The sequence below is a fragment of the Ochotona curzoniae genome, unplaced genomic scaffold, assembly GCF_017591425.1.
Source record: "Ochotona curzoniae isolate NIBS_2020 unplaced genomic scaffold, NIBS_Ocur_1.0 contig_4502, whole genome shotgun sequence".
In the NCBI taxonomy this organism is placed as follows: Eukaryota; Metazoa; Chordata; class Mammalia; order Lagomorpha; family Ochotonidae; genus Ochotona; species Ochotona curzoniae.
Window position 1 is genome coordinate 270963 of NW_024466308.1, and position 265157 is coordinate 536119.

At 62.4% G+C, this 265157-nt stretch overlaps 19 protein-coding genes and 1 non-coding gene across 39 annotated transcripts in view; 9 read left to right on the forward strand and 11 right to left on the reverse strand.

Annotated features, from left to right (window-relative positions):
* Positions 1-2730: 2730 nt before the first annotated feature.
* COL5A3 (collagen type V alpha 3 chain) lies at positions 2731-36994 on the reverse strand. Its single transcript, XM_040986226.1, has 67 exons — positions 36907-36994; positions 33407-33568; positions 33118-33307; positions 32886-33042; positions 31471-31575; positions 30932-31087; positions 29683-29802; positions 29428-29580; positions 27989-28036; positions 27742-27783; positions 27413-27475; positions 26980-27054; positions 26782-26865; positions 25668-25724; positions 25526-25579; positions 25344-25397; positions 24716-24769; positions 24521-24574; positions 24273-24326; positions 23716-23760; positions 23546-23599; positions 23374-23418; positions 23213-23266; positions 23055-23099; positions 22451-22504; positions 22326-22370; positions 22153-22206; positions 19244-19288; positions 19072-19125; positions 18833-18940; positions 18192-18245; positions 16425-16478; positions 15330-15374; positions 15075-15128; positions 14902-14946; positions 13870-13923; positions 13712-13765; positions 13587-13640; positions 13362-13469; positions 13129-13218; positions 12880-12933; positions 12135-12242; positions 11926-12033; positions 11799-11852; positions 11243-11296; positions 10448-10555; positions 10317-10370; positions 10115-10168; positions 9947-10000; positions 9807-9860; positions 9342-9449; positions 8327-8380; positions 8180-8233; positions 7954-8007; positions 7814-7867; positions 7541-7648; positions 7346-7399; positions 6948-7001; positions 6707-6814; positions 6450-6503; positions 6332-6367; positions 5927-5980; positions 5315-5522; positions 5111-5223; positions 3580-3648; positions 2962-3201; positions 2731-2877 (listed from the first exon to the last, which is right to left on the reverse strand). The coding sequence occupies exons 1-67, from the start codon at positions 36992-36994 to the stop codon at positions 2731-2733; spliced, it is 5256 nt and encodes a 1751-aa protein (XP_040842160.1).
* A 2072-nt stretch (positions 36995-39066) lies between these two features.
* RDH8 (retinol dehydrogenase 8) lies at positions 39067-44242 on the forward strand. Its single transcript, XM_040986190.1, has 6 exons — positions 39067-39169; positions 42017-42178; positions 42756-42935; positions 43527-43620; positions 43757-43940; positions 44027-44242. The coding sequence occupies exons 1-6, from the start codon at positions 39067-39069 to the stop codon at positions 44240-44242; spliced, it is 939 nt and encodes a 312-aa protein (XP_040842124.1).
* A 12899-nt stretch (positions 44243-57141) lies between these two features.
* On the forward strand, positions 57142-61409 carry SHFL (shiftless antiviral inhibitor of ribosomal frameshifting). 2 transcript variants are annotated; one of them, XM_040986256.1, is made up of 8 exons: positions 57142-57227; positions 57689-57812; positions 57927-57976; positions 59109-59147; positions 59312-59461; positions 59636-59739; positions 59829-59983; positions 60310-61409. In XM_040986256.1, the coding sequence occupies exons 1-8, from the start codon at positions 57207-57209 to the stop codon at positions 60546-60548; spliced, it is 882 nt and encodes a 293-aa protein (XP_040842190.1). In that variant the 5' UTR covers positions 57142-57206; the 3' UTR covers positions 60549-61409. The 2 variants fall into 2 exon arrangements, with proteins under 2 accessions (XP_040842190.1, XP_040842191.1); XM_040986257.1 differs by having other exon boundaries at positions 59937-59983.
* Positions 60830-66949, reverse strand: ANGPTL6 (angiopoietin like 6). The gene is made up of 7 exons (XM_040986255.1): positions 66727-66949; positions 65424-65509; positions 63053-63686; positions 62118-62289; positions 61843-62030; positions 61496-61766; positions 60830-61020 (listed from the first exon to the last, which is right to left on the reverse strand). Exons 1-7 carry the CDS (start codon positions 66940-66942, stop codon positions 60830-60832), a joined length of 1758 nt encoding a protein of 585 aa, XP_040842189.1. The 5' UTR covers positions 66943-66949.
* A 611-nt stretch (positions 66950-67560) lies between these two features.
* Positions 67561-72508, forward strand: LOC121160455 (suppressor of SWI4 1 homolog). Of its 3 annotated transcripts, none has more exons than XM_040986258.1 (13): positions 67561-67599; positions 67906-68076; positions 68272-68373; positions 68555-68605; positions 68697-68867; positions 69163-69239; positions 69424-69531; positions 69609-69732; positions 69806-69884; positions 69976-70105; positions 70175-70335; positions 70416-70505; positions 71310-72508. In XM_040986258.1, exons 1-13 carry the CDS (start codon positions 67582-67584, stop codon positions 72413-72415), a joined length of 2388 nt encoding a protein of 795 aa, XP_040842192.1. In that variant the 5' UTR covers positions 67561-67581; the 3' UTR covers positions 72416-72508. The 3 variants fall into 3 exon arrangements, with proteins under 3 accessions (XP_040842192.1, XP_040842193.1, XP_040842194.1); XM_040986259.1 differs by having other exon boundaries at positions 70416-70564; positions 71310-71628; XM_040986260.1 differs by lacking the exon at positions 71310-72508 and having other exon boundaries at positions 69427-69531; positions 70416-70749.
* Positions 68411-68494, forward strand: LOC121160512. Its single transcript, XR_005884553.1, has one exon. It is a non-coding gene; the product is annotated as a small nucleolar RNA SNORD105 (small nucleolar RNA).
* EIF3G (eukaryotic translation initiation factor 3 subunit G) lies at positions 72433-75911 on the reverse strand. Its single transcript, XM_040986262.1, has 11 exons — positions 75845-75911; positions 75722-75768; positions 74720-74803; positions 74545-74633; positions 74341-74400; positions 73769-73873; positions 73380-73569; positions 73099-73206; positions 72877-73013; positions 72690-72796; positions 72433-72537 (listed from the first exon to the last, which is right to left on the reverse strand). Exons 1-11 carry the CDS (start codon positions 75862-75864, stop codon positions 72522-72524), a joined length of 963 nt encoding a protein of 320 aa, XP_040842196.1. The 5' UTR covers positions 75865-75911; the 3' UTR covers positions 72433-72521.
* Positions 75912-78080: 2169 nt separating this feature from the next.
* Positions 78081-107162, reverse strand: DNMT1 (DNA methyltransferase 1). Of its 4 annotated transcripts, XM_040986265.1 has the most exons (38): positions 107039-107162; positions 100033-100069; positions 98980-99087; positions 98586-98802; positions 97416-97418; positions 97206-97284; positions 96520-96601; positions 95900-95931; positions 95174-95273; positions 92816-92850; positions 91742-91829; positions 91172-91206; positions 90908-90953; positions 90730-90810; positions 90542-90651; positions 88599-88717; positions 88285-88377; positions 87838-87989; positions 87566-87753; positions 87234-87417; positions 86078-86175; positions 85846-85993; positions 84947-85062; positions 83886-84090; positions 83667-83803; positions 83028-83201; positions 82257-82478; positions 81934-82126; positions 81094-81178; positions 80858-80983; positions 80480-80762; positions 80245-80386; positions 79878-80044; positions 79396-79573; positions 79036-79231; positions 78778-78944; positions 78486-78693; positions 78081-78405 (listed from the first exon to the last, which is right to left on the reverse strand). In XM_040986265.1, the coding sequence occupies exons 1-38, from the start codon at positions 107116-107118 to the stop codon at positions 78368-78370; spliced, it is 4752 nt and encodes a 1583-aa protein (XP_040842199.1). In that variant the 5' UTR covers positions 107119-107162; the 3' UTR covers positions 78081-78367. The 4 variants fall into 4 exon arrangements, with proteins under 4 accessions (XP_040842199.1, XP_040842198.1, XP_040842197.1 ...); XM_040986264.1 differs by lacking the exon at positions 97416-97418 and having other exon boundaries at positions 96520-96598; XM_040986263.1 differs by lacking the exon at positions 97416-97418.
* An 11626-nt stretch (positions 107163-118788) lies between these two features.
* S1PR2 (sphingosine-1-phosphate receptor 2) lies at positions 118789-124707 on the reverse strand. 2 transcript variants are annotated; one of them, XM_040986192.1, is made up of 2 exons: positions 124629-124707; positions 118789-120590 (listed from the first exon to the last, which is right to left on the reverse strand). In XM_040986192.1, the coding sequence occupies exon 2, from the start codon at positions 120548-120550 to the stop codon at positions 119489-119491; it is 1062 nt and encodes a 353-aa protein (XP_040842126.1). In that variant the 5' UTR covers positions 120551-120590; positions 124629-124707; the 3' UTR covers positions 118789-119488. The 2 variants fall into 2 exon arrangements, with proteins under 2 accessions (XP_040842126.1, XP_040842125.1); XM_040986191.1 differs by having other exon boundaries at positions 118789-120594; positions 124629-124703.
* A 12902-nt stretch (positions 124708-137609) lies between these two features.
* Positions 137610-141981, forward strand: MRPL4 (mitochondrial ribosomal protein L4). 2 transcript variants are annotated; one of them, XM_040986271.1, is made up of 9 exons: positions 137610-137859; positions 137957-138037; positions 138300-138439; positions 139467-139518; positions 139982-140099; positions 141077-141183; positions 141290-141399; positions 141496-141572; positions 141746-141981. In XM_040986271.1, exons 1-9 carry the CDS (start codon positions 137797-137799, stop codon positions 141946-141948), a joined length of 951 nt encoding a protein of 316 aa, XP_040842205.1. In that variant the 5' UTR covers positions 137610-137796; the 3' UTR covers positions 141949-141981. The 2 variants fall into 2 exon arrangements, with proteins under 2 accessions (XP_040842205.1, XP_040842204.1); XM_040986270.1 differs by having other exon boundaries at positions 137612-137859; positions 137957-138008; positions 138289-138439.
* Positions 141982-146275: 4294 nt separating this feature from the next.
* ICAM1 (intercellular adhesion molecule 1) lies at positions 146276-154847 on the forward strand. Of its 2 annotated transcripts, none has more exons than XM_040986268.1 (7): positions 146276-146368; positions 147989-148252; positions 151730-152038; positions 152255-152545; positions 152771-153025; positions 153114-153365; positions 153711-154847. In XM_040986268.1, exons 1-7 carry the CDS (start codon positions 146299-146301, stop codon positions 153884-153886), a joined length of 1617 nt encoding a protein of 538 aa, XP_040842202.1. In that variant the 5' UTR covers positions 146276-146298; the 3' UTR covers positions 153887-154847. The 2 variants fall into 2 exon arrangements, with proteins under 2 accessions (XP_040842202.1, XP_040842203.1); XM_040986269.1 differs by having other exon boundaries at positions 153114-153355; positions 153713-154847.
* A 144-nt stretch (positions 154848-154991) lies between these two features.
* ICAM4 (intercellular adhesion molecule 4 (Landsteiner-Wiener blood group)) lies at positions 154992-156199 on the forward strand. Of its 2 annotated transcripts, none has more exons than XM_040986272.1 (3): positions 154992-155420; positions 155501-155824; positions 155982-156199. In XM_040986272.1, the coding sequence occupies exons 1-3, from the start codon at positions 155084-155086 to the stop codon at positions 156098-156100; spliced, it is 780 nt and encodes a 259-aa protein (XP_040842206.1). In that variant the 5' UTR covers positions 154992-155083; the 3' UTR covers positions 156101-156199. The 2 variants fall into 2 exon arrangements, with proteins under 2 accessions (XP_040842206.1, XP_040842207.1); XM_040986273.1 differs by having other exon boundaries at positions 154998-155420; positions 155519-155824.
* Positions 156200-157704: 1505 nt separating this feature from the next.
* ICAM5 (intercellular adhesion molecule 5) lies at positions 157705-163448 on the forward strand. The gene is made up of 11 exons (XM_040986267.1): positions 157705-157786; positions 158610-158879; positions 159073-159393; positions 159546-159833; positions 159989-160243; positions 160347-160595; positions 160839-161081; positions 161167-161445; positions 161541-161780; positions 162444-162710; positions 163186-163448. The coding sequence occupies exons 1-11, from the start codon at positions 157705-157707 to the stop codon at positions 163446-163448; spliced, it is 2757 nt and encodes a 918-aa protein (XP_040842201.1).
* A 1582-nt stretch (positions 163449-165030) lies between these two features.
* On the reverse strand, positions 165031-167771 carry ZGLP1 (zinc finger GATA like protein 1). The gene is made up of 5 exons (XM_040986193.1): positions 167700-167771; positions 166908-167216; positions 165884-165972; positions 165511-165604; positions 165031-165345 (listed from the first exon to the last, which is right to left on the reverse strand). The coding sequence occupies exons 1-5, from the start codon at positions 167723-167725 to the stop codon at positions 165222-165224; spliced, it is 642 nt and encodes a 213-aa protein (XP_040842127.1). The 5' UTR covers positions 167726-167771; the 3' UTR covers positions 165031-165221.
* A 3818-nt stretch (positions 167772-171589) lies between these two features.
* RAVER1 (ribonucleoprotein, PTB binding 1) lies at positions 171590-182320 on the reverse strand. 3 transcript variants are annotated; one of them, XM_040986277.1, is made up of 14 exons: positions 182064-182320; positions 180279-180345; positions 178094-178563; positions 176422-176613; positions 176209-176338; positions 176026-176120; positions 174382-174454; positions 174004-174215; positions 173802-173907; positions 173614-173729; positions 172908-172982; positions 172527-172670; positions 172341-172427; positions 171590-172251 (listed from the first exon to the last, which is right to left on the reverse strand). In XM_040986277.1, the coding sequence occupies exons 1-14, from the start codon at positions 182280-182282 to the stop codon at positions 172105-172107; spliced, it is 2133 nt and encodes a 710-aa protein (XP_040842211.1). In that variant the 5' UTR covers positions 182283-182320; the 3' UTR covers positions 171590-172104. The 3 variants fall into 3 exon arrangements, with proteins under 3 accessions (XP_040842211.1, XP_040842210.1, XP_040842209.1); XM_040986276.1 differs by having other exon boundaries at positions 171590-171918; positions 172074-172251; positions 173614-173907; XM_040986275.1 differs by having other exon boundaries at positions 173614-173907.
* A 248-nt stretch (positions 182321-182568) lies between these two features.
* ICAM3 (intercellular adhesion molecule 3) lies at positions 182569-187033 on the reverse strand. 3 transcript variants are annotated; one of them, XM_040986279.1, is made up of 8 exons: positions 186713-186770; positions 186544-186596; positions 185816-186082; positions 184525-184833; positions 184024-184311; positions 183636-183890; positions 183094-183342; positions 182569-182989 (listed from the first exon to the last, which is right to left on the reverse strand). In XM_040986279.1, the coding sequence occupies exons 2-8, from the start codon at positions 186560-186562 to the stop codon at positions 182685-182687; spliced, it is 1692 nt and encodes a 563-aa protein (XP_040842213.1). In that variant the 5' UTR covers positions 186563-186596; positions 186713-186770; the 3' UTR covers positions 182569-182684. The 3 variants fall into 3 exon arrangements, with proteins under 3 accessions (XP_040842213.1, XP_040842212.1, XP_040842214.1); XM_040986278.1 differs by lacking the exon at positions 186544-186596 and having other exon boundaries at positions 186713-187025; XM_040986280.1 differs by lacking the exons at positions 184024-184311; positions 186544-186596 and having other exon boundaries at positions 186713-187033.
* A 2141-nt stretch (positions 187034-189174) lies between these two features.
* TYK2 (tyrosine kinase 2) lies at positions 189175-202235 on the reverse strand. The gene is made up of 24 exons (XM_040986281.1): positions 202179-202235; positions 201162-201372; positions 199318-199441; positions 198553-198700; positions 198103-198266; positions 197107-197473; positions 196816-197013; positions 196567-196724; positions 195265-195373; positions 194984-195179; positions 194772-194875; positions 194476-194652; positions 194278-194365; positions 193935-194062; positions 192690-192825; positions 192437-192591; positions 191950-192100; positions 191773-191870; positions 191074-191266; positions 190793-190911; positions 190193-190365; positions 189868-189985; positions 189494-189604; positions 189175-189400 (listed from the first exon to the last, which is right to left on the reverse strand). Exons 2-24 carry the CDS (start codon positions 201355-201357, stop codon positions 189266-189268), a joined length of 3546 nt encoding a protein of 1181 aa, XP_040842215.1. The 5' UTR covers positions 201358-201372; positions 202179-202235; the 3' UTR covers positions 189175-189265.
* A 4995-nt stretch (positions 202236-207230) lies between these two features.
* Positions 207231-217335, reverse strand: CDC37 (cell division cycle 37, HSP90 cochaperone). The gene is made up of 8 exons (XM_040986282.1): positions 217153-217335; positions 210336-210611; positions 209665-209773; positions 209431-209546; positions 209238-209360; positions 208433-208615; positions 207865-207936; positions 207231-207769 (listed from the first exon to the last, which is right to left on the reverse strand). The coding sequence occupies exons 1-8, from the start codon at positions 217252-217254 to the stop codon at positions 207614-207616; spliced, it is 1137 nt and encodes a 378-aa protein (XP_040842216.1). The 5' UTR covers positions 217255-217335; the 3' UTR covers positions 207231-207613.
* A 10367-nt stretch (positions 217336-227702) lies between these two features.
* On the forward strand, positions 227703-252127 carry PDE4A (phosphodiesterase 4A). Of its 6 annotated transcripts, XM_040986285.1 has the most exons (16): positions 234297-234572; positions 238144-238155; positions 239923-240114; positions 240428-240464; positions 240563-240633; positions 241176-241225; positions 241378-241490; positions 244764-244857; positions 246309-246529; positions 247205-247303; positions 247393-247557; positions 247729-247828; positions 247937-248091; positions 248214-248336; positions 248478-248660; positions 249839-252127. In XM_040986285.1, the coding sequence occupies exons 1-16, from the start codon at positions 234322-234324 to the stop codon at positions 250490-250492; spliced, it is 2520 nt and encodes an 839-aa protein (XP_040842219.1). In that variant the 5' UTR covers positions 234297-234321; the 3' UTR covers positions 250493-252127. The 6 variants fall into 6 exon arrangements, with proteins under 6 accessions (XP_040842217.1, XP_040842219.1, XP_040842218.1 ...); XM_040986283.1 differs by lacking the exons at positions 234297-234572; positions 238144-238155 and adding an exon at positions 227703-228007; XM_040986284.1 differs by lacking the exon at positions 238144-238155.
* An 8054-nt stretch (positions 252128-260181) lies between these two features.
* KEAP1 (kelch like ECH associated protein 1) overlaps positions 260182-265157 on the reverse strand; it is a 7949-nt gene continuing 2973 nt past the window's right edge. The window contains exons 3-6 of the mRNA XM_040986290.1: positions 263668-264353; positions 262235-262440; positions 261807-261983; positions 260182-260378 (exon numbers count right to left, since the gene is read on the reverse strand). Coding sequence (XP_040842224.1) covers positions 260212-260378; positions 261807-261983; positions 262235-262440; positions 263668-264353 — 1236 coding nt within the window. The 3' untranslated portion in view covers positions 260182-260211. The remainder of the gene's footprint in view (positions 260379-261806; positions 261984-262234; positions 262441-263667; positions 264354-265157) is intronic.

Genomic DNA, 265157 nt, shown 5'->3' on the forward strand with positions numbered 1-265157 from the left:
GGGGAACGTGTGTGCTGAAATCACACAGCCATGGAGCATGTGAGCCTGACGTGTGCCCCTGGGAGCACCTGCAAGTCCCCTCCTCCCACACTGGCTGCCCTGCCCCGCCCCCAGCTCAGGGAACAGTGGGTGTCAGTAATCGCCAGGGGAAGCAGGAGGGGTGTGATTAATTATGGCTGCTGAATATGCAAATCATCTGGGGGTTTTCCCAGCAGCCGCCTGGGCGCTGGCAATGGTGCTAAACAAACAGAGCCCAGAATTCCCTTCTTACACCTTTGTCAATTAACCTTTCATGTACGGGCTCGCATTTCTCACTCGTCTGTGAGTGAGCTTTTGGCTAATGAGAGGGTCTTCAAGTATACACAAATCGCCCTTCCCCCCACCACCACCACAGCTCTGTGCCAAAACGAGCCAGGTGCACTGGCATTCAAACCCTGGGCAGCCACGCTGCCTCTCGGAGGCACAACGATGAGCTGGGGCAGTGGAGAGAAGTGAGAGGAGGGGCGGCTTCTGCCAGTTGTGCTCCCCAGGATCGGAGTGTCTGGGTTCGAGGCTTGATTCCACTGCACCTCTCCTTTCTGCTGATATGTGGGAGGCAGTGATGACCGGCATTGGGGTCCCTGTCACCCAGGAGGGAGACCCAAGTGGAGTTTCTACTTCCTGGTTTTGGCCTCAGCCAGCTCCAGCTGTGCCAAGCATGTGGGAAAGCAACCACAAATGGAGGATCTCTCCCTTTCTCTCTAGCTTTCCAAAAAATAAATATTTGAAATGTTCATGGGTCCCCCTGATGTAGGCGAGTGCCAAGTGCGTGTTGGGCAGCGCTGGGCAAGGGCTCAGCACCCGCTGGTTTGTGGGCGGGCAGAATAAACTGCTCAACTCCCCCAGCGAAGCTGGACAGCAGATTTCTGGGCCAACGGAGACTTGGAGGTAAACCATGATGGCCAATGGGCCTTGGAAGCATTTCCTCATCCTTTTTTTCCCCCCAAAATTTATTTATTTTTATTGGAAAGGCAGATATACAAAGAGGAGGAGAGATAGAGAGGAAGATCTTCCATCTGATGGTTCACTCCTCAAGTGGCCCCAACGGCCAGAGCTGAGCCGACCCGAAGCTTCTTCCGGGTCTCCCACGCGGGTGCAGGTCCCAAGGCTGTGGGCCGTCCTCCACTGCTTTCCCAGGCCACAGGCAGGGAGCTGGGTGGGAAGTGGGACAGCCCACCCAAACCTACGCTCATGGGGGATGCCAACACATGCAGGTGGAGGGTCAGCCTGTGAGCCAGCACAGCAACCCCAGGCAGGGAACCTTCATGGATAATTTCAACTCTTCCTCTAGGCCCTTGGGTTTGTGAGGATGGTGATACCCTCCAGTAAATAGCAGCATAATTCAATTCCCCAGACACACCTAACCCGTTAAGACAGTGGCAGCAGGCACTTCGTGAGCAGCAAGAGCCAGATCTTAAGAAACACAGGGTGGGGCCCGGCGCGGTGGCGCAGTGGTTAAGGTACTCGCCTTGCACGCCCGGGATCCCATATGGGCGCCAGTTCTAATCCCGGCAGCCCCGCTTCCCATCCAGCTCCCTGCTTGTGGCCCGGGAAGGCAGTCAAGGACGGCCCAAAGCTTTGGGACCCTGCACCCGTGTGGGAGACCCGGATCGGCATAGCATCGACCGTTGCACTCACTTGGGGAGTGAATCATCGGACGGAAGATCTTCCTCTCTGTCTCTCCTCTCTGTATATCCGCCTTTCCAATAAAAAAAAATACATCTTTAAAAAAATAAAAAAAAGAAAAGAAAAGAAAAAAGAAACACAGGGTGGGCACTGGACGAGACAGAAACAAAACCACAGTTCACCGGTTTATTCTCAGATTTGAGATGCCAGTTGTGCCCTGTGGCCCGAGAGTTGAGGGCCAGAATCTCTCTCATCATATCCCAGCCTTCCCGATGGAGGAAGCAGATTAAATACACAGCGGGGGAGGGAGGTGATTTTCCCTTTTAATAGAGATCCAGGTATAAATAGGGCAGCACCATGAGGATCCTGATTCACCCCCACCATGTAGTCCCCACACCGCCTGGCATGGCAAGGTGACCTCGGGGTGACGGGAGATTGGGAAGGGGAGCAGAGGGAACACGTAGCTTGGCCAAGGGAAGGTCCCCTTCACTCCCTGGTCTGACGTCAGCCCCTTCATCGTGACCCCACCTGGGAACAAGAAGGAGCGAAGGGCTCCCAGCCTTGGATGGGGGAAATCCAGTGCTTAACTCCGGGGAAAGGCAGCACCAAAGGGCGTGGGGGCGTGGCGGAGCAGTGGCTTTGGTCTGCTGTGAGTCAGCAAGTGGTTGTACGGGGTTGGGGTTGGGGGCGTCTTAGGGCTGGGAACTAAAGGTTGGGTGGCGATGGGGAAGATAGCCAGGCTACAGTTTGAGCACCTGTGGTCAGGTGGGAGAGGTTGGAGCACCTGTGGCCGGGAGAAGCCAGGGGAGGCTGGAGCACCTGTGATGGGGGTCAAGGCAGGGGATACTGGAGCACCTGTGGTCAAGTGGTGGAGGCTGGACCTTCAAGCCATGGCATCTCACCCTCATTCTCTTGGAAGCAAGAAGGAATACTGTTGTGACCACAGGGGGCCAAGTCCCATCTCCTGGCTCCGGAGCCCTCCCAGGAGACGATAAATACGACAGCTTCCCAGCCTCAGCACCGGTCATGTCCCGCATTGGGCTTCTCTCAGAGCCCCTCCCACCTTCAGCTGCTAAAGCAGACGGGGCCCAGTTCAAATCCAAACTTCTGGTTCGTCTGGCCAAAGTCCACAGCTGCCACATCCCACAGGGGCAGAAAGCCCACTCGAGAAGAGCTGAGCTCCAACAGGGTCTTCGCCTGGCCCTTCCGGAGCTGAACCACAAGAAGACAGGGACGGGAGTGAGCAAGGTGGCCTTGCCTCCACGCTCCCGGCCAGCCCCTGCCACACCTCCTTACCCGGCAGCCATCATAAGGGACATTGATGGTGGCCGCTGCTGTCTGGTTGAAGGACAACTCCTCTCCGTTGGTCCCGAGGAAGCGGACGGATCGGCTGTGGTCGCCAGCGGCCTCATCCAGCCAGGCAGCCGAGTTCTGGCAGGTGTAGGTGAAGGTCTGGCGGGCAGTGGCGCTCAGCAATTTCAGGAAGGTCAATTGTACCACGTTCACTGGGGCCCCGTCAGCGTCCACATAGGAGAACTGGGTGAGGACGGAGCAAGTCAGGGTGGCAGGTTGTCCCACGGGCACTCCCTCGCGTCCCTGACTGACCACCTAGAGATCTAGGTCAGACTCCTAAGACCATCCTCACAACCCCCCACGCAGTATGTCCCCCAGCCTGGCTATCTCAGCTCTTGCCCCACACCCTCAGCTTCCACACCCAGGATTTTATCCTCTCTGCCCAGAGCGTTGACGCTGCAGACTCACCTGCAAGCACTACCCTTGGAATGGCCGACCTCCACTCTCTCCAACCTGGCAGCCTCGTCTCCCCGGCTACCACCCTGGCATCCCCGCGCCCCAACACCCGGGTTCCACTGGTTTCCCTGCCCAGCCCAGCTGGACCCCGAGGAAGGGACCCACCTTCTTGCCTCTGCGGAAGGTGCTGTACCAGCCTCCAGGCTTCTCCTTGGACCAAGAGGCCAGTTTCACCTGGAGAGAGAGGGGGCAGTGTGGGCGCTCACCCATCCATACCTGTCTGCATTTCGCCTCCTGTTGACCAGGGGTATCTCAGGATGTTGCCCAGTCTTGGGGGTGGGATCAGCTGGGACTCCACCCCTGCAGAAGCTCTCAACCAATGACTGATGGAAGTGGATCTGCAACTGTCTCAGCTTCTGTCACTCAGGTGCCCTGGGCTACCTGGTCCCCTCTCCTGGGGCTCTCCATTGAGACTGTGCCCCAGGTACCCAGCAGGACCCCTCCCTGACTGCCTCCCCAGGCTCTCTGATTTACTCTCTGCTTTTCTGGTGAGGCTTGGATCAGCTCCTAAAGAAAGACTGTGGGCCTGGCATGGTGGCCTAGCAGCTAAAATCCTTACCTTGCATGCACTGGGATCCCATATGGGCACTAATTTGTGTCCTGGTGGCCCCGCTTCCCATCCTGCTTGTGTCCTGCTCCCTGCCTGTGGCCTGGGAAAGCAGTGAAGGACGGCCCAAAGACTTGGGACCTGCACCCACATGGAAAACCCGAAGAGGCTGGAGCTGAGCTTGCAGCTGTTTGGGGAGCGAGTCAGCAGACAGAAGTTCTTCCTTTCTGTCTTTCCTTCTCTCTGTATACCTGACTTTTTAATAAAAAAAAGAAAAAAAAAACCTCAAAAAAAATAGTGTGATGTGTAACCGGGGCATAGGTTCGGTGACTAAATGCTTGCCTTAACTGCGCCGGGATCCCGTGTGGGCACCGGTTCATGTCCTGGCTGCTCCACTTCCCATCCAGCTCCCTGCTGTGGCCTGGGAAAGCAGTGGAGGATGGCCCAAAGCCTGGGGACCCTGCACCCGTGTGGGAGACCTGAAAGAAACTCTTGGCTTCTGGCTTCGGGTCGGTTCAGCTCTGGCCATTGCAGCCGCTTAGGAAGTGAACCAGTGGATGGAAGACCTTTCTCTCTTGCTTTCTCTCTTTCTCTCTATAAATCTTACTTTCCAATAAAAACAGATCTTTTTTTAAGTAGGCACTTGGTGCTTGCTTCGGCAGCACATACATCAAGTGGGCACGTTACCTAGCAGTTAGGATGTCCACAACCCACACTGGCATGCCTGGGTTCGATTCCAGGCTCTGACCTGACGTGGCTTCCTGCGAGGCAGCAGTGAGGGCTCAAGGGCCCCTGCCTCGCTCGTGGGAGGCCCGCTGCTGGCTCCCACCTTAGGCTTGGCCGGAACGTTGCTGTCAGGGAGTGGGCCGATACATGGAGGAACACTTGCCATCTCTCTGTTGCCCTGTCTTTGTCTTTCTGCCTCTCAGATAAGTGAAATAGACAACCCAGGCTGTTTTCTGTCTGATAATCTGCTCTAGCCCCAGACAGCACTAGGCATACAGCCGGCCCAGGAAGAGTTCCATGAAGGCAGGATCGGCCCCCACATCCTGTGGGAGGGCAGCAGCCAGGTGGATCGCCACCACTCACCATCTCAAACTTCTTGTCTGGATTCAGGCAGGTCTCGCCTCCCGCCGTGAAGTTGCAGAACACCCTGAGAGCGTCCCGCACGCTGCCCTGGTTGGGGTCAATCCAGTAGTCCCCTGTCACAGAGCCACACGGAGCAGGTGGACAGGTGAACGGGAGGTAATGGCCTCGGCTGCACCCCACCCTCACGCCTGCCCTGGACCTCACCATCAGGCAGGTGTGGGTGGTGGCGGTGTAGTTCATGGCACATGAGGCCGGGGTGCTCAGCTGTGCCGGGAGGGTGCCGCAGCTGTTCCAGCTCCAAGCTGAGGGAAGTGAGAGATGCCAGCACCTCCTCCAGACCGCCTTCCAGGGCCTCTGGCTTCTCTGGGACAGAACGGCGCCGGCGCAGCCCGTGCACCTCCGCAGGGGGACCCTGCCCATAAGGGTGGGCAAGAAGGAGAGGAGAGAAAGCAAAGAAAGAGGTGGGCGAGAGAGACAGGGGTGAGGGCGAGCAGGCAGGTGAGAGGAAGATGCGGAGATGGTGAGACGGAGAAGGCGATGGAGAAGGAAGAAGAGAAAGAGTAAACAGGGGAACAGAGTTGGGCAAAGGCCCCAAGAGATGAGACAGAGCCAGAAGCAACAAAACCCTCAAGGACAGCCTCCCTCCAGGCCCCTCCCCTCCCGGAGCTCTCCAGGGGTGCTCAGCCCACCTGCACCTGGCCCCCTGAGAGCCCCTCTTGGGACACCCCCACCCCGAGGCCACAGCACGAGACATAGACCCTGTCCTCCACACCCACCTCCCCACCCAGGCCCTGGTGTTTGCCCTGGGGAACTCACCGGAGGGCCGGGGGGTCCTGCAGGTCCAGGGTCTCCTCGGGGACCCGGGGATCCCTAGGGAGAGAGGTCACTTGGGGGTGGACGCTGTCTATGGCAACCCCTTCCCATCAGCACACACACACACACACACGGCCAGTGCTGAACGTGAAGCTAGAGAGGCAGCTTTCCATGGCCTAAAGGAACACGTGTGAAATGGGCAACTTGCCCTCCCGGGCACAGCATCACTGACCACAGGGCTGCCTCTCTTCGGAGCTGCCTCCTACCACAGATAGCACTGCACAATGGATGAGACGCAACAGCAGGTGTTGAGCAGAAGGCACAAAGACGTGAAGAGAGGTGTGCCAAAGCATCAGGGGCGGCCGAAGGAGAGGTGGGTGAGAAGCCGAGGATGCAACATGTACTCACCAGGGACCCCTTGGAACCCTTCTGTCCCAGAGGGCCCTGTGGGATAGAGACAGGGAGAGCTGGGGTCCTGGCCTGGCCCTCCACTGTGGCCCCATGCCCACAACCCCTCCACACTCACCACCACGCCTGGCAGCCCAGGGTGACCCACAGCACCAGTGAGACCAGGAGGGCCCTGGAGAAGGGACAGCAGGGTCACTACTCGTAGGGAAAGTTCCCAAACCCCACACAAGCCTCCAGTTCCCCGCTCCCCACAGACAACCCCTCTCCAAGCCCCAGACAGAGCCCCCATCACCCCGGAGCCAGGTTCCCAGACTGCCTCCCACCTGCTCCTTGGAAACACACAGCCCGCCCCCTCAGAGCACGACACACACTTACAGGTTCTCCCTTGGGGCCAGGGGGACCTTGCACACCTGGCAAGCCCTGGTCCCCCTTCTCTCCGGCCTCCCCAGGAGGACCAACGAGGCCAATCAGTCCAATGTGACCCTGGAGCACAGAGAGACACACGGAGGGGCGAGGTGGGGGTCTGGGAGCCTCAGGGGACACCCCAGTGTCTGGCCAGGGAGAGAGGGAAGGACGGGACGCCTGGCAGGGAAATCATGGGATGGGAAGACCTTACCTTCTCCCCTTTGGGACCAGCATCTCCCTTCAGCCCTGGGAGGCCAGAGGGGCCCTGGCAGGAGAGCAAGGGCCCGTCAGCTAGTCTCACCGGAGAAATCTCTCAACTTGCATGCGTGTGCTAGGGGCTGCTCAGGGGGAATGCTGCCCAGATCCCACACGGGAATGATGGGGCTGGCCAAAACGCAGAAGGGATGGCAGAGACAAGGAGTGGTCAGTGGCCAGGATCTGTGAGTGGGTTGATGTGTGTGTGGTCAGTGTAGACCAGTAAGATGGAGGGATGAGTGGCGAGAAGAGAGGGGTCAGCCCACACCATCAGCGCCAGTGGACACTGTGTGTTGTCTGGGTGACCTGGCGACTCCTTGGAGCTGCGACCCCAGGGACAAAGGAGTCTCTTACCAGGGGGCCAGGGGGGCCCGTCTGTCCAGGGGCTCCCAGAAGGCCAGGCTCACCCTGAGGATAACACAGAGAGTGAAGGCAGACCCCAGCGCAGACACCCCCACCACCCACCAGGGCCAGCTCCCCCCCTCTGAGGGACAAGGAGGGACTGCCAGTGGGCCCACCCCTGATGCACCTCGACCCTGTCCCACTCACCACAGGTCCTGGTATCCCTCGAAGACCCTCAGGCCCGACTCGCCCAGGGGGCCCTTGAGCCCCCAGGGGCCCCGTCCTCCCTGGAGGCCCGTCAGGACCTGGCTCCCCCTAAAATGGACAGTCAAGTGGGGGGCAAGCAGAGCCAGAGGGTGCTGGCCTCAGAGACCCCACCAGAAGGTAGCAGGTGCGTGCAGTGGCTGCCAGTCCCGACCTCTCCTGCAGGCCAGGGGCTCAACACGGGGATCCCCTCCCTCCCCACGGTTACACACCGACCTTAGCACCTTTCTCCCCTTCTCTGCCTTCTGGACCCATACGGCCAGGCGGACCCTGCGGAGGAAATGGGGTGTGAGGAGCCGCTGCAGGGGCAGGTGGGGGCTTGGGGTGGGGCACCAAGGAGGGAGTCGTTAACTCACCCTCTTGCCAGGGGGCCCACGGGCACCAGGTTCCCCAGAAGCGCCAGGCGGCCCCTGTGGAGGAGAGAACAGAACCAGCATCAGACAGCCTGGCTCAGACACACCTGGCACCCGCGACAGGGAAACGCGACAGGCAAGCCCACAAGCCCACCTCTCTGCTCCCCTCTTCACCCACCGGCCAGGCCCACCCCTCACCCAGAACCACACCCTCTGTGTCCCAACTCACCGGAGCTCCGACATCACCAGGGTCTCCCTTCTCGCCTGGGGTTCCGTCCACACCCTATGGAGAAGGGAGACCAAGTGGGATGGGGCAAATTCGGGACCCCAGTATTCTGGGCTCGGGGGAGGGACAGAGGCTTGGGAGTCTACCTACCGAAACTCCAGGGTCTCCTGGGGGTCCCAGGTCTCCGGGGAGCCCTACGGGGCCCTGGAACGTAAAGTGACCCAAATTCATACCTCTGGATTCCTGCAGTTAGGCGTTCATCGGGCGGATAGTGTTCCAGCTCTGGCTGCTGGTAACACATTGGCGAGCGAGACACAGAGTCCCCTGCCTGCTGGAGCAGGCGCCCTGGAGGTCAGCGGGTGCCGGAGCAGGCGCCCTGGGGGTCAGCGGGTGCCGGAGCAGGCGCCCTGGGGGTCAGTGGGTGCCGGAGCAGGCGCCCTGGGGGTCAGCGGGTGCCGGAGCAGGCGCTCTGGGGGTCAGTGGGTGCCGGAGCAGGCGCCCTGGGGGTTAGTGGGTGCTGGAGCAGGAACCCTGGACGTCAGTGGGTGCTGGCAGAACGCTGGACGTCAGTGGGTGCTGGAGTAGGCACCCTGGGGGTCAGTGGGTGCTGGAGCAGGCACCCTGGGGGTCAGTGGGTGCTGGAGCAGGCACCCTGGGGGTTAGTGGGTGCCGCAGCAGGTGCTCTGGGGGTCAGTGGGTGCCAGAGCAGGAACCCTGGGCGTTAGTGGGTGCTGGAGCAGGCGCCCTTGGGTTAGTGGGTGCCCGAGCAGGCGCCCTGGGGTTAGTGGTGCCGGCAGTGCTGAGCTGTGAGCTTCCCATGCCTCATTTCCTCTGCCTTCTAGCTCAGGATTCAGAACTGACCCAAGTCTGAGCTTCCTTTCAACATGGCCAGGATGAATCCCCGTGAAATCAACTCTTCTTTTTTAGTGTTAGTTATTTTTATTACAAAGTCAGATATACAGAGAGGAGAGACAGAGAGGAAGATCAGTGAAATCAACTCTTCCATGCCGTATTTTTTATTTTTCATTCATTCATTGCATTCATTCATTGCATGCATCTATGTATTCATTCATTCAGCCATGCCTGGGTTGCTCACAGGAGCGTGAAGGCAGGTTCAATGCGTGTCTGCACCCCCAGCTCTGCCTCCATGCCCCCCTACACTCACCATGTCTCCTTTGGCCCCGTCCTCTCCAGGAGGGCCCTTCTTGCCAGGTGGTCCAGCAGCTCCAGAGGGGCCTGTGTCTCCCTTTTCACCAACGTCTCCCTTGGGCCCCTTTGGAGAGGCAGAAGTCAAGGGTCAGCACACATGGATGCAGACAACATGGTGGTGTGTTGCTTTTTTGGGATCGGGGGTCATAGGAGGCCTGGCTGAGGTCAGAGGTCAGAGGTCTGGATGGTCCAGTCACCCACTGGTCACGGCAAGTTTGGTTGAGCCGTTAGAGTGCACAGAGTGGTCTTCTGTGGGCAGTCCATCTTACAGGCCAGGGTCAGGATTTGGATCTGAGGCCCCAAAACCACCACCCTAGGCCCTGGGACCAGTGGATGACTTAGGACCGACCGTGTACAGGGGCCCAAGGTCAGACGTTCCCTGAGTCAGGGGCAAAGCTCACATCTTGGCACCATCACTCACCGGGATCCCTGGGGTTCCTGCGGGCCCTGGATCTCCAGCAGCCCCAGGCTCACCCTGGAAGAGACAAAAGGCCAGTGAAGAGAAAACCTCTTCTGGCAGGTTCCCCACCTCCCCGTAAAGCTCTCCTCTCCCTCTCTCACCTTCTCACCCACGGCTCCAGGCTGACCAACTCCTCCAGGCAGCCCTGGGGGGCCCTGGAGGGACCAGGGAGGATTAGATGCGTGACCAGAGTCCCTGGAGCTCCTTGGGAACCGGGTGTCCCCACCTCACAGCCGTCCCCACCTCACGGCCGTCCCCAGAGTTCTCACCTCTGCTCCGCTGGGACCATGAGGACCCCGAGGACCTGGCGCTCCATGGGGACCCTGTGGGAGGATCAGAGGTACCTTCACTGACACCCCTCCAGAAAAACAAAGACTGCACAGGCACCACCCTTCGTGACCTTTGACATGACCCCCATAACCCCCCAAATAGGCCACCCCCACCCAGTAACCTTCTCCTGGGAGCCCATACCATGGAGCCCACATCTCCAACCTCCCCTTTCTCTCCAGGAGGCCCCGGCAGCCCCTAGGAAACAAACACACAAGTTAGGGCACAGCGTAGGGGAAGCTAGAGGGGTCCCCTCCCCCAGGTCAGGCACCCACCTGTAGGCCAGGGGGGCCAATGACCCCCACAAAGCCTCTGACGCCATCATCTCCTTTCTGCCCAAAGAGGCCTGGGGGTCCCCGACGCCCCTGGGCCCCATCTGCTCCCTAGCAGGAGGACACGGGAAAGACCCAGTTGGAATCTGGATCTTGGTTGGCCAATAGGGTCAGGGTGGGAGTCAGGCTGGGGATGGAGTTTGGGAAGGATTTGGGTTAGGGTCTGCAGTGGGTTAGGATCACGCCCTGGGCAGCATTCAGACAGAACTGAGATGGAATCCAGGACTGGGTTGGGATTTGGGGCCTGCTGCAATGTGTCGTCCAGAAGTTCAAGTGCTGGGAACAGAAACCCCCAGCTCTGATGTCACGGTACTTGGAGGTGGAGTGGGGGGTGGTCTTTGGTAGGTAGGTGGGGTCAGATAACATCCATGATGGCAGAAAGAGAACAGCTGAGGCCACACCTGGCTCTCTCTGTGACACCTCCTCCATGCCCCATGCCCTGGGGGCCCTCTGGCCCCCCAAACCAGGAATCTATTCTCAATAAATCTTCCATCTAGGGCATTTTGTGGAAATGGACTAAGGGTCTGGTTGCTGGAATGGTGTTGGCTTAGCAGGAACTGGGAGAGAAGGGATGAGGGAACTGAAGGTCAGGTCCTGTGAAGACTGGGGTGAGAGGTTTAGGGTTGACAAGCAGGGGAGAGTCGCCCACACTTGATTTCCTGTTGGGTGTCGGCCTTGCGGGTAGGGGTTGTGGTTGGGAGACCTCAAGCAGGACCGTCACGCTTAGAGTGTACTCACCGGGGAACCCGGATGCCCCACAGGACCTCGAACCCCTGTTGGTCCAGGGGGTCCCTAGAGGAGGGGGAAGATCCCATCGAGTTCAAGACTGGGGAGGGGGTCCAGAGATGTCATCACACCACCCCCCTTGTCTTTTTACGAGAATAACCCTCTCCACCAGGAACCATAGCCACGGCTGCCCCATCCATGCCTTTCCTAACACCAGTCCAGCAGGTGTCCCCCAGACAGACAGCTGCCCCAGGCTCGTCCGCTACGGGCCCATCCCCAGAGGTCCTAGGGAAACTTGGGGTGCAGTTGTCCAATGGCACGCCCTGGAAGCGGGGCTCGGGGCAAAGCTGGGAACTGAAGGCTCAGAGGTGTACCAAGACACAAAGCAGACGGCAATGTGCCCAAGGAATGGGAGTAGGGGGCACAGGGGAGAGGGTACATGGATGTATGTGGATGGCGTCAGGATGGGGCTCAGGGATGCAGGAAGCACTGTGTGGTCCCCCTCATCTGCTCCTCCCCACTGGCTCCTGAAGCCCACCCACCCCAGGGACACCCTCACACTGCTCACCACTTCGCCCTTCTCTCCTCTGCTTCCCTTGTGGCCAGGGGGTCCCACTTCCCCCTGCGGAGGAAGCAGAATGACAAGACCTGTCCTCCCACTCCAGCCCCTGGACACCCCTCCCTCAACCCCTCACCTTGTCCCCTTCCTCGCCAGAAGGCCCGGGAGCTCCGGAAGGGCCCGGAAGTCCCAGGGGCCCTGGGATGCCATCCTTGCCAGTGGGGCCGGGAGCGCCGCGTTCTCCCTGTCAGGGAGAATGGGGAAGGCGAGGCGTCAGAGCCAGAAGGGGCCGCAGGAGGCAGGGTGTGAGGCTGCCGGGGGGAAGTAGGTGGGCCAGCCACTCACCGGGGATCCCTTCTCGCCAGCAGGCCCAATAGGGCCTTGGTTTCCGCTCTGGCCGGGGAGCCCAATGCCTCCAGCTGGGCCCAAAGGACCCCGCTCTCCAGGGGAACCCTAGGGAAGGAAGGGAGCAGTGGTTGCAGCAGAGTTGCCTTAATCCCACCATCAGCAGTCCTTCAGAGGACACACTGAGCACGGAGCCAGGTTCACTCTCCCCTGAGTCTTCCTCCAACACCCCCTCCAGCTCGACACCTCGCTCACTCCTCTCCAGCCCCAGGGGTTTCTCGCCCCACTGTTCTCCAGGTGTACCGGCACCTGGCGTTACGGGACTTGACCTTACCACCCCTTCTGTGCAAGTTGAAGGTTTGAGACAACCTGGCTTGAGCCCGTCCAGCACACCATCATTTTAAGGACTTTTAGAGGGTTTTGTTAGATAAGGCTTAGGCAAGGGGATTTCAGAAGTTATGCAAAAAGGAGCTAAAACGTGCGTTGAGTTGAGGGCAAACGGTACTGAAGCCCAGGAGTGGTTTTCTCGTGATATGCATTTCCTGGACTGGTTTGAAGACACCCCGCTCCCGACACACACCGTCACCCAGCAGAGCTGCTGGACCCACAGAGTAACCCCGGATTCACAGCTGAACTGGAGCTCACCCAGTCTCTCTAAGCTTCCCAACATTAGGGCCTCCAACTTGAGCTCCCCACACCCTCAAGTCTCCTCCTGCACACCCCATGCCCAGACACTGTCACTTACATTGGCTCCAACTGGGCCAGGAGGGCCTTTGTCACCCTTCAAGCCTACAGGCCCCTGGGGAAGGAAAGAAGTCATGGTCAAGACTGCTAGGAGACCTCAGGTCCTGTCTTCACTCTGGGGCACAGGGTCACATTCCCCTGCCTGGGCCCTGAGGCTCACCTCCAGGGGTGGCCTCTCCCTGGCCCCTCCAGCCAGCATTCCCACCCCAGGGCCGCAGCCACACCCCCTTCCTCATGTGCTGCTACTCACTGGCTCTCCGGGGGCTCCTGGGGGGCCTGGGAAGCCCCTGGGACCAGCTGGTCCCTCTTTCCCCAGGGGTCCTGGTGGGCCCAGCTCCCCCTGCAGGGGAACAAAGAAAGGAGGTGAGGCCCCAGACACAGGGTGTTGCCCCCTCCCACGCACCCCTTGCCTCTACCACAGCATCTGTTCTGGCAGGTCCCTTCCACTCCCACCAGCCGGGGATGGTGGTGGGGGGATCTCACCTTGGCCCCTTCTCTGCCTTCCTGGCCCGGAAGACCTTGATCTCCAGGTGGTCCGGGGGGACCCGGAGGACCCCTCTCCCCTAGGGGCCCCACTTCTCCTGTCTTTCCCTGTGGAGGAGGAAGGGCTTGTTTGGGATGATGGAGGGGACAGGCCAAGCTCCAGTCACCCTCTCCCAGTTGGCAGGTGCAGGATGGGAAAGGAGGGCTTGGAGGTTCCGCTCTGACCTGAGGCCCCAGAACACCAGCTGGTCCAGGCGGGCCCGTCTGCCCTTGGAAACCCTAGAGAGAAAATTAATTCATTAACTGGGCATTTCAGATGGCGTGCGTTCGAGGTTAAGGGGGTCACTCACCAGCTCTCCTCGCTGTCCAGGGTGCCCTGGCCGCCCGTCTTTCCCCTGAGGGCCCTGGGGTGGGGAGGACACCAAGAGAGAGGGTTGAGTGAGGCACAAACAAGAAACCCGGTTCCCCGCCCACCCCACCCCCATTCAGGGGTTCCGCAGTCACTCACCGGAGGACCCTTCGGCCCAGGGAATCCCGGGGGACCTTGCAAACCAGGGAGACCCTGTAAAGGAGGCGGGAGGCGATGTCTTAACCCGCAGGGTAGACATGGGACCTATTAACGATTAGGTGCCTACCGCATGCCGGGCAGAGGCCAGAGACTCCCGGGGCAGTGCTTCCATCTGCCTTTGGACTAAAGCTAGCCTCATTTTACAGAGAGGTTGAGTAACTTGCCCCAGGTCACACAGCAAAGGGGTGACAGATCCAAGGCAGGAACTCACTGGTCTGTAGTGTCGGAGACAGGGCTCTGCTGCAGTCCCCCACCCCGACCCGAGCTCAGCCTCCTCTGGCAGCCCCCCTCCCCCGTCCCACCCAGCCCACCACGCTGTGTCTTCCCATTCCCCATCCTGGGCTCGTCCTCTGCTGAGAGCCCCTCCCTCCCCAAGAGCAAGCAGTTGACCATGGAATTCTGCTCCAGCCCCTGACCCCAACTTCCTGCCAGTGTACACTGGGAGGCGGGGCGATGACTCCAGTCACGTGGCCCTTCTTGCCACCCACACAGATCTCATTTTGGCCTGGTGCTTGCAGGAACTGGGGGGCAGTGAATCAGCAGATGGACGCTTCTCCTCTCTCTAATCAAGGAAAGTGGGGGTGCCTTACTTGGCTCTTGTGATAGCCACACCCCATATCAGACCACCCAAGGCTCTCGACCCCCCTGCTGCTGAGGGAAGCAGCACAGGCTGCTGAGAATTCCCATGCGGGCATCTTGGATGGAATTCTAGGCTCCTGGTGTCATCCTGGCCCGGCCCTAGGTGTTGTGACCATTTGGGGAATGAGGCAGCAGATGGAAGCACCTCTCTCTCTGGTATTTCTCACTCTCTCTTTCACTCTGCCTTTCAAATAAATACAATTTTTCATCAATGAAAGATCTCTCTGTTTCCTTTCTCTCTGCCTTTCCTTCTTTAACTCTGCCTTTTAAATCAAACTTTTTTTTAAAATAAAATTAAGATCGTTCCATCAGAAATGTTAAGACATTACTTACCTTCTCTCCAGGGACACCAGGGGCTCCGTCCTGGCCGGTGTCACCCTAGGACGAGGCAAGGAGACTCAGGTCCCAGAACTAACTCCCCGGGGAGGGGCTGGGTGTGGGAGGGGGACTGTGTGGGCCTGCGCCAAGGGAGCTGCACCAAAGGCCTTGGTCACACACACCCTTACCTTGGGACCTGGCTGTCCTGTCGTTCCTGGTTGCCCCCTTTCCCCACGGGAACCCTGGGCAGAAAAAAGGGCACAAGTGAGAGAGGGAGATCATGGGCCATCCCTGCTGCCCCTCCCTCTGTGACCCCACCCCCGCGCGGGGGATACCGACAGAACCCAAGCCCAAGACTGACCTGCCAACTCCCTGGCTCCCCGCTGCCCTTCCCGCCCTGAGCCCTTGCCCCACTCAGAGGGCGCCGCTCTGCACTTTCTTACCGGTGGTCCTCGCTCTCCTTCCTCCCCCGGCTGCCCTGCCTTCCCCTGGAAAAGGGACGGATTGGGCTCTGGGCGCGAGCAGAAGAGACCCACGAGTCACACACACACACAGTCTGAACCCATGTGCTCAGACACACACGCACCACAGCTGTCCCAGGTGGTCCACCGTACCCCGTGCCATTGTACCATGCCCTGGGCCAGCCCCCAGCCTGAGCTCCTCATACAGTACATGATCCCTGGCCCACGGTGGAAACATACATGTGCCCAAATTCACACGGTAAACACACACCAGGACAGGCACACGCATGGCATACACAATGTGCAACTGCCCAAAGCAATGCAAACACGTATGCCGATCACTTGGTGTATGCACAGAAACACGCATGTGTGTGAGCACCACATACGTGTCGGCACCTAGTCATGGCTGCAGTACAGAACACGCGAGCAGGCGAGCAGGCAGAGCCCCCAGCACAAAGCCTTCAGCCTCTCCATTGAAAAACATCTGGACAGACACACACACACATAAGAAAATTCCAAAATGCTCGTGGACAAGGCTGATAAAGACAAAAGAAAAAACATGGCTGCCGTCCATGCCTAAGGGAAGATGCTCATGGGAAGGCAGGACCCCCTTTCACGGGGCCTGAGTGAGGAGTCCCCGCTGGGCTTCTGACCTCAGCGCCCTGCTCAGGCACACCCTGGGCGGGCGCCTGGGTCCCTGCCACCCACTGTGGGAGAGACCTGGGTGAAGTGCCTGGCTCCCGGCTTCAACCTGGCCCAGCCCTGGCTGTTGTGGGCATTTGAGGAAAGAACTAATGAAGGAAAGATCTCTCTCAACTTTCAAATAAATGACTTTCAAAATTTAATTTTCAATAAGTATGCATGGATTTCAAAAACATTGACGTCTTTTAGTTCCGTTACCCACAGACCTTTGAATAGCCTTCTTGCATGCGTGTGTGTTCAAACAGCGTCACGCACACGCACCCCACAGGGCACACGGGAACGCAAGTGCATGCAATGTTCCAGGCACACACAGCCACCCATTACCCACCCACATCGTGCACACACTGCAACCGCCCCTCCTGGACCCCGACTCACCCGCTTGCCTTTCTCTCCCAGTGGGCCCAGGAGCCCAGGAAATCCAACGGATCCCTGAGGGAAAAGAATCAAAGAGGTGAGAGGGGATTAGGGCTGGGCGGAGAAACAGACATGGAGAGTGCCTACCTGCTGGTTCACTGCCCACACGCCCGCACCACAGGGCAGGGGCCGGGGCTGCAGCCAGATCTGCTTTGTGAATGGCAAGGACTCAACCACATGAGCCATCGCCTGCTGCGGCCCCAGGAAGAAGTTGGAACTGGGAACAGAGCCCCTCTACTGGGTACTTGGGCATCCCAACTGGCCAAATGCTCACTCTTGTCATGGCCATTGCAGAAAGCAATGCTCCTTGTGGAACGCGTTCTGACTGGTCTGGACTAGGGAATGTCTCTCAGTCTCCCACATTGGGTTGCACACTGAGCTATGTACGCCATGAATTTATTCTGGGCTTCCTCCTGGAGACACGTGCCGTAACGAACACGGACAAGAACCCATGAAACAGATGGACAAGAAAGCTGTCCATCAGGGCCGGTATCTGGCCTAGCGGGTTAAACAGCCATGGCTAGGACTCCCCCAGCATATCAGAGGACCTGGGTTCGAATCCCTGTCTCTGCTCTTGCTTGCCCCAGCTTCCAGCTCATGCGCATCCCCATGTGGGCAGCCTAGGCTGCAGTCCTGGTGCAGACATTTGGGGAGGTGAACTAGCACACGCACTCACTCTCAGCACAGGAGGACGTAGCACAACGCATTGCTGTCGAACCTTTCGTACGCAAGACCGCTCCACCAGCTCAGGAGGGCGAAAGCCTGAGACGCAGGAGGCGTTCCGTGCCCACTCCCCCGTGTCTCCAGGTCGCTGCTCCAAGTTTCTGCTACGCCTCTTGAGGCCATTGTAATATTTCTTTTAGTGTATTTATTTGAAAGAGAGACAGACACACATGTGTGCGCGCACACACACACCGTGAGAGAGACTGAGATTTGTCTCAATGCCCCAAACGTCTGGGGCTGAGCTAGGCTAACGCCAGGAGCTAGCTTAAACAGAAACCATACATTCTGCATGATGTAATGTAGGTGTGGTTGAGGGAGAGAGGAGGCTTGTCGGTAACCTCATCTATCAGAACCCTGGCAAGCAAGCGTAAGCGCTATAATGAATTCAACAGAACACACTGCCGCCTGTGATGCTCTGACTTGGTAAACAAGCCCCGATCACGCCACACAAGAGCGGTCCTCGGCTCTCGCCACCAGCAGCAGCAGCAGCAGCAGGTTCAGGCGCTGGACGCGCTCGTGCGGGCACCGCCTGCGGCCCGTGCTGCGGCATCTGGGGTTCAGTCCCAGCTCTGCCTTCTCTTTCAATTTGCTGCAATACCTACCCAGGCAGACGGAATGGCTCCATGGCTGAGGCCCTGCCACTCACTCACATAGGAGACTTGGACAGAGAAGCCAGCTCCTGGCTTTAGCCTGGCCCAGCCCAGTTGTTTGGGGCTGAGGGGTGGAGTGTGTGCGTTTCTATCTGCCATTCAAACACATAGAATTTTTTAAAAGCTACAATGATCTCAAAAGACATAACAGAAAAGGAGTGATGTGCCCATGGGCATACATCAGGCCAGGGGTCAAGAAACCCAAGCGTGCCCAATGCCAACCAAAGTCCATATCTTATCCCTCAATGGCCCACGGAGTGGGCAGGTCCTCCTACCCCAGGTCACTGCCTGGAGCCCAGATATTACTCTGTGATAACTTCTCCGCTCTGCCCAGCCCGAGTCACCAACATCTTACCTTAGGGCCTGGACGCCCGGGGTAACCTGGGAGACCTGGCACCCCCAGCTTGCCCTGCAGAGAGAGAGAATGGCACCAAGTCAGAACTTGCAGCCTAGACGTTGAGAAGAGAGGTCATTGGGTAGAAGGGACCACAGAGCAGGCTTGGCTCCTGCCCACCCGTCCCGAGGCTGGCCACTCAACCCCAGTGTAGCTGTTTTCTCATCTTTAAAATGCAGGCAGCGGATTAAGCTATCCTTTGCAAGCCCAGCCTCCCGTACGGGCTCGGTGCGCCATTTCCCCTACCAGCTCCTGCCTAATGCACCTGGGAAAGCCACAGAAGACGGCCCACGGGTCTGAGCCCCGACACTCACGTGGGAGGCCTGGAGAGTTCTCGGCTCCAGGTAGGCCCACCCCCGGCTGAGTGGCCATTTGGGGAGTGAACCAGCAGACAAAAGCTCTCTCTCTCTCTCTCTCTCTCTCTCTCTCGCTCTCTCGTTCTCTCAAATAACATTATCGTTATTACACCTGCTGTGTGTAATAACAGCCCAGTGTCCAGAACTGCTCTGACACTGACGACCATCAGGGTTGCCGCCTGCTGGGGTCAGAGGTGAAATGGCAGAGGGCTTGGGGAGGGGGAGGGATGGCCGAGGAGCATTCACCTTCTCTCCAGCTGCACCGGGGGGCCCCTCCTCACCAGCCAGCCCCTCCGGCCCCTTTGGGCCCTCGGGACCGTCCTCTCCCCGAGGACCTGGGGGTCCGGGCTGCCCCTGAAAGACAAAAGAGAGGCCCAGGAATCAGTTCTCGATCCTTTCAGGGTCTTCAAGTTCTAGGCCGCCCCCTGCCTGTCTCCCCTCCCCCAGCAGACCCGCAGGACCCCCTGAGAGGGAGCCCGTCCTACCCGATCACCCTTGAGGCCACTGTCGCCCTTGAAGCCTGAGAAGCCATCTTCTCCCTGGAGAAAGAGGGGTGGGGGGGCAGACACAGGTCAGAAGTCAAGGCCAGAGGTGAAGTCTCAGGGCTCCACTCTGGGGTCACTCACGGCCTCACCAAGGGACCCCTCCCCATCTTACCTGATCGCCTTTCTCTCCCTGGACACCCCGATGGCCAGAAGTGCCCTAGGAAATAAAATTTTAAAGAAAAATAAGGCACCTCTCATATGCTCTCCCTGCTTAAGAAGGGTTCCCCCCCACACCCTGCCCCACACCCTGGCATCTGTGGGTGTGGGGTACATTCGCCCTCCGTGACACCCCACACCCTGGCATCTGTGATCTTGGGGTGCACTCGCCCCCCCTGACGCCCCACATCTGAAGGGGCGCTCGCAGGAAAGGAGGAATTTCGCAGAAGTCAATGCCCACCTCCCCGGAACACCGCGTGTGCAGGTTCCTTCTGGCAACCAGGGGACACTGAGCTCGGCCACAAGGCCACTGTGTGCTTGGTGACAAGGAAGGAGGGCTGCCCAGTCACAGCTCCCCACTCTGGAAACGGCGCCTGGTTGCCCCTAACTGAACCCGGCAGCTACAGAGAAAGCTCCCTTGGATCCCACGTAACCACAAGGTCTGCTGATGCCCAGCTGGCTCCTGCCTCGGGCAATGCCACTGCAGCGTGATGTTTGCGTCTCCAGCCTGGGGGCCGGTTCAAGCCCACGTAGCAACGACCCAGGCTTCAGTACCCAAAGCCCTGCACTCTCTTCAGCTGCAGTCTAATTAGGTCCCACGAAGGCACAGCCATCCCCTACACCCACCCTGCGCTTCCCTGGGACCCCCAATGAATGCGGAAATGTGTGTGAGATGGGCTTCTTGTCCCATGCAGGAATGCCTGTGACAACGTTGAATTACGAGAGTCACTGTGGCTAATAATCAGGTAGAGGTGCAATGGCGCAGGGACTCGGTGTAGCTGGCATCGCTGGGAGTCACACGGGAGACCCTGGTCCCGCTTCCTGCTCACACACACCCTGAAAGGGCAGGTATAACTCAGGTATTTCTGTTATTTGCACCCAAATCAACCTTTAATTCAATGTTCCAAGAACTTATTCAAACACTTCCTACAGTCAGCTCTTGGTGTCTGAAGGCCTGCACAAACTCCACCACCCACGGATCAAAACTGCGCAAATCTCCTCCGGGGCTGGCGTTTCGTGGTGCTGGGGGTTAAGCTATGGCTGCAACACCCTGCCTGGCATGCCCTTATCAGGGCACCACTTCGATTCCCCACTTCTAATCCAGCTCCCTGTCTGTGCACCCAAGAAAACAGAGGAAGATGGCCTAATAACTGGGGAGCCAGACGAAGTTCCTGGCTCCCGGCTTCACCCTGACCCAGCCCCACCATTGTAGCCTTCTGGGAAGTGAACTGGGAATTGACAAATGTCTTCCTCTCACTCTGCTTTTCAAATAAACACATAAAAACTAAAAAAAAAAAAAAAAAAAGTCATTGTGGGCCCAGCACGGTAGCCCAGCGCCTAACATCCTCACCTTGCACAAGCTGGGATCCCATATGGCACTGGTTCTGATCCCGGCAGCCCCGCTTCCCATCCAGCTCCCTGCCTGTGGCCTGGGAAAGCAGTGAGGACGGCCCAAAGCCTTGGGACCCTGCACCCGCGTGGGAGACCTGAAGGAGGCTCCTGGCTTCAGATCAGCTCAGTTCCAGCCATTGCAGCCACTTGGGAGTGAACCAGCGGACAGAAGATCTTTCTCTCCATCTTTCCTCTCTTTGTATATCTGACTTTCTAATAAAACTAAAAAAATGTTTTAAAAGAGTTGTCTCTGTAACTAAAGGCGTACAGATTTGTTTCTGGTCACCTTTCCCAAGCTGCCTGCTTGTTTAGCATTTCCTTGCAGGGGCTTTTACAAGCAATCCAGACGCGACTGACGAGTACAGGGGCGGAGGGTGGACAGCATGTGGCCCGGAAGTTGGCGTCTTTGGGGAGACCCACCGCCCCATCAGAATGCCTGGCTTTGAGGTTCATCTCTGCTTCTTTTTCTTCTCTTTTTAAAGATTTACTTTTTTTATTGGAAAGTAAGTTTTACAGAGATGGAGAAACAGGGAGAAAGATCTTCCACCTGCTGGTTCACTCCCCAAATGGCTGCAACACCCAGAGCTGAGGTGATCTGAAGCCAGGAGCTTCTTCCGGGTCTCCCATGCGGGCACAGCGTCCCAAGGCCTTGGACCATCCTCTAACTTTTTCCCAGGCCACAAGTAGGGAGCTGGATGTGAAGGGGAGCAGTCAGGACATGAACTGGTGTCCATATGGGATCCCACCGCATGCAAGTCGAGGAGTTTTGCCACTAGCTTACCACGCTGGGCCCACCAGCTCTGTTTCTATTCCGGCTTTCTGCTAACGTATGTTCTGGGAAGCAGGTGGTGGTTCAAGTGGCCGGGCCCCTGCCATGCATGTGGCAGACCTGGGTTGAGCTCTGGGTCAGGCTTTGCCCGCTGGCCCCTGCCCAGCTGCGGACGGCATCTGGGAAGCAGGTCAGCAGATGAACCTCCCATACCCTTTGAATCTCTCTTTCTCTCTCCAATAATACAGATATGTATAGATACATATATATTCTGATTTCCTATCTTAAATAATCAAATATTCAGGAGGTTCTGTATGCATCTCACTCTATTCTGTGTAAGGTGCTTCAGCCTCTGTAAAGTTGTGCATCTGTGGGGTTTGGCTGTGGCCTTAACGTGCGGCCCCATGGCAGCCCAGACCCCATCAGCAGCCACATTTCGCCGCGTCCTGGCTCCACACATCCAGAAGTTTGGGGTGTTCTTTTTTTCTAATGTTTGGGATAATATATGCTTAATTCACCTTGGAGTCGAGGGCCTAATCCTCCTCCAAATAAAGTGTTCAACGAGTACGAGTAAGAAGGCCACTCTTTCATGGGGACACAGAGCAGGGTTGTAAAGTCACCTTTTTGGCCAGGCAGAGAATTCCTGACCAAGTTGCTCCCCCAAAGCTAAAGCTGAGCAATCAAGACCCCCTCTCGTGACCTACCTTCACGCCCCGAGGGCCGGGGTAGCCTGGGGGGCCTGCTGACCCTGCTGGACCCTGGGGAGAAGACAGAGTGTCACACTGGCCTTCCGCCCGTCCATTCCCAGCACTCTTCTCACCTCCTGCTCCCTGTGCCACCACCAGCCCCTGCACCAGCCTTCCTCCTCGTCACTCACCTGGGCCCCCTTCTCTCCTGTGGGACCCTCCTGGCCCGGGTGACCCTGGGAAAGCAAGATTCTAAGGCATCAGAAACCAAGTTCCGCCGCCTGCGACCCCCAGCCTCCCACCTCCTGGTTCTCACCGGAGGGCCGTCAGCTCCCGGGGCACCTGGGACTCCCGGGTTTCCAGGAAGACCCTGTGGGAAGAACAACAGCTCTGGCAGCCGGAGTGTCTTAGGGCCCTGGAGCTGCTCAGACAGAAGCAGCCGAGAGCACCGCTCAGAAAACCCACTCTGGTTCTGCCCGGACTTGCCGTGTGACCCTGGGCAAGTTCCAAGCCCTCACTGAGCCCCCAAAATCCTCTGCCACTGGACAGACTGAAGGTGAGCACGCAGAAACACACACCCTGGAGGCACCAGCCCAGGATCCCGTGCAAGTAAGAAGTGGAGGGACAGAGCTGGAGCGTGGGCAGAGAGAGGCCTGACCTCTGGGCAGAGCAGCCAAGAGGGACTGCAGGGCCTCCAGGCACGGACCATCCCAGCCAGGACTGCCACCGGCTGCAGTTTCTCGGGGGTTCTCTGTACCCCAGCAACAGCACCCCCACTCTGAAGGGACAGCATGGCAGGTCTGCCTCTTGCTCTCAATGTCTCTGTAACGGGGCTGGCTCCTATTAGGGTTCCCCAGAGAGGGTGCTCCCAGGCCACAGGTTGCAGGGAAGTCATGGGGGGCAGTAGAGCTGCCACTTACCTTCTCCCCAGGAATGCCGATGAGGCCCTGAGGGCCTGGGATGCCCTGGAGACAACATACAGAGACAGGAGTGAAGCCCGGAGCACCCAGGTTGAAGGGCCAAAGTTCTTACCAAGCACCGCCCTTACTGCCACTACTGGGAAAGAGAGGGCTCGAACCTGGGACCCGTGGTTTCCCTGTTGTCCTGGAGGGCCAGGTTCTCCTGGAGGACCCTGGGGAGAAAGTGAGGAACAGTCATGGTGTTGGGGTGTCAGTGGAGTTGACACCGATGACCCCGGCAGTGTCACTAGGGCCCGGGCGCCAAGGGCAAAGCACATACCACGTTGCCTTTGGCCCCGGGAGCTCCGTCACTTCCCGTGGCCCCCTGTGAGGGAAAAGCAAGACCATGACTGAGTCTGAGACCCTAAGAGGCACTTGGCGGGGTGGGGGGCAACAGACGGGTTGGGGATCAGGCCACAGAGACCCCAAAAGCAGAGGGGCCTCATCCTCACCGGGCGTCCCAGGGGGCCAGGGGAGCCTCGGGGCCCGATCAGTCCTCGGGGACCCTGCAGAGGGGGAACCAGAAGGGTGCATTCAGTCAGCCCCACCCACACCCTGAACCTGGGTGCTCCGAGGCCCTGGAAGCTGGGTCCGAGGCATGCCCAGCTTCCTCCCTACTCACCGGCTCGCCAGCCTGGCCGGTGGGGCCTGGAGGGCCTTCCGCACCCTGTGTTTGGGGGGAAGGAGGGGAAACACCATTGCTGAATTGGGGTAGGGGAGGAGGGTGGCAAACAAGGCCTAGAGAAGTGGCTTCCCCCATTTGGGCAGCCCCTTCCCGGGGACCTCAGGGTCAGACTGAGGTCACACACCCTCCCACCTCCAATCCTAGCTCCCCGACCCCAAATCGCACCTCCTAACGGCAAACCATCCCCCGGCACTCATGCTCTTTCTCTGTTTTTGCTTTATTTGTGTCATTCTCCCAGATGCCCCCAGTGGCGAGGACTGGGCCACGTGACAGACCAAAGCCCGGAACGGCCTCCCAGGGAACACCGTAGCAGGAAGCCGGGACTCAGAGACTCAGGACTCAACCCAGACGCCCCCAGTACAGGATGTGGGTACCCCATCCACCAGCTTCACCCCCTGGACCGCCTGTTGGAACTCTCCCCTACGTCCGGGGGCCTGGCCTTCTAGCGCCTGTCTGTGAACTCCAAGTCACCCCCAACCTTCTTCCCGACTCACCTTCTCACCGTCCTCTCCAGGGGGGCCAGGCTGCCCCACGTGGCCAAAGTCACCCTGGCGTGGGGAGGCAGAGGGGGGAGTTCAGTGCAGAATGGCACAGGTAGAGGCCCAAAACCACCCCCGCAAGCCCCCAAGAAAACAAGAAGGGGATGAGGGAGCAGGGCTGAGACCCGGTACAAGGCTCACAATGGGTGGGAAGGGGCTCTGGGCACCGGGCTTAGCTATCCACAGGGGTCTCCCGCACTCACCCTCTGGCCCTTCTCACCAGGCAGCCCCGGGAGGCCATCAAAGCCCCGATCACCCTGTCCAAAGAGATGCCAGCTCAGCCCAGAGCCTGGGACCCCAAGGGCTTCCAGGGCCCCAGGGGCTTCCAGGACCCCAAGGCCTTCCGTACCATCGCTCTCCTAACCCTCCCAGGTTCCAGTCCCAGCCATGTCACGCACCTTGGGACCCGTGTCCCCAGGGAGGCCTCGTGCTCCATCTGCTCCAGAACGGCCCTGCGGGGAACATGACCCAAGGGTGGAGACCAGCCTACCCAGTACCCTTCTCAGCGACAGGACCACCGCCACCCTCTGGAGGGAGACCCGCCACCACTCCCCGAGCAGGATCTTCATCCTGCAGTCTTGCTGGGCGGCTTGGCAGTCTCAACATCACTTCCCAAACGTACCCCTTCGTCTTTAGCCCCTCAGGCCCTTCCCCCAGCTCAAGTCAGCTTCGTGGCCTCCCTCCACCACCCTGCCGTCCTTGTCTATGTGACCTTCCTGGCATTTACAACCTTCTAGAACCATCTGAGCCATCCCATTCTCTGGGGGCCAGACGAGTCTCTCACACACAGGCCGTGCCTTCTGCCTGGGACACCCTGCCACACCTGTCGGCCTGGCTGCCCTCTTCTAAGACCTCCCTGCCTCTTCTGCCTGGCCCGATCCCCGTGACACGCGCCTCTGTGGACTATTCTCAGTGCTGAGAGCCCACGGGGGACCCCAGGAGACTCCAGACGCAGAGGCAGGGCTTGTGTTGGGGACGGAGGGACGGGTGGATGGAAGGTGACCTGAGGCCCCGGGGGTCACTCACCATCTTGCCTTCCCTTCCAGGCGGCCCGGGAGGTCCCTGCAGCCCCCGGGGACCCTAGAAGAGAAAGGAGAGAGAAGACTGACTCCCTGAGACGGGCAAGTCGGGCTAGCACTCGCTCCCACAGCCCAGGGGAAGACCCCCCATCCAGTCCTGTCAGCCGCCCTCACGCCCCCTTGCCTCACCTGTGGCCCCATCTCTCCCATCTCTCCTTTCAAGCCCGGATATCCAGGGAGACCCTTTGGGGGTGGAGCAAAGCAGGGTGCCATTAGAGCACGGAGTCCCTTCCAGGAGAGGTGCCCCCTCCCCTACACACTCCTCACTCACCACAGGGCCTGGGCGCCCGGTGAGCCCCACTGGGCCAGGGGGCCCTTTCATGGACAGCTGGAGAAACGGAGGGGGAACAGAGCTGGAATCTTTCATGAGACGTCACTTCCCCTCCCACCCCACCCCTGCTCCCTCACGATGGTTCGGCGTGCTCCCCCAAAATTCACACATCAGAAAAGCTTATATTGTTCTTGTGTGTCATTTCTTTCAGAGTAAAAAAGATTCCCGCAATGGCCAGAGCTGGACCAGGCTGCAGCCAGGAGCCAGGAACTCCTTCACTCCCATCAAGCGCTTGGCCCATCGCTTGCTGCCACCCACCGCCACCACCACAAGCATTAGTAGTAGGTCAACCAGCTACACGACAGCCTCCAGACTCTGGTTAAGGAAGGCAGCACTGGACAGGGCACCCCAAGCTGGCACCCACCTTACTACCCAGTGTCCCTCTAAGTAACCAGGCAGCAAAGGGACCCAGTGCTGGGACTTCCTCTCCCAGATTCAGGTATTTGGTCACAGTGACAGAACACAAGACACCTTCAGGAGGCAGGTCACCTCGCTGCCCCTTCCCGCCCCTGGTCACCCCCGGAGCCACGCTGCCCCTTCCCGCCCCTGGTCATCCCCGGAGCCTCGCTGCCCCTTCCCGCCCCTGGTCACCCCGGAGCCAAGCTGCCCCTTCCCGCCCCTGGTCAGCCCCGGAGCCTCACTGCCCCCTTCCCGCCCCTGGTCATCCCCCCCGGAGCCTCGCTGCCCCCTTCCCACCCCTGGTCACCCCGGAGCCTCACTGCCCCTTCCCGCCCCTGGTCACCCCGGAGCCACGCTGCCCCTTCCCGCCCCTGGTCACCCCCGGAGCCACGCTGCCCCTTCCCGCCCCTGGTCATCCCCGGAGCCTCACTGCCCCCTTCCCGCCCCTGGTCACCCCGGAGCCACGCTGCCCCTTCCCGCCCCTGGTCAGCCCCGGAGCCTCACTGCCCCCTTCCCGCCCCTGGTCATCCCCCCCCGGAGCCTCGCTGCCCCCTTCCCGCCCCTGGTCATCCCCCCCCCGGAGCCTCACTGCCCCCTTTCCGCCCCTGGTCACCCCCGGAGCCACTGCCCCCTTCCCGCCCTGACATCTGCTCACCTGAGCCTGCTGCAGCACTGCCTGGGCCTGTGCCTGCTGGAAGGAGACTTGGGGTCCCTTGAGGGAGCTGCTTGCGAACTGGAACTGGAGAGCAATCGACTTGTGGTGACGGGAGGACCCTAAGGAAAGACCCCACCCTGCTCCACACCCCAGTCAGGGCTGCCACCCCCACTCCGTGCTGCCCTCCGCCCTCCTTACCGGCATCATGATGACAGTGCCTGGTGGGCCCCGGATGCCATCCGTGCCAGGAATGCCCGGGAGACCAGCAGGGCCCTGGGGTGGAGGGGACAGAGGGCAGTGACATGGCAGATGGAGGCGGGGAGAGACAGAGACATGGTGCAGATCTCGGAGAAGGCTCGTCCCAGCGGGATGCAGAGAGGAAGACACAAGACGGAGAGCGGAGAGCGAGGACAGAGAGATGCGCGTGAGAGACGGAGGGTCGTGGCCGAGAGGCAGGGGGCAGCACAAGCCCCCAGACGCGGGAGAGGAACCAGACTGGGATGGACAGGGTCGGGGACCCCTGCCAGACCCGGAAATGAGGTCCTCGGGGCAGCCCCGCAGATGTCTGTGCCCACCCGCTACAGCCACCAAATAAACTCTCCCCGAGAAGGACACAGGAGGGGTCTCTTACCGGCAAGCCAGGGTCCCCAGGAAACCCAGGGGGCCCAGGGGGGCCTGTGGGGCCAACCACCCCCTGTTAGGAGACAAGAAACAGGTCACCTGGAGTTCCAGGGCTTGAGGCAGGCTGACCCTCCCCCACACGGACCCTGGTCCAAGATAGACCACCAAAGGCCGCGTCTGAGCATTCCTGCCTCCCACCCAGACACCACCACTGCCACACCAACCCGAACCCCACTCCCCGCCACCACCCCTCTCTCCGACCCCGTGATCCCAGGGCCTTCAGTGCTCGCCAAGGGCAAGGGGATGACAGGAAGACAGGGGAACTCAGCCGGTACTCACGCGTGGTCCTGGAGCTCCGGGAGGCCCCTCAAACTGCTGTCCCTGTAGAGAGAAGTGAGAGTGACCACCTGGTCCAGCGAGGCCTCTCAGCCCCCCTGTGGCCCATGCAGTCCTCGCCGCCCTCTCCCGCCCCCCCCCCCCCCCCCCTCCCCCCCCTGCCGCCCTGTGTCTGGCCCCTGCGCTCTCTTCCCCCCCCCGCCCCCCCCTACAGCCCCCCTGTAGCCCCCTGCGGCCCTGGCTCCCTCACCTGCTCAATCACGGCAGGTTCCCCTTTAGCTCCTTTCTCTCCAGCGCCCTGGGGTGTGGACAAGGTGTGGGTGGGAAGAGAAAAGAGATGTGAGCCTCGGGGGTGGCGGCCACCTGCCCTGTCAGGCGCACGCCCTCACAGCGCCCTCTGCTGTCCCTGATTAACCCTCGTGGGCTGGAACCCACTCACTGCGTGGCCCCAGCCATGTCCTGTGGAGATGGTCCTTCACCCTAGATGTGGCTCTTATTACACAATGTCGAGCAACTTCGCCCCTTCTTTAAACGTTTATCTTACTTATTTGAAAGGCAGAGAAAGAGAATCTTCCATCTATTGGTTCATTCCCCAAATCTGCAAGGCTTGGGCTGGGGCAGCAGGTAAAGCAACGGCCTGCAGAGCGGGCATCTCGTGGTAGAGTGCCAATTCAAGCTCGGCTGCTCCACTTCCAGTTCAGCTCCCTGATAACGCAGCTGGGAAAGGAGTGGCAGATGGCCCAGGCGCAGGGCCACTCACGTGAGGGACTCGACCAGAATTCTGGCTCTCAGCTTTGGCCTGGAACAACTCGAGACATTGCAGCCATCTGGGGAGTGAACCAATTCACGGCGAGCTCTCTCCCCCTCCGCTCTCTGTCACTGCTTTCCATTTTGAAAACAGGGGACTTCAACATGCTTGTAGAAATGGAATTTAAAAGCTTCATTGTACGCAAAGCTTTTGAAGTCCAGTCATGTTTTCATAAATGCACCTTTTCCACCAACTTTCTGAAAGCCCTTCACAGAGCTTCTCCGTGGAAGGTGTTCAGGCGAGGCTTGGCATAGAACAGGCGGTCAGAGTAAGGGGATGTCTCCCGTCCAACGCCAAGGCCAGAGCCTCAGCCCCCTTCTCCAGCCGCGCTGCTCTCCCAGGAAGCTCCGTGTGAAGCCTCGGCCAGAGACCCTGCAGAGAAGTCGCCACTCTTCACTCTTGGGAACTCCAGTGTGCTAAGCAACCACCCTCTTGGCTTTGTCCAACACGGAGGCCCAACCAGTGTGGCCAAGCCGACCCATCAAGATGGGATCCTGGGCTTCCTCTGGGAAGGCCCCTTCTGACCCAAGCATGCCATCCTACGTCTATCTTCCCTCCAGCTCCCAGCAGCCTGTCCAGACAGGTGCACGTCCTCCTCGTGCCTGGACCACAGGCTTCCCTGCTGTCTCTCTTGCTCCCCTGCAGCCCTGAACGTTGCAACGCGGGCAGTTTCATTTCCTGGACCTTCTCCAGCTTAGACTAAAATCCCCCAAACATATGGCCCTGTCCACAGAACCTGGCACAGGGGAGGGACAGAACTGACACTTTTCAACTGCACTGGGTTTTGCAAAAGTGTTGGAGGCAAGGTCGGTAGTAAGTGAAGAGAGAGGGTGGCTCTGGTGGGAGTCTCCCGCACCCCAGCCAGCTCCCCCAGAACTCACGGGAAAGATCTGAAACTCTGTCAGAGTCGGCTGTTCTGCTGCCCCAAAGTCAGGGCCCATGACGGGGTCACTGCTTTCCTCATCGCCATCTTCATCTTGGGCTGCCTCGGTCCCTGGGGTCCCCAGCTCATGTCCACTGTCAGGCTCCAAGCTCTGCTGAAGACATGGCACAGGCCCACGCTTTCTCCTTAGGACCCACAGCCCCTCATCCCTGGGCCTTCCCGCTGCCAGCACCGCCACCCACTTCCTGCCGACCTCTACGATGGTGACGTTTTGGCTGGTAGTCACGGTGGTGATGGTGGTGGTGACAGGGACCGACGGTGCTGAGGTGGGAAGCAGTTTCAGGGCTGCTGTCCCGAGGACTGCAGTAGACGCCTGTAGCGGGGATGGGAGGCCGATGACAACAAAGAGAAGGGGAAGGAGGACACCGCCCTCGCTCTGGCCCCCAGGAGCTGCCACTCTGGACAGGGAAGAGGTCAATGGAGGCCGGCGAGTGGCCTTGCTGGACACCATCACCAGCAGGGGGCGCCGTTGGCTATGGAGGAGGAGCCGGGCTGGGCCAGTTCTCAAATCAAGTCAAGGTCCAGCTGCTTGGGGTCATCAGACTCCCAAAGCCTGACCTACATGTGCTTGGCCAAGGCAGAGTGCAGCAGTCAGCCAGCCAGGCCACCGCCAGAGAGGGAGGGGCAGCTCCTTCCGGCCTGGCCCGCTGCAGAGGAGCTGGGTGAGGGTGCAGGTCCAGGTGAAGGTCAGGGGTCATGCCATTCCTGGGGTCCAGGCCAAGAGAGATGACGCTGTGTATCAAGGACCCCACTGGTGGGTCAGTTAGTCCTACAGCCAGTGGCACCCCTCAGTCAGTGATCCTCAACTCACAAGCAGCACGAGTTAGAAGCTGTGATCTACGGCTCCCCAAGCAGTGACCCGCCCACCACAAAAGGTAATAGTAATTCCCCAAAAGTGAGCCGAATTGCAGGTCACAAGCCAGTAATTATACTAAGCAAGGGCTTTCTAACTAACCACTCATGAGGGGCTCCCAACCTGATGCCCCCCCAAAAAACCACTCCCTCAATGACTCCTAGAGATAATTCCAAAATTCCCTCCACTTGCTGGTTCTCCCAACAACCGCCCCCAACCTAAGGACCCCCAATATCAACCCTGAGCTGATGAGCCAGCAGCGGCCTTGGGTCGGTGACCTCCAACTAGGAACACCCCAATACGGACCCCAGTGAACAGCTCCTCCAAGGACCTCCCAAATCAGGGAAGACAAGGGGCCCTTCCAATGTGTGGGCTCGCCCCATGAGTAGCCATGACCAAGAGCGCCAATCAACTTACAACGTCCCATTGAATAGTAGCCCTTCTTGAGCTTAAGGTGCTCATCTGGCTGTGCATCCAGAGATGGAAAACAGAACCACCCACGATCACCCCCACCCGCGGAGAGAAGCCGGGGTGAAGGGCTGGAGGGCAGAGACAAAGGTCACGCCGGGGAGCAGCACGGGTCTCTGACCTGGTTCTCCAGGACGCCAGGAGCTGGACTGGAGGTCCCCGCCTCCTGGTTCTTCTTCTTCCTGCCCTTCCCCTTGCGTCCCTTCCCTTTCTTCCTTCCTTTCCCCTTTCCTTTGCGTCGGGGAGGAGCAGACGTTCCCGGCTCACCCTGGGGTGCCTGGGGAGAGGACCCCCACCCAGGTCAATGGCAGCTCCTTGGGCCAGCAGGAGCCACAGTGCCACACGGTACAGGGACAGGGTATTTCAGGGTCAAGGCCACTCAGGCCTTGGATGTGGGGTCAGAGGTTGCACAGCCCATGTTAAGAGCCAGGATCCACTTCCTCCCGGGACCCAGAGCTGAGGATGACTCAGGCCGGTGGAGGGAGGGAGTCGCAGGCCAGGCCAGATGCTCACTCACCCTGGCGGCTGTGGGATCCGCTCACTCACCCCCGCGGCTGTGGGATCCACTCGCACCCCCACGGCTGTGGGATCCGCTCACTCACCCCCGTGGCTGTGGGATCTGCTCACTCACCCCCGCGGCTGTGGGATCTGCTCACTCACCCCCGTGGCTGTGGGATCCGGCTTGTCGCAGCTGGGAAGGTAGAGCTCACAGGCCTGGAAGGCAGCTTGGGGATCTGGGCTCAGCAGAAGCTCCTGGATCTCTCCCTGGGAAAGAAAGAGGGGGTCAGAGAAGGTGGGGAGCAGCTGTGGACTGGCTCTGCCCACTCCCCGGCATGGCTCTGCCCACTCCCCAGCATGGCTCTGCCCACTCCCCGGCATGGCTCTGCCCACTCCCCGGCATGGCTCTGCCCCACTCCCCGGCATGGCTCTGCCCACTCCCCGGCATGGCTCTGCCCACTCCCCGGCATGGCTCTGCTTGACCTTGAGTCTTGGGGTTCCTCAGCAGAATCCCTGCTACATGTGTGAGGCAACACGAGAGAGCTGACAGAAAAGTGGACTTGAAAGATGAACTGCTTTGGGTGTCAAACATGATGAAAGCGGTGAGCAGTCAGCGCAGAGGACAAGTGCCCAGGAAAGCGGTGCTAGGATTCCCCTAACAGCCAGGGCTTCCCTGCCTGCGTCACCCCAGCCATAGCTGCTCGGCATCTCTCCCGTGGCTCGCTGGACCCCTCCCCATCGGCCCGGGGGTGGGCATTGGGCAGAATGGTGAGATCTCTGCTCAGCCCCCTCTTCAGAGGGCTCTGCTTCTCACACCGGAAACCCAGATTCCAGCTTCAGCACGGCCCAGCCCTTGCTGTGTGCGTTTGAGGAGCGACCCAGCAGATGGGGGACCTCTCTGTGTCTCCGTCTCCCTCTCTCTCCCCACATAAAGTGAGTAACAGCGGAGAGCCTAGGTTTGTGTCCAAGGTTTGTGGGAGGCAGCAGCTGAAGGCCCTGCCCTGGGTCCGACACCTGCATGGGAGAGCCGGATGGAGCGCCCAGCACCCATCTCTGGCCCCAGCCACTTCCAGGCACTGAGTGAGCCAGCCAATGAGAACTCTGTTTTCTGTGTGTCTCTTTTCCTCTCTCCTCATTCCTCCAGCTCTCAAGTTAATAAATTCAAACGAGAAAGCCTTTTTTTCCTTTTGGCACCAAAAATAAATTAACCTCTGCATCCTCTTTTCCACGAACTTTTGGAAGCACCCCTCTTCGCACCAGGTAACTGCCCTCCTCCCTCCTTGCATTGGGATCAGCGTAGCACAAGACAGATGAGGTCCCTGGACTCTGGGGGGTGACACCATGCCATGCCAGTGCCCGAAGGCACAGCCGGCTTGCATGCCACCACAGCCACCACAGCCATCTGAGGCCACAACCACATCCTTCTCCCAGCACAGGCCAAGCTCCGGCTGCATCCCACAAGGACTCCAGCCCACACCCACCCGCGCACTCTCCCCACCGCCGTCTCCTGGGATGCTCGCCATCCCCCTCGAGTTCTCCAGATTCAACCCAGAGCAGACACATAGCCAGGCCCCTACCTCGAAAGCGTCCTCCCCGACGTCCTGGGTCCCCAGCACAGTGAGTCCAGCTGTGCTGATACCTCGGGGACCCCGGTGCAACACAGGGGCCTGAGGGTCACAGTCGACCACCAAGGTCACCGTCCCACTGTCGACGCTGACCGCCACGCGGTGCCACCTGCAAGGGGCCAGCTTCAGTGGGGGTGCTTCTCACCACCTCCCTGCCACCATCGCTCCACACTCCTACACTCACCTGCCGTCCGTGAGCTGCACCTGCTGAGGGAAGGCCTCCAAGGAGCCTCCCAGGAGGCTAAGAGCCGGCCCCAGCGCCAGGCCTAGCTGCCGGGCCCCCTTCTCATCGTACACAGACAGAAGAACCGACTGGTTGGCTGGTTGGGCCCTCAAGGTCATCAGCACAGAGAATTGCTCAGGGAAAGGCCCATCTGGGTGGGCGGAGGAAAGCACCAGCTCAGGAGACAGTCAGAGGACTGCATGTCCCCTGGGGGACAGGGGGCCCACAGCCCCTTCCTGCCTCAACTCACCTGGGAAAAGCTGCCTCGTGGGGACGCTGAGCATGCTGGTCTTGTCCAATCTGAATGCCTGGTCACCCTCGGGAGTCCTCTGGGGGCAGAAGCCAGGCACCTGGGGAGCCCCAGCCTGACCCCCTTTCACACCCACGGCCTTCAGCACATCCACAGGGTCAGCTGCAGAGAGAAGCCAGAGCAAGGGAGGCATGGTGAGACCAAGACCAAAATTCCAGGCACCACCCATCTAGGCCTGGGGGTCCGGGGGACGGTCGCGACCCAACCCTCTCCCCCACAGTGAGGTCATGGCTCCAGAAGGAGGTGGCAGGGGCCAGCACCTCCCCCAGCCCCAGATGTTTCAGTCGCATGAGCCTGTTGACTTCTGTTCCCCTGCCCCGCCCCCACCCCTTGCTTTTTGGTGAGAAAAAAGCTGACCCAGTTCAAGGATGAATCAAAGTCTCCTGGCCCATGCCCCAGAGCCCAACTGTCCCCCTCTCCCCACTCCCCCGCGCTGGGTCCCCAGGACGACTTCCTGCAGCCGGCCCCCTTGCCAGGGGAAACCCGCACGGAGCCGAGGGAGGGGCTGCCTGGGGAGTCCAGGCCGTGCCTCCTCCCTCTGGCTAGCACCTTCCCTGACCTCCTCATCCATGCTCACCAGTGGCTTGGCCCCCGCGACCGTCCCCATGAACATCTGGGCTTGCCCAGCCTGACCTGGCTTTACTCAACCCAGCGTCCTCCCCATGGCCTCACTCTCCCTGACCTCCCCCTGCTGACCAGTGGTCTCTCCAACGGCCTCCTCTTTCTGTTCACCTCCTCCCTGCACCCCCCTTCTCTTATCACGGCCTAAGAAGGGACAGCCCCAACAGACCTGAATCCAGGCCATCTGCCCAGCCCCACCCCAGGCAGTTAGGCCAGTGTTAAGTGGAACCACATGGCCCCAGCGAGGGCCAGCAGCGGTAGAGGAGAGAGGAGGCTTCTCCTGGGCTCAGAGTGCCCTTGCCTGTCCCCTCCCCCTCTCCAACCCTGCCAACCGTCCCACTAACCCCGTGACCCTGCTCCTTGGCAGGAGCCAGACACAGCCAAAGCTGCCGTGTCCTCAGCATCCCAGAGGGTCCATGGGCTGAGCTCACCCCTGGGAGCTGGGTGGGGGGCATGGATGAGGGACCGCATCCCAGCTCTCCAAGCTGCACGGGGCCCCTGCCTCGGCCACCCCCAAGCCCGTCCCCTCCGCCCAGACTTTCTTCTGCTGGGCCTCTCCTCCCCTCCCGCCTCTCCCTGTCCCACTTTCTGCACTGCCCTTGTCCCCATCCCCTCTCCCACTCAGTATCTGTTCTCCCATCACTGCCTCTTCGCATCTCTGTGTCTTTATGTATAAGTGATGTGTATCTCTCGGCATGTGTGCCTCAGCCCCCATCTCTAATTGCCTGCTCTGCACTGAACTATCATTAAGAGGCATTTGGGGTAGAGAGCTGGGCTCCCAGGCTCCACTGACCACAAAGGTCACTCCCCCGTGGAATAATCATCCCAGCTGCCCTCTCTCCGGGCCTGAGAGCAAGACCTCACCCCCGCCCCCGCCGAGGCGCCTCCACCCCAACCCAGATCTCCCAGCCCGACTGCTGTGAGAAGGGGTCCCCGCTCTCCTCCCTGCCCCTCACCACTCCTTCCCTGCATCTAATCCCAAACGCTCCCGCCTCCAACTTGTGTCTCCTCTGTAAATGACATTTCAGAAGAAACTGCCTCTCTTTCTTTCCACAGCTGGCTTGGTGACAAGGACACACACAAGAGCCATTGAGTCCTGCCTGCGGGGCCAGGAGGTGGGTGGCCGCTCAGAGACTCAGCCCACGTCCTCCTGGGCCCACAGTAGCCCCACATACACTGCCCCCATTCCCCTGCCAACCACGGGCTGCCAGGATGACGCTGGGCACTGAGCCAGAATCAGGCTGATGGTGTGTGGCTGGGCATGGGTGTGGCCGGATGTGTGCACCTGCCTTTGCTTGTATGTAACCATTGCCCCTGCCATTCTGTATGGAGCAGGGAACAGCTGGGTAATGGTGTCCGTGTGTGCAACCACGTGGCCTGTGATGGAGGGCCTCGGTGCAGTGGTTTGACTGCTGAGCGTGTCCAGGTGAGTGGAGACTCTGGCTGTGAGCCAGCCCTGCCACAGGTGAGCCCGTATGGTAACAGCATGACCCGTATGTGTGACCAAGTGAGTGAGTGAATGATGGGATGTGAGCGTCCACCAGAACTTGTCCGTTTGCCAGGGTGAGAATTTGAAACGGTAGGAGGGTGACAAAAGCCCTAATGGTGTGGCAGTGTGGCCACGTGGCTGGGTATGGCTGGCAGCTGATGGGTGCGCAGGGCGCAGGCAAGGTGCTTCCCATTTGTGGCGCCCCGGGAGCTCCCGTGAATGATGCCTGGGCCTGAACCACCACGTGGATGTGAGAGCGTGGGAACCGGCACAGGCCAATTTGGGATTATTCCCACGGATGCTGGAAAAAGTGAGAGAGCAGGGTGTGAAGTGGGGGTGTGGGGCTGGGGAACCAAGCTCACCTTGGCCCGGGGTCGGGGGAATTATCCTGGAGGATCTATCCTGGGATCCTTCAGCTCAGAGAAGCCCCTGTGGCTACCCCTGGAGGAGCCACCACCTCCTGCCTCACCCGCACCCCTGGGGCACCCCCCTGCTCAGAACCCTGCGGGGCGGGGCGCGGCGCCAGGCCAGATGTGCACAGCTGGGCGTGCGTCAGCGCTGACTCACCAGCCTGGCGAGGGCTCCCGGGACCCTCGGGGGGCCCCCTGAGAAATTCCTAGGGAAAAACATCTAAAGCAGTCGCAGCTGGGAGGGGGTGGGTGTTGCACTCGTCACCCCGCCCCGCCGCGCCCCTCGGCCACCGCCCTCCGGGGCGGCTCTGTCCATGGTGCTGACGGCGGCTCTGGGGCGCTCCGGGTGGGGGAGGGGTGGAGCTGGGGGGGCCTGGAAATGAGCAAGCGTGATTTGGGGCAGGGAGACCCTCAGGGGAGACACAGAGGGTGCTGGGGACTCTCTAAGAACCCCCCTTCATTCCCCATCAGCACGCCCCTCCGCCTTCACTACCACTCCTGTCCTCAGGAGCCACGCCCCGCGCAGGGTCAGCCAGAGACGACCACACCTGTAGCACAGCTGTACACAAGCCATTCCGTGTCTGCGCCAGATGTGGCCAGACGCTCTTGCATCTTGCATCTCGCATCTCAGTATCTCATAGCACACACAACCTCCCTGTCACCCAGCTGCTTCAACCACTGGCAACCGTCGCATGCAAAAGGTTTCCCTCCAGATGTCTGCGCACACGCGCATGCCTGCCCTCCACCCCCGGTAAACTCCAGCGCTCCGTTCCTCACCCCTCCACAAATCGCCCAGAGTCGGACATTCGCATCCAGCCCCCCTACCCAAAACCACACCACGGCCTCTTTGGAGACGGGTCGTCCCGCTCCTTCCTGCCCCTCGCGCCTGGGCAGCTCGCACGTCCTCCCTCCCAGCTCACCGGCTTGCGTGCCGCTCAGGAGCTGCAGCACGCCCAGGAGCAGGCAGAGGCTGGCCCGCGGCTGGCCCGGGCCCCGCCGGCTGCCCATCCCCGCGGCGCCCGTGCGCACGGCGGGGACCGTGGGCCGCTGCTGCAGGGCGCGGCGCCCGAGCGCACGGCGGGGACCGTGGGCCGCTGCTGCAGGGCGCGGCGCCCGTGCGCACGGCGGGGACCGAGCGGGCCGCTGCTGCAGGGTGCGGCGCCCGTGCGCACGGCGGGAACGGGCGGGCCGCTGCTGCAGGGCGCGGCGGCTCTCAATGGCTCGGGCGGCCGGCTGCGCTCGGTGTCCACGGGAGACTGTCGGAGACGCCGCCCGGGCCGCGCTCTGCGCTCCAGCTTTCGGTTGAGGCGGGGCGCGCTGGGCCGAGGGTGGCGACAGCCGGGGCGGGGAGGGCGCGGGGTGGGTAATTGCAGAAGTTTGTGCAGGGCGCTGATTGGCCGACGGGGGCGGAGCGCGGGGCGGGAGCCGGATCTATCCTGTCCCGCTCCACGGCGGAATGGTGCAGGGTCACTCCTTCCCAGTCCTAGCCTCCGGGGTCCCAGCCTGACCCCACACCCTTTCTTCCCGGCAGGCAACCTCAGAGGGGGTCCTCCGCGTCAGGCTCCATCCTCACCCCGGAGTCTGAGAAAGGCATAGCTTCAAACAGCGACCCAGCGCACCCCAAGCCTTGTCTCCTCCCGCCTCCAGTGGGGGAAGCGGGTCCGAATGGATGCCCCCAGCCTCATCCCAAACTCACATGCAATCCCATCCAATAGGAAAGGCAGGGCTTGCCCCTAAAATGCTGCCCAGAACGGAAGGACAGATTCCTCCCATTCCTGGGGTCCCCCAATCCCTCACCCCTCCCAGTACCCCCTCTCGCGCCAGGCAGCGCTTCAGTGCGCTGGCTCACTCGGACAGGCTAGGACAGGCAGGATATGAAGTTGGGAACTTCAAGGGCGGCTCCTGGGTCCTGCCCGGCCGCCGCAGGGCCCCCATGGGCAGTGCCCGCCTCCCAGCCTCTGGCCCTGCAGACAAAGAGTCTCTCTGTGTCCGAAGAGGAGTGGGTGGGGCCCTATCCGGCCTGAGAAAGAATGGGGGCCCTTCCCCCAACCCCATGGGGGTAGGTCCCCCTCCTCCTCTCCCAGGGATAACGGGAGGCTGGCCTGACAAGGCGCCCCTCAGGGCTCTCGCCCAGCCCTGCCTCGCCGGGAAGTCCTTCCTGGGGTCTAACCTGCCATCATCTAGCTATAGCCTGGACTCTGTCATCAACCAGAAGAGAGGCAAGGCGAGAATGAGCACACACACGCGCGACTCAAGGCTGATGGGGCAGGGCACGGAGGTTGAGACAACTCGTGGGACACCTGCGGTCCCCACTGGAGTGCATGGTTCGAGCCCTGGCCCTGGCGTCCACTAGTGCACTCTGTGGCTCACACGGGGACTGGGTCAGAGGTCCTGGCTTTCAGCTGGCCAGGCCCAGCCTTGGCTGTTACAAGCCTTTTAAGGAACCAATGGTGCAAGGCCTCTCTCTCCCTGCCTTTTCAATAAAGTGAAAGTAAACTTTAAAACTTAAAATCTGGGCCTGGCACGGTGACCTAGCAGCTAAAGTGCTCGCCTTGAACGCACCGGACCCTCATATGGGCACTGGTTCTAATCCCAGAGGCCCTGCTTCCCACCCAGCTCCCTGCTTGTGGCCTGGGAAAACAGTGGAGGACGGCCCACAGCCTTGGGAGACCTAGAGGAGGCTCCTGGCTCCTAGCTTCAGATTGGCACAACTCTGGCCATTGCAGTCACTTGGGGAGTGAATCATCAAACGGAAGATCTTCCTCTCTGTCTCTCTTACTCTCTGTATATCTGACTTTCCAATAAAAATAATAAATCTTTAAAAAAAAAAAACCCTTAAAATCTGAAAAATGACCCATTCCCCCACCCCGAGAAAAAACCCTCAGAAAACAGTCGCGAAGGGAGCAGGTGGAGAGGGGATGGAGGCTTTCACCCCCACATCCTCAGCTGCCTATTCCAGGTCAGCCGGCAGGGGAGGGCCCGGAGATCAGCCGAGAGCGGCTAAGGAGGGAGCACGAAGCCTGCTTGGGCAGCAGGGGTCAGGTGCAGCCGGCGAAGGTCATGTGTCCAGGGAGATCAACATGGCCTCTTCACCCCGAACGGTCCTGATCTCCGGCTGCTCCTCGGGCATCGGCCTGGAGCTGGCCGTGCAGCTGGCTCGTGACCCCAGGCGGCGCTACCACGGTAAGGGGCCGGGGCCATGAGGGCGCATGCCTCTCCCTCCGAGCAGTCATTTCTGGGCATCCGCTGGGGTGGTGCGACCAGGGGAGTGGTGGAGTGGGGAAGGAGAGAGACCGCAGAGAGAAGCAGATCCAAAGAAACAGAGCTATGTTACCGCCAACTGTGGGATACGTCGAGGGGTCTGAGGGATTGAGGCACCTACCGGAGACCAGGGATGGTGGAAGTCTCTCTCCGAAGCCTCTCTGAGGCTTCCCTTTATTGCCTTCTCGCTTGACCCTTCACCTACTTCTTTTTACCCCACACCCTCATTAGCGCATATTGGATACGGCTGAGACCAGGTGCTTCTAACCCACCGCCTATAGTGCTCGGCTTACCGAGTGCTAGTCAACTCCTTAGCCCACAACGAGCTACTTGCGGGATGAAGAGTTTTAAAAAGCAAAGAGACATGGAGGACAGTGTAGTAAGAAGAAAGTAAGCCGTGCCAGGGGGTGGACGAGCTGTGCCAGGGGGTGGGTGAGCTGTGCCAGGGGGTGGGCGAGCTGTGCCAGGGGGTGGGTGAGCTGTGCTGGGGGTGGGTGAGCCGTGGTAGGGGCAGGTGAGCCGTGGTAGGACAGATGAGCCGTGGTAGGGCAGGTGAGCCGTGGTAACGGGCGGCGAGCCACGACAGCAGACAAGCCAGCCGTGACTCCCACAAGGCTCTCCCAGGATGGAGACTTGGCTTCCCCACCGCGTACCCCTCCCGTTCCACCCCACCCCATCCCTCCCCCCACATTATCCCTGCTGCTCCGGGGATAAGCTTCTTAAGTCTCCTGACCTTGGGGGCCTCGAGAAGGTGCTTTCAACTTCTGGGTCCCGGCCCTGCTGCTGCAGTGGAGGAAAGCACCCAGGCACACAGACCCCTGACCTCGAGCAGGCCAGGGCCGGAGCGGGGTAAAGGGTTGCTACACAAGAGGAGCTGCCGGGGTCAGAGACTCGGCCCAATTGGCAGAGTCGCACTTTCCCGGCCTCTGCCCTCCATTTAAGAGATGTTGGAGTTTTTTGTTTGTTTGTTTGTTTTCTCCTCTCTCTTTTTAAAATATTCTTCATTTATTTGAAAGACAGAAAGAGGCTGAGGTCTCCCACTCCCCGATTCACTTCCCAAACACCCACAGCAGTCAGGGTTGGACCAGTCTGAAAGCGGGGGCCAGGAACCTGTCTGAACGGTGACAGAAGCTCAGATGCTCGGCCCCACCCTGCAGGCTCCCACGGTGTGCACCTGCAGGCAGCCGGACTCAGAAATGGAGCAGCCAGGGCAGGAATCCTACTATGGGATGGGGCGACATCTTCCTGGCCGTGCCACCCCCCTCCCCAGATGACACAGCTTTGTGTGTGCCCACCAGTGTCCCCGCGGGCACGGGAGGGAGGCAGAGGTCAGGGTGAGGTTTCTCGCGTCCACCACATGCCGGGAGCTGTTCCAAGTGTTTTCCGTGCAGTATGCTGTGACTCCTGTGACAGTCGGCACCACCGTAACTTTAGAAGTGAGGAGTCCGGGGGAGGTGGCAGCTGACGGTTCCAGGACTCAAGGCACTGGATTCATGTGGGGAACCTGGAGTTCTGGGCTTTGGGGGTGAGGGCGTTCGCGGAGTCAGAGGATGGAAGATCTCCCCCTCTCTCCCCTCTTCCCTCCCTCTTTTCCTTTCTAAGTCAACTGATGCACAGACTGGCAGAGAGCCCTGCCCGAAGTCACCCTATGAACTTGGCCACACGTGTCACTGCACTGCATGTTCTTGCCGGTGGCCCCGTTCATCTTCACACCTGCAGCTCACACAGGATCGCAAACCATGTGCAAATGCATATGTAAATGCCCTTTGGAGCTAAGAGTCCTGAACCAGCGTGCGCAGCTACAATTGTGTGTGTGTGTATGAACATGTGGGTGAAGCTGAACTTAACAGCCTGAGCTTAACACAGACCAAAGTTCAAATTTCTTTTTATTTTGGAAACATTTATTGGGTTTTGTTGGGAAGGCAGAGTCATAGAAGGAGAGAGAGAAAGATCTTCCATCCTCTGGCAACTGACATGCAAGTGGCCCCAAGTGGCTGCATGGCTGGTGTTCAGCTGATCTGACGCCAGGAGCCAGGAGCCTCTTCCAGGTCTCCCACGCGGGTGCAGGGTCCCTAGGCTTTGGCCTGTCCTCGACTGCTTTCCCAGGCCACAGGCAGGGAGCTGGATGGAAAGTGGAGCATTCAGGCCATGAACTGACACCCACATGGAATGCCAATGCTGGAGGGTTAGCGTGTTGGGCCACAACACCAGCCTGCAAATCTAACTCTTGTCAGAGGTGGCCGGGCCAGGAGTTCTACCTTGTTGAGCTTCACGGTAGGTATCTGCATAATGGGCATAGTTGGCCTCCTTGTCGTGCTGGCCCTGTCCCCTAGAGCCTCAGGACCTCCCCCTAGGACCTGTTGCTAAGTAACAACCTCAAACCTTATGGTGTGACGCCATTGCTGTCCTTCATGAACTCAGGTTGACAAACTGATGGAGGAATGGAGAAGAGAAAGATGGGTGAGAGTGTGGACAGAAGGGTGGTCGTGTAGACGGAGGGACAGATGGATGGATGAAGGGAGAATGGGTTTTTGGATAGATGGGTGGATGGACGGATAGACGGACGGTCAGGTGGGAGCATTGATTGACGGATGAGAGAGGACAGATGGGTGGGCAGGTGGACAGATACGAACGCCTTTGTGCACATTCGTGTGAGTTGTGAAGAGCCTAGTGCATTTGAAGGCCTCCAATCCTCCTGAACTGCTCATACAAAACCATCCCCAGGTGGGCAAGAGCCTGGCATCCATTCCAACTCTTCTCTGCCGGCAGTGGTTGCCACCATGAGGGACCTGAGGAAGAAGGGGGCACTGGAGGAGGCTGCTGGGGACGCCTTGGGGAAGACGCTCACCGTGGCCTCGCTGGACGTGTGCAGTGACGAATCAGTGGGCCAGTGTCTCAGCTGCATCCCAGGACAGGATGTGGACGTGCTGGGTGAGACTTCTGGGGGTTCCTGGAGTCCCTCTCCCCAACCTCGCTTAGGGTGAGATCTCCCTCCACCCCCCGAGTCCAAGTACCAGCCCTCCTGCTTGACCAGCAACCTGTGAGTGACCTTTGCTAGAAGGGGCGGATCTGTTGGCCAAGAACCCAGACTCCCTGTCCACTTGGCAGGGACACTGGGAATAGATGTGGAGGTGGGAGTTGAATTCTCACATATGGGAAAACTGTATGTGGCTGGGGAAATTACTTGGATGAGTCACATGGGAAGAGGCTATGATGAAGATGCCACTCGCAGTCCCCGAATGGTCTTCCAGGAGGGCGGGCGTGGCCGTACTGGCGCCATTGGGGTTAGAGACGCATTGCTCATGTCTGGAAAGGACTGCTCCTTCCCCACACCACGACCCCAGGGACCCTGCAACAAGCGGGAAACTGCCCACGGAACACCACAGTTCCCCAGCTGTCCATCCCGCACTAGCTCTTCACTTAAAGGCTAGGGTCACCCCGGGGCTGCTCCCAGAGGGGAGACCCTGAAAGAGCTCAAGTTAGCACGCGTCCCGTGTCCTCCTCCTAGTGAACAATGCTGGCCTGGGCCTGGTGGGGCCCATAGAGGGACTCAGCGTGGCTGCCATGCAGAGTATCTTTGACACCAACTTCTTCGGGGCCATCCGTCTGGTCAAAGCTGTGCTCCCAAGCATGAAGAGGAGACGACGGGGCCACATCGTGGTGGTCAGCAGTGTCATGGGACTCCAGGGTGAGCCCTAGCGACCCTCCCCAGGCTGGTCGGATGGCAAACAGGTGTGGGCTGAGATTTTGGGTGAGCCTAGAGTTGCTTTCCGGAGATTCCTGCCTTGTTGAGTTTACCCCGTCAGTCCAAGATGCCCGGGTTTAGGACTGACTCAGTGATGTCTGGGTTCAGGATTCAGGCTCAGGGCAAAGGAGCACAGGGACAGGTTAGTGATGCTTTCCACCTACTTCCGAGCCATGTCCCCCATCTCCTCCCCGGGAACCCCTCTAGCCTCCTCTGGATGTTTCCTGGCCCCATTCCTCTCCTCGGCAGTTCCCCTAAGCAGTTCAGCCTGCCAGGCAGGAGCTGCATCCACAGTGACCCCACTGAATGGAACATGCCAACCAGAACCCAGGATTCCCGTGCCCAGGGGGTTTGGGAGTGGACGGACGCGGGGCAGAAGACAGGAACACTCCCTCCTGACCCCCGTGCCTCCTTCACACAATGCCCTGCCCCCTGGCACCCAGTTCTGATCCCGGATCCTCCTTGCTCTGCCTCCTGAAGGCGCCCTGTCTCCTACAGCATCCGCTAAAGCCCTCTCCCCCCCCACCCCTGCAGGTGTCGTGTTCAACGACGTCTACGCCGCCTCCAAGTTCGCCCTGGAGGGCTTCTTCGAGAGTCTGGCCATCCAACTGCGACAGTTCAACATCTAGTGAGACGAGGGGGGCTGGGGTGTTGGAGAGAAGGGTGGTGCTGGGGGACGCAGGAGGCGGAGGACCGTAGGAGGAAGGGCCGGGCTGCGGTGGGAGGGTGGAGGGCCAGACTCTGCTGTCCCCGCCTGCCCCCAGTGTGTCCCTGGTGGAGCCGGGCCCCGTGGTCACTGAGTTTGAAGGGAAGCTCCTGGCACAGGTGTCCAGTGAGGAGTTCCCTGGCACCGACCCCGACACACTGCATTATTTCCGGGACGTCTACCTGCCAGCCTCCAGCCAGCTCTTTCGCTCTGTGGGCCAGAGCCCGCAGGCTGTGGTCCAGGTGAGTCGGGGTGGCCAGGCAGGTGCAGCTGAGGTAGGTTGGGCTGGGCCCCTGGGGTCCCACAACTCAGGACTGCGTCCCCACAGGCCATTGTCAAAGTCATCAGTGCGTCCCGACCGCCCCTGCGGAGACAGACCAACAGCCGCTACAGCCCATTGATGGTGCTCAAGACGGTGGCTCCCTCCGGCCAGCTGTACGTGACAGTCACCCACAGCCTCCTCTTCCGCTGGCCACGCCTGCTCAGCCTGGGCATCCGGTGCCTGGCTTGTGGCTGCCTGCCCACGCGGGTGGGGCCGCGGTGAGCCCGGCCCTGCCTGTCCCCCTTGCTTCCTCTCCCTGCACAGCCTCTCTGGTCATGCCCAGTTGGTGGGCTGTGCGCACTCACCATTCACTCATTCATTCTACACACTCAGTCTCAATTGCCCTGTGTCTGAGTATGGCTGGAACCCAAGAAAGGCCCGGGTTTGATCCCGCCGTGGGCTAGGGCTGGGGTGGTGGGAAGAGGGAGAGGAGAGAGAGAGAATCTGGAACCCAGGGTAAGGACCCCAGAGTGGGCAGCCAGGTCCACGCCTGGGAAAGCAGGGGACGCTTCCTGGAGGAGGAGTCGTGCCGTGGTCTTGAAGAACAAGACAGAATATCCCCTCCAACCTCTTGGCTACAGGATTCCAGGCCTGGGAACTTAGAGGTGTCAGAACCAACGCCTACCCACTAACCACACACACACACACCACACATAGACACACACACGCATGTCTGAGGGGGCCACTCACCCCATCAGCAAAAAAAAAAAAGTGTCTGTGCTAGCACTTATATCAAATATGTAATGAAGCTCAATGTCTTAAATGTCCGTGAAAACAGGAGTCTTCTTCCCTAAGCTAAGCCCCACCCCCTGCCCCTGGGCTGGGCTGGGCTGGGCTGGGCTGGGCTGGGCTGGGCTGGGCTGGGCTGAGCTGGGCTGGGCTGGGCTGGGCTGGGCTGGGCTGGGCTGGGCTGAGCTGGGCTGGGCTGGGCTGAGCTGGGTTGGACTGGGGTGAGCTGGGTTGGACTGGGCTGGGCTGGGCTGGGCTGGGCTGGGCTGGGCTGGGCTGGGTTGGACTGGGCTGGGCTGGGCTGGACTGAACTGGGCTGGGCTGGACTGAACTGGGCTGAGCTGGGTTGGACTGGGGTGAGCTGGGTTGGACTGGGCTGGGCTGGGCTGGGCTGGACTGGACTGGGCTGGGCTGGACTGGGCTGGAGTGGGCTGGATTGGGCTGGGCTAGGCTGGGCTAGGCTGGGCTGGAGTGGGCTGGACTGGGCTGGGCTGGAGTGGCTGGGTTGGACTGGGCTGAAGCCCAGAGCCAGGAACTCCACTCAGGTCTCCTCCGTGCTGATCTCACTGCTGCCTCCTGTGCATTATGAATAGGGAGCTAGGGTCTGGAGAGGAGCCAGAACCCAAATCCGAATGATACTCTGTCCCAAATCAATGTGTCTCCCCAAGTGACCACACTGGCCGATGCTGTGCCGATCCAAAGCCAGGAGCCAGGAGCCTCTTCCAGGTCTCCCACACAGGTGCAGGATCCTAAGGCTTTGGGCCGTCCTCCACTGCTTTCCCAGGCCACAGGCAGGGAGCTGGATGAGAAGTGGGGCTGCCAGGATTAGAACCAATGCCCATATGGGATTCCCAGCGCATACAAGGCAAGGACATTAGCCACGTGACTATCACACCAGGCCCATCCCATGGTCCTTGAGCAAGACCTCAGCTCTGGGGTGTAGGCTCATCTTCCCTCCCTCTCAAGCTTGTGTGGGGTGAAGGGATCCTCCAGCTGCCATCTGGGATTGCCCCTGTGGTCATCACTGACCCCCACTCAGCGTACTTGTCGGTCTGCCCAGCAGCCTGCATGACGCCATATTTGTGTGTTGCCAAAGTAGAGAAGCACAGTGCATGCCCTGAGGCCACCACAGCGATGTTGCACAGCTGTGTGGGCATCCAGGACAAGGGTGAGGAGGCCGCTGAGCTAGCCACATCCTAGGTCATGGTGCCTGTGTCCACGTCCCGGCCCTGCTCCCCCTCATCCCAGCTCCTTGCCCAAGCACCCACTCCCACCCCCGGGAGGCAACCGTGATGAGTCAAGTCGCTGGGTGCTTGCCACCCATATGGGAGACTGGGATGGAGTCCCAGGCTGCTGGCATCAGCACTGGCTGTTACGGGACACACCAGTGAATGGAAGCTATCTCCCCTAAGAAAATTAAAAAAACAACACGTTTTCTTAAGAATTACCAAGAGCCATCCACTTGAGTCCTCCCAGCTCGCTACTGAGCTCATCCACAAAGTCTGCAGCGTCTGGAATTTCATGTCCAACATTTCCCAGCTTTTTCCAAAACTCCCTTCCGTAAATCATTTCTAAAGGAAAAAAGCAGCAGCAGCAGAATGGCTTTGCCAAGCCGGCAGAGTCTTCCTAGAAATCCTAAGGAGCAACTGTGCTCACTATATTTTGGGGGGCGTAGGTGGGGCACAGCGTGGAAGGTGGGAAGGACGGGGGGCTGACTGTCTCGAAGGGGGTGTCACCTTATGCCCTCCACGTGGCTGTTGCCCCTTCCCCCTTGGTAGCCGCCTGCTACATTCCTTTGTTGCTTGAATCAGCCTGAGTCAGTTTTCTGTCCCATGTCACAAGGCATCATCGTAACCCCTACAGAAACCAACGCAGCGAGGGGGAAGAAATGCTGTGAAACTGGAGCCAAATGCTCCGTGCGGATCAGCCAAGATTGCCCAACGCGCACAGGAAGGCACTGGGATGCCAACGCCTGGGTCCCCGGGTCTGCACCCACCACCCACGCCCTACACCCCACACCCCAGTCTTGGTCCATCTCAGCCAAGCCAGCCTTTGCAACCACCTCCAATTCCTCTCTCTCTGCTCATAGCTCATCTACTGGCACAGTGGTGAAGATCCAGGATCCCTGCGTGCCTTATCAGGACTGTCTGCATTTGCCCTCACCTCTGCCCCCCTGCCAGCTCCGTGCTGCCTGGCACATGGAGTGGGTGGGTAGGGAGGGTGAGTAGGCGTTGGCGCCTGCAGAGGAGGCTGGGTGGAGCTCCAGGCTCCCGGCCTGGGAATGGAGCAGCAGGCGGGAGCACCCACCATTACGGATGGCCAGTTTGAAGCTGTGAGGCCACAGTTCTCGAAAGAAAAGATGGAGAGTTGTCAGGGGATTGCGTGCTGGGTCAGTAAACGCCGCAGCAGGTCCGCTTCCGTGCGGTGCTAGGACGCGCGTGTCCCCGGGTGGTGGGGGTCAGAGGGCAGGCCCTGGCCACCCCTGGAGCCTCGCTCCCTGCAGCTCTGCACAGGGCTGCACACTGCGCTCGGGCAGCTGGCATTGGCAGGGTCTCTGGCTCGCTCCTGCTTCTCACTGGGGAGAGCCCTGTGTGCACACACCGGCTTGCGCAGATGTAAGCACCGCGGTTTGGCCCACCTGAGCCAGTCAGGCCCTTAGACCCATGCCTGCCTGCTCTGGCCCTGGCTTCCTCCAAGGCCTCCCCACATGGTATGCCACTGGTACTCTGAGTGGGTGCTGAGCTAAGCAGATGAAAATGAATAGCTTGGGCATGGAGTAGTAGTCTAGTGGCTGAAGTCCTTGCCTTGCATGTGCCAGCATCCTATACGGGCACCGGTTCCTGTCCCAGCTGCTTCACTTCCTGCCCAGCTCCCTGCTTGTGGCCTGGGAAAGCAGTGGAGGACGGCCCAAAGCCTTGGGACCCTGCACCCGTGTGGGAGACCCGGGAGAGGCTCCTGGCTCCTGACCTCAGATCAGCTCAGCTCTGGCCTTTGCGGCCACTTGGGCAGTAAACCAGCACATGGAAGAACTCTGTCTGTGTCTCTCTGTAAATCTATCTTTCAAATAAAAATAAATCTTTTAAAAAGAGCTGTATTTATTATTTAAAAGGCAGGGTGACACAGAGAGAGAGAAGCATTTTCCACTTGCTGGTTCATTCCCCAGATTCAGCAGCAAGAGCCAAGCCAGGCACTCCAGCCAGGTCTCCTGCGGGAGTGACAGCGACTTAACAAACTGAGCCTGCACCTGCTTCCGCGGCAGGCTCATCCCAGGAACACAGCACCGGGAACACGGCACTGGGCCCCACCGCAGGACGTGGCTGTCCTTCCAGGGACACGGCACTGGGCCCACCGCAGGACGGGGCTGTCCTTCCAGGGACATGGCCCCACCGCAGGACGGGGCTGTCCTTCCAGGGACACGGCACCGGGCCCACCGCAGGACGGGGCTGTCCTTCCAGGGACACGGCACCGGGCCCACCGCAGGACGGGGCTGTCCTTCCAGGGACACGGCACCGGGCCCACCGCAGGACGGGGCTGTCCTGGCTACACTGCAGCAGCACCTGCCCTTCTCCGTGTGGCTTGGACTTTTGTCCTTACTGCACACGCAGCCCAATGCTTTTTCTTATGTGAAAACAAAGTACTTAGTGATGGCAGGGTAGTGGGACAGTGGGTTAGGCTACCACCTATGATGCTGGCATCCTGTGTAGGCCAGCCTAGATGCTCCACTTCTTGTTTTATTCTTATTTTGTAAATATGTATTTATTTATTATTGGAAAGTCAGATATACAGAGAGGAAGAGATGCTCTGCTTCTGGTCCAGCTCCCTGCTAATGGTTTTAGTGCTTAGGCCCCGAACCGACATGGGCCACCGGATGCAGCTCCTCCGGTCTCAGCACACATACCGCCACTTCCTCCAGGAAGCCTTCCGTGACTTCCCAAGTCCCCCTAAGCAAGCAGCTAGCACCGCAGTGGGGAGGATTTCACTAATTCCACAGCTTCCAGAGACGCACAGTCATACGCAGCCAGTAATCAACCCCAAATGTGCGTGCTGACAGCCTTTCCCCTGCTCAGCAGCAAGCTTTGCCAGAAGAATTCTGTGCGCCAGGACGAGGGCCGGGGGCGGGTGCAGAGACCCGAGGGATGAGGAAGGGAGACCAGGGGCAAGGCCTGAGGGCGGGGTGTTCAAGAGAGGCAGTCAGAAGTTTCCCTGTGGTCGGGAGGGGGTACCCCAAGAAGCTGGGCCGGCGCTGGAGGCGCAAGCGCCTCGCCTCCCTCCTGGACTTTGCAGTTTGTGGAGTGGAGGTTCCCCCAGAAGCAAGCCCCTACTAGGTGCTGGCCCGCAGTAGGGTGCTGTTAGCGGGATGTCTAGGTCTGCAGAGTGCCGCCCCGCCTTTCCTGGGAAGCAGCCCTGGGCGCCAAGCCCCCGCGCCCCCGCCTGCACCGTGCCAACGCGGGTCCAGGGAGCGGCTAGGCGGGCGGACCTGCGGAGCGGGGAGGCCTGGGCGGCCACGGCCAAGGTCCCCGCCCTCGGCTGGGCGCATTCCTGCGGACCGGCCGGCGCCCTGCTGGAGGCCCGAGGCGCTCCGACGCCCTCTGCTGACCAGGCGCGCGAGGCCAGGCGACTGACCCGCGGGCAGGGGCCGGAAGGTGCTGTGTGACCCCCAGCTTCCCCTGCACAGCTCGGGACGCGGTCCTCCACCCTCATCGTCAAGGGTTTTCCGTTTTGTTGTACTTTATTTTTGTTTGAGAAACCGCTTTTGCTTGGTTCTCCCAAACACCTGGGGAACGGAGGACAAGATCCAGGGTCCCAGGGCTGTGGGCCGTCCTCCACTGCTGTCCCAGGCCACAGGCAGGGAGCTGGGCGGGAAGTGGAGCCGCTGGGACAGGAACTGGCGCCCCTGTGGGATCCCAGCGCTTACAAAGCGAGGATTTAGCCACTGGCCCATGATGCCATTCCCCGCCCCCCTTTTTGTAGGATTTATTTACTACACTGCAGACAGATGTGTGTGGGGGTGGGAAGAGTGGAGGGGGAGGGAGATAGGGGCTCTTCCATCTGCTGGTTCACTTCCCACAGGGCCAGTTCGAAGCCAGGAGCTTCTTCCGGATCACCCAGGCAGGTGCAGGGTCCCCAGCACGGGCTGGGGCCTTCCTCCTCGCCTGTTTTCCTCCCAGGAGCAGAGCTGGGACCCCAGGACTGTGGTGTGGACTCCGCAGTGGGGCCTTAGCCCACTACACCTCACCATCCTGTGTCTGCCTCCCGGGAGGACGCAGGGCGCTCTGCACAGTCCCTGGCTGGCAGCAGGTGCTCCTGGGCGGATATTGCCCACCCACCCTTTGTTTCCCAGCTGTCCACAGAAGCAGGAACTAGATGGTGGGTGCGTGCGCGCCAGGCCTCGGTTGCCCCTGCAGCGTGGCAGGGCGGGGGGCAGGTGGGGCTGCAAGGTTGTTCAGACGTGTTCACACTGCCCCAGTGGGAATTTCCTCTGTGTTTGCAGCAGGCCAGGCAGGGGCCAGGCTCACAGCCAAGGCCAGACATGGGGCGGGGGGGAGGCGTGCTGACTTGGCTGTAGAGGGAAGTCATAGTGATTGCCCAGCACCCCCAGTCTTTCTGAGGAATGCAGGCAGAGGGCAAGTCTCTTTACTAGGCGCCCACAGCTGCCGGCGGGCACCACTTGTGGACAGAGCGAGCCTTCTCCCAGGCGTGCTTCAAGCATGATGCGTTTCCTTCCCTGGGTTCCAGACGTGTCCTTTGCCTTCTGCACCCGGGGGCCTGTCAAGTCTCGGGAACAATGGACAATGGTCTCGATTTACCATGCCAGGGTGTCTCTGGCAGGCCAAGGAAGCCATGCACAGAGACCGGAAGCCAGGGCGAGCTAAGACGCAACCCCGGTTGCTCTATGGCAAACCAGGAATTCCAGTCTTAGCCCAGCTCCCCATCACGGCTTCCCGACAGTTCACATCCTGGGAGGCAGCCAGGTTTGGGCCCCTGGGGCACCCAGTTGGCATTCCCAACACTGGGCTTCCAGCTCGCCCAGCCCTGGCTGTTGCAGTAAACCACACATGGGCAGCTCTCTCTCCGTGTAGTTCAAATAGTTTTTATTTATTTAAAAGGCAGTAGAGGGAGATGTCCCATCCACTGCTTCACTCCCCAAATGGCTGCAACGGCCAGGGCTGGGCAGTCCTAATACCAGGAGCCAGGAGCTTCTTCTGGGTCTCCTGCATGCACGCAGGGACTCAAGCACTTGGCCCAGCCTCTGTTGCTTTCCCAGGCCATAAGCAGGGAACTGAACGGGAAGTGGAGCAGCCGAGACTCAAACCGGTACCTCCTATGGGATGCTGGTGTTGCCAGTGGCAGCTTAACCCACTGCGCCACTGCTCAGGCCCCTTGCATTTCTTCTTTCTTAAGGGAAGCTCCTGGGGGCAGGGTGGGAAGCCTTTAACCCATGGGCTACCAGAAGGTCCCATCCAGCTCCCTGCCTGTGACCTGGAAAAGCAGTGGAGGACGGCCCAAAGCCTTGGGACCTTGCATCAACGTGAATCTCCTGGCCTCTGGCTCCAGATTATTTGTTGTGGCCACTTGGGGAGTGAACCAAAGGATGGAATATCTTTTTCTCTGTCTCTCCTCCTCTCTGTATATCTGACTTTGAATAAAAATAAATAAATCTTTAAAAGATAAGATCTGGTGGTTATGAGCTCATCCTGGAGCTGGGTTGGCAAGGCCATGGCCTCGCAGTCAAGTGCCACCTCTGTGGTCCTCCCATCTGCCCCTCAGCCACTCCTGCCTTTGCGGACCTCTGCTGGTAGGTGTTGCTGTGGTTGATGGGCCTTTAACATTCTGAGCTCTCTTGGGGACACTGATAGGCACGTGGAGGTCCTGTTCTCCTTCGAAGGGTACCTCTTGGTGGAAGGAGGTCAACGCCAGTTGACTGGGGTGTGGGGATGCAGGCAGCAGGGCAGGTCAGCACCACAGACAGCGCCCCGGCCAGCTCCAGCACCTTGGTCAGCGTCTGCCCCCCACTTTCCAGGACCCGGGCACCTGCACGGACTTGAAGCCACCTCCCAGCTCTCGCTTCTCCAGCAGCCCGTTGGAGTGCATGTGATTGAACCGACCCAACTCCAGCTTCTGCATCAGCAGGCAGGCAACGGCCTCAATGGAATACACTGAGTCCTCATCCTGCTCACCCACGGGCCAGCGGGATTTATCTACAAGAGCAATGCTCATCTGGCCACCTGCAGCTGGCCTGTCCACGTCAGCTTGCCTCCCCTGCATCTCCTTGCTCATTTTCCTTCCGTGCAGTTCCACGGACCATCTACTTGACACAAAGTCCTTTACGAGGAAACGTATGGATGTGTCGTCTTTCCAGAGCCACCTGAGGGATGGGACTGTCAGCTTGTCAGACAGAGCTAGTGCTGTGGTGCAGCGCGTTAAGCAATATCCCACACGGGTGCCAGTTCCCGTCCTGGCTGCTCCTCTTCTGACCCAGCTCCCTGCTAATGCTCCTGGGAAGGTAGCAGAGGTCGGCCCAAGTGCTTGGACCTTTGCACCTATGTGGGTGCACCTGTGTGGACCCAGTGGCCATGTGCCTGTGGGGTCTCGGGCCACCCCTCCGACTGGCTTGGGCCTCCGTGGCCCCCGCTGATGGGCTGGGGTTTGGAGCTGCACAAGAACGCAGCAGCATGTCTGAGGACTTCCACCAGCTCCAATCACACTCCCCTCCTCCCCAGGACACGAGCAACGTGCAGAGGTATGCCTTTTAGTATGGGACCAAGACCAGCTCCAACGACAGCACTGTCATCCTGTACCCACAGAAGATGGGGCAGCCCTGGGCAGCCCAGAGGGGTATGGGCACAGAGTCCAGGGTCCGGCCCTCTATCAGCCTGGGCTGGTGTTTGCACACGGGCCATGCACCCTGAAGTCGGCTCTTCTGATGTGGATGCCCCAGGTCATGGTCAGAGGCCACGAGGTCAGTGTCCCTTCCCTCCCCCAGCTCTCCCGCCAGGAGAACACAGTGTTGGGCTGTCGCAGGCGCCACGTGCTGCAGGCCACCCTGGTCTCCGAGTACCACAAGCCTTGTGAGCAGGGGTCGGGGCTGGCTGCGCGTCCAGCCTTGGGGATGAGGAACGGGCCGTGGCCTTTCTGGAAGCCCTCCCAGTGAGGCCGAGGGACGAGGACCAGGATGAAGGGCCAGTCTGAAAGGATGGGGCCAGACCTGTGTGGGCAGAGATTTGTGGGCTGGGCTAGGTGAGCTCTCACCCGTCTGTCTCCTGTCCCTCTCCACCGGCCCACGTGCAGCACCTTCTACAACCTGTCCACCCAGAGCTCTTTCCTGCGAAAGATCTGCAGGAGGGAGGCCCTGGGGCTGTCAGGCTGGGGTGTGGGGCCCTACCTCCTGGCTTCAGGTAAAGGGCTGAAACGGGGGGAGACAGGCAGAGTAGTGGCCCACTTCTCCTCTCTCTGCCCCCCAGAACAGTGTCCATCCCTCAGGAAGGTTGGCAGGCAGCTGAGGCACGAGGGCCTGCAGGTGGCCCTGTGTGAGGCTGGTGTGGACTTTGGTGAGTGTGGGAATCAATAAGGGTTGGGAAGGGAAACCCATCTGCCGGCTGCCACCAACAGCAAGCTCACCACCAGCCCTCTGCCCACCCAGTAGACAAGATAAAACTAGAATCTGTGAAGGCCTCAGCCACAACCCCTCCATCTACTACACACGCAGCTCCAAACCGTCAGCAAGAGTGCTATGTACCAGGTGGCGGAGGAGGATAGGGCCTGGGGCGGGCCTGGCATGCCCCCTCATGCTGGGTCTTTCCAGGACCGACCAGGCCCCCCCACGGTGAAGCAGCTGTGTCCCATGCCACCTGCCAGGATTCCCTGGGGCAGCCAAAACAGAAGTCCTACCTGGTCATGGCTTGCGACAGACGGGCTCGGCGGGAGCAATCAGTCCGACAGGAACAGGCCCCGGGGCGGTGCAAGGATTCGGCGAGTGACAAACAGACACGACAACTCGAAGCAGTTGCATCTGAGTGCATTTTCTGAAAGCAAGACATCAGCTTATACACAACAGATGATTGCAAAGCGACATTCTCTTTGTTTATTCATGTGGTTACATTTCTAGAATTATTCCAGGGAGGTAAGCAGGTGTGTTGAGCAAAGATTGTTCTCGAACAGCCTGGTGACAGCCTGCAGTTACTATTTCTTGTGGACGCGGTGTGGCACCAGTTGCAGTTTTACTCATTAAGCGCTTAACTCTCGTTGCGTCCTGTGCCTTACATTGGTTTTAATATTAACCTGTCTATTTTTCTTAGTTTTTCTTCCTGTATAGCTTTTTAAGCTATAGATTTCTACTATAATCTTCTTTTTAGGGATTCTCAAAAATAGTCCCAGGTAGGTTTATTAAAGTTAGTGACTTGATAGTTTTTATCCCATACTGCTTGCTGTCCTTGTCCAGTCTCCTGTCAGAAGGCTTCATAGAACTATAAAGGAACATTGAGCCTTTGCCGCACATAAACAGTATTATTCCAGCCCTAAAGAGCAAGGAGAGTACAGCCACCTGGTGGGTCCCTGGGCCGCGACTTCATTGCAGCAGAGCCCCAAACAGGTTGTTCAAGGTGTGTGCACAGCACGCATTCCTGGGAAAGCACGGGACGCTGGTTTCGCAAACCCAGTCAGTGCATTTCTCTGCTGGAATGTGCGATCCACTTTGCCATTTTCTGCAGGCTGCTCGGGTTACAACACGCCAGAGGCCATTTCCCCTCAGATGCCTGTTGTCTCTGATCTCTTTCCGGGTTTCTGGCCATGTAATTTTTCTTTTCTTTTCTTTTCTTCTTTTCAAAATAATTGAATTGGGCCCAGTGAGGTAGCCTACTGGCTAAAGGCCTTGCCTTGCATGCACTGGACTCCCATGCGGGTGCTGGTGTGTGTTCTGCCCCCCAATCTCTCCCGGTCCCTTCCCCCAGCTCCTGCCCACTTGTAGGCTCACCTGAATGACACACAGGGCCCCAGACGCCTCTCTCTCCCCCGCCTCTCTCTTCCTCTTAGCTCTCCCGCTGTGCCATTCCCCATCGCCCTGTCCCCCTCCATCTTCCCTTCCCCTGCCCTGGCAGCCCTCCACCTTGCCACTATGGCAGGTTACATGTCCCTTCCAGTTTCCCCCTCCTCCCCCGCCCCAGTCCCGACCTGCTGGAATAAAGAACTGATATCTCATCGTGTTTGCTGTTGCGGCTAGCGGTGGGCTGCGGGAATTAGCTGCCGTAATAACGTAAGACCTTTAAGTGCACTTAAACTAACACAGCCAAGTCCCAATATGCCGCTCTTCCCTTTTGAATTTCTTTAATTAACATCCCTTTCCAATAAAAATAAGTAATATCCAAAACCCGACCTTACAGACTGCTGGTCTCCTCCAAGATAGTAATTAACAAAAACTTGCCTACCCTGGCCTTTGCAACAAGGTCTTTGTCACACTGGGTTTCTGGGACATAAAAGCCTGTGTTCTTAGACAATATGCATTATTCGAAAAGCATGGTGATAAAATCATTTCTACCGTAAGCATCTTCTTGTCTGTTCCATCAATTCTGACACATTGTACCCACGTAGGAGACCCAGAAGAAGCTCCTGGCTCCTGGCTTTGGATCTGCTCAGCTCTGGCTGTTGTGGCCACTTGGGGAGTGAACCAGTGGATGGAAGATCTTTCTGTCTCTCCTCCTCTCTGCATATCTCACTTGGCAATAAAAATAAATACATCTTTTTTAAACAAATTGGAAGGTGGGGAAAGATGGCATTTGTGTTGAATAGGTGGAGTGCTCTACCACCCCCACCCCCAGGGGGACCGGTACAATGTAACAGCCGACCACAGCCGGTACAATGTAACAGCCGACCACAGCCCTCACATTGTAGCATCTCTTCTAAGACATTTCCACCTGCTGGTTCACTCCCCAGCCAGAGTTGGCCAGGCAGAAGTCAAGTGCTGGGACCTCCCTCCGGTCGCCCAGATGGGTCTCCTGGGGGTGCCTGCTGCTTGTGGGATTATTGGCATTGATGGATCCAATGGTAGTTGTATTTTTGAGGAATTGTCGTGGTTCTCCGTAAATACTGTAGTAGCTGGTACACAGTGGGCAAACACTTGCCTGTCTGGCGAAGGAGCCTGTGCCTGTTGATTGACAGCAGTGTGAAATCGGGAGAAAAATTGCCGGATTCCTTTCCCGCCAGCGACTTGCCCTTGCCCTAGCCGCGTCTGGGGACATTTGAGGTTGGAGATGCCACACGAGCTGAAGCATGGAGGCCAGGGTCGGAGCTCAGTACCCTGCAGGTGCAGGAGCTACCCCCAGTACAAAGGACCACTCAGCCCCAAACGGCCTTGGCGTGGTAGGAGCTGGGGCTGGAGATCTGCACCTCCAAATCCCCCAGCCTTTCCTGTCTTCTCCCCACCGCATCTTCCCCTAGCTACCACTGCATCTCAGGGACTCCAGCCACGGCCCCTTCTCCCACTGGCCATCTCTGATGCGCTGAGCTAAGACCCTGTCGCCTCCCCCCAGCCCCACACCCTGGCCTTCCTGCTCAGCCTCCGTGCTGGACTTGAATTGGGAAGCCCAAGGGCCTCTCACAACGTGCAGTTTGAAATGCAGAGTCCAAGGCAGGTACTTGCTTGACAGTTAACCCCTTGGCTTGGCTCCGAACTCCAGCTTCCTGCCCCTGGGGAAACGGCGGGTGGGGACTCAAGGACTTGGACCCCCGCCACCCCACGTGGGAGACTCGGACTGAGTTGCCTGCTCCGGACTTGAGCCTGGCCCAGCCCTGGCCATTGCAGACATTGAGGGAGTCAATCAGCAAATGAATGGGAGTGCTATCTCCCTCTTTCTCTGCCGTGGGACACCATTAGGCTGTGTTCTTCACAAGCACCCCCCTGTCCCTCACACAACCTGCCTGCCCCTTCTGTGGACACACCCTGGGCGGCCCAGGGACCAGCTGGCACGCAAGGCGCGCCTAAGCCGTCTGTTGGGTTCAGTTCTAGGATGTAGGCCATTTCGCAGAGCGATAAACTGAGGTTCGGAAAGGTCCCAGGGACCAGGTCAAGACTGGGAGCAGTGGATGACGGAGCGCGCCGGAGCTGGGGGCCCTGGGAGGCGGCCCCGCCCGCACGGGGACGTGAAGACGCGGACCCCGTGCAGCGTGGGGACATGTGATCCACTGCGGAGCAGGCCGCGCCGCCTCCCGCGCCAAGGTGCGCGCGCTCCGCCGCAGGGCGCAGACCCCGCGCGGACCCCCGGGCCGGGGCGCCGGTGCAGAGGCGGAGCCAGGGCGGAGACCAGGCGGAATCGAAAGCGAAAACACGGGGCCGGAGGAAAGGGCGGAGCCGGCCGCCAGGAACCGCCCCCTGCCCTGCGCGGCGGCGGGACCGACGGGCGCGCCCAGGTAGGAGGGCGGCCGGGCCACGCAGTGCGGACCCCGCGGGGACCTGCGCGCCGCCACCATGTCTCAGGACGGTGTGGAGGTAGGCGATGGGCACGGCCGCTCCCGCAGGGGGCAGCGCCGGGCGCCGAGGGGGTGCTTGGCAGCTGCGGGGTACCCCAGTCCCCATCGCGGAGCTTCCCTCCTTGGCGGGCGCTCGCGCCCCCTCGCCCTGGAACGCGCCTTCCGCAGCCCGCGATTGCGGAGCGCGGCCTCCCCTTGCACGAGCCTCCCCTTGGAGGCTGCGGGGTCAGGGGTCAGACGCCAGGGGTTAGCTGGGCGCCCCTCTGGAAGCTGGGACGCGCGCTCCATCCATCCCCTCCGGAGCTCCCTGCCCCCCGGCGCCTGTGGGGACTTTGGGTTTTTCCAGGAAATGGCCGTGGTGGTGAGAGGTGGGGGAGGGCGCCGAGGCCAGAACCAGGGGAAAGTTCAATTCCTGCCGTCTCTGATGGGTGCTGCTCACCTCTCCCCCCATTCCGGGGCTCTCCTGTCCTCCGTCCGCAGTTGGAGAAGAGCGTCCGGCGCCTCCGGGAGAAGTTCCATGGCAAGGTGTCGCCCAAGAAGGCCGGTGCTTTGATGAGGAGATTCGGGAGCGATCACACCGGGGTGGGTCGCTCCATAGTGTACGGTGAGCGAGCTTGGACACCCAGGGGCTGCCGAGGGGGCGTGGCCGGCAGGGTCCCGGCTGGACCCCCTGCCTGGTCCCACACACCCTTCAAGGTCCTTCCTCTAATCCCGCCAGGGGTCAAACAGCAAGACGGCCAGGAGCTGAGTAACGACCTGGATGCCCAGGTAAGCACGTGCCCTGCCCTCCAAGTACCCTCTTGTACTTCATCCGCTCTCAGCCCCACGGGCTGGGAGCCTGCAAACAGCAGGTGCCTGTTAAGCGCTGATTATGTTCAAGGGATCAGGGCAATGCCCTCATTAGGGACCATCCCCCAAGAAGTCAGAGGAGCCTTCCTGGAGGAGGCCATCCCCTGCTTGAGGAACACGGAGGAGGGAGCAGGCCTGGGAAGACCAGGATGGCGGAGAATAGATGAAGCACTGGCCTTGCAGCCCGTGTGCAGCGTGGCCACGTGGCCTCTGGCACAGCTGTATGAGAGTGAACTAAAGCCACGGGCCCTAATCTGCACTGGCCGTCGGTGGCGTGTGGGACCTGCTAGCCACGCCGCCCCGTCAACACCCAGGCTGGGTCGCTCCATTTATCACCTGTTTTACCTTCAAGCAAGGAAACCAAGACACAGTGATGGGGGTTCACACCCCTGACCCCTGCCAGCGTCACCCCAGCTCGGGCTCTGACTGCCCCCCATGTGGGGAGTGACAGAGCTGGGACGAGACTCCGTGCCTGTGTAAGGGCAAGGGCCAAGGACCAGCCTGAAGCGCTGGGGCCTCCCAGGGGGCTGTGAGGGGCCTGGGGGTGGGGGAGGCTTAGCCTTACGCTCCCTGGGACAGCTGCGGCCAGATCAGGGTGCGCGGCTGGAGTGTGCTTCCCCCTCGTCCCAGGCAGCTCCCTGCACATGTGCACCTGGGAGGCATGTGGCCAAGTGCCTGGGCCCCTGCACCCACATGGGAGACCCGCGTGATGGGGCTCCTGGCTTCAGCCTGGCCCAGCCCTGATAGAAGCATTTGGGGAGAGAACCAATAGATGAGTTCTCTCTGTGTGTGTGTGTGGCCCCACCTGCACTTCAACGACTGCCAAGCTGGGGCCAGGCCAGCCCCCTCAGGTGGGGTACAGGTTTCTGCATCCCCACCTGAGCCGCGGAGAGAACAGGTGAGCTGCGAGTCTGGGCTGCCCTCCGCAGAACTGAGGCTGGGCGCGCACCTGCTTTCCACAAAGCCAAGAGTGCAGCCCCTCCCTCAGCAGCGAAGGGGCAGGGAAGTTCCGCGCCCCACCCCATCTCTGCCCCCTGGTATCTCCCCCCAGGACCCCCCAGAAGACATGAAGCAAGACCGTGACATCCAGGTGAGAGGGCAGTGAGGTGGCGGGGGAGGCCACGCGGCAGGGGGAGGCCACACGGCAGGGGAGGCCACGCGGCAGGGGGAGGGGAACCTGCCTGGGGTGGGTGCAGGGTTTACGAGGAGGGTGAGGACGGTGACCTGCATCACGGCTGCCCTGCCTGCCCCCAGGAGGTGGCCACCTCCCTCCTGCCGCTGACGCAGGCCAACCTGCGCATGTTCCAACGGGCCCAGGACGACCTCATTCCTGCAGTGGACAGGCAGTTTGCCTGTTCCTCTTGTGACCACGTCTGGTGGCGCCGCGTGCCCCAGCGGAAAGAGGTGAGGGTCCGGCAGTCCTGCCCCGCCTGGGCAGGGTGAATCCTTACAACCTCTGACCCCACACTGCAACCCTAAGTCTGACCTCCGAGGGACCCCCGGGAGGGCAGGGGAGGTCCCAGCCCCCATTCCTTCCTTGCTATGGTGTCAGCGTCTTCTCTCGGCCTTCCTCCCTAGGTGTCCCGATGCCGGAAATGCCGCAGGCGCTTCGACCCAGTGCCAGGTGACAAGATGTGGGGCGTGGCTGAATTCCACTGCCCAAAATGTAGACACAACTTCCGGTGAGTGCTGGCCGCACCCCCAGGCCCTGGCCATGTCCAGCCCTGGCCTCGGTCACGCTCCTGATAACCACCTGCCCACCCACCGCCAGGGGCTGGGCACAGATGGGGTCTCCGTCGCCCTGCTATGGGTGTGGCTTTCCTGTGCACCCTACGCGGATCCTCCCTCCACGATGGGACCGGGACACCGACCGCCGCAGCACCCACACCCACTCTTGCTCCGCCGCTGACTGCTACAACCGCCGAGGTGAGACACCCCGCCCTGCCAGCCCTGGCCCCCGCACCTCCCAGTAGGGGGAGCTGGCAGGGAGCTGGCGGGGCCGCCCTCGCGGGGAGCTGGGGGGTGCTGGCGGGGAGCTGGCGGGGAGCTGGCGGGGCAGCCCTCGCCGGGAGCTGGGGGGAGCTGGCGGGGAGCTGGCGGGCCCCATGCAGCCAGCCCTGTGTTTCACTTCCTGTTTTGATGGCCCTGACTTGAGCACATGTCACTTTCCCACTCCTGGGGTCCCCTCCCCCCCTTTCCTGTGGTCCCTCCCCCACAACTCCCCTGACATCAGCCCTGCTCTGTCCCCCCAGAGCCCCACGTGCCAGGGATGTCCTGCGCTCACCCCAAGAGCCGGAAGCAAAACCACCTGCCCCAGGTGCTGCACCCCAGCAGCCTGCACGTGAGCAGCGGCTCCACCGTGGCCACGTGCCTGAGCCAATGTGGCCTCCTGGAGGGGCTGGACAACCTTATCCTGGAGGACCTCCAGGAGGAGGAGGACGAGGAGGCGGCAGCAGAGGAGGAGGCGGAGGAAGGCCAGCGCCAGGAGTGACCAAACGCACACGTACAAACCAGAGTCCGTCTGGGCGAGACTCATTGTTAAAAACACAACACCAAGATGGAGCTGTGCTGGGGTGTGGGCAGGGGCAGCGCCAGGACCCCACTGTGCTGGGGTGTGGGCAGGGGCAGTGCCAGGACCCCACTGTGCTGGGGTGTGGGCCGGGGCAGTGCCAGGACCCCACTGTGCTGGGGTGTGGGCAGGCCGGGGCAGCGCCAGGACCCCACTGACATACGCACCCGCTGCGCCCCATTCCCCCCCGGGCCCCGCTGCCGTCACGGCCTCAGCGGCCGGATCAGCATAGCCACCTTCTTGAGTGAATACGCGCCACCTCGGAACTCTGCCCAGTACACCCCGTCCTGGTAGCGGCTCCGGTAGTGGCCGCCACGGTGCCAGACACCGTTAAGGTTGGAGTGGGCACAGGCGTGGTACCACCAGCCTCCGCGTTGGTAGAGAGCACAGTTCCCTGGAGAGAGAGGAGTGGAATCCTTTGTCCCCTCACTAGAATAAACGCCTTGACCATTCCCTGCTCCTCCATCTCCTCACCAAAATATAGGTCCTGACTGCCCTCTTTCAGCATAATAGTCTTAATTCCTTCTTTGTCTCCCCACCAAAGTACAAGTCACACCTCTGACTTTTTTTTCTGCTAACCAGGAGTCTGCCAAAGGCTACAGGGGAAGGGAGGGAATCTTTATTTCCTTTCTAGAAAAACATTCCTGCCTCTCACCCTCTGCTTTCACCAAAGTAAGAGTCATTTGCTTCAGTAGATTCATCTAGATTCCCCATCATCCCATTGTCAGAATAAAAGTTCTTTTGCTTATTCTCTTGCTAGATTAAATGCTTACTTTGATACAAGCCAGAGAGGGTGAGTGTGGGCAGGGAGAACGATTCTGCCCTCCTTCATTCCCTCACAAGAATAAGAGTCCCCGCTCTCTCCTCACCAGAATAAGAGTCTCGGTCTCTGTCCACGGTGCTGAAGGGCTTGTCGCTGTGCCAGGAAAGAGAGTCTCCAGCATCGCCGTGGTACTGGCCGAGCCGCAGGCGGTAGTGGTCACTCTCGGGCTCCAGGGAGAAGCTGTCGTAGCGGGCGCGGGCCCCACGCCCTCCCCAGTCCTCCATGAGCACCAGCAGCTCGTGCTCGCCGCGGCCGGTGAGCTGGTGTATCGGTTCCAGGCCCAGCCAGTACTCACCATCAGGCCGCCCGAAGCCCACCTGTGCATGTGAGGTGTGGCAGGGGTCAGCGGGGTTGGGGGGCAGGTCAGGAGCAGGCTCCCCACCCAGCAGCCACCTTGTACTGCTGCCACGTGGTGAAGAAGTTGACCGAGCCGTCCTGGCGCCTCTGGATGACCGTCCAGCCTCCGTCCTCCAGCTGCTGCTCGCACCACACCGGCAGCACGTGCCGGCCCAGCCTCAGCTCGTACACCCCGCTCTGCCGGTGGCCTGCCTGCTGGGCCTCCGCGCAGTCCCGCCACGGGCCTGCGGATGGAGGGAGCGGCATCGCCAGGGAGTCCGCCAGTGCCTCGCTGGACTCGCAGCCCCTCGCCCAGGGCCCTCAAGGTTTACCTGCGGGTTTGGTGGGGACAGCAGGTGGCTCTGCCGCCACGGGTGAGGCCAGGGGTGCCTGCTGCCCTAGAGTCTGCACCTCCGGGGCCAGAGTCGGCTTCCTGCTTGTGTGATTGGTACCACCACCCACCAGGCTGATGGGCACGACGGGTACCAGGGGTGGCGGCAGGACCTGGAGTCACCGAGGAAGGTCACCTATAGCCGTGCCGGCCCGCGGCCCAGGAGGCCATGTCCCTCCCCGCTCCAGGGTCTGCCGTGTGATGCTGGAGGAATCTCCAGACCCCGATGGACCAGAAATGAAGGACTCTGGCACTTCTGCCCTGAGGCTGGACAAAAAATGCACTGCTACACACTCCAGCCTTATCTCCTGAGCCCCAGCCCCTGTGGGACGCCCATGCTGCGGGTCAAGGGGTGAGGGTTCCTCCACATCCAATCCGGCTCCCTGCTCACGCACAGTGCCCCCAAGAGGCAGAGGTGACTGCCCCTTCCCACCACGCTGGAGACCCACCCCCCACCCCCAGAGTTGGCCTGGCTCAACTTCACGGAGCCAACCAGTGGGTGGAAAATGCCCACCTCTCTGGCTTTTGTGAGCAAACGCTAGGAACTAATTTGTTTCTGTGTGAAATGTTGAAATGCACACGGAGCGTGTTTGCTAATTTATTTGAGGGTGCTCTCACCTGCCAGCCCGCTCCCCACTAGTGCCCACATCAAGCAAGAGTCAAAGCAGAGCCCTGGAAATGTGACCTAGGGCCTCCCACGTGGGGGTCAGGGGTGCGAGCCATCACGCGCTGCCTCCAGGTATCCAGCGCCTGGCTCTGGGGAGAAAGCGGGTAACGCTGCCCTCTGTGCGCATTTGGCAAGTTCCCTAACGTCCCTGGGGCCTTTCACGAAGGGGGACAAAGCTGAGTGCCCATGGACAGCCCCCCAGGAGTTACCTGCTGCTGCTGCTGCTGCTGCTGCTGCTGCTGCCCGGGGCACAGGCGCTCCAGGCGGGCGATGAGGCCGCTCTGCTGGCTGACCAGCTGCGCCAGCTCGCGGAACTTGCCGTCCAGCAGGTGGAAGCGGGCGGCCGCGTGCTGCGCCTCGGCGGACGCGTTGAGCACGCGCTCGGCGAGCAGGGCCAGGGTGGCCGTGGTCGCGGCGGTGGCTGCGGGGGCGGCGGGGGTGGCTGCAGGCCCGGGCCCTGGCGCTGGTGCCGACCCCGCCTCGTGCTGCAGCTGGACGCGCAGCTGGCCCAGGCGCGCGCTCAGGCCGCGGCTCTCCTTGCGCAGCGCGCGCACCTCGCCGGCCACGGCGCCGTCGGCCGCGGCTCGCCGTTGCAGCTCCCGCAGCAGCTCCTCGTGCCGGCCCACCCGCAGCCGCAGCGCAGCCAGCTCGCTGGCGTTGGCCGCCTCCCCGGGCGCGGCTGCCGCGGCGCCGCTCCAGCACACTGCGCCCGTGAACTTCTGTGGGGGTAGCACGAAGGTGTAGGTGCAGCGGGGGGTCCCGGCCCCTACCCATGACCACGACCATGACCATGACGTGCCCAGCAACAGGAGCAGCGGTAGCCGGGGAGCCGCCATGGCTGACCTGCAAGGCATAGGGGAGGGTCGGAAAGGTGTAGGCCTGGGGACACGCGGGGAGCTGCACCTACGGGGCTGTGGATAGCATCCAGGGCTCTCCTCCCAGCTCCAGGCACCCTGAGCTCTCCATCAAACCATGCTGGACCGCCTGCTGTGTACCGGCCCCTGGGGACCAACCAGTCCCCATACCCAATCCCCTAAAAACGAAATCCTGCCCCGTAAGCAAGAATCAACTATAGGATCACAATATTTGGGAGGACACTTGATATTGGGGAAGAAACTTCGAGGCTAGCAAGACGGGGTCAGGGCAGACAGGGAGGGTTTCCTGGAGGAGGCCATGGCTGTGACCAGGACCGGGGCAAGTGCCCGGACCCGGAGATCCACTGAAGGCACCTTAGGGTGGCGACCATAGAGCAGGGAGAGCCAGAGGAGGGAGGAGAGGCCGAATGCCCCGACCCCACCCCATTCCTAGGCAGCAGAGCTGACCCCCAGGCCTGTTTAGACCCTGCATTCCTGCGTCCCGACTGCTCCACTCCCAGCAGCCCAGTTTGCTTACCAGAGCTGCAACCTGGGTCTACCGACATCCCTGCCTCCAACACACACAGCAGCCTAAGGGTGCTTGGGGCCACCCGCAGGGCCCTCCTTGTCCGCCGGTATTCCAGCTCTCTGCCCATGCCCACGCTCAGCCTCTGCTGCCCATGTGAGAACTCTCTGGCCCCACTTGAGGGAGTGACCCTGCACATGGGGAGCTTCTGTCTCTGTGCCCTCCAAGTAAAATGAAAGATGTATGCGTATGGACGACAGAATGACAGGGGTGAAGATCTTCCATCTGCTGGCTCACTCCCCAGGTAGCTCTCATGGCCAGGGCTGCGCTGATCCACAGCCAGGAGCCTCCTCCAGGTCTCCCACACGGGTGCAGGGTCCCGAGGCTTTGAGCCGTCCTGCACTGCTTTCCCAGGCCACAAGCTGGGGCTTGAATCTTCGTTCTGATATCAGACGCAGGCAGCTGCACGTGTGGCTCATCCGTGTGTCATGATGCCGGCCCCTAATACTTTAAAGTTCCCCAGCCCCAAGCTGCTCTGAGCCTTTTGCATGTTCCTGTCTGAAGTTACCTCATGCCCTGGGCATCCCCCGAGCCATCGGTACCTTAGCTCTCCAAGTCTGTGCATATGCTTCCCTCTGGTGGTTCAAACCCCGTGTCCCTGGGGCTGCTCCCCTTGGGGGTTCTGACCCAGGTCCCGCCATGACCTGAATTCCCACACACTCAGAGACCTGCGTGTCTGGGTCAGGTTGGGTGCACCTGCGACCACCCCCACGGGTCCTGAGTGCCACGTCATGCTAACAGCCGCACACACCAGGAGCTAGGGAAGGCCTCCCAGAGTAGGTAACACTTGGGGGCCACAGGGCTGAAGGGAGAGGACGGCAGTAGCCCTCACAGCCCCGGGGACAGCACACGCAAAGAGGCTGAGCCTGACCTCCCGTGAGCACGGTGGGGAGGGGGTGAAGGCAGACAAGCGAAGGGGAAAGGGGGGCAGCGCCCGGGGGCATCCAGGACCAGCCACACCACCTAGGCACCACAAGGGTGAGGCAGGGACAGGCTGAACCCCCCCAACAGCAACAGCAGGTGCCTTTTCTGCCATTGGCCTGGGGTGGGAAAGGAAGGTCCCGGACCCCCGCCCCCCAACCCAGACAGATGGAAGTCGGGGGATCCCCCTGTAAACCGGCAGAATTCCCAGTCTCTCACCTCTCCCCAGTGTCCGGCAAAGCTGCGAGCAGGGACCAGCACTCCAGGCGTCCAGGAGGGCCTCTAAACCCAGAGCAGGGGCGAGACTGGCCGGAGGCAATGGAGATCAGGCTGGGGAGGAGCCCGACCAGGCCCAGCCCCCCAGCCCCCCAGCATCCCCAACTGTAAATATTTAGCATTTCCCGTGTGGGAACGGAGGCAGACTCACCAGATCCCTGCAGCACAGGCCACCAGAGCCTGATAAGGCAGGTCACTGCCCTTCCTCCGGCCATGGTGCTGCTGCACGGGGGGCTGGGGGTGGAGGGGTGGCTGCACGCAAGGGGTGCACGATGGGGAATCCGGGACCCAGGCCCGGGCCCGCTCACACCCAGGCTAGAGCCATGGCCGTGGACAGGCTCCCCAACGGGAGCTGGACAGGTTCCACGGGTTCCTGCACTCCCCACCTTGCAGCCCAGGTCATGGGATTAGGCCTGGCCCAGCCCTTCCTGGCGCAGGCCCCAGGGACGTTAACCCATGGAGGACAAACTCTCGGTCTCTCAACGAGAAATCCAAAGTTTGAAGACAACAGACTCGGGTACGAGCAGCATGCCAGCCTGCACTGTGGCGGGCCTACCACGCCGGCATTGCCATGTGGACACCAGTGGGTGCTCTGGCCGCCCCACTTCCCTTCAGCACCCCGATGATGACCTGGGTGAGGCTGGGCAAGGTACCCCGTGTGTTTGGGCTGCCTGAGGGGGGGCCTGGGTGCAGCCCCTGGCTGTCACAGCCACCAGTGCAGGCCAGCAACTGGGAGATCTCTCTCTCTCTTATTTTGACTTTCAAATAATCATTTCTTAAAAAGATTTATTGATTTTTACTGGAAAGGCAGATTTACAGAGAGAAGACAGATGTTCCGTCCACTGGTTCACACCCCAAGTGGCCACAACAGCCGGAGCCGCACCAGGAGCCGGGAGCCTCCTCCTGGTCTCCCACGCGGGTGCAGGTCCCAAGGCTTTGGGCCGTCCTGCACTGCTCTCCCAGGCCACAGGCTAGATGGGAAGTGGGACAGCTGGGACACAAACTGGCACCCATAGGGGATCCCGGCACTTGAAGATGGAGGATTAGCCAATTAAGCATCACAGCAGGAACAATAAACCTATTTTTTTTTTCAATCATTGCAGGAGGGGGGACCTGTATAATGGAGAATACAAATTAAAAAATTAGTCTCAAGCACACACATGCAAACGAACACACAGCTTGACCAGGCTCTCTCACACAGGGCATTTGCACGCCAGCGACAGGAAAGGGGTGGGGAGAGACTCACGCAGGCCAGGCGCAGGGTCCCTGGTGTGCAGCATGGCCCGGTGGCCGGCGAGCAGAGAGGCACAGCTCGGGGCGGCTGTGGGGCCGTCTCCTTCCCCCAGCCCTTTCCGAGGAACCCGCGGGGCCTGCGGCTGAGAGAGGAAATGGGTGTCCCAGACCGAAACCACAGGCCAAGCTGGGCCGAGCTCCCCACCCACAGCCCCTCTGGTTTTCCCATTGGCAGAGAGAGAACGGCCGTGAGGGAGATGACAGATGGGGGAAGCTGAGAAGAGGGGTGTCCCCTCCCTGCCCCCCACAGCAAGGTCTGGAGAAGCAGCCAGAGGCCTGAGGCAAGGCAGGGGCTTGCAGCCAACAGGCAGAGGAGTGTATGGGCCAAGCGTCTCCTGGCCCTGTTTCCATAGGGTGACGTGCAGTTTCCATCTCTCAGGCCATCCGCAGCGAGGGGCTCCGGGGGGCTCCGGGGGGCTGGGAATGGGGTTGGGGGTGGTGCGGGACGACTGTGCGTAAATTCCCCGCCCGTGCCCTCCGTCTCGCCACGGGCTGCTCCCCCGTGTGTGTGCCAAACACGTCTCCTCAGCGGAGGGGACGTCATCGTCGCTTTGAGATCCTTGAGGACTGAGGAACGGAAAGTAGCTACTAAAATGGCACAGCTGGCAGACACGCGCGGAGTAAGATTCGAACCCTCGTCTCCAGAAGCCCCAGCTTGGCCGCAGGCCCCGCCCCTGTTTCCGTAAGAACTGGCACGTGGCGTCTCCAGCGCCTCCGTGACGTCAAGGCTCCGCGACGGAAGTGGACGCCGAGGCAGGCGCCGAGCGGAAAAGGCGGGCCGAGGCGGCCTCGTGGAGCGGCGGGCGCCATGGGGCAATCGGGGCGGGTAACGTGTGGGACCCCGGGGGATCGCGGGGGCGTGGGCCGGGGTGCACGGGATCGGGGTCCTGGGGTGCGCGGGGTCGGTCCCGGGGTGCACGGGGTCGGGATTCCGGGGTGCGCGGGGTCGGGGTCGGGATTCCGGGGTGCGCGGGGTCGGGGTCCTGGGGTGCGCGGGGTCGGTCCCGGGGTGCACGGGGTCGGGATTCCGGGGTGCGCGGGGTCGGGGTCCGGGATCCCGGGGTGCGCGGGGTCGGGGTCCGGGATCTCGGGGTGCTCGCGCCGGACCCTCACCGCCCCCGTCCCCCCGCAGTCTCGGCACCAGAAGCGCGCGCGCGCCCAGGCGCGGCTCCGCAACCTCGAGGCCTACGCGGCGCAGCCGCACTCGTTCGTGTTCGCGCGTGGCCGCGCGGGCCGCAGTGTCCGGCAGCTGAGCCTGGACGTGCGAAGGGCCATGGAGCCGCTCACCGCGTCGCGCCTGCAGGTGGGTGGGCGCAGGGGGCACGGTGGGCGCAGGGCGCTGGAAGCGGGGTGACGGTGCATGGTGGGGTACACGGCGCTGGAAGCGGGGTACGTGGACGGGTACAGTGAGGCACACGGCGCTGGAAGCGGGGTGACAGTGGGGCAGAGCGACCCCGTTTTGGGGAGCCAGCGCCGTGAGCCTCTGATCCACCCCCAGGTTCGAAAGAAGAACTCCCTTAAGGACTGCGTGGCCGTGGCAGGGCCGCTGGGTGTCACGCACTTCCTGATCCTGAGCAAGACGGAGACGGCCGTGTACTTGGTGAGTGGGGGCTCCGGCGGACCCCGTCTTCGTCCCCCGTCTGTCTCTCATGATGACCCCCTTCGCCCTGAACTGCTGTGATCTGGCTTCAAAGTAAACGCTCTGAAGAGAGGACGGGGACCCCCACCCCCGTTCCGGCCCTCGCCCCACCACCCTCACTCGCTGGCTTTCCCCCCTGCAGAAGCTGATGCGTCTCCCGGGAGGCCCCACCTTGACCTTCCAGGTCAACAAGGTGAGCGGACGGGCGGGTGGGCGGACAGGCGAGGGCTGTGGGCCGGCGGGGGCCCGCGGTGACCGCTCACTGTCCCGCCCCCACCCCGCAGTACACGCTGGTGCGGGACGTGGTCTCCTCCCTGCGCCGGCACCGCATGCATGAGCAGCAGTTCACACACCCGCCCCTGCTGGTGCTCAACAGTTTCGGCCCGCACGGCATGCACGTGAAGCTCATGGCCAGCATGTTCCAGAACCTCTTCCCCTCCATCAACGTGCACAAGGTGGGGCTCTGCGGGGAGACGGGCTGCCGCGGACGGCGTCTGCTGGCTCCTCCAGGCCCCCAGCGGCCCTGGCGTTGAGGTGTCTCCACGGAGGGGGCAGGCACCCGGGACGGCCTCGGCAGGGCACGAGTGGGGGCCGTCAAGCTCTTCTCGCGGCCCTGCCTCAGCCAAGCCAAGGGCCTCATCTGGGTTGTACAGTTACGACGCAGGAGGGACGCGGTATCTCGGGGTGTTTATTGGGTGGGCAGGGACAGGGCAGTGGGCCAGCTCACGGCCCCCACGCCCCTTCTGGCAGGTCAATCTGAACACCATCAAACGGTGCCTTCTCATCAGTTACAATGCCGACTCCCAGGAGCTGGACTTCCGCCATTAGTGAGTGGCCCAGGGTGGTGGGCAGGTCGGGGGCGCCCCAGTGCGGGTGATGAGAGCTCTGAGCTGGAGGCTGATGTCTGTGACTCCTGGTCTCAAAGTAAACGCCCTGACGCACTCCTGGGAGGGGCCCGGCGGGCCGGGTCCCCGGTGCCCCTCACGCCACCCGGCCCTGTGCCCCCCGCAGCAGCATCAAGGTGGTCCCTGTGGGCGCCAGCCGCGGTATGAAGAAGCTGCTGCAGGAGAAGTTCCCCAACATGAGCCGCCTGCAGGACATCAGCGAGCTGCTGGCCACGTGAGCGGGGCTCCGGGTGGGGGCCCGAGGCCTGGGAGCCCCCGCCGAGTCCCGCTGAGCCCCACTGTCCCCCACAGGGGTGCAGGGCTGTCCGAGAGTGAGGCCGAGCCGGACGGGGAGCACAACGTTACAGAGCTGCCGCAGGCCGTGGCGGGGCGCGGCAACATGCGGGCCCAGCAGAGCGCCGTGCGGCTCACTGAGGTGCGCCTGGAGGGGGGCGTCTCGGCAGCACCCAGCCCCGGGGGGCACGCCTGACGCCCTCCTCACCCCCCAGATCGGCCCCCGGATGACGCTGCGGCTCATCAAGATCCAGGAGGGTGTGGGCGAGGGCAACGTGCTGTTCCACAGCTTCGGTGAGGCCGGGGTGGGCCATGGCTGGGGGCCAGGGTGGGCCGCTGCATGGGCCGAGCGGGCCGGGTCTCAGCCAGCAGCGTCCCCTCCCAGTGCACAAGAGCGAGGAGGAGCTGCAGGCCATCCTGGCGGCCAAGGAGCAGCGGCTGCAGCTCAAGGCCCAGCGGCAGGCCCAGCAGGCCCAGAACGTGCAGCGCAAGCGGGAACAGCGCGAGGCACACAGGTGTGTGGGGTTGGGGGGACCCGGCGGGCTGCCCACCCTGCAGCCCTGCTGAGCTGCCTGCCACCCCAGGAAGAAGAGCCTGAAGGGCATGAAGAGGGCCCGCGCTGACGGGGACAGTGACGCCGAGGACCCAGGGGCGCCCGAGGCCGAGCAGGGCGCCGCGCAGCATGAGGAAGAGGAGGACGAAGCTGAGTATTTCCGCCAGGCTGTGGGCGAGGAGCCTGACGAGGGTGAGTGGCCAGCCCTGGAGGGCAGCCAGGCGGGTGGAGCGGGTGGGCTGGCATCCTGACCCCTCTGCTCGCCTCCACAGACATGTTCCCCGGTGCTGCCAGGCGGCGGCGCCCCCCAGGGCCTCCTGGCAAAAAGCAGAAGCTGAAGAAAGAGCCCAAGTCAGACCGAGGCCGTCCGGGTGCTGACCGCAGGCCCGCGAGACCCTGGGGTCGTCCACAGGGCGCCCGTGCCAAGCAGGGGCCCGGCAGGGCTGCTCGGGAGCGTGGGCGAGGCCGAGCCAGGCCCCCCAAGTGAGGCCCCTGATTGCGAGGTGCCCAGGATGCCCCAGATTGGGGCCCGAGAAGCCACCCACGCGGCCCTCGGTTTCCTTTCATAAAGGAGCTGCTCCCCACCCCAATAAAGGGCTTAAACTGGCCTGCCCTGTGTCAGTCTCCTGGTCACAGCGTGGGGAGGGTTAGGGCCGGCCTGTGGCTGGCACCTCCCCTGGGGGAGGGTGCGCCGGGCAGGCGGGGGCGATGCGGAAGGAAGTCAGTCTGACCCGCTCTGCTGGCTCAGGAGGGGCTGGAGGGCTGCAGGCTGTGCGGCATGGCGGGCAGCTCAGGTGAGGAGCTGGGCGGGCAGGGGCTGCACCCTGTGGGCAGGGGGCCAGCCCCCACTTGCTCAGGGAGCCAGGGGGAAGCCAGTGCTGGGAGGAGGGTTCAGGCAGCAGGGCACCTGCTCTCCACGCCCAGGGATTGGGCTGGGCCTTGTGTGCAGGGGAGAGGCCCATGTGGGCCGTGCCCCTCCCTGCTGCCAGGTCAAATTTGGGGAGCGCTCTCCCACACTTGGGGAGAATTGGGGCACACCCCCACCCCCACGCTTGAGGTCCCTGCCAGGAAGGCAGCATTGCCACTGCAGGCCACGTGACTGGCAGGGCTGAGGTCAGGTGTGCTGGGGAAGTCCTGGGTTCCAGCTGGTGGTCCTCTGCCTGCAGGTGGCAGGCCCTGCCCGACCAACTTCTCCACCCCGGCTGCCCTCAAGCTCAGTGCGTTCCAGGAGGACTTCCTGTGGCCCCTGCTGGTGGCCACCTTCCTGGTGGCCATGGCTGGCAACAGTCTGGCCCTGTACCGCTTCAGCACCCGGGAGCCGAGGCCCTGGAGCCCAGCCGTGGTCTTCTCGGCCCAGCTGGCCATCAGCGACCTGCTCTATGCCCTGACGCTGCCCCCGATGGCCGCCTACCTGTACCCGCCCAAACACTGGCGCTATGGGGCCGCGGCGTGTCTGCTGGAGCGCTTTCTCTTCACCTGCAACCTGCTGGGCAGCGTCATCTTTGTCACCTGCATCAGCCTCACCCGCTACCTGGGCGTCGTGCACCCGTTCTACACCCGCAGCCACGTGCGGCCCAAGCACGCCTGGGCCGCGAGCGCGGCCGGCTGGGCCCTGGCCATCCTGCTGGCCGCGCCTACACTCAGCTTCTCCCGCCTGGAGAGCCAGGACAGCCATTTACCAAGACAGGGGACAGCTCCTGAGGCCTGCACCAAGTGCCTGGGCACGGCTCCAGACGAGCGGCTGGGGGCCTACAGGGTCTACAGCCTGGTGCTGGCCATCCTGGGCGGCGGTCTGCCCCTGCTGCTCACGCTGCTGGCCTATGGGGCCCTGGGCCGGGACGTGCTGCGCAGCCCCAGCATGACCGCGCCTGAGAAGCTGCGGGTGGTGGCGCTGGTGGCCGGCGGGGTGGCCCTGTACGCCGGCTCCTATGTGCCCTACCACATCACTCAGGTGCTCAACGTGGACGCCCGGCGGCGCTGGCTGGCCCGCTGCCCGCACTTCACCAGCGTGGAGCAGGCCGTGCAGGCCCTGGAGCTGGGGCCCTACCTGGCCTTCCAGGTGATGCGTGTGCTCACGCCGCTGGCCGTGTGCATCCACCCTCTGCTCTATATGGCCGTGGCCCCGAGCCTGGGCTGCTGCCGCTGCCCATGCCACCCCAGACCCGCCCAGGGCCAGCGCTCCGGCCCAGGTATGGCCCTGGAGCCTGTGGCCACTCCCAAACCCCCGGAGCAGTGCCTGACCGCCCACGCAGAAAGCTCACAGCCGCAGTGACACAACAGTCCACGCCAGCCGCTTCAAGGTTTTTACTGCCTTCAGAGACCCCGCCCCACGGCAGCATGTCGCACAGCGTCCCAGCAGAGGCGCGGCAGCAAGCAGCTCAGTTGGTGGATGGCCTGGGGAGAGGAGGGGTGACATGAGGTTGTGGGTCTCTGGATCCTGACATGTCTCCCCCAGAGGTGTGCAAACTGCCCAATAAAGAGCTGATTCCCAGAATGCGTGCCTGGCAGGGGGCGAGGGGCTTGGGGCCGGGCAGGGGGCGACGTACTTGGCCCACTCGACGTTGAGGATGAGGTGGTCGTAGCCGAAGCCTGACACCCCAGCAATGGCGCGGGCAGCGTCTTCACGGCGGTGGAAGCTGATGAAGGCGAAGCCCTGGAGACAGAGGCAAGTCAGGGCCACAGCGCCCCCACACCCCACACCCCACACCCCGTCCCCCAGGGCCGCCCGCCCACCTTGGACTGGCCGGTGGTCTTGTCCTTGGCCAGGTAGATGCGGGAGATGGAGCCGAAGGGACGGAAGAGCTCCTGCAGGTCAGTCTCTCGCGTGTCCTCCGACAGGTTGGTGACACGGATGGTGGCGTTGTCATCGGCTGTGTGGCAGGTGTTCAGGGTCAGGGGCCCAGGAGTGCCCGCCCACGCCCAGGGGCCCGGCCCAGCCCTGCCCGGCCCCCTCACCTCTGCGGTTGGGCTGCATGGATTCGCCCCGGCGGCTGGCGCCGTCCCGCAGGCTTGGCGGCACGTACTTGCCAGTCTTGTTCTGGGCGGCCTGCACGGGCTCCAGCTCTGCAGACCAAGCAGCAGCAGCGTGTCAGGCCAGGCCAGCGCCTCATGCCCCAGGGTCCCCACACGGGACCAGAGGGCCACCCAGAGCCAACATGCTACCAGCAAACCCTGCTCAAGGACTTGGGGTGCATAGTCCGTGTGAACCCCACAGCCATGAAGTCGCTGGCCCCCACCTCCAGGCAGCTTCTCCTTCTCGCCGGTGGACAGGCCCAGCTGCTCGGCCAGCTCCTTCTGCATGGGCCCCAGCGTGTCCTTGTAGGGGCAGCGTGTGGTCCAGTGGTCGCCCTTGCAGATGCGACAGGACACAATCTTCTGGCCCTTGAGCTTGCTCATGGGGTCCTCCTCCTCCTGGCAGTTCAGGTCCTGCGGACGGGAGGGCGTGGGTGTGGGGGTGCTCAAGGGGACCCCCAGGGACAGGGGAGGGCGTGTGTGCAGGGGGGGGGGGCGCTCAGAGGACACGCCCCAGCCCCCAGAACCACCCCTCCCCACAGCCCCGAGCCTCAGCTCCACCCTGTCCCCCAACAGCCCCGGGCCTCAGCAACACCCTGTCCCCCACACGCACCTCCTTGCTGGTGATGAAAGTCATGGACACGTCGTCGCTGACCGTGGTGGTGGCCACGTTGGGCCCTGGCGGGTCAAACTCTGAGTTCCCAAATTTCTTCCAGTTCTGGCCACAGGCACAGAGTGGGCACGGCCCAGGTCAGGCAAGGACAGGCGACAGCGCCCGCAGCATGGCAGGGGGCGGCAGGCCCTGCTCTGTGAGCCCAGGTTAGCCGAAGCACCATGCCAGCGCCCAAGGCGGTCAAGAGATGTGAGCCAGGGGTGGGCGAGTGGGCAGGCGCCCAGAGAGAGCCAGAAGCCCCCGCAGCTGCACCTGTGTCCCCACTAACCCCGGGGGTGACCCATCCCATAGGAGGCGGGCTGTGGGTGAGCTACTGACGGGGCAGGGAGAGTTGCCAGGACCCCCTCGAGAGAGGCCCCTTGGCTCTTTCCTGTCAGGGGCAGTTTGGGGGTACGGAAAAGGAATAACTGCTAACCCTACCCCACCTCACCCCGGCCCCCAGGACTTCACAGAGCCAACCAAGTTGGTGCAGCAAGTTGCACCAACGCCCCCACCCCAAGGGGGCACCTCACCTTTCTCCTCGCAACGGCCTTGGAGGCCTTCCGCGTCTCAATCCTGAAGGTGCGGACAATCTGTGGACAGGAGGGGCAGTCGGTGGGCCCTCCCCACCCCGCCCCGCCCCTGCAGCTCCGCGGAGAATGCCCTCCTCACCCCTTCCCCTCCGCACCCCACCCCTGCAGCTCCCCGTGGGGGTTGCCCTCCCCTCCCCTCCCCACCTTGAACTTGCTGCCATCCTCGTCAATCCTGTACTCTGTCACCGTCTTGATGTTGCCATTGATGACTTCCTTGGGGGGCGGCAGTGGGGCTGGGAGGAAGTGGGGGGACCATGAGGGCGCTGAGCCCCAGGACACGGGGCAGGGGGCACAGGGAGGGAGGGGCGCAGGCACTCACCCCCCGGCACCAGCTCCGGCTCCGGGCTGCTGTCCCCGGTCGCCAGGGGGATGCCCTTGAGCAGCTCGCTGGTGACACATTTGTCTGCAGGGGAGAGGGTGGGGAGTCGGGACCCCTCAAGGCCCGGCACACAGGTGGAGGAAGGGGGACCCCACAGGCGTATGGGGGGCACAGGAGGAGGAAGGGGGGACCCACAGACATGGTGGGATATGGGGGGACCCACAGACAAATGTGGGGACACAGAGGGAGGAAGGGGGAACCCACAGACACGTGGGGACACAGAGGAAGGGGGAACCACAGACATATGTGGGGACACGGAGGAAGGGGGAACCCACAAACGTGATGGACACGGAGGGGGGACCCACAGACATATGGGGGGACACAGAGGGAGGGGGAGCCCAGACATATGGAGGACAGAGGTAGGAAGGGGGGACCCACAGACATATGGGAGACATAGGGGGATATGGGGGAACCCACAGACATATGGGGGACACAGAGGGAGGAAGGGGGACGCACAGACATATGGGGGGATACAGAGGTAGGAAAGGGGGACCCACAGACATATGGGGGGGATACAGGGGGACCCACAGACATATGGGAGACACAGAGGGAGGAAGGGGGACCCACAGACATATGGGGGACACAGAGGGAGGAAGGGGGACGCACAGACATATGGGGGGATACAGAGGTAGGAAAGGGGGACCCACAGACATATGGGGGACACAGAGGGAGGAAGGGGGACCCACAGACATATGGGGGACACAGAGGGAGGAAGGGGGACCCACAGACATATGGGCGGGACTCCGCAGGTGTATGGGGGACACGGAACAGGAAGGGTGGTCCCCAGGGGGGGAAGCCGTGCCCCCAGGGCCCCCCATTCGGATGGAGGTCCCCCGGAAGGAAGGTGGGTCCCCCGGCGGGAAGGGGCCCCAGGCCCCGCGCCCCCTCACCGCAGCCGGGACACTTCCACACCCCAGACGCCCCAAGTCCGGCCGCACTCACCGTCCTCGCCCTCCTCCTCCACCTGGTCGGCCCAGCTGGGCTTGGAGCTGCGGGGAGACAGGGCAGCGGTCAGCGGGGCCGCCGGGGCGCCCCACGCCGCCCCCACACCGCCCCCGGACTCACTCAAAGTCCCCGGTCGGCATCGCCGTCTCCTCCACGCAGCCCCGAGCTCGGCAGGAGGGCGGAAGTCGGGGGCTGCGAGACTTCCGCTGTGGCCGCCTCGCCGCCCAGAGCGGCCCGGCCTCTGTGCTCACAGCGCCCCCTGCGGGACGGAGGGAGCGCCCCTCGGGCTCCCGGCGCCCTGGGGAGCTGCAGGTGCCTGGCTGGGTGCTGGGGAGACGCCCCTGCAGGCACCCCGGCTGGGTGCTGGCTAAAGGGGAGACGCCCCTGCAGGCACCCTGACTGGGTGCTGCCTGGCCTAGCTCCAGCTACTATGGGTATTTAGGAATAGTAAGCTGTCAGATGGAACATCTACTTATCAAATTAAAAAATGCAAAATATGAATTAATGCACTGTGTGCCAGGAATTACTCTAATCTTTTCAAAGATTTATCTATTTTGATTGCAAAGTCAGATATACAGAGAGGAGAAAGAGGAAGATCTTCTGTCTGCTGGTTCACTCCCCAAGTGGCCACAAGAGCCAGAGCTGAGCCAATCTGAGGCCAGAGGCCTCTTCCGGGTCTCCCACGTGGGTGCAGGTCCCAAGGCTGTGGGCCGTCCTCCACTGCTTTCCCAGGCCACAGCAGGGAGCTGGGTGGGAAGTGGGGCAGCTGGGACTCGAACCACAGTGCACATGGGATGCCAGCTTTACCTACTATACCAGTCTGCCAGTCTAGCAGTTGGTATCATAAAGCAGTGTGCCAACAACCCCTTCTCTCTCACAAACACAGCATCTGAGTAGGAGCCAGATGACCCCAGAGGGGACAAGAAAACTGGCTCGTTGGGGCAGAGGTATTTTTCGCTCTATTGGGCAACCCAGATAAAATCTTATTCCTGACAACATAATTTCTTTTATGAAGGGGAAATTAAGTGTCATTACGTTGACTGTGATTCCGCGTTGCAGTAACTGCTTTTCGCCCAAGGGGTGAGTGGAGCTGGTGCGGTAGTGAGCAGCCTGTCAGGGTTCCTGCCCCATGCCTGCACCACTCCGCCCCAGCAGCTGGTTGGCCAGAGGGCCATCTGGATGGGGGGCACACAGATCTTCGAGGCCATTTTAGACCCAGTAGGGCACTGCTAGGCCACTAGGCTGCTGTTACTCCTGTGGGCTGTGGGAGTAAAGTTCCTCAGATTCAAGTATGTATTTGAAAGGCGGAGTTAGAGTGGTTTTCAATCTGCTGGTTTACTTCCCAAATGGCCAGGACAGCCAGGGTCAGGTGAGGGCAATTTCAGCAGCCAGGAACTTCCAGGTCTCACACTGGGTAAGCTGCTCCACTTCCAATCCAGCACCCTGCTACTGGGCCTGGGAGAGCAGCCGAGGAGGGCCCCTGCACCCTCGGGGGACCCTGGGGAAGCGGCTGAGGAGGGCCCCTGCACCCACAGGGGACCCTGGGGAAGCGGCCGAGGAGGGCCCAGTGCTCGGGCCCTGCCCCCATGGGGAGATTGGATGGAGCCCCTGGCTTTGGCCCGGTCCACATCTGCCTCTTGGGTCCCCTGGGGAGTGAGCCAGTGGTGGATCAGCACTTTCTGACACTCTGCCTTTCAAGTCATTTTGAAGGAGACAGATCTTCCATCTACTGGTTCACTCCCTCGTGGCTGCAACAGTTGAGCAGATCCAAAGCCAGGAGCCTCTCCTGGGTCTCCCACGCGGGTGCAGGGTCCCAAGGCTTTGGGCCGTCCTCCACTGCTTTCCCAGGCCACAGGCAGGGAGCTGGATGGGAAATGGAGCCGCCGGGACTAGAACCGGCGCCCATATGGGATCCAGGTGCATTCAAGATAAGGGCTTTAGCCGCTAGGCCACCACACCAGGCCCGCTGCTTCGTTTCTGAAGTTCTTGTGAAACGACCCAAACCCTTCCATCTGCATCCCATTTGCTGGCAGAAGTCTGTTAGGTTCAGGACCCAACAGTACAGACTGAGCTGGAACTACAGCGGAGGACGCCCAGCTCTGCGGCGACCCCGGCCCCCTTACCCCAAGACCCAGTGCAATGGCCCCAGACGTCCTTGGGGTCACAAAGTGGCTGCTGTGTCACCAGCATCACTTCCTGCCCTTTGGCACCCTTTCACTGATAGGCACACAGTGCCAGCTCGACTCTCGCTGCCCAGAACCCAGGAGGAGCCGACACCCCCAAGACGCATCGTGTCACCTGTGCTCCCCCATTCGCCTCAGTCACGAGCTGACCCCCAGAGCGATTTAAGGGAGAGATTTATTTGAAATATTACAACATACAAAAACTACATAAAGTCTTCATTCCCACCCAAGTGGTGGCAATTTGATATGCATATAAAAACCTTTAAGAACCCAGAGCGCATACAGGAGACCACACAGGGGCCACCGTGAAGCCGCCAGCCGGTCAGCGAGTCCCACGCGCGCTCAGGCCGGCCGTGGTCGCGGACGGCATGTCTGAGCGGTGCTCGTCTGAGCCAGCAGGCTCCACCCGAGACGCAGGACGGCGGCGGGTGCCGCAGGTTCCCAGGGACGGGCAGCCAGACTAGTCCAGGACTCTCTGTTCCTCCTCCTTGATTTTGGCTGCAGGGAGACACGAGGGGCGGTCACCCGGGCCCGTGGCCGGCTGTGCACCCCCACTCCCACTTGCCCGGCCCGGGTACCTGAGGCGCTCTCCCGAGCCTTGGCCAACAGACACTGTTTGATCTCCAGGCCGATGGCTTTGGCCAGAGGGGGCGGCACGGCATTCCCCACCTGCCGGTGCTTGTCCAGGATGTTGCCGAAGAGCCGGTAGGTGTCCGGGAAGCCCTGGGAGCGGGCGCACTCCCGCACGCTGACCACGCGGTGCTGCTCCGGGTGCAGCACGCGGCCCTGCGGGAACGGAGCCAGGAGCACGGTGGGTCAGGCGCTGGCCATGGGCCGAGGGGCCCGGGCCCCACCCCGACGCCGACCCACCTGCTTGCCCATGGGCTCGGGGTTGGTGACGGTGGTGCTGAAGAAGCCGTCCCACTCGAGCCGCCCGTACAGGCCGGCCCAGTGGTTGTGCCGGTTCCCGGTGTGGGGCAGACACCAGGGGATGAGCGTGTTGAACTGCCGGGCCATGGGGTCGCAGGCCTTGCCAGCTGCAAGAGAAGCCAGCGGCGGGGCTGCAGTCACGGGGCGGGCGGGCAGAGCGAGGGGCCTGGCGCCCTGCCCTCCCGCCGCGGGCCCCACCTTCCGCGCAGGAGCACACGCCGCGGAGGGCGCCCGTGCTGCTGCGGCCGTTCTTGGGGTCGTGGTGCGTGTAGCGCAGTTTCTTGGCCAGTGTGCCGTCGGCCAGCTGCACCTCGATGTTGGGCAGGTCACGCCAGTCGGAGCCAGGTGCCAGGGGGACGTACCGCATCCGGGCGGCCACCAGGGCGCTCATGTCCTGGGAGGGAGCGGCAGGCCTTGCCGTCACCTGCCGTGTGACCCCCAGCTCACACCCCAAGGCGAGCCCCGCCCACAGCACTGGGATGCCACGGGCGGTGGAGCAGCAGGGACGTGCCGGCGTGGGAGGACTCAGCCCTGCCGAGGGTGCTGGGGGGGCACTACCTTGCAGATGTGGTCTCGGAGAATGGGTTGGTACTGTGTGCCCCGGAGCTGCCGCTGGAACCAGGACTGTGGCTCGCCATTGTAGGAGATCTCGGGCGCCGAGGCCCCGTTGCGGATCTCCGGGAGATCAGACATAGTGTCCCGTACCGTGATGGTGCGGAAGGGGCCGGAGCTCAACCTGCAGCAGGCCGAGGGGAGCAGGCTGTCAGCCTCGGCCCCCACAGCCCTGCCAACGCTCACTCACACCAGGGATGTGGCATTACAAGTCCGGTCACCACCTGCAACGCCACCATGCCAGGCACTCCAGCTCCCGGCTAATGCAGCTGGTAAGGCACAAGACGGCTAGAGGGCTGGGGCCCCTGCGACCACGTGGGAGACCCAGATGGGGCTCCTGGCCCCCGGGGGGCCACCTGGATGCCCTGGACCTCGGGGCACTGGGATCCCTGAGCCTCCGACACCCAACTCCCCCGGGGGCCTCGCACCTGGTGATGTTGCTGACGAACTTCTTGTCGTCCACCACGACGCTCAGCTGGCAGGCCCGGGGCGCGAACACGTGCAGAGGCTCCGGGAAGAGGGGCAGCTTCTCGCCGGGCGCCGCGGCCAGGATGATGGCCCGCCTCCGGGTCTGCGCCACGCCGTACTGGCCAGCCTGCGAGCCGGACACACGGTCAGCCCGGTGCGTCTGGGCGGGTCCCTAACTCACCGAGCAGGCTAACTCCTGGGGTGGGGGTCCCTGTGGCCGCTGAGCCCCCTGCAGGCTCCAGGGGGGCGTGAGCACACCCCCTCCCCCAGGCACTGCCAGCTCAGCCAGGGCGCTGGCCTCCCGTGCCCTGCCCGCCAGCCACGCACCTGCAGCACGCCGAAGGTGCACTGGTAGCCCATGCGGACCAGGCAGCGCAAGGTGAGCTTGAGGACCATGGAGCGTTTGAAGGACACGAAGTTCCGTACGTTCTCCAGCAGGAAGTAGCGGGGCCGGTAGTAGTCACAGTAGCTGCGAGGGGAGACGGGGCGCAGGGGCCGTCACTCCCACCCGCTCCAGGGCCGCTGGGACTGTCGGGGGTGTGCTCCCGGCCCGCCCGTCTACCTGAGGAAGGAGACCACCAGCGAATTCTTGAACTTGGAGTAGGTGCGCGAGTTGAAGCGGTTCATGCCGCTGAAGCCCTGGCACGGCGGCCCGCCGCACAGCATCTCCACGTCGCCCTTCTGCGGCAGCCTCTGGCCCAGCGAGTTGGTCTTCTCGCCAGCCATGACCAGCTTGAGCAGCACGTTGCAGTCCTCCGTGAACACGGTGGACTCCGGGTTGTTGAGGCGGAACGCCTGGGCCGCCGGCTCCCACATCTCAACGGCCCACATCGTCTCGGAGATGCCTGGGGGGAGGGCCAAGAGGTGGGCGTGCACTGAGCCTTGCACCCGGCTCGCCCCGGGGTTGAGGGGGGTGCCGCACAACCACCCAGCTGCTCACCTGCCTGGTGGAACCCCTCCGACAGCCCCCCGCAGCCCGAGAACACATCCAGGGTCCGCAGCTTCGGCAGCCTGATGTCCAGCTCCGGCTTGCTTGGCTCGCTGGCTGGAGAGGACTTGCTCCTTCCTGGGGAGACGTGGGGATTAAGGGGGGGTCGGGGCCCCCACTCTGCACGAGGGCCACCCAGGTCACGGGACAGTCGAGGATGGGGTTCCGGGGTGCACGCACATACTCACCCTTGCCCTTGCCCTTCCCTTTGGCCCCAGGGCTGCGAGCGTGGTTCGGAGGGTCCTCGAAGCTCTTGGTCTTGGCGTTGTACGCCTGCCAAGGGGAGGAGGCGACTCGGTGAGAGGGCAGAGGCCTGTTTGACACAGCCGCTCTACCTCTCCCCGGACAGGGCTGGGCCAGGCACCCACTCGCCGGGCGCTGGGAATCTGAATGAAGCCCGGCCTAGGGACACGTGTATCCCATCTGGTGGACAGGGACTTGTTCCACCCAGAAACACGAGTGGTAACTGTTAGTGTTTGGTGTCTGCCGCCTGCAACGACGCCGGCATCCCACACGGGCGCTGGTTCGTGTCCTGGCTGCTCCACTTCCCATCCAGCTCCCTGCCTGTGGCCTGGGAAAGCAGCGGAGCACGGACTAAGCAGGGCCCTGCTATCCCCATGCGAGACTCGGAAGGTACGGGCTGGCTCAGGCCCAGTCACTGCAGCCATGTGGGATGCGAACCCGCGACTGGGAGAGCTTCGTCCTCTCTCCACCCTTCCCAGAACAGCCATCTTCACAGAGGAACTCGGCATCCGTCGGGCTGTGCAGCCCCAGCCTGCTGACAGCCCGAGCCGGTACGAAACGAGACACGAGGGTGGAAGAGGCCGAGGGCCCTGGCTGCAGCTCCCAGGGAGACGGAAACCCCTTTCGTCAACACACCGAGCCGGGGAGTCAGGCACCCCAGTGGTTCTGAACATTTTAGCTGCCTTAGGACCGAGTGGTGCTTTTTAAAGACTCGAGTGTTTAGCTCTCAGGTAACTTGAACGTGGCCGCTGGCTTCCTGCGCTTGACCCTGCTGGCCCTCGCACCTCCAGGAAGTAGAAGCGGTCGGGGCCGCCGTCCGAGTAGTCCTGCAGGCACTCGGGAAGGTCCTCCCCGTACTCCACGGTGCAGCGGCCCTGCACGGCCTTGAAGTCCACCACGGCCTCCTCGTTGCTCCAGTACAGCAGGTTGATGTCTGCGTGGTAGCTGGCCGGGGTGGATCGGTGCGTGTTCTCGGGCCTGCGGGGGCAGAGGGGAGAGGGCCGGGTGAGGGAACACCCCGTCAGTCCCGTGTCCACCGAGGGGCGCCTGTGGGGCCCGGGGGGGCCGTGCCCCGCGTGTGGACGGCGTGCCGCGCTGCCGGGCCCACCTGTAGAACTTGTTGAGCCGGATCTTGATGTCGGCCTCGTTGGGCCGGCCGTTGCTCTTCTTGGTGCAGAAGATCTCCCTGATGCGGCCGATGCGGTAGGGCTCGGGCGCGTCCAGGTTGCTGCCCTTGATGTAATCCGAGTACTTGCGGTAGTGCTCCGGGTACAGCTCCTCGTCCAGCTGCTCCTTGCGCGACCGCTTCACGGGGCTGGATGACCTGATGCTGGGGGCGGGGAGGGCACCCTCAGACAGGAGACCCTCACGCGGGGCTGCACGTCCAACGCCACCGCTGGCTCAAGTCAGACGGCCTCGGCCTCTTGGGAAGGGAGGCCAGATCAAGGTCAGGTTCCTGCCAGGCCCTGCACGTGATGGTCCCATGGCCACTGAGCCCAGAGCAGGAGGGACCCGGGCATGGACCAGGCCAGCTCTCTGCCAGCCCATCGTCCTCTGCAACAAGCACACAGCAACCCCCCGTTTCTGTGGGGGAGGATGGGGTTCCTGTGGGGTCAACTCCCACGGCAAGCCGGCGGCTGAGCACTCGGGCGGCTGTGGGTGAGGGAAGGACAACTTACATGCCTCCCGGCAGCCCCTTGGAGGTGTGGGGCCGATACCGAAATGTAGGGTAACCGTCAGCTCTGGGCACCCGAGGAGCCGGGCTGCGCTGGCCCAGGCACTGCGACACCCTTCCTTCCAGCCCCTCGCTCGACAGCGCCAGGAGGCCCCAGCCCACGGCACCCTGTTCACCCAGCGCTCTGGCCCGCCGGGTACTCACTTGAAGGTGAAGGCGTCGGGAGGCAGGTACACGCTGTCGCCCACGCGGTACAGGATGCCGTTCTTGGTGGCGGAGCTGTACAGGATGCGGGAGTCCAGGTCCTCGAGCTGCTCCAGCACCCGAGGGATCTCCTTCTGCCGCATCTCTGCCAGGCGGGCGCAGCTGGCACAGAACCTGAGCACAGGGACGGGATGCTGAGAGGACGGGCACACCGCGCCTCCTCCCAGCAGGTCCTGGCCCGGAGAGAGGGGCACACGAGAATGGGGTCAGGCCCGACGCCCCGAGACACAGCAGGGAATATGGGGGCGACCCCAGCCCCCTGAACAAGGCAGAGCGGCGCCCGGAGGCACAAGCCAGGTCCCTCTTGAACTTTCCGTGAGCAGGCTGAGCAGTGAAGGCCTAGGCGTGCCCTCGTTCCAGCCACGTCCCACTTCCAGCATGAGGAGAGGCAGCCGCTGCGATGCACTGCTTCGGGGCCGGACGTGGGTCAGGGGCCTGGCTGCCAGTGACCATGGGAGAACCTGGGCCCCGGGGAGCCTGCCGTGAGGCAGACGGAGGGCCTGCCCCCACACTGATAGACACGTGCCCCTGCAAGGCTCGAGTGACCGGGACAGGCCTGGACAGGCCCTGGACACTCACTTGTACTTGTTGTCCTCCGTGGGCTGGGTCTGGGGAGGGGATTCAAATCTTGCATAGTCCTGGTCGTACCACAGCTGGTAGAAATAAGTTTTCCCGTCGTCCTCGCCGGCCTGAAGGGACTCGGGGTCCATGCCTCCCTGTGTGCAGTGGGGGACGAGGCCACGGTCAGCCGAGCCCGCGGGAGGCAGCAACAGCGGTGGCCTGGGACGGGGCGCTCACCTCCATGGCCCAGTTCTCCGAGGGGGCCTTGTAGAAGACCTTGACTTTGCTGTGGATGTAGGAGAGCTGCATGTCTTCACACTCGTCCACCAGGAACAGCTCCAGCGGGTCTGACGTGGCCCCGAGCACCGTGTCGCTGCCGGCGCAGAACCAGTGCGCGTGGAACATCTGCCCGCTGCTGCCTTCCTCCCACAAGGATGTGATTCTGTGGGCAGGACACGGACCCGGAGTTCAGATGTGCCCCGTCCATCAGGGGGCACTTACAGGCTACTGTGACAAGTCGTGGAAGCGGCTGGTGCTTTGGCGTAATAGGCTAGTCCTCTGCCTTGAACGCGCCAGAATCCCATGTGGGCGCCGGTTCTAATCCCTGCGGCCTGTGGCCTGGGAAGCAGTGGAGGACGGCCCAAAGTCTGGGGACCCTGCACCCGTGTGGGAGACCCGGGGGGGGGGGGGCCTCCTGGCTCCTGGCTCCTGGCTCCAGACTGATTCAGCTCTAGCCATTATGGCCACTTGGGGAGTGAACCAGCAAATGGAAGATTCGTCTTTTCTATCTCTTGTGAATTCTGCCTTTCTAATAAAATAAATTTCTGTAAAAACAGTTGTGAGAACTCAATTTGAAGGTAACTTTTTGGTGCACAGGATTCTGAAACAGGCATCACTTGTCATTGCCCACATTTCCCAACAGTTTTGTCAAGGTCCCTTACATGCGTGATTTTCACGAGTTCTCCCGCCAGCGTCACCTTAAAGATTTCTAGGATTTCCTCGAGGGGCAGGGAGACCAACCACTGTCCTCCCTGAATTCCTGCAGCGGCCAGGGCAGAGACCAGGAGCCTGGCACTCCCTCAGGGTCTCCGCAGTGGGTGGCAGGCAGCGAGGACCCGACCCTCTCCCTGGGCTGCCTTCCCCGGGTGCGTGGGAGCCGGCAGCCGGGCCTCCATGCCTTTCTTGTTCCCCTGAGCACTGAAGCACGTGGGGCCGAGTTCTGCTGAGGTCAGGCGGGCGCTCCCACCTCGCTCACGAGGAAGCCACCCGACCAACACCCGGGGGGCAAAGAGCCGAACCTCGCCAGGTACAGGGGCTTGGAGGAGTCGTCTGGGATCACGGAGACACAGTCGCCCACTTCCAGGGTCTCGGCGTCCAGGCACACCTTCTGGTAATAGCTCTTCTTCCCCTCAACCTGCAAGGCAAAGCCGACCATCAGGCAGGAGCCTGCGCTAGCGGAACTCCTGCCCAGGGCCTGCCTGCCACCAGAATCAGACCCACTTCCTCTCCCGCCCGTCACCCCCACAAGGCCGTTCTCCAGCTGCGTCCAGTGCTCTCCCCTTGAGGCAGAGGGGCCAGCGCTGTGGCCCAGCAGGTACACCACTGTCTAAGCCACAGGCATGGGACGGTGCTCCCAGTCCCAGCTGCTCCACTTCCGACTCGACTCCCTGCTAACGGCCTGGGAAAGCAGAGAACGGCCCACGTGCTGGGGGCCGTTCCCCACATGGGAGGCTTGGATGGAGCGCTGGGCTCCTGGCTTTGTTTTGGGGAGTTAACCAGCAGGTGGGAGGGCTCTTGAAATAGAGGCACAGAGAACTCTGCTATAGCTGGGTTGGGGTGAAGCGGGGAGCCAGGCACACCACACAGACCTTTCCCATGGGCAACAGAGCCCCAAGCCCTGGAGAGGTCACGCTCTGCCTCCTGGCGTCACCCTAAAGATTTCTAGGATTTCCTCGAGGGGCAGGGAGACCAACCACTGTCCTCCCTGAATGCCTGCAGCGGCCAGGGCGGAGACCAGGAGCCTGGCACTCCCTCAGGGTCTCCGCAGTGGGTGGCAGGGAGCCCGTGTTGTCTTGGCTGACCATTCTGACGCCAGGCTGCACAGCCGGCTCATCCGAGGACTGGCAAGGCGGTTTCCTGGGGGCTGGCGACAGACGTCGCAGGGTCCCCATGCAGGTCCCGGGCCACCGAGGGTCACCTTGACAGCCTCTCCGCTCCAAGTGATCCAGTTCTTGTTCTGCTTCTTCTTCTTGCCCTGGTGCATCTTCCGGGGCGACGGGATCTCGGGGATGTCATCGTCCACCTCCTCGTCGTCATCGGCCTCCTTCATGGCCATGTTGGGGCACCTGTGGGGCCGCTGCCGTCAGGTGCCTGGGCCCGCCCACCCGAGCGCACCCCACAGCACGGGCACGCTCTGACGGCCCACCCACCTCCGCTCCTGGCAGGCCTGCTTGCTCCGGCCGCTGCCTCCAAACTTGACCATGTCCTTGCAGGCCTTGCACTTGCCGCACTCGGGCTGCTGGCACACCTGGAACAGCACCGGGACACGTCACACAGCTGCTTGAGGGTCTGAACGTCGGGATTACCGAGGGAGAACAGAGCTCCCGAGGACGGGCTGTGCCCCCAGACAGCGGCCAAGGCCGGGGCCGAGCCAGGCCAAAGCCAGGGGCTTCACCAGGGACACCCAAGTGGGTGGTGGAGGTTCACATGCGTGGGCCACCTTCTGCACAACATCAGGTCGGGAGCGGACCAGACGGGACATGCACCGGTGCCCACACAGGATGCTGGCCTCGGAGGGTCCTGGACTCCAGCTTTAAGGTGCACGTGTCCTTTAAAGGAACCGGAGACAAGGCCCCTCCGGGACAGGCCAGGCAGGAGAGGGCAAGTGGCACTGCCGCTCGAGTCGGACAGCCGCCGTGGTCCGGCCCCACATCACGGCCGTCTTCCAAGCAGCTGGGCTCAGCGACACCCAACACCGCGCAGCCGTCTCCCACACTGCACCTGCTACACGCCAAGGTTCAACCAGCCACGGGTTCAAACACAAAGGTGCCGAGGACGGCATGGTCCGCCACGACATCACACTAGGCCTTCAGTCATCGCGAGAGGAAGCCACGTCCACGGCAAGATGCGTGAGGGCTCCGTGCCAACACCACACCTTTACATAGGGGTTGGGGTCTGTTTTGGTGTTGAAGTGTGGGGTGGGGTGGGGGTATGGGTGTTACGACAGTCAGGTGAGTCATCTCCGTGTCCCCTCAACCGACACAGCAGGGTAAGACACCAACCCTCCAAGTCTGCAAGCGACCCACGCCAGACACACGAGCGGAGTGAGACCCGAGCCAAGAAGGGGCAGGGAGCGCACCACAGAAGGCTCTGGAGCCTGCCCAGCCGCTGCGTGGCTGTCAAGGTCGCACGTCGGGCTCACAGGTCAGGAGACGACCCACCGCAGAGGCCTCTAAGGCCTCAGGCCAGGCGGCGTCCTTGGCAGGGCGGCACACCCACTCGTGCACGTGTCCCACGCGCCATCACCTGTGCCCTCCTGCCTCCAGGCTCGCCCGGGGCGGCCGAGGCCGCCCAGCCCCAGGGTACCTCGCAGACCCCGCAGCGCCGCCGCTTGAAGGCGTTCTCCTTGTCCTCCCGGTCGTCCTTCTCGATCTGCTCGGCAAAGAACGTGTCGAAGATCTGGTACACGAGCTTGGTGGTGGTGGCCTTCGTGGGGCCCTTGTCCTTCTCCTTGTTGGAGTGCCTGATGGACTGGCGTCTTTCTGCTCGCCTGCGGGACACGGGGCGGGGGGGAGATGGTGGTCTGCGGGACACGGGGCGGGGGGGACACGGCCGTCTGCGTCTTTTAGAAGGCTCTGTGTGAGAACTCGGAACAGCTCGTCCCGGTCCTCACACTTCCCTTCCTGCCAGCCCCTCACCTCTGCCCCAGGGTGACCCCAGCCAGCTTGATGAGGTCACGCATGCAGGGCGACAGGAAGATGGGCTGCTCGTCCAGGTCCTTGGCCTCGTCGTAGCTCTCCACCTGCCCTACCACGAACTGGGCGTGGCGCAGCAGCGAGTCCTCCGTGAAGCGGTTCAGGTTCAGCGAGGAGGGAGGCACGGTGGTCTGGAAGGAAGGGGGAAATGTGACCAAGCTTCCCTGGTGCTCCCGGAAGTTCCAGCAGCAGCGAGGGGCACCCCCACCCCTCACCTCGATCTTGTTGATGAGGTCTTCGTAGGTGGCGTCGGGGTTGCCCTGCAGGAACTCGACCACAATCTTGCTGATGTAGATTTTTTCTTGCATCAACCCAAAGATGGGCGCGTAATCGGGACTGGGGTTCATGAGGATGTACTCGGCGAACGCTGCGAGGGGTGGAAGGGGCTGGGTTCGAGTGCTGTGCACAGTGGGCTGAATCATCACACAGCTCCCTGAACCCATCCCTCCCGTGGTGCCCACAAAAGTGGGACCAGCCCTTCTCACGCACGAATAGGGCGCAGTGGCCACTCCCACACCCGCGGCTCCCCCGTGGCACCCTCGGGCCTGCCATCAGCTAAATGGGCTCTCGCCACCCCTGCCTGTAGCACTAAACAGACAGTTCTCCCAGAGCGGGCGGGGCCCTCCGACCCAGGGACGGCCCACGACTGGCCTCACACTCACAGGTGCTGAAGCCAATGAGCGCCTTCTCGCCGCCGTCGTAGCCCGTGATCCACCACTCGTTGATGGGGCCAAGGTTCTTGCCTCTGATGCCACCTGGGAGCGGAAACAGTGGGTGAGTGTCCAGGAAGGACATGCCAAGTGCCACGATTTGCATCCGGTGCCCAAGACCTGGCAAGCTGGCACAGTCGGGGAGCAGGGTGCCACTTGGACTGTTTAGCCCGCCTGCAGCTTCCTGCCCACGCAGACCCTACGAAGCAGCCGGGTGGCACTCAGAGCTACAGCGGCTGCACGGCCTGGCTCCTGGGGGCACGTACCGTCTGGAGACGGGTCGTCCTCATAGATGGGCTTGGCGAAGCCCGAGAAACACAGCTCCACGTTCTTCTCGATGAGGCCAGTGTCAACGGGGCACAAGTGGCCGTGCTTGCAGTACACGCTGTGCGGGGGGAGGCCGGGCAAGTGTGAGCTCCAGACCCGAGAGCCGGCCCCTTTCCGACTGCACCCCACCTGCCCGTCAGGTGCCAGGCACAGGGCACAGCGAGCGAGGATGCCGTGTGACGCCCCACTTCCTCGTCTACACCCTGGGAGGCAGGCAGACGGGGTGGCTGCCACTCACACGCGAGATCTGGATTAGGTTCTGGGCTCCCGGCCATAGCCTGGCCCGGCTGTCGTGAGCAGCTAGTTTTACTTCATGTTCGCTTCCCTATCTTGAATAAAGTCAACAATTCTTAACTGGAGAATGCGGGGTCGGCCTGCTCCGCCCCGTGGTCCCTGCCTCTCCCTAGCTCCAGCACAGGCATGCTCACGCAACGCGGCCCCTCACTCCGCCGCCTCCAGCCTCAGCTTCAAACCCATGGACTCGCTTGTCCAGGGCGTGCCACTGTGGTGCAGTTTCCTTATACCACCTGCATCTCCGACAGCTCACACGTCCCTCTAAAGCAGGCTAGGAGAATCCTGGAAGGTGGGTGCCAGGGCACTGTGCCTCCCTTTGGAGGGGGCTCAGCCTTGAGTGTAAGGGGATGGACCTCTGGGTATCTGTGTCCAATGTTCCCCAACACAAGGCCACCCACGTGGGGCCTTGGGAGGGAACCCCGGCTCTCAGCAGCCAACAGCTTGCATCCCCTAAGCTCTCCAAACCTGGGTGAGGTTGGAACGCTTCATGAAATGGTACCAGGAGGCCCCCTCAGCGGAGGCCCCGCTCTCCAGGTCACCCCAGCTCCAGGAGGCTTACGAGGGGCTGAGACACCTGTGCCCCAGAACCTCTTGTCCTGTGAGTGCCACAGGGAGGCTGTGGGTACGACCGCCTGCCCTGGGTGCCGCCATGTGCTCCACGCGGGCCGGTGGCGGAGCTCCACGGCCCCATCTGTGGCCAGGCTCGGGGAGGGATGGCTGTGGCCATGTCGGTGTGGACTCGAACCTTAGGAATGCTTGTGGGACAGACACAACCATCAGCCCCCGGGGCAGGTGTGGGCTTCAGGCACAACACACGTGGGGGTCCTGTCCTAGACCCACGACTGGTCAACGCGCCTGCTCGAGCTGTGTTCCCAGGCTGGCCATACAGCTTCCACATTCACCCTGAGCCCGCTGTCGCTGCCACCAGAGGGAAGGCGGTGCCCCTGGCCAGGACCACCCTTCACCACCCGCAGCACCTCCGTGTCCCACTACCACCCTTCCCCCACCCCAAACCCGGCCCTGTGCGAGGAGCAGGACCCTCCGAAAGGCACCAAGCTGGGAACCCCAGCTGGGAACCTGCCTACTGTCACTGCGAGGCTTCCTCAGCAAAATTAAGATGTTATGGGGTGAGGGGGGTTCTCGTTTCTCTAGGACCTATTTTACGTATCAGGCAGGGCAAAATGACAAAAAGCAAAATGACATGTTTTAAGTTCCCCACGGGCTGTGCGGATAAAGTTCCTAGGGACCCAGACTTGATGTCTAGACTAGGTTCCCAGGCCCAGGAAAACTCATGCATATAAAACATTTCAGATCCAGTTCACAAAAAGAATTGCGAACACTTCCCACACCAAGCACATCGGGAGGGAGAGCCACCTGCGTGACCAGACAGGGATGCTGGCCTGTTCCGTCGCCGGCTGCGTGGCATCTGAGCGCTTCTGGCCGGCGGCCACACGGCTCCGTGCCAACTACCAAGACAAGGCCACACGCAGGCACACCCCAAGGGTCCCCTGGCCCTCTACCTGCGAGAGCCGCCGAGCTGGCAGAGTCCCCATGTCCACCAAGACTCGCACGCAGGCGCGGCCCGTACCTGAAGCAGGTCAGCTTGTGCTGGGGCAGGGCCTCGTAACTCTCAAAGCCAGACTCGTTGGCGTCGAAGAGGGACAGCCTATCATTCGTCAGCATTGCTGCCTCCTCCAGCTGCGGGACGGGGGACCGTGAGGCCGGGGTCCGGAGGCTGGGCCGGGCAGGGTGGGCAGGGGACGGCCGGGCACTCACCGCGTCCGGGGCATGATGCTCGTACTTGAGGTCAGGGTCATCCAGGTACTGCCCACACTGCACACACTTGGGAGGTTGGACCTGGGGGCAGGCGTGGACCCACACACGTGCTCAGGGAGGCGCCCTGGGCTGCCCTCCCCACCCCAGCTGTTTCATCTTTCCAAGGCCCGCCTGCTACCTTGGAGCTCACCACGACTTTGGTGCGGGCCACTTTTTTCTCCGTTCTAGAAACAAAACACGAGAGCTTGTTTTTTGAATTACCAGACGTGCCGAGATCCATCCCGCCCAACCGATGCCAGAACTGCCCAGCAGGCCAAGGGGCAGCCGCATCCTCACTGCCCGGAGGACGCCACCCGACAAAGAGCTGGCACTTCTGGATCCTGTGCCTCCCTTGCCATCTGGAAGAAGTCCCCTGAAAGGCTCTTCATGGTCTAGAACTTACGGTTCTTTGGGCGTGGTTTTGTATCTCTTTTCCTCCTGAGTGGAAAGAGAAGGCAATGTGTAAGTATTCTGTATGTGAACAGAGCTTGTGGGGTCCGGACTGGGGGACACACGACTGACCCCTGGCAATGAGACCTGGCTCACCCAGAACCTAACAGCTTAGATCAAGACTAGACTTCCTTAGAATGAGTCCCAAGAGGTCAGTCATCTAAGACAAGAAACCTGGGGGGCAGTGGGGGGGGCATGACAGAAACTGGCCTAAGAACCTTCTGGGATGCCAGCCAGCTCAAGTCCTGGTGGCTCTGCTTCCGAGCCGGGCACCCCGGAGCAGGCAAGGCCCTGAGTCCTGCAGGGGAAACTTGGACCAAGTGCCTAGCTCCCAGTTCCTGCCAGTGCCCAGGATCGAACCAACAGCCCAGAGGTCTCTGTCCTTTGCCCCAGGGCAGGTCCACGCCAGGATGCTTGCAGCAGGACAAGCCGACAAGGCCTCCACACTGCAGGACGTGGTGGCTGGAAAGCGCCCAGATTGCTTTGGGTCCAGGGCTGGAGGAAAATGCAGCCTCCACCTCACCTTCTCATTTGTGCCCTCCTCCCCTCCGTCATCTGTTCCCGGACCGGCCTCTTGATCCGGCTCCTCCTCCAATCTTGCTCCAGGCTTCCTGCCATGAGAAATGGCCCAGGTACAAGGCGGGTCGGCCCGTGGAAGCCAACACCCCTCTCCTGCTGGGTCTCCCGTCCCAGGGGATCCCAGGCATTCGGGACCTCCTGCTCTCCAGGGCCACAGCTGCTGGGACTTAAGGCCACACGGAGGACTCTGGAGGGCTCCCCAGCTCGCCCGAAGCCAGCAGTGGGGAGCACAGCGCCTGGGCTGTTACAGTGACATGGACTCCCACACGCTCCATGTCACCCACTGAAAATCTGATGGTGACAGTGGCACCGACACCTCCCCCTCGAGTGTCCACTTCCCCAGCACGTGCAGCAGGTCCCCGACCTGGTGACGGACCAGGCACCTGCTCCCTGGCCGAGGCCCGACTGTGCACTGCCCTCCCTGCAGTCTGGGTGGTCAGTCCAGCTGTCCCCACCTAGCTTGGCTGTACCTAACAGTGACCAAGCCCCAGAACGCTGCCCGCTTTACGCTTTCGAGTTCCGGGGCTGTCTGCTCCCCAGCCTTTTTACAGCGAGTGGTCACGGACACAGCCTAAGCGTGACCCCTAAAAATCACAGGGCCCTTAAACCCTGGAGGGAGCAGGAGGGGGTGTCAGGTGCCCAAGGACCCCATCTGGTTCTGGCCCTGGCCCTGGGACCCCCTGTGTCACTGTGGGAACCTGAAGGCCCAGCCAGCAGCAAACCCCTTGCTGGGGACACCCCTTGACCTTGGGACCGCCCAGCCCCTGCCCCTGCGAGCAGTGGACACCCAACACTGAGGGCGGGGTCTGACATTTGGTCCCAGGAACAGAAGTGGCAGCAAAGCTTTTGTTTGGCGTCTTCCCCAGTACCCGAGGAAGTGCTCTCAGGCTGCCCCAAGGGGGAGCACGGGGGCGAGGAAGCAAAGCCTGCATCCCCCGTGCGCTGGGTGTGGCCCGCCACCTTCCCAGGACGTGACAGCGCCAGGTTGGCCAGCACGGGGCACGCCACGTATACTCACAGCATGGTATCGCTCCTAGGCCGTCGCCTTTCTCTCTAAGGGAGGGAAACAAGACAAGTTAGGGGCTTTTTGAACTTGACCTCGATTGCTGACATGTGCTGTGGGAATAAGGTTCCTAAACTTGTGTCCCAGAACTGGGTGCCTGTTGCTGCACGGCCCAGGTGCCTGGGGCCCTCCCCTCCCCAGGGTAGACCAGATGCAGTTTCCGGCTCAGCCCTGAAGCATTGTGGCCACATGAGGGAGTGAGCTGGTGGCAGCAAGATCGACACCTACCCTGCTTCTCACTCTTTCAAGTCTTAAAAAGATCTTATGGGCCCAGCACAGTAGCCTAGTGGCTAAAATCCTCGCCTTGCATGTGCCGGGATCCCAGGTGGACGCCAGTTCATATCCCAGCAACTCCACTTCCCATCCAGCTCCCTGCCTGTGGCCTGGGAAAGCAGTGGAGGACGGCCCAAAGCCTTGGGACTGTGCACCCGTGTGGGAGACCTGGAAGAGGCTCGAGGCTCCTGGCTCCTGGCTGTGGACTGGTTCAGCTCCAGCTATTGTGGCCATTTGGGGAGTGAGAAGATCTTCCTCTCTGTATTCCTTTGTGTATCTAACTTTCCAATAAGAATAAATCTTTAAAAAGACCATCTTCCTTCACAACAGTATTTTCTGAACTTAAAGATTTACATGCAAAAGGACTGTGTCCCCCTGTTGACAGTCACACCAGGAGGAGACCCAGCTCGGAGGGCATGCAGAGCGGTGCCACCTCCCACGACCACGCGACACGTGGAGACAGGGCCCAGCAAGTGAGGTGCCTGTGACAGCTGCATCAACATCACAGCCCTGGGGTACCGGCTGCCCCACGCGCAAGCCAGCCCTGCTAATGCGCCTGGGAAAGCAGACAGGCCAGGGACTCGGGGCCCCGGCCCTCCACATCGGGGTAGGAGAGCAAGCCCTGGGTTCCTGGCTTTGGCGAGCTCACCGCAGCCATTTGGGGAGTGAACCAGAAGATACCACATTCTCCCCTTCTCTGCCTTTCAAATCAATCTTCGGTAAAAAAACTGGGCACACATCTTGCCAGATCACCCTTGTTAAGTTTATGCTCAGCGATTTGCACGGAGAGCAGAGAAGCTGTCATGTTAGAAACAGCACACACCTTCCTACTGCGAGGGATGAGATGAGATGGAGGGCGAGAGCTTCCCACCTGGGGACGGACAGGAGGTGCACGCTGCCCACGACGGCTCTGCAGCCGGGACTAACAGCTCCCGGCATCCACAGGTGGGGCCGGAGCTCCTGCACATCTGCTCGCCCCCCCAGCAGAGCACAGCAGATCTGTGCCCCACAATCACGCTCCCTGCCATGGAGCCAGTGGCACCGAGTCGGAGCTGCCTCCACACCAAGCCAGAGATGGTCAAGAGCCAGGGAGGCTGGCCAGCAGCTCCAGGGACAAGCCGGGGGCACGGCACGACGGGCTGGGGTCCCAGCTCCACCCCCAAGCCTGGCCTCTGGCCAACCCTGGCAGAGCGGTAACTTGAGACCCGGAGGGGACGCCTGGCTTCTGGCTCTGGCCTGGCCCAGAACCTGGCTGTGGCAGCCATCTTGAGCCAGTAGGTGAGATCGACGTCTCTGCATTTGAGACCAGGAAAACCAATTTAAAAACCACCACTTCCCGGAGAGCTAGGCCTGCCCTGAGGTACTTAACAATCAGCTCACTTGCCTTCCTGACAATTCTCCATGGGGCAAGTTGGAAAAAAAAAAAAAAGACATTTTAGGGTGATGGCTTAACTTTACAATCCTCCACCTCCACACGCCAAAATCTCATGTGGGCAGCGGTGTGAGTCCCAGCTGCTCCACTTCCCACCCAGCTCCCTGCCTGTGGCCTGGGAAGGCAGCTTAGGACGGCCCAGGTCCTTAGGAACCTGCACGGGAGACCCAGAAGCTCCTGGCTTCAGATCGGCTCAGCTCCGGCCTTGCGGCCACTTCGGAAGCAAACCAGTGAATGGAGTACCCGTTTCTTCCCTCTCAATCTGCCTTTCCCATAAAACAAAAGCTTCAACAGTCCAGCACTGTAGTGCAGCTTAAGCTGCAGCCAGAGACACTGGAGCCCCACATCTGAGCCCCGCTGCCGCCATGGCTGCCAGGTTCCCACTCAGCTCAGGCAGGCAGAGGGCCCAGTCCCAGCTCTACTCTCCCACCTGGCGTCCCTGTGGCCATCTGGCGAGTGACCATGTGGCCAGAAGGGCGTTCTCGTCTAACTGGCTTGCAGATCCTTCAGAAATGACCCGTGTTTTGTTCTTAGCTAAGGTCAAGGTTGTCTGCATAGCCAGCCAACTCCGTCTCCCCACCCCTCCCGAGATGTGAGGAGATTTTTACCCTTTTGCTCGTCTTGTCTTCCATGTCGGCTGCAGTGGCGGCGTGGTGGGCTCCTGGACTTGCCTTTCCGCATTCTTCTGCAGGGGGAAGCTCTGGGGCTCTGGAAAGGAGACGCCCTGGGGTGACTGACGTAGGTTCCCGGACCGCCTGTCGTGTTCCTGTTACCCTGATACAGCCTGCGTCTCAGGGCGGGGGAGGGGCCTCCCTGCACACCCCGTACTGGGTACCACCTTGCAACCACTACCGGTGACCACCGCCACTTTGTGTGGGGAGCGATGGCAGGTGTCTGCTACGGTGGTGAAGATCCCACTCGGGACACCCTCAGCTACCACGCGTTGGGAGTGCGTGGGTTCAAGCCCTGGGTCTGCTTCCAATCCAGCTTCCTGCTAACGGACAGTGTGTGACAGCCCATTACTCGGGGGTCCCCTCATTCCTACATGAGATCCACATTGAATTGCAGGCCCCTGGCTTTGGCCTGGCCCAGCCACACACTGCAAGCAGGCTTTTTGGGGGGGTGAACCAGCAGATAAAGTGTCCCCCTCCACCTCTTCAGCAGGAACAAGTCTTAAAAACGCTCAGTCTGGTCCCAAACTCGGCATCCTCCCAGGCAGGTGCACGGCTTCCTCGGGCAGTGAGCCAGAGTTCTCAGCTAAGCTTTCTAGAGTCCCTTCTACACTCAAGCTCGCACAAGGCAGAGGGACGGGACACCTCGGGGACCATGCCTACCGCTCTTTGGACCGCAGTCTCCGTCGCTTGTCCTGGACAGGGCAGACAGAGGGAAGAGAAAATGCCAGGCTGTTGGCCACACTGAGCACTCCTCATGCAGCTACAGACAAGCTTGGGGCCGGGGTGGGGTGCCTGGGGTTCAGAGCCAGCCCTGGGAAATGCCTCAACGCCCCTCCCTGAGCCCCCGCAAGGCCCAGGAGAGAGGCCCTGCTGCACGGGGACGCCCTGGTAACACAGCAGCCCAGAGCCAGGTTCACCATCGCAGGGCTGCACGGTGCCATGGGACCCGTATCAGCGAGTGATGCTGACAACCCGAACGTGTGTGGGCTCTCCTCGGGGGGCACCCTACCCAGAACCCAGCGTTCCCTAGGTCACGGGACTTCCCCTCTGGGGCTGGGACATTCAAGTTGACGACTAACGGAAAGGGGACGACGTGTGAGACGGACCTGCTGTCACGGCTAAGGTGCAGGCGACAACCTGCGCGTGCACAACTGATGAAGCCACACAGCGTCAGGCACGGGCACACACACCCACCCCACTGCCTGCCTCCAGACTCGGCCCTGGACGGGGCGCACGGGGCCGGGTTGCCCAGCGACTCCCGCTGCTCCAGGCCAGCCTACCTGATCCGTGTCCTCTTCGCCAGTGGACTCTTCCAGCCTCACCTTCTCCGACTCCTGCGTGGACTTGCGTTTGGCAGGGCTGCTGTCACACACGAGGAGACCTGAGCTCGCACAGACCCCAGCGCTCCAAAGGTGGGCAGGGCAGGGGGTGGGGGCTCGTCTGATTCTGCACTCCTTCCAAGTTCAGATCGAGGGCCTGGTGGCCAACTCACCCCCGGGACAGACGCCCCCCCCGACTGGGGTTCAGTAGGCATGAGACTGGCCATGGCCAGAAGCGTCCAACACGCTCCCCGGTGTCGGGGGGGGGGGGGGCCATGCGCCTTGCACGGGGACACCCGCTGAAACGTCCACCTCGCAACCCAGAAACTGGGGCCTCCCCAGGGCCCCTGGTCCCACCTGCGGCTTTATGGGGAATGGGGACAAAGGGGACTGGCCCTGCACGAGGGCGACCAGGACGGCTCAACTGGCTAATCCTCCACCTACGGCACCAGCAACCCACATGGGCATCTATTCTCTGCATCCAAGCAAGACAGCACCAAGGAAGCTGAGCTCTTTGGGGAAGGACAGGCCGAGGGGGGTCTTCAGAAATGCTATCCAGGGATGGCCCGCGATCATGGCCAGGTCAAGACGCCCAGCCGAGCCACCATCCCGGGTCACACAGCCCTGCGGCCCACCCCTCCGCTGACCTCCTGGCGAAGTGCGAGGTGATGCTGGTCTGCCTCGTGCTTCTTCGTGCAGTAGCCCTGGGACTGGGCAAGGTTTCCACTGTGTCGGGGGGGGGGATGAAGAAAAAGCCACCATGAAGTGACAGGCCCCGAGCTGGGGCACTGCGGGAAGCCTGGGGGGCCGAGGACAGAGCCCCCATTCGGCTTTGGTTCCAGTCAACCTCAGGCCACCGGCTCCTGATAAGGAAACAGGACTTCCCTTCCCTCTGGAAGGTGTGCTGCCAAGCGTCAGAGCTGAGCCCTGCACTCTAAGAAACTTTCAGAAGATTCTCCCTGCTCCAGCATCAAAACTTTAACAGGCATGTTTAACTTTAGGAGTAGCAAGTAGGGCCCAGTGCAGTAGCCTGGTGACTAAAGTCCTTGCCTTGCGTACACTGGGATCCAATATGCGTGCTGGTTCTAATCCTGGCTGCTCTACTTCCCACCCAGCTCCCTGCCTGTGGCCTGGGAAAGCAGTGGAGGACGGCCCAGAGCCTTGGGACCCTGCGCCATGTGGGAGACTTGGAGGAAGCTCCTGGCTTGGCTTCAGGTCGGCTCAGCTCTGGCCATCGTGGCCACTGGGGAGTGAATTAGTGGCTGAAAGATCTTCCGTCTCTCCTCCGTAGAGCTTACTTTGCAATGAAAGTAGATGAAAGTATTTCCGGCCGTCTTTGGTGGTAGTTGGGGGCAGAGAACAGTCTAAGTTTTGTCTTCGACCAAGCATGTGAAGACAGCACATGTCCTCAACTTACAATGGGGCCCGAGAGGAGACGGCTCGCCTGGCCACACCTGCCCCAGCTGGAGCAGTGCAAGGCATGGGACACGGAGCCCAATCCACGAGCAAGTGTCGACTGTCGCCTAGAATTAGAGCGCTGAGGGGTCAGCCTCACAGTGTGGGCTTGCGGAGATCCCGGCTAACACGCCTGGGAAGACAGGAGAGCTGAGCGCTGGGGGCCCTGGCATCATGGGGGAGACCAGGATGGAGCTCCTGGCTCCGGCCTGACCCAGTCCTGCCTGTCGCAGCCACTGGAGGCACAGGCCCGTTTACCCTGGTGATGGCACAGCTGACGGGGCACCGCTGCCCCTGCTCAGCGCCGAGACCACCACATTGCCTTTCACCGGCACCAAGACAAGATCTAAAGGCCAAATATGGCTCTGCTGGGAGCTTATCACTGTCACATCACCCTAACAAGACGACACAACCCCAGACGCCCCCTGATGGCGACAGTCAAGCCAGGAGCGTCACCTCCGAGGGAAAGCAGGGCTCCCCACCCCAGGCTGAGGGTGCAACAGTCAGGGGCAGGCTCCGATGGCCACGTCCCTCCCAGCCACCCCCTCCCACGGTCAGGAATGCGTCCTTACACTTGGCCTCATCGTCGGCCTTGCTTCTCCTGAGCGTGCGCGTTTTGGAGCTGGGTTTGCCGGGGCTGCCGGGCTCTGCCATCCCTGCCCGCCGCTCCAGGCCGCTGGCCTGGCTGTTCCCGTTGGCTATGCAGCCTTTGGCGTCTCGGCTGAAGGCCCCGTTCTCCAAGTACAAATCTTTATTTAAAAGGGATTGGACTTTAGCCAGGTAGCCCTCCTACAGCGGGAAAGGACAATTGGGGTAGCAGTGAATGCAAACCAGTGGCAGTGAGCACAGAGGGACGCAACGCGGGGTCCTGGGGTCCCACCCCACATCCCCGCAGGCACACGGCGGGTGGGAGAGGGAGGGAGGCAGAGGTGTTTCGGGAAGGCGGGGTGCCGAGCGCCAACTCACCTCCGAGAGCTCCTCCTTCCGCAACTTCGTCTCGAGGTCACACAGCTGACTCTGGATCTCCGTCTGCAGAAATTCATGCAGGAGACTCAGCTTCTCCTTCACGCACTCCTGGCAGGGAGGGGTGCCCAGGGTCAGCAGGTGCCCCCACGAGCACGCTGCTGCCTCATGGGACCAAGACACACCGGCTCTCAACCCCACCTCTCTACCTCTGCCCCTCCCCGCAGGCCGCCCGGCCACATCTCCGATGGTTGCAGCAGCCAGGGCTCAGCCAGCAGCGTGGTGGCCCCACTCCCAACCCACCCCAGAAGTCGATCAGTGAAAAGTCTACTTCTGTCCAGGGCTCAGCCCTCCCCTCTGGAGCAGGAGCTGGCAGTGCACGGTGGGTCAAGCAGCTGCCTGAGGTAGTCACATCCTAGGCAAGCCAGTTTGAATCTGGGCTGATCCACTTCTGACCCAGCTTCCTGCTAAGGCACCTGGGAGAGCAGCAGAGGACTGCCCAAGGCCCTGGACCCTGCCACTTGTGTGGGACACTCGGCTGCTGCTCCTGGCTTCGACCTGGCCCAGCCCTGGCTGCTGGGGCCACTTGTATATGTATAAATATTCCTAAGATACTAAGCAGATCCAGATCTGACACATCCGGTCCCGGGCATTTAGGAAAAGGGAGATTCGATCTGTACTGGTATGCATCGGAACAGAGCCGTGTCTGAAAGACCACAGCAGTGCCACGGTGTCGCAAGCCACAGAGGGCGCCGGTTCAAGTCTCAGCTGCTCTGATTCCAACCCAGCTCTGCCTGTGGCCTGGGAGAACAGTGCTGAGCCGGCTCAGGGCCTCGGGACCCTGCTGCCCACATGCGAGACCCAGAGGAAGCTCCAGGTTCTGGACCACCCGGGAGGAGCCAGCACAATCTGCCTTAGCTACAACAAACGTTTGAAAAGTGCTACCGGAACAGCGAGGTTTGGGACCCAGACCAGCTGCAGCACCAGACACTAAATAACGTCATCCCCAAACCCTGGTAGTCGGCTCGGTAATAAAATGTCAGGCTGTAGACCTACTTTTTCTGGCAAGCTGTCTCCTTCCAAATCTTTGAGCCTGGAACAAGAAAAAAAAGAGGGGAGGGGGCGGGGAGAGAAATAAGACTTGTTAGGCAACTCTATCTAGAAGAATCTTCACTGTTTTAAAGAACTTAGAAAACGGCGGCCTTTTCCCTTCTAACATCTAGAATGTTCCACCATGGCGTTCACATGCAGAGAAGTTACCTGTGGGGCTGGCTACCACCTTTAACGCCAGCATCCCACGGGAGCAGGTGTGTCCCAGCTGCCCCGTTTCCCATCTAGCTCCTGCCTATGGGCCTTGGGGAGCAGTGGAAGATGGGCCAGGGGGCTGTGGGGATCCCTGGCTCCTGGCTCTGTCCCAACCCAGTGTCGGCTCTTGTGGCCATCTGGGGAGCGAACCTGTGGACTGAAGCATTTTTCTCCCCTTCAAGTCAAATGAATCTGTCGTGGGAACCCGGCGAGCTTTGGGGGTGGCGCGGGGGGAGTCATGTTTCTGATGGCCTGATGCAACAGGCCTTCCTTACAAGGCGTTTGAGAGACCCCGGGACTGACTGGAGCAGGTCACAGCTGGGGTCCTGGTGCAGGCATGTCGGGGACTTCTGGCCGACCTTCTCTACGCGAGACCGAAGAGCTTCCATCCAAGGGCATGCCACCGTGCAGACCAGGGCCAGCTCCTGCGGCCCAGTGGGCGAGGCCTCCACCTGCGACGTGGCCCGGCCTAGCCCTGGCTGCTGCAGCCACTCGGGGGGCAAACATCTTACTCCGTCTTTCAAATCAACCAACCGGCCTTGTGAGACAAGGACTGCACAGACCAGGGCCACACTGCAGGACAGAGCCAGGTCCCCCGCGGGACACAGGGACCACAAAAGGCCATATGCCCCTTCCCCCATGACCTCAGCCCTCACCTTCCAGGCTGGCACGCATGGGCCTGCAGCAACGCTGTACCAGATGGCCTGCCTCCCCGAGGGCAGGAAGGGCAGTTAACTGAACGGGCTAGGGACAAGAGGCAAGGGGGAAAGGCTGCTCCCAGCCCAGCACACCGGCTGCAGACGGACGCAGGAAGGGTGCCCCAAGCAGAAGCCCAGCTCCCCTGCACCTGCTGACCAGTGCCCGCAGAGCACTCCCCACTGGCCTTCGGAGGAGCGACACCCTGTCCGTCACGTCCAGGGGTGCCATGGGCGCTGTGGCGTGGGGTCAACATGTCCACCCACAGCGCTGGCATCTTACTGGGGCACTACTTCCAGTTCCAGCTGCTCCACCTGACCCAGCTCCCTGCTCAGGCTGCTGGGAAAGCAGAGGACGGCCCAGGTGCTCGAGACACTGCCACCCACAGGGGAGACTGGGAGAGGCTCCCGGCTCCTGGTTTCAGATTGGCTCAGCTTGGGGAGTGAACCGACGGATGGAGGATCTGTCTCTCCGTCTCTAATTCTGCCTTTCTAGTAAATCCACAATCAGAAGGCTCCCAGGACTACGCAGAGCACCTTCCTGGCAGAACGGCCAGGGCAGCACCCGAGGGCTGGCACAGCTACACAAGGGGACTGTCATGATGGCAGCCGTGGCGCCCGACTCCCCAGGCAGGACACGGCTGCACAGTCCCGACCAATGTTAGCCCAGACCTGGAGGACAAGGCTTAATGGACGTCCAGGAGTGTGCCATACACCCAGCCCGGCCAAGCCTGAAACAAAAGGAACCTTCTGGAAGACCCTGACGGCCTGCCCAGGGAAATTGGGTTTAACCTGCCTGGCCCCAGAACAGGAAGGAGGGAGGGGAGCTGGGCAGGCCTGGGGCAGCTGGCAGGGAGAGCCGGGAGGGACGCTGCGTGCAGCCCACGCCCGGCCAGAAGGACCACAGCAGCTCCTACCTGCCACTAGGCCCGCCACGGCCCCTCGCCGGGACCCCGAGCGGAGGGCAGCTGTGCAGGACCCAGCAGAGGCCCATGAGTAACATCCCGGCCGCCTGCCAGGCCCCGGCCGTGACTCACCAAGCCTCCTTGTTCCCCTGGGGCATTAGTCATGTACTTACAGGACGGCCCCTGCGCAGACACACGGAGCGCAGAGATGTGGGGAGCGCCCTCCTGCGCCCCTGCCTCACTCCAGCCAGCATGCGCCCTCCTGCACCCCTGCCTCACCCCAGCCAGCATGCGCCCTCCTGCGCCCCTGCCTCACCCCAGCCAGCATGCGCCCTCCTGTGCATCTATAGCCAGGAGCCGCCGGGCAAACTCGGGCCAGGGCTGAGGGCTCACAGCAGAGGGGCAGGGGCGGCTGAAAGGAGGGAGCCAGCCTGACGCAGCCCCCAGCTGTTACGGGGCGGGTGTGAGGGCTTAACCCGCTAGTCCGCCCGCTCTGTGTCCCCGCTGCTCCACTTCCCGTCCAGCTCCCCTGCTTGTGGCCTGGGAAAGCAGCAGAGGACGGCCCAAAGGACGGTGTGGGAGACCTGGAGGAGGCTCCTGCCACAGGATCAGCTCTGCTCCTGCGATTGTGGCCATCTGGGGGTGGGAGTGAACCAGCAGATGGAAGATCATTTTGTCTGTCTAAATCTTGCTTTCCAGTAAAAGGAATGTCTTGACATCGAAGTATAAGCGGGGAGCCTGTCTTCCCATCTTGTCCCGGAGCTGCTGGCAAGGCAGGTAAGCTGCCCCCAGAGACCACCCCCCCAGCTGTGTCTCCTTTAAAAGACAGTTACAAGGACAGTGGGAGAGACTGGCTCACTCCCCAGATGGCCATCATGACACCAGGAGCCTGGAGTTGCACATGGGCCTCCCCCATGGGTGGTGGCAGCCCAGACCCTTGAGTCCTCTGCTGCCTGCAGAACGTTGGGCCCCCCGAGGCAGCGCTGACCTCCACTGAGGCCAGAGGCCCAGGCCCTGGAAGAGCAGGAAGCCACGGGAAGGGAGCGGGTCCTGGGAGGCCCGAGCCAGGGTCCTGACCCACGGAACGGTAAGACACATGCCTGCCGTGCACCCAAGTGCACCCATCCACGGGCTCCACACCGACCCATCTGTTCAGTATTTCCCTACTGAGGTCTGAGGAACAACAAGCAACCGCTACAAGGGACAGAGGCCGCCCACCGTCGGAGAGGCTGGCATCCACCTCCCATTGCTGGTTCACTGCCAACGGCCACTACAGTCAGCTCTACATCAGGGAGCTGACCCAGGTCTCGCACCAGTGCTACAGCCATCTCCCACTGCCCCTGAGCAGGGAGCTGGGTGCAAGTGGAGTGGCCAGGACTCCAGCTGCTGCTGACTGGGATGCTGGCGTCGTGAGCAGCTGATTAACCCTCTGTGCCACAGCCCCGCCTCTTTTACACTTCCCTTTTGATTCCTTCTTACAGATTTATATTGGAAAGTCAGATAAATAAAGAGAAAGATTTCCCGTCCACTGACTCACTCCAAGCAGCCACAACAGCCAGAGCTGAGCTGACCCGAAGCCAGGAGCCAGGAGCCTCCTCCAGGTCTCCCACGCGGGTGCAGGTCCCAAGGCTCTGGGCCGTCCTCCACTACTTTCCCAGGCCACAGGCAGGGAGCTGGATGGAAGTGGAGCCACCAGGACACGAACCAGTGCCTATCTGGGTTCCCAGCGTGTGCAAGGCAAGGACTTTAGTCTCTAGGCATGCTAGGCCCCGATTCCTTTAAGGAACATTTTGAAGCATTCTGGCACGGTACCCCGTACTAATGGCTGCCTGGGCGTCAGATCTGCACACTGTTTGGTCGCCCTGAACAAGTGACCAAGGCTGGACAGCTCAATACCCTGCAGCCACCTTCCTCCCCAGTGCACGGACCGACAGGAAGCCTGGACAGGGAGACGCCAAGGGGTTACAGACCTTAGCCGTGGACCAGGTAGGGCAGCAACTGACCGGCCGAGTCCCCACAGCAGGGGAGCAGGACAGGGGTCCATCCTACACTCCCTGTTGGGAGCCCGCTGCAGCAGCTCTGACTTAATCTAATCACTCCTTTGGCCAACAGATAAGAGCTGTAATTAGAGGCTAATCAGTCATACCTGGGAGGAAGAAAAATAAACCTAACAACCAGGGACTCTACAGACACAGCCACGACCTCGCAGGAGCGGAGACAGCCCCCGTCGTGCAGCCAGCCACCCCCTTAGAAGCCAGAACACCGGCAGGCTGCGTGGCCTGCTTGGAGAAGCAGCGGGGCTGGCCGCCCTGGCACCTTCCAGCGCTGTGGGAGCAGCCCGGGACGGGGTGTGCATGCCCACCGGCACACTGCGTGGCCTGCTTGGAGAAGCAGTGGGGCTGGCTGGCCTGGCACCTTCCAGCACTGTGGGAGCAGCCCGGGACGGGGTGTGCATGCCCACTGGCACACTGCGTGGCCTGCTTGCAGGCACGCACAAGGCTGGGAAAATGGGGTGCACCAGCTGGGGCACATGGTCGGACGCCACTTATGGTTGAAGGCAATGACACTGCCCTCTTTATGAAAAGCGGACAGCAGAGGGGACAAGCGGGGAGGGGGCGGTCCCGGTCGGCAGCTTCAACACGAAATGTTGGGAAGGAAACTGGTTCGCTTAGAAAGACATGATATACAGGAGACTGGAGGTATATTTTACACACCGGTCCAGGATGCCGTGTGGGGTGCTGGTTCCTCACTGGGCTAGGTGGTACATCCAACCTTATCACAGCTGGGAGGCGGGGCACACGGCAGCCCAAACACTTGAATCAATCTCACACACAGGCCCAAAGGGGACAGGAAACGCACACCCAACAAGGAGACGGGAAGCGGCTTGCTTGGCCCAGCAAGGAAGATGTGGCTTGGCACTCCGGGTTCTCTATCAGCGTCCCCTGCGTTCTGACCCCAGCAAGTCCACGGTTCCGACCACCCACGCGGAGCATCGGAACCGAGGGCTCGGGCCCTGGCTTCAGCTCCGGTCAGTCCCAGGTGCTGCTGGCATGCGGGCAGCGACCCCGCTGACCGGAAGCTCTCACCTCTCCAAGTAGTATAGGCAGTTTTAAAAACACTACCTCGAGGATCCTAAGGCCAACTCTAGATTCTAACACTCGCCTGAAGTTACCCCAATTCCGCTGTGGATTGCAGGCGCTTGGCCAAGGCCCGGTCCACTAACAGGCCTCCCTGTGACCCCAGGCACGGGGTAACACCCACCCACAACACCAGCATCCCACAGGGGCATGGGTTCGTGTCCTGGCTGCTCCATTTCCAATCCAGTTCCCTAAGGGCCTGGGAGAGCAGCGGAGGATGGCCCGGGTTGGGGCCGCTGCTGCCCACGTGGGTGACCCGGAAGAAGCTCCCGGCTTTGTCCTTGGCGGGTCATCTGAGAAGTGACCCAGGGAATGCCAAAGCAGCATCGTCCCTCCAGGACTCTGCCTTTCAAATGAGTCTTAAACCCAGGGTGCTCCTTAAAAGGGCAACAAAGGGTTTTCCATAATTAGTGACCCATTAGCAAAATGGGAGTGAGGCCAAAGTGGCTGTGGGCCACCTTACATGGGGCCTTGGAAAACCACGCTTATTCTCGCCATCGGACGTGGGAGAGGCTTGTGCAAGGTCGCCGTGATCCAGGTCCTCTTACTAACCCCTTCTACATTGCTACTCGGGCCTGGGGCAGCAGTTTCAGGACGCAGCGAGGCCTGAGGCTCGGTGGCCCAAGGCCACTGCGGGAGGGAGCAGGCAGGGGCTCCAGCCCTTGGGGTCCCACCACCCCATAGAAAGAAGACCTGGTCAGTTCAGGGTTCCCAGCTGGCCCAGCCCTAAGCTGTCTGTTTGGGGCGTGAACCAGGGAATGGAAAGATCTTTCCCTTTCACACACAAGGGGAGCACGAGGCAGGGAGGGGGCGGGGAGCGGGATGGGTCTTGGTACCAACCGCCCTGGCTGTGGTTTAACGGTGCACGGGACGCCGTCATTACACAGGGGTGCTCACTGGGCACCCAGGCTGCTCTGCTAGGTATCGGGAGGCCCCCATCACCACCATGAGAAGGCCACGGAAGATGGCCCTGGGCCCTGCCAGCTGATCAGCCTGCGGGAGCTGGAATTCCAGGCTGCCGGTGGTCTTGTGCAATGGGGAGAGTCCACCAGCAGAAGACCTCTCCCTGGGTCCATCTCCGTGCAACTCTCAAGTAACTTCCACACATCTAAAGAAAAAAGGCTCGGGTGGCCTCCTGCCATCTCGGGTCAGATTTCTATAAAGTCTGGCATGACCGCCCCCCACCCCGCCCAGGGAAGCGTCCAGGCCTGCCTGGCATACCTCACAGGGCACAGGCTTTCTGGAAAAGATGGATGTTCTTTGGGGGCGGCACGGGCCACCACCCCCTCTGTACACACAAGGGCGCACTGGGGCGCACATGGAGTTCCAGGACCAAGTCCATGCAGCAGCCGGCAGGCCGCCGGGGGCCAGGCCGTGGCCCCGGCCCCCTGGGAGGAACACGGTTCAGCCACAAGGACGAGGACCCCCCAGTTCCCACCTGGGGGTCCAGTGAGCGCCGGGAGCCCCCACGCCCCTGGATCCCCCCGTGGCGGGGGCCCATCATGGCGCGCCCACCCGCACCGCCTCCCCGTCTGCGGAGGCCACGATCCGGACGCCAGGCTCCGGGGGGCTGGGGATGAGCCCCCCGAGCCGCAGGTCCCGCGCTGGAAGCGGACGCGGGGAGGGGGTCTCAGCCAGGGCCTAGGGGCGTCCGGAGGCCGCCACACCGGGGCTGCCCACTTCCTGCGCGCCCAGGCTGGCGGCCCGCCACCGCGCCGGGACAAAGTCAACCTGCCGGGTGGGTTCCGCGTCGGGGGGCCGGCGGGGAAGGTGACGGGGCAGCTGCCGGAGGGCGCCCCCCTCAACCCATTTTGGCGCCAAACGGCGAGGGAGGCGCGCGCGCCCGGAAGTGCCCTCCTGCCCGCACCAACCGCCGGGCGCCACCGCGCGCACCCACGGCGCGCGCCCCACGCAGCCCGGCGCATGCGTGCGCGCTGTCAGGCGCCCCGAGGGGACGCGACCCCCACCGCCCCGCACCCCGAGTCCCGGCGCCCCGCACCCCCGGGCGCGCAGCACCTACCGCCGGCGGACATGGTCGGGCAGCGCGATGGCCGGGGCGGCCAGGGCGGGCACGCGGGCGGGGGCGGTGCGGGCCGGCATCGCGGACGGCAGCGGAGCGGGGAGCAGTGCGGGGCGCCCCGGCTTTTCGCGCGGAAACCGACGGGGAGGGGCGGCCAGCCAGCGGCCGGCGCGTACCACGCGGGCCGGGCGCAGGGGGACGGCGGGAGGCGGGGCGCGCATGCGCACGCGGCGCTGCCCACCCCCGGCCCGCCCCGAGTGGGCTCGCCCGGGCAGGCTCCGTCCGGGGCGGGAGCTGCAGGGGCGTTGGTTGGTTCGTTCATTCATTCCCTGCCATCCCCTGCAGGGTCGGAGGGAGGGACATGCGAAGCCGGAGTTCAAGTCCCCAGTTCCCACACGGCCTGCTTCTGGGAGCTGGCCATCGTGACCTTGGGCATCTGCATCCACAAACAAGAACCTAACGGAGGATGCCCGGGGTCCATAGCGAGTGCCCAGGACCACCCGGCATGTTCAGGGACACCAGGCTATTGCCATAGTCCGAGTGTTCAAGAGACCGTCGCCCTAACGATGCGGAAAGGCGCCATAGCCTCACACCAAACAATGAGCTGGGTTCCTTGTCGTTCACCCTGTGTAGATACATAAAAACTGCAAGTGAAATAAAGGGGTCAGGCTGCTGGCTCAGTGGGCTAAGCTGTGGCTTGCAAGGCTCAAATTCTGCGTCAGAGCATTGAGTACCATCCCAGCAGCTCCACTTCAAATCCAGCTCCCTGCTAATACACCTGGGAAAACGACCCCGGAGGCTTGGATCCCTCCACCACCTGGACGACCCAGATGGGAGTCCGCAGGCCTCAAGTTTCTGCCTGAATCCGCAGTTCAGCAAAGCAGTGCATGCAAGCTGGCGAGCTCTCCTCCCACTCTCCTCTGGACCTCAACCTTGCAAACAAATCATTTTGAAGATTATGTTGAGGACCTGGCAGAGTAGGCTAGTGGCTGAAGTCCTTGCCTTGCACGTGCTAGGATCCCACGTGGGTGTTGTTCTGATCCCAGCTGCCCCACTTCCCCTCCAGCTCCCTGCCCATGACCTGGGAAAGCAGTCGAGGACGGCCCACAGCCTTGGGACCCTGCACCCGCGGGGGAGACCCGGAAGAGGCTCCTGGCTTCTGATTGGCTCAGCTCTGGCCATTGCAGCCACTTGGGGGATGAATCAGAGGATGAAGATCTTCCTCCCCGTCTCTCCTCCTCTGACTTTGCAATCAAATATATATAAATACCTTTTGGTCTTTAACTCAATGTAAGACCCAGCGGGGAAGAATGAGGGGAAGCCTTGGGATATTGTGTGTGGAAGTGGTTTCAGGGACATGTCAGACACAGGGAATGCACCATGATAAATGGGACTCCGTTCGGCTGACATGGCTGGCAGGGGAAGCCGAAATGAGAGGAAACAAGCCAAATGGGAGAAACATCAACTCTGAGAAGGAGATATGGCATAGATGGAAATTAATACCACCAACAACAAAAGTAACTGCACAACTGAAGGATTTGAGTGGCTGGTTTCCCAAAGGACACACACACTCAGCAAGAGCACCTCCCCTTCGCAGCAGGAAAATCCGAATCCGAGCCCCAAGAAGGCCCAGCACGGTGCTCCAGCAATCTCCCACCTGCCAGCACCAGCATCCCACACGAGCCGATCGGGCTCCCTGCCTGTGGCCTGGGAAAGCAGTGGAGGACGGCCCACAGCCTGGGGACCCTGCACCCGCGTGGGAGACCCGGAGGAGGCTCCCGGCTCCTGAGCTCAGCTCTGGCCATTGTGGCCGCTTGGGGAGTGAAGCAGCAGGTGGGAGATCTTTGTCTCAAACTGCGTTTCCGACATTAACAGCAACGTGACACTGTTCATTTTACGCCTTGCTGATGCAAGCTTGGGAGTGCTGCTGTATTGCTCACAGTGCGAGCCAGTACACCCTGCAGGGAAGACCGAATGAGGGGGAGAGAGTTCCTCAAAACATTTAAAATAGAATTATCATATGATCCAGCAGCGGGCTTCTGGGAATGTGTTTAAGAGGGGTTGAAAACAGGATCTTGAGAGCGGCACACTCCTGTTACGGCATCGCTCAGAAATAGCCAAGGCCAGCAGCGCCAGCAGCCTGTGTTCCTCTCCAGGGCCAAGTGGCTAGTGGAGAGCCAGCTTGCCTCAGGACAGAAGGGGCTAAGCCACAGCCTCATCTCCTGCCTGGAACTCCGGCTGGGCCTCGCAGCAGCGGCAGGGCCCTCCCTTAGTCCTTGGGTGGCTTGTCTTGCCTCCCCACTCGCATTAGCAGCAAACAGAACCCGAGGCAGAATGGGTGGGCTGCTAACTGCGACGTTATCAACTTCGAAGCCTGCGGGCGGCCCAGCTGGAGCGCCAGGCTCCTGGGCAGTGGACAGGAGATAGATCTGTCTCTCCTCTCCCTCTGTCACCGATTTTTCTCTAAGATATATCTGAAAAGGAAAACAAAACAGAATGCCCAGTGCGATGGCCCAATGGCTAATCCTCTTCTTCAAAGCTCTGGATTTCCACCTAGGTTCCTAGTCATGTCCCGGCTGCTCCCCTTCCCATCCAGCTCCCTGCCTGCGGCCTGGGAAAGCAGCAGAGGATGGCCCACAGCCTTGGGCCTCAGAAGAAGCTCCTGGCTTCAGATCGGCTCAGCTCCGGCTGTTGTGGCTACTTGGGGAGTGAACCAGTGGATCAAAGAGTTTTCTGGCTCTCCTTTTTATAAATCTGCCTTTAAAAAAGGAAACTTAGAGTAGCCAAAGCTCTTAGAGAAAGCCACAAATATTTGATACCAAGAACCGGAGAGAATGAGGAAAGGGGTGTTTTCAGAGAATCTTAAGTTTCGGTTTTACAGATGAAAAGTTCCAGAAAAAATCTATTGCACAACCATGTGGATGGTTGAAAATTCCTTCTCTAACGTTTTGAAATACATAAATTTTTTTAGACACAGAAGGCTTAGGGCTAAAGTCCTTGCCTTGCAAGCTCTAGAATTCCATCTAGGTTCCTGTTCACATCTCAGCAATCCACTTCCCATCCAGCTCCCTGCTTGTGTCCTGGGAGGGCAGTTGATGTCCCAAAGCCTTGGGACCCTGCGCCCGCGTGGGAGACCCGGAAGAGGCTCCTGGCTCCTGGCTTCAGGTCGGCTCAGCTCTGGCCATTGCGGCCACTTAGGGAGTGAATCAAACAAAAGATCTTCTCTGCTCCTCTTTTTTTTAAAAGATTTTTATTTTAGGGCCCGGCGCAGTGGCGCAAGTGGTTAAGGTCCTCACCTTGCACGCCCGGGATCCCATATGGGCGCTGGTTCTAATCCCGGCAGCCCTGCTTCCCTTCCAGCTCCCTGCCTGTGGCCCGGGAAAGCAGTCAAGGACGGCCCAAAGCTTTGGGACCCTGCACCGCGTGGGAGACCCAGAAGAGGCTCCTGACTTCAGATCCGCATAGCATCGGCCGTTGCGCTCACTTGGGGAGTGAATCAGACGGAAGATCTTCCTCTCTGTACATCTGCCTTTCCAATAAAAAATACAAATAAATCTTTAAAAAAAAATTTTTTTTATTTTAACTGCCGCCCATAGGGGGTCCCGGCGCGTTCAAGGCGAAGACCCTAGCCGCCAGGCCACAGCGCCAGGCCCCTGCTTCTCTTTTCTATTTGTCTTTTCAGTAAGTATTTTCTTCAATTAAAAATTAGCTGAACATAATGATTTTAAAGGTAGGATGTCGAATAAAGTGCTGATCCACCCACTGGCTCACTCCCCAAAGGACCCTAGATGCAGACGTGGATGGCGCCACAACCAGAAGCTCCCAGGGTCTCCCCCGTGGGTGCAGGGGCCAAGCACTGGGGCCCTCCTCGGCTGCTTTCCCAGGGTCTCCTGTGGGTGCAGGGGCCCTCCTCGGCCGCTTTCCCAGGGTCTCCTATGGGTGCAGGGGCCCTCCTCGGCTGCTTCCCCAGGGTCTCCCCGTGGGTGCAGGGCTGAGCACTGGCCCTCCTCAGCTGCTTTCCCAGGTACATGAGCAGGATGCTGAAGCTCCATCCACTTGGGAAGTATTTTGTCTTACTCTTAAAGCAAGATGGTGTCTACAGTGATATTTTTTAACACAATAGAAAAATCCAGAAAGCCGCTCTGGCTGCTTCTGCCCTCGTTCCCACCATCTCTCACTAGCCATTCGACTTTCCCTCCAGAGGGACTGGCACTTACCTACACAATCTGCTCCGTGCAAGACTCACAGCCTCGCCCCTTATCCTGGTTCTTTACACAAACAGTATTTCAAAGGCCGAGTTAGAGGGGAAAGAGCTTCGTCTGCTGTCACTCCCCAAGTCGCCACGAGGGCCAAGCCTGGGGTAGGTGGGCGCAAGTGGTGTGTGTGGGCTGGTGGAGGGAGATGGGGCAGTGGGCGAGTGTGGGGTTGTGGGCAGAGGCGCAGGCAGGTTGCACAGCCACAGGTGCCTCCTCTGATGAGAGCACGGTCCAATCAGACAATGGGGGGTACCGAAGCTACCTCCACACCCCACACACGTCACATCCCTACCCTCACACACCCACTTATCCGAAAGGCTTGTCAGGGGTTAGCGTTGCGGTGCCGCAGGTGAGACCACAGCTTGGGGGTTGGGCCACCTGCAGCCCATGGCAAAGCAGTGGGGATCCCAGCCCTGCTCCACTTCCTGCTGACACACCCCCTCCTCCCAGGAGGCAGCAGGTGACTGGTCAAGCTGCTCCATTCCTGCTGCCCACCTGGGAGATCTGACCGGGCCTTCCTGGCTCAGCCGGCCCAGCCCCCAGCTCTTGCCAGCAGGTGGAAGAGCTCTGCCGTCCTAACCAACCCATCAGTCACTTCAACAAGTTGGTGAGAGGCCTCACCTGCAGCTCCTTGAGGGACACTGGAGTGTGCCCTGGAGGGGCACTCCCCACTGCCCAGCCCAGCCCTGCCCAGCCCTACCCAGGTGCCGGCAGCTCCAAGAACAAAGGCTACTGCGTGCACAGTGCAGCACAGCGGCAGCAGCGGGCAGTGGAGTAACCACCGCGTGACCTGAACACTCCACTGCCCCAGGAGGTCAGAAGTGTATCAAGGCCTGGGCACCAGGCCCTAGGAGCCCACTCCAGGGCTCCGTGGGGCAATGCTTGCCATTCTCACCTCACAGGACCCTCTGAGGTCCTGCAAGCCAGGCAGGCAGGCATGGGATCCCAGGATACTCCCGTTCGCTGGAGGGTTCCGGGAGGGGCCGTCTGCCCCACCCCTGGGCTCCTTGCCACCTCTGAAGGACTGGACTGGGTGGCAGGACTTCAGCCCTCATCCCAGAGTCAGGCCTTCCCAGGACTCCCCTGCGGGGCCGCCCTCCGGGCCTCTCCCCACCCCTCTTTGCAGCTGAGGCCTAGCCCCAAGCACCCACTAAGCTACCCCACTTCCTCTCCACCTCATTGAAGGCACCTGAGTAGTTTCCCAGGCCTTTCAAGGTCAACCCAACCCTCCCTGCTCAGCCCACAAGGCCCAACAATCGAGAGAACTGGTTCAAGTTCATCAGACCAGGTGTATGGAAGAGGCCTGGCTCCTGTGCACAGCTGCCCCAGCTCACCCGGGAATGCAAACAGAGCTCAGAGCGATGTCACACACATGCCAAGAGGGTCAGGTCCATCGCCAAGTCCTCCCCTGCATCCAGCCGTTGGGTCCTGGAATAATTGTCTTCCCATTTACTCATAACAGGCCAAAACTGAAGGTCATGCCATCAACAATAAGATCCAAAAACAAGGGCCCGGCGCCATGGTCTAGCAGCTAAAGTCCTCGCCTTGAACGCTCCAGGATCCCATACGGGCGCCGGTTCTAATCCTGACAGCTCCACTTCCCACCCAGCTCCCTGCCTGTGGCCTGGGAAAGCAGTGGAGGATGGCCCACAGCCTGGGGACTCTGCACCCACGTGGGAGACCTGGAAGAGGCTCCTGGCTTCGGATTGGCACAGCACTGGCTGTATTGGTCACTTGGGGAGTGAATCATTGGATGGAAGATCTTCCTCTCTGTCTCTCCTCCTCTCTGTATATCTGACTTTGTTCACTCTCCAAGTGACTGCAAAGGCTGGAACTGAGCTGTTCTAAAGCCAGGAGCCAGAAAAAACTTCTGGGTCTCCCACGCAGGTGCAGGGTCCCCAGGCTTTGAGCTATCCTCTGCTGCTTTCCCGGGCCACAGGCAGGGAGCTGGCTGGGAAGTGGAGCAGCTGGGATACCAACTGGCACCTATATGGGACCCCAGCGCGTACAAGGTGAGGCTTTAGTCACCAGGCCATCACACTGGGCCTCTAAGTTAATTTTTCCAACAGTTTTTCAATAAGGGTTCCGATAGCAAGCATCTTGAGAGCGGTTAAGCACACAGCTTTAATCCTTCTTAGCCCAGAAGGAACCACAGACCACACACCCCTGTGCAACACGGCCGTGTGTCAGCAAAACTCCCAAGAGATGGACCACTGCCAACGGCTCTTCACACTTCATGTCACAAAGAACTACTTAGTCCAAGCACTGGAAAACGGCAAGACCATCCGTGGAACTTCGTCGCACAGTGTCAACAAGGAATACACCCCACGCCAGGCAAAAACAAACAAATCTACACAACATGCGTGTCAGGCCTGGAAGAAGCTGCAGGGACAGCACGGTGGCCCCACGGGTCACGTGACGCTGCCTCCGATGCCAACATCCCACACGAGTGCCAGCCGCTCCGCTGCTCATCCAGCTCCCTGCTTACGCATCCGGACAAGCTTAGCCAAGGATGAGGGAGCCCGAGGGCTGAGGCCCCTGCGCCGGCACGGAGGACCAGGATGGAGCTTCTGCTGCAGCTGCCGTTTGAGGCAGGGGTGGCATGCCTCCATCCGTCTCCCTCCCAAACTCCGCTTTCCAAACAGAACACATTCTTAAAGAGAAGCCACACGTTCAACAGCATACTCCACATAGTTCACGGGACACTTCACCCCCTTTTCTCCCCGCTCTCCCCGCCCCGCAGGTCCCTCCCACGAAAGCCCCCAGCCCTTAGAGCAGAAAATGGGCCCTCAGCACTCACAGAACTGCCCTCCTCCTGCAGAGCGCTGACACACGCAGGCTCTGCAGCTGAATTGCAAGGAAACTCGTCCTGCTTTCCGGGAGCCGGTAGATATAAGGGCCTTGATCTACAGGGTTTCCACCTGGGGAGCCCCATCCCTGGAAGGACCTTCAGTTAGCTCCACTAACCACACCCCCTACAGCTGACTCCCCCAGGCAAAGGCAATGATCCACCCTCCAATCCAGCTGACTGAGCAGGGGGGTTCTCCAGTCAGATGTCTTTGGAAGTTCCCACCTGTCCCCCTCGCCCTGACTGAGGTATCTGCGCTGAGCGGGAGAACCCGGAAAGCACCCATTTCAAACAGCAGCTCCGCCAAGCTTCAAGCCCTGGGGGACTGTGTCACGGGCAGCAGAAAGACCTGCACGGCGGCGTGGGATGCTGGGTCGCTTTGCTTGCCTCCCACACTGGCCCTGAAGGGGAACCACTCCGCGGGCACCTGAGGCCTACGCACATTCTCTCCAGGAAAAGGCTTTCCTTGCAACCTAAAAACAACCCCCCCAACACAGGGCTGGTGCTGTGGCACTGCAGGTACGCCCACCTCTTGCGATACCGGCATCCCTATTTAGGCACCAGTTCGAGTCCCAGCTGTTGTAATTTTCATCTGGCTGCCTGCTACTGCACTTGGGAAAGCAGCAGAGGATGGTCCAGGCACCTGAGTCCCGGGTACCCACACTGGAGACCCCAAACGAAGCACCTGGCTCCTGGCTTTGCCCAAACCCAGCCTCCTGTAGCCGTTGACAGATTGTCAGCAGGGGTGATCCCTGTCTCCTCTGCCTTTCAAATGAATGAATACATTTTTGTTTAATAAGGGGGGGAAAAAACGCATTGCAACGCATGCGTACAAGGGCCCTTGGAAAAGCTCATGGACGCACGCTATCTGGAAAAACACATGCATTTCAAAAACGTCCGTTTTTCAAAAACTCCTAAAATTTTATTTAAAACTTATTTATGTATTTGAAAGGTAAGCAGAGGGAGATCAGTGTTCCTTCCATTGGTTCACTCTCCAAGTGACTGCAATAGTCAGAGCTGCGCCGATCTGAAGCCAGGAGCCAGGAGCCTCCTCCGGGTCTCCCACGCGGGTGCAGGGTCCCCAGGCTTTGGGCCGTCCTCCACTGCTTTCCCAGGCCACAGGCAGGGAGCTGGGTGGGAAGTGGGGCAGCCGGGATTAGAACCAGAGCTTCAGTAAGGGATGCCAGCCCCACCAGTGGTGGCTTTACCTAACCACTGTATTTAGCACACCGTCCCTTCTGCCAATTTTTAAAAGATTTCTTGTGGGTCAAGGAAGATGCTCTTAGGGCTCAGTCCCTGGTCCTCGGGTTAGGGAACGCTGCTGTTTTTAAGAAGTCGCCGGGTTTCCACAGTGTCTTTGAGCACGGGTCTGCCTTCAAGGCTGCAATGAACGGGACCATTCTCCAGGTGGCGAACCTGAGACTGTCAGGCGGCCATTGGAAAGGCAGATATACAGAGAGGAGGAGACAAAGAGAAAAGATCTTTCATCCATTGATTTACTCCCTAAGTGGCCGCAAGAGCCAGAGCTGAGCTGATCCGAAGCCAGGAGCCTCTTCCGGGTCTCCCACACGGGTGCAGGTCCCAAGACTTTGGGACATCAACTGCTTTCCCAGGCCACAGGCAGGGAGCTGGATGGGAAGCGGGGCTGCCAGGATATGAACTGGTGCCCATATAGGATCTCTGTGTGTGCAAAGTGAGAACTTAGCCACTGTGCCGGGCCCGAATCTGGCTTTTTTAACTCCATAGTGTGCATGCATCTTCCCACAGTTGCCACTAGAATAAGTCACAACCAGGCCAATTTCACGCTCCCCCCTTTTTTGTCAGATGTAACAATTCCTTCACAAACACTCAGGGAGAGTGGACACTGGCTGTCCAGATTTGGGGGGAACTGGGGGTTTCCGAAACATTGTTTAGGGATGGATATTCAGCCCAGCAGCTGTGAGGACAGACGCACATCGGCTGCAACAGCTGTCAAAGGGGCAGGCCTCGCTGAAGCCAAGAGCCACGAGGCTTCCGACAGGGGCAGCAGGTCCCAGTCACCTCCTGCCCACTGCAGCGTGCTCCGGGACTTGAACCTGGGCCCTGCAAGCAAGGCCCTCGTGGCCGCTTTGGGACACCAGCGAATCCTTGTTTTCTTTGCAGCACTTTCCCATCCGCAGGGTTAGCATTCACCGTTTCATGAGCACCTATGTGTGTGGGCGTCGCAGGCGAGCCGGAGGTGCAGGAGTTTTGGGACGGACTGTCTCGGAGCTGGAGAGCTACGGATGCATGGGGCAGGTCTGTCTCCGAGGTGCTGGCATCTTCATGCAGTGAGACCGGTACGCTGACGCAGAGAAGAGAGCGGGCAAGGGGCTGACGGGAGGGGAGAGGTCAGGGACGGCCTGGGAGGGCGAGGCCTTGGAGCAGGGGCCCGGGGAGGCAGGTGTAAGAAGCAGGGGGTACTGGGGTCGTGTTCTCCTGGGCTTTGCCTCCCTTCCCCTACACAACGCCCTGTCCTCACCCTCAGTCTCAGCGACAGCTCAGCGTCTCTAGCAGAAGTCATCTGGAAACCCTGAGAGGGAAATTCCAACAGGGACCGCAGGCCAGGAGGCTTGGCACTGCTGGACCCAGAAGCCACCGTCCACACCCAGGCCTCGGAGTGAGCCCCGAGGCACTGTCTAGTACCGACACCCCATGATGGAAGTACCAATTCAAGTCCCGGCTGCCCCACTTCCCGCCCAGCTCCCTGCCTGTGGCCTGGGAAAGCAGTGGACGGCCCGCAGCCTGGGGACCCTGCACCCGTGTGGGAAACCCGGAGAGGCTCCTGGCTCCTGGCTTTGCATTGGCCCAGCTCTGGCTGTTGTGGTCACTTGGGGAGTGAATCATTGGACAGAAGAACTTGCTCTCTGTCTCTCCTCCTCTCTGTTTACCTGACTTTGTAATAAAAATAATTAAATCTTAAAAAAAAAAATGCCCATGTGGTCAAGGCAAGGAATTCAGCCACTAGGCTATTGTGCTGGGCAAAAAATAAATAAATCTTAAAAAAAAAAAAAGATTTCTTCACCCCTTTCTTTTTTATTTTATTTTTATTTATTTATTTTATTTTTATTGGAAAGGCGGATATACAGAGAGGAGGGACAGAGAGGAAGATCTTCCGTCCGATGATTCACTCCCCAACTGAGCGCAACGGCCGATGCTATGCCGATCCGCAGCCAGGAGCCTCTTCCGGGTCTCCCATGCGGGTGCAGAGTCCCAAAGCTTTGGGCCGTCCTCGACTGCTTTCCCAGGCCACAGACAGGGAGCTGGAAGGGAAGCGGGGCAGCTGGGATTAGAACCGGCGCCCATATGGGATCCCAGGCGTGCAAGGCAAGGACCTTAACCACTGTGCCACCGCGCTGGGCCCTCCACCCCTTTCTAAGTGTAACTCTGCCTTTCAAATCAATACAATGCAACAGCCAGTTCCAGGCCTGTTTTCACAGTTGCTGCTGGGCCCCTGCCTTTGGAGGAAAGGCAGCGCCCTGATCCAGGGTGAACCTGGAGCCCTCCCTGTCGCCACCGCCAAGAAGCTTGAAGGGCCTCTGTCTCCCCCTGCCCCCTGCGAGATGCCAGGGCCCTGCAAGACAAGGACCCAGCGGCTTATATGGAAATCTAGGTATGCAGGTGTTGCCCTGGCTAGGGCTGTGTGACCATGAGCAGCTTCCTAACCTCTCCGAACCAACAGCTCCATCGAGAGTGTTCGTTTATTTAAAAGGCAGGGTGGAGACTGATGAGCCAGGAGCTGGCACTGTGTCCGGGTCTCCCCCGTGGGAGACTTCCTCTATGCCCACCCGTCACCGGGAGGGCGCGGGGCGTGGTGGGGCCCCAGGAGCCCACACAAAGGGCAGCCTCGACCTGAGGAAGACAGGCAGTTTATTGGCCTGAGCGCCCTGGGCTCAGGGCATACATGACAGGGGGAGAGGGCAGTCTGCGGGAAGGGTCCCCCCAGCACACCCCCCGATTGGCTCCTGGCCCCGGAGTCCTGCACACGCTGCAGCCTCTGTGCCCAGCAGGCTTCGCCGAGGGGCCGGGCAGAGCAGCACCCCTCGCCCTTGGGTAGCCGTCAGGGCAGGGACGTGGAACGGGGCTGGGGGGACAGCACAGCGTCCATGCTGCAGGTTGGGGCTGGGGGGCGCAGGTGGCAGGCAGACACCACAGACATCACACACTTGGTTTTTCTTTTTTTTGTTTTTAAAAGATTTATTTATTTCTATTACAAAATCAGATATATAGAGAGGAGGAGAGATAGAAAGGGTCTTTGGTCGAATCAGTTAATCATTCCCCAAGTGAGCACAACGGCTGGAGCTGCGCCGATCCGCAGCCAGGAGCCAGGAGCTTCTTCCGGGTCGCCCACGCGGGTGCAGGGTCCCAAGGCTCTGGGCCGTCCTCCACTGCTTTCCCAGGCCACAGTCAGGGAACTAAATGAGAAGCAGAGCTGCCGGGATTAGAACCGGCGCCCTATGGGATCCCGGCGCGTTCAAGGCGAGGACTTTAGCCGCCAGGCCGCCGGGTCTGGATGTCATACTTGCACACACACACACACACACACACACACACACACACACACACGAACACACAGACACACATAAATATCGATTCGTACCACTAAGCCCCTCCCACCCTCCCACAGCAGGTCTGCAGGTCCTTCTGCTGGGGCAGGGGAGGAGCCGGTGTCCCCAGGAGCCATCCCTAGCCACCCTGCCCTCTTACAAGGAGGCCCAGCTGCGGCTCAGGGCTGCCACCCTGTCTTGGGTGATCTGTACCTGGGTGGCGGTGCGGGTCCCCTAGAAACCCCTCCCCCAGGTACTTCTTAAGTTGCACTGTTCCCCACCCACAGGCCCCTGCAAACCGGTTTTTCCAGGCCTGTGATTCCTCAGCGTCCCCAGGTAGATAGTGCAAATGAACCCATGAGGTTGGAAAATGACAGGGGGAGAACGGGGCGGGCCCTGTCCAGGTACCTTCCCCTCACCATCTCCCGCCCCTCCGCCATATAGCTAGCGGCTTCCTTCCCAGACATCAGAAAGAGGGGGACAGGGAACAATGGCAGGTGGTAGGATTTGGGGAAGCTGTGGATTCAGGGGGGCCTGAGACAGGCAGGATGGTCAGGACCCTCACAAATCCTGGAGGGACAGCAAATCAGAGGCCCAAGGTTGCCTTGGGGGACGGTGGCAGGAGACAGCCAGCACTGAAATGCGGTGGGCTACGGCAGGGTGGCCAGGACATGCGACGGCCTCCATCCACGCTTCCGCCCTCCGTGGCCACCTGCCGTCACCTTCGCCCTTTGCAGGAACTCCAGCGTGGGATGGAGGGGGCCGCGGGTGCGGCAGCCCCTCAGACCACCGTGTTGCTCTCTAAGTACGTGGGAGATGTGGGCATGTGCACGCCCCTCTCCAGCGAGCTGGAGCTTCGCAGGGGCAGGAGGTGGTGGTCCCCTGGGGTCCCGCTCCGCCGGCCCGGCACCCTGGCCGCCTGGCGCCAGCACTGCAGCGGCCGCAGCACCTCCCGCCGCAGGTCCCGGCTGCGCCATGTGTAGATGACGGGGTTGAGCAGCGAGTTGAGGGTGGCGAAGGCGAAAAAGTAGTGAGCTTTGTAGAGGATGGGGCAGGCCCGGACCGGACAGGCGTAGTCCAGCAGGAGGATGCTGAAGGCGGGTAGCCAGCAGACGATAAAGACGCCAAGCACGATGGTCACCGTTTTGAGGAGCGCCAGCGTCTGCGGGCCGGCCACGTCGGCGTGGCTGGAGCGGACCACGCAATAGATGCGTACGTACAGCACCACGATGGCCAGCAGGATGACCGAGAAGATGGTCACCACGCCCAGGACGTAGGCCTTGGCGTAGAGCGGCAGGACGGTGGAGCAGGCGTCCAGCTGGCCCAGGCAGTTCCAGCCGAGGATGGGCAGGCCGCCCAACACCAGCGAGATGACCCACGAAGCCCCGATGAGCAGCAGCATGCGGCAGCTCTTGTCGCTGCCGTACAACTTGACCTTGGCCAGGGCCACCTGCCGCTCGATGGCGATGGCCAGCAGGCTAAAGACGGAAGCCGAGAGCGTGATGAAGGCAGAGCCCTCGCGGGCGAACCACTGCACGGGCGTGAGGCTCAGCGTGACGGGGCCCGACAGCAAGGTGTTGGCCACGAAGGCCACGCCGGCCAGCAGGTCGGAGGCCGCCAGGTTGCCCAAGAAGAGGTACATGGCCGAGTGGAACTTGCTGTTGCGGGCCACGGCCACGAGCACCAGCAGGTTCTCCAGCACGATGGCACAGCAGAGCAGGATGATGAAAGCCGAGGCCACCTGGCGGGAGGGCGTCTCCTGCATGTCCAGCGTCTCCTTGGTGTAATTGTAGTGCTCCAGGACCTTGTCAGGGTTCAGGTACTCCGAGTACAGGTTGCCCATGGTGGGGCTTAGCGGCCGGCCTGGGCCATGGAGGCTGTCACTGCCTGGGACACAGACACAGACAGGTCAGAGCTCCCGCCCCAGGCAGGGGCGGCTCAAGTCACAGCACCCCTGCCTTCCGGGTCCCCCAAACCCCCCCCCCCCCCCCCGTCCCAAGACAGCCAGGACGGGGCAGACCTGAGGTAGATGCCCTCATAGTCCCCTTTCCCCCGCCCAGCAAGTGCTGAGTGGGTTCTATGGCACTGGGGGCAGGGGGCTGGCTGTCTTCTCTCTCCCTGGCCCTCAGCAGTCAGCCTTGGACCTCAGGGTTCCCCCGGGGTCAGCGAGATTCCTGCCACTGTGGCTAGCACCCCATCCACTTGCTCGTTACTGCCCCTGCCTGGGCCCTGGGGCCGAGTCGGAGCCCGCGGGCCACGGGCACCTGCCAAGGTCTCGGGGAAAGTCGCTGGGGCAGGCGGCCCTGAGATGCCAGCCTGCCATGGGTCATCCTCATCTTCCAGCTTGGGGATGACCCTGGAGGCCAGGCGAGCAAGCGGCCCGAGGGAGGCTCCCATCTGACCGGAAAACCCCTTTCAAGCCATGAGTCGACTCAGCACACGTCTCCCCCCAGCACGGGCTCTCCTCTTCCCAGTTGGTGGGGTGCCCCCACCCAGACTCTGAGTCCCCAACCTCGCCAGTTCCCATGAGCACCCACTCAGCTGTGGGAGGGGGTGGAGGACATGGAGTCCCAGGGTGCAGGGGAGCCGGCGGGGTGTTGGCGCCCCTCCTCAGCAGGATGAGCTCCAGATGTGCGGCCCCTGGAACAGAGTGGAGTCCTCAACTTCCAAGTCACATCGGGTGGGGGCAGAGGGACTGGGAGGATGGGGGCAGCCACTGCTGCAGGCCCGTGAACTGCGCAGAGTCCCTCGGGGAGGGGTGGGGGCGGCAAGGGACACGGATTGACTCCCACGAACGTGACCGAGTTAATGCCCCCACCGAGCACCTCCAGGGGACATTGGACCACGCCACTGGGGAGGGAGCCGCGGTGGGGGTGGAGTGGGGCCTGGGAGGACCACGTGTGCGCGCCAGAGGCGCCTTGCAGCAGAGGCTGGTTAGGCAGGTTCCTCCAGGGGGTGATGGGGGGCTTCCAGCCCTCGGAGCGGGATGAGCATGGTGTCCTGGCTGCAGGCCTGAGGGAGACAGCTGCTCCCCCACGCCACCCCCGATGGCGCAGGGACATCCGTCCTACTTTGGGAACAGAGAAGCGCTTGTTGGGCCTCCTCGGCCCCGCCCTGATAGCTAACACAGAGGGCCCCTTGTTTCCCCAGCCGGACAAGGACCCAGCGCTGCCCCATGCCCTCTGTCCGCCCGTCCGCCCGTCCGCCCGCCCGCTGCAGCAGCCACCTGTCCTCGGGGCTGGCTTGGGCAGCACCCGTCGGGCCGGAAACGGCCTGCACCTTGACTGGCCCAGTTTTCAACCCCAGGGCCACCGAGCCACTTGCCCATTGGCCTGTGAGGTTTGCATCCTCTGCCTCTCATTGGCCCGGTGGGGGCAAGGGGGCGGGCTTGAGTGAAGGCCAGGAGGAGGTTTCACTTATTTCCTTAGGGAACAAGTTAGGGCTGTGTGGGTGTCCCCAGGGAGGGTGGCAGGAGTCTGAACTGCTGCCCTGGCCGCTGGGTCACCTCCAGCGGACGCCCCCAGACTGTCCCCACCCCGACCCATGGCCCTCCTGGGGTTCCTAACTGAGGGTCCAAGTCCCATTCTAGGCCTGGGAGGCTCACTGGGGGTGGGCCAGAAGCCGGGATGAGTCACCCCCAGCTGGCCCCTCCACCCTGCGGGGCTACCCCTCCCCAGCCTTCCTTCAGCGGTTAAGATGAAATGCCATTTCCTGGAGCAATTCTGGCACCCCCTTGCCCTCCAAAGCTCTGATACCCCTGTTGCCACTAGGGTTGGTGGGGGTTGTGGCACTCCCCCCCCTCTGCAGGGAAGGGCTGCTTCTCAGTGAGATGGGAGGGAAAGGAGCCCAGCCCTACGCCCGCCTCGCCACCTCCCTACCTCCCAACTTTGCTAAGGGAAGGGTCCCAGGCTGCCCAGAGAGGGGAAACAGGAGGGGGTTGGCGGGAGAGCCTGCATGGCCGGCCTCCTAGGGACCCCCAGAATCAGGCCCGCCTTCCACCCCTCCTTCACTTGTGCTCCCAGCCACTCATGAGTCACCCTTTGGGGAGGAGGGGGGTGTCCAGGCCCCAGCAGGGCAAGTGATGGGGTGCTGGGGATGGGAGAGTGGGCGTGCAGGGGCAGTTCCCAGACACACAGCTGTGTGGGCAGAGATTAGGTGAGGGGAAAAGCTGGAGGAAGCCCCTGCCCGCTCCCTCAGTTCCAAAATGACAGACGCTGTGGTGACACTTCCTGCTGGTCCCCCAGATACCCCACTCCTCTCCCCCTCTTGTTGGGCTTCTGGCTTCCCTCTCTGCTGGCCAGGCAGACCAGGCGGTGCTCCCACGGGGCACGGTTCCTCCGTGGCTCCCTACCCCTGCTCCCCCCAGGCCCGCCCAGCCGTGGTCCTCCAGGGACACTCCCCGGCCTCCCTGCCTCGCGCAATGCCTTCCCCCATCCCCACCTGGCAGCCTCAGCCATCTGATACACTCATTCTTTCCCCCCAGTTTCCATCCACCAAAGTTTCACGTAAAGGCCGCTGGAGCGCACACCGGGCTCTCTGTACCATCTCCACAGCCCAATCGGAAATCATGAAACTTTTTTTGGGGGGGGGGGTGCTTCCCGTCTAGCGGCGGCGGCGACCCACACGTCTCTCCTTCGCAGCCTCCTACGGGGATGACAGGGGGTGTGTGCGAGCACAGGAATGAATCGAAAAAGGAAGGGACCCAGAAGACTGGCCGCGCGGCCTGCGGACAGCCCTGGCGGGAGCGCAGAGAAGCTGCCGGTCTCCACGGAGACGACGGCGGGGCCCGCCCCTCGCCCTGCGCGCCGCTCTCTCGGCCTCCTTATCTGGCCGAGGAATGCGCGGTATCCACACTCGCTCGCGCTGGGGCCGCGCCTCCTCCTCGCGCCTCCTCCTCGCGCCACACGCGCGCGCGGGACCCGCACACCTCCAACTTGGTGGGGTTGGTTTGGAAAGAAACTCCTCGGGATCCCGCAAGAGGGCCTGATTCGCGCTTTCCCGGGAAGACTTGGGGAGGAGGGAGATGGGGCGATCCCGGGCGGTGCCCGAGGGCCTCTCCGGCGTGGCGTGGCGTGGCGTGGCGTGGCGTGGCACGGCGCCGGGGACCTGTGGGGTCGGTGCGCAGCGCCCAAGCGTCTGCCAAGGAGTGGGAGGGGGTGGAAATCCCCGGGTGAGTCACCCCGTGCCTGAGAAGGGGGCGAGGGGGCCACGCGGGGACCTGCTGCGCAGCGCGCACCTTTTATCCAAGCACCCATCCCCGGGCCCGACCAGGACAACGGGCAGGCGCCCGAAGCCAGAGACAATCTCTTCCCTTCCAGAAACAAAGCCACGCCCCCCCTCAAGGGGGAGGGAGGAGGAGACTCGAGGAGAGGCACAGCGCGGGGAAACTGAGTCACAAAGTCCAGCCGTCGCCGGCGGGCGAGCTGCTGTCCTGCCTCGGGAGGTGTGTGCGTTCGCCCCTTAGGCTGCAGGCTCCACCGCGTGCTGCACTCGCTCCGGCTCAGCCCCGGACAGCCTGGAGGGGTGTCTGCCCATCTCCCCTCCAAAACCCAGTCCGCCCCCAGCTCTCCAAGCCACCCACCCCAAGCCCGGCAACACCGTCCAGCCTCCCCAAGTCTGCAGCCCACAGCGCTCCGAAGATTCCGCCCTCTCGGCGCCAACTTCCTGCCCCCGGAGAAAGGCGGGGAGCGCAGGGTTGTGGGTTCGCGGCCGGTCAGCGGGAAGCGCCCGGAGTCGTGGCGAGGGCGCACGGAGACCGGCCCGTCCGTGCAGCGGCGACACGCGCGGCGCCTGCGCGCCCAGGTCCCTCTCCCCGCCACCACCACCCACCACCCCCAGCCCGGCCTCCCGGCTCCGATCCGCGACCTCGGCGCACCGGGGCACGCCCTTTCGGCCAGGCCCCCTGCACCCTGCGCGCTCACCTGGCGAGGCCTTGGCATCTGCGTCGCCCCTCCGCCCCGGGGCGGCGTGTCTGGGGCTGCGGCTGCCGGCCGGGCTCGGCGGCGTCCCCGGGGCTCGGGAAGAGCCGCTGCCTCGGCCCCCTGCTCGCTCCGCCCACCTCTCCTCCCCTTTCCGGCGCGGCTGCAATGAATTCCAGATGTGGCCGGCCGGGCCCGGGGCGCGCGCGCACGCACGCGGGGGGCGGGGGCGGTGCGCGGGAGTCTCTTTGTCCGCACCGACCCCCCCCAGCCCGCACGTCTTCCAGCCCCCACCCGTGAGAACCGGCCGGCGCGTGACGTCATGCGGCCCTGTGTCGTCACGGTACCCCTCAACCTCACCAGGGCTTCAGTTGGGCACCTGGCCCTGACCCCACGGCCCAAGCGTTGGGGCTGGAAGAGGGGGACACCCCAAGCCTCCAGTACCCCTTTCTTCACTCCCGGGAGCCATGGACCCACCACCTGCTCAAAGTGTTGCGGAAGGTGCCTGCCCTGCCCCCAAGACAGGATTGGCCCTGTGCTTTGGAGACACCCCAATGTCAGGTGCCTGGGAGGGTTTCACGGGATACCCCAACTTTGCACACAGGTCGACCCAGCCTTTTTCCCTCATTCTTCTTCTGATGGTGTGTCACAGAGTCAGCTTCTACGTGTATATCATGGCTAAGGCTGCTGCAACCAGACCCTGGAAAATCCTCTTTAAAATAAATGGATCCCATGGGGCCTGGCGGCGTGGCCTAGCAGCTGAAGTCTTCGCCTTGAACGTGCCAGCATCCCATTGGGCGCCGGTTCTAATCCCGACAGCTCCACTTCCCATCCAGCTCCCTGCCTGTGACCTGGGAAAGCAGTGGAGGACAGCCCAAAGCCTTGGGACCCTGCACCCACATGGGAGACCAGGAAGAGGCTCCTGGCTCCTGGCTTCGGATCAGCTCAGCTCCAGCTATTGTGGCCACTTGGGGAGTGAATCAGCAGATGGAATATCTTTCTCTCTGTCTCTCCTTCTCTCTATATACCTGATTTTCCAATAAAAATAAATAAAACTTTTAAAATAAAAGATGAAACAGCCTGCCATGTGCCATGCAATGTTCCGGAGGCCGGAGGTGTCTCGGCCTGTCTCACCTCCCTGGCCCCGGGAGTGTGATTCTGTGCGCCCATCAGATCACCCAGCTCATGGCAGGCAGGAGACACGCGTGGGTTTCTGGGGAGAAGAGTGAGAGGGGAGATGAGTTGGGAAGAAGGCCTCTCTCAGTCTGTCATCATTTGATACTTTTTAATTTTTACAACACATATGTAATTTTTCTATTCTCACAAGAAATTAAACAAGGCTATAGAGGCTGGTGTGATGGTACAGCGGGCTAATCCTCAGCCTGTGGTGCTGGCATCTCATGTGGTCACAAGTTGGAGTCCCAGCTGTTCCAGTTTCTTTCTAGTTGCTCCAATGTTGATGCAGCTCCCTGCTAACGCACCTGAGAAGCCAGTGGAAGTGCTTGGGCCCCCAAACTCACAAGGGAGCCCCGGAAGAAGCTCCTGGCTCCTGGCTTTGCTTGGCTCAGATTCAGCTCTTATAGCCATATGGGAAATGGACCAGTGGATGAAAAGGACCATTCTGTTTCCTTTTCTCTGTAAATCTACCTTTCCAACATAAATAAATCTCTTTTTTTGGAAAGTCAGATATACAGAGAGGAGAGTGGACACAATGACTGGAGCTGAGCTCATCCGAAGCCAGGAGCCAGGAGCCTCTCCCGGGTCTCCCACGCGGGTGCAGGGTCCCAAGGCTTTGGGCCGTCCTCCACTGCTTTCCCAGGACACAGGCAGGGAGCCGGGTGGGAAGTGGAGCTGTCGGGATTAAAACTGACACCCATATAGGATCCCGGTGCATTCAAGGCTGACATTGTAATAAAAATAAATAAATCTTTAAAAAAAAAAAACCCACAAAGCCAAGTTTAGGAATGTGCGTGGCTTGCAGGTGTATCTGAGGATGTAACTATGTAAATACGTGGCCTTTGCCGGCGGACTCCCCGGCCACCTCCAGCTGCAGTGTGACTCACTGGTCACAGCAGCCGCCCTCAGACAGGGGAAGTGGGCCACAGGGAAAGTAGGCCCCTTCTCACTGCGTCCCCTGGGGAATTTTTCACTTGTATTTTCAATTCAAAAACAAAAACATATGAAGCGATGAAAAATAAGATGTCTCTAGGGCAGGTGTTGGCGGCACAGGTGCTGAGGGCTGGTCACGTCGTCTGATGACACCACGCCCCATTCCAGCTCCCAGCTCATGGCCACACCCTGGGAGGCAGCAGGGACAGTCCAGGGCTGGGGTCCCAGGCACCAGTGGGGGACACCTGGCTGGATTCCTGGCTTCAGCCCCGCCCAACCCTGGCTTGCAGCGCATTTGAAGGAGTGGATGGACCAGTGGATGGAAGATTTCCCCGCTCCACGTGTCTTCTTGCTATATCTTTCAAATGAAAAGTTTTTTTAAAAAATATTTATTTTTCATTTTTTATTGAAAAGTCAGATATACAGAGAGGAGGAGAGACAGAGAGGAAGATCTTCCGTCTGATGGTTCACTCCCCAAGTGGTAGCAATGGCCAGAGCTGAGCCAATCCACAGCCAGGAGCCTCTCCCGGGTCTCCCACGCGGGTGCAGGGTCCCAAGGCTGTGGGCCGTCCTCCACTGCTTTCCCAGGCCACAGGCAGGGAGCTGGGTGGAAGTGAGGCAGTTAGGATTAGAACTGGAGCACATATGGGATGCTGGAATGCGCAAGGCGAGGACTTTAGCCACTAGGCTACCATGTTTGGCTCAAAAATGAACAAATTTAAAAAATTTTTTTTTTTTTTTTAAAAAGGAGAGATCTCCCATCCACTGGTTCACTCCCTGAATAGCTACAATGGCCACAGTGGATGGGTTTGAAGCCGGGACCTTCACACAAATAAATATATGAGTCTTAAGACTGGCTCGGCTCCAGCTGTTGTGCACCTGGGGAGTGAATCAGCAGACACAAGATCTTCTCTCTGTCTCCTCTCTGTGGATCTGACTTTCCAATTTAAATAAATAAATAAATGTTTTTTTTAAAATAAATGCTACAAATTGGCACAGCACACACAGGCACATGACATATATACTAGAAATCTTCAAAAAGTTCATGGGAAATTCAGAATATGAAAAAAAAAAAGTGCACATGGACTTCAAAAACACTTTTTTGTACCAAAATAAACAGGATTCCATTTTCCAGTCTCCTTGCGGAAGTCCCGTTGGACAGCGCGTCTGGGCCCGGCCCTCGGGCTCCCCCTCGGTTGCTGCCATCCAAAGCTGCGTGTCTGATGCAGAAGGCCAGGAAACGTGGGGGTGTGGGGGCTTTTCCTGAGAAGTGAAGGGGGCTCAGAGAGCAAGCACTCATTCGACACTGTCCCTTGTTGCCCCCGAGTTTGCCCTCTCTGTGTCCTTGGTGTCAGGTTCAAGTTCGGGGCCAAGCTGGCTTGCATAGACCCTCCTGCAGTGATGAGGTGTGGGTTGCCAGGACAACGTGCAGAAAGCGGGGAGGCACAGAGCAGCCTGGGTCCTCGGCTCACACGGGCAGGCAAGCTAGCTATCGGAGCGGAAATCTCAGCTCTTTGTGGGGACCTGAAGGCTGGGGAGGAAGTGCCCCCCTCCTCTCAGCCTGGGCTGGCTCAGCAATTTGCCATCTCCCCAGGGACCTGGGAAGGGGGGCCATGTCAAGGCCACAGACGTATCCGGCCGTCTGCAGGGTGGGGGTGTGTGTCCTGAGACGGTCAGACAAAGGTGATATGCCCAGAGACTGCAGGGCACCCAGTGACCCTCTGGCTTCTGAGGCCACTGCGAGGTCTCTGCCGGGTCGTGTGGAAGGGACAAGGGGCTTGGCGCAGCCTCCCAGTCCAGGGGGTGGAGGGCAGGGTGGGGTGGTGGTGGAGGAGGCAGGCGCCTCCCGGGTGAGGTGCGACAGGAAGGAAACAGGCCCTTGGCTGGGAGAGCTTCCAGGCAGGGCCAAGAGAGGAGAAGGAAGAAGCTCAGCACGTCACGAGACACCGCCCTCCTCGGAGCCCACGGAGGCTGCCGCTGCCGGCACCGTTGCCGTGTTCCATTTAGGCAAGGGCAGATGGACGGATGGACACACAAAGTTAGCTCTCCCCGGCTGGCCCTCCTTCCCAACACACACACACACACACACCATCACCCCCAAGCTCCTGCAACAGCTGGGGCTGGCCAAGGCAGAGCTGGGAGCATGGAACTCCATCTGGGTCCCCCGGGCCCCTGAGCTCTGTTGCCTGCTGCACCCACAGGGCGAGCCTTAGCAGGGAGGCCAGGACTCGAGCCCCCGCACTGGGATGGACCATGCTGCTGTCCCACCCAGGCGGCCGCAGCCTTAGGCTGGACCACCTGCCAACCAGACCCCTTTATCTCATTTTGACCAATTGATTTGTAAGTGATGACATGGTTGGTTTTCTTTCACTCCAAAGATTATTTAATTATTTAGTTACTTTTATTTATTTGAAAGGCATAGCAACAAAGAAGAAAAAAAAAAGAGAATGCTGCCCTCGGCTGATTCACTCTCCAAATAGCTCAAACAGTCAACTTGAGGCCAGGCCAAAAGCCAGGAGCTCCATCTGGGTCTCCCATGTGGGTGGCAGGGGCCCCAGCCCTTGGATCATTGATCTGTTGCTTTGCCAAAATGAATCCGAGGCAGAGGGAGCTGGGACCCCGAAGCCGGACTCGGATAGAGGGGGGATGTCGATCTACTGGAAGCAGCAGCTGTGATCCTCTGGTCTCCAGGCCAGGACACCTACGCTGTCCCCATTTTACAGATGAGGAAAATCGAGGCACGGGATGGAGGGACCCAGGCGTGGTAGGAATGTAGCTCTGGCTGCCTGGTTCTGCTCCCCACCGCACAGCCCGGGTTCTCTGGCCTGTGTCGCACCCTTGGCTCCTGAACTGTGGTGACATTCCCTGTCCTTGTCCCAGTGGGGTTATCCGGGAAGGACACAGTCCAGGCTGGCAGTGGTGGACAGGGGTCTGTGCCACGACGTCCTCCACCCTCGGGGTGGAGGCAGCCCTTGTCCTGGGAGCCCCAAGCCTGCCCTCCACCCTCTGTCCATCCCTGGGCCTCTGCTGTCTGCTCTTCCTCCCCGCCCCCTCACTTCCCAACCCCCAGCCCCGCTGGCTTTCAGCGAGTGTCTGAGATGGAGTCTGCCTTTCTCATCATTGCCCCAGCGTTGGGGGGGGGGGGGCAGGCTGCTAAGAAAGTTTCCAGATGTTGCTCTTGGCAGCTGCAAGCTGCAGCCGCCTCCTCTCCGTCCTTCCCCAAACTCTCGGGAAAGAGGGGGGCCTCTGTCTCCCCTGCAGGGATAGGGTGGGGAGCCCCTGCCACGTCCTCGTCGGCAGCCAGCCCCTGCAGCCTGGGCCTCCCAGCAATGCAATTCTATGGGCATTCCCTCCCAGCTGGGAGAGCCTGCAGGGAGACGGAAGGAAAGCAGCACCACTTCTCAGCAAGACTCCCTGCCACCCCGACCTGATGGTGACAGGCAGGCCAGGCGCTGGGTGCATGGGTGCTGGGTGCTACCGCCTCCATGGCCCGTAGTCCCCACTGCCCCGCTTCTGGAACCAGGGTCCTGCTGACACACTGAGGAAGGCAGCAGGTTGTGTGGCTCCAGGCTCAGGCCCCTGCCACCTGGAGGAGCTCCTGCTTTCTGGCAAAGCCTGGTCCAGAGACATCTAGGGAGCCAGTCAGTATAGGGCGACCTGTCTGCTTCCCTTTCCTGTTTTTTAAGATTAATTTTTATCACAAAGTCAGATTTACAGAGAGGAGGAGACAGAGAGGAAGATCTTCCATCCGCGGGTTCACTCCCCTCATGGCCGCAATGGCCAGAGCTGAGCTGATCCGCAGCCAGGAGCCAGGAGCTTCTTCCAGGTCTCCCACATGGGTGCAGGGTCCCCAGGCTGTGGGCCGTCCTCCACTGCTCCCCCAGGCCACAGGCAGGGAGCTGGGTGGTAAGTGGGGCAGCCGGGACATGCATTGGTACCTGTATGGGATCCTGGTGTACGCAAGGCGAGGATTTAGCCACTAGGTCATTGTGTTGGGCCCCTGTCTGTTTCTTTTAAGATTTATTCTACTTATTAAAAGCAGAGATGTAGAGCGGGGCAGGGAGAAATGAAGAGGAAGAGGAGGGAGACAGGGAGGAAGAGAGAAATCTTCAGCTGCTGATTCACTCCCCAAATGGTGACAACAGCCAGATGTGGTCCAGGCCAACCCAGGAACCTGAAACTACATGTGGGTCTTCGGTCTGGGCACAAGGACCTGGATCAGAAATGGGGCAGCTGGTACTTGAACCGGCGCTCGGTGGAGATGTGGGCACTGCGGGCAGAAGCTCGCCTGATGCACCACAAGGCCGCCACAAACTTAATCATTCTTTCTAAGATTTATTTTTGGGGTTGGTGGGCTGGTTCAGTGGCTAAATGCTTACATACACCAGGATCCCATGTAGATACTAGCTTGGGTCCCTGCACCCATGTGGGAGACCCAGAAGAGGCTCCAAGCTCCTGGCTTCGGATCGGCTCACCTCTGGTCACTGTGGCCATTTGGGGAGAGAACCATCAGACAGAAGATCTTCTCTGTCTCTCCTCCTCTCTCTATAAAAAAGGTAGCAATGGTCCATGTGGGTTGAAACCTGGGGTCAGGAGTTCCACCTGGGTCTCCCCGTGGGTGCAGGGGCCCTGTTCTCTGCTTTCCCAGGGTCTCCCCGTGGGTGCAGGGGCCCTGTTCTCTGCTTTCCCAGGGCCTCCCCGTGGGTGCAGGGGCCCTGTTCTCTGCTTTCCCAGGGTCTCCCCGTGGGTGCAGGGGCCCTGTTCTCTGCTTTCCCAGGGCCTCCCCGTGGGTGCAGGGGCCCTGTTCTCTGCTTTCCCAGGGCCTCCCCCGTGGGTGCAGGGTCCGAGCACTGGGGCCTCCTTGGCTGCTTTCCCAGGCACATGAGCAGGGAGTTGGATGGAGAGCGGGGCAGCCAGCACGCCAACCAGCACTCTTAGGAAATTCTAGCACTGGAGGGGATGACTTCCTTAACTGTGCTGGCGCCAGAGGGATTATTTTTAAAAGCTTTAGCGTAGAATACAGGGAGACCATGTTCAATGAGAGAGCTCAAAGCAGATGGGGCAGAAGCTCCTCCCGACCACCGGCCCCAGTCTGCACCCAGAGTTCCCTCCAGCTCACGGCGAGGGTCAACCCCCAGCCTGGCAGGGAAGGCCAGCCAGGGCACGGGCACATGCTGCACGCATCACACAACGTGGAAGGCAGTGGCAATGACTCGCCCACTTCACAAAGGGACAAAGTGAGGCTGAGGGAGCTGGGGGGTCAAAGTCCGCCAGCACCTGGCTCAGAGCGGAGTGGGGGTGTGGCTTCCGGGTCCTTTCTCTGTCCCTTCCTGCCTCTGGACCACAGGAAGGCAAGGGGACTGTTTATGCAAATCGGCCCCCTCCCCAGGGGCTGGAGTGGGGGGAGGCACCTTTGCAGGAGACAGCTCTTCCTCCTCCTCCTGCTCCTCGGGCTTGCCAGGTGCCTACAAACAGCCAAAAACAAACAGACAACAGATGTCAGGGTGGATGGTGGGGGAGGGGTGCTGGAACAGGCAGTGCTAACCCCTCCCCCAGGCTCGGAGTCCCCCCCAGTACTTGTACCTCCTAACTGGAAGCTGCCCTCTTCTCCCCCCATGCCGCCCCTGCTTCCTGGTCTCAGGTAAACCCTTTACGCAAGGCTGCAGGGAGTTACAAAAGGCCAAGGATTGGAGAGTGGTGTATACCGCTCCACACACACACACACACACACACACACACACACACACACTGCTGCGGCACCCCCAGCCTGCACACACCTCCTCCAGCTGCCAGGTGGTGGCTGGCTGCTCACACGGGGTCCGGGGCAGAGGTCACCTGCTGGACAGAGCTGGCCGTTTCACCTTTAACCTCCCACCCAGGCTGGGCCAGCATGGGCAACCTGAGCCCTTCCAGTTACAGGCCTCAATGCCCTCACCTCCCTCTGCCACCCGCACGCGTGCTGCCTTCCACGGGTTTGACATGTTCGACTACGGGCACCTCCATGAGCACCTGCCAGCTGCCCGACTCCCTGCCTACCTAGCGAGGGGCGGATCAGAGAGGGAAGCCCAGACCCTGTAGGCAGCAGCTCACTCTCTTCTCGGAAGCCCTGTTTGTGTGGTACAAACCAGAGTTACAGAAAAAGACACTATTTTCCATTCGCTGCTACACTTTCCAAATGGTTGCAATGGCTGAGACCAACCCAGGCCGAGCCAGGAGCCAAGAGCTCCATTGGGGGTGTCCTATGGAGGTCCAGGGTCCCCAGGCTTTAGGCCGTCCTCCACTGCTTTCCCAGGCCACAGGCAGGGAGCTGGATGGGAAGTGGGGCTGCCGGGACACGAACCAGAGCTTAACCCACTCTGCCACAATGCTGGTCTTACTCTCTCTTTCTAAAAGATTGATTCATTGATTGACTGACTGACTGACTGAACACAGAGTCAGACAGAGAGAGAGCTACTGGCTCACTCCCCAGATGGCCGCCATGGCGGGGCAAACCATGCTGAAGCCAGGAGGACGGCCGAAAGCCTTGGGACCCTGCACCCAAGTGGGAGACCCAGAAGAGGCTCCTGGTTCCTGGCTTCTTTGGATTGGCTCAGTCCCAGATGCTGCGGCCACTTGGGGAGTGAACCAGTCGACGGAAGATCTTCCTTTCTGCTTCTCCTTCTCTCTGTATATCTGACTTTGCAATGAAAGAGCTGCTGTACTCACTGGTAAGAGCTGGGACTGGAGGTGAGCCAGCTGGGCTGGGCTGCTGTGCCCACTGTCACACACAAGAACCAGAATGGGCATAGGCCACTGGGCTAGGCTACAGCACCTGCTGGCAAAGCGCCAGGACCGGGCTCAAGTCATGCCAAGCTGGACCATGGTACCTCCTGGCAGGCACAGACCTGGGGCTGGAAACATGTGTGACAGGGACAGTGTGGGCACTCGCCAGCAAAGACATACCCACTGCTGGTGAGCATGAGAACCAGGACTGGGGTGGGCCAGGCTGGACAAGGTGGTGGCACCCTGCTGGCATGCGTGAGCATGGTCGAAGGGCTGGCGGGGCTGAGCTAAGCTGCACCACAGACAGGTGTGCACGAGACCTAGACAGGATATGGGCTGGCTAAGGCTGGGGTGCAGGAAGTTGGCATGTGCAAAGACCAGGGCTAGAAGTCTGGTTGAGGTTATTGGGGGTCACGCCAACTAGGCCATGGAACCCACTGGTATGTGCGAGAACCAGGCCTGTGACGAGCTGACTGGGTCAGGCTGTGGCAGCTGTTTCGCATGAGATGGGGTTGGAGTAGAACTGCCCATGCAGCTTGCATTCACTGATAGTGTCAGCTGGTGCAGGTGACAGAAGGAGAGGGACCCTGCTCTGGCTGGTGCAGACAGGACTGCGGCCACCCCAGTGAGGTTTCTTTGGGACTCCCTGCTAGGCTGCTGGACTCACGTTCTGGCCACAGGAGCCTGGGCACTGGGCCTCCTCGGTTGCCGATGCCCGTGCAGTGGACAGCATGCCCAGCTGCACGTGGCGGGGGCACGGTGGCCAGCTCATCGAGGCCAGCAGGGGATGCCGACTGCCTCATCAGAGCGTGGACAGCAGAACAGGTTGGACCACTCTACTGGCCAAGCTTTGCAACACGTTTCCTGGCCTGTGGATGCATTTTGTCAACCAGTAGATCTTGGAAAGATTTCTCCCTACCCCTGCAGCAACAAAACCGACAACTTCTGGGAAATATCAAAACCACTCAGGGAGCACCGTCAGACGCTGGTGCTCACGTCCAGCCCCAGGTCTGTGCCTGCCAGGAGGTACCATGGACCCTAAGGTGTCACCAAATGGCCGTCCCCCACCCCCGGGTGCTGCTGTAGTTTAACAGCAAGGAGTGGCCCTCTCGCTCCCCTGTGGACACAGGAGAAAAAAAAACCCTGAAACATGTGTCCCACCCACCTCCCTCCGCCTCTGCCCCCTCTCCACCCTAATCAGAGGCACCCTCCTCAACTATGCAAACAAAAAGAAAAGAAGTTTGGAAAAATTAAAGAAGACAGGGGGGTGGGAAGATGTTGGACCCCTGGAAGCAGGACAGAGCCGGGGAAGGTGAGGGGGCCGGTCCTGCAAGAAGCGGAAGGAAGGAGTGGTGCAAAAGCCCCGAGGTGATGCCAGGTTCTGGCGGAGGCCGACCTCCCAGCCTGCCCAGCAGGGGAGGTGGGCGAGAGGGCAGCTAGGGCTCCGGCCCCTGGCGGGCTGTGACAAGGAGGAAGTCATCTGACCAGTGGCTCCAGCAGCGCTCCCTGGGGGTCCAGGAGCCTGAGGGGACAGAGGGCAGGGCAGGAGGAAGGAGAAGCAGATTTGCCCCCACAGCTCGGGGGCGGGACGGGGCGGGGCCGCTGCTGGGGCAGGGCAGGTTAGGCCGCTGCTGGCCGCGCTGGTTTCTCAGGGCCCTGCATCCTGGTGCCGCTCCCTGTGCGTGCACCTGGGAAGGCAGCAGACCCAAGGCCTTGGGCCTCTGCACCCACGTATTTGCTTGAATGAGGGAGGAGCACGGGCGAGCCCCTGCACCCCCGATTTACTCCCACTCGCTCTGTGTCTGGCTGTAGAATTGGGGCTAGCTCGCTCTGTAAGCGATGTGTGCCACCGTCGGCGGCGGTTTCACCAGCTGCGTTGCTATTGCCGTGTTGCAGTGTGTTGGGCCCGGTGGGGACAGGCTCCTCCTCCAGGGACTCAGTGTTGGAAGAAAAGGGGGGGACAGAGAGTGTGTGTGTGGGGGGGGCATTTGCAACAACAGCACAGAGATAGGGTCAGCCTTCTCCTGGGGCTGCAAAGCCCCTTCCGCCCAAAACAGAGGCACGTTTTCCTCTGGCAAAGCCCCCAGGAGACCCCCAGGCCTCAGTCGTGCCTGCCGGCCCTGAGAAGCCCCCTCTGAGTGGAGGGTTCCCACAGACCCGGTCCATACAGCCACCACCCTGGGCCCCCATTTTATTTAAAAGACAGAAGGACAAAATTTATGCCCCAAATGGCTACTACAGCCAGGGCCACTTCAACCTGAAGGCAGGAGCTAGGAAGTGTCCGTCTGGGTCTCCCCTGTGGCTGTCAGGGACCCTGATAACGGGGCCATGGCCTGCTGTCTTCCCAGGCCGTTAGCAGGGAGCTGGATGGGAAGTGGAGCAGCCAGGACTCAAACCGCTCCCATATGCGATTCTGCCAGGGTCTCACCGTTGCACACTGCCGGCCCGGGGCCCCCACCTGAAGGGTGTCCACAGCCCGATGGGGTGCAGCAGGCGCTGTTGCATCATTTGCTGTGTAAACTCTCCCCTCTCCGCTCATCAAAGTGCAAACCTGCCTGTCCAACCACAGATGCTGGATGCTTCTAGAAGGGAGCCTGGAGGGGGGGGCAGTGGGGACAGGCGTGGGAAGACACGCACTTGTCTGTAGTTTGCCTGGAGGTGGGCGAGACCCAGGAAATGGGTAGGGGGAGAAAAAAGCAAAGATTAATATGTTCTAAAATTGCAAAGAGATTGGCCCAGGAATACATGCTGGAACAAAGGAAATCGTGCCAGCGTCACTCACCGTGAGAGAAATGCAAATGCAGGCCCACAGTGACGGCAGGTGGGGCTCCTCACTCCAGTCCTGCTGAGGGGAAAGAGGAACTGGGGGGACACGCACAGCGGGGTCAGGGAAGCATGCAAATCAAGCCGACATGATGACATCAGAATGAAAGTCCCCCCCCCACACCTGCCAGGATATTAAAAGCAGGGGGCAAGCACGTGGCCGTGCCGTTGGGACACCTGCCTCACACGGGAGAGTCTGGGTTAAGGCGCGCGTCCCCACTCACATGCACGCCCCAGGAGGCAGCAGGGGACAGCTCAAGTCTTTGGGAGACCAGATGGAGCTGCTGGCTGTCCCCTTGGCCACCGCAGGTACTTGGGAGTGACCCAGCACATGGAAGCTCTCTCCCTGTCCCACAAGTAAGTTAGGGAAAAAAGAAAAATGGGGGCCAGCATAGTGGCTCAAAAGGCTAATTACGTACCCCTCGGTTCCAGCATCCTATAGGGGTACCAGTTCGTGTCCCAGCTGCCCCACTTCCCACCCAGCTCCCTGCCTGTGGCCTGGGAAAGCAGTGGAGGACGGCCCACAGCCTTGGGACCCTGCACCCACGTGGGAGACCCGGAAGAAGCTCCTGGCTCCTGATCGGCTCAGCACCAGCTGTTGCGGTCACTTGGGGAGTGACTCATCGGACGAAAGAATCTTCCTCTTTGTCCTCCTCCCTACATATCTGACTTTCCAATATAAATAAGTAAATCTTCATTTTTAATTTATTTTTTAAAGGCTTATTTATTTTTATTACAGCGGGAGGGACTGCAGCTGGCTGGCCCTCGGTGCTGTCCACCAGGTGGACCCCTGGACGGCAGAGGCCAGCTGAGGGTTCGTGGCGCCCCCTGGCGGCCCAGCGGGGACACTGGGTAGAAACAAAATATCCTAAAACCGAGCGTTCTAGAACTCGCCCCTTGGCTCTCCCCTCCAGCGACACTTGGTCCCCAGGGGGGCGACGCCGCGGTGAGGTGGGAACAGCTAGGCAACCCCTAAGAGCGAAGCCCTCGTCAGCACCTGACTCTCTCCTGATCCACGTTTGACGCTTCCACGCGAGGGACCGGAAAGGCAGAGCGGCCCTCCGCGCCTCCACAGCCATGGCCGCCTCACCTGGGGGCGGGGACCACAACGACCCGTGATTGGCTGTGAACCCTTCAGGGCCCGCCTTAGAACCGCCCCCGGCCCATGCTCATTGGCTGAGCCCACAGGCCCTTGGAGAAGGGCAGGTCTCATTGGCTGGACTCCTAAATCAAGGCCTATGGAGGGCGAGGCCTCTTGCTGAGGGGTCGTGTTCCCACCCGTTGCTCCCCACATGGAGATGAGCACCTGGAAGTGGCGGTGGGGATCGCTAGGATCCACCGGGATCCGCCGGGATCCGCCGGGATCTGCCGGCGGTCCGCGCCGCGGGGGAGCTCCCGCCCGCCTTCCGGGCGGCGCGCGCATGTGACGTCACCGGCGCCGCGCCCGCCCCGAGGTCGGTGCTGGCCTGGCGCGGCGATGGCGCTGTCCGCGATGCTGGCCGGAGCCCGGGCCTGGCTGCGACGCACGCCCGGCGTCCGGGTGAGACCCAGCGGGGACCGGCTGAGCAGAGGGGCCCCGGGCGGGGAGGCCCTGGGGGGACCCCGCGTGCCTCACTGTCGCCCCCCGCTTCGTGCAGGGCCTGACCTCGCTGGCCGGAGCGGAGCAGCTGGCGTCGGGGACGAGCACACGTGAGCGAGCAGCCCCGGGGGTCCCGGGGGCTCGGCTGGGGGCGGTGACCCCCGGGGTCGGGGGCTGGAGGCCGTCATCCCTGGGGGTCAGGGGTCAGGAGCTGCAGGCCGTCATCCCTGGGGGTCAGGGGTCAGGAGCTGCAGGCCGTCATCCCTGGGGGTCAGGGGTCAGGAGCTGCAGGCCGTCATCCCTGGGGGTCAGGGGTCGCTGGGGGCGGTGACGGGGTGGGGGCCCTGACCCGCCGGGCTGACCTGACCCTACCTCCCTTGCTGGGTCCAGGTTCGCTGCAGCCCGTGCTACGGACATGCGAGCTGCCAGTCCCCGCGCACCGGCGGCCGGTGCAGGCCTGGGTGGAGTCCCTGCGGGGCTACGAGCAGGAGCGCGTGGGGCTGGCCGACCTGCACCCCGACGTGTTCGCACTGGCACCCAGGTGAGCGGGTGGCAGGGTGCGTGCTGCGCGGCTGGGACACGTCGCCGCGTTGTGGCTGTTAACCTGTCTGGCCCAGGCTCGCTGCAACCGCTGAGTAACGACTTAATTCTGTTGCATCCTAAGATGCACGGAATGCTGGCTTACCATTCCTTTTCCAGATTTATCTTGAGTTGGAAGGCAGATTTGCAGAGAGGAGAGACAGAACTTCCATCCGCTGGTTACTCCCCAGGTGGCTGCCACTGCCGGGGCTGAGCCGATCCACAGCCAGGAGCTTCTGGGTCTCAGGAGGCAGCAGGGGCCCCCCCGGCGCTTGAGCCGTCACCTGCTGCCTGCCAGGCTGTGGGAAACAGGATGCTGGGACTGGGAGCTGAAAGCCACACCCTCGAATGTGGGGCACACTCCCCCAAGCAGCAGGATCTTAACTGCTTGGTAGCCACATTAAAGCAGATGCCACAGGCTAATCCACCGCCTGCAGTGCCGGCATCCCACGTGGGTGCCTGTTCCTGCTTCCCACCCAGCTTCCTGCCTGTGGCCTGGGAAAGCAGTGGAGGACAGCCCAAAGCCTTGGGACCCTGCACCCGCGTGGGAGACTTGATAAAGCTCCTGGCTCCTGGCTGCGGATCAGCTCAGCGGATCAGCTCGGCTCCGGCCATTGTGGCCACTAGGAGCGTGAACTAGCATTCTTCCAAGTAAAATAAAATAAATCCTTTAAAACAACAACAAAAACACACATGGAGACGACAGGCTTGGTGTGCCCGGTCACCAGCCTGGAGCTGATGGCATGGGGCGTCCCTGTGTGGCGTCCATGCCCTGACCAAGCCACCTCACCCCGCGCGGCTGTGCCCCAAGGCCGTGGGGCAGGCCATGGCGTGGCCTCCCTGAGGGGCAGCACTGGGAGCAGGAGGGAGGCCAGCTCCCGCCAGCCACAGCTGGGGGAAGGGCAGGTGCAGGTGCCTGGGGCTGGCCTGCACCTGGTGGAGGCGGGCTGGTGGGGCATGGGGCCTCAGGTCTCTGTCCCCGCCCCCAGGCTGGACATCCTACACCAGGTGGCCATCTGGCAGAGGAACTTCAAAAGAATCGTGAGTGACTCCTTGACAGGCGGGCAGGGAAGGCGAGCCAGCAGGGCCGGTCACATCCCTGCCCAGGCCTCGTTCCCTCCATGCTTGTGGCCATCGTGCCAGCTGGGAAGGCAGGCACCTACTTCCACAGAGCACACCGTGTGGGGCCGGGGAGTGAGCCAGCAGCTTGCACACCCCTTATTTTGTGATCCTGGGCAGGGTTGTCCCAAGGAAAGGGGCTCACCAGATGGAGGGGGCGGGCAGCCACTCCCCCACCCCGCACGCTTTCCCCACACCAACCCTGTCTCACTGAGCCCCGCCTGTGTGACAGCCCAGTCCCTCCCCACAGTGCTCAGCGCTCCCCCCGTGCCAGCCCCCCTCCGCCACGAGCCGGCTCCTGCCCCAACTCCCGGTCCTCCTCACCCCCAGGGACCTCGCAGGGTGGGGGAGCCTGACCCCCAGCACCTGCTCCCCGTGCCCACAGAGCTATGCCAAGACCAAGACTAGGGCCGAGGTGCGAGGCGGCGGCCGGAAGCCCTGGGCGCAGAAGGGCAGCGGGCGGGCCCGGCACGGCAGCATTCGCTCCCCCATCTGGAGAGGCGGTGAGTGTGGGTGGGCTACCCAGCACCCACCTTCCCTGCATATCTGAATGGCCTAGACAGATTCCTGCAGCAGCTGGTACTGGGCCGAGCTGGTGCCTAGCACCCCGACTTCAGCCCTTCACCCCCACCCATCCCCCAGGTACAGCGGTAAGAGCAGAGGCAGGGCCTGTCCCAGGCACCACAGCTCCTGTGCCCAGCAGGGTTTCCACACTGCACCCCCTCGGGCTCTGACCTGGGCCCAGCTCTCCCTGCCTGCACCTGTCACTTTACAGTGGCAGCCACCTCACTGACCACCCGCACCCTCCCCCAGCTTGCTTAGGGTTTCTGTCAGTGCAGTGGGTCAGGAACCCGCGGCTCTCCACAGTGATCACGGCTCCCCAGGGCCGGCTCTTGTAGGCCTCAGGTTGTGGGCCAGTGGGTGGCTAGACCCCTGTCCCACGCTGCTATTCTGCCATGCAAATAAGTGAATAAAACCGATAGAAACCAACGCCGGGGCAGGGCAAGAGCCTGCACGGCCCACAGGGCCCCAGCCATGTGCCCACAGGGGGCATTGCCCACAGCATGGGGCCCCTCACAGGAGCCGTGTCCCCGCAGGGGGCATTGCCCACAGCATGGGGCCCCTCACAGGAGCCGTGTCCCCGCAGGGGGCATTGCCCACAGCATGGGGCCCCTCACAGGAGCCGTGTCCCCGCAGGGGGCATTGCCCACAGCATGGGGCCCCTCACAGGGGGCATTGCCCACAGCATGGGGCCCCTCACGGGAGCCGTGTCCCCGCAGGGGGCATTGCCCACGGCATGGGGCCCCTCACGGGAGCCGTGTCCCCGCAGGGGGCATTGCCCACGGCATGGGGCCCCTCACGGGAGCCGTGTCCCCGCAGGGGGCATTGCCCACGGCATGGGGCCCCTCACGGGAGCCGTGTCCCCGCAGGGGGCATTGCCCACGGCATGGGGCCCCTCACAGGAGCCGTGTCCCCGCAGGGGGCATTGCCCACGGCCCACGGGGCCCCACGAGCTACTATTACATGCTGCCTATGAAGCTGCGGGCGCTGGGCCTGCGGGTGGCCCTGAGTGTGAAGTTGGCGCAGGTACACAGCTGGCCCACCCACACAGGGCACACCCTGGAGGGTGGGGAGCCTCTGGGCGCCGGGGGTGGGAGTTGGGGAGCCCCAGCTGGACCTGTGTCTCCACCAGGATGACCTGCACATTGTGGACTCCCTGGAGCTGCCCACCGCCGACCCGCAGTACCTCACCGAGCTGGCCCACTACCGCCGCTGGGGCTCCTCGGTGCTGCTCGTGGACCTGTGAGGGCCGGGCACGTGTGGGCGTGGTGGCAGGGGCTGGCACAGATGCTGGCCTCGGCAGCCTTGCCCAGCTCAGCACAGGACCCCGTGTTGCAGGACTCACGAAGGCATGCCCCAGAGCATAGTGGAGGCCACGGCGGCTCTCAAGACCTTCAGCCTGGTCCCAGCTGTGGGTGAGCCCGTGTCCTGACCACTGCCCCAGGCCCCCAGGGCGGCGCGCTGCCCTGCACCTGCAGCCTTGCCCCAGCGGCCACTCTCCGGCCACGGCCAGCAGAGGGCGCGTGGAGCGGGCAGTGGGAGCCCGGGTGTCCCCGCACTGACTGCTGACCGCAGCCCTGTCCCGCAGGCCTCAACGTGTACAGCATGCTGAAACATCAGAGCCTGGTGCTCACGCTGCCCGCCGTGGCCTTCCTGGAGGACAAGCTGCTGTGGCAAGAGTCGCGCTTCACACCTCTCCATCCCTTCCGCCTGCCCTACAGCGACTTCCCGGGGCCCTCCCGGCAGGCCGCGCAGGCTGGCCCCGCCCACGTGAGCCCCGGCTCGCCCTGACTGCTTTCTACAGAAATAAAGTTTATTTTATAATCCAACAGCAAACGCAGCAGCTCATCAGGTGCCAAGTTTGGCCTGGTTGGTGTGCAGGGCGGCTCATGCCTGGGCACTGGGGCTGACGGATGGGGTGGTAGGAAGGCAGCCACAGGGCTGCCCATGGAGACTGCCAGGGTGGCCCCGTCCCCGACACAGCACGGCCCCTGCCAGGGTGGCCCCATCCCCGACACAGCCCCTGCCAGGGTGGCCCCGTCCCCGACACAGCACGGCCCCTGCCAGGGTGGCCCCGTCCCCGACACGGCACTGCCCCTCCCAGGCACCGTTATCTCATTGCAAGGCGGGGGAGCCTGCCTCGCACAAGCAGGTGTCCTGGCAGCCCTAAGATCCCAGCACAGTCCCTGCTAACTACGCAGACGCCTGCCGGGGTGGGCTGTTGTAGGTGGTGTCACGGGCTGAGCGTCCGCCTGCAGTGGAACATCCCACACAAACACTGGTTCAAGTCCCAGCTCTTCCACTTCAACCTGCAGCTCCGGGCTTTCTGAATTCTGCCTGGTCCAGCTCTCTTAGAGACCCCCTTTTGGGGTGCATGTGCTGGCACCCCACCCCTCCATTTCCAATCCCGACTCTGCAGCAGGCGAAGGCTCGAGTGGCCGAGACCCTGCTGCCCACACTGGAGACCCCCGACAGTGGCGCCAGTTCCCCGCGCGGACACGGCCCCAGTCCCCAGCTGCTGGGCTGGGGTGACGCTCTTCTGTCTAGCTCTCAGTAAACAACCTGAGAGAGAAGCAGTGTGTTTCAAAAGCAGATGCCTTGCCAAGAATGTGCACACACACACACCCCAAGCCAGCGTGGAGTCAGGAGGCGTTTACTCAGACTGATCTCACTGAACCCAAGACAGATTATACAACAGCACGGGGCGGTTTACTCAAAGTCTGCCAGAACCGCCCCCTGTGTGCGTGGGTGGACAGCCTGGGCACAGAGCCCCAGCCGCCTGCTGCCCGGGGCCAAAACGTCCCCAGACCCCCTCCCACGATGCCCTGGCTTGCTGTCCGGTCTGGGCCATTAGTGGGGGCCTAGGGCTGAAACAATGACTGGGAGTTGCATGTATCCTCGGATCCTTTACAGCTGTGCCCACTGAAGGGCAAGCCGGGGGAGTGGCTTGCACAAGGTCCTAGCAGTGACAGACACCAGCCCACCGTGCCCACCGTCCTGCCTGCCCTCTCAGCCTCTGGGCAGCGCGGAGGGTCGGCCATAGTGCAGGTGTCGACCCGGAAGTTGACGGGGCTTATAATTCCTGCACCGGCTCCGCTGCTGACGGTGTGGGACAGCACCGGAGGACGGCCCCGTCTGGGGAGCTCACACCCACACGGGAGACCAGAGAAAGCTCCTGGCTTCAGACGCTCTGGCCGCTGTGGGCATTCAGGAAGTGAACCAGCAGATGCTCTTTTTCTCTCCACAACTTTGCCTTTCCAATAAATATTTGTAAGACTATTAGAGCAAGGAAGAGGGTGCGGCCCGGGACGGGGTGGGGTCTTGGGGAGGCTGTAGGCGGAAGCCGTGGCCACAGAAGGAAGGCATCGGCTGTGACAATGAGGATGGAGATGGAGGGAACGGCAGGGTGATCACGCAGCCACTGAGTGCGAGGGGCAAGGGCCCTGGCTGCTCCCGCTGTGGGCGCAAGACCCGCGGCAGGCCTGGCAATGGGCAGGAAGCCGTGCCCTTCCTGCAAGCAGCAGCTAGGACCCGGGCAGCAGTGGCCTCCTTTTACTGCAGGAAATGCCCAGGGGACCTCGACCAGGAGCCCACCTGCCCCTCCCAGGACCTCCACCAGGAGCCCACCTGCCCTGCCCCCTCCCAGGACCTCCACCAGGAGCCCACCTGCCCCTCCCAGGACCTCGACCAGGAGCCCACCTGCCCTGCCCCCTCCCAGGACCTCCACCAGGAGCCCACCTGCCCTGCCCCCTCCCAGGACCTCCACCAGGAGCCCACCTGCCCTGCCCCCTCCCAGGACCTCCACCAGGAGCCCACCTGCCCCTCCCAGGACCTCGGCCAGGAGCCCACCTGCCCCTCCCAGGACCTCGACCAGGAGCCCACCGGGAGCCTTGACCGGGAACCCCCCTGCTCTCCCGGGGCTCAGGTGCTCACCTCAGGGCAGGGACCATCTACATTTCCAGCGCCATGCCCAGCCTGCCCCCTCCCGCCCTGTGGCTCTCCTAGGCCGCACCCTTGGCCACCCAGCCTAGCCCTGCTCCCACTTCACTCAAAGCACAAAGTCCTCCCAGGCGACCGGCACTGTCCACCCCCTCACCCTCACGGCTGTCGGGGTTGTTCTGTCCCACAAGCCACTCCCACCTCAGACCCTCTGTACGCCCCACTGCTCTTGAGGGACACGGGGAATCCCTTCCTTACATCTTCCTGGTCTCCGTACAAATGGCAACTTCTCCAGGGCTCACAGTCTCCGCATGCAACGCCAGATTCCCATACAGGCACTGGTTCCAGCTCCCTGCCTGCGGCCTGGGAAAGCAGTGAGGACGGCCCAAAGCCTTGGGACCCTGCACCTGCGTGGGAGACCTGGAAGAGGCTCCTGGTTCCTGGCTTCAGGTCAGCTCAGCTTTAGCCGTTGTAGCCATTTGGGGAGTGACCCAGAGGATGGGAGATCTTTCTGTCTCCTGCCTTCTCTCTGTATATCTGCCTTTCTCAATAAAAATAAATATTTTAATTAAAAAAAAAAAAACACCCTTTTAAATGAAAGCTCAGACACTGGCGGCGCCAGGGGGCGCTCGCCCCCCGCGCACCTGCTGGGTGGGAGGCCCCCCGAAAGCTCCCGAGAAAAACCCAAACTCAAAGAAGCTGCGGCGTAGGATTTTCCCGGACTAAAGCCACCGGAAGGCCGCCGGTCCCACTCTCGGGACTTGGCCCGGGCCGTTCGGGGGCCCCGTCCTCCCCGCCCCGCGGCCCAACACAAAGATCCCCGTGGAAATTCCTTGGGAACAGCCAGCGCACGAGACCCCTCCCTTCCCCTTCTGCCGGGCGACCTCCCAGGCTCCGCGCAGGTCTCCATGCCGACGCCGGCGCGTCCACAACAGGAAGCCTCAGGCGGCGCGGCCCGGTGCCCTGGGAACAGGGGTGTCCAGCGCTGGGCATCTGGGGTCACACGCGCCACTCTAGCCAGTGCACGTGCCCGGGGTTGGAGGCTGCAAGCGCAGCACCCAGCCTGCGCGCGCCCACGTCGGGCGCAAGGCCGCAGCAGCACCCCCCCAGCCACACACACCCTCCAATCCCAACCCGAGCGCCCCTCCTCTGTCGAGGTCAGGACCACGCGGCTTCCTTCCTTGTTCCGAGGACCCAGCAAAGACGCCCCAGCAACGCAGGCCAAGAGAAAAAGGGGAAGCAGAGTGGGGGCAGTAGGGGAATGACGCAGGGCCTGGGGCTGTTCGGGCCATTTCTGGGGAAGTCGCTGCTGAGGACGTGTCCCTCAGGGGTGGGGCATTCTGCATGCAGGGCGCCCCAGCGAGAATCCTGAAAATCCTCCCCCAGCCCCACTCTAGCAATGGGCTGTTTGGTTAAAGAGGGCTTGGCAGGTGCTGGGAAGCCAGGGCTGTTTTCCAACCCTTGCCCCTCACACACACACTTTCCGGGTGCAGCCTGTTTAGCCACGGGTGAGATGGGCGCAGCCGGGGCTCCAGCTCTCCAGGAAAGCGGGACAGGATTCAGTGAAAGGCTGAGCCGACCGGCGCGTCACCTGGGGCATGCTCCGTTTCCCATCCAGGTCCCTGCTGACGAGCCTGGGAAAGCAGCGGAGGATGGTTCAAGTGCTTGAGTGCTTGCACACGCCCCCGTGGGAGACCTGGAAGGAGCTTCTGGCTCCTGACTTCAGACCAGCCCAGTCCCGGCCGTTGCGGCCATTTGGGATAAGACCAAGCAGATGGAAGATGTCTCACTGCCTTTTCAATAAATAAATCTTTGAAAAACAAAACCAAGCCCAGATCCCAGCTCTGATTGCATGCAGAGCTAACTTGTGCCTGGAGACCAGCCCTGCCGGGCTTGGGGCTGGGAGTGCGTGCGCCCGGGCAGCCTCGCCGTCGCCCGGCCCCCCGCCGCGCCCTCCTTACTTTTGCTTGGAAATTCCGCCGCTGCAGCGGTCAGCGCGCCAGGACCACCCCTCTCGGGGCAAGGCACCCTCTCGGGGCCGGAAATGCCGGAGTCCTCGTTCCGGAGGGGCAGGCCACGAGGTTTCCGGGAAAGAAGCGCCGCCCCCCTTCCCCGGCCCCCTGCGACCCGCGGCTATAAGAGGCGGGGAGGGCGCGCGCTCCACACCTCCCCAAGCCGCTTGCTGACCTCGGTGCGTCCGCTATGGCTCCCGACGGTGCCCTGCCCGCGCTGCCCGCGCTCCTGGCCCTGCTCGCCGCGCTGCTGCTCCCAGGTGAGGCGCCCACGGGGTGGGCGGGCTGCGCGCCCTGGGCGCAGGTGTGGCGGGGGTGATCCACGGAGACCGTGTGCGCCTCCCCCAGGCCACAAAGAGGCCCTTGGGAGCCGCCGATTGCCAAGACAGCGAGCGGCCCGGCGGGTTCGAGCCCCAGCTCTGCATGCTCCCCATGCCCCCACGGCCGGGTGGCGTGGAACTGCAGATTCGGCCGCCCCAAGCCGGAGTTCTCGGCTGCGGAATGACGCAGGGGGTGTGTGAGGGTAGGGGCAGGGGGTGTGTGAGGGTGCTGGTGGTGGTGATCGCTGGACACCTGCCTCGCTGGGAGTTGGCCCCACGCAACCTCGTTCATCTTGGGGACCCCGGCCTCCACCCCCGACTCTTTCCCCAAGAACGCCGGGTTCCTCCTCTGGCGCACCCCGGGGACGGGGGAAGTCCAAGGTTACAGCAGCTTGGGGGGAATTCCAGCGCTGGCTTGATCTGGGGCTGAAAGCGGAGAAATGGGACGCCCCGTGCGCATTCCTCCCGCGGAAACTCCAGCCTCTCCGTCACCCCACCTTCCCGAGGGTGGCGGTGGGCGGCGGTGACCAGGGTGCAGAGCAGGAGGGCTGAGCCCCGCTGGATGCGCACACGGGGCCAGGCGACCCATGCACTCCAGCCTCCTGTCCCCTTGTATAGCTCGGTCTGCTCCGCGCGCCCCGGGGCCTCGCCATTTCCCTCCTAGCAATGGGCTATTTTCCACAGCTGACTTTCTCCCACGCTTCCCACCCTTCCCCCACCCCACCCGGATCCAGATAAAACGGATCTGAGAACCGGAATCTTGGGGCCCCGGCAGGTGGGAGGGGCGGCCTTCGGGAGGGTTTTTTTTTTTTTTCTCCTAATTTGGAGAGTTTGAGGAATTGCAAGGGAACGAAACAGACCTGCTTCCTCCCCGCATGTCCCAGCACGGCGAGTGCTTGGTACCCGCCCCGTGCTGAAGGTACTGGCACTGTGGCCTAGGTTAAGCTCTGCCCATGGCACTGGCGTCCCATAGGGACGGTGGTTCAGATCCCAGCTGCTCCAGTTCTGATCCCGCTGCCTAGGAAAGCAAGTGCTTAGGCTCCTGCACCAGTGTGGGAGGCCCAGGTGAAGCTCCTGGCTCCTGGCTTCAGACGGGCTCAGCTCTGGCGGCTGTTGAATCCATCTGGGGGTGAACCAGCAGTTGGAAGACCTTTGTCTCTCCCTTCCTCTCTGCAATTGTGCCTTTCCAATAAAAATAAGTAAACCTTAAACAAATCAAAAACAAAAGCCAGATTGGGCCTCACTGCTTGCATCCAGCCGTCACTGCCTCGACCCTGGAGCGAGGCCCGTGTCTTCAAGTAGCCGCTGCCTGGTCAGGGTGGGGACGGGGGCCTTCCTGACCCTGCGGTCCACCCTCCTCCAGGACACTTGGGGTTCCCTTCCCTTCTCTCATCTGTCCCCCAGTTTTCTTTCTCTGCCCTCTGTGGTCAAAGCCCTCACATCCTTTCCTAATTATCTCTGCTGGCTCATGCAGTTTTTGGCGGAGCTCACGGTTGCAGTCATGGTTACGGTCATGGTCACGTGACCGATTCCCGATCCTTCTCCTTCGCCCCATCCCAGGACCTGGACGTGCCCAGACATGGGTGCTCCCGCAAGAAGCCACCCTGCCCCGAGGAGGCTCCGTGTACCTGAACTGCAGCACGGCCTGCCCCCAGCCCTTGAAGCTGGGGCTGGAAACACCGGTGGACAAGGAGCTGGTGTCCGAGGGCGACACCTGGAAGCTGTTCAAGCTGAAAAATGTTGACAGTGACAACAGTCCGCTGTGTTTCTCCAACTGCCCGGGGCAGGAGCAGACGTCTGCTATCGCCTCCCTCACCGTGTATGGTGAGTACCAGGCCTGGGGACCACACGGGGACAGCCCTGGGAAGTCCCACGGTCATCTGAGAGGCCCTTGGCGAAGGTGTCTGTTTTTTGGGAGGGAACAATTGAGAACATTCGAGAATGTCGGCTGACTGGGCTTTGTTCCTTATAACAGGTCAAGGCCCTGAATCAAAGGCTTGGGTGGGGGATGGAGAGTGGGGGTGGGGGGAACCTGCAAAGGGGAGGGTGGTATGGGGCACCCACGTCCTGTGCCACAGGCCTGCTGCCAGCCAGGGTGCCCTGCGAAGGCAGCACATGGAGGCCCAAGTGCTTGGATCCCTGCCACTCTCAAGGGAGACCCACATGGCGCTCCTGGCTTCAGCCTGGCCCGGCTCTGGCTGCTGTGGGCATCTGGGGAAGTGAGCCAGCGGACAGAAGCTCTCTCTCTGCCTTTCACACCAGTAGTCTTAGAAGACCAAGGTCAGGGGTCAGGGCTTTGCAGAGTGGCCAGGCATGCCTGGGTTTAGTCCCACGCCACTTCCACGTCCGGCTCCCTGTTGACGCGGACTCTGAGAGGCAGCGGGTGCTGGCTCAAGGCCGTGGCTTCTCCCCACTCACCTGCAAGAACGTTCCAGGTTTCCAGTAAGCCCAGCCCGGGCTCTTGGAGACATTTCGGAGTGAACCAGCCAATAGAAAATTCCCTGTCTCTCTGCATCTCCAAATACAATTTTTTAAAGATGTATTTTATTTGTATTGGAAAGTCAGGTATACAGACAGGAAGATCTTCTGTCTAATGATTCAGTCCCCAAGTGGCTGCAATGGCCAGAGCTGCACTGATCCGAAGCCAGCAACCCAGAGCCTCTTCTGGGTCTCCCACGTAGATGCAGGGTCCCAAGGCTGTGGGCCGTCCTCGACTGCTTTCCCAGGCCACAGGCAGGGAGCTGGATGGGAAGCGAGACTGCCGGGATTAGAACCGGTGCCAATATGGGATCCCGGTGTATGCAAAGCAAGGACCTTAGCTACTAGTCTACCACACCAGGCCCTCTAAATACATCTTAAAGTTTGAAAAATAATATCTGGGGAATGGGGCAGGGTGTCGGAGCTCAGGGAACAGGTGCCTGGGTCCTAGGAACCAGCCCGGGGGGGTGGGGAGGGATGAAGGCAGTAATTGATGGGCAGAAACCTGCTGGCACAGGCGGCCAGCCTGAAGGGGGAGGGAACGCGAGGCAGGGAGTGCCCTGTCAGGTTGGCAGGGCCCACCGAGGCAGGGAGCACCACGCACCTGCCAGGACTGGCACTGGCCTTGAAGCGACTGTCGGTTGGGAGGGAATCGCCTCTCCACGTGTCCTTCAACTTTGGGGCTGAAAAGGGGTCGCCAGAGCAGGTCCAAGTTCAAAAACAATAACAGACACATTAGCAGGGAGCTGGCTAAATGAAGCAGCCAGGATTTGAACCAGTGCTTACAGGTGCTGCTGGCACTCCAGGCTGTGGCCTGACCCACTGCGCCACCTTCGAGTTGGTTAGACATGGGTCCCAGCCCTGACCTGACCGTGGCCTTACTAGCCGAGTGACCTCGGGGTTTTTAGGGTTTTTTTCATCCGCTGGAAGCCCCCCCACCCCCAGTGGGGGCTGACTAAGCACATGCTATGCCTCTGCCTGGTCTCCCATCCTGGGGGAGGCAGGGAAAGCCCCAGGCATCCCCAGGAGGCTCTGTAAACCCCCAGGAAACCTCTCGGAGCGCCCCGTGGCTCTCCGCTGCCTGACAGCTAAAAACCCAGGACTCTGGGCTTGAGGTCTGACTCTGTTCCCCGGGAAATTTGGGTACCTGTCCCCGGCCTGAAGGCCCACCAGCACTGGGGTCCAAGGGGAGGGAGACTCAGGCTCGGTGTCAAGGTGACGTCGCTGGGTGACAAGAACCTCCTCTGCCAAGGTGGGACAGGTCAGTGCTACAGGATGAGTTTCGAAGGATGTGTAAGAGTTTGTTTAAAACAAAAGTCTGGACTTAAGGTGGGGGAAGGCAGGAGAAGCTGCGGGCTGGTAGGGGAGTCTGGATGGAGACGCCCTGGGTGGCACTTTTCCATGCCAGGGCGGGCAGCTGAGTGCCAGGGGAGCCGAGAGGAACACGTGGTGGGCGGTGTGTGCAGCCGTCCCAAGTGTTGGGCCCTGGCGGTGCCCACCAAGGGAGGGGCCGGACAAGCATGTGAAGAATGGAGCCGCCAGGATGTGGAGAGGCACTGCAGTTCAGCTCAGAGGCCAAGGAGAAGGAAGGGCAGGGCCCACTTCCCTCGGCTCCCGGCAGTCACGGTCGGGGTGGGGAGCTGCTCTTGGCGGAGGGAGAGTGGCGGCCAGCGGCGGCTGCTGGGTCCCTGCGGGGGCTGAAGCTCCAGCGGGGTGGGAGGAAGGCAGAAGCAAGGCTGAGACTTGGGGGGGTTGGTCGGTTCCAGGAAGTGGTTGGAGGTAAGAGCTGACCTTGAGGTTCCTCTTGAACTTTTTTTAAAGAAAAATTTTTTGAAAGCTTTTTTGAGATAGAATTTACATAGCACCCAATCGGTGTGTGTGTCAGGGCATCTCAGAGTATATTCGTAGCCTTGGATAGCCAGCACCGCAAACGAATTTTACACCATGTCCCTTGCCCTCAGAAAGCTGACTCACGGCCCCATTGCACAGCTCGGCAAGTGGAGGCTGACAGGCAAAGTCCCCCAAGACTGAAAGCAAAGTGGCAGCAAGGCCCCCCGAGACTTCACCACCCGTGCCCCTAACCTGCCTGGGCCTCTGAGAAGGGGCCAGGGCAACGGGAAACATTAGGACCCGTCAGGGGAAGCTGGGGAGGGGGGTTAAAGCTTTATTTCTACAGGAAAAATCATATTTACAGAGAGAAGAAATAAAAACATCTTCCATTTGCTGCTTCACTTCCCAGAAGTCCTCAGTGAGTTGGACTGGGCCCATCTGCAGCCAGGAGCCAGGAGCCTCTTCCGGGTCTCCCACGCGGGCGCAGGGTCCCAAGGCTGTGGGCCATCCTCCGCTGCTTTCCCAGGCCACAGACAGGGAGCTGGGTGGGAAGCGGGGCTGCCAGGATTAGACCCTGCGCCCATATGGGATCCTGGCGTGTGGACCTTAGCCACTAGGCTATTGTGCCGGGCCCTATCTGATTTTTTAATAAAAAATTAAATCTAAAAGAAAAAAATTGCACTGAAATGCTTTCCAGGACCCTCCTTTTTTTTTTGTTTTTGTTTTTGTTTTTGTTTTTGTCACCTCTGTAAGTAGCATCTGAACATTGGCTGGACCAGGCACCTTAGCTGCACACCGACCAGGTTTCTCCCACCCTGAGCTGGTGACTGTAGAATGTGGTGGTTTGCCAAAGCCCTTGTGGCCTCACCCAAGCTCCTGGCATTCCTGTCTGCTTAGGTGGCAGACACGTGGGGCCACTGGGCAGTGAGGCACCGAGGGCGGGGTGGCCGGCCAGCGGGGAGCTCAGGGGACTTTCCTGTATGTCACCTGCAGAGTTCCCACAGCACGTGGAGCTGGCACCGCTGCCCGCCTGGCAGCCCGTGGGAGAGGACTTCACTCTGAGCTGCCGGGTGCAGGGTGGGGAGCCCCGGGCGCGGCTCTCGGTGGTGCTGCTGCGCGGGCAGGAGGAGCTGAGGCGGCAGCCAGCGCCCCTGGGGGAGCCCGCGGAGGTCATGGCCACCGTGCAGGCGGGCAGAGAGGACCACGGTGCCAACTTCACGTGCGTCACAGAGCTGGACCTGCAGCCGCAGGGCGTGGGGATGTTCAGGAACGCCTCGGAGCCCAGGCAGCTGCGAACTTTCGGTGAGCTGGGAGTGGGAGGGATGGTGGGATGAAGGGTTGGCGGAAGCTGCCTTCCCGTGTGAGGCGTGGGGTTCCTGGGGGTCTTTGAGACATGGGGGAGCATGCCCAGAGCCTCTGAACTCAAGGGGGTACATGGAGGAGGGACATTCCCCTGGAAGCACTGCGTGCCCATCTGTTTTTGCTCAACCCCATCCTCTCCTCCCTCGTCCTCATCAGCCCTGCCCCAGAGGCCTCCGCACCTGACCGTCAGCACCCACAACCTGGAGGTGGGCTTACAGGGCCACGTACACTGCTCCCTGGCTGGGCTCTTCCCCGCCCCGGAAGCACAAGTCCGGCTGCAGCTGGGTGGCCGGGAGCTGGACACTACGGTCACGCACGTCGAGGACTCGGTCAGGGCCACAGCCTCGGTGGAGGTGACGGCGGAGGAGGAAGGCCCCCAGCCACTCGTGTGCACGGTCCTGCTGGGCACCAGGCAACAGGAGGCCAGGACCACCCTGACCGTCTTCAGTAAGAAAGGGCAAGGCGGGGGGTGGGGCTTTTGCCGAGGAGCCAGTGCTGTGGTCACCGGCAGCACCTGCATCCCATGGGGGCGCCAGTTTGAGTCCTGGCTGCTCCACTTCCCATCCAGCAGCTCCCTGCTCTGGTGGCCTAAGGGCTTGGGCCCCTGGGACCCTTGTGAGACCCACAGGAAGCTCCGGGCCCCGCCTGGTTCATCACATGCCCTTCCCCCAGATTTCCCGGCTCCTAACCTGACACTGAGTCAGCCAGAAGTCTCTGAAGGGACAGAGGTGACTGTGCAGTGCGAGGGCCACCACGGGAGCACGGTGACCCTGGACGGTATCCCGGCCCAGCCACCCTCCCCGCGGGTCCAGCTGCAGCTCAACGCCAGTGCCGACGACCACGGGCGCCGCTTCCTGTGTTCCGTGGCCTTGGAAGTGGACGGGCAGGTGTTCCGCAAGAACCAGACCCAGGAGCTGCGGGTGCTGTGTGAGTCCCGCCCCCTGAGCTCCCCTGACGCCCTCCCCCCAGTGCCACAGCCGGGGCCCCACGGGCTCACCTTGCTGTGTCCATGCAGACGGCCCCAGACTGGACCAGAGGGACTGCCCGGAGAACTTGACGTGGCCAGAAGACTCCTGGCAGACCCTCACATGTCAGGCCCGGGGGAACCCGGCCCCAAACGTCTCCTGCCAACATGAGAGCACCGGAAGTCGCCTGCCAATTGGCATACCGCAGCCTGTCAACCTGCAGCTGGCTGGCACCTACTGCTGCCGGGCTGTGAGCCCTCGCGGGGAGGTCACCCAGATTATCATCATCCATGTGGTTCCCAGTGAGTATGCCCCCCTGGGTGGGCAGAGACAGGGAGCAAGCCTGGGGGTGCCGGGGTCTAGAGGGGGAGGCATGGCTCGGGACACCTTGGGCACTCCGTGATGGAGGGTGTGGTCCCCAGCCGCCTGCTCATGCACACGCTGGCAGGCGGCAGAGGAGGGCCAAAGTCCTTGGGCCCCTGCGCCCCACCTAGGAGACCCAGACTGAGCCCCTAGCTCCGGCTTCAGCCTGACCCGGCCAGGGCTGCTGGCACATGTTTGGGGGAAGTGAACCAAGGCATGGAAAATCTTTCTCTCATTGTGCTCTTCAAACGAATAATCTTACACAATTGCCACCTCCCCTACAGAGCCTCTGCTGCCACCTCTGCTCGTCATCCTGGTGGCAGTCCTCGCCCTGCTGGGCATCGTGGGCACCGCTGGCTACGTCTACAACCGCCAGAGGAAGATTAAGAAGTATAAGCTACAGCAGGCCCAGGAGGCGGCCGCCATGAAGCTAACTGCCGCCCAGCCCTCGCCATCCTGAGCCCAGACCCTCTGTTCCGGATCAGGGGCTCCGGCAGCGCGGGGACGTCCTCCCCACCCCAACACGGATGGGGCAGCCGTCCACCCGCAGTGGTGGACATAGGCCACTAAGCTACAAGCCAGTTCCTCCAGACACCAAGTGGTGGAGGGCAGGACAGTGGCCTCCCAGGTCAAGGTCATGGTTACCTGTGTACCTGGGACTGCCTCAAGCTTTATACCTGACCAGGTGCAGACCAAGCAGGAGGGAGAAGATGGGGGCCTGGCAGAGGGCAGGGCCTGGCTCAGCCGGAGGAGGGCACGGCCATCCCGGACATGCAGCGGAAGATGCTTGCCCCCAGGCCGTCTGGACACGCGTGGACACTGAAACACACCCCTGTCCTCAACCCTTGATGACTTTATTTATTCACGTCCATGGTTATGCCAACTATTTATTCAGTGCCTGTGACGGACTAGCAGGGTGGACCAGGCAACTGTGACCAGAGCTGCCCAGGCGCTCTTTGTGGGCTCACACTCAGGGTGGCCAGGTCCAGGTCCAGCTGTAGTGGCTGTTAACATGCCTGGCCAGAAAAACCACCCAAGTGTGCCTGGGGGCTTCCGTACGGTGAGCCGAGCTGCTTCCCCCTGTGCCGCACGAGGGGCGTTCTGCTACGAACGCACTGGATGGATGTGGCAGTGGGTGCCAGCCTGTGGCCCCCAGCTCTGTTGCCAGCCCCTCCTTACCCGCTTTGCACCCACATCCACCACCGTGTGCCAGTGGAGCTATGCCCTGGCCAGATGCGAGCACCCACGGCTTGGCCACGGCGTCCTAAGGACCTACACCCACCTGTCTCGCCTGCCCGTGTTTCCTGTGTCTCGGGGCCATGGGACTAGGCAGGGGGGTACCTAATTCATGATTTGTGGGAGGGAGCTATCTCTGGACACCCCCTCTCCCACTGTTCCAATAAAGGCTTTTCTCTGCCTGCTGTGTGAAGTCCAGCTGGGAGCCTTGGAATCCCACGCCTGAGGCTCTGGCTCAAATCTGGGTTTGGGTCAATGGCATGTGGATTACCTGGGGGTTAGCACCCCCTCTCTTGAGCCGAGAAAGGGCTCCTGGGGCCCCCCTCCGTGCCAAGGGCGGAGTTAGAGGCGGGGCTATGGGGTTCCCTTCCTTATCTCTGCAGCCAGCTGGGGGAAGCGCTGGCACATCCGGCCCTAGGCCATGGGGTCTGCGTTGCTCCTGGGGCTGGGGCTCTGGCTGGGGTCCTTTGGCCTGGGAGCCGCAGGCGCGAGGGAGCAGGTGCCCTTCTGGGTGCGGCTCAGCCCAGAGCAGGTGGCCGTGCTGCCAGGACACTCCGTGTGGCTCAACTGCAGCACCAGCTGCCCCCTGGTGGAGAAGCCCAGCTTGCAGACGCAGTTGCAGCGAGGCCAGACGCTGAGCGGGCCATGCTGGGTGTCCTACGAACTGCTGGACGTGAGAGCCCGGAACTCCACCGCATCCTGCTCCGTCACGCGCGCGGGAGAAACGCGGGGGGCCACGGCCAGGATCACCACCTACAGTGAGGGCCGGGCGAGGGGGAGGGAGACGGGGAGTGGACAGTGGGCCAAGGGGGCGCGCCCGGCGCACCTGACCTTGTGGGGTGCCCTCTCCCCGCAGAGCCGCCCGGCGGTGTGGTCTTGGAGCCCCCGGTCCTGGTGGGCGGCGTCTACACTCTGCGCTGCCACATTATACACGTGTTCCCCGTCAACTCCCTGGTGGTGACCCTGAGGCTCGGCGGCCGGCTCATCTCCCACGACAGCCTGGAGTGTTTTGAAGGCCAGAACATGGCCAATGTGACGGTGACCCATCAGTGGCCTGCGAGGCCTCGCGATCTCTGGCAGCCCCTGACCTGTCACTGGAGTCTCCACCTGCCCGGCCGGGTGGTCCACAGCAGCTCTGCCCCCGTGACACTCGCGGTCATTGGTGAGGTACCCCTGCAGGGTGGTGGGTGGGGGTGCGGGAGGATGGGTTGGGATCCTCCCCTTTCCCACACCAAGGTTTGAGTTCCTCCTGGATCTGGCTGTTAATTCTGTTCCCCTTCCTCCTCCTGTCCTCACTCCTGCCCCCCCCCCGCCCCCAGCTTGGAGCTCCCAGTCCAAAGCTTTGGCTTGCACCTCCATCGCCGCCCTGGGGGGACTCCTCCTCGCCCTGGGAGGGGCCTACCTGCGCAGGTGCCTAGCGAGGAAGTCGCAAATGTAGACTCCGGTGCCGGATGACGGATGAGCAGAAAGAACAATTTCGATGAAGGGGTTGGGAGGAAGGGGGGCCCTGTTCAGATCAATAAAGCCATCCTGAGCTGGCCTCGGTCCTCACCACCCCCCCAGCACACACACCCGAGAGCGCACCCCAAGGAAATAGGCTCTTGTTTTGGGGGTTCCCTTTAGCCACTGGTATTTTTCTCCAAGTCGCTCATCTCACTGGCCCCGACGCCGGCGTCTCTAAGGTCTCCGCATCCGCACGGCCGCTGGAGCTGCGAACTCCCGGCGAACATTATCGCGTCCGCACAGACGCTCAAAGCGAGGGCCTCCCCAACCCCAAGCCCGGCCCTGGGCGCGGTCACCGTGCGCCTCTTGCTGATTGGCTCCGCCTCCCTCAGGCCGCGCTCTGATTGGATGCCAAGTTTCCGTTCCCAACACCAACCCACTTCCATTAACAGCACCCCACTTTGCGCAGGCCAGCCGTGGAGCAAGCCCCCTCTGGGTCCCCGAGGCAGCTCCTGGCGAGCGCTGGGAGACCCCAGATGGGCAACTGACAAGGGCACGTTGAGGGACACGGTTTCCCTTGTAGGACAGCGGGCAGGGCTAAGCCGGAGAGCCCACGCGGGATGCAAGTGGCAGACGCCCTCGGGGCCAGGCGCGCGCGGCACAGGTGGTGAGCCATGGGCGCGTGGGGGTCCGGATGCAAGGTCAGAGCCTCAGGGTGAGTGTCGCGGTCGCCCGTGGATGCAGACTGCAAGGCCGGTGCTGGCCGCCTTGGCAAGGCCTCGCCCGCCGCCGCGAAGGTGGGCGCTCCTGGGCGGCTGGCGCTCTCGGCAGCCGAGCAGACACATGCCCGCTGCACGCTGGGTAAATACAGCCCCCGAGCGGAGCCGACTGTAATTTAGCCGCCCGCGAACGCGGCGCGCACGCACACGTGTCTCCGACTCGCTGGCACTTTCGTCTCCGCCCCCTCGCCCGGCGCGTGCCAGGAGTGGGGAGTTGGTGGTGGGTAGGGAGAGAAGGGGGTCCACGAGAATGTCAGCTCCGCTGGGGATCCGAATGAGACGACCCCCTCGTCCTCTCCGCCTTAGTCCTGTCCTTTATCCTGCGCCGGCGCTGGTAAACCTCTCCGAGCGCCCCCCATCCATCCTTGCACTAAGGGGGCGCTGGCGGGTGGAGCTAAGCATAGAGGCGGAGCTCCGAGTCCAGCTGGTTACCCTGGCATCTGAGGCAAGGGTGGGTGGGGTTTGGAGAAGGGCGATCCAGCATCTACCCACTCCCCGCGCCCCCCGACCTCCGCGCCCGTCCGCCCGCGATGACGCCGGCACAAGGCGGGCCTGCCTGCACGCAGCCCCCCGGGGGTCGCTCGCTCCCGCTCGCTCGCCTTCTCCAAGGCCGGGAGCCCAGTGCACGCTCGCCGCCCGCCCCCCACCGCCTCTGCCGCCGCCCCCTCCTTGGAAACCAAGTTACCAACGTTAAACCAATCCCCGAGCGCAACTCCCCCACACTCCTCCCGCCGCGCCACGCCGCGCCGCGCCGCGCCGTCCTCCTGCCCAACTCGTCACTCGCGCTCCCCTCGCCTCCTGCGCTCTCCCCGCGGCGGCGATGCCAGGGCCTTCGCCAGGGCTGCGCCGGGCGCTACTCGGCCTCTGGGTTGCCTTGGGCCTGGGGATCCTCGGCCTGTCAGGTAAGAGCCCGACCCGGCTCCGGAGGGTGCTGGACCAGGGCGGGGGCGGAGTTCCCAGCCCCCTGCTGGCTCCGCCCTCGCCTCCCACGCTCCAGCCCCTCCACCTGGAGCCTGTCCCCTCCCCCCAACACGAACTGAAGACTCCCGGCTCCTCCGGGTCTCCACCCTACTCCCTTTCTTCGCCATCCGGGCTGCTCGGCTGCAGCCGTGCGCCCTGGAGACCCTCCGCGGGTGCTGCTCACCGACTTGCACCTTTCCCACTCACGGATCCGCCAAGACCCCTCCCTCCGCACCATCTCCCCAGTCGTCGTGACTCACACGCGCTGTTCGCGACTCTGGCCAGAGCTGCTTCCACGAGCCCCGGCCACGCGCGTCCTCTCCCCACCATGTTCCTCACCCAGCTTCGGGGGTGTCCTTTATTTTGGAGCCAGCCTCATTTCTGTCTTGCCTTCGCCCCAACCTCAGTCTCTCTCCTGGAAGTCGGCCAGGGGAGCCCGGAGAACTGGTCTATGTCCCCAGTCCTCGCGTGTGGGGTCCCTTCCTCCCTGCCTTGCTGTGTGCACGGAAGACCCCTCATCTTGCCTCTCGGCGTCTTCCTCCCCCATACATTCCCATCGCCCCGTCGCCGGCTTCTTGGAGCCTGGGGCTCTGGGCTCGCATACCCCCAGAGGCACCTGCAGTTGAACCCTGTGGGAGCATAACCCCCAAACCCGAGGCTTGGGCAGGGCGCGGGGACTCCTGGGGTCATTCCCGACTGTGGTCCCCTCGCTGCTCGATCCTCCCGAGTTAGCGGCCCAGGCTGAGCCCGCGTCTCCCCGGGCAGCGGTCGCGCAGGAGCCCTTCTGGGCGGACCTGCAGCCCCGCGTGGCGCTCGTGGAGCGCGGGGGCTCGCTCTGGCTGAATTGCAGCACCAACTGCCCACGGCCGGAGCGCGGCGGCCTGGAGACCTCGCTGCGCCGGAACGGGACCCAGCGGGGGCTGCGCTGGCTGGCGCGGCAGCTGGTGGACATCCGCGAGCCCGAAACCCAGCCCGTCTGCTTCTTCCGCTGCGCGCGGCGCACGCTCCAGGCTCGTGGGCTCATCCGTACTTTCCGTAAGTTCTGGGTGGCCACGCTCCGATTCCACTACTCACACTTGCTTCCAGGTCCCGCCCATCCAAGATTCCAGCGCCCGCCCCATCGGGCTCCTCCTTCTGGACCCTTAATTCCCTCTCCTCTCATCCCCGGCTCCCCAAAGCCCTCTCTAAGCCCGGGCGTTTCCAAGAGCCGCGATTTCTTATTCTGCAGAGCGCCCGGATCGCGTGGAGCTGATGCCGCTGCCTCCCTGGCAACCTGTGGGCGAGAACTTCACCTTGAGCTGTAGGGTCCCCGGCGCGGGACCTCGCGGGAGCCTCACCCTGACCCTACTTCGGGGTGCCCAGGAACTAATCCGTCGCAGTTTCGCGGGCGAACCGCCCCGAGCGCGGGGTGCCATACTCACGGCCACGGTTCTGGCGCGGCGGGAGGACCATGGAGCTAATTTCTCATGCCGCGCGGAGCTGGACCTGCGGCCGCACGGCCTGGGACTGTTTGAAAATAGCTCAGCTCCTAGGCTGCTCCGGACCTACGGTAGGTGCGCTCGCGTGCGCACGCGGGGTGGCCGAGGGGAACGGCAGCGGATTCTTAACTCTGCACACGCACCCGAGCCCCTCTGTGCCGCGGACAGCCACGGGAGCGCTCTCCCGCCCCTGAAGGGTCAGCTCTGTTGTTCTGCCCCCTAGCCCTGTCCGCGGAACCCCCGCGTCTCGTCGCCCCTGCAATTCTGGAAGTGGGCTCTGAGAGGCTCGTGAGCTGCACCCTGGACGGGCTGTTCCCGGCCTCGGAGGCTGGCGTCCACCTCGCGCTGGGGGACAGGAGGCTGAATCCCGAGGTCACCCTGGAGGCGGATGCTCTCGTGGCCACCGCCATGGCCGTGGCTAGCGTGGAGGAGGAAGGCACCAGGCAGCTGGTGTGCAGTGTGACCCTGGGGGGCGAACGGCGGGAGACCCGGGAGAACCTGACCGTTTATAGTAAGATTTATAAGAGGGAGACATGACGGGGTGGGGAGCGAATGATGGGCGGGGGCGGTTGGAGAGACCCCAGGAGGAGTTTGGGCAGGTGATGGGAGGGCCTTGACCCAGGGAGGCGTTGAGGTCAGGGGATCCGGTCCATGTTTGGCCCCTAGGCTTGCCAGCGCCCCTCCTCACCCTGAGTGAAGCCAGCGCCCCCGAGGGCGAGTTGGTGACGGTCACTTGTACACCTGGGGCTGGAGCGCTGGCCACCCTGGATGGGGTTCCAGCGGCAGAGCCGGGGCAGCCCGTCCAGCTACGGTTTAATGCTACTGAAAATGACGATGGACGCAGCTTCTTTTGCGACGCCACCCTCGACGTGGGCGGGGAGACCCTAAGCAAGAACGCAAGCACGGAACTCCGCGTCTTATGTGAGTAGCCCCAGCATGCCCATTTCCCGGGTGATGCCCCAAGGACCGGGGCGAGCTGCTCCCAAGCCGGTGTGTTCCCTCTCCGCTCCCCTCCGCCCCGCAGACGCCCCCCGGCTGGAGGACACGGACTGTCCCAGGAGCTGGACGTGGCCAGAGGGGCCTGAGCAGACGCTGCGCTGCGAGGCGCGCGGAAACCCGGCGCCGTCGGTGCACTGCGCGCGGCCCGACGGAGGGGCGGTGCTGGCGCTGGGGCTGCTGGGCCCGGTCACCCGCGCGCTCGCTGGCACTTACCGCTGCACGGCGGCCAACGTCCAGGGCGAGGCGGTCAGGGACGTGACGCTGACCGTGGAGTGTGAGTCTGAGGAAGAGAAGCCTCGGGCCAGGATGTGGGGAGAGTGGGTTCTGCCGCCTTGGATCTGGTTGGAGGGATGGCGGACGTGTCCTGCTGCGTGGGGCGTGACTTTGGGCGGAACTTTTCCAGGTGGGCGGAGTATGGGGGCAGTGAGGGGGGAGGAGGAGGAAAGGGAAGGGATTAAGCGCGTCAGCCTGAACCCCCAAGTCTCCCGCTGACCCCTCAACACCCGCGCCTCTGCAGACGCGCCGGCGCTGGACAGCGTGGGCTGCCCGGAGCGCGTGACCTGGCTGGAAGGTACCGAGGCCTCGCTGAGCTGCGTGGCGCACGGGGTCCCGCCGCCCAGCGTGAGCTGCGTGCGCGCCGGGGAGCCCGAGGTCATCGAAGGGCTGCTCCTGGTGGCCCGGAAGCACGCGGGCAGCTACCGCTGCGAGGCCGTGAACGCTCGGGGCTCCGCAGCCAAGAACGTGGCGGTCACGGTGGAGTGTGAGTCCTCCCCGCACCCTCGGGGCCACCCCAGCGTCTGCCAGCGCGGCTTCCCTGCGAACCCCATCTCCCGCTGCTCCCCCAGACGGCCCCAGCTTCGAGGAGCATGCTTGCCCCAGCAACTGGACGTGGGTGGAAGGGTCGGAGCAGCTGTTTGCCTGCGAGGTGGAAGGGAAGCCGCAGCCACGCGTGCAGTGTGTGGGCTCTGAAGGCGCCAGCGAGGGGGTGCTACTGCCTCTGGCGCCCCCCGACTCGAATCTCCGAGGCCTCAGCACCTCCAAGGACCTGGCACCCGGCGTGTATATCTGTAATGCCACCAACCGGCACGGCTCTGCCGTCAAAACCGTGGTCGTGAGCTCGGAGTGTGAGCGGGGCCCAGGCGGGTGCGAGGGGCGGAGGGCGGGGTGTCCAGGGTTCCGGCCCCTCCCTGACGCGCCCCTCCGGCCCCCACCCTGGCAGCGCCGCCACACATGGATGAATCCACGTGTCCCAGCGACCAGACGTGGCTGGAAGGCGCCGAGGCCGCAGCCCTGGCCTGTGCTGCCCGGGGTCGCCCTTCTCCACGCGTGCGCTGCTCGCGGGAGGGCACGCCACGACCCCCTCGGGCGCGCGTGTCGCGGGAGGACGCGGGCACCTACCTCTGTGTGGCCACCAACACGCACGGCACGGACTCCCGCACTGTCACGGTGGGCGTGGAATGTGAGTAGGCCTCCCTGGGACCCCGGAACGCCACCTGCACCTTGAGGCCCTAGTTCCAGCTCCACAGGGCTTCTTCTCACTAGGGGTGCGTCATTTTTGCTCCCCACAACTGCTCAGTGTCATTTTTAGAAAAGATCTGTTTGAAAAGCAGAGAGAAAAGTAGAACTAAGAAAGAAATCTTCCATCTGCTGACTTGCTCCCCCAGTGGCCCCAAAGGCTGGGGCTGGGCCAGGCCTGCTAAGCCAGGAGCCAGGAGCTTCCCGCAGGCCTCCCGTGGGTGCCCGGGCCCCAGCCTTTCCAAGCCCCTCTCCCAGGAGCACTGGCAGGGAGCTGGATTGGAAATGGAGCAGCAGGGATTTGAACCAGTTACGGGTGGTGGCTTAACTGGCTGCGCCATTGCATGGGCCCCGTGGTTAACTGCACCCAGGTCTCCTGTGGGTGCCAGGGACCCAAGCCCTGTGCCATCACCTGACCCCTCGTCTGGGACGCACGTTATTAGCCATGAGCTGGATGGTGGGAGGTGGAATAGCAACAAAGCCTTAACAGGAAGCATGTTGGGGTAGGAGGCTTCCCCTGGCTGCCTGCCCGCCCCCAGGGGTGTTCCAGGCCCTATTGGGGCTGGGGGGCTGCCAAGCTTCTCTCTGCTTCCCCCGTCCTCCGCAGACCAGCCGGTGGTGGCTGAGCTCGCAGCCTCCCCTGCTGGAGGCGTGCGCCCTGGAGGGAACTTCACCTTGACCTGCCGCGCAGAGGCGTGGCCGCCGGCCCAGATCAGCTGGCGCGCCCCGCCAGGGGCCCTCAACATCGGCCTCTCCAGCAACAACAGCACGCTCAGCGTGGCAGGCGCCATGGGCAGCCACGGCGGCGAGTACGAGTGCGAGGCCACCAACGCGCATGGCCGCCACGCGCGGCGCATCACGGTGCGCGTGGCAGGTGAGTGGCTGGAGAGCTGCGTGGGGGTCGCCCACCAGCACCTGGCTTTCCGTGCCCGTGGTGGATCCCAACGGAAGTTGGGGGCAACTGATGACCCAAGTTGGGTGTGTGAGGGGAATTCTGAAAAATGAAAAACAAAACAGGAATTTAAAAAAACCCACCTTGGTGTAAAACTGGGAAATCCACGCTCATCAGAGTCCCCGAACTTTTTGCAACAGCAGGCATGAACTTGGGGTGGGTTCTGAGTGGGGGGAACCTCGTCGCTTCCGGCAAGGGGGCTTGAAACGTCCACCAGCTAAGGCCCCCTACCCCCAACTTCCTGCAACTTGTAGGGGTGGGGTCGTTCTGGAGCGGGTTGCACGGGAGACCCCTCGCTGCCATGTGGGGGAGGTGCCAGCGGCAGCTCCGGGCCTGGGGGGCACGGGGCTGGGAGGAGCCCCGACTTTGCCCACCCACCCTGGGGGTCTCCCTGCAGGTCCCTGGCTGTGGATCGCCGTGGGGGGCGCGGCGGGGGGCGCGGCGCTGCTGGCCGCGGGGGCCGGCCTGGCTTTCTACGTGCAGTCCACGGCGTGCAAGAAGGGCGAGTACAACGTGCAGGAGGCGGAGAGCTCGGGCGAGGCCGTGTGCCTGAACGGCGCGGGCGGCGCTGGGGGCGGCGAGGGCGGCCCCGAGGCCGGGGAAGCCGCCGAGTCGCCCGCGGGGGGCGAGGTCTTTGCCATCCAGCTCACGTCTGCCTGAACCTGCTCCCCACCAGCCCGCCTCTCCCCGCGGGCCGGGGGGCGCGCCCCACCCCAGGCGCACACCCTGGGGGCGGGAACAGGAGGGGCTTCGGCAGCGGCTCCTTCTCCATTCACTATTTATGAATTCACCTCCAGGGGTGGCCACCCCTATTTTCTACCCACCTCCCCCAATAAAGTTTATAAAAAAGGAACGGCCCTTGGCTGCTTTCTGCAGGCTCTGAATCCCAGCCCCAAGCCTCCCAGGTGATCTGCACGCCCCCCACCCTGTGTTTCCAGGAGTGCCAGGGGCCTTGCCCTCCATGTGCCCTGCCACTTCCCCGGTTTCCTGTTCTCAGCAGCCCCTAGGGCAGGGGTGGGGACCCAAAGCCGCCCTCCTCCTTCTCCCAGTCTCTGGTGACCTGCAGTGCTGTCCCCCAGATCTGGTAACTGGCACCCACTTCCCCTCAGCCCCCCAACATTAGGAGATGGGGGAGTCCCGGTGGCTGCGGTCACAGGCAAGGGAGCAGGGTATATATGTGTCAGCCGTTTGGGAGGCCCCACCCGCCCAGCCCTCCGTGCCTCAGTTCACCCCCACATCCGCGACTCCAAGCAGACACACGCTTGCTCACGGGGTGTCAGCTGCACCCCCGCGCACGGCGCACTGAGGCATAAGGAAGGAACAGTTGGCTTCCCCTCCCCCTGCCTCCGGAGCCCAAGCGAAGGAAGGCGGCCTGGGCAGCTCCCAGCCCTGCTGGCAGCTTGGAGCAGTTTATGAGCTAAGAAGAGAACAGGAAAAGCAAGCAGGAAACGGGTGGCTGATGCAAAAGGGCGCCTCCTTTCTCCATAGCCACTCAGCAGAGGCCCAAGCACGCCCACCTGTCCTCCGGTTCACCTCCCACAGGCCCAGCGAGGTGAGCCTGCAGGCTCTTCAGGGTGCAAAAGGACCCATAGGCCAGAATGGGGGGGCGGGGAGCCGGAACTGCACCCAGGCACGGACATGGGATAGAGCCACCACTTGGCCTCTGCCCAGCGCAATGGCTCAGTGGTGAAACCTCGCCTTGTATGCACTGGGATCCCACATGGGCACTGGTTCGTGTCCCGGCTGCCCCACTTCCCACCCAGCTCCCTGCCTGTGGCCTGGGAAAGCAGTGGAGGACGGCCCAAAGCCTGGGGACCCTGCACTCGCGGGGGACAGAGGGAAAGATCTTCCACCTGCTGTTTCACTCTCCAAATGGCCGGAGCTGAGCTGATCTGAAGCCAGGAGCCAGGAGCTCCATCCGGGTCTCCCGCATGGGTGCCAGGCACTGGAGCCATTCCCTGCTGTCCTCCAGGGCTGGGCACCAGCAGGCGGCTGGAGGTGGGAACTGAAGGTGGGCATGGAGCCCAGGCGGAGGCACCCTAACTGCTAGGCCCAGCCCTCACTCCTGTAAGAGTTGCTAACTCCCCCGTGTACACGTGACCAGGCGGGGGTCTGCGTGTGCCCCTCCCGATTCCGATGAGAAACCAGTCACCACCTGCCGACTTGGGCTGGGGGGAAGCGGCACACAGGGCAGGGTCCCCCCCAATCACACGGCTATCACAGCAGTAGCTCTGTGGTTTATTTCGTTACCAGTTACAACAGGAGTGTCACCGCAAGGTTGACGGGAAGGTGGCCTGGGGAGCTCTTGGGGGATTCTGAAGCCTGCATCTCCCACCTGGGACCCCCGAGGGGAAGACAGCTGGGACAGAGGCAGCGGGCACAGGGTTCCCATTGCCCTGCTGGTCGGGGGCAGGGAGAGCCAGGCGCGTAGGTCTAATCAGTGGGGCCGCTGCGGGAGCCCCAGGAGATCCCACACCTGCCACACAGCCTCCGCACCTGCACGGTCTTCCTGGGCACCAGCCAGCAGCTGGAGCATCGCATGCCGTACTTCTTGTACCTGGCGTTGGGGGGGTGGGGGACAAAGACCTGTCACACAGCATGGAAGGGGGTGCCAGACACCACCATTCCCCCCGAGTCCACCACTCCGGCTCAGCATGCAGGAGAGATCTGGGGTCAGAGTGGGGAGGCCCTGCACCCCAACTTCCTGCTCCAGGCTAAGGACCTGATTCCACAAGCATTGCACAGCGGGGTGCCATCCTCAGCATCTCTCCAGAGCGGGGTCCTCTGCGTCCCACAGGAAGCGCAGCGCCGGGGCCCTGAGAGGTCAGAGAAAAGGGGCAGGGGTCACAGGGATATGCAGTAGGGGGGAAGGGTGTGCCGGGCTGCAGCGGTAGGGGTGGGGCTCCTGTGAAGGCCCCGCCCAGCAAGGAGGCACCAGATGGGAGGAAGCCGGGGGTGGAGTGACTCAGCCTTTGGGGTGGCGGGGAATGCGGGTGCTGCGACTCCCGCAGGGCTGATCTAAATGGGGGGTGCAGGATGGGCAAGGCGGGGCAGGAGGAAGGATGGGGACAAAGGGCCCCAAGACCAGGACTCACCCAGGGCCTCGCTGGGTCCTGGGGTGCTCACTTCAGGAGCCACAGCAGGGGCTGGAGGGGGCTCCTGAGTCGGGCCGCCGCTGCTGCTGCTGCTGCTGCTGCCACCGCCGCCAACATGAGTTAGGCCACTGCGGGGAGATGTGGTGTCGATCCTGGGCAAGCCCCCAAAAGCAGTGTTTACGGTCAAACTGCAGATCCACCTGGCTCCGAGACCCCGTGGTGTTGTAGCTTGTAAAGTCGCCAGCAGCGACCCTGGCATCTCACATGGGCACTGGCGCCAGTTCTGGGTGTCCCACTTCCCGTCCAGCTCCCTGCCTGTGGCCTGGGAAAGCAGTGGAGGACGGCCCACAGCCTTGGGACCCTGCACCCGCGTGGGAGACCCGGAGGAGGCTCCTGGCTCCTGGCTCCTGGCTGCAGATCGGCTCAGCACCAGCTGCTGCCGCCATTTTGGAAGTGAACCAGAGGATGGAAGCTTGCTCCCTTAACTCTATCTTTCAAATAAAAAAAATATATATGTATATAAGATCTATTTATTTTTTTAACTGGAAAGTCAGATTTACAGGGAAAAGAACAGAAAGATCTTCTATCTGTTAGTTCACTCCCCACGTGGCTGCAACAGAACTGAGCTGATCCAGAGCCAGGAGCCAGGAGCCTCCTCCAGGTCTCCCATGCGGGTGCAGGGTCCCAAGGCTGTGGGCCGTCCTCCATTGCCTTCCCAGGCCACAGGCAGGGAGCTGGACGGGAAGTGGAGCTGCCGGGATACAAACCAGCGCCCCACGGGATCCCAGCGCGTGCAAGGTGAGGACTCTAGCTACTAGGCTAGCACAACGGGCCACTCCAATATTTTTGCAGTTTCTTCACCCACAGCTGCATTTGCACTGACACACACAGACTTCTTCCCCAACCCTATTCAGCTGCGTGGCATGGCGTGGCGATGCAGGCGCTGCATCAAGGGGGTCACCGACCCCACCCCGGCTCCCAGGATCTGCACGCACCAGGCTTAGCCCCCCACCCCACCCCGTACCGGTAGCTGGGGACGATCTGCAAACTGGCGTCTGACTTGATCTCAAAGTTCAAGGTCACCCCTTGGAACTGAGGGTCCGCCTCCTCCATTCCCTTCCGAGGGTGCGGCTGCTTCCGGGGCCTCCTCAGGGGGGACGCTGGGGGAGCCCTTGGGGGTTCCAGGCCCTGGCTCCTCTGCCTGGCCAGAGGCGGGGTGTCCACGGCCTCCAGGGCCACGGGCTCCCAGCCAGGCCTGTGCTGGGAGGGAGGCCTCTCCTGGCGCTGCTCCAGGGCCGTGATGGGGTCCTGGCAAACGCGCCACAGGTGTAACCTAGGAGCGAAGGGAGAGCCGATCGCCGCTGTCCTGACCGGCTCCTGGCTTGAAGAGCTTCCACCAGCACCACCACCACCTGGGTCTGCTCCCCGCGCTGGCTTCCTGGCCTGGAGCAGGGGACACGTCCCGCCCGGCTCAGTCACAAAGTTACAAAGTAGTCATCCAAGAGGCCCTGCCCTGGGGGGTGGGCTCTTCACGTGAGCTCTCGCGGCCGGGACCCCTACCCAAGGCGTTAGACCAGCCCCTTCACCAGGCCTGCGCGGCTGGGTGGTCATGGGTCGGTGGAGGCCGCGCCTGCCAGACTCCCCGCGACTCTGATCGAGACCTCCGTTCGCTTGGCGCAAGGGCCGGGGTGAGCACCCCCGAGCGCGCCCGGGGTCCCACACCGCCTCTGGCCGCGTGACCTCTGGCTGACCCCGGACGCTGGCCGTCAGGACCCTCAGATCGGCGGGGCAGGTGGGCAGGCGTGCTGGGGCGTACCTGGGCTGCAGGTACGCTGGCGTCATCTGCTCGTGCCGTGGAGGGGGTCCTGGTGCCGGCTCGGGGTCCAGACAGGTCGGCGCCAGCAGCTGCAGCTGCACGGAGACGTCCGCGTTGGCCTCCGGCGCCCCAGCCCAGCCCCCCGCGCCGCCTCCCCCTGTGCCCCCCGGCCCCAGCTCGGGGAAGGCGCGCCCCACCTGGGAGGGCACCGAGACCCTCACCCCGAGACGGGATCGGATCCGATCGGGCTGTGTTGGGCCGGCTGCACGCGAACACCACTGCCCAAGCCCTTCCTCCTCGCACGCACAGCCCACGGCCGAGGACCACCTCCAAATCCCTCCGCGCCTGCCGGGGCGGGGCCCTGGTCTCAACCATCGCTGCCCAGGAAGAGGGGCGCAGTGGGCGCCCCCCAAGGACACGCCACCGCCAAGGCTCTGCGCGATAGTTTTATTGCAGCTCCAGTAGAGTCTGCCCCTTCCCCACTCCCATTCTTGGGGACCTGGGGCGGGGGCTGGCTGGTGAGGGGCCCTGTTCCCACCACGGCCTGGACTCCCCTCCCGGATCTCCAAAGTGCTGCCGACTCTTCTCGCTCTCCCTTCTCAGGCCTGTCCGCGCTCCGGGCTGGGCCCGCAGCGGTGGCCGTGCCCTTAGTCCTGGCCCTGGGGCCATGCTGCTCCTGCTGGCTCGGGCTGTGGCCCCGGGTCAGTGGGGCTTGGGCACGTGGCCGTCCACGTAGAAGTTCCTGGTGATCTTGGGCAGGGTGAACTCGGCGCCTTCCAGCTCGGGGGTCAGCAGGATCTGGCAGCCCAGCCGGGAGTTCTCCTGCAGCAAGGGAGCCATGTCCAGCAGGTCGTCCTCCCTGGGGTGAGGGCAGGGGGCGGTGAGCAGCAGCAAGCTGGGCCAGGCAGCCAGGAGGGGAGGGGAGGAGTCCAGCTCTGCCAGCTCACCTCTCCTCGGGGGGCGGCAGGATTCCCAGGTGGTCTTCACTTACGTACATGTGGCAGGTGGAACAGGCTAAGGAGGCTTCGCAGGCCCCTGTGGGGCGGGGACAGGGGAAGGCCGCAGTTAGGCCCTGCCATTCAGTCCTGGGAGGAGGTTTTACCGCGCCCCCTTCTCCCTCCAGCCTGCTCTGCTCAGCTACCCGTCCCCAAGCTGAGGGGCCCACAGTGCCACAGGGTGAGCGTACACTTCAGTGGGGCTGGGTGGCACCCCGCTGCCGGGCATTGGGGCTGAAGCAGAGGACGCATGTGTTCCATGGATCACCTGCCCAGGCAGGAACCTAACTCCCAGCTCTCAGGTCGAACATGGAGAGCCCGTGCTTGGGGACAATGTCCCCCGTCGCCGTAAACCTTCTAAAGGGTTTTTACAACCCTCCCGTCCCCTTTCCCCGGGCTAAGCCAGGGCTAGGACCCCAGCTGTTCCCAGCTCACAGATGAAGAAAACAAAAAGGCCGGTGCGGTAACCTAGCAGCTAAAGTCCTCGCCTTGCATGTGCCTGGATCCCACCTGGGTTCAAGTCCCAGCAGTCCCACTTCCCGCCCAGCTCCCTGCCTGTGGCCTGGGAAAGCAGTGGAGGACGGCCCACAGCCTTGGGACCCTGCACCCGCATGGGAGACCTGGAAGAAGCTCCTGGCTCCTGGCTTCGGGTCAGCCCAGCTCTGGCTGTTGCGGGCACTTGGGGAGTGAACCAACGGACAGATTTTTCTGTCTCTCCTCTCTTTAAATCTGACTTTCCAATAAATAAATAAACAAACAAATAACTAAATAAGAGGCCCAGGAAGGTGAAGCAGCTTGCCCAGGGACACAGACTGCTGCCCTCTCCGGCTCGTGTTCTGCCGTTTGCCCTGCGGGTGGACCACACCTGCCAGGGACTCAGCTTTCATATGGCTGGCCAGTAAGGCCCCTAGCTTTGCCATTATGGTTAAAGTCCCCTTTTAAAAAACTAATTATCTTAAAGGCAGAGAGAACGAGAACCGGACGGCTACTGTTCACTCAAATGCCGTCAGCCAGGAACTCCACCCTGGTCTCTGCTGGCGGGCAGCGGGGACCCCCACTACCTAAGTGGGCTGTCCACTGGCACACCTGCAGCGAGAGGGGCCTGGGGCAGGTGCCCCGCCAGCGTGAGATGCAGCATCTCCAGCACTGCCCAGGGTTCAGGGATGCCACCTACAGCGACCTGGAGTCCCCAGAGTCGCCGTGACGGGAGTGAACACGCTGCAGGTCATGGCGACTGTCCTTCCCTTCACAATAAGCTAACTGAACGTTAAAGGACCAGACAGGCAACAGGTGGCGTGGACGAGGCCGACTGCGAGAAGAGACAAAGGGAAACACTCCAGTAGGACACACGCTTGGGTGTACGCCGAGCACAGGGCCGGGGGACCCGTGAAGGATGCTGGTGGGGGGGTGCCAGGCCGGAGCTGCGACTGCAAAGACCCTGGGGTCAACCAGAGGGACAGCGGGGCAATCCATGGGCCGGACCTGAGGCCCAATGGACGAGGGAGACCCCCAAAATGCTCAACAGGTAAGGTGAGGGCTGTGGTGAAGGGGCTTCTCTGAACGGATAGACACAGGCCCGCTCACTGCCCAGTGAGCACCCCCGTACCTTCCAGGTCCACCCCATGGCGCTGGGCCAGGTGGAGCACATTGTCTCCGACTCGGCCGCTCACTGGGATCCGCTGGCCAGACCGGTCTATGAACACCACGTTGACTCTGAGGGATGAAAAGGGGGGTTTGTGGGGTGCGGGTGGAGTGTGGGCTCAGGGGGACACCATGAAAGGGGGGTTATGGGGGTGAAGCCAGGCGGAGTGCGGGCTCAGGGGGGCGCCATGGGGGTACAGGTGGAGCGCGGGCGCAGGGCGACACTATGGGGGTGCAGGTGGAGCTTGGACTCTGGGGGACACCATGCAAGGGGTGGAGCGCGGGCGCAGGGTTAGGGCATGGGGGCGTGTGAGGGACTGGATGGACGAAGCGGCTGCGGGGCCTGGGCCCCGCGGGGAAGTGGACCCGGCCCTCCTTGCACTCACACGTCCCCCGGCCGCTCGCGTCCGCCCTTCTCCTCTCCCGCTCGCTGCAAGCCTGGATAAAACACGGTTAGGGCGAGCGGTGCGTCCCGCCGGCATGCCCGCACCCTCCTCGGGGGGCTCCCCGGTACCTGTAGTCCAGAATGTCCTGATCGGCGCCGCCGCCGCCCGCAGCCTCAATCCGGAGCCCGCACAGCTCCCGCACCGGGCCCAGCAGGCGCTCCGGGGAACCCGCAGCCCGGCACTCACGCCACGGGCCATGGAGGCGGCCATGACAGGCATCACGTGACTCGGCCACCGAGCATGCGCCGAGCCGCGCAGCCGAGCAGGAGGCCGTAATCACCCGAGTAGGCGCGCCGCCCTCCGCGCCTGCCGCCTAACGGGGTGCGCGGTTTATCCCCAAGAACCAGCCGGCTCTGATTTCTTTATTACTTACAAACTTTAATTCGCAAAAGTCTGTGTGGGAGGAGGAGGTGCGGGGGAAGGAGAGGTCCGCAGAGGGGACGCTGGTGGCCGAGCTGGCCAGAGGCAGGGCCCGAGGTGGGCAGGTGCCGGGCATGTCTGCAGGGAGCTGTTCTGATGCAGACAGGGGTGCGGATGGCGAGGCCCACTGGGGTGGGCACGGTGCCTAGCTCGGGGCTCCGGCTCCCAGGCAGCAGGCAGGCTGTGCCCGTGGCCACCCTGCCCAGGCCAGAGCTGGTTGGTCCCGAGTCAAGCTGCTCCTGGTGCTTGGCGTCCGAGGGGCTCTGGCCCGGGCTGGCGGGCCTGTGGCCCAGGTTTAAGGCATCAAGAGGCGAAGGGAATGGGGACTGATAAAAACCAAAAAAGGAAACCGAGTCCACTGTCAAAATTAAAAAAAGGAGGAGGCAGGGCGACAGTCTTGTTTCTCGCGGGAGGTCTGGGACCCCCAAGGCACTGGCAAGGCCCTGTACAGGAGGGACGGGCTGCAGGGTCGGGGTGGGCCCTCTCTCTTAAGGCTGCGGGATTTCAGCGTGGTGAGCGGGGGCCCAGGGCACAGGCTGACCCCCTGGTTCCCCCACACTCCCTGGGCTCCAGCCACTTGGTCGGTCAGCAGTCTCTGAGACTTCTCTACTACCGACAGGAAGAAAACTCAAAAAAAAAAGAAAAGAAAGAAAAGAAAAGAAAAGAAAAGCTAAAAACGCAACATCAGAAACCCCAAAGCGAACTGGCGCGGAGCCCGGGAGAGCAGGGCACATCTGGGCCGGGCCCCTGGGGAGTGGAGCACATCTGACACGGAGTCCTGGAGAGCAGGGCACATCTGGCGCAGAGCCCCGGGGAGCAGGGCACATCTGGTGTGGAGCCCTGGGGAGTGGGGCACATCTGGCGCAGAGCCCCGGGGAGCGGGGCACATCTGGGCCGGGCCCCTTAGAAAATCCGTTTCCGCTTCAGGTAGGAGTCTGCGTAGTGACCACCAAGGCCCTGGGAGTGCTGCCCCACGTAGCTGCCTTCCGGGCTGGGCTCGGGCGAAGGCAGCAGGTGGGCAAAACTGCGCTTCTGGCCGCCCAGCGGGGTCTGGAGAGAGAGGGCAGGGGGATCTGGGTCAGGGGAAGCCCGCCGGCCAGGCCTCCCGGGCCCTGGGCGGCCCCACCCCCCGCCCGTACCTTCAGCAGGTGGCTGTGGCTGTGGCCGTTGGGCCCCGGGCTCAGACCCAGGAGCCCTTCCCCGGAGCCCAGCGAGGAGCCGACCGCCTGGGAGAAGCAGGAGAGAAGGGGCACTGGTCAGTCCTGGGGGCTGAGGCCAGCAGCAGGAGCTCTCACGTTGGGGGTCCGGGAAGACGGACCACGCACCTTGCTGAGCTGGCTCTGCTTCAGGCCGGCCTGCAGGCCGCTGGCGAAGTAGGAGGTAGGGGAACCCGAGCAGAAGTGAGACAGGGGTCCGCCCCCACCACCGCCGCTACCCCGCTCACTGAAGCCACTGGGTGGGGGGGACATCTGCAGAGAAGGAGGGCAGCTGAGTGAGCTGGGCCATGGCAGCACCCAGCCAGGTTGCAGGGCATCCCAGGGGGCCAGGACAGCTGCTCCCAGCTCCACTTGGAGCTGCTGGAGGCTGAGCTCCACCTGGAGCAGGGTCAGGTGGCCCGGGCCCCGCCAGGGATGAAGCATCCCTGGAGGGAGCGAGCAAGCACTGAGGGCTTCCCGGGAGTGGGGACGCCCAAGGGCAGCCCGTACCTTGTGGCGGTTGGGTCTGTGGTGTCCAAAGCCCGGCTCCCGCGGGTGGGGGTAGAGACGCCGGGGTCCCACGTCCTGAATGAGAGCAGGACAAGCACTTGGGGTGGGATCCCAGCCCAGCGCACCCCAGGACTGAATCCCACCACATCTAGCTGCTGCTGGCATCGGGCCCAGAGGACAGCAGGGCAGGGAGGCTGTGTCCCGCTGGGGGGCAGAGGGGTTCTCTGGGCTCAATGAAGGCTGGCTGGCACATGCGAGCCCTGGCGGGTCAGCCGTGCGGAGCAGCCCAGGGAAGCCGGGAGCCGGGGCGTGTGAACCTTGTTTACAATGGAGCAGGTGGGGGAGGGTCTGCAGGGCACGTGGCTGCAAGCCGTGGCCTGAGCAGCACCAGACCCCTAGGCAGAGGGGTCAGACAGAAGCCCTGCAGGCAGGTACCAAGATGGCTCCACGGGGTTGACGCTCTAGGGATGGCAGGTTGAGCAGCCCTCATTGCCAAGACAGGACTAGGGTGGTTTGGAATTTGGGAGCTGTCCTGGGGAGAGGAACTAGGTGTGACCGGGCTATGCTTTCCAGTTGGACACTTGGCCTGAGGTGTGCAAGGGGCACCTGTTCCCAGGGCTCAGGGCTGGGACTCGTCCTTCAGGTTCTGGGGTTCTGGGTGGGGCCTGGGGGATGGGCTGAGGGACCTGGTCTCAGGGTTACTCACCGGGGGGCACTCAAAGTCACCGTAGCCGTCAGGAGGCCCTGGCTCGGGGGGCAGGCGGGAACTGGAGAGGGGGCTGAGCAGGCGGGACTTGAGCGGGAAGGCTTTGTTGCCCCCACCTCTGGGGGCTGGGGGGTTAGGCGGGGGGCCCTCGGGCGGGTGGGGGCCTCTGCCAGGGCCTCCCCAGCCACGGGGCTCCCTCCCCGCCAGGCTGCCGGGCGGAAGCACACTGTGCAGATTCAGGTAGGGGTTCAGGGGGATCCGGTAGTCTTTCGGGGGCTCCCCGAGCAGCGAGACCTGTGGTGGGAGGGTGCGATTGGCAAGGTGAGCCCCTGCAGGGCAGGAGGCTGGGCTGGTGCTGGGGGGAAGGCGCAGGGCCGGGCAGGGCCTTACCCCAGAGGAGGGAGGCAGAGGCCCACCACCTTTCTGCAGGCCCCTGAGGTTGCTGCTGCGGGGTCCCCCAGGGGCAGGGGGCGGCGTGAGCTGGGCTGCTGGGGGACCCAGGCCCAAGGGCTCCCGGTCACCCCCTGAGGGGCCCAGCAGGGGTGGCATCAGTGGAGGTGGTTTTCCTCGCCGGGATGGCATCTCTGGGGGCAGGGCTCCTCCTACAGAGAGAAGCTGTGTCAGCAGCCCAGTCCCCTCCCAGCCCTTCTTCAGGGTGTCTCTCACAGGCCATCTACTCCCAGCTGCCCCCACAGGGGTCACCCTCACGCAGGGCCACACAACAGGGGCTGACCACTTGTCAGGGGAGGGGAGGGCTGGGCTGATTACCTGCAGGCCCCTCCCCCAGGAGGGGGTTGGCCGGCGGCACCCCCAGAGGGGAGTCTCCCAGGATCCCCGGCTTCTAGGAACAGAGCAGTCAGCCAGGACGGGGTCAGTGCAGCCTGGGCGGCAGTCAGGTGTCACAGCACCCACACTCTGGCCCAGGGCCAGGCCTGCGCCACAACACAGGGTGGCCCCTGGTGTCTGTGACACCCGGCCCATCACCCATCTGGCCAACGATGGTGACGGATGGGTGATACAGGGAACACCTGGGGATGTCACCTAACTGCCCATGTATCCCACAGCCCACAGTCACACTGTCACCTCACAATGCCCACACCCTCCACAGGGTCACACTGTCACCTCACAGTGCCCACACCCTCCCCAGGGTCACACTGTCACCTCACAGTGCCCACACCCTCCCCAGGGTCACACTGTCACCTCACAGTGCCACTAACTCATGGTCACACTGTCACCTCACAGTGCCACTAACTCATGGTCACACTGTCACCTCACAGTGCCACTAACTCATGGTCACACTGTCACCTCACAGTGCCACTAACTCATGGTCACACTGTCACCTCACAGTGCCACTAACTCATGGTCACACTGTCACCTCACAGTGCCACTAACTCATGGTCACACTGTCACCTCACAGTGCCCACACCCTCCCCAGGGTCACACTGTCACCTCACAGTGCCCACACCCTCCCCAGGGTCACACTGTCACCTCACAGTGCCCACACCCTCCCCAGGGTCACACTGTCACCTCAGTACCTACAGCCCACCCGGGTTCAGTCACACAGGACGGGCACGGGGAAGGCCACCGTCACCCCATCTCCGTGCAGGCCCCAGCAGGCAGCCGAGGTGGTGTGCACACAGATCTCTAAATCTCCATGACTCTGTGTCTCTGGATACCAGAATATTCCAGAAAGTTCACGATAAAACAGAGGGATGTTCTCTCTAGGCAAAGGGCAAGGCCAGAGCTGCAAGCCAGGAGCCTCCTGGGGTCAGCACGGTGGCACAGCCAGCAAAGTCTACCTGTAACACCAGCATCCCATACGGGCGCCGGTTCTAATCCCGGCTGCTCCACTTCCCACCCAGCTCCCTGCCTGTGGCCTGGGAAAGCAGTGGGGGACGGCCCACAGCCTGGGGATCCTGTACCCGCATGGGAGACCCGGGAGAGGCTCCTGGCTCCTGGCTTCGGATCAGCTCAGCTCCGGCCACTGCGGCCACTTGGGGAGTGAGCCAGCGGATGGAAGATCTTTCTCTTCTCTCTGTAACTCTGCCTTTCCATAAAAATAAATCTTAAAAAATGCTCGCAGCCTTTCAAGATGTGCAGGAAGCACAGCCAGGACCCACACCCAGATACTCGAGTGGCACGCGGATGCTGTACCGGGCCTGACACGCCTTCCAGGTTTTTGCACCAAGAGCAGATCAGCATTTAATTCAATTTTGCAAACTCTTGTAAAGATGTCCTGGGTATGTCTGTGTGCAGGCTGTGTGTGTGAACATCCACCTGCACTGAGGGGAGGGGTCCCCACTCTCCTCCCAGTCATGCCCTGCCTGTGTCCGGGTCCCTTCACCCCACGTGACCGTCCAGGGAAAGGCACGGGGCTGGGGGCTGGGGGTGGTGGGCGGGCCGGGCTGTTACCTTCTGGCCCTGGTTCTGCAGGGCGAGCTGCAACAGCGCTGTGGACAGGGCAGGCCCGTTGAGCAGCGGCATGGCCGGCGGTGCGCCCAGGAGGCCTGGGGAGATGCAAGGAGGTGGGGACAGGTGCCCCAGAGGGCGGCCCCACCAGCCGCCCCCAGCCCGGCTCTCTGGCCTGCCTCTTACCCTGCTTGCCACCAGCGCTGCCCTGCAGCAGGGGGTGAAGCAGCAACTGTAGCGAGGCGGAGGGGCCCAGGCTACTGAGCAGCTGAAGCAGGTTTGGCTCGGGGAGCAGCCCCTTCCCCCGGTTGAGGGCCTGAGCGAAGGAAGGGGGACAGCTCAGCTTCCATGGACCTCCATGGTCCCTTCTCCATCTCCAGCCCGCGCGCCCACACTCACCGTGGCCTGGGCGGCGATGAGCGCAGCCAGCATGCTGCGGCCAGGCGGCCCCGGGGCGCAGAAGGACACACGCAGGTGACTGCCGCCCAGGGCCAGGCCGTCGGCCCGCTGCTGCGCCTCCTCTGCCATCTCGGCCGTCTCGTACTCCAGCACCGCGAAGCCCTTCAGCTGCCCGTCCTGGCCACACGCCAGCTGCAGGAGGAGGTGGTCTCGAGTGTTGGCAAGGGCTGCGACCCACAGGCAGCCCCCTGACAGTAACCCAGCACAGCTGCAGAGGTCGGGTGACGGTGGCCAGTGAGGAGGCTGAAGGCCTCGGCCTGGGCCTGAGCCCCCACCAGCTCACCTGACCTGCTCCTCGGCTGCGAGAGACCACACTGGACCCAGCTGACACTAAAGGGCACGCGGCCCCGGGCACACAGCGGGAACCCCAAAGAAGCAACTCAGACTGGGACCCGGACCACCACCTGACCACGGCCCTGGCTGCGGAAGCTTGCAGTGGGACTGGGGAAGGGAGAGCCTGTGGGAGCAAGGCATGCGGCATCCCGGCTGGGGTTCAAGGCCAACAGTCTCGGGGGACAGGCTGGTGGGAGGCCGTAGGACAAGGTGCAGCCAGCAGAGATCAGGGACACGGGATGGAGGGAGGGTGAGGTGGGTGGGTGGGGGTTCCTGTTCTGCAGCCCACCAACGCACAGGTAAATGGCTGCGGGCCCCAGCCTCTCACACTCTCGGCTCCTGACTTCAGTTCAGCCCAGGGCTCATGGCTGTGGCCACAGGTTGGGAAGGTCTGTCCCTCGCTCTCTGTGACCCCCTCCAATAACTCACAAACCTTCAAACAAACAGAACAGATGTGGATGGGGCCGCGAGAGCCCCGGCTGCACAGAGCGAGCCAGGCTGCTGTCACAGGGCCAGGCAGGCAGAGAGCACCCCGCTTCCACCTGCTGGTCCCATGCCTCGTCACCACGCTCATCTCAGCCACCACGCAGACAGACCCAGAGCCGTGAAAAGGCGCCCAATGCCCAGGGGGCCAAGGTTCCGACCTAGACCTGCCCACCCCCAGCCTGTTCCCTTCACCAAATATGGCCATGAGAGCCCTGGGGGGGTGCTCTTTCTTCTCAGCGCCTGATGCCCGGCAGGTGGAGGGAGGGAGGGGGCAGACAGCCACCCACAGCAAGGCCTCCATCAGGCACAGCCAGTCCTGGGGACACTCGGGGGCTCCATGGGGGCGGCAGTGCTGCCTCGCCCTGGGCAGCAGGCGGCACAGTCCCAGCAGAAGGCGCGGGTCCTACAGACGCCTGCTCCCCCACGGGGGCTCCAACACCCCACTGGATTCTCTCGCCCGCACACAGGGCTGCCACGTGCCTCTCAGGATGGAAGCGTGGCTGAGCCAGACTGCTCTCAACCTGAGGTCACCTCCCGACACGCCGCTGGGCCTGGGGACACATCTTGCAGCAGCCAACTGCTGAGCACTCACTTGGTCAGAAGGCAAACCTCCCACTCAGGCATGTGTCTCGGCTGGCTGATGGGAGCAGCCAGAGACACCGTGGCTCCGCGGGGAAAAGGTGGAGCCATCCCCATTCCGAGTTGCCCAGAGAACGCCCCATTGAGGGAGGGCTGGGCCTGGTGCCCGCACCCCAATGCCCTCCCGCTCCATCCCCACCCCAGCCCCGCTCACCTGGCAGAAGGTAGGTGTGTGGACGGCAGACAGCGCCTGGCGCAGGGCGTCCACGTCGTTGAAGCCGGGCGGCAGGTGGTCAACGCAGAGGCAGCGGGAGTGCAGCAGGGCGGGCGTCAGGTGCCCGGCGTCTGTCCAGTGCACGTAGAGCGTGCGTGAGCCCAGCGGCTTGCCCAGCAGGTCCGACTTGGCGCGGGCGGCCGAGTCCTTCTTCATGTACTCGGCAAAGCCGTAGCCCTTGGAGTGGCCGCTGCGCTTGCTGTAGACCAGGAAGCAGCGCTCCAGGCTCCCAAAGGGTCGCACCAGTTCCTCGAACTGCGCCTGCGTGAGGCTGGGGGGCAGGTTGGCCACGCACAGCAGGGCATCCGTGGGCTGCAGCTGCACCGACAGCTCGCGCTCCCGCAGGTGGCTTTGGTGGAAGGTGCGGATTGCCGCCTCCGCCTGCTGCCCGTTCAGCAAGGTCACGAAGGCTGGGGTGGGGTGCAGGGTCGGGAAGGGATGCAGGGTTAGCAGGGCCCTGTCCCCCGTGGCTTCCCAGGCCCCCACCCAGCGCGATCTCCTCCGAGGATACAGTGCCTGGGAACACTCAGCACGCGTCACTGCCGACCGGCGCCACGGCTTAGCCTGCCGCCTTCTCAGAGCCTGACCTCTCCCAGCCCTCCCTGGGGGACAGGCTCCGCTTCCCAGACCGGAACGGCTGATCTCTGCTGCAGCCTCTCGGCTACGGCCACCCTCCTTCACATGTCACATTGTCCTTGAAGCCTGCCCTCCGTGGTCTAGCCCAGCCACGTGGTTTCCACCTGTGTCCCCGACACACTGCAGGCACCAACTGGTCTGTGCTGCAAGGCTGTGTAAACGCCAAGGGTCACTCAGCTCGCACCGGAGGCTGCCCACAGCCCTCCTCCACGGACTCAACAAGCAGAGATCGCCAGCCCCAGGGAGGGCTGTGTGCTTGGCCTGGTGGCTGAGGCGTCAACAGCGGCACATGCGTCCTGCCTCAGGGAGACCCTGGAGACCACAGGCGAGGGTCTGGGTACTTGCCTCCCACGAGAGAGTTCTGGCCTGAGACCCTGGCCTCCAGCCCAGGTCCTTGCACTCACTCAGGGAAACAGCAGGTGGGAGCTGTCTGTCTGCTTCCCAAATAAATTAAAATTCATTTATTTTTTGAAGGCATTACAGAGAGAGGGATCTATCTCCTGGTTCACTCCCCCACATGGCCACAGCATCCAGTCTTGGGCCAGGTGGTTTCTTGCGGGTCTCCCAGGTGGGGTACCAGGGACCCCAAGCCCTTGGGCAGTCTTCTGCTGCTTTCCCGGGTGGGCCACAGGGACTGGATAAGAAGCAGAACAGCCAGGACTCGAACCGGCGCCCTCATGGGATGCTGGCGTGCAGGAAGCTGCTTAACCTGTTGTGCCACAACCCAGGCCCATCCAACCCGCCTTGGGCCTTGGGTTATGCCACCAAGAATACACTGCATTGACATTTGTATCCAGTGACTTAAAAACTGCCACAGGACACTACACTCGGAGCCTTGCAGGCATTTGCATGGTCCAGACGTGAGCAGGTGCAGTGACTGTCAAGGCCACGGTCCACTCAAGGGGAAGAGAATGGAGCCCCAGGAAGGGTGAGGCTGCTCCACTCACTGTGGCCTTGGAGAGGATGCCCAGGGCTAGCTACTCTCCTGGCCGGGAAGGTCAGGCTGCAAGGGGACCGGCCCCTATCATCTGGGCCTTCCCACCCGTGACACAGCATGCAAGTGGACGCCCTGGAAGGGCTTGCAGCCGGCACGGGCCTGGCATGGCGGGCAGAGATGTCCACTGAGGGCCTCTTGGCGGGAGGGGAGGCCAAGAACTGAGCTGGCTCTCACAGAGCTGACCATTCGGTGCAGGGGGCACACGGGGGAGTGGGCACCGGCACCCCCAGTGGTCAGGGTTGTGGTGGAGGCCGACTAGCCCCTCTGAGGGAGCAGGGCCCGGATGGCGAGGCTGGGCATGCAGTGGGAGTCTGGCGAGCAGTTGGCACTGCTCATTCCAGTGGGCTTGGGAGGGAAGCCATCAAGCTGGCCTCAAGACAGGCACTGGTGATGAGGCACAGATTGGGGCCACCTGTGGCTCTGGCGTGGGGTGTCACGTGGGGCCCAGGAGGGGGCAGGACCTGAACCCCAGCCTGCCCCGCCCCAACCAACCTGTGCCTTTGTATTTGTCCACGAAACAGTACTTGAGCTCATAGTCGCTGAGGAGGTCGTGCACTTCCTGTGGGGACACAAGTGGAGGGTCAGGGGTCATGCAGAGCCCCGCCCCCAGCTTCAGGGTGCGCACAGGCACCTCCCCACTACAAAGGCTTTTAACCCAGACACCTGACTGCAAAAAAAAGTCTACCCCATGGCCCCAGGCTGCCCGTCATTTCCATGCATACCTGCCCCCAGGCCTGGAACCACCCACCTGTCACCTCCCCCCTCACTTCCACTGGGCCCCAGGATGCCCACCATCACCTCCCCCACCCCTGCCCCAGGCCCCAGGCTGCCCACCATCACCTCCCCCACCTCTGCCCCAGGCCCCAGGCTGCCCACCATCACCTCCCCCACTCCTGCCCCAGGACGCCCACCATCACCTCCCCCACTCCTGCCCCAGGCCCCAGGATGCCCACCATCACCACCCCCACTCCTGCCCCAGGCTGCCCACCATCACCTCCCCCACTCCTGCCCCCAGGATGCCTACCATCACCTCCCTCACTCCTGCCCCAGGCTCCAGGCCGCCCACCATCACCTCCCCCAAGCTTGCCCCTGCCCCCAGGCTGCCCACCATCACCACCCCCACTCCTGCCCCAGGCCCCAGGCAGCCCACCATCACCTCCCCAACGCTTGCCCCTGCCCCAGGCCCCAGAGCATCCCCAGCTGCTCAGAAAGGATGTTTTTGGGAAAGACATCTATCTAACCTGCCTGCCAGCCCTACTGCATCCATCCGCACTCTCCGGTGACCCACTGTTGCTCCTATGTCCCGCACAGGTGGGGAGGGCGCGCGCTCAGCACCCCGCCAGGACCACTCCCATTGATGATCCCACAGGGTGCAGCCTCCCACACCCTCCTACACCCTGTGCGCGCCCGCCTGCACCCCTCCAGCTGAGAGACCCCCGGACGCCAGCAGAGTGCGCTTGGGGCATCTGCCCATCGTGTGTCCCCCCAGCATGCTCCTCCCAGCCCTGGCCCCTCGTCACGGGCCCGCGTGTGGGCAGGCATGCAGAGGTGCTGACCGCGGCCGCCGCGGGCCACGGGGCGGCACGGTGTGTGTTTTCCCGGGTCCAAAGAGCGCCCAGGGAATGGCATCTAGGCAGGAAGACCAGCCGAGGGTCGGGGGCTCTAGCAGAGGACGTGGCCAGGCTGGGTGGGTCGCGGACGGGGTGCAGGGACGGGGATGGGGTGCAGGGACGGGGATGGGGTGCAGAGTGTGCGGTGCGGGGACGGGATGTGGGGTGCGCAGTGTGGGGTGCGGGGGACGGAGTGCGGAGTGTGGGGTGCGGGGACGGGGTGCGGAGTGTGGGGTGCGGGGGACGGGGTGCGGAGTGTGGGGTGCGGGGGACGGGGTGCAGGGCACGGGGTGCGGAGTGTGGGGTGCGGGGACGGGGTGCGGAGTGTGGGGTGCGGGGACGGGGTGCGGAGTGTGGGGTGCAGGGGACGGGGTGCAGGGCACGGGGTGCGGAGTGTGGGGCGCGGGGGACGGGGTGCGGAGTTGGGGTGCGGAGTTGGGATGCGGGGACGGGGTGCGGAGTGTGCGGTGCGGGAACGGGGTGCGGAGTGTGCGGTGCGGGGTGCGGGGCAGCCGAGGCCGGACCGGCCGCACTCACCGCACCCCAAGCCCCATGGTCAGCCGCCCCCCACCCTGCATCCTCTTGGTCTCGCCCAAGCGGCCTGCGGTCGCCCCGGCAACGCCCCCACGCAGGCGCACTGCTCGCCGTCTCCCCCTCCGCCCGTCACCTGGTTGGTCACGTCCCCCGGGAGGCCCCGGATCAGTATCTTGCGGCGGTTGCGGAACTGGCGCTCGGTGTGCTCCAGGCGCCTCTGGATCTCGTCGGGCTCCAGCGGCGGCAGCTCCCGCTCGGGGGCCCGGCGCTCCGCGGCCTCCCCGCCGTCCCCCTCGGCTCGGGCGTCCGGGCTCAGCGCGGGCCGGTGAGTAACGGACACGTCGGCCGCCATCTTGGGGAACCCGGCGCCTTCTGGGACCAGCGAGCCGAGGCGGAGCGGCCTAGAGCGGCAACGCGGGCCCGCCGGCCGATTGGCGCAGCGCGGCCCCGCCCCCGGCCCGGTCCCTGTGCTCATTGGCTGCGGGCCCGCCCCGCCCCTCCGCCTCGCCGAGGGTCAGGTGGCCCGCACAGACCCCGCCTCCTGCCCCGCCCACTCCCACTCGGGACCCGCGCATGCGCAGGGCGGGGTCCGAGCTGCAGGAAGGCGCCCAGTTAGAAAAACATGGAAAAACCAGTCGCCGGGTTCCCGACTGGAGTTAGGAAGTTTTATTGGGACGGCACCCGGGGGGTCTTCAGGGAGGCCTCAGGGCCCTGCCTCCGACTTAGCTCCAGAGTCCTCGGTGGTCCTGGCAGCTCAAGGCGCCTGCACTTCTGCCGAGGCTTCCTCGGGCTGCAGGGGCTCGGGGGGCTGCAGGGGCTCGGGGGGCTGCAGGGGCTCGGGGGGCTGCAGGGGCTCCTGGGGCTGCAGGGGCTCGGGGGGCTGCAGGGGCTCCTGGGGCTGCAGGGGCAACCAGGGCTGCCGGGGCCAGGGCCGCTGCACCTCATAGCGGCCGCTCCGTTTCTGCACCCCGAAGACACACAGGGAGGCCGCCAGGATAGTGAGCAGGCCGAGGGTCACCAGCACGCTCATGATGATGATGATGTTTGCCGAGTTCAGACCTGTGTGTGTGTGCAAGCGTGTAGCGTGGGTGGCTCCTCCTGGGCGCTTGGCCGGACGCAGCACACCCCAGCCTTCCCTTGTCCTCCCGGGGCGCCAGGCTCACCCTGCACATCCATCACCACGACCAGCGTGTGCATGCCCCGCGGGCTGACCGCCTGGCACTGATAGGTGCCACTGTGGTTTAGCCTGACGAGGAACGGGGTGCCCACGGGCACCTGGCGCCTGGAGTGTTCCTGCAGACACTGCAGCTGAGGGACCGGGTTGCCCCGAGCCTGGCAAGGCAGGACATGCATCGTCCTCTCCTTCCACACCAGGTGCTGCGGACATGTGGCTCGGTCAATCCTGGGGCCATCTGGTGGGGAGGACAGGTGGTCAGACCCCCAACACACACGCCCCTGCCCCCAGAGGGCATGCAGAGTGCATCTGGAGGGGACACAGGTGGTCAGGCCCCAGCACACACACCCCTGTCCCCAGAGGGCATGCAGAGTGCATCTGGAGGGGGCACAGGTGGTCAGGCCCCGGCACACACACCCCTGCCCCCAGAGGGCATGCAGAGTGCATCTGGTCTGGAGGACAGGTGGTCAGGCCCCGGCACACACACCCCCCTGCCCCCAGAGGGCATGCAGAGTGCCTGGCCAGACGCACACAGGACACGCAGCCGGACGCTGCTGTTGCGGTACAGGAGGACCCCGTCCACCTCGAGGCTGGCGTGACACCAGAAGTCACGCCCGTCGTCGCGGTCAGTGGCATTGAGCTCGAGGTGCACGGGCTGCCCCGGGGCCTCGGCAGGAACCCCTTCCAGCAGGAGGTGGACTCGAGCCCCCGCGCTGCAGGTCACGGTCACCACGGAGCCCTCGGTGGCGTTGGACTCGCTCAGGTTCAGGACCGGCCCCAGGAAGCCTGCGGACGGGCGTCGTGCTGGAGCGTGCAGACCACAGGGCCCAGTGGTCACCTGGCGCCGCCCCGCTCTGGCAAGGCCCCGCCCCGTGTGGGCCCAGGCCCCGCCCCCGCCCCGCCGGCCCCGCCCCCTTACTGAACACCGTCAGCTCCAGCCGGGCCTGGCGGCTCTGGCCCCCCAGGGTCACGATGCAGGCCAGCTGCAGGGCGCCCTCCGGAACCGAGCGCACCGTGCCCGTGGCCTGGGCGGACAGCACGTCCCCTTCCGTGGTCACGTGAGGACTCAGCGCGCGGTCGCCCAGCTGCAGGTGGATCTGGGCCTCCTCGGCCGGGAACACCCCAGGCAGGGTGCAGACCACCGGGACCGAGGTTCCCGCCTCCCAGAGCCGGCTGGCCTGGAGGGTCGGGGGAGTCTCGGGCAGGACTGGGGCGGGTGGGGGAGAAGGGGCTCAGGGGGCGGCTGTGCTCCAGGGGCCGCACCGCCCCCCACCCCAGTCTGCACAGAGGGACTGCCTTCACCCAGGCCCCTCCCCAGGAACGCCCGGGATCTTGGGGTCACCCCCACCCGGTGGCCCAGGGTGCGGTTTAGAGCAAGGTGCCCCTGCTTCACTCAGGCCAGTGTAGCTGCTTTTCTCACCGAAAGTTCGCAGCTGCCTGGGCTCCGAGGCGTTCCTGAACATCCCCACGCCCTGCGGCTGCAGGTCCAGCTCTGTGACGCACGTGAAGTTGGCACCGTGGTCCTCTCTGCCCGCCTGCACGGTGGCCATGACCTCCGCGGGCTCCCCCAGGGGCGCTGGCTGCCGCCTCAGCTCCTCCTGCCCGCGCAGCAGCACCACCGAGAGCCGCGCCCGGGGCTCCCCACCCTGCACCCGGCAGCTCAGAGTGAAGTCCTCTCCCACGGGCTGCCAGGCGGGCAGCGGTGCCAGCTCCACGCGCTGTGGGAGCCCTGGGGTGGCAGGGAGTGGAGAGGTTATTTAGGCAGCGTGGAGTACCGGGCAGCAGACCCAGGGCTTGGCCCCGACAAAGGCCTGGGGTGGGCATCAGAGCCCTTGGCCCTGCCCCAGTCCCGTGGGGCAAAGCCTGGTAGACGTGCCCGACCCTCGCTGACGCAGGCGTCCTCAGTCCTCAGCCAGCTCCGCAGTGCTGGTCCCCCCCCCCCCCCCCGTGACACACACTGACCACGCTTCTGTCCCAGCAGGACTGCTGGACTGAGTCCAAATCCAGTTACCCTCATCCCTACCTTCTCTCTCTCATTATCTATTATTTTTTATTTTACCTGCAAAGGTCATGGAGAGAGAGAGAGGCAGAAAGAGAGCCTGAGGTCTTCCCCCGTTGGTCGCTTCCCAGGGGCCGCAATGGCCAGGGCCCGGTGCGGCCAGAGCCCAGAGGTCACGTCTTTATCTCTGGCCACCATCGCCTGTCTGAGTGGCTGGTTCAAGGCCCGGCTGCTCCCCTTGCAGTGCAGCGCCCTGCCCGTGCACCTGGGAGGGCAGCGGAGGGGGCGGTCCAGGGCCCCCCACATCCCTGGCCTCGGGCCCCCCATGTCCCTGGCCTCGGCTGTGGGAGACCCCATGGAGTTGCTGCCTCCTGGTTGCAAGCCTGGTCCAGCTCTGCTCATTGTTGCCATTCGGGGAGGGAACCAGTGGATAGAAAAGCTCCATCTCTCTCTCCGTAGCGGTCCTCCAGATACATTTATGTTTAAAAGTTGAATATACATTAAATGGGCCAACTTTATAGCCGCTGTCCCAGCACACATAGGATACTTCTTCCTGTCTGTCTGTCCTTCAGTCAAGTTCTGGGTCACAGCCCTGGTCCACTCCCCGCCACGCAGCCCGCCCACCCTCTCCCCAGCTGTTCCTCCCCTCTCCTGCCCCCCACCGGGACCCCAGAGCCACTTCCACCCAAGCCCCGCGCAAGCGTGGACTCACGGTACACTGTGACTCTGGAGGTGCTGGTCATCTGAGAGCCGTTGCAGAACCCGGAACAGAAGATGAGGTTGTTGCTGGTGACCTTGTCCAGCCAGAAGGCCGTCCAGCCGGGGCCCTGGCCAGCCTGCCGCTTGGAGAAGGACGTCTCCAGGGTGATGTGGCTGGCATTGGGGCAGTTGGTGGTGCAGTTGACCAGGACGGACCCACCGGCGGCCAGCACCAGCTCTTGGGGCTGCGCCTGCAGCATGAAGCCCTGCCCCAGGGTACCTGCAGGACCACGGCAGGCCATAGCCAACATCAGCAAGCCTGCCCCCTGCCATCCCGTAACCCAGGGTATGGGGGACAGAGAAATGGGATGAGTCCAACTGTGGGAGAGAATCCAGGATGGCTTCCTGGAGGAGGGGCCAGATTTGAAGTCAAAAAGAGTGGTGCTGGCCGGAAGAGGCACGTATCCAGTGGTCAGGGGGCCTGATGGGGCCAGGACGAGCCAGGGCCGGGAAGTGTGGCTATGGGGCAGGTGCTTGTTCCCTGGCTGCCCACATGGGAGACCCAGATGGAGCTCCTGGCTCCCGGCCTGTCTGGCCCAGCACTGGCCATTGTGGCCATTTGGGGAGTGAGCCAGTGGATGGAAGATCTCTCTCTCTCTCTCTGCCTTTCAAATACATACGTAAGTCTGTTTTCTAAAAAATACGAAGGCTGGGCCAAGGAGCCATCCTGAGGATGCCCACCTCCTCCGGGGAGCCCCATCGGTTCACGGAAGGCTTCGCAGAGGCCAGGCCATCTTCGCAGAGGCCAGGGGGGAAGCTGGCATCCTCTGAGCCCGCAGCCACCACTTCTCGCTTCCTCCTCGCCACTCCCTGCCCCAGCCCTCACCCCCTTGACCCCAAGCAGCCTCACCTGGGGGCAACAGACAGCAGAGAAGCAGCAGCGTCCAGCAGGCCCGGCCAGGCAGCTGCATGGAGGGCGCCATGGGGAACGCACGGTCAGGGTGTGCCCCGGGGCAGAGGGAGGCGCTGCTGGCGGCGGTGGCTGTGGCTGTGGTGGCTGCGGCGGAAGCCAGCAGTGCTGCCAGATCTAGTGAGGCTTGCAAAATTCTGACGGTGGCACCTTCCCCAGTCCCGGAAGGTGATGGAGAGGAAGGGTCAGAATGGGGAAGAGGGGCGCCCGGGTGGGGCCTGGCCGTGTGGGAGGGGGCGGGGGGGGGAGGGTGCACTCCATGCAGGCCTCAGTGTCACCGTGAGCCCTGGGGAGGTTTGAACAGCCACTTCCTCTGTGTTGTCAGCACCGGGAAGCCCTTGTGTGCTGGGAGCAGGGAGGAAGGTGAAACACCTGGTCTTCCGGCAGGGGAGGGGAGTTCCGTCCCCGAGGCTTCAAGAAGAGACTGCAAAGCAGCTTCAGAGCTTGAACTTTTATTGGAAAGGTAGAAGACACAAATTCACACAGATCTTCCCAGCAGCTGAGTCAGTCCCCCAGTGCCCGCCAGGGCTGGCCTGGGCAGAAGCCGGAAGGCCTGCATTGGAACTCCAGCCCAGATCTCCCAGGCAGGTGGCAGCCACCTGAGGACTCGGCCGCTGGCCGCTGCATCCCGGGGTGTGCGTGGGCAGGAAGCTGGATCTAAAGTGGAGCTGAGATTGGAACTCATGAGAAGCACAGCAGCCCGGCTTCCCGGTAGTCAGGCACTTTCTATGCCATGCTTCCAAGCCATGCCTACCTTGAAAACTTCTCAGAAAAAGCAGTGTTCCCTGCCCCCAGGGGTCTGGGCTGCTCTAGGGCCCCGCAGGAAGGCATACGCCTCCCGTGAGAGCACCCAGCCGCCCACAACGGACACTCCCCTAAAAAGCGAAACTGGACCAAGACGGTTGGCAGTCGGCAGTATTGTTGTGGCACCTGTTGCCACAAGATGGCGTCAGCGTGGTGACCCTGTAGGGGTGACAAATGGCAGGAGTGGGGGAGAGGAAGCTGGAGAATACCGGGAATCGGAGAGCGCCCCAGGGCTGCTGTCACGCAGCAGGGAGATAAGCCGGTTCAAATCCAGGCTGCTCCACTTCCGGTCCTGCTCCCAGCTGATGCCCCTGGCAAAGCAGTGGAGGATGGCGCTAGTGCTTGGGCGCCTGCACCCATATGGGAGAAACAAGCTCCTGGCTCCTGGCTACAGACTAGCCCAGCTCCAGCTGTTGCAGCTATTTGGGGAGTAAACCTCTGGATGGAAAATTTCTTTCCCTGTTACTGTTTCAAATAAATCAATGAGCAATTCTTAAAAAGAAATTGCCCTGGACTAAAGCCAAATGTGGACAGGTTTGGATTTGTTAACATTCATTCATTTTTATTGCAAAGTCAGATAGAGAAGAGGAAAGACAGAGAGGAAGATCTTCCATCCACTGGTTCACTCCCCAAGCGGCTGCAATGTTCAGAGCTGAGCCGATCCAAAGCCAGGAGCCAGGAGCTTCCTCCGGGTCTCCCACGCGGGTGCTGGTCCCAAGGCTTTGGGCCGTCCTCCACTGCTTTCCCAGGCCACAGGCAGGGAGCTGGATGGGAAGTGGGGCAGCCGGGATTAGAACTGGTGCCCAACAGGATCCTGCGCTGCAGGTGGAGGATCAGTCAATTGAGCCATGGCACTGACCCGTGTTTTCATCTAGTTTTCACAGAGGTAGAAGTGGAGAGGGCTCCTGCCTGCTGGATTACTCCCAAATTCCTACAGTGTCCTGGCTCTCACAGTCAGACTCAACCTGTGGCCCAGGAGGCTGAGGTGTCACTCACCTGAGCCGTGCGTCCCACGTGGGCATGTTGGCCTCAGCCCCAGCTGCTCCGCTTCCCACTCAGCTCCCTGCCCAGCTGCAGCAGCAGGTGCCCCAAATGCTGGGGAGCTGGGACGGAGTTCCAGGCTCCCGGCTTCCGCCCGGCCCGGCCCCGGCGCTTGCGCCCATCCAGGGAGCGAAGCAGCAGATGGGAGATGTCTCTCTCCTCTCTGTGTAACTGCCTTTCAAGTACATCACACTTTTTTTTTTAAGAAAGAGGTAACACCAGAATTAAAAATATAAAAAGTTTATTGAATACTTGTGTGTGGTGCTTGTGCTACGCATTTTGGAAATGACGTGTCACAAGGTTTCCCAGGGCAGCCTGAGAGGTGGCCGTCCCTCCTCGGCAACAGAGCAGAGCAGGAGAGCCGCCTGGGAAGCCTGAAGGGCGGGCCTGCTGCACGTGGTCCTGCATCGCAGGCACCAAGACGGACCAGCCGTCTGCAGCAAAACCGGCCGTGTCTCCCACTGCCTGCCGTCCTCGGCCAGCCCGCATTGCTTGAGACACTCGGAGGGGCACGGTGTCCCGGCCGGTGCTGGCGGCACAGAACGGCTCCCGGCGAAGGGACCGGGAAGGCCGGCAGGAGCTCAGGGTCCCGTCCTCCGCCGGGCCCTGCAGCAAGGTGGGGCCGGCTGCGCCCTGCCGCCCACCACCTCAGCACACACTGAACACGGAAGCCGACTGGCCCTGGTACTTTTCATGGGCTGTCTTGAGGAGGGGCGAGAGGTTCTGGAAGGTGGGGCGGAAGGAGGCCTCGGTCTCCCAGCAGTTCTTCATGAGCAGGTAGACCTGGGGGTGGGAGAGGAGCAGAGGGCAAGGCGGCTGCCCTGGGGGAGCGGGGTGGAAAGGCAGGGGGCGCAGCGGGGGAGGAGAGGGCCTCACCTCGCAGGGACACTTGTCGGGCCGCGGCAGCCTCTCGCCACGTTCCAGTAACTCGGTCAGCCTCAAAACCGTCATCTGGCCTTGAGTGAGACCCAGGAGCTCCTCGAACTTCTAGGGTGCAGACCAAGACAGGCCCCGTCAGGAGGCCGCTGCACCGTGTGCTCTAACGGGCCTCGGCTTTCCTCATCTGTGTAATGGGTCGCCAGCACCCTCCACCACGGGCGGCAGTCTGAATCAGGCCACACAGCAGGTCACGCTGATCACCTCTGAAGCTCAGGGGGCACGGGCCGCTCCAGGAGGGGACGCCCTCCTGCCCAAGAGGGGCACCGGCCGGTCAAGGGCCCTGTGCCCTCCCCACCTGTGCGGGTCCTCACCTTCGGGGGACTCAGGCTGGAGTCACAGTGCGTGAGCAGCTCGTACAGAGTGACACCAAAGGACCACACATCGGAAGCGTAGTAGAACTTGGACTCCTTCAGGCATTCGGGGGCGTACCTGGGCAGGAGACAAGGAGCCCTCCCTGGGACTGACCGGCCTGCAGAGCAGGGAGCGACCTGGAGCCCCGCCCCCGCCCCGCCCCCGCGCCCTAGGCCCCGCCCACCCCATAGGCCCCGCCCCTGCCCTGCCCTGCCCAGCTGCACAGGGCCCAGCCCTGCCACCCAAGCCCTGGTGTCCACCGGCCCCACGACCCAGCCTGCTCACCAGAACACGGGGCTGTCGCCATCCTCGCGCACGCGGTAGTACTCGTGGCCCTCGGGAACGGCCTTGGCCAGGCCAAAGTCCCCAATCTTGACCAGCCTGTCGTGGTCCAGCAACACATTGCGGGCAGCTAGGTCTCGGTGGATGTAATGCTGCCCATGTAGGTAGGCCATGCCCTGGGACGGCACGGCGTGGGGGTCAGGATGGGGACCGGATGGCTGACCCAGAGGGGAAAGGGCAGGAGGGCTAGGCAGGCACACCTGGCATGGGGACCCACGGGAGGGCAGCTGGCCGGGGACAGCCCCTGCGGGCACTGGACAGGGGACAGACCCCACGGGTGCTGGACAGGGGACAGGCTGGGCAGGGGACAGGTCCCACGGGTGCTGGACAGGGGACAGGCTGGGCAGGGGACAGGTCCCACGGGTGCTGGCAGGGGACAGGCTGGACAGGGGATAGGTCCCACGGGTGCTGGACAGGGGACAGGCTGGGCAGGGGACAGGCTGGGCAGGGGACAGGCTGGGCAGGGGACAGGCCCTGCGGGTGCTGGCAGGGGACAGGCTGGGCAGGGGACAGGCTGGGCAGGCACAGGCCCCGCGGGCACACCTCACAGATCTGCCGGGCGAAGAGCAGCAGCTGGGCCAGGCCGACGCTGTGCCGGGGCAGGTAGTCCCGCAGGCTGCCCAGGGGCACGTACTCCATCACAAGCTGCACCGACTTGTCACCTAAGTGGACACAGGAGCCTTGCTGCGGCTGGACCAGGGCTGGACCAGGGAGCCCCGCCCACCAGCGGCCCCGCCCCGGGCCTGAGCCCCGCCCACCCGCGGCCCCGCCCCGGGCCTGAGCCCCGCCCACCCGCGGCCCCGCCCCGCCCCAGCCCCGCCCACCTGGGTCCTCGCAGCTGCCCTTGTACTTGACAATGTGCTCATGGTAGAGCGAGCGCAGGATGTGGATCTCGCGCCTCCAGCCCGAGCGCAGCTGGGGCCCGCAGCCGGCCTTGAGGGCCTTCACCGCCACCATCTCGCCCGTGCCGTCGTTGGTGGGGTCGTAGCAGTACAAGCTGACCTTGCCGAAGTGGCCCTGGCAGCGTGCAGGACAGTCAGCCGCACCCTGCGGCGCCCCTGCACCTGCCACCTTAGATCTACAGCCCTACAGGCAGCCAAGGTGAACTGGGGTCCCAGGGCTGTGCAGGGCAGACGCCATCTCTGCTGCATCTCAGGGGCCTGGGCTCCTTCCAACGCCCCCAGCCGAGACTCACTCCGGACCCCCAGGTCCCCACCAGCAGCTGGCGGCCTCTCCCTGCAGGCTCACCGCCCTCACCTCACCCAGGTCCCCACCAGCAGCTGGCGGCCTCTCCCTGCAGGCTCGCCTCCGGACCCCCAGGTCCCCACCAGCAGCTGGCGGCTCTCCCTGCAGGCTCGCCTCCGGACCCCCAGGTCCCCACCAGCAGCTGGCGGCTCTCCCTGCAGGCCTGTGGACCCCCAGGTCCCCACCAGCAGCTGGCGGCTCTCCCTGCAGGCTCGCCTCCGGACCCCCAGGTCCCCACCAGCAGCTGGCGGCTCTCCCTGCAGGCTCACCGCCCTCACCTCACCCAGGTCCCTGATCTTCTTCAGGTAGCGCTTGTGGAAAACCGTGGGGTCACACGCGGGCGAGTCTGGGTTCATGGCCAAGCCATCCACCAGATCTGGAGGGGTACCGGGAGGTGAGGCCAAAGCTGGCTCTGTCCCCTCCCACGCCTGTGCCCAGCCCCGGCGGTCACTCACCCCCGGGCTGCAGCCGCGTGAGGTCCCGTAGGATGGTACGGAAGGACGGTCGCTGGGCAGGCTCGTAGGCCAGGCAGCGGCCCGTGAGGGCGGCCAGCTCGGGGCATGAGGGCACCGGCAGCCTGTGGTGCTGCTGGTAGAACCGTTCTTTCTGCAGGGAAAGGGGCCAGTGGGGGTGAGCACCCCGCTGCTGGACATGCACACCCAGGCAGATCACCCCCCTACGCACAGGGGACAGATACACACAGGACACACACAGCAGCGAGGCAGACCAAGCAGGTGCCTGCTCTGGTCGTTTCCATTTTATAGACGAGACACCTGAGGCTGGGCACGGGGAGACCCTGCTCACCCCACAGTCGAGTTCCCGCCACATTCCCAGGCCACAGCACCCTGAGCACCTGGAGCCTGCGCCCTTCACACAGGCTCCTGGCTGCCTCTCCCGGGCCCAGGCCTGCTCAAGCCCCCTCCTGTGGTGAGCCCCACTGACCTCGGAGGGGCTGCGGCCCTGCAGGGGGGCTTCCCCGTCGAAGCAGATCTCCAGGAGCGTGGCCCCGAAACCCCACTTGTCAGCGGCAGGGCTCAGGCTGCCGGCCCCGGCGGGCAGGCACTCGGGGGCCGTCCAGGGAATGCGGTCCACCCGCTCTGGGGGCAAGGGTCAGAGGTCACCAAGGACGCAATGGGGGACAGGAAAGGCAGGGCAAGCCTCTCCCTGTGTCCAGCCACACTGCCAGGGCACTCACCCTCTCTGGAGAGGACCCCCAGGCCCACGCCGGGGTCACTGAGCTTGACAAAGGGACTGGTCCCCTCAGCCAGCCCAGGGCGGGCCAGCAGGACATTCCGGCCACACACGTTTCCATGGGTCAAGTTCTTGTCCTCCTGAGGGGTGAGTTGGGAGGGATACGGAGCAGGAGTGAGGCTTCTATAGACGGGTACAGACTCTACCTAACCCCGACCCACGGGGACAGCCCCGCCATCACTATGACCAGGAAGCAGCGACTGGGGCCTCAGCAGGGGCTGTCTTACTCTTCCCAGAGCCACTGGCTGCAGGACACGCAGGCCTGAACAGCCCAGCACGTGCCCACCCCAGGGGCGCTGGGCGAGCCCCCTGCACCCTGGGCCCTCAGCAACTACACGACGGACCAAGAAGTGCAGGGTGGTTGTGGGTGGAGGGGTAATTGGGCACAGTGGCTAACCCACAGCCCGAGCAAGTGCCAGGCTTTGCATGCCAGCTCCGCGTCCGACCTACAGTTTCCTGCAAACCTGCACCGTGGAGGCGGCGACCGCTGAGGACTTAGGAGCTATTCCCACCAGAGCCCTGGATTTGAGCTCCAGGCTCCTGGCTTCGGCCTGGCCCAGCTCTGGCTGTCCCAGCACTTGGAGGAATGAACCAGGGATGGGAGAGCTCTCAGATTCTCTCTCTCTGAAATAAACAAGTTTTTAAAAGTTTGGGCCTGGTGTGGTAGTTTTGTGGCTAAAAGTCCTTGCCTTGCATGCACTGGGTCCCATATGAAAAGTGGTTCTAGTCGTGGCTGCCCCATTTCCAATCCAGCTCCCTGTTTGTGGCTTGGAAAAGCAGTAGAAGATGGCCTTGGGACCCTGCACCTACATGGGAGACCTGGAAGAGGTTCCTGGCTCCTGGCTTCAGATCGGCTCAGCTAAGGCCATGGCGGCCACTTGGGGAGTGAACCAGTGGACGGAAGATCTTCCTCTCTGTCTCTCCTCCTTTCTGTATATCTGACTTTCCAATAACAATTTTAAAAAATAAATCTTAAAAAAAAAAAAAAAAACCCTACAGAGACACTGAATGCAGAGATGAAGAGCCCGAGAAGGTGGGGTGCCTAGGCCATGTGGGGGTGCTCAGAGACAGCATCAGAGAAGGGCAGCGCCAGTCCAGGGTAAGCAAGCCCCCACAGGATCTGTCGGGGACTCTGGGGCACATCCTGCCCCCCCCCCACCAGGGCTCCAGCAACAGCCCACACACGCACCAGATAGCTGAGGGCGCTGGCCAGCTGCTGGGCCACCACCATCTTCCAGGCCATGGGCACATGGCCCCGCTCCCGCCGCAGCCACACGTCCAGGGGCCCGTGCTCCACGAACTCCGTCACCATGATGTCTGCGAGGAGCCAGCCACTCAGCGGCTGCTGGCCCCACCCCGCCACCCTGGCCAATGTGGAATTGGGGTGTAGCCAGGTTTGGAGGGCAGGGATGCAGGATCAAGGTTAGGATAAACAGGTGCGGGGTTAGATTAAAGGTTAAGGGGTAGCCCAGGGTTCTATCGGGAAGGGAGCCAGGGGCTGCAGGAGTCAGGGTGGCATGGAGCCCACTCACTCTCCGAGCCGCGCACACAGATGCCATGCATGAAGGCCAGGTGGATGTGCGACACCTGGCTCATGAGGCTGGTGGTCTCGTAGAAGGCCTGTGAGGACCAGGCCGGCCAGGTCAGTCAGGTGGCAGTGGCAAGCTTGACTCCTCCCCTGCGCACCGCCAGCCCCGCCCCTGCCCTGCAGGCCAGCCCACCAGACCCACCAGGGCAATGTCGTGGTGGCTGGCATCCAGCACTTTGAGCACCACCCGTAGCTCCCGGCCCTGGGCCCCGGCTGGGGCTGACGGCTCCCCGCTGTCCACCTGGTTTTCCTCGGGGCACCCCACGCGCAGGAGGCCCTCGTACACGTTCGTCCTTGTGCCCTGGCCCAAGTGTGACAGCTGTGGAAAGCAGGTCAGAGGACACTGGTGCTGGCTGGCCATCGGGCAGCTGACCTGGCCCCTAAGGGTCAGATACCCGCCCCCCGCCACATCCGGTCCCCCTGCACCTGCACACCCACCTGGCAGATCTCATCCTGGTGGATCCGGTGGAAGCTGAGCTGGCAGACGTTGAGAGGCCTGGAGGTGGCGTGGGGCCCACGCATGACAATGAGGTTCGAGAGCTCTGGTCAGGGGTATGAGGACAGGTGTGAGACCACACGGCCCCAGTGCCTCAGCCCTGCCCTGCCACCCCGCCAGCACCACCGCAGGGATGGACCCTGGGCCCGGGTACCTCTAGGCCCCGGCAGGCAGCAGCGTCGCAGGGGGAAGCAGTCCGCCCCAGTTCGCAGCGAGCAGCCGTGCAGGGCGGCCCTCAGCTCCCGCATGCTGGTGAAGGAGCGAGTCCAGCCCTCCAGCACGAAGGCTCCATCCCGAAGCTCGATGGGGAATTTGCGCAGACGTAAGCTCCGTGAGCTGCCACCAGGTGCCTGGGGGACCGGGGCGGGGGCTGTGAGCAGGGTCCAGGCAGGCAGGGGAGCCAGCCCCGGCCCAGGACCCCCCGCCCCTGCCCACCGGGTCACGCTGGGCCACGGTCAGGATGAGGCGGTAGAGGTGGCTGGCGCTCCAGTGGATGAGGTAGAGGCCATCCACGGGTTGCAGCTTAGCCCGCACAAACGGCTCCCTGCAGGGACAGGGGGCACCAGCAGGCTGCCTGGGGCCGCTCCTGGATAAAGTAGGGCATTGTGCAGGCACACACACAATCGCACTCACTGTGCGTGACATCAGACATGCCAAGAGGCACGGGGTGGGCGCTCAGCCCAGCGGGGGGAATCGCTTCCCCTAGGAGCAAGACCCGGCTGGAGTTCTGCCCTCTTGGTTCAGGCCTGGCTAGGCTCTCGGCTGTGGCATGCTTGTTTGTGCTGCTCTTGCAAACACAGGGGCCTGGCACTGCGACACAGCAGGTGAACTCCTGTCTGCAGCACCAGCCATACAGGTGCTGGTTCAAGTCCCAGCTCCTCCATTCCTGACTCAACTTCCTGCTAGTGGCCTGGGAAAGCAGTGGGGGTGACCCAAGTGCCTGGAGCCCCTGCACCCATGAGAGGGACCCCGGAGAGGCTCCTGGCTCCCGGCTTTGGACTGCCACAGCTCCAGCCGTTGCGGCCACTTGGGGAGTGAACCAGCGGAGGGAAGACGTCTGTCTTGTCTGCCTCTCAAATAAGAGTAAATAGAACTAACTGAACTTGAACTATGGTTATGCAACAAGGTGGAGGAATCCACCATGGGGGGAGGGGTATGGGAGGGGTGGGGGGAATCCCCAGCGCCTATAAAACTGTACTACATAATACAATGTAAGCAACAATTAAAAAAAAATTAACATAAAAAAAAGAGTAAATAGAACTTAAAAAAATTTTTTTTTCTTATTGGAAAGGCAGATACACAGAGACGAGGAGAGAAAGAGAGGAAGATTTCCGTCTGATGATTCACTCCCCAAGTGCCCGCAACAGTTGGAGCTGAGCCGATCTGAAGCCAGTGGAGGACGGCCCAAAGCCTTGGGACCCTGCACTGCGTGGGAGACCCAGCGGAAGCTCCTGGCTCCTAGCTTCGGATCGGCTCAGCTCTGGCTGTTGCAGCTGTTTGGGGAGAGAAGCATTGGATGGAAGATCTTCCTCTCTGTCTCTCCTCCTCTCTGTATGTCTGACTTTGCAATAAAAATTAAAAATAAATCTTACAAAAAATGTACACAAGCACTTAAGAGAACACGCAGGCGAACACACGGGCTCACACACAATGACGCAGACCCGTCCACGCCCGCATCCCCGACCCAGCCCGGCGGCTGCAGCGACCCCTCCCTCCCCCGCACCCAGGGCCGCTCACAGCAGGGGTCCGTGGATGCCATCCTGAATGCTCATCACCACGCGCGGGGGTGCCACCTCATGGCACAGGTAGTGGCTGGAGTCGGTGGTGAGCCGGAAATAGCCGTCCACCAGCGCCGCGAAGGACAGGGCCGCGGCCCGGGAGGGCAGGCGCAGCTCCTGGGCGGCAGGGGCCGGGCACAGCCGTCAGACCTGGCCCCAGGACGCAGCGGCCCTGCAGCCTCCCAGCCCGCCCGCGCCAGGGCCCCACCAGGCACTGGTTATCCTGCAAGTGGATGCTGACGTGGCGTTCGCCCAGCACCAGGTGCGTGATGTCCTGGAAGTCGCAGAAGTGGGTCCACGTGGGCTGCTCCGAGGGTGCGTCCTTGGGGGCCCTGCCTTCCTTCCCGGACAGGCTGGCTCTGGCCCGGGGATGCCCCTCTCCGCCATCGCTGCCCCCGCTGGGATCCTGCCAATTCAGGAAGAGGCGCCGAGCGTGGAGCAGGCAATGCCCTCCCACCTGGAGGGCCCCAGCATGGAGGGAAGGCGCCCTGGCTCTCACTTTCTCCGGGATTGAGCGCCACTGGATGCCACCCGTGCCCGTCACCAGCACCTCATGCGTGGGGGGCTCGGGGGTCGCAGGGTTGCAGGGGTTCGCAGGGCTCTGCCTGTGGTCGTGAATGTAGCAGGCCTCGGCCTCGGCCTGGGCCAGCAGGCGAAGGTAGCAGACGGGCACGTGCTCCGAGCCAAAGCGGGGAGCCAGGCGCTCCAACGTGGCCAGGTACTTGGTCATGACCGCCTGCGGTGACAGGTGGCCCGGCTGGAAGGCCCGCAGGAATCTGCGGAAGACGCGGCGCAGGCGCAGGCGGGTGAGAGCGTTGTTCTGGCGGATGTGCTGCCGGAAGGAGCGCGGAATGCAGTGCTTGAAGCTGTGGCCGGAGCAGGGTGGAAGGAGGGATGGACACGGAGTGGCCGGTCAGAAGTGCAGAGCGGAGGCCATGGACCCCGGGTATGTGTGTCTGCGCTTGGAACCCCCACCAGCCCAGGCACCTGCCACCTCCCTGAGGGCACCCCGGCCCAGGCACCTGCCACCTCCCTGAGGGGCACCCCGGCCCTGGCACCTGCCACCTCCCCGAGGGGCACCCCGGCCCTGGCACCTGCCACCTCCCTGAGGGCACCCCGGCCCAGGCACCTGCCACCTCCCTGAGGGCACCCCGGCCCAGGCACCTGCCACCTCCCCGAGGGGCACCCCGGCCCAGGCACCTGCCACCTCCCCGAGGGGCACCCCGGCCCTGGCACCTGCCACCTCCCCGAGGGGCACCCCGGCCCAGCCACCTGCCACCTCCCCGAGGGGCACCCCGGCCCAGCCACCTGCCACTTCCCCGAGGGCACCCCGGCCCTGGCACCTGCCACCTCCCCGAGGGCACCCCGGCCCTGGCACCTGCCACCTCCCCGAGCACTCCCCGAGGGCACCCCGGCCCTGGCACCTGCCACCTCCCCGAGGGCACCCCGGCCCTGGCACCTGCCACCTCCCCGAGGGGCACCCCGGCCCAGGCACCTGATCTTCCCAGCCACCTCCTCCAACGGGACGCCCCAGCCCAGCGCCAGGTGGCACAGATGCAGGAAGGCCATGCCCAGGCTCTCATTCTTGAAGTGGTGGATCTCTTCCTCGCTCGACAGCTCCCACAGCGAGGCTACGTCATTCACAAACTCATGCTTGCCCTGGTGGCAGGGAGCAGGATGGGGGAAGGTGGAGGGCAGCCGGGCAGGGGTCCCCTGGTCTAAGCGCTGAGGGGAAGGGGCCACCACCATGTTTGGGACCAGCTAGACACACAGCACACACCCCCACGCCCTCTCTACCCCTGCCCTTGCCTGTGGCAGACATTGCCAGCATTCTCGGTCCGGCCTAACGCTTGTGGTTCCCCCATCGGCCAGCCTGTCCCGGGGAGGGAGGTGGGAGCTCGGCAGTCCACCCACACCCCCGAGACAGTCGTCAGTCTGCTCAAACCTGCTCGAAAAGGTACTCAAACGAGGCAGAATCCAGGAGCTGGAACCCCTGCACTGCCCGTTCCGACGTGCCCTCGGTCCCGGGTGGCCCGCAGCGGTACACGGCCGGCTCCTGGGCATTCATGCCGTGCCAGTTCCGGAAGTAGAACCTGCAGGAGCAGGGAGAGAAGGGAGCCTGAGTCCCCGCATCGCAGCACCTCGGGGTCAGCTTCAGGCTGTGCGCGTGACTGGCTGCCAGCTGACACATGCTGGTGGGCAGCAGGGAGGACCGTGGCAGGCTCCTGTGCCTGGGTGCCTGCCACCACCCGGGCAGGAGACCCGGGCTGGACTGCTCTCTGGGTTTCAGCCTGGCCCAGCTCCGGATGCGGCAAATATCCAGACAGTGAACCAGAGAATGGCAGTTCCTGATTGCCCTCTGTCGGCCTTCCTGCCTTTGGCAAGGGCGACCCAAAGCCTGGGGACCCTGCACCCGCGTGGGAGACCCGGAAGAGGCTCCTGGCTCCTGGCTGTGGATCGGCTCAGCTCTGGCTATTGCAGCCACTTGGGGAGTGAACCAGTGGATGGAAGATTTTTTTTTTCTGTCTCGCCTTTCCAATCTGTAAATCTGCCTTTCCAATAAAAGTAAATAATAAATCTTAAAAACCAAAAGCAAAGCAAACACACAGCACAGTCCTACAGGAAACAGCTGGGACTGAGCTAGGCTTGGCCGAGCTGCCAAGGGACAAGGCTTCAGGAGGGGTGTGTGTGTGCACGCGGCCTCACCCACCTCATGCGGAAATACAGCGTGAGGCCCGCGTCCCCGGACACCTCCAGGACGTGGTTTGGAGGCAGCCACACTTGGGCCTGGGCGTCGAAGAGCGCAAAGAGATGAAAGCAAGGTGGCGTGATGCCTGGAACAGACGAACAGCAAGTCAGGGTCCCCGGAGCCCCCCGTGCCCCATCACGCATGCCCCCTCATCACAGCTTCAGGCTCCAAGCAAAGGTTGACCAAACTGTGGCCTCCCAGGAGGACTACCACTCCCAGCATCCCTTGCAGGTAGGACACAGCCATCGGATCGGACACTGATGGGGAAACTCCTGACCCACATCCAAATGTCGACAAATCTACATTCTCTTAACCCAGCAAGTCAGCGAGGTCCCTGTAGGACAGCAGCAACACCCACCCTAGGATAACAGCCCTACACGCTGCTAGGATCCGGGCCGGTATGCGGCAGCCAAGAAACAGCTGCAGGGAGCCTGAATCGTGGCACAGCGGGTAGAGCTACCACCTGCAATGCCGGCACCCCGTATGGGCGCCGGTTCACGTCCCAGCTATTCCACATCCGATCCAACATCCCTGCTGATGTGCCTGGGAAAGCAACTGAGGGCGGCTCAAGTGCTTGGGACCCTGCCCTCCTGTGGAAGACCCAGAAGAAGCTCCTGGCTTTGGGCTGGCTGAGTTTTGTGGCCACCTGGGGAGCGAAGCAGTGGATAGAAGATGGCTCTTCCTCTAACTGCCCCTCTCAGGCAGGTCCCCAAGGCCAGCACGTCTGATTGGAGGGCAGGACAGTCTCATTGTGGCTTACGCCCGCAGCAGCTCCCTACTGCCTCCCTCTATACTACTTCCCCTTTCAATTTCTCAGAATCAACAGCCGGGTCACCCGGCCAAGTCTCCCTCAACACGTCAAGCTCTTTGCGCCTCTTCCTCCTTCCGGTCACGCAGGTGATGGCCTGTCAGAGCCAGGCGGAGCTGGCGGGAGGCTAATCAGGCCCTGTGATCCCACAGCAGCCTCACTCCTGGGGGACAGTTCCTCTCTAGCCCTGCAGCCTCTTGGGGGGGGGGTGTGGATGCACCTGCAGCTGGAAGGGGGCAAGGGGGCGGCCTTCCCAGCCAATCAGAGCAGCCAATGAGCTGAGATCACAGCCCGAGCACCGCCCACATCCCCAGGGTTCAGCCCCAGATGCTGCTCTGGAGTGTGTGTGGAGGTGCCGGGTTCCATGGGGTCATGAGGGTCGGGCGCTGTGGGGGCCTCCATACCTCTGCTTTAGCTGTTTCTATTGACTCGGAAGGCAGACAGGTAGCCGGGCGCGTGGTAGTTCACCAGGCTAATCCACCTGCCCTACCACCAGCCCATATGGGCCCCGGCTCAGGTCCGAGCTGCTCCACTTCCCACGCAGCTCCCTGTTTACAGCCTGAAAAAGCAGTGGAGGACGGCCCCAACGGCGTGGGCTGCTGTACCCACGTGGGAGACCAGAGGAGACGCCTGGCTCCTGGTTTCAGCCCACACTGTGGCAGCCACGGGGAGTGAACCAGCAGGTGGAAGATCTTTCTCTCTGTCTCTCCTCCTCTCTATAACTCTGTCTTCTCAATAAAAGTCCACAGCAGCCTGTTGTCACAGCAACCTGTCTCCTTCACATCTCCCCCCACCCCACTATAAACTTCTCCCCAACAGCCCTGACTTCCTGCAGTGTCCTGATGGACTCTGACCAACAGTGGCAGACTGCTGTGGGCTGGCACACAGCAGGCGCCCACTCGGCCGAGGAAACCAGAAGAGGGACAGACAAGCGACGGCCTGCCTCTGCCCACGCCCACCCCTTGCCGCCACCACACGGCCAGTGCCCCGCACTCACCGATCCTGTGTGCGATGTGGATGCAAGCCTCCTCGGCTGTCAGCGCCGCCTCGCTGAAGGTGACCCACGGCTCCCCGCCGCTGGGCCCCGTCCAGTGCAGCAGCACCTTCACGCCCCCTCCGGCAGCCATGGGCCCAGCTTCCGCCAGGTCCAGCTGGCCACTCCTGGGGGTGGCCCTTCGCTGCCACAAAGGCATGCTACCGGCAGGCGGCTGGGGAAGGAGTGACCATTAGCCCCGGGTGTCCACCGATCCCCCGCCACACAGCTGCTGTCGCCTCATTCAGTCATTTGTTTAAAGATTTATCTATTTGAGGGCTTGACACGGTGACTCAACTGGTTAATCCTCATCTTCAAGCGCAAGAATCCCAGAGGAGTACCAGTTTGTATCCTGGCTGCCCCGCTTCCCAACCAGCTCCCTGCTCTCACACACCCCGAAAGGCAGCAGGTGGCTGAAGCAGCTGGGTCCCTCCACCTACCCAAGTGGCAGACCCAGAGGAAGTTCCCAGCACGGCTGCAGCCAGCCCCGCAGGAACCTGGAGGAGCTGGGGGCCGTGGGGCTTGAACCAGCAGACCCAGAGGGAGCTCCCAGCACGGCTGCAGCCAGCCCCGCAGGAACCTGGAGGAGCTGGGGGCCGTGGGGCTTGAACCAGCAGACCCAGAGGGAGCTCCCAGCACGGCTGCAGCCGGCCCCGCAGGAACCTGGAGGAGCTGGGGGCCGTGGGGCTTGAACCAGCAGACGGGAACTGGCTCAGTTTGGAGAGAAACAGTCCATCAAGCACTTGGAAACACTGGGTTTCTCCGGCGTCTCCAAGGTCGCGGCGGGTGGGAAGGAATTATCGCCCAAAGGCCACCCCGCTGCCCTCAGGTCTCTCCAACCCAGCCCTCAGAAGCAGGAACTGCCACAGCCCCGACACAGCACACGTCCGGTGCCCCGCGCAGCCGAGCTCAGTCCGTCCGCGTGCCTTCCTTCCTGATCGCCGCCCCGGGAGCGCCCCCCTCACGCCCCTAAAGGCTCACCTCCTTTCTCCCGGGGCTCCGGCTCGAACCCGGGACTCTGGTCGGCCTCCACAGGGAAGCAGCTGTCAGCTCGCGGCCGAGACGCCGCCGCTTATTGGCTACCTGAAACGTGCACGCCTACTGGTCAGTTTTCGCTTCCGCTCTGTGCCTCTCGCCAGCGGCCGCGGCGCTTCGATTGGTGCTCGGTTCTAGGCGCTCGCTCGACCCTCCGTTTCGATTGGGTGGTTCAGCCACATGGGCGGGCTATGGCGTCTCCCATTGGCTGGAGCGAGAGGTGGGCGGAACGCCGAAGGCAGTGGCGGCAGCGGGCGGAAGACGGTGCTTTGTGGCCTGCTCAGGCGGTCCAGTCCAGGGTGCAGGTTGCTCCGGGCGCCGCTCAGCCCGCCAGCAGCCCTGCCCGTGTGGCTCGGCCTGCGGTGCCTGGCCCTTCACCCCGGGCGTCCCCGCCCGCTCCCTGCACCCCATCCCGCCGCCAGCAGCCCTGGCACCCTGGAGGGAGGACCCCCTGGGTGGACATCCCGCCATCAGGACCTGCGCCTTGGCCCTCTCTGCCTCCAGGCTCAGCTGCCCTCTCAGGTGCACGGAAGTGGAGCGGCTGGGACCCGAACCAGCGCCCTGTGGAAGCTGGCAAAGCAGGCGACAGCCTCCCCGCTGTGCCACAGTGCTGGCCTCCGCTGTCCCCTGCTGTGCCACAGAGCTGGCCTCCACTGTCCCCTGCAGGCCCACCCACTGTCCCTCACCCTGCGCTTTGCTAGCAGTGGATCCCGAGCTGTTTGATTTAGCTGTGTTGGCTGTTGACCCTGCTTTGAAGCACCTGGCTTTGGGTCGGCTCGGGTCTGCCCGTGGTGGCCAGTGAACCAGAGGATGGGAGATTGCTCTGTCTGTCCTCTGGAAATCTGCGTCTCCAATAAAAATCAATCGGAAACAAAACAAACAAACAAACAAAAAAAAAAACCACGGGCCAGGGATGGTAGCCTAGTGGCTAAAGTCCTTGCCTTGCATGTGCCGGGATCCCATATGGGCACTAGTTCGTGTCCCAGCAGCCCCACTTCCCTTCCAGCTCCCTGCCTGTGGCCTGGGAAAGCAGTGGAGGACGGCCCAAAGCCTTGGGACCGCATGGGAGACCTGGAGGAAGCTCCTGGCTCCTGGCTTTGGATCAGCTCAGCTCTCTCTGTTGTGGCTACTTGGGGAGAGAACTGGCGGATAGAAGATCTTTCTCTCTGTCTCTCCTTCTCTCTTTAAAATCTGACTTTGCAATACAAATTTAAAAAGTACTAATAACTGAAGGGAACAGAAAGCAGGGGCGTTGGGGCTGGCCTGGCAGCCGGGAGCGGAACGGGCGGGCAGGGTCGCACGGCTGGGCTTCCTGCGGCCTCTGCGGAGGGCAGAAACAGGAAAGTCCAGAGGCCAGATTCTACAGCAGCCACTTCCGGCGGGAGGGGCGGGGTGTGAGCACCCACGGGAAGTGCAGGGTGGCCAGCAATCACAACAGTGATGGTAATAATCTCGATAATACTCATCACGCAGAACAATGAGGCCATTTCCCCAGCCTGCCAACGGGGCCGAGGGTCAGGCGCCCGGCCTTCCCGGGCTTTCCCCTGCTCCATTTCTGAATGAATCACTTGGTGTCTTTTTTTATTTTTTTAATTTCTAGTTTTGTTTAGTTAGCTTTTAACAGATTCAATAGGTAAATAGATTATTTAATTTTTTTTTATTGGAAAGGCAGATTTATAGAGGAAGATCTTCTGTCTGCTACAATGGCGGAAGCTGAGGCGATCCACAGCCAGGAGCCAGGAGCTTCTTCCAGGTCTCCCACGCGGGTGCAGGGTCCCCAGGCTTTGGGCCGTCCTCCACTGCTTCCCCAGGCCACAGGCAGGGAGCTGGGTGGAAATTGGGGCTGCCGGGACTCGAACTGGCGTCCATATGGGATCCTGGCGCCTGCAGGGGAGGATTAGTCGATTGAGTCATTGGACAAGGCCCGTGGTAGACAGAATTCTAAGTCTAGTTATATTGCCTTTCACACTCCACAGTGGAGTCTTTCTTTTTAAAAAATGTTTATTTAGTGGGGCCAGATTGGTGGCACAGCAAACTAATCCTCCACCTTGTGGCTCTGGCATCCTACATGGGTGCCAGTTTGAGTCCCAGCTGCCCCACTTCTCACCCAGCTCCCTGCCTGTGGCCTGGGAAAGCAGCCGAGGACGGCCCACAGCCTTGGGACCCTGCACCCGTGTGGGAGACTTGATAAAGCTCCTGGCTTCAGATTGGCTGAGTTCTGGCAGTTGGAGCCACTTGGGGAGTGAGCCTCTGTTTGAGCAACTCTGACTTTCAAAAAAAGAAACAAATTATCAAGTTACACCAATGCCAGACCTTCGTGGTTCAGTGCCTCAGGTTCTTTAAAGTGGCAGCCGAGCCTCTTTGTGAAGGCCACAGCCAGGACCCCCACATAACATCCCCACCCCTCCCTACTCACTCCGGAAGCTTGCACGTGTCCCTTCCAGAACTTCCAAATTCCCGGCCCATCGCGTGACCAACAGGCTGGGTTTGCCCAGGTCCCCGCTGCCCTCATGAGGGACTTTCCATGTCAAAGTAGAGACAGTCCTGGGCAGGCTGGGATGGCAGCCCCAGGAGGCAGGTTGTCCAGGGACAATCCCCTGAGCCCACGGCGGTGGGGAGCCCGTGGAGGAGGGGCCTGCCAACCCCGCGTTCTCCCCACCCAGGCGCCAAAGGGAACCACAAGAGGGGCACTCTCTGGGGATCAAGGATTCCAAGCTAGGCTGCCAGGGCAGGCGTGTGGAGCTGTTGTCCCCAGAAAACCCACCAGCACATTCCGGAAAAGTTAGCTGCCCTCTGAACCTGGCTGTGTGTCAGAGGCAGGCTCTGTGAACTGGTGCTGTCCACAGCGTCCCAGCCCCGAGGGTGTCCAGGGATATCGGACATTCACACACAGAAAGACTTGGAGCTATCAGTCCACTTCCCTCATGTCCACAGCAGCCAGGGCTGGACCTGGCCCAAGCAGGAGCCTGGAACTGCGTCTGCGTGTCCCACGTGGGAGGCAGGGGGCCACACTCCTGCCATTTCCGTCAGAAATGGGGCAGCAGCAGGGACTCGAACAGGTGCTCTTGAGCTGGGACGCCCATGTCACTGTGCCAGCCTCACGCACAAAGCCCAGGGGGAAAGGCTCGCAGGAGAGTGGCCAGGGGCTTAACACGGCCTCAGGAGGCCAAAGTGAACACAACGTTAGCTCGGAGGAACCTAGTATCAAAAGTTGTTGTCCTGGTGGCGCCTAAGACAAGCGATAAAAAGCCAGCGGTGCTACAGTCTTTGAGATGTTTCCCAGGAGAGGTTGTTAAGGGGTCCGGGCAACACCACCTGCCCAAGGCCGAGAAGGGACGGTCGGCTTCGCGGTCCACGGCTGCCCCCTGCTGCCCGGCCTGGGCACCACAGCCCATCCAGGACACATTCCCCCCTCAGCGCTCTGGATTTTTTTTTTTTTTAGAGATTTATTTATTTTTATTGGAAAGACATACAGAGAGGAAGATCTTCTGTCTGGTGATTCATTCCCCAAGTGACCGCAATGGCCAGAGCTGAGCTGATCCACATCCAGGAGCCAGGAGCTTCTTCCAGGTCTCCCATGTGGGTGCAGGGTCCCAAGGCTTTGGGCCGTCCTCCACTGCTTTCCCAGGCCACAGGCAGGGAAGCAGGGCTGCCGGGACATGAAGTGGCACCCATGGGGATGCCAGTGTGTGCAAGGTGAGGACTTCAGCTGCCTGGCCACTGCACCAGGCATCGGGGGCTCTGGGTGTCGTAGGGACAGAGCGATTGCTCGGACCCTGGCAGACTCTCCCCCCACCTTCTAGGTGGGGAGGTGACAGCACCGAGTTTTGAAAAGTAGGGCGCTCGGGCATGTAAGGAGGACTTGCCTGAGGCAGTACTGTGCTGTGGGGTGCCGTTGGTCCTGCTCACGTGTCCAGGCAGGCAGCAGAGGCTGCCCCCGTGGGGGACCCTGGTGGAGCTCCGGACTCCTGGCTTCCGCCGAGCCCAGCCCTAACTGCTGTGGCCATCTGTCGTGAGTCACAAATGGGAGATGGCTCATTCTCAAGCAATAACAAAAAGTGTCAGGAAAAATGCATCATCTTTGATTTATTCTTTATTTGAAAAGGCAAGAGGGAGAGACACAGTTTAGAACTTCCATCCCTAAACAGCCACATCAACCAGGGCTGTGCCAGGAGCCAGGAGCCTCACTGAAGTCTCCCACGTGGCTGCAGGGGCCATGCTGCTTTGCTGGGCGCACTAGCAGGGCGTTGGATGGGAAGTGGAGCAGCTGAGACTAGAATTGCTGCCCCTATAGGACGCAGGGACCTGCCGAGCACAGCACGGCCCCAGAGCAGGGATTCCTAACCCGCTTCCCAGAGCCCTGGTTTTTGAAGTATTTTGTGGACCAAACTGTCTGAGGGCGAAGCCCCGTGGCTGGCACACGCCAACTGTGGACGGTTCCTCCCCCATCCCTGTGGAAGGGCTGCTCCTAGGGCAAGCGGCAGCAGCAGGGACCTCCTTGGTCACTGGGGAGGCCTGAGTGGGTGGGCACCTGGTCCAGGCACCGTGTGGGAGGTGGGCAGTCCAGGAGGGCAGCGAGAGAAAGTGTGTGTGTGTGTGTGTGTGTTAGGGGCCGACTGGTGAGGGAAGAGGCCAAGAGACAGACCGAGGGGAGAAGAGTCCCAGGCAGCAGAATCCGCGTAAACCACAGTGGAATCAGCCTTGGGTATCTAGGGCTGGGCGCCCAGCAATCGCCCCAGCCTTCCTCCCATCCACCCACGTGCCCCCCAAGTAGCCACAACAGACAGAGCTGAGCTGATCCGAAGCCAGGAGCCAGGAGCCTCTTCTGGGTCTCCCACACGGGAGCAGGGTCCCAAGGCTTTGGGCCGTCCTCCACTGCTTTCCCAGGCCACAGGCAGGGAGCTGGATGGGAAGTGGGGCAGCCGGGACTTGAACCAGCGCCCACGTGGTATACAGGCACTTGCAAACAGAGGTTTAGCCACTGAGCCCTGTGCCTGGTGAAGTGTCTGAAATCCTTTATTGGAAGATCACTGCTGTTTCCAAACAGGAGACGAACAATGCGGACGGGGGCTCCGTGGTGGGCGCCTGGGCCCCGGGCCCAAGATCCTAACTGGTAGAGCAGTCCTGGGACCCCCTGCCCCTCCCTGGACCCCTGGGCCTTTGGCATGACGCTGACGGGGAGGGGGCAGCTGGAGCAGCCCCTCGAGTCAAAGCAGAGTGGGATGAGAGCTGCGGGAGTGTGGAGGGCGAGGGGAGGAGGGCAGGGGTGAGGCCCCAGGAGCGGCAGGGGAGCAGCCAAGTGGCAGGAGCCGGGGAGCTGGGAAGACGGCATCTATATTTTCAACTTCTGAAGAGGGGACACAGAGGGAGGCGGTGGCGGGTCACGCGCTGGCGTCCCTCTGCTCGTGGCCCTTGGGGACGGCGTCCAGCGAGGGGTCCCCGGGGCCCGCCTCGTCTCCCTCCTTGGTCTCGCTGGGCTTGGAGTTGGGGACCCAGAGGCCGGAGTCGATGCAGCGCTGCATGTGGTACTTGGCGTCCTGGGGGATAAGGATGGGGGGTGAGGGGCTGGGGGCGTGGCCAGTGTCCCCGCCCACCGCACCCCAGAACCCCCGGCTGGGGGCGGGGCACTCACGGTGGGGTCCATCTTGCTGATGGCATCTTGGAGCATCTGTACGTCCTTCACATCAAAGCACTTTTGGAGCTCCTAGAGGGGTGGGGGATGGAGGGGTCGGCAAGTCGCCCCTCCACTCGCTGCCCTGCCCCGCCGCCCCCACGCACGGCGCCGCCCCGCCCCCACGCACGGCCCTGCCCCGCCCCCACGCACGGCCCTGCCCCGCCCCCACGCACGGCCCTGCCCCGCCCCCACCCACGGCCCTGCCCCGCCCCACCCACGGCCCTGCCCCGCCCCCACCCACGGCCCTGCCCCGCCCCACCCACGGCCCTGCCCCGCCCCCACCCACGGCCCTGCCCCGCCCCACGCACGGCCCTGCCCCGCCCCCACGCACGGCCCCACCCCCGCCCCCACGCACGGCCCTGCCCCGCCCCCACGCACGGCCCCGCCCCGCCCCCACGCACGGCCCCGCCCCGCCCCCACGCACGGCCCTGCCCCGCCCCCACGCAGGCCCCGCCCCCACGCACGGCCCTGCCCCGCCCCACGCACGGCCCTGCCCCGCCCCCACGCACGGCCCCGCCCCCAGCACCTCCGGCAGGGACTCGTAGACCTCCACGGGGTCCAGGCCTCCGGGGCCCAGGCGCTTCCGGCGCTCCTCCTCCTCGTACTCCTTCAAGGCCTTCTCGATGCGCAGCTTGGCCCGGCCCCGCACGCGCTCCTTGAAGGCCTCCAGCTCGTCGTTGAAGCCCTCCATGTACTGGCGGTCGGCAGTCTGTGCGGTGCGGGATGGCGGTGACCCCAAAGCCCCGCCCCGCCCCACTCCAGCCGGCCCCCGTGTCCCCTGCCCCCCGTGTCCCCTGCCCCCGTGTCCCCTGCCCCCCGTGTCCCCTGCCCCCCGTGTCCCCTCCCCCTCCGTGTCCCCTGCCCCCCGTGTCCCCTGCCCCCCGTGTCCCCTCCCCCTCCGTGTCCCCTGCCCTCCGTGTCCCCTGCCCCCCGTGTCCCCTGCCCCCGTGTCCCCTGCCCCTCCCCCTCCGTGTCCCCTGCCCCCCGTGTCCCCTGCGGGCGTCCCCTGCCCCCGTGTCCCCTCCCCCTCCGTGTCCCCTGCCCCCGTGTCCCCTGCCCCCCGTGTCCCCTGCCCCCCGTGTCCCCTGCCCCCCGTGTCCCCTGCCCCCCGTGTCCCCTGCCCCTCCGTGTCCCCTGCCCCCGTGTCCCCTGCCCCTCCCCCTCCGTGTCCCCTGCCCCCCGTGTCCCCTGCCCCCCGTGTCCCCTGCCCCCCGTGTCCCCTGCCCCCCCCGTGTCCCCTGCCCCCCCGTGTCCCCTGCCCCCGTGTCCCCTGCCCCCCGTGTCCCCTGCCCCCCGTGTCCCCTGCCCCCGTGTCCCCTGCGGGCGCGCACCTTGATCTTGGTGAAGAACTGCCGGAAGCAGGCCCGCGGGTCCACCTTGAGGCTCTTGGCCAGCTCCAGGATGAACTGCACGACGATCGTCTGGTGGGCCACCTGCTCCATCAGGGCGCATTTCTGCGGGAGGGACAGCGGTGACGACCCCGGCCTGCCCTGGGCCCCGCCCTCACCAGGCCCGCGCACTCACCTCCTCCACCTCCAGGTCAATACACCAGATGACCAGGTAGTTGGCGGTCTCCTCGCACACCAGGTGCACGTTGTCGGAGAGGTACTTCTGGCTGTCGTCCCAGCGGCGGAGCATGCCTGCCGGGAGGTATCGGATGGAGTAGCCTGGGGGTCCCTGCAGCGCTGGCTCTGCCCCTGCCCTCCCCGAGGGGTCCGCGACCCCCGCGTGCGCACACGCACACGCACACACACTCACCGAAGTGCTTGATCTGCTTCTCGTACTTCTCCACGAAGGTTTTGTGTTTCTGCTCCTTGGCCTCCTCCGAGTCCTCCTCGGCCTTCTCGGGCTTGGTGTTAACCATGCTCTGCGGTTGGGTGAGAAGGGCAGTGGGCTGGGGGCCGGCAGCGGCGGGGCGCCCAGCCCAGCCACGGAGCAGGAGGTGCCGACGCGGCCGGAGCATGAAGCAGGCGGGGGCAAGGGCGTGGGCCTTGGGGCAGATCAGAGGGGACAGGGGCCGGTGGGGTGCGTCCTCACCAGCCGCGCCCCCAACACAGGCTCCCGCTCCTCCGGCGGCTCCCGCTCCTGCGCACTCGCCCGGCTAGCCCGGCCAGCCCTCCAGCCCCCCAGCCCCGGCCAGTCCCCCGGCCCCCGGCCCCCAGCCCCCGCCCCCAGCCCCCCAGCCCCCCGGCCCCAGCCCCCGGCCCCCCGCCCCCCGCCCCCAGCCCCCCAGCCCCCCGGCCCCAGCCCCCGGCCCCCCGCCCCCGGCCCCCCAGCCCCCCGGCCCCAGCCCCCGGCCCCCCGCCCCCCGCCCCCAGCCCCCAGCCCCCCAGCCCCGGCCAGTCCCCCGGCCCCCGGCCCCCAGCCCCCCGCCCCCGGCCCCCCGCCCCCCGCCCCCCGGCCCCCAGCCCCCGCCCCGGCCCGCGCACCTTGCTGAAGCCGTCCTTGCTGAGCGTGTCCACGTTCCAGGGCATGCTCTTCTCCTTCTTCCGCATCTCCTCCAGCTTCTGCTCCCAGCCGCGCTCCTCCCTGCGCAGCTGCTGCGCCTCGGCCTGCAGCCGCTCCAGCTCGGCCTTGCCGCCCTCGGCCACCTCCAGCTGCTTCAGCTTCCGCTGACACTCGGCCACCTTGCGTTTACACTCCCGGCAGCCCCGGTCCAGCTCCTCTTTCTCCTTCTGGAACTGCTCCATGCGCTCCACCCGGGCCTGCGGGGCAGCGACCGGCCGTTACTCTGGCAACGCCTGGCTCCTGGTCCCCGGCCCCACCTCCCTCTGTGCCCTAGGGCCGCCTGGTTTCCATCTGCATCTTTGCAGCCCCTGTCGCCCACCTTGCGGAGGGCACAGCCTGAGTCTTCACGCTGTCCCCGGGGACCTGTACCATCCCTCTCCAGCCCTCGCCTTCACCCAGCACCCTCTCTGCAGCCCACCCCTGCCTGGCTGGACCACCATCTTCCGGCAGCACCAGAGCAGCTGACCGGGATGTACCCTTCTCAGTGACACCATTCAGCCTGCGGGTGGGCCGCTCGGGCCCTGGGCGTGCAGTGCTGGCCCAGCCTGGCTCTGGAGGGCGCTCCGGGAAGTGACCCAGTACATGCAGCGTGCCAAGTGGGGCTGCTGCCAGAGACGCTGGTAGGCTTTTCAAGTCCCGGCTGCCCCTCTTACAATCCAGCGCCCTGCTCATGCGCCTGGGAGAAGGAGGCTGGCCCAAGTCCCTGGGAGCCCAGAAGCTCCCTCTGCCTGGTCCAGCTCCAGCCACTGCAGCCACTTGGGGAGTGAATCAGCAGCTAATAATGACTTTCAAATACATAAACCTTAAGAAGAAAAAAATCGAATGCACTTACTATATCTAGGCAGCCAAATGCCATAGCTTAGCAAATAAACAAAAACCTACGCGAGGGACTGGGAATCTTCCATGTGGCTCACACCCCGAATGCCCGCAAGTCAGAAACCCAGAACTCACTGCAGGTCTCCCACGTGGCAGCGGGGGTTCCGGAGGTGGGGCAGCCAGGACTGGGACCCGGCCCTCTGACCCGTCTGTAGGTGTCCCCAAGGGAGGCCTCACTTGCTGGGGTCCCCCACACACCTGCCCGGATCTCCCCACCTTAAACGTGCCCAGCACAAGCTGGGCCTCGTCATGGGTTCTGCCGAGGAAGTATCTGGCGGTGCCAAATGATGGACGGTGGTCAGGGCCGGCTCTCACACCACCGAGGAGACGACCCAGAAGGAGCTGAACTATTCTAAGTGTGTGGGGGGCTGTCTAGGCTGGGTTCATCCCGTATCAACCGGAAGCTCGCTCGCTCTCACGCCAGCTTTCTGCTGCTAACAAACTGAGCATGGCTGTTCCCGCACCGCCCCAGGCCCAACTCCCTGACTTCCTGGCAGCGCCACGTCACTCAGGTCTCTGGCACCTCCAGGACTTGGTCTGCCCCCTCTACGAAATGGGTTGTCACCCTGGGTGACTGCAGTGGTCCTGGCGCTCGGTCAGGGGTGTCCCATGGTGCCACCGTTCCCGGAATGACCAGCTGACTGACCTCTGGGCCTCGTTCGGGGCTGTGCCACCACCACCCTCCCCACGTGCACTGCGCGGAGGGCCAGGCACACGGGAGTGAGAACTGGGAGACCCACTTGGATCTCTCAGCCAGTCCCCAGCCACACACACGCACCCGCCGAGTCAGGGATCAAAACAGCCCATGCGGTGGGCACGAGTCAGGTAAGAGAAAAAAGCCGTCATGGTTCCTGCCGCCTCAGCCCTGGGCTGGTGCCAAGCTGGGCGCGGGAACCTGTCTCCCCTTCCCGCCCCCCACTGCCAGCGTCCTCTGACTGGCCGCCAGGGAGGCCGAGGCTAAAATAGGCTTTTTGGAAGCGGCTGGGCAGCAGCCTGCCCGGCTCAGGCTTGGCACCTCTCATCCGGGAGGGTGTGGAGCCAGGGCAGCCGTGAGGAGCCACCTGTGCCCCTGCCTCGTAATGTGCAGATAAGGGACACTGAGGCCTGTGGCAGTTCAGGGACGAGCCGACTCCCGGGGTGCAGCCGTCACAGGCAGCTCCCTCTGGGCAACAGAGCTGGGAGCCAAGGAGAGGGCTCCGTGTGTCCCTTTCTGGAACCTTCGGACATTTGGGGGGATTGCCATGAGCAAGAAATTACCTATGTGATGATGCAGTCGGCAGCTAGTGCCAAAAGCACCACAGATTACACAAACTAAAACACTGCCAAGCTTCCGACACAGCTCTCTGCTACGTCACCCGGAAGGCAGCAGATGACGGCCCGGGGACCCGGATGGAATAACTGGCACTGGCCCCGGTTGGCCCGGCCCTGGCTGTTGAGGCCACTTGGGGCGTAAACCAACGGATGGACCATCTCTCTGTCACTCTGCCACGAGGGGCTTTCCCATCACCCCCACGGGGTGAGTAAACTGAGTCACAGAACAACCCCACGACGTGCTGGAAGCTACTCGGTGTACCAGAACTCCGCGAGCTGGGCTCTGGCCCCAAGCAGCAGTCTCTCCTGGGAAGGTACTTGAGAAATTCAGAGAGAAATGCAAGGATGACCCTTGGGGCTGGCATCCCACCTGGGCTGCTCCACTTTCGATCCAGGCACCTGCCGACGCAGCCGGAAAGGCAGTACAGGACGGCCTCTGCATCCGCGTGGGAGACCCGCCTGGAGCTCCAGGGTCCTGGCTTCAGCCTGGCACAGCGCTGGCCGTTTCAGCCACTGGGGGAATGAACGAGCCCATGGAAGATCTCTCTCTCTCTCTCCTGAACTCTGCCTTTCAAATAATAAGGACTGGCTTTGTGACACAGCAGTTATACTTTGTCTTTTAAATTTTTTAAAAAAGATCTATTTGTTTTTATTGGAAAGTCAGATTTACAGAGAGGAGGGGAAGCAGAGAGAAAGATCCTCTGTCTGTTGATTCACTGTCCAAGTGGCTGGAGCTGAGCTGATCTGAAGCCAGGAGCCTCTCCCGGGTCTCCCATGCGGGTGCAGGGTCCCAAGGCTTTGGGCCGTCCTCCACTGCTTTCCCAGGCCACAGGCAGGGAGCTGGGTGGGAAGTGGAGCAGCCGGACATGAACCTGCAAGCACAATGGGATGCCGACGCCTGCAGGTAGAGGATTAGCCTGTTGAACACAGCACATTAAACTGCCACGTGGGATACCAGCATTCCCCACGGGCACCAATGGGGTCCTGGCATTCTGCTAATGTCCCCAGGAAGGTAGCAGCAGGTGCTCTGAGGCCGGGCTCCTACCACCCCGGGGAGAGAGGGAGCAGGCCTGGCTGCTGTAGATCAGTGAGTGGGAGAGCTCTGTCCGGAACTCTTCCTTTTCAAATAAACTCCGGGGCATCATGGCGTGGCCGGCTCACCCTGGGCCTGCAGTGCTACGGGGCATCATGGCGTGGCCGGCTCACCCTGGGCCTGCAGTACTCCGGGGCGTCATGGCGTGGCCGGCTCACCCTGGGCCTGCAGTACTCCGGGGCATCATGGCGTGGCCGGCTCACCCTGGGCCTGCAGTAATCCGGGGCATCATGGCGTGGCCGGCTCACCCTGGGCCTGCAGTAATCCGGGGCATCATGGCGTGGCCGGCTCACCCTGGGCCTGCAGTGCTACGGGGCATCATGGCGTGGCCGGCTCACCCTGGGCCTGCAGTAATCCGGGGCATCATGGCGTGGCCGGCTCACCCTGGGCCTGCAGTACTACGGGGCATCATGGCGTGGCCGGCTCACCCTGGGCCTGCAGTAATCCGGGGCATCATGGCGTGGCCGGCTCACCCTGGGCCTGCAGTAATCCGGGGCATCATGGCGTGGCCGGCTCACCCTGGGCCTGCAGTAATCCGGGGCATCATGGCGTGGCCGGCTCACCCTGGGCCTGCAGTAATCCGGGGCGTCATGGCGTGGCCGGCTCACCCTGGGCCTGCAGTAATCCGGGGCATCATGGCGTGGCCGGCTCACCCTAGGCCTGCAGTGCTACGGGGCATCATGGCGTGGCCGGCTCACCCTGGGCCTGCAGTAATCCGGGGCATCATGGCGTGGCCGGCTCACCCTGGGCCTGCAGTACTACGGGGCATCATGGCGTGGCCGGCTCACCCTGGGCCTGCAGTAATCCGGGGCATCATGGCGTGGCCGGCTCACCCTGGGCCTGCAGTAATCCGGGGCATCATGGCGTGGCCGGCTCACCCTGGGCCTGCAGTACTCCGGGGCATCATGGCGTGGCCGGCTCACCCTGGGCCTGCAGTGCCGGCAACCCAGAGCAGCACCAGTTTGTGTCCCAGGGCGCCACTTCCCATCTCACTCTTTGCTAATGTCCCAGGAATGCTTAGGCCTCTGACCCATGTGGGAGACTCAGAGGAAGCTCCTGGCTTCGACTGGAATCACACTGCTGCGGCCAACTGAGGAACGAACCGGTGGATGGAAGCGCTCGGTCTCTTTCTTCTCTAACTCTGCCTTGCAAATAAAAATCTTAAATAATAAAACACTTAAAAGAAGAAACTGATAAGTTTTTAGAAAATATTTCCTGGGAAAATTTGGCTCAACAAAAATAAATAAATCTTTAAAAAAATAACTTATCTCTTGGAGTGCAACACAGTTTGTCAAGTTCGCCCATACAAGGAATATCCAAACTCACAGAAAATGAGTCTAACAACAGCAACAACAAACACTATTACTGGACTATGTCAACCAGTGGGTTCTTCAAAGACCTCATCGTGCTTGGCGTGGCAAGATTGGCAGCGATTCATAACTGGTGAAACATCAAACCACTTGAGCAGGAACCTCAGAGCATGCCCTACACCCGGGACCTGGGGAGGGTGGGAAATTGGGTGGGCTTCTCCCTTAATACCCCCCTTTAAACATGAAGGAAACAATATGGAAAAAATACTAGTCTTACTCACTTTCCTGTAGCCCTTGAAGCTTTTTACCCTAATTAACTATGTAAAGATTGTCAAAATATAATAATAATTAAAAAAAACACTATTACTGTTTGGCAACATTTTTTTCTTGTTGCATCCTCAACAAAAAGACCTTGCTAGTTTCACTTTTTTAAATTTGGAAGGCAGAGAGTTCCCATCTGCCAGGTGAGTGGTCCACAGGCCCACGAGGTGAACAGGGCGGCGGAAGCCAGGAGCAGGCACTCAAACCACGTCCCCCGCCCGGGTGTGTGTGCCCTGGCAGGAAACGGGGTGTGGAATCCCGGCCCTCTTCTGTGGGTAGGTGTGGAACCCCCGCCTTCCCACGTGGGTGGGTACCTGCCAGGTCCCCTCCCAGGGCCCTGCTCATGGTCCAGTGCACATCTCACTTTCCTGGAAGGGCCTCCCAGGAGCAGGGGACCCGTGTTGCCCCCATTTTGGCACCTGGAAAGATCTGGAATGTTCCTGCCTCACACACACACCCAAACACGGGGAGCGCAGGGATCAGAACCCAAGCTTGCCTCCCCCACTCTCCATGAGCCGCCTGCCGGCCTGCCAGGCTCCAGGACAGGAAACGTCCCCTGGCTGCCAGCAGAGGGGGGGCCACTCCATCCCGCAGGACCAAACCGTGCTGCCCCCACCCGGACGCAGTCAAAGATTAACCTCTTTATGGGCCAGAAATAGGTGTTTCCAAGAATAGTCTTCATGGGGTTCTTAAATATTTCCTAGTACCATGCTACACACACACACACACACACACACACACACACACACACACACACACACACGGCAAGAGATGCAAGTGCTAGAACTTTCTTCCCAGACTCTTGGGGGGAGGGAGTTTCTGGATCAGCGCCTGGGAAGTGCCAAAGGAAGAGTTGTGTGTGAGGTGTGGAATTCCCACCTGGCGGGTGCTGGGAGGTGCACCCCAGCACAGGGGACCTGGGGCGCACTTGCACTGAGGAGGTAGGACCCTCATCATGCACAGCTGGGATTCTGGGGTGTCTGGAGTCTGGGGGGAGGCGGCTGTGAATCTATAAAGGGAAGGGTCGCGGAATCCGAAAGGGGGCTCCGGCAAAGGACAACGTGGATGCCCCAGAGTGCACCAGGCTGGGTGGGTTGTGTGGACTCGGGGCGGGATGGTTTCAAACGCTGCCAGAGGAGAGTGGTTTAGGTGAGGAGGGGCAGGGGCGGCTCCACTGGGCCTGGGGGTTCGGGGTGCAAATGGGGTCTGCAGGAGGTGTGGCCTAAAGGTCAAAGGTGGGATTGGAGTTGCTGGTTCCAAAGCCCAGCTCCTCGGTGGGGGACTGGGGAGGCGGTCCTTGTCAGGAGCGGGAATTAGGGGATAACCATTCAGGCACAGGAATTTCAGGATTTTAAAAATATAGATATTTTTTGAGGAATTGAGATCTGCATGGGAAGCCCCAGATGTCCGCAGGAAAGGAGGTTCCAGGAGAAAATCCAATTATTGGGGGAATTGTGGGGGTGGGGGTCTAGCCCTTACTAGCGTCGGTGGAGGGCACAGCACGAGACCCCACACCAGAAAAAGGGTCTCGGACACAGGAAGTGGATGCTCTCTAGCAGAGTTCGGGGTCGGGATCCTCAAGTTCAGTTGCAGGTGTTTGGAATTAGGGGGTGCTGTTGAGGCGACCCCTTCCAGGGCCCCCTGCGATCGCGCCTCCGGGGCTGGGGTGGGAGGCGGAGGAGCCCCGGCGGGCCGAATCGAGGGGTGCGAAGCTCCAACCCAGAGCCCCCCAAGTGTCCAGAGCGGGGTCCCCCCGGGCAGAACGCTGCCAGCGGTCCCGGGAATGTGGGGGTGCAGGCAGGAAACGGGGGGCGGCGCGCACCCTACCTGGTGCCTCCAGCGGAAGAGGCTGGCCGTGTCGATGTTGGGGTGCGTCTCGTCCTCATCGTCCGACACTTCGATGTGGTCCCACACGCTGTAGTCCACCATCTTGCCTCCGACGGCCTCCCCGCCCGCTCCGGCTCGGGCGGCGGCAGCAAGCAAGCAAGAGCTGGACACTCGGCCCACCGAGCCCCGCCCCTTCCGCTTCCGCCCGGCCGCTGACGCCGGCCCCCTCCGCCCTCACATTACGTCACATCCCTAGGAACCGCGGCGGCGGCCCTAGCGACCGAGCCCGCCGTAAAGGGGCCGGCGCACGTGGGGGTGCGCCCCGAGCACGCCGTCCCCACCCGGGGAGGTCCCTCCATGACCTCGCCTCCCTGGGCAGGGCGGAGCGGTCCCACCAGGCACCTCCTGGGCCGGGGCAAGGGGCTCCCTCAGAGAGAGGAGACGCGGCCCCCAACAGCGCCTGCCCACGCCCCACCCCAAGTGGGCAGTTGACGAGGCCGAGAAGGATTGTCCGCTTGGCACGCCGCCGTGACGTCACCCGAGGCCCCCGGAGGGGCGGGGCCTGGACAGGAGAGCCCGGGCCTCCCCCGGACCCCAGGCCTCAGCCGGGCCTCCCCCGGCCCCCCAGGCCTCCCCCGGCCCCCCAGGCCTCAGCCGGGCCTCCCCCGGTCCCCCAGGCCTCAGCCGGGCCCAGGGAGGGGTGCCCGGGGAGGGGTGCGTGATCCTGGGGACGGGGCGCCTCGGGTGGGGGTGCTGGGGAGGGTCCTGGCCTGGGGGTCGGGACGCGAGCCTGGGGGGTGGTGGGATCCTGCTCTTACCGTGGTGGGGGGACGCCACACAGCGTGGGCCCCTCACCGGTCACCGTGGGCGAGGACCCACGCGCGCACACACGCGCGCCCTGGGGCGCACACACACGCGCGCCCTGGAATCCCCAGCCCTCCCCACTGGGGCGCACGGCCGCTGGCTGTCGCTGGGGTCCAGCAGCCGGTGTCCAGCGGCCCAGTCGGGGTGCCGGGCGGCTTTCCTGACCATCCTGGCTGGGGTGGGGGCAGCTGTAAGGATGTCCCCGTTTTTTCCTCCGCAGGGACGCTGAGCCTGCGTACCCCTCCTCCAGCACCCCACGCCAGGACCTGGCCCGCACTTTGATACTCCGGGATTTAGGGTGCAGGATTATCTCAGATTAAGGGGTGCTCCGAGAGGGGCCAGTGGAGTGGGAGGAGCTCCAGGTTCGCTTCCCAGTCTCCCAGAGCCTCTGGGTATTTTCGTGGCGCAAATGGAGGGCGGGGGAAGCATCTGAGGTCTCCAGATTTTGAGAGCAGAGGGGAAGGAGTGAAAAAAGGGGGTGGTGGTTGCCAGGCACCCCGAGATGGACACTGCCGCTGCAACCAGCTCCCCATTGCTCTGCGTTCAAAGCTGCCCGTGGGCGGGGAGGGCGAGCGGGCGGGGTAGGGAGAGCTCTGGGGGAGACGGGGAGTCCCCGTCATCGCCCCCCACTCCTCCCAGCACCTCCCACCGAGTCCAGCACCTCGCGCGCGCTCGCGAGGACACACACACACCAGCCGTAAGGGTTGGGATCACTCCGGGCCCTTGTCCACCCCAACACAAGCCGGAGAGGGAGAGGGCAAGACATTCCCTCCCACCCCCCTGTAAAGGTAAGCTTTGGCTTGCGGGCTTCAGTGTGGAGAGGGTCGGGTCTGGCCCCCAGGAAGGAGGGATCTGGGATGGTGGATGTGGGGGCGGAGGGAGTTTTCCCCAGCCCCAGGATTCCCAGAATACCTGCCCGTCCCCCCCCCACACACACACACACCCGGGCCGGGGGTACCTGGAGAGAACCCCAGTCACCCCAACCCCCTTGCCTGGGAATCCTCACGCAGACGCAGCTCTCCCTCCCCTGCCCAGCCCCTGGGATACGGGAGTGCCGGGAGTCCCCCAGCTTCCAGAACTGCGGACTGGGCGCTGGAAGCTCCCTGATCAGCGCCAATGATTGCTTAGAGTGCCTCGGGGACCGAGACCCCCACTCGGTGGGGTGGAGCCCTGACCCATGCTTTTGGGGGCTACGCTGGTCCTGGTCGCTGGGGTTGTTGAGCCCAGAGGGTGATGGCACTTGCAGGCCTGCCTCCTCCTCCTTCCGCCGGCCTGCTGTGAACCTGCAGGGGGGTGGGGTGGGGCTGGCGCTGGTGTGGGATTAAAGGAGATTTCTGCTGCCCATCTGCCCATTTTCCTGCTCTTTCTGTAGGGGTGGGGGGAGAGGAGCAGATCTAGATGGGGCAGGGGGCGCACACAGCAGGTGCGGGGTCGCGGGTGGAAGGCTTTCCATAGGAATTAAAAGCAGGATTGCTGTAATTTGGGATCCTGATGAAGGCTTGGCCTGAACCCATCCAGCCCCCTCCATTTCATGCTTGCTGGAACGGCTGAGATGGCCAGAGGCCCTGCTGGGAGCGACCTGAAGGGACGGATATGCGAACTGACCCTGGACCCTCCAGGACCACCGCCCCCCACCGTGCCCCGCAATCCTGCCCCTCTTCACACCACCTCAGGCACAGCTCTGCCCAGCGCCCAACCGACAAGTGGGTATGGACTTCCAAAGGTCCAGGGGTGTGGCCACTGCAGTGGAACCACCCACAGGCCTGCTCCTGGCTACCAGCTTCCTCCCCTAAAAGTGCAGACCCCAGGGAGCCTATGCTGACTGCCTGGGGACTCAGATGAGCTCCTTAGATCTTTCTGATTTATTTATTTATGATTTATCTATTTATGATTTATTTACTTTGGGCCCTGGCACAGCAGCCTAGCAATTGAAGTCCTTGCCTTACTCAAGCCAGGGTCCCATATGGGTGCCAGTTCTGATCCCTGTGGCCCTGCTTCCCATCCAGCTATCTGCTTGTGGCCTGGGAAAGCAGTGGAGGACGGCCCAAGGCCCTGGGACCCTGCACCTGTGTGGGAGACTTGGAAGAGGCTCCTGGCTCCTGCCTTTGGATCGACTCAGCCCCAGCCTTTGCAGCCACTTGGGGAGTGAATCATCAGATGGAAGATCTTCCTCTCTCTCTGTCTCTCCTCCTCTCTGTATAGCTGACTTTCAAATAATATATTTTTTTTTTAAAAAAAGGGATATATTTACTTTTACTTGAAAAGCAGATTTATAGGGATAACAGCTGGAGCTTAAAAAAATTTATTCTTTATTTTTATTGGAAAGGCAGATATAAAGAGAGAACCAGATACAAAGAGAGACCATTTAAAAAAAAATTACTTATTTTTATTGAAAAATCAGATATACAGAGAGGAGGATGATTCACTCCCCAAGTGACCACAACGGCCGGTGCTGCGCCGATCCGCAGCCAGGAGCCAGGAGCTTCTTCCAGGTCTCCCACGTGGGTGCAGGGTCCCAAGGCTTTGGGCCGTCCTCCACTGCTTTCCCAGGCCACAGGCAAGAAAGCTGGATGGGAAGTGGAGCAGCCAGGATTAGAACCAGCGTCCATATGGGATTCCTGGGCATGTGAGGTGAGGGCTTTAGTCTCTAGGCTCCACCTGGGCCCTGTTGCTTTTTTTTTTAATTATTTATTTTGGCCTGGTGCAATGGCTAAAGTCACTATATCCTCGCCTTGCACACACAGGGATCCCATATGGGCAGCAGTTCTAAGCCCAGCTGCTTAGCCCAGGAAACGACACAGAATAACATCGCTACCCGAATTCCTCTTTTTTTTTTTTTTAACATTTTTTAATTTTTTTTTTCTAAAGATTTATTTTTATTATTTTTTGATTGGAAAGGCGGATATACAGAGAGGAGAGACAGAGAAAGAAGATCTTCCGTCCGATGATTCACTCCCCAAGTGAGCGCAACGGGCCGATACTATGCCGATCCGAAGCCAGGAGCCTCTTCTGGGTCTCCCACGCGGGTGCAGGTTCCCAAAGCCTTGGGCCATCCTCAACTGCTTTCCCGGGCCACAGGCAGGGAGCTGGAAGGGAAGCGGGGCTGCCGGGATTAGAACCGGCGTCCATATGGGATCCCGGGCGTGCAAAGCGAGGACCTTTAACCACTTGCGCCACGGCGCCGGGCCCGAATTCCTCTTTTTTTAAGATGTATTCATTTGAAAGTCAAGTGACAGAGAGTGGAAGACACATAGAAAGAAAGAGAGAGAGAGAGCGCTTCCTTCTGCTGCTTCATGTTCCAGTGACCATCAGGGCCTGCCTGAAACTGTTAGCTTCGCCGCTCGTCAGAATGTTAGATTTGCCGGCCACCAGGGAGAGAGTAATTCAGCCAGATATATGAGTTAGACGGCCTTTATTTCAGGGAACCACGGCCTCGGCTTCCCTTCCCGTGCAGGAGACAGACGGGAAGGCATGGGCTGCAGAGGGAGAAGAGCGTGGAAGAGACGGGGAAGGAGCTTTTAAACTCTCCTTGACACGGAAGTCGAGACGGGGTCGCCTTACTTGTGGGGGGTATGGGCCTGTGCCCCTCACTGGTGCGACGGTGGTCTCAGAGCCTGAGGGGCCTCCAGAATTCCGCCCACCATTCTGGGTCTGGTTGGAGGCAAACTCCATCCTTCGCTGGTTACCGTGGTACCCATCGGAAACCAGGGCTCAGGGACAGCCTCTGGCCTCCCACACAGGCCAGGGGCCCAACCAGCTTTCCCAGCGACACAAACTCGGAGCCACCTCGGAGCGGGGCACAGGCAGCATTCCAATCCGGGATACTGGGGTTACATGTGGCAGGCGTGCAGGGCAGCTGGGACGTCTCAGCAGCAGTGTCAAGCAGGTGCCAAGGGGCCAGGGAATGAAGCCGCCGTCAGGGCTGACAGCTCAGCGTGGAGGCCAAGGCAGCGAGAAGGTGGCGGGAGGAGGCCAGGCCAGCGTACACACATCACTGTTCTTGACACCTGCCAGCTGCCAGCTCCGTGTAAATCAAGAGGTCATGCTACTAACCACTGCCGTTCCTGCGGTTGTCCTGCGGGTGAGGGCTGCTTCCCTGCCATCCTCAGGCAGGTCTTGCAAGATCCACCCACCGCCAGGGAAGGAACACGTCAGCCACGTGCAGAGAAAGAATGTGTACGGGCTGTGTTCCAGGGCACCGCGGTCACCGAAAGTGGAAAGACGGACGCGAAGCAGGGAGCTACAGAGCAAGAACCGGGAAGAGGCCTAAGGGAGTCTGAAACACCCCTTGACACGAAGGCTGAAGCGGGGTTTGCTTCGGCCCTGGCCCTTTCCTGGTGGGGGCTATTGGCGCGTGCCTGTCATGGGTACAGCGGTGTAGCGGTGACCCCCGTTACCTGAAGGGTGCCCGGTCCCTTCCTGGTTGTAGCCTGAGGTCGGAGTGACCCGCCAAGCTTGAAGCAGGTGCCTGCCCTTCTCCGGTTACCCAGTTACCATGGCAACCATCAGGTCTGCTACCCCTAGGGTACAGAGGAGCGGGGAGGCGTCCCGGGGGGGCAGAATGGTTCCGGGGTGGCTTCTGCAGCCCACACACACCTCCGTTTCCACGTCGCAGCAGGTCGTGGCTGGCTTCCCCTGGGCTGTGCACGCAGCTCACCTGCAGCACACGCAGTGAACCCCTCCCGCTGTGTCTGTCCTTCCTCCACTGAGCCGGTGTGTGGGAGGAGGAAGTGGGGACTGCCTATGTCCTTCACATTTGCTGCCCGCAGCTGGCATTCAGCCCCAGCCCCAGCGAGAGCCTGCAGGCAAGACAAAGAAACCTGGCTGGATAGGAGGGTCTCCTGGCGTCCTGTAACACAACTACAGTAATTTCTGATCAACTCCATTAAAAAAAAGATTTATTTATTTGAAAGGCAGAGCTACAGAGAGATTGTCCATCTGCTGGTTCCTTCCCCACAAGGACCAGGCCTAAGCCAGGAGCCTGGAGCCTCTCCCGGGTCTCCCACGCGGGTGCAGGGTCCCAAAGCTGTGGGCTGTCCTCCACTGCTTTCCCAGGCCACAGGCAGGGAGCTGGATGGGAAGTGGGGCAGCCGGGACTTGAACCAGCGCCCATGTGGGATCCTGGCACTTGGAGGCAGACAACTAGCCAGTTGAGCCTCCCCCTCTGTTTTTAGTAAAATGGCAAAGTGGGAGGGGGTGTCAAAGCTACTGTAGGAACTCAGTCCTCTCAAAGCATCAGCAAGGCCTGAACAAACACCCATGGGCAAAGGGTTCCCGCCGGCCGGCTGCGTTCTGGGCCCCCAGCAGACCCTCAGGAAGGAGAGACAAGGTGCGTGCGGGTTACCGGCCACCAAGGGGAGGCAAACACAACACACAGAAGGCGGCACGCACAGCAGGGTCTGCAAGCAGGGCCCCTGGAAGAGGGGAACTTGAATGGGGGGGGGAGGGAAAACGTCCCCCCTCCAAATGAGACCTCGAGGAAGCCAGACAAGAGCGTCTGGGGTCACAAAGCTGCGGAACTGGGGCAGGAACAGTAGGTGCGGGGGGCCTGAGGTCGCAGCTGGTCGCAGGTGTCTGCACACAGCCCAGGACAGGCGGGGATCGCAGGGCTCCCGGACGGCCCCATATGGTGCGCTTGGCACTGCATGGCTGCATGCTCAGAGGGCCCCTGCAGGGCGGGGGTCGCACGGGCAGCAGCAGCAGCAGGACCCGCGTCCCTGTCTGTCCCTGTCTGTCTGCTTGCTATTTCCAAGCGTCCCTGTCTGCCTGCGCGGGGCCCCCATCTGTGCCCCAGCCGTCTCTCCGCGCCCGGCCCCCGCACGCCGCAGCTATTTCGGGTTCGGGCCAGGAAAGCGCAGCAGCAGCTCGGAGGAGACACTTCCTCCACACCCCCAGCTCGGCCAGCACGCGGCCAGCGCTGCCCGGGAGCGCCCACCGGGCCTGGGCACTGGGATTCCCGGGCCCGGGCAAGCCTGGGGCGCTGGGGCGACGACCGCATCCCACCCCGCAGCCGCCGGGCCCCGCCAGCAGCCGCACCCTTACAGCCGCACCCCATACCTGCACCTCACAGCCGCACCCCACATCTGCACCTCACAGCCGCACCCCACATCTGCACCTCACAGCCGCCAGGCCCCGCCTCTCCCAGGCCCCGCCCACAGACCGCCCCAACTGCAAGGCCCCGCCCACAGCCACCGAGGGGCGGGGCCTAACGAGGGGCAGCGTGAGGAGGAGCCACAGCTTCCTGTGGTTGGTGGCCTGGCCTGTGGCTGAAGGGCGGGGCCTGGGCTGAGGTGGGAGAGGCGGGGCCTGGGCTGAGGTGGAGGGGCGGGGCCTGGGCTGAGGTGGGAGGGGCGGGGCCTAGAGGTGGGGCGGGATGAAGAAGAGCCACAGCTTCCTGTGGTTGGTGGGAGGGCTAGGGGCGGGGCCTGGCGAGGGGCGGGGCCTGGCGAGGGGCAGCGTGAGGAGGAGCCACAGCTTCCTGTGGTTGGTGGCCTGGCCTGTGGCTGAAGGGCGGGGCCTGGGCTGAGGTGGAGGGGCGGGGCCTGGGCAGAGGTGGAGGGGCGGGGCCTAGAGGTGGGGCGGGATGAAGAAGAGCCACAGCTTCCTGTGGTTGGTGGGAGGGCTAGGGGCGGGGCCTGGATAGGGGCGTGGCAGCGTGAAGGGTGCGAGGGGCGGTGCTTAGGTCGGGGCGCCCTCAGCATCTGAGGCAGCTTCAAGATGGCGCCCCTCTCCGTGCCTCAGTTTACCTGCATTCAGTTTTTATTTAATGCCGCCTCCCCATTTTTTTTTTAAACTAAGAGGTCTGTGTGAGGACGGTCTTGCATGGGTTTTCTGAAGTGCGGAGGGGGAGATTCTCTGAGGGCCTCGGTTGGGGCGCACAGAGGGGGACCTCCTGACGTGAAGAGGGGCACAGCTGCCCCTGGCCCAACAGGCGATGTCCTCGGGGGGTCCCACACGTGTGGAGGACCTAGGAGTCTGGGTGGGGAGCAGGGCACCCCAACAGGGCTACCTACGGCCTGAGGTGCGTATGCGCACCGGGGAGGCCTCAGCCCGACGCCGGCCCTCCTGTCCCTCCTCAGAGGCCCCTGGACACGCCGAGCCTGGCCGTGCCACCATGCTGGGGGCCGACCTGCGCCGTCCTCGCCGTCGCCTCTCCTCCGGTCCTGGCCTGGGCTGGGTGCAGCCTGAGCCCGCGGACCCCGCGCCCCCTGTGCCACCTCGGCCCACCACGCTGCCGCTGCTCCTGCCGCCGCGGATCTATGTCACCAAGGCCCACAGGTAGGGGACAGGGCCGGGAGGAGAGGGCCGCCGTGGGGTGGCCGGGAGGAGAGGACCGCCGTGGGGTGGCTGGCAGGGAGGTGGCCGGCTGGCTCCCACCCTGGCTTCAGCTTTGCCTGCGTTTGGCCAAAGTGGCTGACACCTGTGCTGCAAGCATTGGGGGTGTGGGCACAGGTGTGCACAGGTGGTGTGGGCACGGAGGGATGCTGCGGCCTACCAGGGCTGGGCGCAGGATGCCTGCACAGCGGGGCCTGAAGAGGGAAGGACAGACCTGTGCTTTCTGCAGCTTTCCAGTGCAGATTGCTCTTTCCAGTGGGGATTGCTCCTTTGGGGCCCTCCCAGGGCACGGGGACACCTCCTGCCCACTGGCCCTGAGGACGGCTGGAAAGGCAGACCAGCGGGGACTGCTTGGGTGCCCTGCTTTGGATCGGGCTGCTTGGAGGCTGGGGGGCAACTCGGCTCTCACAGCCCTGGCTTGGCCCCCGGAACCCTCCAGGTTTTGCAGTCCCAGCTGTGTGCAGACCCGCGCAAGTTGCATCTCTGTCTTACCAAGGCCACAATCCCTCCAGCCCCCACCGCTCTGCTCACTTCCCAGGAATCCCGCCCAGCTGAGGACCCTCCTCGGCTGACCTGAAGCCCTTGAGAATTTCCTAGAAGCCCGTGTGGAGTCGGGTGTCCTGGGTGGGTCGGCGAGGTGGTGGCGGGGGTTGCAGCCCTCTCCGGATGCCCAGGGAGGGGAGGGGCTTGCAGGTCTGGCTCGCCCACGCTGGGAGCCCCCTCTGGCGGGAAGAAAATGGCTGTGAGAATCGGAGACCGGCACATGAAAATAAAGGAAGCAGAGCGCGTGGGGAGGGCAGGGGCAGGCGGCACGGCCTGGCCACGGGCGCTCTGCGGGAAGGAGGGCGCACGCGGGCGGGGAGCCGTGTCCGGTCGGAAGACCCTGGCTCTCGGGGCGCTCCTCGCAGCCCTACAAGCCGCCAGGGTTGGCCAGGCCTCGGAGCTGGGACCCCCGCCCCGCTCTCTTTGCTCGCTTGCTTGGCGCGGCGCTGGGGGAGGCGGGTGTGTGAGTCACGGCGAAGCCCGATTTAGGAGCCGGAAGGGGGGCTCTGCCGGCGGGGGCCGCGGGGTGGAGGCTCCGCTGTTTACTCGCCTGAAAAGGGTGCGCTCTTTGCCATCCGACACCTGCCTCGGGTTACCTGTCCTGGAAGTGCCCTGGAGGAGGCAAGGAGATGTTGAAGGGGGCGGGCGGGTGGCCGGGGCGCAGCCAGCCGCACAGGGCTCCCGAGTGGGCACATTCCAGGAACTCCGCCCGAGCAGCCTCAGGTTCACACACGCAATAACAACAACACGCAGCCCTCCTTAAACACTCATAGGATCTCAAGCCGACCACAACGCACAGCCGCGCCAGTGTGGGTGGGGGAAAAAGCCAAACACGGGCCCACTCGTGCCCCCCACTTCCAGGCCAACGGGACCCCGCAGAGGCGCACACCCTCCTGGCAGGCAGCGCACGTGCGCACGCGTCCCTCGCCCACGGACGCACGGATAGCAGAGAAAGCCAGAGGCGCAGGCAGAGGCGCAGGCAGACGGCAGCAGCCGACCACGTGCGCACACACACTTCCAGCCGCCACTGAAAACAGACAACACTCGCAAGGGGCCACGTGCCCGCACGTCCCGCCCCGGGCGCGCAGCCTCGCCGTCCTCCATCCCGCGCGCGCACACCCCCCGCTCGGGGGCCACAGGTCCCCCCTGCTGCCCCGCTGCCAGGCACGGCGTCCCGGACCACTCCCCAAAACCTCCCACCGACCCGGGGTAGCGGTGAGGACACGCCAGCGCCGGGCTCCGCCCCCGCCATGATGAACTGACTGAGTGACACACCGCCAACCAGTCGGCTGTCTCCTTTCCGATCGGATTAACCGCTTAGGGCCCGTGCGCGCCGCGGCTAAGGCAGAGCGCTCCGGAGACAGCCGAGTCCCGGCGCCCCCTCCCCGCCGGGAGCGGGGCTCGGCGTGGGCGGGGAGGGCCCCCTCCCTGGGTGGCTGCCCCCCACCGGCCCGGTCGCCGGAGTGGGGGGGCGGCGCTGACAGCCTCGGCTGGGAGGGGCGGGACGGGGCGGGGGGAGCCGGGGCTGGCGCCGAGCGCGGAGAGCGCAGCCGGGCTCGGAGCCGAGCGCCAGGAGCCCACGGGAAGCTGCGGAGCCCGGTCCGGTCCGGCCTGGGGGCGATCGACCCGCGCAGCGCCCCCCGGGTCTGACCCAGGGGCGCCATGGCCCCACCGAGGCCGGGCGCAGCGGCTGCATCCCCGGCGGGTCGACCCGCGCGCGGCTGAGCCGGGGGGCTGCAAGCTTGGGAAGGCCGGCCCCCCACCCCTACCTCTCTGCCCCCCTGGGCGCAGGCGGGGGGGCCGGCACCATGGAGCCCCCGGCCGCCCCCTCGGAGCGGAGCCTGTCTCTGTCTCTGCCCGGGCCCCGCGAGGGTCAGGCCACCCTCAAGCCGCCTCCGCAGCACCTGTGGAGGCAGCCGCGGACCCCCATCCGAATCCAGCAGCGCGGTTACTCCGACAGCGCCGAGCGCGCCGAGCCGGAGCGGACGCCGCACCGGCCCATCGAGCGCGCCGATGCGGTGGACACCAGCGACCGGCCCGGCCTGCGTTCCACCCGCATGTCCTGGCCCTCGTCCTTCCACGGCACCGGCACGGGCGGAGGCAGCGGCAGGCGGTAAGACGGCGGAGCGCGCGCCCAGGCTATAGGCGCGCGGGGAGGGCGCAGCTCGTCCCGCCGGCCGCGGGGGGCGCTGTGTGCGGCTGGGGTGCGACTGGCAGGGAGGGGGAGTTGTGGAGGCCCCCCCCACACTGTCCCCGAGCTTGGGGTCGGCGTAGGGGGCGCCATGCCGCGTGTTGCGTTCCTTGGGTCTGGGTTAGAGGAAACGCTGCTGCTTCGGGGTCTCGGTCCCTGGCAAGGCAGTGACGACAGGGCACAACTTGGGGGGGGACTTTGTCGGGGGGCTTGAGAGCTGGATTGCTTCTGCATGGTATGTCCTGGGGGCGCTTGACTCCCACCCATGCCAGCATTCGTGCACTCCTGCAGCAGCTGGTTCCAGAATTTCAGAGGGGACTTCTCGGGGAGTCTTATTTTGGGGTCCCTCTGCTAAGTGGGACATTTGAGGTTGCAGTAGCTGCCCAGAGGGGGTGAAGTGCAGGGAGGGGGCTCCTGGCTGGTTTGCTCCCGCTGTTGTGTGCCCGTCCATGCTTGCCCAACCTGGCCCTTTGGGGCTTGCAACGGTGACACCGCGGGACTCAGGACTGGCTGCTGTATGCTTCTGGGACAGTGACCACAGCAGCCATGGGGGTGCCCTGACTCGGTTGGTGACCGTATCTGCTCCTGAGGCCAGTGTGACAGTGACAGGGGACTCTGTGTCCCCCACGGGACACAGTGATGGTGACCGAGTGACCATGTCTGCCCCTGAGTTAGCAGCCAGGGACGCCCTGTGGCCAGGATGGCTCCCAGGACGCAGGCCTTGATCCTTGGGGGATCTGGGAGACTTCCCCTCCCCACAAACACCCAGGTGCCTGGCCCTGCGACACGGGGGCTGCGCTGGGCTTCGCCAGCTGTGCACGACTTCCAGAATCACTCGGTGCTGTTTGTGGGCTGCATTCTGTGTGCCCCCCGCAGCAGGGGGTCCACAAGTGCCTGATGGACAGCCCGCACTGGCGGTGTCCTCTGTGGCCATGCACGCTCCTCATAGCCCAAGGGAGGCTGGGACACCTTCATTTCCAATACTGCAGCCCCACACTCCTTCTCCCCGCCTGGAAGCCAGGGTCTGTCCCAGCGCCGGCTTGGACAAGCTGATTTTTTCCCCCAGAGGGAATCGGAAAGAAGGAAAACAGCTGGGATCGACAGGAAATGCCACAGGGGCTGGGAGCCCAGATGCTCCTAGCAAGCCCAGGTGTGCACTGGGGGATGGGCCTGGGCCCCTCGAGGCCCCGGAGCCCTGCCTGCAGTGGACTGCCTGAGCACAGTGACAAACATCTTGATCTGCCAGAAAATGAGGCCCAGAAAGTTGCTGTTTCCTTTTATGCACAATCAGGAGAGCGGGCCATTCCCACCCGGGCTGCCCAGGGGCTGTGTGTCCTCCTGGTGAGTGCTTTGTGGTCTCTGAGCTGTCTCAGGGAAGCTGGCGCTGGCGCTGCTCGGCCCCGAGGGACCCTCTGAGAGGTTCTATGAACTCTGGAGACGTGCGTCCAGGGACCCTGAGGAGTGCTGTTCTAGACACGGTCCCTTGGGGAGTGCCGAGAAAGGGAATGGAGGGAGGTGGTGATGGGGAGAGCTGGCCAGGGAGGAAGCTGGGTGGGAAGAAAAAAAAAACAAAACAGGAGAAAGGAAAGCAACGTCCCCACATCCCCTGCCTGGGCTCAGGCTCAGGTTCTGTTTTCCTGTGTGCAGCGGGCACCCAGGGGTGGGCTGTGGGCTGAGGGCGGGCACCGGGCCTGAAGGAGGAAGCAGAGCCTTCCTCAAGAGCACTGGCCGGCTTCTTGCCAGGAAGGGGCTCTGTGGGTACACACAGGTGCCCACACCTCCACCCCTCCATAAAAGGGGGTCGCCACCAGCATCCCCACCCACCGTGTGTGACCCGAGTCACAGCAGTCCTCAGAGACAGGATGTGGCCCTCTTCCCACCCTAAAGGTAGCAGGCACAGCCCCGGCCCCTCCAGACCTGGGGATGCATGAGACGCAGCTCTTGGCGCCCCGCGGGGCTGAGTCACGCACCCGCCAGAGCTGTCAAGAGCAGATGGGGGAAGAGGAGGACTTGGGGAGGGGAGGCGGTGGTGATGGTGGTGCCTCAAGTGGGAGGGGGGCGGGCCAATGCACCGATCTGCCCTCTTGTTTGTGACCCTAAATTGTTCCCCGTGGTCCCAGGAGAGGGAGACGGCACTTAGTTTTAAGTCCCTCGGGCTGGGTGGCACTCAATCCTGACTCCACTTGGGTCCCTGGAGTGTGTGCTCAGAGAGCGGGTCTCTGCGCGCCCCCTCTGCTGGAATGTCGGGGCTGTGCGCTCCCAGCCCGGTGCTGCCAGCAGGACGCGTCCCCAAGCCACCGGCGCGCGCCCCGCATCATCACTTCCTGTATGTTGAGCGCTGGAGGGGGAACGGGCATCAAAACGGCCAACTGCAGGCTCCCCTCCTGGCCTCCTTGCCCTGCTGGACCTGGGCCTCTTCCGCTACAGTCCTAGCTCGCACCCGCACCCTAACCCGACGCAGCGGCAGACGCCGACACCTGGCAGGCTGAGAACTTGGCGCCAAAGTTGCGGACGCGGAGTTCCCATCCCGCCTCCGCGCGCCCGCGCACACCCCTCTCCAGATACCAGGGCCCCCCAACGCGCTGGCTCCGGCCTGCTATCCGAGGAGCGGAGACTGCAGGGTGAAGGCTCAGGGTTACACAGCCTGGAAGGGCACGGCTCGGGTTTGGAAACCCAGGTTTCATTCATGCCACTGAAACTGTGCGCGCCGGCTCCTGTACCGCCTGGGAGTAACCTCATCTTCCTCACCTGAGGACTAGCCCACCCCCTGCTCCCTGCCCTGGCCTGGGCCCCAGGCTCGCGGTAGCCCTGGACTCCATGACGTCCACGCTGGGCAGCCCGGAGCCGGTATTTGGCGAAAACACTTCCTTCCAATGACGTCAGCAAGGAGAAAGGGGCGTCCCCCAAACCACAAACCCTGCCCATCTTTGCGCGCTGTGTGTGTTTCTCCCTGCACCCCTCCATTGGCTTTTTGCATCTGGGGGAGCCCCCAGCTGGCGGCGGGTGGGGGCGGGCTGGGGGCGGAATTCTAAGCAGCTCTTGCATCAGCTGCAGCTACTCCCCAGTACGAGGAAGTTCAAGTCCAGCTTTTCCCGCGCCCCCTCCCTGGTTCTGTGGCCCAGCCTGGGTTTCTTTCCCGTGCCCCTGCAGTGTGCAGGGGGCTGCGGCTTGGCCTGCAGCGGCTCCAGGCCCTGCCGGGTGGAGCTGAGGCAGGATTAGCTGGGAACTCAAGGGGATAATTTTAGAAGGTGACGCTGTTGGGTAGGCAGGGAAGAGGGTCCCTGAGGTCAGGGAAGGGCTGTCCCAGAGGGTGACACGTGAGCAGATCCACGGAAGGTGCGTCTGACAGGGGAGGGAGCAGGCTGTATACAGCAGAAGTGACCGGAAGTAGATGAGGCGTGCAGGTGTCAGGCCTCAGTTGACATCTGGCTGCCCAGGAACGGTGGCGTTGTGGTGGCTGGCTGTGGTGCGGGCTCTGGTCAAGTGAGTCTCCTTGGTTTCTGCAACATGGTCCCCACAGGAACCTGTTGTCCAGGGCTCCTGGTGGCGGGTGCGCAGGTGTGCGGGGAAGGCTGGGGCACGAGGCAGGCGGGTCTCCCAGCATGCTGGGGGTACTGTGTCCTAGACCTGGCGAGGCGCTAGGTCCCACCGCCCGCGGTCCACTGCAGCCCAGGGCGTGACTGACCTCTAGCGGCCAGAGGCCAGGTACGCAGCGGTGCCCAGCTCCCAGTCTACACCCCCTGTACCTCCACGGCAATAAGATCCAGGTTTAAAAGCCTTGCCTTCTCAATAACACGCTGTCACCTCCGCGGTGAGGATCGCTTCTTGTAAATGGTGGTTAAAAAAAAAAACTTAAATTTTTAATTGTAAAGTCAGATATACAGAGACGAGATCTTCCATCCGATGATTCACTCCCCAACTGGCTGTAACGGCCAGAGCTACACCCATCCGAAGCCAGGAGCCAGGAGCCTCTTCCCGGTCTCCCACGCAGGTGCAGGGTCCCAAGGCTGTGGGCCGTCCTCCACTGCTTTCCCAGGCCACAGGCAGGGAGCTGGGTGGGAAGTGGGGCAGCCGGGACTTGAACAGGTATCCACATGGGATGCAGCTCTTCCCTGCAGGTGGCTGCTGAACATGCTGTGCCAAACACCAGCTTCTAAAAAACCTTAAAGTGCAGGGGTAGAGGCGTCCTCGTGTCCACAGGGGAGTTTTCAGATCCTGTCCTGCTCTTATGGGACGCTGGTGTCACAAGAGGACCAGCTGTCCACACAGCCCATAAACAGAGATTAACACTTCTGTGAGGGAGACATTTTTTGGAGAGGATAAAAATTGCCTCCCTGGGGCTGTCCATCATTGGATACAGAGTGGTAAGTGGATCTAGAGCCTGGCTCAGCCAACACTACGTGTGACCTTGAAATAACCTTGTGCAGAGTGTGGGAGGGTCCTTCCCCGAGACTGCCCTCCGTGAAGTGCGACGGTAGGGTTTGGAAGATGAGATCACAGCTGGAGTTGAGATGATACAGGACGCTCAAAGTGGCCTTTCATGGTGGCAGGCCGAGAAGCCCTCAGAGCTGGGCACTTGGTACACCAGCTGAGACACTGCTTGGGGTGTCCACAGCCCAAGCTGATCCCAGATGGCCGTAACAGCCAGAGCTGAGCCGATCCGCAGCCAGGAGCCTCCTCCGGGTCTCCCACGCGGGTGCAGGGTCCCCAGGCTGTGGGCCGTCCTCCACTGCTTTCCCAGGCCACAGGCAGGGAGCTGGGTGGGAAGTTGGGCAGCCAGGATATGAATCGATGCCCATATAGAATCCTGGCACCTGGAGCTGGAGGATTAAGTAGTTGAACCAATGTGCCTGCCCCAAGTGAATTTAAAAATAAATATTTTCTCAAATAATGCTAACATGATTTTGTGAGTGCTTCCCATGCCGATGCTCTTCTGGGCCGTGTTGTGCTCCTGTGTGAGGGGGCGTTATCACAGGGCTGGGAAACCCCGAGGCTCCAGGAAATGAAGTGACTTATCCACAGAGGGTAGAAAAGGAGAGGGTGTTTTGGAGTGACGAGATCCCAGTTGGACTCCTTTTAAAACTTAAACTTGGCATCCTAGCGAACTCTCATTGGCTGGCTTGGCTCCAGGTCTTCATGTGAAATGTCCGTTTACCCTCTGGCTCACCGCCCGGTCTAGCCGGGCTGAAGCCATCAGCTCTTCCACGGGGGTGACCAGTTACCTGCTGCCTCCCAGTGTACGTGAGCTGGGAGCTGGACCTGTGTGGGACCAGAGCTGGGATTCGAACCCAGGCCATCCAGGCTGGGATGTTGGCACCCTGAGCCCTACATGGTCCCTCTACGGGGTACTGTTAAGAGCTAAGACACGCGTCGTGATGTGTGGGCACCTTCTGGGGGGAGGGAGGTGTCCCAGGATGGTGGGTGTACCTTGGAGCCTGGCCTCTCGCCTGAGACTGGCTTGGGAGCCGCGGCTGTGCTCTGAGGGTCGCCCCAGGATTCTGGTGGCGTGTGCCTACATGGTAACAGGGTCCCCTCAAATCAGAAGCACTCTGAGGTGGTGTTGGGGGCCTGGGCACTTGTAGGGACACCACAGGAACTGTGGGGACTTTAGGAATTTGGGGTTCACCTGTGTCTGTGTGGCTCAGAGATTAGGGGGCCACTCTAGGGAGACCCTGCTAGTGGTCCTGGAATGGACAGGGTTTTCTGCTGGACACACAGCACCCCTGAGATCCGGGAGGGGCATCCTGGGATGCATGGGGTACCTCTGGGGTGTTTCCGGATGTCTGGGGTCATCTTGGAGCTGTGAGGGTGTACCCGCCGGAGCACATCTGGATTCTGCGGAGGGAGTCCCGGGATTTGAGGGTCCCTACAGAGCTTGTGCAGATGTTTGAGTCTCTGGAGCACCCCCAGAAAGTGGAGGGACAACCCCCGTGCTTGCAGAGGCGCTCCCCGGGAATGTGGGCACGGCAGAAGGACCCAGGATGGTCTTGGGGTCTGCGGGCCCCGGTCCCGAGTTCCGGTGGTGGCTTGCGGGCGTCCCAGACCCGCCCCGCCCCGCCCTGGCCCCGGGGGCGGCCCCAGCAAGAAGCCGGAAGGGCCGAGGCGGCTGCGGGGCGGGGTGCGGCCCCCCTGCAGGCCCCGGGCCGGGCCTGCCTGGGGCTCAGGCGCGCACATGCTGGGGGTCCCCGGGGCGGCGCAGCTCCCCAGCGCCCTCCCAGCCCGCGCCCCCGGGGGCCATGGCACGGCCACACGGCCTGGGCCGCATCCCCGGGCTGCGGCTGGCGGCCTTCCCGGTGGCGGCGGCGGCGGGAGCAGCTGCTGCCGAGGACGAGGCGTTCCTGCCAGAACCCGCGACCCCGCGCGCTCCCCGCCGCCCACGGTCGCCGCCTTCCTCGCCCGTCTTCTTCGCCAGCCCGTCCCCGACTCTTCGCAGGCGCCTCCGGCTGCTCCGCAGCGCCCACGATTTCGGCCGCCAGGCATCGGCCTGGTAAGTGTGTCCTTGGTGGCTGCCGGTCGCCTGCCTGGCCACCTGGGGCGCGCCCAGGTCTGGGAGCCCTGTAACTTTCTCTTTCTGGCCTCACTTTTCCGTCACGTGGCCCCCGATAAAGATCGCCCATTGCTGTGGAAACGTCTGACAGTGCATGCAGCAGGCGCTCAATAAGCGTGCCGGCTGCTTTCTTCTTGTTTCCTGTGTAAACCTCAGGCCGGTGGAATGCCCCACGCTCCAGGCACCTGCCATCTGGGGGAACCTGGGAACTTGTGTCCATCAGCTTGCTCATCTTTAGCGTGAGGCCAGCTGGGGATGGCACTGCTGGGTATGTGAGGACAGACGCCAGTAATGCGGATTTTCTTTCTAGCCAAACCCAGGGTGGGCTAGGGCTGAGTGGCAGGCCTGGCGAGCACTGCCCCTGTGGCTTGGTGATGTCCCTTCATCCTGCAGGCACAGGAGGCTTCGTCGGGGCCCCAGCCTCCCCTTCTCACCTCTGCGCCCCCGGGGGAGCCCTGGTTGGGGACAGAATCCACCACAGACCTAAGCCAGGACACTGGAGAGGCAGGGCCAGGCTGGGGACGAATTGGGGGTGGAGCAAGAAGAAGAAGAGGAGGGGCGGGCCCTGGGAGCTGCCTCCCTCCCTCCCGGTATCTCCTTTCTTCCTCCAGCCCTCGCCAAGGTCCTCTGTCCCCTTGGGCTTTCGGTCACCCGTCCCTGTACTCCGCCCGCCTGCGCGAGCAGGTCTCCTCCCGTCCCCCGCCTCTCCCTCCGCTAACCCGCAAGGCTTGCGCGCGGGCCATCTGGGACCTGGAGTGGCCCCGCTCGACGTCAGGGTGGGGAGGGGGAGAGGCGGAGCCAGAGGCGCCCGAGTGTCCTGGGGGCAGGGGGGTGGGCCCAGGAGCCCAGGGCACCGCTGGGGGCCAGAGAGGAAGGGTGCTGGAGGAGCACTGTACGTCCAGTTTGGCAGGGTGGGAAGGCGCGGGCAGAGCTCTCCCTGGCTCTGAGGACACGGGGACGCCTGGCCACCCGGGGGCAGTCCCTCGAGGCCCGTGTGTGTTGGGGAGGTGGGGCGGTGCTAGCAGCCACAGCAGACACCTTGTTGATCCCTGCGAGCCACACACCTCTGTGCTCCGTGCGGCGGTCCTCATGCGCGCCCCGACGGCGGCGCTGGGCCCCCATGCGTGCTGGTGCGGTGCCGCGGGCTCGGACCCGACCCCCTGCCCTGGCACTGCCCTCTGCGAGCCCCGATTCCCCGGCCCACTCCTTCAGCGATGAGGACAACCATCAGCGCTCGCTGGGCAGATCTGTCAGGTGGGTGGCCCAGTGGCCAGGCCCCTCGCTTTGTCTGCTGCTTTGGAGGTGGGGACCCCCTGTCGTTCTGCCTTCGGGGAGTCCCCTAAGCGGCTACTAGGGGCCTGCTGGAACCCCACTCTGTTTCCTGCCCCTAAAGGCTTCCGTGCTGCTGCAGAGGGCTTCCTGGAGGTGGCAGCTCCCCAGGAGGGAGCTAGGTCTTTCTCCCTTCACTCTCCCTGTGCCCTTAAACATGGGCCTCAGGCCCTCACCCAGGCAGCAGCCGTGGGCATCCAGTGTCACCTGGGCCGCACTCCCAGGCCCCTGGCCCGCACTCCCAGGCCCCTGGCCGCTGTCCTTAAGTCAGCTCCCCATGGGGCCTCCAACCTTAGCCCTCCTGGCTGGGGCTGCGGGGGGTTGAAAACCAGGCCGGGGCAGGGGACAGGAGGGGGGACTGGGAGAGTGTGGCCGGGACAGCCGGAGGGCATTTGGGGAATCCGCTGGCCAGACACGGGCGGGACAGTGGGGCTTATAGTTCTTGGGAGGTTCAGGGTGTTCTTGTGCTTGGCAGCCTGAGGAGGAGCCTGGGTATGCAGACCTCATGCCTACAGGGCAGAGGATTACCTGGTGCTTGCTGTGCCACCATGCAGGTGGCGCAAACCTAGCCAAGCCTGCATACCTTCCTGGGACCCCACTCCCCCACCTACACTGGAACACCGACTCTCAGGGACAGTCACAGACCCCCCACGCAAGCACCTCCCCAAGCACCCACGCACGGCCATTCCCTCACACCTGCACAGACGGGACCGTGCGTGCACGGATGCCGGCGGCCCCACACACTTCTCCCCCACGCCCGACACTCATGCACGATCCATCTCTCCTTGCACACCCAGCTCCACAAACAGCTGTGTCACCTGGCACCACGTACCCGCCTGGCAGACACGCGCCAGTCTGCCCTCAACCTCCGTGTGCCCTTCAACAGAGCAAATGCCAGGACTTTTTTTTTTTTCAGTTTCCTGACGGCTGCTTGGCACCTCTTGGGGAGGGGAGGGCGGTCGGTGAGCCAGGGAGACACCAGGCTTGAGGCCTTCTGGGTCTGCCCCGATGTTTCAGCCTTCAGTTTTGTGCTTGCCTGGCTCAAGTTCAAGTCCACATTGTTTGAGCAAGTTCATTGTCCTTTGTGTGCCTTAGGGGGGCGCGGGGGTGCTCAGGTGCTTGCAGGTGTAGCGTGTACCTTGTCGCGTTACTGGCTGTCATGCTTCCATCCCCCCTCCGCTTGTTTGCTGTTTCGCATCTGTCTGTCCTCCCTCAAGTCCCTGTGGCTTAGATCTGTCCCTGGGCTGGGACAGTGCTCCAAGGCTGATGCTTGGGGAGCCCGGGGGGGCAGACTTAAGGGGCGTGCAGAGGTGGAGAGAAGTGGACACGTGCAGTGGAGGATGGGGCCACCAGGCCACCTGAGCCTACGCGGGGTGGGGGACTTGCGTGGTTCGGTCTCCTCGGATGGAGTATGTGTGTGTGTGGCTATAATGTCAGCTGTCCGTGGGTGTGGTTTGTGGCTTTTGGGGGGGCCCCTGGGTACGTCGCTGGCTTGCCTCAGTGGCAAGAGGCAGGTTAGGCAGGCACGAGCTGCGGCAGCCTGGAGGCCTGGCCCGGTCCCGGCGCCACACTCCTGCTGCCCAGCAGACACCTGAGCCCCGCTCCCACCCCAAGGGAGTGTCCTTTCTCTCCTCGGGCCCTGCTGACGTGAGCTGAGTCCCCAGGGGCTTGTGTATGTGCGAGCTGTGCTGGCTGGGTTCACTCCTGGGACCCGTCTCTTCGTACTCCCCGGGCGATGTAAAGTGATGGTGGTGCTTTGTGGGCTGGGTGGTGGTTCGGGGGGAGCTGCTGCGTGGCCTGCCTTCCTTCCCCCCCCCCCAGTGGCTCCTAGCTGGACCCCCCAAGCAAGGCTGGGCTCAGGGCCGCCGCCCCTCGTTGCCCCTCCATGGCTTACTGTCACAGAACATCTGTCGGGTTTGTCTGGAGTCAGTGGCCCTACCTGGGCCAGCACATAGAAGGCATTTTTTTTTTAAAGATTTATTTATTTTTTATTGCAAAGTCAGATCTATACAATGAGGAGGAGAGACAGAGAGAAATATCTTCCATCCAATGATTCACTCCCCAAGTGCCCGCAGCAGCTGGAGCTGAGCCGATCCACAGCCAGGAGCCTCTTCCAGGTCTCCCACACGGGTGCAGGGTCCCCAGGCTTTGGGCCGTCCTCCACTGCTTTCCCAGGCCACAGGCAGGGAGCTGGGTGGGAAGTGGAGCAGCTGGGATTAGAACCAGGTGCCTGTTCTGTGGGATGCGGGTGCTTGGAATGGGAGGGTTAGCCACCTGAGCCATCATGCCAGGACCCTTGGGAGGCACGTGGGACAGCGGTTCATGGCAAGACCTTGATAAGGATCTTATTGTGGATCATGTGCACACACACAATGCCCCTGCTTATTCATGCCCTGCATGCCTGCAACGGCCAGGCCAGCGCCAGGTGTCCCTGTGGAGTGGGGCAGCCCGGGACACCTGCCGCCCAGAGCCGAGAGCCTGGATTGTGTCCTGGCTCCTTGATTCTGATCCTGGCAGGCAGCAGGTGGTGGCCCTGCTATGTGGGCCCCTGGTGCTCCTGGGGGAGACCCCGACATCGTCCGCGGTTGGTTCCTCTACAAGCCTGGCCCAGGCCTGGCTGTCCTCACACAAGACGGGGATGAGAGACAGCTCTCTGGCTCGCTCTGCCTTTTATGTGGAACATCTTAAAGATAAATAAATCAAACATTTGAAAGAGTGCACACGGACGTGCTGTGCTTGCTCTGCGTCCGTCGGTGGGCGCTTGGGCTGTTCCCTCTTTGGGTCTGTCGTGAGTCAGGCAGCTAGGAATGTGGGCAGACACGGTTCCGTTTGAAGCCTCTCTTCCAGTTGTCTGCACTCTGTATACATGGAAGTGGGATCAGCGTGTTTAAATTCTTCTAGAGATTTATTTATGAGGCCTGGCGCGGTAGCCTAATGGCTCAAGTCCTTGCCTTGCATGCACTGGGATCCCATATGGGTGCCAGTTTGTGTCCCAGCTGCTCCACTTCCCATCCAGTTCCCTGCTCGTGGCCTGGGAAAGCAGCGGAGGACAGGCCAAAGCCTTGGGACCCTAAACTTACATGGGAGACCCCAAAGCGGCTCCTGGCTCCTGGCTTTGGGTTGGCTCAGCTCTGGTGCGGCCACTAGGAGAGTTAACTAGCAGATGGAGGATCCTTCTGGCTATCCTCACTGTAAATCTTCTCACTGCCTAGCCAATAAAAATAGATAAAAGTTTTTTTAAAAGGAGGTTTGGAGATTTTAAGGACAAGGTCCCGGGCACCAAGGGGCTTGGGCTGCACAAAGGCTCATCAGGGCCCAAGATCGGGCTGTGGATCTCGAGGCAGAGGCCCTGAAAGCCTCAGAGGCCAATGGTGGGGCGGGCAGAGCAGCGGGCACCGTGCCCAGTGACCCAGAGCCTTGTGTTGGAATGAAGCACGCCCCCCACACCCACACACACTTGTCTGAAGGTGAAGGCTGGTAGAAGCTGGACCGCATTAAAGGCCTGTGACAAGACCCGAGAAGCTGGAGGTCTTCCCCACAGCACACTCAAACTCACAGTGGATTTGGGATTGGGACCCAAAGCCTGGGGACCCTGCACCCGTGTGGGAGAACGGGAAGAGGCTCCTGGCTCTTGACTTCGGATCAGCTCAGCTCCAGCCGTTACAGCTGCTTGTGGAGTGAACCAGTGGATGGAAGATCTTTCTCTATGTCTCTCCTTCTCTCTGTCTGTCTGACTTTCCAATAAGAATAATCTTTTTAAAATTTTCTTTACCACAAAATAGAATGGCCTTTTTGTCCCGCATCTCTCTCGCAGCACGGTGGGGCGGTGGCATTGCCCAGCGCGCGTCTCCTCTGTCTCTCACGCCCTCCACCTGCCAACCCCCCTCTGGCCAAGAGCGTCGCTGGCAGCGTGACACCCCTGCCCACTCCCCCACCTTAACACTTCCTCCCTACCGTACAGCTTCGAAGCTGAAAATGGGCCGACGCCGTCCCCGGGCCGCAGCCCGCTGGACTCGCAGGCCAGCCCTGGGCTCGTGCTGCACGCCGGGGTGGCCACCAGCCAGCGCCGAGAGTCCTTCCTCTACCGCTCTGACAGCGACTATGACACGTCGCCCAAGACCATGTCCCGCAACTCCTCGGTCACCAGTGAGGCGTGAGCAGCCCTCCCCAGCCCGCAGCCGACACACACCTACCTGCCCGCTGTCCCACCTGCACGAAGTGCCCACCCACCCAGTGCTGCCCAGGCCTGGGTCTGTGCTAGCCTCTTCCAGCGGGGGCACCCCCAGATCCGCTCTCTTTACCTCCTGCCAGCTCCTAACCCACATGGACACTCAGCTCCACTCACCCCACCAGCCCCTGCTCCCCTCCCCCAGCCCAGGGGGGCAGTTTCCCACAGTGTCCATGCCAGAGAGAGCCCCTCCTCCCCGTCCCCTCCCCCAGGACCTGACACTGTCTTCCAATCGCAGGCATGCTGAGGACCTCATTGTAACCCCGTTCGCACAGGTAAGGCCCTGTCCCTAGGTGGCGGCAGGTGGACGGGGCCACCTCTCTGGGCAGCAGACACCGCCCGTCTCACCCCACCCCACCCCCACACTGCCCAGGTGCTGGCCAGCCTTCGGAGCGTACGCAGCAACTTCTCGCTCCTGACCAATGTGCCTGTTCCCAGCAACAAGTAAGCTGAGGCTGGGCCCCATCGCCTGGGGTCACGGGGCTTACTCTCAGACCTGCTGACCAGCTGACCTCTCAGGACCTCTGGGCAGGCTGCTGCACCCTCTGGGGACCCCAAAGTCAGAGGTTATTATGGTACAGATGCAGGGGTGCAGGTGCATGGTGGTGAGGCCCCCCATACCTTCTTGCTGGGTAAATGGCAGATCCTGGGAAGGGTCCTGGAGGGAGTGTCTAGAAAGTGCCAGAACATTCCCCTGCATGTGGCAACTGCTCCATCAGTAGCAATGGCTCGTGAGGATCCTAGGGTTGGGGGGATGGCAGAGAGCTGTGCCCCCAGGGTTGGAGGGCTTGCAGGGAAGGGTGATCCAGAGAGAAGTGAGGACCTGGAATCTGCTGCCCGTTGCTTTTGCAAGTCCTGGCTGTAAGGTGGGACTCACGGAGTGGACAGGGCAGTGTCAGGAGCTGCAGGGGGGCTCACAAGGCTGGTGACTGGCCCTGTTGGTGAGAACAGGCAGCCTCTGAGCTCTGAACCCCTTTTCTCTGTAGGCGGTCACCCCTGGGCGGCCCGACCCCTGTGTGCAAGGCCACGCTGTCAGGTAACTGCGCCTGGCGGTGGGAAGGGCAGTGGGGAAGTCTCCCGTGGGGATCCCTCCTCCTGGGCGGTCCCCCATCAGTCACCCTGGGCTGGGCTGGCATGTGGGTCCTCTCGCTCACGACACCCCCCCCCCCCCGGGTACCCCATCTCCAGAGGAGACATGTCAGCAGTTGGCCCGGGAGACGCTGGAGGAGCTGGACTGGTGCCTGGAGCAACTGGAGACCATGCAGACCTACCGCTCTGTCAGCGAGATGGCCTCGCATAAGGTGTGTGTGTGTGAGGGGTGCTTGGGCGGGGCTGCTGGGCGGAACCAGTGGGCAGCGCTAGCTGCTTGACCGGACCAGTGGATGGAGCTAGGTGCTGGGCAGGACCGGTGGATGGAGCTAGGTGCTGGGCAGGACCGGTGGATGGAGCTAGGTGCTGGGCAGGACCAGTGGATGGGCCGGTAGGAAGAGCTGTTAGCTGAGCAGGAGGTGGTTGGGGCCTTAGGGTGGGACCAGGTCCTGGGAGGTGGATGGGGCATGACCAATCCCCCCTGACAGGGCCCGAAAAATGGAGCCACCATCTGGATACAACTACTGTTCCCGCTTAGGGCTGTGGGGGTCACTTCCGGTTGTACACTGTCCTTGGCTTTGGGGTCACAAGCTTGTTCGCTTGTACAGCCCGCACAGGCCCGCAGCCACAGACTCACTCCAACAGGCTGTGCGGTTGGTGGTTTGTGGGTTAGCTGCTTGCACACTGCTGTGTTGGGGTGTCGCTGTGAAGGGTGAGGTGATGGAGCAGGGCCGTGGGGATATTGTGTGTGCGGGTTGTGCAGGTGGGGGGTATGTGTGTGTGTGTGTGTCCGGGGAGTTTCAGGGTGCAGATCCGAATGTGTGTGTGCCTTTGTCAGGGAGAGGTTGCAGGTCTTGCGGCTGTCGCCTGCACAGTTCCAGGGCCGTCCTCCAGCAAGCGAGAGCTGGGAAAGCTGCTGGCGCGTGGCAGCCTTGTGGGCAGACGCCTAGTAGGAAACGAGTGTGTGGGTTGAGGTGTGTGTGTGTGTGCTGCCTTGGTTGGGGCAGGAGGTGTCTGTGGGTGGAGGCTCGTCTGGGAAGATGCGAGTCTGAGGGCGGGGTCAGGTCTCGTCCCTCGGGTGTTCCTATGCTGGTGTCAGCCTGTGTGTGTTGGGGTGAGGGTGTGTCATGTCTGTGCCTGGCACGTGTGTCTGGGTGTCTGTCCCCCGGCGTGTGTGTGTGTCTGGGTGTCTGTCTCAGGGTGTGTGTGCCTGGCACGTGTGTCTGGGTGTCTGTCCCCGGGCATGTGTGTGTGTGTGTGTCTGGGTGTCTGTCCCCAGCCGTGTGTGTGTATGTCTGTGTGTGTGTGTATGTCTGAGTGTCTCAGTGTCTGTCCCCAGCTGTGTGTGTGTGTGTGTGTGCCTGGGTGTCCCTGGGCCTGTGTGTGTCTGGGTGTGCAGCCTGCTTCTCGGGAGGGGTGTGCCTGGACACACACATGTCGCTCTGTGTTCCGCTGTCTCCCTGTAAGTGGATTGTGATGGTGTGTATGGGTGCACCTGCGTGGGTGGGATAAGTGTGTCTGGAAATGTCTGGGCTTGGGTGTGCCTCTGTGTCTGTGGCAGGGACCTGTGTGGGCCTTGCTTCCTCACCCGGAGCAGCGACACCCCCAGGTCCTGGCTGAGGCCCCGTGATCTGGATGCCCCTTTAATGCCCCCCCACCCCCGCCACCACGTGACACGGCATGCAGTCTGCCAGTGCTGCAGTGAGCCCGACGCATACACACAGGGACGGAGCCCCGCGGGCCTCCGCCGCCGCCTCCTCCCCCCACCCCTCCCTGCCCTTCCATGGTGGGCAGGGACCCCCGGCCACCGCCTCCCCCTCCAGCCTCTGCCGCAGCGGCGCCCGTCTGGGCCAGGGGCCGGCAGCACCGGAGGATGTAACCAGGGCTGCGTCGCGGGAGCGCGGAGGGGAAGGGAGCCCCCAGCCTTGCTGGGCCGGCCCAGGCCCCTCCGCAGCTCCCCTGTGCCGCTGCCACCTGCCCCACCCCGTCCCTGTGTGACTGCTAACCCCGGGGACCCCCAGGCTTCCATGTGCTGCAGCCCCGAGCGGGGCTAAGACGCCAACATGCCCTTGGTGGACTTTTTCTGCGAGACCTGCTCCAAGCCCTGGCTGGTGGGCTGGTGGGACCAGGTAGGGGAGAAGAGAGGGTGAAGGAAGTGGCTCTGGGACCCTGCAGGACCTGGGCAGGTGGGTGGGAGGGGATCATGGGGCAGGGGAAGGGGGAGCGTCATGTGTGAGCCTCAGGCACGTGCCTGGTGTTGGCAGTGACCCGGGGCTGGGTGTGCATGGCAGGTGGCTGGGGTGGGCTGCAGGGTAGGGGTTGTCCTCTGCGCTGGGGGGGCCGTGTTGAGCTCTGGCTCCCCAGCGGGTCTGCGTGCTCCCAGGTCTCTTGACCGGGTCATGCATGGCCCTGGCTCCGATCAGATGCCATGGCCCTGGCTCCGATCGGCTATCACCAGGCTGTCCCTGCGGTGCCAGGGCAGGAGAGGATGGTTCATGTCTATAGTCCCCGCCAACCTGCCCAGGACTGCCTTGCTTGTAGGTGCCCCTGGATTTGAGGGGTTGGGAGGAACCCCGGCAGGCTGGGCCTCTGTGTGTGTGTGTGCGCGCATGCATCTATGGCTTTGGGGAGCAGAAGTGGCCCCTTGCAGCCTGGGGTTCCTGCTGCCTCTCTGGACACTCTGTTTCTGATTTGGGGGTGCCTCAGCAGAGCTTGGGGGTGGGGATCAATGCCCTTTCCCTTCCTGCACAATGTCACAGCGGAGGCTTGTCACGGATGGCATGGGGGTTCAGCAGGGGCCCCACAGCAGATTCTGGGCACACCCCGTGCATCTAGGTATCTGCTTACCTCTTTGAGGTTGAGGGGGGCTATGATGGGAACCCCCTCCCCCTCTCCTGGGTGACCGAGGTGGGGTTTCATCCACTCACTCACCCTTCTCTCTTGTGACTGAGCCGGGAGACCTGTACGTCATTCTTTTTAACCTAGCCTGGGGAGAAGGGGTCGGGGAGGACCTCCCCACTGCTCTCCAGCCAGGAATTGAGGTCCGTGTTTGGGAAGACCTGGGCCAGGGCAGGTTTGGAAAAGCAAGGGTTAAAGGGGCCTCCGCTTGCCCCCCCTTCTCCTCAGCTCAGCAGCTGGTTGGAGGGGGAGTTGCTAAGGAGACTCCCATTGCCATGGCGACGGAGTCTCTGGGTACCTCATTGGCTCCCTCGTAAGCAGGAGCCCCTCCCTTCTACAGGTGCTCCTGGGGTCCTGCTGAGGGTGGGAGTAGATTAGGGGGCGCAGGGAGGTGTATGCTACCCCCCACTCCCCGAGCCTGGGGATTCCTCTTGGTTCTGGAAGGATGACAAGGACAGGGTTTTCTGCAGCCTAGCGGGGGTTCTGCTGTCAGGAGAACAGCCTCCTGACTCATGGGGTCTTCATAGAGTTTCTGGGCCCCTCTGAGGGCCCCCCTCATCCCTGCCTTCTTCCCTCGTTCCCCTTAGTTCAAGAGGATGTTAAACCGTGAGCTCACGCACCTGTCAGAAATGAGCAGGTCAGGAAACCAGGTCTCCGAGTACATTTCCACAACGTTCTTGGGTGAGTGAGGGGCTGTAGCAGGTGCAGAGGGCAGGGCCCAGGGCCGGTGTATGGGGTGCGGGGCTGTACCCCAGTCTGAATGCTGTAAACACCATCATTCCCAGAAGGCCAACGTAATCACACACAGGTCAAGGGCACCCCCTAATCCTATTGCCTTTCCGAAACCCGATGGAACCCTCAAACTGCAGATGCCAAATGGAATTCCTAAGGGTCGGGAAGCACCCCCACCCACCGGAACCCAGCAGAGCCAAAAATGAAATAGACATCAGAACTTGGATTGGCACCCCCATGGGGAAGGCCCGTCCAGGCTGCTTGGGGTCCCGCCACCCCCATGGGAGGCCTGGCTGGAGTGCCTGGCTCCTGGCTTCAGCCTGTGGCAGCCTCTGGAGAATTCACACACATGGGGCTTTGTGCCCTGACCCTGTCTTTATGTCTCTGCCTTTCTAATAAAATGTTTTTACAAAGATGCCTGCAAAAGCCTCCCAAACTTTAAAGGATCTTCAAGCTAAAAACAACACAAAACGAAACAAAGCAAGAACTGCAGCTAGAACACCCCCGAGCTGGGTTGGGATATTTCCATACTCAACAGATCCCCAAACTCGATTGCATTCTCACGCTTAACAACCTGTGAGTCCTCAAAGTTAGGAGAATTTCCTGTTCCAGTGGAGCCCCCAGTGCAACAGAACACCTCAAACTCCCCAAACTCACAACATCCCCCAGTCCAGGAGACCCCCCCCCATCTCCCAAGGTGTACACACACACACACACACACACACACACACACCCCACTCCAGAAGTTCCAATGCTCCATGAGGGTGTGGCTTGTGCTAGAAATCTGAGGATGCAGCCAATGGGGACACCGTATGCAAATGCCCCCCTTGGGCCCATTCATTGGCCAGCCAGCCACCACAGGTCACAATGGGGGGTCTTGGCTGGACTCCAGAGACCCCTTGGGAGCTTTAGGAGAGGTTTCTCCTGGGGGCGGCTGGCCCCCAGGCCTGGCGTCCAGCAGGGTGGGGGGGCCATGGATTCCAAAACCCCTGTCCCCTCCCTCCTCCCAGCAGTTGCCCCCCTCACCAGCCCACTCAGCCAACATGGGGGCATCTTCCCTACCCTCGATTCTTCCCTGAGCATCCGGGGCAAACAGCTTCTCTCGCTCACGGCCCCGCCCCAACTCCTGGTCCCCCAGCACCCCAGCTTCCCGCCCAACACCGTGATGGGAGTAGGCCCCCCACATAGCCCTGGGCTGGCCCCAGGGTCCCCACTGCAACCCAGCACTTCCCAAAGGGGGACATCTGTCTCTGGTTGGCAGAAGGTGTCTACGCTTCGTGGTGATTTTGCTAGGATGGCTGGGTGGGCCGGGGTGTGTGGGGGGGAGGTGTATGTGCTGCAAGGGGCATGGAGGGGGTGGGATGTGGGGCGCTCATGCTGGCCCCTTCTGCCATCTTCAGAGAAGCAGAATGAGGTGGAGATCCCGTCGCCCACTTCCAAGGAGCGGGAGGCAGCACTGCCACGACAGAAACTCTGCCAGCATCCCCCGAGCCCGGCCCCCCAGCTGCAGTCCATGTCTCAGATTACGGGGGTGAAAAGGGTCGCTCGCAGCAGCAGCCTCAGCAACACCAGTGTCCCCCGCTTTGGGGTGAAGACCGACCAGGAGGAGCTCCTGGCCCAAGTGGGTGTGGGCCGGGCACGTGAGGGGAGTGGGGGCAGCTGGGACCCCCAGACGCACTGGGCATTGAGTCACACAGAGGGAGATTTAGCACCTGCTGGTCCATGAGCCAAATGTTTAGAACAGTCTGGGCTGGCTCAGTGCGAAGCCAGGAGCTGGGGACTCCACCCAGGGCTTCCCCCCAAGGATGGGCAGCTGGATTGGAAGAACTTGAACCAGGCATTCTGGAGTGGCCGATGGATCTCCTCGGTGGCCCTGTCGTCCCCCAGTGAGCCCCCCTTCTTGCAAGTGACCCGTCCAGTCAGGCAGTGCTTGCTAAACACTGACCCCGTGCACCTGTATCTTTCTGTCTCTCCCCATAAGCCCCAAGCACTCAGGAGCAGCTTAGCATAGCTTAAAGGCCCAGCTGTGGTAGGGTTCCCCATCGCAGCCTTGTTATTCGGGAGCCGGGAGTTCCTGGAGGCATCGCCGCCCTCCTCTGAGCCGTGCGGACTCCTTGCCTGCCAAGTGAGACACCCAGGGCTTGGTGACGGGGCCTGAGGCCGCTCTGTGCCTTTGCAGCCAGGGTGGTGAGCAGTGAGTGCTGTGTGACGCTTCCTGCTGACTCCTGGAGTGTGGGTCACGAAGCCCTTGCGCCTGGCCGACCCCTGACCCCTGACCTCTGACGTCTCTTGTCAGGAACTGGAGAACTTAAGCAAGTGGGGCCTGAACATCTTTTGTGTGTCTGATTACGCCGGAGGACGCTCCCTCAGCTGCGTCATGTACACCATCTTCCAGGTGATGGGGGGCCTCAGAGAGGACGGAGCTCGGGGCATTGTGTGGCCAGCAGGGGCCACCACCGCCCTGTCCCCCTTGGTGGTCCCCAGGAGCGGGACCTGCTCAAGAAATTCCGTATCCCCGTGGACACCATGGTGACGTATGTGCGGACCCTGGAGGACCACTACCACAAAGACGTGGCCTACCACAACAGCCTGCACGCAGCCGACGTGTTGCAGTCCACCCACGTGCTGCTGGCCACGCCTGCGCTGGACGTGAGTCCCGCCAGCTCTCCCAGGGAGCTGTTCTGTGTGTGTCGCTGACCTCCGACCCAGCCCTCTCTCTAATCATCTCTCTCCCCACCCTACCCCTCCCTCTGGCCCCCATCATCTCTCCTTGGGACCCTACCCTCCATGGCCGTCACTCTGACTTCTCTGTGTCCCCAGGCCGTGTTCACGGACCTTGAGATCCTCGCTGCCCTGTTCGCCGCTGCCATCCACGACGTGGACCACCCTGGGGTCTCCAACCAGTTCCTCATCAATACCAGTGCGTGGATTTACCCGGAGGGGGGCCTGGGCTGAGCCGGGGGCGGGATGGGTGGCCTGCAGGCGCGCTCCCCGCCTGGGCTCCGTCCTGACCGTCCCGGGCTTGCAGACTCGGAGCTGGCACTCATGTACAATGACGAGTCGGTGCTGGAGAACCACCACCTGGCCGTGGGCTTCAAGCTCCTGCAAGAGGACAACTGTGACATCTTCCAGAACCTCAGCAAGCGGCAGCGGCAGAGCCTGCGCAAGATGGTCATTGACATGGTAGGTGGGACAGGGCGGGAGAGGCAGCCCCCGGGGCCAGGGGCGGGGGGCAGCTTCCAGCAGGGAACCGGGGGGCTCTGGCAGGTGGCGGCCCCCGTGACGCCCCTGCCCCGTGCCCACAGGTGCTGGCCACGGACATGTCCAAGCACATGACCCTCCTGGCCGACCTGAAGACCATGGTGGAGACCAAGAAAGTGACTAGTTCGGGGGTGCTCCTGCTGGACAACTACGCCGACCGCATCCAGGTGCCACCACCTCACCGCCGGAGAAGATGGGGCCCGCTCCCCTGCCCCGCGGGCTCCCATGCGACCCCCTCCTTCTCCTGCCCTGACTCCCCGACTTCCCCAGGCCAGGTGCAGATTCTGAGGGTCCTCGTACCCCCACAGGTCCTAAGGAACATGGTACACTGTGCAGACCTGAGCAACCCCACAAAGCCACTGGAGCTGTACCGTCAGTGGACAGACCGCATCATGGCAGAGTTCTTCCAGCAGGGCGACCGCGAGCGGGAGCGGGGCATGGAGATCAGCCCCATGTGTGACAAGCACACGGCCTCGGTGGAGAAGTCCCAGGTACCGTGCAGGGGCCGTGGAGGTGGGCAGCACAGGAGCTCCTGAGCCGGCCGTCCCCACATCACGTTTTCTTCTTTTGTGTAAGAGTTTATTGATTTTGAAGAGCACAGTTACAGCATTCCTGGTTCTGTGCTTAAGGGCTGTGACGGCTGGGGCTGGGACTCCACGTGGGTGCAGGGCTGGGGCTGTGACGGCTGGGGCTGGGACTCCACGTGGGTGCAGGGCTGGGGCTGTGACGGCTGGGGCTGGGACTCCCACGTGGGTGCAGGGCCCTGGGTACCTGTGCCATCCTCCACTGCCTTCCCAGACACATCAGAGGGAGCCGGGTGGGAGGCGGAGCAAGGGGCCTGCAGGCGCTGCAGGGGCAGCTTAGTGTGCTGAGCCCCAACAGGGGCCCTGTTTGTTTTTATCCTGCTGGACAGGACTGTCTGAATGTCTGAACCCGGCCTTTGCAGGTCGTTCTCATGCTTAGGGCACACACCAGGCTCTCTCTCTTCTCTCTTCTTTCCTTCCAAACTTCCTTTTATTGGAGCTAGTAGGAAACGGAGATTTGCTTTCTCAGCCGGCTGGTTCAGTCAATTGGGGTTGGTCCAAGAGCCCAGCATTCCTGCGGGTTGCCCCATGTCAGAAGAGTCTAGAGAAGGGTGGAGCTGGCCGCTCGGGGCTGTCATGTCCCTCTCTTCCTGCGCCCCTGCAGCCAGCACTTCTGTTCTCAGAGGTGCCTCTTGTGCTCAACGTGGCTGCCAAAACCTCAGCCAGGGCAGCTGCCTTGCAGGAGAGAGGCCGGCTGAGGCAGCCCCTGTGGGCTGGTACAGGTGGCCACATGAGACAGACCAGGCCACTGTTCATGATGTCACTTCCTCCTCATTGCGAACAGTGCCATAACGCTCTGTCCTAAGCCAGCTACTTGTGGTGTACACAAAGCTGTTGCCATTTGTGTTTTCGTCTTACGGGTGATGTATTTTTTGGCTGGTGCCAGAATAAGCCAGGAGCCTCTCCTGGGTCTCCCACGTGGGTGCAGGGTCCCCAGGCTTTGGGCCGTCCTCTACTGCTCTCCCAGGCCACAGGCAGGGAGCTGGGTGGGAAGTGGAGCAGCCGGGATTAGAACCGGCGTCCCTGTGGGATGCTGCCTCGGCAGGCTGCGCTGCGATTCCCCTGTCTGCACTCCTCCCTGCCAGGTGGGATTCATCGATTACATTGTACACCCCCTGTGGGAGACGTGGGCAGACCTTGTCCACCCAGATGCCCAGGAGATCTTGGACACGCTGGAAGACAACCGGAGCTGGTATTACAGCGCCATCCGGCAGAGCCCGTCGCCACCTCCCGAGGATGAGCTGGGAGGCCCGGGCCGGCCCGGCCCGCCGGAGAAGTTCCAGTTTGAGCTGACGCTGGAGGAGGAGGAAGAGGAGGAGGCCTGCACGACCCAGATCCCGTTCACACCATCCCAGGGTGCGCTGGCACTGCAGGAAGCACCCACGCCTGTGGACATCACAGCCACCCGGGAGGCCTCCCTGGTGGCGGCGGCTGCTGCGGAACCGGCTGGGGTCCCAGAGGACCAGGACGAGACCTCAGGGATGCGATCCCGTGGCATGCACCTGCCACAGCTGTCAGACTCCGTGTGCGGCCTACGCGACTGCCCGGATGCCCGGGCCCTGGAGAGCCCCCCTCTGCCCGGCTTGAGGACCCTGCCTCTCCCGGAGGACACCCCGGGCCTGCCGGGCCTCCCCTCCATGGCAGCCGAGGTGGGGGCCCAAAGAGAGCAGCAGGCTGCCCAAGGGACTCCTCGAGACGCCCTTCCCGCGGGCCCAGCCCTGCCGGGGGACCCCCCTTGAGCGCCCCCTCACCCTGCTGCTGTCCCCAGCCCCCTCCACCAGTGCTGCCCCCCCACCTCCTCTGCCTCAAAGACTTGTGCCCCGCCCTGAGAAAAAAAGAACAGAAAAGTGGGGTTTTTTCTCTTGTTTGCCCCCTTTTCCTCTCTGCCCCCCACTGCCCCAGCCATGGGTTTTCAATTTCTTTCTTTTTTTTTTTTGTGAATTGGGGGGTTGGGGAACGAGGAGGCTGAGGTGTGTCCCAGAAGGGATTTTATTTTTTTGAATTTAATTATTGTAACGTTTTTAGAAAAAGACCAAAAAAAGAAAAAAAAAAGCACACAGAAGCTGTAGACGCCCCCATTCCTGGTTCCCCAGTCCTCACCCCGCCCCTCCACAAGTTCAAGGCTCCGTCTTCCAGCCCGAGGCCGCGAGCAGGTGTGGGGCCTTCTGTTGAATCCTGGAAGGTTCTAGAACCTGGCCAGACATAGCCATTTCCGGCAGAGCCAGCTGAGGGGGTTCACTGGAGGAGCTCCCCTCTGCCTGCCGCCCCTCGTCCCCTGCCCCTAAAAGTCTTCCACCTCATTTTGCACAAGCCCGGCCGAGCCGACTGGGAGGGCAGGGGCGTGTCCAGGGGCCAGGGATGCCAGTGGGAAGGCAGAGCCCCCCACGACCCCCGCTTGCCGCCCAGCCCCTCCTTGCCCACGTCCCTGCCCGGGGGAGGGGCCGCTTGTAAGACACAGGCATCACCCCCCCTCTTCCAACTGCTTCTCCACGTGTTTCTGCCTTAAAGGTTCTCACGGCCACGGGACAGTGGCCAGCAAGTGGTTCCCGGCGGCACCTGGCATGGGGCGCGGCCGGGCGCCACTCGCGGGCCACCTCTCCCCCTGCCCGACCTTCCTGCGTCTCGACCCCTTTGCCCTAGGAGGAAGCAATAATGGGGTACACGCCATCCCCCTGCCACCCCCTTCCTGGGCAGCCCTCCGTCTCCTCCGTCCCTAACCCCGCCAGTCCCTGAGCGATAGGACAGACAGCTAAAAGGCCATCTTTCTCCAAGCCATGGGGGACAATTGGGAAAGAGAGACAGCCCCCACCTGCCCCACGGTGCCAGCTCCCTCTGCTGCTCCCGGCAGGGCAGTGCCCATGCGGTGCGTTGCAGCCCCCACACGCCCCCGACCCGGAGCACACAGGTACTGTAGCCCCGCTCCCCAGCCTTCCCGTCTGCCCTCCCGGTTCCTATGCCGCTCCTCTACACGGCTCATTTTGTAGCAAAAAGTGGTTGCTGTCCCAGCCGGGGAGGTCTTTCGTTTGTTTAATTCTTTCTTTCTTTTTTTTTTTTTTTGTACAGACTGTCAGGTTGCTTTGTAAATTATTCTACAGAGTTCAAATGAAAACGTGAAGCAGTCCTTCCTGTTGGGGGAGGGGGCCCCGCTGTATTCTCTCCACTCTTCCCGGCCCCCCTGGGAACTCGGTCGCCCAGCGGTGGTTGGACAGGAAGCTGTGTCCTCCCCCGGGGGTGAGGGCTTGGTGGGTAGGAGACCGGGGCAGCTGGCACGGCGGGTCCCTGGGAGTGGCCTGTGTGTGGTCCATTGACGATCCGTCCGTCGAGCGGTAATCCTTCCATCTTGTCGCCAATTAAACTGAGGCTTTTGCCCATCATTGGCTGGTGTGGCTTCATTTCCTACTTTAAAAAAATATATTTATTTATATTGGAGAGTCAGATATACAGAAATGAGGAGAGATAGGAAAATCTTCAGTCCTCTAATTCACTCTCCAAGGGGCCTCAATGGTCGGAGCTGAGCTGATCCGAAGCCAGGAACCAGGAGCCTCCTCCAGGTCTCCCACGCGGGTGCAGGGTCCCAAGGCTTTGGGCCGTCCTCACTGCTCTCCCAGGCCACAGGCAGGGAGCCGGGTGGGAAGCGGTCTCCTGGATTAGAATCGGCAGCCCTATGGGATCCCGGTGCATGCAAGGCCAGGGCTTGAGCCGCTGGGACCACCCTGTGCCCCATTTCCTGTTTCATTTCGCCTTCCCGAGGGGAAGCGGTGTCCGTAGCCTGTCCTGCCTCCCCAGGAGTTCACCCAGAGGCAGCTTCCCTCAAGCTGCCAGCTCAGGCCTGGGCCTCACGCCTGGCCCAGCCCCTGGCGTCTGAGCTCAAGGACGTCAAGTGCAAGGTCAGGCCATGGGTCATTTTGTTTCATCGTGTGGCTGTGCTCCTGCAGGTGGAGCTGCATATAGAGATAGATGGTGCACCTTGCTGGGGTTCACTCCCCGGGTGGCCGTGGTAGCTGGAGCTGGGCCTGGCTGGAGCCAGGAGCCTGGAGCTGCACGCGGGTCTCCAGCATGGGCGGCAGCTTCAACTGCCTCCTGGATGTGCTAGCAGGAAGCTAGAGCGAGGAGCCAGGCCCTCAGCTGTGGAACGTGACTCCTCACCACAGGCCAACCTCCAGAAGCACAGAATCGAAAGATTTGTTTTTATTGATTTCAAAGCGAGAGAGAGGATGAGAGAGAAATGGCTGTGGTATGCCAGGGCAGAGCCGGGCTGGCACCTGGAGCCGGCAGTCCCATCAGGGTTTCCCACGTGGTGGCGGGGGCCCAGGGAGTGGGCCGTCAGCGGTTAACCTCCAAAGAGTTAGACATGAAGTAGAACAGCCAGGACTCCACCTACACGATGCCAACACCTCAAGGAGGGGCTTCACCCACTCGGCCACGACCCTGAGCCTGGGGCAGCCGTATTGCCTTTGCATCGGGTAGCCACCCCGTATGTCCAGGGGCTTCGTATCAGGCTGTGCTACTCCCAGTAGTAAGCCAAAGGGTTCCACACCCAGGGGACTTCTGTCCTGGTGCCAGGAGCGGGAGGGGCTGACTCGCAGTGGACACAGGCCTGGGGCCAGCCGGACCCGACAGTAGGTGACGGGAACCGTGTGACACGTCCTCCCCGGGGAGCAGCCGAGCGCCGCGGAGTCAGGCAGAGGGCACGGGGCTGCGGGTCAGGAAGTCGGGGGCGAATCCCAGCCGGCCAGGGAGGGGAACCCCCTCTCCCCGGGGTCCCCGTGTCCCCAAGGCTCACGGGACAGAGGGGATGTCCCCAACGCTCGGGTGTCTAGGGACACGGTGACATCAGGGCATGTGGGTCAAAGGGAAGAGACATGTGACCATCGAGCTGGCCCGGGGGTGGGGGTGCGTTCAGCTCGGTTCAGGCAAAAGGTGACTTCGGGCAAGCAGAGACCTGGGCCAGGCCTGGGGACTGGGCAAGAGGTGGAGCCAGAATTTTTGTGGAAAGATTTTTATTTTTATCAGAAACTCAGATTCCATCCTTTAATTCACTCCCCAAGTGACTGAAACAGCCAGAGTTGAGCCGATCCAAAGCCGATCAGGAGCCAGGAGCCTCTTCCGGGTCTCCCCCGCGGGTGCAGGGTCCCCAGGCTGTGGGCCGTCCTCCACTGCTTTCCCAGGCCACAGGCAGGGAGCTGGGTGGGAAGTGGTGCCACTGGGATGAGAATAGGGTCCATATGGGATCTGAGTGTGTGCAAGACGAGGACCTTAGCCACTATGCTATTGTGCTGGGCCCACACAAAATCTTTAAATAGAATCAAATTTTGTATGTGTTTAAAAGGCAGAGGGAGAGAAGGCATTTCCATTTGCCGGTTCATCTCCACATGAGAAAGACAGCCAGGCCAGGAGCCTGGCACTCCATCCAGGGCTTCCATCTGGGTGGCTGGGGCCGAGCTCCTGGGCCCTCTCTGCTGCCTTCACATGCATAGGGAGCTGCATCAGAGGTGGAGCAGCCAGGATTTGAACCGGTGCTCGTATGGGATACCAGCTGGCAGGCAGCAGGCTGGCCCACAGTACTACAGTGACAGCTGCATGTGGGCAGTGTGTCCCTGCCTTTGGAGGGCGTCCGCATGCCATGGGGCTCTCCCCCACGCTCCCCTCGTTGAGACAGACACCATGCCAAACTGCCCTTGGCCCCGAGAGATAAGGCGGGCTTCTCGCATCACCACCTCTTCGCGATGGAGAGGCACCCGCTGCTGTACTTCCTGCGAGATGCATGTGGGCAGCGTCTTCCCTTCTTCGATAGCAAAACACAAACAAAAAAGCAAAACCAAGCCAGAAGGGAGTGGTGGCGACTGCGCTGTGCTCGGGATGTGCGTGCCTGGGTCCCAGGCCAGCTGTGCTCCCACAAACGCGTCCTTGGAGAGGCAGCAGGTGTTGCTCAGAGCCACCACCCAGATGTGGGGCCCAGACGGAGTTCTAAGACCCTCTGCTTTCCATCTGGTTCTGCCCAGGCTGTTGCAGCATCTGTGAATCAACGGGTGCGAGACACTCTGCCTTTCGAAACACCTGTTTTGCAAAGAAAAAGAAATGTGTCTGTCAAAATCCGAACAAAGTCTCTCCCATTGGTGGGACGAGAGAAATCTGTGTTTTCCGTTGTGGGGTCTTGGGTGTTTCTAGAATTTGTTGTTTTTGCAGACAGGAGCTGGAGCTGCTGCTTTGGTCAGGAGAGAGCTAAGCCATGGCGGCCTCGCCCTCTGGAAGGTGGGGGGTCTGCCTGGGGTCTGCCTGGGGTCTGCCTGGGGTCTGCCTGGGGTCTGCCTGGGGGTCTGCCTGGAGTCTGCCTGGGGTCTGACTGGGCCCTGACCCGGGCCTTACTGGGGTCCGACTGGGCCCTGACCCGGGCCTTACTGGGGTCCGACTGGGCCCTGACCCGGGCCTTACTGGGGTCTGACTGGGCCCTGACCCGGGCCTTACTGGGGTCTGACTGGGCCCTGACCCGGGCCTTACTGGGGTCTGACTCGGGCCTTACTGGGGTCCGACTGGGCCTTACTGGGGTCTGCCTGGGCCCTTACCCGGGCCTTACTGGGGTCTGACTCAGGCCTTACTGGGACCTGACTCGGGCCTTACTGGGACCTGACCCGGGCCTTACTGGGGTCCGACTGGGCCCTGACCCGGGCCTTACTGGGACCTGACTCGGGGCTTACTGGGGCCTTACTGGGACCTGACCCGGGCCTTACTGGGGTCTGACTGGGGTTTGACTGGGGTCTGACTGGGGTCTGCCTGGGGTCTGCCTGGGCCCTGACTCGGGCCTTACTGGGGTCTGACTGGGGTCTGACCCGGGCCTTACTGGGGCCTTACTGGGACCTGACCCGGGCCTTACTGGGGTCCGACTGGGCCCTGACCCGGGCCTTACTGGGGTCTGACCCGGGCCTTACTGGGGCCTTACTGGGACCTGACCCGGGCCTTACTGGGGTCTGACCCGGGCCTTACTGGGGTCCGACTGGGCCCTGACCGCCGGGGAGTAACTCCGTTTTCCTGCACCTGTTCTGAGCTCCGGCCCCGCCCGTCGGAAACACGCCAGGAGCAGGCCTAGCGCGCCCCCTCGCGGCGGACCGCGGAACCTGCAGCGGGCGCCTGCCGCGGCGCACGCGCACCAAGGGGGGTGGGGGCGTGGCGAGGGCTCGTGGGCAGGCGCTGCGATTGGCCCGCGTGGTTGTGAGTGGCCGGGGAGCCAGCCAATAAGAGGCCGTGCCGCCTCAGGCCGGGCGCGTGACGCGTGAGGTGGTGAGGAGAGCCCGGGGTCCCGGCTTCCTGCCCGGGGGTCGCCGGCGTCGTGTCTTCTCTGTGTAAGTGGACCCCGGCGTCGTTCTTCCCCAAGAGCGCCCTTGTCCCTGCGGTGGCCCGGGGGCAGCCCTTGGCGGGCTCCTGACGTCATCCCTCCGGATGGCGTCATCCCCGTGACAAACCCGTCATCGCTGGCCTTCCCTCTGCTGCTGCGGGAGGGCCGAGCGTCTTCGTCGGGGCAGTTACGGGCCGGGCGGTCCTTCCCGCGGTCACGTCTCCCTCCCTTCCCGTGGGGGAGCGACCCCTTAGAGCTCCCACAGGGGCGCAGGTTCGAGTCCCGGCTGCTCCACTTCCCACCCAGCTCCCTGCCTGTGGCCTGGGAAAGCAGTGGGGACGGCAAAGCCTTGGTCCCCAAAGGTGTGAGAAGGTTGGTCCATGTCCCCCCAAATCCTCCTGGGTGGAAACTGAGGCCTGGGGTGATGGACGGGGTGGGAAGGAAGTGAGGGGCTGGAGACTGTGGGCGGAGTGTGATGCCATCAAAAAGCCATGCTCCTGCACGGGGCTGAGCGAAGCCACCTGGGAGAGAAGTTTCTGGAAGACCCAGTCAGGGGCGACCGTGTGTCTCGTGGGGCGAGTGAGTCCACGCGTGTTCCGGTGCGAGTGGGGCTTGAGTGGAGGGCACAGTGAAGGACAGAGAGGCTATTCTAGAAGGAACTCGAATCCCGCAGCCGCCGAGGAAGGATTGGACGCGTGCGTGGGGTGCACGTGGCCTGGGTGTGGGGTCCAGCGGGGGGGGTGCTGGACTTTGAACTTGGCCAGAGGATGCTGCGATGCGGTGTGGGTCACTGCGCTGTGAATACTCCGTAGTATCTGTGTAAAGTGCCGTCCTCTGAAGGGGGTTGCTCTGGGTCCTCAGTCACTTCTGTAAAAAGGAGGAACGGCTTTGGGGTGCACTGTGCTAAACCAAACTGCAGCGCCCGGGATCCCACAGGGATCCGAGTCCCGGCTGCTCCACTTCCCACCCAGCTCCCTGCCTGTGGCCTGGGAAAGCAGTGGGGGACGGCCCACAGCCTGGGGACCCTGCACCCGTGTGCCAGACCTGGAAGAGGCTCCTGGCTCCTGGCTCCCAGCTCAGCTCTGGCCACTGCGCTCACTTGGGGAGTGAATTATCGGACGGAAGATCTTCCTCTCTGTGTCTCCTCCTCTCTGTATATCTGACTTTCCAACAAAAATAAATTAAAAAAAAAAAAAAGGCAAGGTTACAGGGAGAGAAAGGGTGGCACAGTACAGAGAGGAATTTGTCAGCCTCGTTGACTGCCCTGGCCGAGGCTGGGTCGGGGGGAACCTGGAAGCCATCTGCGTGCCCCACGTGGGTCGCAGGGACGCAGGGCGTCTGCTGCCTTCCTGAGCACGTGAGCAGGGAGCGAGAGCAGAAGTGGCGCCCTTGGGGGATGCCAGCGCTGCGGGGCAGCGTCGCCTGTCTGCTTTGGATGTCCCTTTGGGTGTCTTGCTGCAGCCTTGAGGGGCGGGAGGTGCAGGTCCCAGGTCGCTGGGGCGCGTCCCGGAGCGGGCTGTCACCGCCTGCGTTGGCTCTCACCTCTGCTGCCCGGGTGGCCCTGGCCAGCGGCTCGGTCGCTCTCAGTGCCCTGGCGAGGCACCAGGCCCGGGCCCAACCATCACGTGGCAGCCACTGGCACCCAGGGTGCGGTGTGCTTAGCCGGTGCTGTCCGGTGAGCCGGGAGGTGCTTGCTCAGCACGACCTGGAGGTCCTCTCGCCTTTGTCTCTCTCTCCATGCTGAAGTTCCTGGCTCCTGGCTTCGGATGGGTTCAGCTCCGGCCGTTGCAGTCATTTGGGGAGTGAATCAGGTGACAGAAGATCTTCCTCTCTGTCTCTCCTCCTCTCTGTATATATTTGACTTTCCAATAAAAAAAAAAAAAAATCTGGACCCGGCTGTGTGGCCTAGTGGCTAAAGTCCTCGCCTTGAACGCATCAGGATCCCATATGGGCGCCAGTTCTAGTCCCGGCTGCTCCACTTCCCATCCAGCTCCCTGCCTGTGGCCTGGGAAAGCAGTGGAGGACGGCCCAAAGCCTTGGGACCCTGCACCCGTGTGCCAGACCTGGAAGAGGCTCCTGGCTCCTGGCTCTGGATCGGCTCAGCTCTGGCTATTGCGGTCATTTGGGGAGTGAATCAGCGGACAGGAGATCTTCCTCTCTGTCTCTCCTCCTCTCTGTAGATCTGACTTTCCAATAAAAATAAATAAATCTTTAAAAAAAAAATCTTAAGACAAAGAATATCCAGTATCTCGTCTCTGCGCTCCGAGCAGCCCGTGAACGCCCACGCTCGGCCTACATGCCATCTTTCCGCTATGTCCAGCACAAATAGGAAGGCCCTGCAGAGCGCTTAACAGAATCGCTTAGTAAGTTCAGGAAGAGGCGTTTGGTGCCCTGGTTAGCATGCCATGTAGCATGCCCGGACCCCGTATTGAGGCGTCAGGCCGAGTGGTTGGGGGCTGGGAAGATCTACCACCAGCTGGCTCACTTGTCCCGATGGGGCAGGGCCGTCCTGGGCCATTCCGATCTAGCTGGCGGGCAGGGACCGAGCCCTGGAGCCGGCTCCCACTGCTTCCCAAGGAGCAGCTGGGAACTGAACTAGTATTCACTGGGGAGGCCAGCATTGCAGGTGGTAGCTTAAGCCGCTGCCCACCCTCCACCCTGGCCCCACTTGGGTCTCCAGCCAAGCTGAAGGGCAGCAGGTGGTCACTCCAGCACGTGGCTCCCGACTCCAGGACCGGTCCAGTCGTGGCCATCGTGGGCGCTTACACCGGATCAGCAGATGGAAGATTCCCGCCCCTCTGCCTTTCAAATTGCAACTTAAAAAAAATGATTGATTTGGAAGGCACCGTTATACAGAAAGCTTCCATCAGCGGTTCATGCCCCATACGGCCACCGTGGCCGCGGCTGGGCCAGGAGCTCCATGTGGGTGTCCCCCTGGACGCAGGGGCCCAAGCACATGGCCATCCTCCTCCACTCTCCCAAGCCCTTTATCCCTGGAGTCAGGTAGGAAGCGCAGCAGCCAGGACTCAAACCGGCCCCCTTGGGGGATGCCGATGCCACAGGCAGCAGTTTAACTTGCTACACCACAGCACAGGCCCCACGACTTTTGAAAAGATTCATTTTTATTGGAAAGGTAGATTTACAGAGAGAAGGAGAGAGAGAGGGGAAGATCTTCCATTAGTTGGTTCATTCTCCAAACAGCTGCTACAGCCGGTGCTGAGCAGGCCAGAAGCCAGGAGCCAGGAGCTTCTTCCGGCTAGCCTCTGCTGCTTTCCCAGGCCACAGCAGGGAGCTGGATGGGAAGTCCAACTTGCATTCGAACTGGGCCCTTACGGGGTCCCAGTACTTGACTTGGGAGGCCTAGTTAACTGAGCCGCTGTGCTGGGCTCAACTTTTTTTCTTTCAGATGTTTATTTTGGTGCTAAGAAAATTTGAAATCCATGCACGCGAGGGGTTCTTCAAGTTGCTCATCAAAAATATATATATTACGGAAGACAGAGCAGAGGTTTCCATGCTTTCTCGCCACCAAAATAAAAGCCCTTTCCGTGTTCCGTTTTTCCACGGAGCCTTTGCGTGTCCTGAGCGCGCCTGGCCGCTGCTGGCCGCTGGGCGCCAGCCTGTCACACCTCCCAGTTGAGAGCTCGGCTGGAAGACGCTGGTTAGTTTGTTCTTTATTTGCATGGGAAAGTTACAAAGTTACTTATCAACAAAGGGACTTGTCCAGGGCAGAGAAATCCAAACCCTGCCCCTTCTCGTGTCCCGCCCCAGGTCCTCAGGTGGCCCCTTCCCCGGGTCAGGGGCCAGGGAGCCGGGCACAGAGCGCCTGACTGCAGGCTGGTTTGCGGGAGGGACCCAGGCTTTCAGTCTCTAGCTAGTGGGGCAGCCGGGCCTCCCCTGGCAGCCTCGGGCAGGCTGTGCGCGATGCCCTGGGGCGAGGGGGTGCCCGCCTGCCGTCCGCTTTAGTCCTCTTCTTGGGGGAGGTCGCAGTGTCTCCCTGCTGCCGTCAGGCCCGCGTGTGACAAAGAGAAGACAGTACCCCACGGGCGGAGCCTTCCGGTCTCTGTTTTTTGGGCGTTTTGGGGTTTTTTTTTTTTGCCCTTTCCTTCCCATGAACGCCAACAGGCCGCTTCAACAGGTGCAGTTCTGCTGGTCAACCTGCTTCCGGCAGGGCTCCATGGTGACCGCGACGCCCACCCCGCTGCGGCCGGATGTCATACGGGTCACCTCGCTCCAGGTGTCCGTGTCCGGGTCATAGCACTCCACGCTGTCCAGGAAGGTGTGACCATCGTAGCCTCCTGCCCAAGGGGATGAGGTAGATGGCCACATCACATGCCACTCTGCCCCGGGGACAGAGGGGCGCCTGTCCACCCCTCCCTCCTCCCCAGGGACAGAGGGGCCGCCTGTCCACCCCTCCCTCCTCCCCAGGGACAGAGGGGCCACCTGCCCGGCCCTCCCTCCTCCCCAGGGACAGAGGGGCCACCTGCCCGGCCCTCCCTCCTCCCCAGGGACAGAGGGGCCACCTGTCCACCCCTCCCTCCTCCCCAGGGACAGAGGGGCCACCTGCCCGGCCCTCCCTCCTCCCTCCTCCCCAGGGACAGAGGGGCGCCTGTCCACCCCTCCCTCCTCCCCAGGGACAGAGGGGCGCCTGTCCACCCCTCCCTCCTCCCCAGGGACAGAGGGGCCACCTGCCCGGCCCTCCCTCCTCCCCAGGGACAGAGGGGCTGCCTGTCCAGCTCTCCCTCCTCCCCAGGGACAGAGGGGCGCCTGTCCACCCCTCCCTCCTCCCTCCTCCCCAGGGACAGAGGGGCCACCTGCCCGGCCCTCCCTCCTCCCCAGGGACAGAGGGGCGCCTGTCCACCCCTCCCTCCTCCCTCCTCCCCAGGGACAGAGGGGCCACCTGCCCGGCCCTCCCCCCTCCCTCCTCCCCAGGGACAGAGGGGCGCCTGTCCACCCCTCCCTCCTCCCCAGGGACAGAGGGGCCACCTGCCCGGCCCTCCCTCCTCCCCAGGGACAGAGGGGCCACCTGCCCGGCCCTCCCTCCTCCCCAGGGACAGAGGGGCTGCCTGTCCGGCCCTCCCTCCACCCCAGGGACAGAGGGGCTGCCTGTCCAGCTCTCCCCCTTCCCTCCTCCCCAGGGACAGAGGGGCCACCTGCCCGGCCCTCCCTCCTCCCCAGGGACAGAGGGGCCACCTGCCCGGCCCTCCCTCCTCCCCAGGGACAGAGGGGCCACCTGCCTGGCCCTCCCCCCTCCTTCCTCCCCAGGGACAGAGGGGCCGCCTGTCCGGCCCTCCCTCCACCCCAGGGACAGAGGGGCCGCCTGTCCGGCCCTCCCTCCACCCCAGGGACAGAGGGGCTGCCTGTCCGGCTCTCCCTCCTCCCCAGGGACAGAGGGGCCGCCTGTCCGGCCCTCCCTCCACCCCAGGGACAGAGGGGCCGCCTGTCCGGCCCTCCCTCCACCCCAGGGACAGAGGGGCTGCCTGTCCGGCTCTCCCTCCTCCCCAGGGACAGAGGGGCCGCCTGTCCGGCCCTCCCTCCACCCCAGGGACAGAGGGGCGCCTGTCCACCCCTCCCTCCTCCCCAGGGACAGAGGGGCCACCTGTCCACCTCTCCCTCCACCCCAGGGACAGAGGGGCTGCCTGTCCAGCTCTCCCCCCTCCCTCCACCCCAGGGACAGAGGGCCACCTGCCCGGCCCTCCCCCCTCCCTCCACCCCAGGGGTCCTACCTAGGACGTAGATTTTCCCTTGGTGCACGGTGACCCCCAGCGCGCTCCGCCGGTGTCTCATGGGGGCCACGAAGCTCCAAGTCTCCGTCTCCACGTCATAGCGCTCCACACTGTTGAGCTGGTCCTGCCCGTCGTAGCCCCCCGCCGCGTAGATACAGTTGTGCAGCACGCAGACCCCTAACAGCCGGGAGGAGGAGGCAGTGAGTGTGGGGGGCGGTCACTGTAGGGCCAGGCCCTTAGGGTCCCCAGCTGCCACCCACCCACCACGCGCACACACACAATCTAGCCCAAGGAGACGAGCCGAAAAGCAGGCTGGCGCGTCCCGACTCTTCCATGAGGGTTGAAAAGGTGGTCGGGCTCCCCCAGGCCTGACCCGAGCCCTGCCCACCCCACACTCCCGGGGGGTCTTCTGCACACCGGGCGCGCACCTGCCCCACTGCGGATGCTGTTCATGGGGGTGACCATTCGCCATTCGTCCCTCTCCGGGTAGTAGCACTCGGCCGAGCTGAGGCGGTTTGTGCCGTCGAAGCCCCCGACCGCATACAGCAGGCGGTTGAGCACGGCCACTCCGACCCCGATCCTGCGGGTCAGCATTGGGGACACCAGGTGCCACTCGTCGCGCTCCGGCTCGTACCTGCAAAGGGGCGGGCACACGCGATGGTGACAGCAGCTGACCCTGGAGAGGGGCGTCCCAGGGGTCCGGCTCCACGGCTCCCCCCTCCAGGAGCCACCAGCAACTCCATTCGCCAGATGAGAGCACTGAAGCCCAGGGGCCTCTGTTGTTCCGGGCCGTGTGCTCGACCCCTGAGCCCCCGGCCCGGCCCTGGCGGACCCCTCAGCCCCTCGGCACCGCTCCGGGCCGAGGCGGAGCACTGCTGAGATTCCTCCCACCTGTGACAGGAGACAGGCGGGAGAGGAGCTGGGCGGGATGGGGGGTCACTGCAGAGCCCCGATTCCTCCATGGGGGACAGTTGAACCCCACCACCCGAGTCACAGCCCACAGACATTTCAGTTCTCGGGGGAGCATTGGGGTGTGCTGGGGTGGGCTCCCAAAGGGGCTGCAGTGCCACGGGGCCTCGTCTCCCCAGGCAGCGTCCGCTGCGCGGGAGGGTACCTGGGGGTCTGTGAGGTGTGGTGGGATTAACTTAGGGAAGGCTGAACATCTCTGATCCAAAAATTTAAAAATAACAGAGCTTTGGTCAAGGCCCGACAGGATCCCATAGGTGCACAATTGCACGCTGGGCACTGTGTGATGACCAGGTTGTGTGGAGTGTGGGTGTGTGAAGGTGTGCAGGACACACAGATGAGCTTCCAGTGTGAAATCCCAAATTCCTGGGCCTGGCGCAGTACCCTAGTGGCTAAAGTCCTCGCCTTGCATGTGCCAGGATCCCACGGGGATGCTGGTTCTAATTCCGGCAGCTCCACTTCCCACCCAGCTCCCTGCTTGTGGCCTGGGAAAGCAGTGGAGGACGGCCCAAAGCCTTGGGACCCTGCACCCGCGTGGGAGACCCGGAAGAGGCTCCTGGCTCCTGATCGGCTCAGAGCTGTGGCTGGTGCAGCCTCTTGGGGAGTGAATCATCAGACTGAAGACGTTCCTCTCTGTCTCTCCTCCTCTCTGTAGATCTGACTTTCCAATAAAAATAAATAATAAACTTTAAAGCCCTGCCGGGACAGGTGGTCCAAGATCATGGATTACAAACCCCCCCAGGAAGTTAAACTTCACCTGGGGACTTGGGGGGGCGAGCAAGGAAAAGCACTTGGCATGGGGTGGGGGCACGCGCTGGTTCCCGAGGTGGGGACGTGGCCGTGCGGGGCTCCCTCCCCCAGGAGCCCAGGGCCGCCCGCGCCCCCACGGCGTCACCTCTCCACGCTGTTGTGGTGGATACAGCCGTGGGAGCCGCCCACCGCGTAAATGTGTCCGTCGATGACGCCGACTCCGATGCGGTTGCGCGGCACGCTCATGGAGGCGCAGGGCGACCACTGGTTGGTCATGGGGTTGTAGCAGTCCAGGGCGCTGGAGTCGGTGTTGCCCTCCGGGGAGTTGTTGCGTCCGCCCACGGCGTAGAGCAGCCCGCCCACCACGCAGCCGGCCAGGCCGCTCCTGGGCACCTGCAGGTCGGCCAGGCGCAGCCACGTGCCGTCGCTGGGGTTGTAGGCCTCCAGGTAGCTGAGGGACTGGCGGTAGTAGCCGCCGGCCGTGTAGATGAGCCGGCCCACCTTGGGCGCGCGGCAGGGCATCACCCGCGTGGGCTTGTGCAGGGTCAGTTCCTGGAAGACCTTGACCAGGTAGTCCTTGCAGCGCGAGTCCGACCGCAGGATCTCGCACTTCTGCAGCTGCATCTGCAGGAAGTGCGGCGTGAGCGAGTGGCAGCGCACGGCCCGCAGCAGCGCCTGCACGTAGAAGCGCCGCTGCTCGCAGTCGTACTTGACCCAGTTGATGCAGGCGTGGAACACCTCCGACTCGCAGCGCACGTTCAGGTCGTCCCGGCTGATGAGCGTTACCAACTGGCAGTGGGACAGGTTGAAGAACTCCTCCTGCTTGGCCACCTGCGGGGGGAGCCGGGGGCGGGGTGCTGGCCTGAGTCCTGGGTGCCTCCTCCAATGCCCCACCTCACCCCTCACCTAGCTGAGAGCCCTCCGCGCTCAAGACACTTAATGTGGGCCTGGCGCAGTAGCCTAGCGACAAAAGTCCTTTCCTTGCACATACGGGGATCCCATATGGGCACTGGTTCATATCCCAGCAGCCGTCCTCCACTGCTTTCCCGGGCCACAGGCAGGGAGCTGCATGGGAAGTGGAGCTGCCGGGATTAGAACCGGCGCCCATATGGGAGCCCAATGCGTTCAAGGTGAGGACTTGAGCCGCTAGGCCACCGCACTGGGCCCAACTCATGTCTTTTAAACTAACAAAGAAATCTCCTTATAGGGGGAGAAGGGCAGTATTTGGGATTTGGAATCCTGGGTTTTGAAATCTCTGCATACACGTAGCCAGGAAAAGTTAGGGCCCGGGAGCGGAGTCTGCACTAGGATCGACTCAGATCTACTCAGGCGCGCTTCCACAAGTCCACACGGGGAGAAACGCGGGCTGAGAGGCAGGCAGAGTTTGGTGCAAACATATTTTGAAATCTATGCACCTCTTTTTTTTTGTAACATCTATTTCCTGCCAATATCCAGAAGGACCGTTCCCGCGTGCGGCTTGTCCGCCGCCCAAAGGTGGCTGCATACGCGGTCTGCAGCACGCCCTTGTCGTGGGAGGTCAGCTCTGGCATTTTCCACAGGCGGCCAGCTCCGGTCACTGTCTGGGGGAGTCCGCGGAGGGTGGGGCACCGGGGAGCCCAGTTAAGGCGCAGCTTC

Excerpts from the sequence above, each read along its gene's own strand:
- TYK2 (XM_040986281.1), bottom strand. The coding sequence starts at position 201,357 with ATGCCTTTGTGGCAGCGAAGGGCCACCCCCAGGAGTGGCCAGCTGGAC. Across the intron at positions 192,826-193,934 it reads CCAGCGCCCTCAGCTATCTG|GAGGACAAGAACTTGACCCA; the intron begins GTGCGTGTGTGG and ends CTCACCCCTCAG. Across the intron at positions 192,101-192,436 it reads AGGGCCGCAGCCCCTCCGAG|AAAGAACGGTTCTACCAGCA; the intron begins GTCAGTGGGGCT and ends CTTTCCCTGCAG.
- ICAM3 (XM_040986278.1), bottom strand. The coding sequence starts at position 186,785 with ATGGCGCCCTCCATGCAGCTGCCTGGCCGGGCCTGCTGGACGCTGCTG. Across the intron at positions 184,834-185,815 it reads CTCCAGAGTCACAGTGTACC|GGCTCCCACAGCGCGTGGAG; the intron begins GTGAGTCCACGC and ends CTGCCACCCCAG. Across the intron at positions 184,312-184,524 it reads CAGGCAGCTGCGAACTTTCG|TCCTGCCCGAGACTCCCCCG; the intron begins GTGAGAAAAGCA and ends CACCCGCCCCAG.
- CDC37 (XM_040986282.1), bottom strand. The coding sequence starts at position 217,254 with ATGGTGGACTACAGCGTGTGGGACCACATCGAAGTGTCGGACGATGAG. Across the intron at positions 209,361-209,430 it reads TTGACCTGGAGGTGGAGGAG|AAATGCGCCCTGATGGAGCA; the intron begins GTGAGTGCGCGG and ends TCCCTCCCGCAG. Across the intron at positions 208,616-209,237 it reads AGTTCTTCACCAAGATCAAG|ACTGCCGACCGCCAGTACAT; the intron begins GTGCGCGCCCGC and ends CGCACCGCACAG.
- PDE4A (XM_040986283.1), top strand. The coding sequence starts at position 227,703 with ATGGAGCCCCCGGCCGCCCCCTCGGAGCGGAGCCTGTCTCTGTCTCTG. Across the intron at positions 247,304-247,392 it reads TCATGTACACCATCTTCCAG|GAGCGGGACCTGCTCAAGAA; the intron begins GTGATGGGGGGC and ends GGTGGTCCCCAG. Across the intron at positions 248,661-249,838 it reads CCTCGGTGGAGAAGTCCCAG|GTGGGATTCATCGATTACAT; the intron begins GTACCGTGCAGG and ends CCTCCCTGCCAG.
- ANGPTL6 (XM_040986255.1), bottom strand. The coding sequence starts at position 66,942 with ATGGGAAAACCAGAGGGGCTGTGGGTGGGGAGCTCGGCCCAGCTTGGC. Across the intron at positions 62,031-62,117 it reads TGTCCCCACCAAACCCGCAG|GCCCGTGGCGGGACTGCGCG; the intron begins GTAAACCTTGAG and ends CTCCATCCGCAG. Across the intron at positions 61,021-61,495 it reads AGACCGAGACTCTTATTCTG|GGAACTGTGCTCTCTACCAA; the intron begins GTGAGGAGAGAG and ends CTCTCTCTCCAG.
- COL5A3 (XM_040986226.1), bottom strand. The coding sequence starts at position 36,994 with ATGGGCAGCCGGCGGGGCCCGGGCCAGCCGCGGGCCAGCCTCTGCCTG. Across the intron at positions 12,034-12,134 it reads CTGGCGAGAAGGGATCCCCG|GGAGAACGCGGCGCTCCCGG; the intron begins GTGAGTGGCTGG and ends TCTCCCTGACAG. Across the intron at positions 2,878-2,961 it reads TCCCTTATGATGGCTGCCGG|CTCCGGAAGGGCCAGGCGAA; the intron begins GTAAGGAGGTGT and ends CTTGTGGTTCAG.
- DNMT1 (XM_040986265.1), bottom strand. The coding sequence starts at position 107,118 with ATGCCGGCCCGCACCGCCCCCGCCCGCGTGCCCGCCCTGGCCGCCCCG. Across the intron at positions 100,070-107,038 it reads CCCGACCATGTCCGCCGGCG|GCTCAAAGATTTGGAAGGAG; the intron begins GTAGGTGCTGCG and ends TTCTTGTTCCAG. Across the intron at positions 78,406-78,485 it reads GGCTCGGGAGAGCGCCTCAG|CCAAAATCAAGGAGGAGGAA; the intron begins GTACCCGGGCCG and ends GTCTCCCTGCAG.
- ICAM4 (XM_040986272.1), top strand. The coding sequence starts at position 155,084 with ATGGGGTCTGCGTTGCTCCTGGGGCTGGGGCTCTGGCTGGGGTCCTTT. Across the intron at positions 155,421-155,500 it reads GGCCAGGATCACCACCTACA|GGTGCCCTCTCCCCGCAGAG; the intron begins GTGAGGGCCGGG and ends CTGACCTTGTGG. Across the intron at positions 155,825-155,981 it reads CGTGACACTCGCGGTCATTG|CTTGGAGCTCCCAGTCCAAA; the intron begins GTGAGGTACCCC and ends CCCCGCCCCCAG.
- RAVER1 (XM_040986276.1), bottom strand. The coding sequence starts at position 182,282 with ATGGCGGCCGACGTGTCCGTTACTCACCGGCCCGCGCTGAGCCCGGAC. Across the intron at positions 176,121-176,208 it reads CAGCGCTGGTGGCAAGCAGG|GCCTCCTGGGCGCACCGCCG; the intron begins GTAAGAGGCAGG and ends GCATCTCCCCAG. Across the intron at positions 172,983-173,613 it reads GTGACTTTGAGTGCCCCCCG|GACGTGGGACCCCGGCGTCT; the intron begins GTGAGTAACCCT and ends GCTCTCATTCAG.
- S1PR2 (XM_040986192.1), bottom strand. The coding sequence starts at position 120,550 with ATGGGCAACCTGTACTCGGAGTACCTGAACCCTGACAAGGTCCTGGAG.
- ICAM5 (XM_040986267.1), top strand. The coding sequence starts at position 157,705 with ATGCCAGGGCCTTCGCCAGGGCTGCGCCGGGCGCTACTCGGCCTCTGG. Across the intron at positions 159,394-159,545 it reads TAGGCTGCTCCGGACCTACG|CCCTGTCCGCGGAACCCCCG; the intron begins GTAGGTGCGCTC and ends TCTGCCCCCTAG. Across the intron at positions 159,834-159,988 it reads GGAGAACCTGACCGTTTATA|GCTTGCCAGCGCCCCTCCTC; the intron begins GTAAGATTTATA and ends TTTGGCCCCTAG.
- MRPL4 (XM_040986271.1), top strand. The coding sequence starts at position 137,797 with ATGGCGCTGTCCGCGATGCTGGCCGGAGCCCGGGCCTGGCTGCGACGC. Across the intron at positions 138,038-138,299 it reads CAGCCCCGGGGGTCCCGGGG|CCCGTGCTACGGACATGCGA; the intron begins GCTCGGCTGGGG and ends GGTTCGCTGCAG. Across the intron at positions 140,100-141,076 it reads CTCCCCCATCTGGAGAGGCG|GGGGCATTGCCCACGGCCCA; the intron begins GTGAGTGTGGGT and ends GTGTCCCCGCAG.
- RDH8 (XM_040986190.1), top strand. The coding sequence starts at position 39,067 with ATGGCCTCTTCACCCCGAACGGTCCTGATCTCCGGCTGCTCCTCGGGC. Across the intron at positions 42,936-43,526 it reads CAGTGTCATGGGACTCCAGG|GTGTCGTGTTCAACGACGTC; the intron begins GTGAGCCCTAGC and ends CCACCCCTGCAG. Across the intron at positions 43,621-43,756 it reads CTGCGACAGTTCAACATCTA|TGTGTCCCTGGTGGAGCCGG; the intron begins GTGAGACGAGGG and ends GCCTGCCCCCAG.
- EIF3G (XM_040986262.1), bottom strand. The coding sequence starts at position 75,864 with ATGCCGACCGGGGACTTTGA. Across the intron at positions 73,207-73,379 it reads GAAGGAGAAGCTGCCTGGAG|AGCTGGAGCCCGTGCAGGCC; the intron begins GTGGGGGCCAGC and ends CTTGGTCTGCAG. Across the intron at positions 72,797-72,876 it reads AGACCACCGGCCAGTCCAAG|GGCTTCGCCTTCATCAGCTT; the intron begins GTGGGCGGGCGG and ends CTCTGTCTCCAG.
- SHFL (XM_040986256.1), top strand. The coding sequence starts at position 57,207 with ATGTCTCAGGACGGTGTGGAG. Across the intron at positions 59,148-59,311 it reads AGCAAGACCGTGACATCCAG|GAGGTGGCCACCTCCCTCCT; the intron begins GTGAGAGGGCAG and ends GCCTGCCCCCAG. Across the intron at positions 59,740-59,828 it reads AAATGTAGACACAACTTCCG|GGGCTGGGCACAGATGGGGT; the intron begins GTGAGTGCTGGC and ends ACCCACCGCCAG.
- LOC121160455 (XM_040986258.1), top strand. Across the intron at positions 68,374-68,554 it reads CGGAGACGGCCGTGTACTTG|AAGCTGATGCGTCTCCCGGG; the intron begins GTGAGTGGGGGC and ends TCCCCCCTGCAG. Across the intron at positions 69,532-69,608 it reads ATCAGCGAGCTGCTGGCCAC|GGGTGCAGGGCTGTCCGAGA; the intron begins GTGAGCGGGGCT and ends TGTCCCCCACAG.
- ICAM1 (XM_040986268.1), top strand. The coding sequence starts at position 146,299 with ATGGCTCCCGACGGTGCCCTGCCCGCGCTGCCCGCGCTCCTGGCCCTG. Across the intron at positions 146,369-147,988 it reads CGCCGCGCTGCTGCTCCCAG|GACCTGGACGTGCCCAGACA; the intron begins GTGAGGCGCCCA and ends GCCCCATCCCAG. Across the intron at positions 153,026-153,113 it reads CCAGGAGCTGCGGGTGCTGT|ACGGCCCCAGACTGGACCAG; the intron begins GTGAGTCCCGCC and ends GTGTCCATGCAG.
- ZGLP1 (XM_040986193.1), bottom strand. The coding sequence starts at position 167,725 with ATGACGCCAGCGTACCTGCAGCCCAG. Across the intron at positions 167,217-167,699 it reads CCAGCGTACCTGCAGCCCAG|GTTACACCTGTGGCGCGTTT; the intron begins GTACGCCCCAGC and ends CTTCGCTCCTAG. Across the intron at positions 165,346-165,510 it reads TGCAATGCTTGTGGAATCAG|GTACAAGAAGTACGGCATGC; the intron begins GTCCTTAGCCTG and ends CCCCAACGCCAG.